At 39.6% G+C, this 288,358-nt stretch overlaps 10 protein-coding genes and 1 long non-coding RNA gene across 14 annotated transcripts; 9 read left to right on the top strand and 2 right to left on the bottom strand.

Annotated features, from left to right (window-relative positions):
• Positions 1-2,078: 2,078 nt before the first annotated feature.
• nxph2a (neurexophilin 2a) lies at positions 2,079-21,281 on the bottom strand. Its single transcript, XM_078261565.1, has 3 exons — positions 20,548-21,281; positions 20,271-20,420; positions 2,079-4,931 (listed from the first exon to the last, which is right to left on the bottom strand). Exons 2-3 carry the CDS (start codon positions 20,313-20,315, stop codon positions 4,185-4,187), a joined length of 792 nt encoding a protein of 263 aa, XP_078117691.1. The 5' UTR covers positions 20,316-20,420; positions 20,548-21,281; the 3' UTR covers positions 2,079-4,184.
• On the top strand, positions 18,484-20,551 carry LOC144525077 (uncharacterized). The gene is made up of 2 exons (XR_013502661.1): positions 18,484-18,711; positions 20,266-20,551. It is a non-coding gene; the product is annotated as an uncharacterized LOC144525077 (long non-coding RNA).
• Positions 21,282-35,741: 14,460 nt separating the features above from the next.
• LOC144525075 (UDP-glucuronosyltransferase-like) lies at positions 35,742-41,650 on the top strand. The gene is made up of 5 exons (XM_078261564.1): positions 35,742-36,705; positions 37,959-38,090; positions 38,428-38,515; positions 38,656-38,875; positions 40,547-41,650. Exons 1-5 carry the CDS (start codon positions 35,845-35,847, stop codon positions 40,827-40,829), a joined length of 1,584 nt encoding a protein of 527 aa, XP_078117690.1. The 5' UTR covers positions 35,742-35,844; the 3' UTR covers positions 40,830-41,650.
• Positions 41,651-48,186: 6,536 nt separating this feature from the next.
• Positions 48,187-51,697, top strand: LOC144525072 (granzyme B-like). The gene is made up of 5 exons (XM_078261562.1): positions 48,187-48,313; positions 48,567-48,714; positions 49,101-49,239; positions 49,493-49,753; positions 49,920-51,697. Exons 1-5 carry the CDS (start codon positions 48,262-48,264, stop codon positions 50,085-50,087), a joined length of 768 nt encoding a protein of 255 aa, XP_078117688.1. The 5' UTR covers positions 48,187-48,261; the 3' UTR covers positions 50,088-51,697.
• On the bottom strand, positions 49,818-54,474 carry rabl3 (RAB, member of RAS oncogene family-like 3). Its single transcript, XM_078261563.1, has 8 exons — positions 54,387-54,474; positions 53,410-53,501; positions 53,093-53,222; positions 52,890-53,004; positions 52,601-52,751; positions 51,441-51,512; positions 50,784-50,822; positions 49,818-50,644 (listed from the first exon to the last, which is right to left on the bottom strand). Exons 1-8 carry the CDS (start codon positions 54,430-54,432, stop codon positions 50,588-50,590), a joined length of 702 nt encoding a protein of 233 aa, XP_078117689.1. The 5' UTR covers positions 54,433-54,474; the 3' UTR covers positions 49,818-50,587.
• A 134-nt stretch (positions 54,475-54,608) lies between these two features.
• gtf2e1 (general transcription factor IIE, polypeptide 1, alpha) lies at positions 54,609-64,892 on the top strand. Of its 2 annotated transcripts, none has more exons than XM_078261561.1 (6): positions 54,609-54,822; positions 55,421-55,713; positions 57,269-57,426; positions 61,119-61,314; positions 61,672-61,907; positions 64,130-64,892. In XM_078261561.1, the coding sequence occupies exons 2-6, from the start codon at positions 55,424-55,426 to the stop codon at positions 64,582-64,584; spliced, it is 1,335 nt and encodes a 444-aa protein (XP_078117687.1). In that variant the 5' UTR covers positions 54,609-54,822; positions 55,421-55,423; the 3' UTR covers positions 64,585-64,892. The 2 variants fall into 2 exon arrangements, with proteins under 2 accessions (XP_078117687.1, XP_078117686.1); XM_078261560.1 differs by having other exon boundaries at positions 54,610-54,822; positions 55,418-55,713.
• An 18,659-nt stretch (positions 64,893-83,551) lies between these two features.
• Positions 83,552-226,514, top strand: stxbp5l (syntaxin binding protein 5L). The gene is made up of 26 exons (XM_078261553.1): positions 83,552-83,719; positions 104,021-104,118; positions 139,538-139,619; positions 144,697-144,797; positions 161,251-161,385; positions 169,825-169,888; positions 172,876-172,959; positions 177,351-177,474; positions 181,763-181,838; positions 182,355-182,509; positions 183,294-183,366; positions 184,370-184,517; positions 184,906-184,973; positions 185,238-185,278; positions 185,987-186,201; positions 186,550-186,725; positions 187,221-187,346; positions 191,823-191,974; positions 196,714-196,779; positions 210,194-210,373; positions 218,252-218,491; positions 220,842-221,205; positions 221,905-222,070; positions 222,928-223,039; positions 223,244-223,464; positions 223,942-226,514. Exons 1-26 carry the CDS (start codon positions 83,552-83,554, stop codon positions 223,981-223,983), a joined length of 3,477 nt encoding a protein of 1,158 aa, XP_078117679.1. The 3' UTR covers positions 223,984-226,514.
• Positions 226,515-228,010: 1,496 nt separating this feature from the next.
• poglut2 (protein O-glucosyltransferase 2) lies at positions 228,011-236,102 on the top strand. 2 transcript variants are annotated; one of them, XM_078261555.1, is made up of 10 exons: positions 228,011-228,534; positions 229,610-229,815; positions 229,955-230,160; positions 231,056-231,133; positions 232,127-232,299; positions 233,494-233,731; positions 234,358-234,567; positions 234,804-234,893; positions 235,068-235,172; positions 235,948-236,102. In XM_078261555.1, the coding sequence occupies exons 1-10, from the start codon at positions 228,335-228,337 to the stop codon at positions 235,963-235,965; spliced, it is 1,524 nt and encodes a 507-aa protein (XP_078117681.1). In that variant the 5' UTR covers positions 228,011-228,334; the 3' UTR covers positions 235,966-236,102. The 2 variants fall into 2 exon arrangements, with proteins under 2 accessions (XP_078117681.1, XP_078117682.1); XM_078261556.1 differs by lacking the exons at positions 228,011-228,534; positions 229,610-229,815 and having other exon boundaries at positions 230,146-230,230.
• Positions 236,103-236,592: 490 nt separating this feature from the next.
• tex30 (testis expressed 30) lies at positions 236,593-239,610 on the top strand. Its single transcript, XM_078261559.1, has 5 exons — positions 236,593-237,590; positions 237,906-238,142; positions 238,255-238,306; positions 238,720-238,934; positions 239,370-239,610. Exons 1-5 carry the CDS (start codon positions 237,573-237,575, stop codon positions 239,529-239,531), a joined length of 684 nt encoding a protein of 227 aa, XP_078117685.1. The 5' UTR covers positions 236,593-237,572; the 3' UTR covers positions 239,532-239,610.
• Positions 239,611-240,171: 561 nt separating this feature from the next.
• rmp64 (ribonuclease MRP subunit p64) lies at positions 240,172-245,604 on the top strand. 2 transcript variants are annotated; one of them, XM_078261558.1, is made up of 10 exons: positions 240,172-240,246; positions 240,499-240,541; positions 240,793-240,947; positions 241,168-241,256; positions 241,781-241,909; positions 242,088-242,165; positions 242,346-242,647; positions 242,851-242,909; positions 243,029-243,243; positions 244,199-245,604. In XM_078261558.1, exons 1-10 carry the CDS (start codon positions 240,196-240,198, stop codon positions 244,530-244,532), a joined length of 1,455 nt encoding a protein of 484 aa, XP_078117684.1. In that variant the 5' UTR covers positions 240,172-240,195; the 3' UTR covers positions 244,533-245,604. The 2 variants fall into 2 exon arrangements, with proteins under 2 accessions (XP_078117684.1, XP_078117683.1); XM_078261557.1 differs by having other exon boundaries at positions 240,219-240,246; positions 240,499-240,602.
• A 4,984-nt stretch (positions 245,605-250,588) lies between these two features.
• Positions 250,589-263,120, top strand: LOC144525066 (ras-related protein Ral-B). Its single transcript, XM_078261552.1, has 5 exons — positions 250,589-250,715; positions 260,045-260,255; positions 260,994-261,202; positions 262,066-262,243; positions 262,363-263,120. Exons 2-5 carry the CDS (start codon positions 260,142-260,144, stop codon positions 262,483-262,485), a joined length of 624 nt encoding a protein of 207 aa, XP_078117678.1. The 5' UTR covers positions 250,589-250,715; positions 260,045-260,141; the 3' UTR covers positions 262,486-263,120.
• The last annotated feature ends 25,238 nt before the right edge of the window (positions 263,121-288,358 follow it).

Genomic DNA, 288,358 nt, shown 5'->3' with positions numbered 1-288,358 from the left:
CCCTTGGTTCAATCCCCAGTCTGTGCTGTGTATAATTTGCATGTCCTTTCTGACTTACTATACTATGACTTGTTTTCACTTTATTCGACATACCATACTATAACTTTTTAATGGCCTTTTATGACATACTATTCTATGACTGTTTTCAATATGTATTATTTGTAGATTGGTGGCTCAGGGGTTTGCACTGCTCTAACAAGGAGTTTCTGCTGACTGTGACGCTTGGTTTGATCCCCAGACAGGGCTATGTAGAGTTTGCATGTTACTATGACTTTTTTCGACATACTATACTACGGCTTTTTTATCACTTTTTTCGTCATACTATGCTATAACTTTTGTATGACTTTTTTCAACATACTATACTATGTCTTTTTATGACTTTTTTCGTCATACTATATAATGAATTTTTTTATGACTTTTTTTCAACATACTATACTATGACTTTTCATCACTTTTTTGTCATACTATACTATGTCTTTTTATGACCTTTTTCGTCATACTATATAATGAATTTTTTTATGACTTTTTTTGACATACTATACTATGACTTTTTATCACTTTTTTCAACATGGTATACTCTGACTTTTTTCGACATATTACAGTATGACTTTTTATCACTTATTTTGTTGTAGTGCGCTAGACTTTTGTATGAGCTTTTTCAACATGCTATACTATGACTTTTTTTTTATCACTTCTTTCGACATACTATACTTTTGACTTTTTTTGATATACTATACTATGACTTTTTCCGACATACTACACTGACTTTTTTTATCGCTTTTTTTCGACATACTCTACTATTACTTTTTTGACATACTATGACTTTTTTCAACATATTATACATACTATACTATGCTATACTATGACGTTTTCTACATTCTATACTTTGACTCTTTTCAACGTACTATACAGACTATACTATACAATGATTGTTTTTGATATACTATACAATGACTTTTTTATCACTTTTTTCGACATGCTACACTGACTTTTATCACTTTTTTGACTATCTATAGTATTACTTTTTCATCACTTTTTTCCACATGCTATACTATGACTTTTTTTTAAATCACTTTTTTGACTTACTATACTATCACTCTTTTTCACTTTTTTCCTTTTTTTCAAGATAATAATACAAACTATTTCTTCTTTCAGCCGTTTCAGTCAATTCCTTTAAACTTCCACTTTTGACAGTATTACAGTTTAGCTTCCAGCTTTTCTAGCAATGTATTTCAGTTCTTAGCTTATTTAGGTATTGCAGTTCAGCGTTCAACTCTTCCAACTCTGGTTTTTCAGCAGTGCGTTGCAATGCATTAAGGTTTTTCAAACAATTCATTTCATATTTCTGCATTTTCATAATTGCTTCTCACAGCTCTCTGTTCTCTACTTATTGATACTTTCAGCTTGAAAAAAAATTTAAACCATACAATGTTCTACATCTTTTGGCATTATTGAACTTTTAAAGTCAATAATTCAGTTTAGTGTTAGCTTTTAAAAAACTTATTCAACTTTTCAATTAAATTCATACTAATTAAAACCATTCCTGCTTTTCCAACTATTCTCACTACTTCACCTTCTTCTTATGTATTTAAGCCACCAATCCATTTTAGCTTTAGCAATTTAGCATTTCAATACTCACACACATTTTCTGCAGGAAATGCATTTTATAGTTTATTATTTGAGTGTCTAATAATATCACTACTGGAAAACCTGAGAAGTGAAATGCATGTTAACATGAGTTAGTTTTCCAAGGATTTGGATGTGTGCAGCAGGAAAGCCTGGTGTGACTTGATGCCTATAAGGAGTGGGTGCCTCACCCTGATCAGATAAGAGTAATGGAAGCGATGAAAAGACCCCTTTCCCTGATGGCCACAGCAAAATGGATGTGCTCCCTGAGGTGTAACTCTGGTATCATCCACGCCTGTGGACACAGATTTATTGCCCATTAAAAAGCTACACTGAAATGTACCTCTTAAAATGCTGTGTTTATCCTGTTGAGAAGTCCTTGTAGGAATGAAACGAGACAACTGTGAGCACCGACAGACTAGAGCTGACTCAGTGTGGCAATATGCTGTGAGCCAAGTTCAAATAAGGTTTAATGCCATACAAACCTAAATTGATCTGTACAATTTCATTTTAACAACCCCCTATGAAATCAAATATTCCAAAATTAACATTTGTACTTACACTTCACACACAGCAGTGCTCTTTTTTCATATTTAGAGGAAACTGTTGTAACAAGATTAAGCAAGCAGGAAAATCAAAATAGGTACAATATGCGATGATTACAGAAATGGAAATCAAAGCAATCTATAAGCAATACATATGACATCTATCTACATGATATCGCTTAACACCAAAAATAAGTAGTAAACAGTATACTTATTGATACATATTTCTCTGGAAAAATTTGAATAAATTGACATTGTTTACTCTAAAGCTGTAAACAGGGTTAGTTTAAGAGTTACACAATAATACACATCATTTGCACAAAGGAGTAGAACAAAAACATCAACATAGATCGACTCGGATTTAATAATTTCCTTATCATACACCTCTCCTCGTGTGTATAATGTGACAAGATAATTTACAGCTGCTGGGGAAAGACATGAGATACAGCAAATAAAATAACATTAACAGAAAGAATTGCTATGTGATTAGTCAGTGGCACATGCCCTAGTCTAAAAAACCCTGGATAAACACAATCAACAACATTTATGACAATTCAAGTGTCAAATTGATGGTTTTCAACAGAACCTTTTAAAACTGTTTAAATGATCACTACGTTAAAGCAAATTTCACCATTTACTACAAGACTGGATGTTATCCACTTTTACACAACAGTCAGTAAACTTAAGCCTGCTGTACAACTGGGGAATGTATGACATTTAAAAATGTAGGTCCCCCGTCTCATTAAAATTCCAGACGGATTTTGTAATTTTGCCTTTTTTCTTCTTTTTTTTTTGCTTTTGGTTTCTCCACTCTTGGTCTTAGGTAAATGAAATTTCCCAGGCTAATTAAAGCCTATTAAAGACAGGTAATGTCAGGACTGGTGGCAGGACCATGACAAAGTGCTGATAATTGTCTGCCAGACTCGCTAAATCCACCTGTCCTGCAATTAATGCTGCCCCCCCTCCCCCCTCCCTTGACACATTAATCCACTGTGGAGCCCGCCCGGCAGGCTGATGCCTCAAAGTGCATCCTGCAAACAAAGATGTTGGATTTCAGACTAGTTTAGCATACACATGCCTTATAATGACTGCAGCAGAAAACCAACACATTTTAAGTAGCACACAAGGCAGCAGCCAGGTTATACATGGATGGGTACCTACATACGTATGTGTTATGATTTATGATTATGCTCTCTGCTTGTTTTGGGACTTAGATGTGTTGGATCAATTTATTTAGTCATGGACACATAATTTGCTATTCCAGTCTTTATAAGAGGAAGACAGCTAAAATATAGATTATACGGTCATATAAATTATTCAGAGCTGCTTGAGAAAATACCCATTGATCAAGCAAATCTGAAATAATAGACACTGTGTCCTGCCTGTGTTCTGTTAACAGGTACAAATGATGTTAGCTCAACTTCAATGGCAATGGACAGATCATTTTGACTAATCAGTCAGCAAGGTTTCAAATGTGAAACATCAAATTGTATGCACCCATTGAATAACCATTCACACATCTTGGTATTGTAATTATTAACATAAATTAAAGTGTCATATTTCATTCCAGAACTGTTTAAATGAGGTGAGAATGTTTTTTTGACAATGTTGGCATCAATGCACCACTGGCACAGAAGACAGCTATGTACTTCCAACTGGGAGGCTCTTTGCCTATGGTCTAGCCTTGAAGAAAACATCTGGACAACACGTTAATTATACCAGTGGTTTTATGGAGAACATGTGCTGTTGTGATGGGAAGGAGTCACCCATGGTTGGTAGCTATCTCTGAATCCCAAGTCAACCCCTAAAACCAAGTCCCCGGATACCTAACTTTCTCAAGTGTTAGATCTGTATAGACAAAAGTTTTTTTTAAACATTGCATCTAGAGTGTGTCCCATTATAAGTTGCACTTCCTGCAACATGTTTCATGTATTTAGGTATTTCGGGACAAGGAGCTTAAAGGTTGACGTTTACATTATTTGAGATCAGACAAAATGCATACTAACAGCTAGATCATCCTGTGGAAGAGTAGGGCGTGTCACTATGGTAGTTGTAGTCAGGGCATACCTTCTGCACCAGTTTATAGTCAACACTGTAAAAGGCTATATAGATGCATATGACTTTGAAGGGTTTCGAGCACAGCCAGGACACATGGCTCTGCGTTTGCTCCTGATAGCACACCGTGGACGGGTCATAGCTGCACAGGGCAGTCTTCTTGTTGCGGTCAGTCTTCTCATACTCAATGCGACAGTTGAATGATTTGGTGTCTTTGGTCTCCAGCGTGGACTGCTGGGCGATTTCGAACTCTACTACCTTTGAGGGCGGCACCAGGCTGACCGACACGTTCCCCAGGCCCGTGGAGTTGTGGCGGAAGTAAACGCTAAAAGTGCCGTTCCCGTGGTCCACAATCTTTCCCGTGATCAGCAGGTTAAGTTTCACAGTCTTGATGTTGGAGTGAAAGTCTCCCCACCCGAACATCTTTTTGAACTTGCCAGTCTTAACGATGGGCCTGCGTTTAGTTCTGGCCTGTGCGCCCTGAGCATCTGTCTGGTTAGATAACCAGTCCCAGAAGTCCTCCATGTTCTGTAAATATGTAATTTCCCTCATGTTGCTCTTGAACCCGGGGGAGCCCCTGGCAAACAAACGCAGGGGGTTGAGGATCCGTGGACTGGCCCCCGTGGGAGAAATCTTCTGTTCGTTATCGCTGTCGCTCCACTCAATGAGCTCTGTGGCTCCTCCATGCACTTTCCTGCATTTGACCTTTAGAGAAAGCAGAGCAAAGGTAGACAGAAAAACACCGTTAAGTGGCATAAAGTGACCTTTTTGTAATATAACTTTACAATACTGCTGCACAGACAATAATGTATTTAATGTTTCTAGTTTGTTCAAAGAAAGCACAATGTAGTTCACTTGGGCAGTGATACCTTTCGTCGACCAGACATATAACAGAAAATCCAAGTATATTCAACACGGATTGACTTATCTCTGGTGGTTGCACTATAAAAATGGCACAGCAGCAGTTCAACACAAAGGCTAAAGAAAACATCACTTCAGCACTAAACAGGAGAGGAAGCAAAATCCCACAATGAGCATGGAGCCACCCACTTGCAAGCCGGGCTGGCTACACACTGGCTGCGTCGCGCGAGCATGTCAGCTGCGTGGCGTGTCCGTTTTTATTTCGGCTCCCATGTTAACAGGTTAGAGCTTACACACTGCCTGCGTGACACGCACGTATCAGGCGCGGAAAATGCGTGCATGCTAGAAATAGAACCAACGCCTATTTTTCACGCGACACGCAAGCGTGTTGGAAGTGTTTCCAGGCAAAGTAGATTAGGAAAAAAATGATTTATATGTCATTTTGACACAAATACATATTAATAAATGACATGATGAATGTTGATGTTTGAAAGTCTCTAGGTTTTGACATAAATGCAGATATAAATGTAATGTAATATGTAAAATGTAATAAATAATTATCGATTTTCAAATATTGCACCTGTCAATACAAAACAAAATATTCTGTAGCCTATTTTGCCGTCAATAGTGCCGACGTCGTCTTTGCTGTAATCAAATCAGTATATATTTATGTTTAACATGAAGTATACTACTGCTTGACTGCAGTAAATCAATGGGGAATGTGTACAGACAAGGCTAGCAGCAGCAGCACCACGTCAGACACGTTTCTGGTGTGTAAAGACAGAAAAATCCCAACACGCAACAGTAACACCACGCTCACGCGACGCACGCAGTGTGTAAGATTTACTTTAGGAAACGCTGGAGCAATTACAGCAAAGGTAGCCTTGGGAAACATTTTGTTTGGTAAACTAAAGCATTCCAACAATTATTTCAAACAAATGCTGGCACTTCAATCAAAAGGAGTGCTCAGTATTAGAGAAAGTGACATTTTATTGAAAATTTGCACAGCCACTTTACTAGGGTAAAAAACAATCTGCTGACCAGCAACTCTAAAGCTCACTAGTTTACACGTTACGTTTGGACAGAGCCAGTCTAGGTACGTCTGCCTCTGCTTCTAGTCTTTATGCTATGCTAAGCGAGGCCTGGTGGTAGCTTGCATACCATGCAATCTTCTCACCTAACTCTTAGCAAGAAAACAAATTAGAGTATTTTCAAACTATTGCTTTAAACTCAAATCTAAATTTCGAAAAAACAAATGTACAACACAATTTAAACATTTTCAACTAGCAACGACATTATCTACTCAATGAGCCTCACTTGCCAGTTCTATAACAATAGAACTTCAACACTTTCTATTCAAGCCAGTACAGCTAACTGAAGCAAAGGATGCTTTTATGTGTGTGGTGGCTGAGGATGCTGGCAGGCCTGTGCAGTACAGAGTGGGCATTCCTTCACAGCAACCAGCAATAAAGAGAAAGGGGTAAGGTTGGTCAAAGGACTTTCAATTAAGATAGAGGCATTAGTTAAAAAACACTGTTTGGCAAGTATGACCCGAAACTGTATGTAGTTGCCGTTCCAGTAGTTAAGCACACTAAAATGGCATGAATCACTGTGAAACTATTCACAGACACTAGTAGCACCAAATATATCAAGAAATATACTGAATAAGGGAATCATCTTGGATGCAGCGATAAACCTCAACTGTGCTCATATTTGCCTAAAGCTTATAATATTTTAGGACGACTTGTCAGATTACATGACAATGCAAATCCCCTGGACTTAAGATGTGAGCTGGTCTCACATCAGCATGCATATGAACTTTAGCTTGTAATGGTTCCCAACAATAAAACAGGCTTCTCAGGCTGTAGTATGGTAAAGTAGGTGCTAATCCAGACGCAGCAATGAACTGTGATCCCTCCTTGTGCCTTAAAGCCTTTTAGCTTCAGGAGTGATTCCTGGTCCACTTCAGATAAAGCTTTAATAATTCACGGCAATAAGCTTTGCTAGTTTTATTAGTAATTAGTAGTGTCGGCTTTCCCCAGGCCCGGTTGTAGGGATCACTAAGAGAAGCAGATGTTGAAAGTACTGAGCAGCGGCTGTTTGAATTCTCACTGAGCTGCTGTGCACTACTTCCAGACTAATTATAATTTTGCTGTAAGCCTAACTGAGGCACATGTGTACAAAGCTAACAAACTAGGTCTGTCTGCTACAATTTGTTTTGCCACACTCACATTCCTATAAAGCTTTCCATTTGACATGTAAAATGGCTACGTACATCTTATGTTGTGCAACTGCGTATCTTATAATTAGAGCAGAACGTATGGCTCAGCTATCTGCATATGTAATGTGAAATCAATGTGCCTCCCACGGACAGTGAGCCTGACCCATCTATCAGCCCTCACAATGCTTAATTAAGACAGTTGCTCCCCGAAAACATGGATGAATAAAGCAACACTGTAATATTGCCCCTCTGTGTAGCTCATCACATCCAGAGTCATGTATTAATCAATTCCAGTGGCAGTATTCCCACACTGATACTGTCACTTAGTAATACCTCATGTGAGCTCAGCTTTTAATTTGATTTGACTTTTACAACATCACAACAACAGGCGATGCTGAACATAAAATCGGCAGGACTGCGAGCTCCCGACAAGAACATTTCTTCACTGCTGCGAGCAAGAAAGACACTAGTCTTCCCACCAGCCCGAGCTGTTATATCCGTTACACATTGGGTGTCATGCTGCGCAGCTTAATAGGTGAAACCAAATTTTGTCTTACAGTGTAAATCTCAGGTGAGCTTTGTATAGGATGATTATAATGGAAATGAGAGAGGAGTTTAAGTATGATGAGCAACTGGGGAAATTGCTGTGACAACAAGGGGATCAGCAGAGGGATATCTAATACTTATAGGCCCCGAGAGAGATGAAGCACTGGGAACTTGAAAGCTTGCACTGACACATAGGCTTTGGTTTGGTTTCTTTCTCTCTCGCCGTCTCCCTGCACACATGCAGGACCAACACACACACTATAACACCTCGTTCATTTAGGCGGAAGTGGTGTCTCTTAAAAACAGACTAAAGGAATTTGAGTTTTTGTACAACAGGACTCAGTGGAAAAAAAGAGGCAAGGTCTGATGAAGGAGAATCTACAAAAGCCTAATTAAGATTTCTTAATCGGTGCTGCTGTGCTAGAGGCGTTTCGGGGCGACTTGAAACAAGACATTATTATGATAACTGCATAATAACTGCAGACTTATGGAGCTGAAAACACCAGACCTCATTTCAACAAGCACGAGGCAAAGTGACGAGTGTCAGACATTGCGGATATCTGTCTGTGTGGTTTAGCTTCTTCCTTTTCCTGTTCGTCCTAAACAAAAACACAGAGAGGTGCATAAACCTTACATCCCCAAGCAGAGATATTACATCTATATACCACAGCAGTCAAAGGTATATATGGCTTATAAAGGAGTAGTGATACGGCAGTAAACATAAAGGTGGGTGAACTATACATGCTGTCAGTAATGTTATCCACCATGTATGAACATAAATAGTGAAATCTGACTGAAATAAGTTTTTTTTTATTTTGTATGCTGAAACTGCTTATGGCTAAAGTTTCCAGTCAATATTTATTTCTTACATTTATTAATCATCATTTTGCATCACATTTGACAGGAAGAGTGTTGCTTTGTAAATCTCAAGAGCAAAGGCTGCAAGTTAGAAAGTAATGTATGTCTCATAGACACCACATTTTTTTATTCTAATGTGGAAATTTTTGAGACCAATTTTTTTTTACACCTTCAGTTAAATTCAGATGCACAATCGGCTGGAAATAAATATAGTGGACTAATGAGCAATAAAGAGATCTTGGACACAAAATCGTCCAAAGTTCCAGCTGTCATAGTTATTTTTTGGTTAGCAGATGTTTAAGGCAGGCTGACCCACAACATGTTTAAAAAATTGATAAATAAATAAAATTTGCAAAAAACACTTTAACTGATACTCAGCCTGATCCAGTATCAGGGATGCCAATATTATATCAGGCCACGTACACTGATATATATGAGAGAAGGGCTGATATTATCCGTAAATTTCATTTCATTTCATTAATGTCTGATAAGTAACAAGAAATTGCATGAGGCAATGCCAAAAATAAGTTTGAAGTAATTGAAGATCAACATTGCATCAGCATTTTAAGCCCTTTCCAACTGTGAAATGTCTTCTTTTTTTTTAATAACCAAATTTAAAGAATCCATATCGGAAATTATTGTTTTTTTTTATGTATTTATGTTGAAAAATGAGTATTTCGTCATTATATCATGATCAGATTTTTTTTAAATTCTCAAATATCAATACTGGTTGACCTAAAAAAAAGTGCCTATATAATTTATTATGACTTTGCCTCATTAATACGTAAGTCAGCATACAAGTTGGGAAAGTTTTGGATATCATCCTCAAAGTACACATGCTTAGTGTAGCTGTCAGTGGCAGGCTGTTACTTTTTATATCAGAGGAGAAAAATGCATGTTGTGCATATTACCTAAACATCTCCAGCCTTTTATTTTACTTCACAAGCTAGACCTTTTTGCCACATTCTTTTACATGTGTGTCAAAAGTGCATTCATAGCTGCGTAAAACTCTCTGTCTATGCACCTTGGTTGTGGGATTAACTTCAAAGTAGAAGTGCTTCCTTTATTTTTAAAGTCATTTTACAAACTGCCTTGAAGAAAACCTGTTAATGTAGCATGCAATCTGACTTCAACCTATGAAGTGAAGTATATTAAATGGTATGGGTTGTATGTACAGTATCTCCTTTAAAATATTATTATCTTCTTGTTTTCATTAGCACATTTCTATGCATTTCTACATATGTATCTGTATGAAACGGAGTTTATTTGCAACCTTTTAATTGTATATGTTTTTATTGCTATTTTTGTATCTCAATGACCTTTTTGGCTAAATAAAAGCTACAATAAAACATCCACAAATGTCACTAGTATTGTATTATTTGTAAAGGCTCTGTCCTTATGCCACATGTACTGCATATGTGATTTAATGTTGTGTCAATCAATACCATCCAGAGGTATTAGTGGAACTTAAATACTGACAGAGGTCTGAGCAGCAGCGAGCCACACACTGAGTCAGGATGAATCAGCCTCGACATTCATCTGTAATGAGCATTATGGAGCTGGCTGCCTGCTTGTCCCGTGGGTAGACATATCTTTTAGAGGCCTGACATAAAGGTAATTGCCACAGTGACCAGAACTAGCCTCTAGACCGTTATTAAGAAGCCAGTGACATCTGGCTTCTGGATCATCTGAAGAGATGGCATTAAAATGCATTTGCAGTGAGCAGCCGGCGACATTGTGCTAGGCTGTGATGTGTTCTGGGCCGCGGGGCAAGGCTACAGTGTTGCTTTGACGCCGACGATGGAATCTCTCAACCTGGCATAGTTGACAATTTGCCCCCAACTTATGATCTGAGATCTGCTTTTCTGTCTTTTTGGTTCTGTGTGGGAGCCTCTGTGTCATCCTCATTACCAAGTTCCTTGTATCAGTCAGTTTAAATAACCTGTTTTGGGGTTTTCCATGGTTGATTCTTTTCCAGCACATAAGGTTGGGCTATGGATCTGGGGAAAATTGGTTTCAGGCATCTTCCTCACAATAAACAAAATGGGCAATTAACCTGCTCATCAGTGCAAGCAGAGCTGTTCCAATGATGCACTCCACTGTTCTTCATGGATTTATCTGTGCAAATTGACCTCACTTTGGTGGTGCAATTCATTTCTCTGCTAATTTTCTGTGTCTGAAGCTTCATTAACTTGATGCGCTTCTACGTAGTAAAAATCTGGACATCCCACAGAAATTACACCGGCTTCACCACTGCCTACCGTAATACTTTCCTAGCACTGTTGCAACACAACACCTGTCACTGTCGAGCTGCTCAGCCACTACTGCGAGACCCTGTATTGACTGCAGCTTCTTGCTTTCAAGCCTCAAACATGACATGTGGCTCCATTCACATTAAAACAATTGTCAACCTGCAATCCCCTGCCCCACGTCCTTCCCCAGCCATCTTCCTCCTGATGTTACAGGGCATATCATTTGTAATGATTCACACCCAGAGCCGGTTCCAGGAGAGAAGGCCCTGGAGGCGCTTAGGCAGCCCAGAGCTCAGAGTCTACATGCTGCTGAAGAATAGATTGGTGCTCTGATCGCTGGAACAGCCTCACGCTCCAGAGCCATCACTTTTAATCAGAGGCTGTCCAGGGAAACACATGGCAGGTGCTTCAGCACTGTGGGGGATCGCAAAAGCAAATCCACACCGGGGGCACCTTACCAATCACAGAAGGCTATGGTTAGTGTGTGTGTGTGTGTGTGTGTGTGTGTGTGTGTGTGTGTGTGTGTGTGTGTGTGTGTGTGTGTATGTTTGCATGTAGCATATCTACTCCCCTCTAATATAATCCTTCAGGCCATTACCACCTGACCTCTGTGAGAATGAGACAGACCACTGTCTCTAATATCTTAACACTACTGCTTAAGATTTTATAGATCCAATATTGAATTTGTGGCTGAACTCTACATAATTAGAATAATTTGTGGTGAATATTAAAAGCAGCCAGTAATGTATTATTACATTTGGAGCCAAAAAAGGGTGAGATTTCTTACATTTTTAGATGCATTCATGTGGTTGTGCGATGGCAATGCAGACCTTTAATAAGCCTTAAAACTCGTCCTGTCGACACCTCTGTACATTTACACCAGACCAGCACGTGTTGATGGTGTGAGGAGAGGAAATGGCAAGCTCAAAGGAAAGTAAAGCTGATGTTTTCATAACTAGAATCACAGTGGTATTACCATTTCTGTATCTTGACAGTATATCGATTTCACCTCTAACTGTTGACAGATGTGCTGGAAATGCCTAAAGAGCATGCATCACATCGTTGTCATTGAAGCAAAATATGTAGTGATTGTGCTAGCGCTATCAAGACTCAGATAGAGATACAGGTAGAGAGGGTGAGGAGGTGACATGTTTGTCTCGTGATGAATACCAAAGAAAATCAGTCGCTCCGACATCATTCAGAGATAAATGAAGCTTTAGGGCTTCGTAAGGTGTGCAATGATCGAATGCTGTGTAATGCAAGCCTAAACATTAAGCGGGCAAATGGAAATATTAGAAATTGCTTGTGTTAACTACAATTAGACAATTTTCTACTCAGACACAGTATATCTGCCAGCGCCACAGCTGTTGATCTGACGCTGTCCATGCCCTCTGACCTTTCTTGTGGAGAGGTGAAAAGACAATTAAAGCCTTGATAGACAGCAAGAGCTCTCACTACTGCCCACTGCCTACTTCAAGAAATTATAAATATGCAGACCACTTGTGTTCTCAATGGAGATTCTCTGTCCACGCATGCCTTTTTTATTCTGATACAAATACACTTTGAGCTCGTAGAGTTATAATGCATGTGTTCCTTGTATATTCAACTCAAATGAACTATGTTTAAGAGCCTGTTTTTGCAAACATGTTGCTGCAAAATATTATCTGAAAGCTCATGATGTCACTCGGAGCTGCTCACGTCTTATGATTAGCATAAATGACAGCACGTAACAAAACCCTCCTGTGCCTAACATAAATCCTACGATGTGAGATATTAGTCATGTTTATAGTGTCACAATCTTCTATTTTCCTCTCCTCCCAGCAGTCAACACTGACTGAAACCACGCCACACCTCACCTTTTCTGGACGTTGGTGGAATTCTATTTGTTTTGCTGTTTGCATGAGTCGTCTAAGTGAAGCATTCAGTATCATAGCATTTCCCTACTGGAAGCAGTACACTAAACTGCACAAATCACACACAATTACCTCTCCTGAAGTGTGGAAGCTGCCAACAAAGAATTATAAAAACATGTTTTCAGTGTTTCCAAATAAACGTGACAAATTACAGGAAATTATACCACATTAAGCTCCTATTATAGCATTCCTATTAATAGCTCTCAAAGTACTACATCAACTTAGTAGCCTGTCCTTTTATATGTGCAACAAAGCAACAAAGTCACATTCACAGCTTCATGTCATCTGCATCATCTATTTTCTGTTGGGTAAAATAAATGTCAGTCATTTTGCCAAATCTATTTGCAACAGAAATGTGTTAGACACAACATTTTCCATCAGTGCCGTAATGAACAGCAAGTTAGATTCAATCAGGTGTCAAAAATTCTATCTTGCAATGAAGCCAGGACATCCTTTGTGTAAACCAACCACAACTTACAGGCAGCTGTACTTGAAGCAAACCAGTGGCAATATCGCACACAGCACTCCTGTTCTCGAAAATCAGAATTTTTATATTGGAGCAGTCGATAGCTGGTTCGCTGCATCTTCTAAATTAAATTCGAAATTTGGCCATGCAACTAACTGTCAACTGTAACTCAAACTCATGTCACTACTGAACATTGATGAAATTATTTTGAGATTCACATTCAGCGAGGAAAGTGGGGGATTAAGTAAAAGTAGCAATACGACAACAAAATATTCCACGACAAGTAATCCTATTGTTGTACCTGGTCAAGAGAGCTAATTTTAGTGGGAAGTTTCATTTGTAGCTGTGCATATCAAATAAACTGACTTGTATTCAAGGACTTTGACTTGTAAAGGAACTAGCAGTTAGAGCTGACCGATAAATGCAGTGGGGTAAAAAGAATAAGATTTGCAAGTAAAGAACAAATACTTTAAAATTGTACTTAAGCATAGTACCTGATTAGATGTACTTAATTACATTCCACAGCTGTTTGCAGACATGTATTAAATGGTTGCAAAAAAACTAGGATGCAATAGATACAATTAAGTATTTATTTATCAGTGACTCAGTAACTAAAAACTATATAGTAAAAGATCAAGGAGGAAGCTTTATCATTTTGTTAATATGTTGTATTATTGTATTATTATGTAATATTGTGCAGCCAATGCTTTCCTTGAATGAAAATCAATATAAATCAAATTTGCATTCTTGGTCACAGTTTACACTGTACAATAACGTGCCTCCTTTTTGAATTAGCTGCAGGGGATCATCATCATTTCATTTTCCAGCTACCAACACATTGGTGGCAAGGCCCTGCGGGTGAAAGTGAGATGTTTGTTTGTTTGTTTATTTAGGATCCTCATTAGCTCCTGCATTGCAGGTGCTATTCTTCCTGAGGTTAGTGAGAACGGATCGTTGTGGGACATTTAAATGCAGTGATGATGTCAGGTGTTGAGTAAGTGTTCGCACAGATCCCACTGGAGAGAAGAAGGGAGAGAGGAGGGGCTCTGGGACGAGAGCCTCCAGGTAATCTGGATACTCGTGTTATCTCAGCACCTGCCACATGTGACAGCAGCAAAGCCCTGAACACTTCACTTTTAGGCAGGCGTTACCTTTTAACGCATCATCAGTTTCATAATCCCCTTACATGGTCAAAGCATCAACTCCTGTGCTGGCTCCTGACACCCGCAGCAAACCTCCATATGTCTGATAGCAGGGATTCAGCAGGATAATACCACAAAGCATGTTGGACTCAGTGTAATTGTCATTCTCTTGACCAATTTTTAACACCTTCTACTTTGTACAACAATGGTTAACATGCTTGTAAAACTCCTCAGCTAATACTTGAGGAAGGCATATTCTGACATGAATATTTTAAGTTTTTTTAGTATTTCCACTTTCATCTCAGGAAAACGTAATCTAAATGTTTCTCCCACTGAGCTTTTTGCGTGTGTGTGTGTGTGTGTGTATGTGTGTGTGTTTTCTTCTCTTCAAATCCATGCTATAAATGATTCGGGTGTTTTATTAAAAAAAAAAAATCTTCTTGATTTGCTCAAACGTACGTCCATTAAATTTGACGGAGCAATTGTTTCTGTTCTCAAAGCAGATTGCGCCTCGGCTGATTTCAGAGAAACAGCTCCCTTTGAAGAAGAAACAAGAGCAGGGAAGACGTTGCTTCCTTTCTCTGTGAGTAGTTCAGAAGACAGGTACTTCACAAGAAATATATAAAGATGGAGGGTAGCTGACAGTGCTTTGTTAGGGCTGCAAATGACAGGCCTCAAAGCCCAGAGGCAGAGGAGGAAATGCAAAAGTGAGAATAATCAGAAAGGAGATGTATTGTACTTATTCTAAAGCTGACACACCTTGCCTTTTTACAGGAAAGCAACACAGCTTTAATTAAAGAGGTCAATCATTTTCCCAAGCTCTGACATGTAATTTGATTGCCTTCTCCAAAGTACCAAACAAGGTGGTAATTAAGAACTTTACATGTCAAAGTGTTTGAGAAGTGGCAGAAACTTTGCTTCTGTGCCGACTAGAGCCATGTGATGTGATGTGATTAGCTGATTGTGAGTCTGGCATTTCAAACATAAATGGAGAGCTCACTGCTGTATAGCAACAACACAACTATTGAAATATTTGATTTAATAGAAGAAAAAGTGACAGCCCGATTCCTCAGATGATATTCCATCATCTGCACGCGATTCAGACAAAACACCTGCTGTATACAAACTGCATCTCCACATTTTGATTTGCTGCAGCACAGCAGTGGAAAGTGATGCAGACTGTAAAAAAGAGCTGCTAAACAGCGAGCTTGTGCTTTAGAGAGTGCTGGATGTTTCTGACCCTGCAGAGCAGTAATGACAATGCTATAAGGTAGCGGAGCCTCCAGATCTAACACTGCCTTGGGCCGCATATCGCCCATAAAAATTCATAGCTGTGGAGCAAGATCAGGAAACTCAAAATCATATTAAGCATAATGTTTCCTGCACCAGAGCCACCACAGTGGGTGCGACTTGCACACACACCACAGAGAGCTGCTCAAAACTTCACTTCATTGTAACAGTTCACATCATGAGAGAAGCTGGGGGGGGGGGGGCGCTGCTCATAATTGTTTGAGTTAAGTATTTAATGGTCCATCCAGCAGCCAGATTATGGTTATTGTCAACGCAAAGGGCAATTGCATCACACCTATCAATCATTTGGACCATCTTTCTTTTCATTTCAGGACCTTTATCAGCATCATTTGTTGCCAGTACACACACAATTATGATTGATGATTGGAAAAGGAATAGGTTGCGGGGTTCAATAGAGTCAATACAACCTGTAGTGTCTGCAAGATACATTTGAGGGATTTAACACACAGAAATGGCAACCTTTCCTTCAGAGGTCTGAGACAACATACAGGCTGAGGACTGCAAATGCCACAGACAGTATTGTTTATGAGGGATTATCTAGTCAAGCCTTCTGGCTAGAAAGATTGTAACCCCAATATGAGCAAAGATACACATCAGCACCATGTAAGCCCTAAAATGATTCCTGGAAGGCACCACATGCATACAAGGCCCCTTCACTCTGTCAATCCATGTTTAATCACTTCTTCCAAAGAAATTTCGACTTGCCTGCCTGCCATTTTCTCTCATATTTTCTCTTTCCCCACCAAATTTCTCTGCTGGGTTTTTGAAGACTTAAGTTCCAGTCCTTTTTTCTTTTTTTCTTACAAGGCGAATCCTGGGAGAGGTTGATGTGAGGACCAGGCAGAGCAGGGATGTGAAGAATATAAACACAATTTTTTTTTATTGTCCAGAGGGAAAGGAGGGGTGCAGGGGGTTGGGCGCTGGGGTCTGTAAAAGAGACGAGGACCTTATCACAGCCCAGCAGCTCTGTAATTCGCCGCCATGATAAAGTGGCAGCACGGAAAACCTTACAAGGCTGGCACAATCCAAAGACGGATTAGGTTTTTCTGACATAAGCTTCCTGAAAAACTAATCAATCAGCCCATGCAGTATTATCAGAAGCGTGAGATTAAAGAGCTGCTCCTAATCCCCCCACTGTACATTTTATTACTCTTCCCAGTGTTAGTTGCCTTTAAATATACAATAAATAAATAATAAAACCAAACATAATTGAGCATGAGGAAGGGGAAAAGGGTTAAAGAGCCCTTAGAGAAGGAATTTATGTAGAATTTGTGTTTTGTTATGAACACAGGGATAAAACTGTTGTCCTTGCCAGACCCCTTTCTAACTTTGAATAGAGCCTCACTCGCTCCAGCACTGGGGAGAAAAAAATACAGGCGAAAAAAAAAAAATCCTCTGGCAGATTTTTGCAATAATATTAGCGGCTAAAACTGAACCAAATCGATATCACAGTCTCACTTTCTTGTTCTAATGATTTCCCACTTTCATTGATGGATGAACACATAAATACTCAAGTGACTACATGTAAATAACTGTTGAAATGCGTGCTAAATCCTTTGGGAAATGACTTGTAATCCCTTCAATCAGTGCACATCAAAGTTGCAGGGATGAACTCCAAGCATGTAGCGAATCCAGAGGACAAGACATGTTCAGCTTATACGAGTAACCAGCTAAGCTTTGTCTCTTTAATGCGCCACACCCTTTTATCAGGATGCTCGCTCCAAGCCTGCTCAGTGCGACCCTGGCCGGCATTTACTGTAACAGAGGAAGTACATGTACATTTAACACCACCGCTGATCTTCTTGGCATGGGCCACATAGATGCTTTGTCATGACATAACATTAGCAAAGAGCTCTTACCCCGGCAATAAGATACAAAGGTGTAATAGACTTTGTCAACGTCTTCTCACACTTAATCCGGAGCAGCGTTGGAAAAACCCACTTTCCCTGCATGCAATCTGTAGGGCAGGACAGACAGAGGGAGATGGCAGAGAGCAGGGCTCTCAAGTATGTTTTTATCTTCATTTACATTGTTCTGCTGTCATTGCACATGGGATAACTGCAGCAGATGTCATGGGGAAGAATGGCTTCTCCCAGGATGGCTTTGACCCTCTTATTTGTCCCTGGGGTATTGCACAGATGCTGGGACCGGGGTTACATTTTCACCATTTGATTCATGTTTTTTTTTTTTTTATGAGTGTGTGTGAAGACACAAGAGAAAAAGTGTTTGTGTTTTGGTTTCTTGGTTTGGAGGATGCGGCCAAGTATGTGATGCTGCTACAGACACTGAATCTCTACTTCTACTTAAACAATGTAAATGTATCCTTCAGCGGGGGTTCAGATGTCTGAGGTGCGTCCTGTGACGACGCTTTAAAATCTAGCATTGCAACTTTGCCACATGTCGCCCCAGTCACATCCTTACAGTCCTCATAGTAAACTATCCTACCAAGCAGACATACTAAGGAAAAAGTTGTTTGGTGTTTGGTGGTGAAGTTTGGTGCATATGTCATGCCTTCAGTTAACGTCAGCCTGGTATTTAATTATTTTCTACCCTATGGAAGGTGGGGGAATATTATTAAGGGCCAATATGTCCCCAGTCAGACAGTGGTAGGTCTGCTGGGAGGGGAGACACTGAGGCATATGAAGAGATCCTCTCCAGGGAGGCAGCCTGTGTCTCTCTCTCTCTCTCTCTCGCTCTCTTTCTCTCTCTGGAGGCAGAGCTCCCAATAGGCACAAAGCTGATAACAACAGCAGCCAGAGCAGACAGCACTTTGCCGCTGCATCTGCACAGTTCAAGGCTATCTTTAAAGAAGCCATCTTTGAGGATAGCACAGATGTGAAGAACTTCTTCAATCACATGGCATTTTCTGTTCATGTCTGATCACAGCAAGAGTCCGTAAAGCAAGGATGATCACGGTAAAGCCCATACTTTATTCAACTGCCTATAGAGGACATCAGTAGCCATTGAAATACAAATTATGGAAAATACCTTTATATTTCTCTAAAGCTTATGATCTTCCTTTGGAGAGCTTATTTCCTGCAATAACAACAGAATTAGACTACAGAAATATTCGGTCAAGAAGATTAAGGCAATCAAACTCTGCTAAATACTAATAATTTCACATGTATTCACAGGGACTTGGGATTTAATCACATTGTATAAGTCATGAAGGAGGATCAGCGCAGGCTTTGAAAACATGTGGGTTCTGCAATTTTCACCTATTGTTCACAGTCGTCATATTTTATGCGTTTTTAACTCTGCCCTCCATTTTACTACGGAAAAGACACTTCACGGCTGAAGAGGGTTCAACACAGAGGTCAAACCTTGTTCAAGCCTGGTAGCAAAATGAATGATAAATGATAAATGATTGCTAAACACAACTATTTATGGCTGAATAAATGAATAGGCAGTTTTTTTTTTGAGCCATAAGTGACAGAGGCAGAATGCCAACGCCATGACATGAAAACTCACCACAATGGAAATAAACTATAAACTATGCAAGCATGGCACATCAATAATATTCAGTGAACAGTAAATCTATTTTTTTTTTTTAAATACATTAACTCCACTTCTCAATTATGAATACTGCGGAACTGTTCATCATAATATAATGAGCATTATGCTCACATTGACTTGGAATGTAATGTACATGTTCTGTATTACTGTACATGCATAAACATTATTTCTAAATCTAAATGTTTCCTAAGGAAGTTAATTCAGATGCTATTAGGGAAATTAACAGCATATGGTATATAGTATACAGTATGGCTATTGACAGCAGCAGTAGTAGTAGTAGTAGTAGTAGTAGTAAAGTAGTAGCAGTACTCTCTTCTGCAAAATTTAATCTGATAGATTTTGATATTTATGTTTATGAAATATATTTTTATATAGGCTGCAGAAATTTTAAATATCAGCATATTTCTAGAACTGATGAAGATCCTTAATCTTAATAGATGTTAGAAAATCATGTTCATAAAAAAAGGATATTTGGTATTGTATTAAATAAGTTCAAATAACACAAAACAAGCTTATGCCCTGTAAGCCTTCATGAGAAGTTCAGCACATTTGGTGCTGATGACTATATCAAATACAATTTGAAGCCAAGAATTTATTGAAATGTCATTTGGCATTATGAGTTGATTGATTAATCACATTGCATGAGCTAAATAATGCAGATCTACAATAACTCACACAAATCAACTATATATATATATATATATATATATATATATATATATATATATATCATATATATATATATATATATATATATATATATATATATATATATATATATATATCATATAAATATATAAAACTTTGACTGATAAACAAATATCTTGTAAGGGACCCGCAGCATAATAAAATAAAAACAGACAGCACATTAAAGCCACTTAGCCTACTGTCTCTAACTTTCTCTTAAAGCCTTCTTGTGATCACAGACATATTATTTTCTCATTTACTCTCAGCTCACCTGGTGCAGGAGGAAAATAAACAGGAATGTTTGCAGAGCTCTCATCTTCAATGACTTCTCGACTTATTCAAAATGAGCAGCGCTTAAATCCTCTCTGGAAGATTTGGAGAGGGACAGACGCACATGTCGTTGAAGCATTGCTGTGATCACCTGCGAGAAAAGTGGAAACATTGACGATGTGAAATCACCTACAATAAACCTTTGTTAAATTTGGGAGGACCTCAAAGATTGTAGATTTGAATCTTATCTTTAGAAGAAAATAAAAACTTTTCCTTACCGTTTTTTTTTTTAATGTAATACCTCACTTAGTTGAGTAAGGCGGTTGCAATCATCCTTGTTCAATCCACTCTCGGGTAAGAGTCCTAAAATCCTCTCATACGTCTCCGCCTCTCAGGATGTTGAGTGAATTTTCCCTGAGCAGCTGGGGCACTTGGATGTCTCTACAAACAATGTGAAACGGCTACAGTGGCTCAGTTGAAATAACAGTCCTCTAAGTTGCGAATCAAGCCAAACCGAAATAAACTAAAGACTATATATTCCCCTCCCTATACTTCCCGAGCAATGGTATCAATAGAATGACGATGCGCAGGGTTAAGTATAGCCAAGTGAGCCCGGACCCCAGTGACAGGACTGCAGTCAGTCAGACAGCAGTCCGCTCGCTGTGCGCTCTCTTCAGCTCTAGCCTACTTTATTTCAGTGCGCAAAATCCTCCGTTGCGCGTCTGGAGACTCCAAGGTCGGTGCGCATCCGTGCACAGAGTTAGACCAAAGATCTACCTTTGAAGTCTCACTCTCTCCGTCGAAGAGAAAAGTAAGAGTCTTGATGTCACTATTATCAGGTTTTGTCCGGCAACACTTCCACGTTTTTAACCCTTTAAACGTTACACTTGTAATCTCGCTTGTCTGGTAGTTTTATATTTGTTGGTGGTAAATGTTCAGTCAGATTAGAGTAACCGTAGCCACGACTAAGGTCTAAAATGCACACAAAACTTTTATTATTTTAATTTACACAATAATGACTTCAAACTTGCAAAAATAATCATCTACAGGGCTGTTTGAATGATGCCAGTAAAAAACAAACAAAACAAAAAAAAAAAAACACTATGGCGAGTGATTTTTATTCATTTGAGAACTGGCTGACGCGGCAGTCCTGACCACACAGCGCAGACAGCAAAAGGTCAAACGTTGTTCTGATGGCAGTACAAAGGCAACACCATTTTCTACTGTGGAATTTAGGAATCTGTGTGACTGTGGCACCACCATGTGGTTACAGCCAAGCACCTCACTTTACAGAGAAGACTGCCGTTGCAGTTAGTTTGCAGTGTGCAGACGAAATAGTTAGTTCCTACTTAAATATTCAAGTTAGGCCTACATCCTGCAGTTTAAATAATCGGATTCCTATAATCTGCTGAGTGTTTGTAATCAATATAAACGTTCTCTACATTTAAGTTTTAATGGCTGTGTGGCAGTGATTGAAGACTTGTGTTAGAGGTACTGAGGCAATACAGGCAATGTATAGGTGAGACAATGAAACACAAGCAGAGCAGTTCAGAACAAAATGTTGCTGATTGCAGCAATGAGGCAGTATCAATTCAATGTGAAGGTATCTCTTAGTATGTATTACTTTTCTACTGAATGCAACAATAGACTTCTGATTTAATGCAGTGCTTGCCATCCTTTCTGTGGTAATAGTCGCTTGGTGCAATTAAAACATCACCCCATTTCAAATCTTGAATTTGAATTGCAGACTAATTGAGAGGTTTCAGTACCCAATCCATAGTAAAGTTGACCTCTTCCTCGTGCATAATACATACAGATCCGTTCATGTCTCCATCCATCTCTCATGTCTATCATCTGGGAGTTTTTGTAAAATTCTTTCGTTTCAATCCATTCATTTTTATGTCACAAGTATTAGTCATTTTTGACCATATAAAGTTGGGGTGTGTTTACATACATAAAGAAAGAAAGAGTTAAAGATTAAATATTCAGGACAAACGCAGGCACTTCGTCATATGGATTTGGATACTTTGTACTAAATGTAATCTAAAGTTATACTTGGTAGTATTAAAGGGACCTCTCACATGACAGTGTGTATTTTCATTGAAGGTAGAATTACATACAGGCAGACCAAAGCAGATCATTTTAGTAGAATGATCTGATACTGTTCCAAACTGAAATACCAACAATGCCTCCTCATTAGAGACTCTTCCACACATTTGATCTGACATGTTTGAGTGAAAGCAGGAGGAGAAAGTAAGAAAGAGAGGGAGTGCACACTGCTTGCTATGTACACAGTATTTAACAGTTTCTTTTCTGCAAAGCATAAATGTAGACCGCACCGTCTGTAAACTACAGTCTTCACAGTTGGCATGAATATGATATTTGCAAATACTTTTCATGGTGGTTTAGGTGCAAACAGCATCATTTGGTGAGTCATTTAGTGATTCCACTTGCCAGGGTTTAATCATCCAATACCAAGAGGTTTTATTGACATTCTGTATTGTGGTTGGTCAGTGGGCATCTCCTCTGTAGATATATGCCCTTTTATGTGATTTAGCGGTGCCAGTGCACTAGGAGTGTGCCCGTGGTAGGTTGGATCGCACCCAGTCATAAGCACATTTTAATTGTTTCTTTTAATAATATTTAATTTACATGCCATGCTGATATGATGATGTATATACTTCGGTAGAATGTAGCGATGGCTATGTATACTGTTTGAAATGCTTATCTCGTGCAATGTACAGAAAGTGCTCAGGTCATGTTAGTTAGCTTAGCCGGCTAGTTAGCGTAGCCTGCTAGGTCGCTAATTTGCTTTTGTCCATCTGTAATTAGAATGACTGGGTGTGTACGCTGTGTACTACGTGGCTGACCAGGATATAATTCTTTGTTTACCAGGTACATATTGTATTTTTTTGTTTACATATTTGTTCAATTTAATGTGTTGTGATATTATATATGCCATTGTACGTGATTTAGCGGGGCCAGTGCACGAGGAGTGTGCCCGTGAATGACTGGGTGTGTACACTGTGTCCTATGTGGCTGACCAGGGGCCTGTTTCACAAAACCAAGATAAGGGATTAAGCCGGGATTTATCAGTTATCCTGGATGATTTAAGCCTTGACTCGGTTTCACGAAAGTGGAGGCACATAAATCACCATGGAGATTTATTCTGTGCAGCTAGCCTGCTCCCGACCAGGCTAACAGCCAGGATTTATTTAATCCTGGAGCCTTTTCTGATCACTCAGCAGTGGTTTTACCCTATTGTTATCAGCCTGGATTAAAATACAACATGTGCATATTGCTGTTCCTTTAAGTACTGTTATTATTTAAAGTTGTGACCATTATTTTTTTTTAATAATTATTCATGTGACAGTCATTGTTACTGTTATATTGCTGTATGAAGACTGCTGTTCATATTGTTAGAAGTTTGATGAATATATTATGGCAGTTGTTGAGATAATTAGAAAAGGCTGATAACATTTCAAATGTGTTTTAAATGAAGTCTGTTACTAATGGCAACACATACAATGCTGTACATTTCTGTTGACCAATGCACCTTGAATTATTTTAGTTGATTCATTTTTTTAAAATTCTTTAACAATAAGGGTCATGTTTGTTCCACTTCCATGTGCATTGTATTTGGCATTTTTAGCATACAAATTGTGTTGTTCAGTAAACTGGGACTATAATTTGGGAGGATTGTACAATTTAAAGAACATATCTTAATTGTACATTCCTCCCAAATTATAGTCTTAGTTCACTGGACCAGTAACCATCTAGTGTTGTAGGCTACTGTACATTCATGCAGTGGGGGGGATCATCAACAACAGGGGGAGGACACCTCAATGGTTTTTGACCTTATATTTTGCTGGGGGGGAAATAACTGATGAATATACTCTGTTCCATTCATGTTTACAGTGTACATGGGATTTATCACTTAATTATCTTTATAGTTTCTAGATTTTAGAGTCCAATTTCATCAGTGTCTTGATTTTCTATGTCCATATATACAAGGGAGCAAGGCATATAATATGTAGAGAAGGAAACTCGTCCTCTATAAAAAATAAAAAAATGCGAGAAAACGTGTGGCAGATAATAGCGGACAGACTGAATGATAGTCTAAAAATATACATTTATGTATAACTGTATAACTACTGCTCTTAACTGAAACCATTCAATGAGTCACTGTCATTTGCAAAAACGAACAGTTGTACACTTTGCATTAAAAGCGAGCAGTGGAAGTTAATATGACTTAGGAAATGTATATTTTAGCCCATGAGAGAGAGGGAGGAACAGAGTGAAAGAGATATTAAGGCATCATAGTCTAGCGTTGTAGAAAATTGATCTTCATGGTAACTTTCCTGAGTAACATTATCTTTTGCTTCCTTTTAAGGCAAAGAGTACAACTGTTAATTTGTGCAAATGATTAGTAGCCTAATCCTTGAATGGAATGATAATGACGGTTTCAATTCAGAGCAGTGGTCAGTTATTTAGGCTGCTTACGCATTCAGTCGGTCCGTGATCGTCTGCTAGGCTTTCTCTCGCTGTTTCATTACAGCGGCCGTGTTTCTTTTCTTTTTTATACAAATAATGTGTTTCACGTCATCATACTTCCACAAGAAGCTGCTGCTCACTCTGTATAAAGTATGTACAATGCGTATTCTCCATTTTGGCATCAGTAAATCTGTGATCAACCTCGCTGTCTTTTGAGGAAAGCCGTGGACGCGCATCTATCTGAATTACTTCATCCTGGCTCAACCTAGTCGCTCCTCCTCAGGCTGGCTTGGCCTTCGTGAAACGCACCAAGCCAGGATGCACAGATTAGACTAGGTCAAGCCTCGCTTTATCAGTTATCCTGGATGTATATATTCTGCTTTTGTGAAACAGGCCCCTGGATATAATTCTTTGTTTACCAGAATAAATCTAATCTAAAGATTGAGAATCAAGTGTGAAGTCTTCAACTATTACACAACGCAGAGATCACATTGGTTACACTAACTGGCCTGAACTGTGAACACTGATATCGGACTGCTATTAACTTTTATGAACTACATTTCGTCTCTGAAAAGCTGAATATGATGCAGCTATACTTGATAGGACTATGTAACTGATTCACTCTCACAATGGTTGTCTACTGGAAACCTCTAATGTGTCCCGGTTTGGTGCAGTGTTTGGTGCTGAAATAAAACAGGGCCTGTACATGGTAATGCCCCCTGGATTGATGACGAATGGTACAGTAAACCAACAGAAAAAAATCCACTTGGTTGTTGTTTTTATGGCTTTGGCACCACCACCTGGTAGAACTGTGCAATCAGTTCATAGTTTGCAGCAACATCAAACGATCAAAACTGCAGTACATTAGTACAAGAGTTTCTCATAAAAGGCTCTTTTTTCTTTGTGTATGTTTTCAAAGTGCTTAAGAAGTCAGATGTTTCTCTTGTTTGAACATTTTAATTAAAATTATACTCTGAATAAAAATAAGTCTATCATAAAATGCTCAAAATATGAACATAACTGACACAAATTTAGCAAGTAAATAGACAAAGTTCCTAAAGGAGTTTGTATTAATCTGAAATTAATTATGTTTTTTATTTGTTTGTGCAGTCAGATATAACTGACTGATATAATAATTACCTTGGCTGCAAACTGACAATTAAGCAACAGTATCTTATTATTTTCCAAAGTGGCACATTTCATCAGGTTATCAACATCGTGTCATACTTGTTTTGAGAATGTTAGAATTCCATTTAATTAGGTCCCATGGCATGAAAATGTCACTTTATGAGTTTTTTTTTTAACATTAACATAAGTTCCCCCAGCCTGCCTATGGTCCCCCAGTGGCTAGAAATGGTGATAGGTGTAAACCGAGCCCTGGGTATCCTGCTCTGCCTTTGAGAAAATGAAAGCTCAGATGGGCCGATCTGGAATCTTTCTTATATGTTATCATATTATATACTGTTTTCAGATTCATACTTTTGTGATTCAACTAGAACATATTCACATGCTTAAAAAAAACAACTTTATTTTTCTCATACTGCCCATGGCTGCTGCACCTGTATCCAACTTGAGTCTGAGACTGACTGCAACGGAGCAGCACTTTCTACCCTCAAAAAGATAAAAAGCTTCTGAACCAAATACTATTCAACCGGATGTTTCAGCAGTAATGTGACCAGTGTTGGGCAAGTTACTTTTAAAAAGTAATTAGTTACAGTTACTTCTTCCAAAAAGTAATTCAATTAGTTATTCAGTTACAAATTATGAAAGTAACTAGTTACTTCAGAAAGTAACGATTGCGTTACTTTCAAGTACATTTTTAAATGCTCAAATATGACCCCACCTCTACCTACCCCTCTTTAATGGAACTTAAAATACATGTGCATGTTCAATTATTTATGATAAATCTGAATATTATAATGAAATGGACACTTAATACAATACATTATTAACAGAAACAATGTACACAAATCTAAACTATTTTAATGTTGCTGTGGAACAAAGTGAGACTAGCCTCCAATCAAATGCCATGTATGTAGATATGTTTATTAGGGGTGGTACGGTTCATGAAAAAACATCCGAACCGCTCGGACCGCTTGTCTCGGTTCGGAGCGTGTGGTGTGCCGCACGGTTTGAGGCATGCGCAATGTAGCCTTGTGCCCGTCAGGTGCCCGTATGTGACCTCAGACAACTGTGTTTCCCTTTCGCGCGAAAGAAGAGGCTCAGACTCAGAGATCTAGTTGGTCTGATGAAAAAAAACTACTTCAAATATAGTAACGCGCCGCATTGTTTCGCAGTAACGGTAGCGGTGTTATTAAGATGGGAAGAGTAATCAATTAGATTACTCGTTACTGAAAAAAAGTAACGCTGTTATTTATAACGCCGTTATTCCCATCACTGAATGTGACCCACAGCGACGGCACAGAACACACCGAACAGACTCGAGTCACTGACCTTGCCAGACTGTCCAACGGCCGATTATCGGCTCTGTGTGTCAGGGCCTTTATGGTCACAAAACTACCAAGGATGGAGGACTGTACGATAGCTGCGGTTGAGCTGTTGCTTGCACTACATGTACATGAAGTCCTAGGCTTTAAGGAGTGATGCCCAATGGTGGCATCCCACCCCATCCCATGACACCAACACAACATGAGAATGGACATGAACCTGTGCATGCAAAAAGCTGGCCACTCTTCCTTCACCCCTCCAGGAATATAAAAAGCATTTCCCCAAAACTAGCTAACTGACCCTAGAGAGCATGCAACAACACTCCACTGCACCCTCCTGTAGTCAGCTGCAGTGTCATCAGAACAAAGTGGAGCATGGCTCAATCTAGAAAGTTGGTCATAATAAGGAGGTTGTCCAGTTTAAGACTCCCAGACACTACAGGGGCTGAAACACCTCATCCGCACAGGTGGCTTCTTAACATTTCTGTGTTAGGAAGTTCCTGTGTCTGTATGCCAGTGCAACATGAAAGTAGCATATTTCATGTTGTATATATAATTACATATCAACCCAAACACAGCCCTGTTTCCTGTCAGAGCCGTTACTCCTGGGGTTCTTTTGTGGAGACGGAACTGAGGGAAAGGGTGGGAGTGGGTGGGAGGGGCACATGAGAACTGGAGTCCAGCCATGTAGTCAGCATGCACCATTTCCACCATTTCTGAAAAAACTCTACCCACACAATCAGCTTCTTCTGTTGACTGCTGAAACTTGCTTTTGAATAACTAAGAGTTACGGAACCAATCCGTATCGCTCCCTGATGAAGTTTTGCATTACAGACAAAATGAAGGAGCCACAAAAAGGTACCAGCATATTTCTAGTGAGGGCATATGTGCAGGCCAGGAAGGAGCTGCCAAGGAGCACTTAAAGCTTTAGTGCGTTACTTTTTGATATTAATGAACGTCCGGAACATTCAAGCCATTGCCAAATGAGTTGCTACAAAGCTAATTAAAGCTACATTGTGTAAGATTTACTCCCATCTAGCGTTGAGATCATATATCGCAATCAACTCTGTCTCGCCACGCAGTATTGCAGCTACGGTAGCCGTCACGCTTCAAAAAGTGAAGGTGTACAAAGTTCATGCGTTCTCTTAATTAATGTTAATGTTGGAGAGTGGCGTGGACGCATGCTTCACACCATGAGCGGGCACGCGCACCACCCGACGGAAAGGAGAGAGAAAGAAAAGGAGACTGCAGCGGTCCGGAGGATAATTAGTTGGGATTTGGTGTGTGCATCCAAAGCAGCTCCAACGTTCAGTCTTTTTTCTGATGATGCCGGTCTCTTGCTCTTTTCAATATCCGTTTTCTTTTTCTGGGCAAAGAAGAAGACTCATGTTCCTGAAATTTGGATTTTGAATACTTGTGGTCCTCCATGTTTCCTTCTTCAAACTTGCCGGGGCCGGGAAGCGACAGCAGCAGCAGCTGTGAGTCAAAAACGCGAAAGGCGGCGCAGTACGTCCCTTACCGACTAACGTATTTCAAGATGGCACTTGTAATGATGTCACATCATTATGGAGCGTCTACCCCAGTTCATGCAAGCGCAAATGTAAAATTCCAGGCTAATAGGAATACTTGAAATTGATGGTGGTGGTCAATATTCATGAAAAAGGACAAGTTTGTGAAGGGCAATACAGATTTTGATAATGAACAACTACAAACGTTACACACTGGGGCTTTAAGACTATTAGCGCCACACAACACTCTTTGTATTTCTCAGTATGGCTACGTTCAGAAGATTGTGTCGTCCGGCGACTTTCGCGAGCAGAAACTCAAGTAAAGATAATTACCTTTTCTGAAGAGTCCATCCTGTTTTTTTAATCCTCCTTTGCTACTAGCAACTGCGTGGAGGAGGGGTGGGGGTGGTGCACGATCACGGAAGGCTTTTATCATGTGGACGTGCTGACAGTTTTGTTGTCATTACTTAGAATTCCTCATGGGGGAGACAGAAACTATGCACTACAGCTTTAAGCACAGTGGTGCTTTGAGCTAAATGTTAACATCAGAAATATGCAAACAATGACAATGCTAACCTTCTAAAGGTAAGCGGGTATAATGTGTACCATGATCACCTTTGTTGAGTGTTAACATGCTAACATTTTCTAATTAGCTATTAACACAAAGTGCTAGGGAGGCTCATGGGAATGTCATTAGGGCCCAAGCACGAAAGTGCGAGGAAACTATTTTTTTTGCAAGGATTATTATTTTTCCGAGTCCTTCGTCGCATTTTTGAGGAGGTTAGATTCCACGAAAACTTAAAAAGATTTGCACACAAAATTGCAAAGTTCTGTAGTGATTGGGCTTGTGCGTCACCAGAGGGCTCCTTAGCACCCCCTAACGAGCGCCATGATTCGGAAAAAAATGAGAAGTTAATATACCCAAATTTTGAGGTATATATAGTCCATGTAGCATTTTTTTGAAAATTTTCCACCTGACAGGAAGTCGGCCATCTTGGTTTTCGTGCAAAATTTTTCATTTTATAAACAGGTGTTTTAGGACTTTAGCATGCACCAAAATGCTCAAAATTGTGCAGCCATGTGCAGAATAGGAAATTCTTTGATCTGAGTTCACATTTAGGCTTGGGAGTGGTATGGTTGCTCTATAGCGCCCCCTAATTGCTTTTAGCCCTTGGGCACATTTTTGACAGCCTTAATATATATGAAAACTCACAAAAATTGGCTCCCACATAAACGCCTGGGAGCTTTGCGAGACTGTACAGCGATTTGGCCCATACCTGTAAGCGGGCTCCATAGCGCCCCCTAATGCGTGGAAGGTCTTAACTTGGACATAGTTGCTCCGATATTCACCAGCTTTACTACACATATTGCTCTAATTATTGCGGACATATTTCCAATTTACCTTCATTAGCTCCGCCCAACCGGAAGGCCATTTTTATATTTATGCATTTTTCATGTGTTTTACATTCTTTCAAACTCCTCCTAGACGGTGATTCCGATCTTCACGAAACTTTGCAGGTACTATCTGTGGACCGTTATGACGAAAAGTTAAAAAATTGTTGAAAAAATGCACAAGTTATAGCAACTTACTTATAGTGTACCTTGGCAACACTTGATCCGATTGCCCCGAAACTTGACAAAGTTCCTCACGGCCGATTTAGCATCTGTGCCAAATTTGGCGGCAATCGGCCATTAGATGGTGCTGTTTAAATGTTTTGAAATAATAAGCAAAATATTGATATATGGGAAACCTACTTTGTCTAAAGGCCTTTTTATGGTTCTGCACAGGCTCCATGCAGAGCTTTCGCCGTAGCCTACGTAAGTGGCCTGATGTTTATATTTGTTGTTATTGAGAAAAACAAAGTGTCTCCCCTGTGTTTTCTGATCAAGGTGGGAAATCCGGAGCAGGAAAAGTTAACCCTCTCCTTGATCTCATGTTGTTCACGGAGAAGGAGAACCAGGAAATGAGTCAGGGGAAATGCAATGCTACCAAGCCACGGCCGAGCGACGTGAGTCGCTGCAACGTGTAGTTACATTTTTCGAGAGGTGCACGTCAGGCTACGGCGTAGGGTCCGGCGTAGATGCAGAGCAGTCTGCGGGGGTACGCCGTCGATTCGACGCACAACCATAAAAAGGCCTTAACTCCTCCTGGGGCGTGAGTCCAATCTGCACGAAAACTTGCGTATAGACTCGGTGTACCCTCATGACAAAAGGTTTTCAAAAGAATTTTGATAGCTAAAACAATGTGCAAGTTATGGAAGACCAACTTCCTGTATGCGGCTGTCGAAACAGGAACGGTTGTATCTTGGCAACGGTTTTTTTCCGATTGGCACAAAACTTAACACAGTTGTTCCTCATGGGCCACTGAGGCTCTGTGCAAAATTGTTCATGCGTGTCATGTTCAAATATAAAAGCAGTTGAAAGTGACAGGACGTTTCTTTTTTTGCTGCGTATTTACATCTCTGAAAACACTTCAGGGTGAGGAGGATACCTACAGCAAACTAATTTCATGATGAGGGGCAACCGAAAGATCAACAGTCTATTCTAATGGGGGAAACAAGGTGCTGCTGTGTTTCTTTACGCAGGTTTGACTGTCCAACTGCCAACAATTTTTTTTAAAACAGTTTGTGCCATTCTCCCAGTGTCAGTAAAATGAACCTCCAGGTCATCCTGGCAGCAGCACATGGGAGCAGCTTAGGACCAATGATTTCTATGAGAGTACTTTGCAATAGACCTTTTTCACAGACAGGCCAAGTCTGAACAACCATCGTTGGCATGCTCACATGAGGCCAAATACTGGCCTCGGATGAGAGACGTAACAACTTCAAGAACCTTAACCAAGTCCAGTTGCCCAGTTGAATTTAACCTTCCTTGATACTTACAGTAAAAAAAGCAGTAATCTTTTTAACTGATTTCTATTTTTGAGGTTCACATTTTGAAAGCACACTTGCTGTCCTGTTTCTATCCAATATTAGTAGTTTCACTCAAAGAAAATGAAGTCAAAGATACAGGTGTCCTCCTCTCCCTGAGGAGATTTTGAACTTGTGCAGCCGGGGGAAGAATTAAGAAATTATATTCGTTCAGCAGTTTCCTGACCTCACTTTCCCTGAGTGAACATGCTCAAATTGTCAATACAAGTGCCTACCCATGTGCAGTGATTCCTTCCGAGGGAACACAGCAAATTTGACTGGAATATTGGATTGTATGAGTTTGACAATCGACTAGTGTGGACTTGACTGGAAAACAGGAAATAAACAGAGGTGCACTGGCTGGATTAACACAACTTTTATGCTTTTCTGTCACATCTACTGCAGTCAGATTCGCTGTGTTCCCTCGGAAGGAATCACTGTACATGGGTAGGCACTTGTAATGACATTTCGAGCATGTTTAGAGGCTTAAAACATGTTTAAAACTTGCCCTGTTTAAGCCTGTTGGGTGCTAACGCTAGCAGGGGGATATCATGGTGTAGACAGCACCGACTGTTTCCGTTTTTTGTTGCTACTGCCAGCACTCCAAATTTACATACAACAGAGCTACGTGTTGAAATTGACCAGAATTCTCCTTTAAGCTGTTTTTGGACTTACATTCATCATGTACACCACTCCAAATGAATGCTAAGGTAGGGTGACCAGACGTCCCCGGTTTCCGGGGACAGTCCCCGGTTTCGGTGACCTGTCCCCGGCTGGAGCTGTCCCCGGAAATGTCCCTGGTTTTCACTGTGACCGAAATTGGAATGAAATAGTCGTGCACCCTACACGCACAGGCTCAAGACAGCCAGAGCAAGCACTGCTCAGAGCTCAGAGATGTTCTAGAATGCCCATTTTACGATGCTAAAATTACTGTTTATTTACATGGAGTCTGGTGGGTTTAGCGAACGAAATTTCGCGGACTTTTTATGTTTTAAAAAAGGATCTTACTCTTTAACAGAAAGGTCGACCTCCTTAGAAATACTTTCCATAATGTTGTCAGACACTTAGAATATTAATCTGAGTCTGTCAGTGGCAAAACAGGCACTTTTATGAACGTAAAAACAAGCTGTACAATTGACGTCCTATTAACTTACATTGTAGCTTGTTTCGCCGTTGCCGACTGCAGTGATCTCGTTTAATACTGGACCAATGTCAAAGGAAAATATTTCCTCAATAGTTTTAATTGTATCCGATATTCAATGAGCTGTTGCAGAAACAAGCCCAGCGTGAAGCATTAAAGCAAAAGCTGTCAGATAAATGTAGTGCAGTAAACATTACAACATTTCCCTCTGAGGTGTAGTGGAGTACAAGTATGAAGTAGCAGCAGGGGCGATTCTAGGATCAGACCTTTAGGGGGGCTCAGCCCCTAATGAGAATGTGACACGGATATGGCGCATGCAAAAGTGTTAACCCCATTGCTGTGACAAATTGCAAGAAAATTAACATTGAACTTACATGAAATGTTATCATATTTGCATTCTGCATAAATCTCTGCACACCCATTACTCTCTGTGAAATATCTCACAAACTCTTCACTCAACACATGCATCGGTACAACAAGCGGCCCCTGAGTAATCCGGTTTTGAAATTGCAACATAATTTCTACATGATCTACAAAATTATAATGTATTCTCATGTAAAATATTTATGTCAGCACAGATATTTTTTGTAAATTGCTTAGCCAGTGTATTCCACCATAATGGTTATTATATTGCCAGATTCCAGACAATCCCACTTACTTATATATATCCACTTACAAATATGAATATATATTTCTACTGGTATGCTTCCTAGTGACATTAATGCAAAATTATGAAGAAAAAAACTATTCCACCTGTGTGTGCATGGTTAAAATTCTGAAGTGCAAAATAGCTCAGGCTACAGCACAAATATTCCCATCCATAGATATATGAATAATCAAGTCTAACCTCTGAATTTCTTTTCAAAGTGCACCAGATTGATGCATTTAAACGTTAAAATACACAAAATTTTCTTGCATGCCCATGGACCCCCCCTAGGGGAGCTTGTGCCCCAGTGCAGCTCTAGGTCTAGTGACGCCCCTGGGGCAGTGTCCCTGTTTTAAGTTTACAAAGATAAAAAATATAGATATAGATAGATAGATAAAAGCACAGAGCTAAACCACAGAGATATACTGCCATGTTATAGATGACATACAGTATTTGTATAGAAGAAAAGGAGTGCCAAAACCTAGGAGACACAAAGAGAAGTAAGGTCAAGGATTGTGCATGGTAAGTGTGCTTACCAGCTCCACCTCCACATTGTGCAAGAGCCTCATTTTCCCTGCATTCCAGGTTGTCTCAGGGGTCTCAGTCTGAAACTGGGCACTGGGTCCAGGTACAACAGCCAGGTTCAGACTGGTGATGATTGGCAATGCAAGTTCATGCAGTGGTGAAGCCTATGGAGCCCTTTAAAAGTTGAAGCATGACTTTGAAAATATCAGTATGTTTAAAAAAAAACAAAAAAAAAAACTACCTTGCGCTGAAAGTTTTAAGGCAAGCGTAATAGTATACAATCACTGCCTGAAGTGGTCGTGCTTGCTCGTGTTGATTGTTGGTTTCAGAAAGTTAATTCTGACTTCAGAAAGGCTTTTAGAGACTGTTCAACCATCCAACATTTACTACAGTTGACACCTTTAGACTATATCTACACTAACCAAGTTAAATCTAAAATCTAAATAACAAAAAAACAGTTACATTCCTTATATTTCAGTCGGCAAGAAACAAAACTGTAAGAAGTGGGACAGACACAGCCTGGCTACTCCGTTCAGTTCTTTACTGCCTCTGAGTTTATGTCATCATTTTACAAAAGCTTAGTTTAGCTTTTCTGGAGACTATTTTTGAAAACAGTTTTTTTCAGTGTTAAAAACAGCGTGCACGGAGGGCAAAAAACTGAGAAAAGAGGAAGTGTTTTCAAATATAGCCAGTTTTGTGTGGATGTAGTCTTAAAAGTAACAGTGTCTACTATAAGAATAGGTGGTCATTCACCTAAATCTGTAAAATAATCTGTGTTGCCCTTCCAGGTAGGTAGTTTACATTGTGTAGAAATAAAAATTAAAGCAGGAACAGCACATTCTACTCTACAATAAGGTAATTTGCTGTTGTATGTGTCATGGATCCATGAGGATCAACTTACTTTACTCCTGATATTCTTCTAATAACTATATTCTTGTTCTTCCTTAATTTGAATGAGCTAATAACATATTCAATGTCACAATAAGTGCTAAACAGTTACTCTCATAAAGAGTTTCCCAAGACCATGCAAGTTGTAACCGAGGGTAAAATTCCACACATTACATTGTTGGTCTGATGTAATTCCTCCAAAGAGGAGGGTGTTGGTTTCATATTACAACACACTACTACCAACTACGCTTTGCACGCAATCTGTGTTTTTACAATGGCTGTAGGAAAAGGTTCGCGTGCGACTGGAGCGAGTGAAAAAAAAAAGAGGTTAAAAAGAGCACACGCAATGGCCCGCACGCATGTGTTTTTCTGGGAAGGAGAGACAGAGCAGCCTAAAGTAAACAAAGGACTTTGCACCAATCTGTAGGTAGTACAAGCTGCAAACATGCATAGCTACCATGACTTGCAAGTCCACTGCTGGAGAAAATAGATAAATAAGAAGTAGAAAAAATTGCAATTAACGTGATGAATAATAAAGAAAAATATTTTCACAACTGATATCCCAAAAGTCACTCAACTTATTTCTGTTAACATATTTCATTGGATAAACATACAATTTCTATAATGCTTAGTCTGCGCTACCTCACATTCCATAATAACAAAACGGCATTGCAATTTACAATATAAAAAGGTAAAAATTATATCATTTGTAAATATGTTAAAAAGCAATCCACCAAGACATGACAGGAAAGACATGAAGTGAAAAGAAAATAAGCAAAGTCCCAAAAGAGAAGAGATAAGAGATTATCTAGAGACTAACAGAGTACTAGCCCAATCCCCATCTCATTCAGACTCAGTCTTCCTGTGGTTTTAGAATAGCCCCCTCCTCCCAACTTCCTGCAGATTCTAAACAAAAGCTTGCTCGCTCACTCACACACGCAACACATAAAGCTACCTTTTAACAACAGCTATCACTAGCTCTTACAACAAGCCAGCTTGCAGTACAGAGAAGAGGCAATGAGCGGCGGGGTGTGGTTTCCTGCACTGGGGCTGGTGGCCTGGCTGTGCTGCCTCAGGCTGGGGCCAGTTCAGGGGGAGAAGGTGCTGGTTGTGCCTATGGATGGAAGTCACTGGCTTAGCATGAAGATACTGGTGAAGGAGCTGAGCCAAAGGGGCCATGAGGTTTTGGTGCTGGTGCCTGAATACAGCCTGTTGATGAATAGTTCAGACAGCTTCAAGACAGAGTTCTACCCAGTGTCCTTTACCAAAGCTGAACTGGATGGAAAACTAAACGAGCTTGCGGATGGAGTGTTCCTCAAGCCACCGGAATTCACAGATTTGTTTATCAATGTGCAGCGTCTGGTTAGCTTTACTTCATTGCAGGTCAAAGGCTGCAAGAGTTTGCTGAACAACCAGCCTCTTATGAGTCGACTGAAGGATGGGGGGTTCGATCTTGTGCTCACAGACCCCTTCCTTCCCTGCGGCTCCATTCTGGCTCATGTCTTTTCTATTCCAGTGGTTTATTTCCTGAATGGACTTCCATGTGAGCTGCATGCAAAGGCTAGTCAGTGTCCCTCTCCTCCTTCCTACGTTCCTGTGGCCTATTCTGGTAATACAGACATCATGACCTTCCCACAAAGAGTCAAAAACATGTTGATGTATATTATGGAGTCCTACTTGTGCAGAATAATGTATGTCCACTTTGACGATCTGGTCAGCAATTATTTAGGAGACAACATGGACTACAAGGACCTTCTTAGTCAGGGCGCTATGTGGCTTCTCAGATATGACTTTGCTTTTCAAAGACCCAGACCTCTCATGCCAAACATGGTTTTAATTGGAGGTATCAATTGTGCAAAGAAAGCTCCTCTGCCAGCGGTGAGTATGTAAAGAATGTATGATCACATCTGGATTCACTTAAGGCAAATAGCATACACTGTCTTTGTGTTGAGACAGGCTAAAGACGTAGACGTTGATGAAACAAAAACTACACTGAAAACCAGAAAAATACACCAATCAATAGTTTTATATTGAATCATTGTATTGTATTGCAATGTATAATATGAGAGGGGTCGCTCATAGTGATGAACCAATGGAGAATTATTACTCAATACTGCAGCTCTTTTAGATCAATATTTCGGTTAAACAACCCACAGATTCTGCTCTCATTGTTTTTAAGCTATTGGTAAACTTTTTCAGCAAAAACACTCTGACAAAGTTAGCAGCTATGTGATGAAAGTAATAGAAAGCCTGATGTGTTAATAGGTAATTGTTTTCTTGTTCAAAATAACTTAATAAATAAATAAATGTGTTTTCAGCTAGTTGTAGATTTCTTGTGACATGGCTAGTTGGATATCTGTGTCCATGACTTAAGGACTGAAAACACTTGATTTGCTAAGCTTTTTTCTTGTGCATTATGCATTTAACCAGTCAATGCACACTACAATTAGTTTTTTTTTTGTAAACTTACATAACATCATAAGTGGAAAAGATTCAGGGAATTTAGAATCTCTGCATTAGTGCTGCTTGTAAAAAAGGTTTCAGGAAACAAGCAGAGTGTAGACAAGCACCAATTTAGTATTTCTATTACATATGTTATACATTTTGGGGACCTGCGGAATTTTTCAATATTATACAACAAATACTAACTTTCAGTCATCATTTTATATGGTAGAAGGTACTTCTACTTGTGAACTGGATATGGGGACAAACACGGGTGCTGAAAAGATTGTAAAGATTAACTGTTTATCATGATTTACCAACAATTGGCTAACAAACTTGTGAAAGAACAGGTTTGTCTGCTGGAAGATTCAGTGTGTGAACTCTGAGCCAGGAAAAGCAGATTTGTGGACTATGGCCAGCATAATCTAAGTAAAGAAGTGAGGGGACCTGTTGTGTTAACAGGAATCAAATAGATCAAATGGATTTCTGACATAAACACAAATAAGATTGTGCTTCTAACATTATTTAACTGGGTGGATCTCTGCTGAATGCAATGTTGATAAAATTAATTCCATCTAGCTAATGCACTTTGCTCATTGCACACTACATCTAACGTTTTATTATGAGCAATTTTTTTTTTTTAAATGTTTTTTCAATTCATTTTTGTTTCTTTTCCAATCTGTCTGCAGGACTTGGAGGAGTTTGTGGATGGCTCAGGGGACGACGGCTTTATTGTCTTTACTCTGGGCTCAATGGTGTCCAGCATGCCTGAGGAGAAGGCTAAACAGTTCTTTGATGCCTTTCGGCAAATTCCTCAAAGGGTAACAATAGCCGTAACAGATTAAATGACTTCACTTAGATTCAATCCAATAACCTATATCAGTTCATGCAACAACAAAAAACTCTGATTACTCGTATTAGAATGTTATTGATCTCTTCAAACAAAAAACACAAGTTCCTAACTACACAAGCACTGCAAATAAGTACACATTAGGCAGATATTTCCACACTCAGTATATACCTGATAAAGCCCTAATTAGTTTGAACCATAGGACTTTGTCCCCCGTCTTGCCTTGTTGTAAACATGCCACACTCTCATTACATGAAGAGTTTGCACATCACATCATTAAAAATGAAGAGGTATTATTTCTGTTTCAGGTTCTGTGGAGATACACTGGAGCCCAACCTAAAGATGTACCCAAGAATGTGAGACTTTTGAAGTGGTTACCTCAGAATGATCTCTTAGGTGTGTATCGTTTTATCCTTGACAGAGTCATGTAATGAATCATATCATTCAAACTAATCGAAGTATGTTTTTTAAACATTACCTGCAATTGATTTGTGGTGGACTTGACCTATAATTGTGTATGTTTTTGTGCTCTTCAGCCCATCCCAAAGCTAAAGTCTTAATGACTCACGGAGGTTCCCACGGTATCTATGAGGGTATCTGTAATGCTGTACCCATGTTGATGTTTCCACTGTTTGGGGACCAAGGGGACAATGTACATCGCATGGTGTCCCGCGGTGTTGCAGAGAAACTCGGAATGTATGATGTGACGACTGAAAACCTATTGGCTGCACTTAATAAAATCATCCATGACAAAAGGTAAGACAGGTGGATTATGTTATTTAAAGAGTCACTCAGTTGTATGTGGAAAAGTAAAAAGTCAGAAAAGGCAACAAGTGTATTTTCCCTCCTCAAAAAACATTAACAAAGCCAATTTTTAAAGTATTTTAAATCCTGCATTGTTTTTATTATACTTAGCATTACTAGCTTTCAGTCTTCTTCCTTGTATTTGCTGGTGAATTCCTGCATATCTTGGCACATTACCACCACCTATAGATCAGTGCAAAACGGGGACCCACTGTTAGAAACAACAACTCCATAACGCTTCTAGAGGTCTAAAACTCTACAAGGAACCTTTAATCAGACAGCATTTAGAAAACCCAAGGAACTGACAAAAATGGAAGAAAAGAAATTTGACAAACATACTTCATATTCTATGTATAAAGTATGTAAAATAATGTGTTTTATTTTCAGTATTTGTAAAGCACCTGCACACCCATGGTCCACCCACACAGGCGTTTTCAATAATGTTGCATGGGGCACGTTCAGCCCCGACAAAATGTAGCTAAACGATTATTTAAACGTAAACGGCGGTGCGTAATGCCATTTTATTGCCACAAGTTTATACAAACGAACAAAAGTCAGAAATCTACCTTTTAAATAACTGCATACTTTTTTTCACTAATGAACTGGATTGTATTAATGTATGCATGCTACACTGAAAACGAGATCCTCTTTCCCCAAAAAGGGGAACGAAGAACCGAAATTTTCGTTCTTATACGGTCTCGTTACTACCGTTTATGTCGGAACCGGTGCCCTATTGGCACCGCGTTTCGGTACCCAACCCTACTAAAAACACATGGATATTTTTGTAAATAACTATTTTTGCACAATTTCAGTCACTTTCTGTGGTCAATGTCCCTCCACTATAGATAACAAATCAATGGAGACTGAGTTTGAGTTTGAGTTTAGTTTATTTATGGAAGGGGACAGCGCAAATTAATAAACCACATGATTTCCCATGGGTTAAAAAAGCCAGAATTAGCCAAAAGGCTATTTTTCATCTATAGTCCCCTGCCTTCGATGTTAAAAAAGGCTTTTTAAAATACAAAAAAACAACACAAGCAAAACAAAACTTAGCATAAAGTGTCAGAGACAGAAAACAACAAAACAAAGTACAACACACGACTTAGCATAAAGCAAGACACAACACAAAAACAGAAAGATTATACACCAAGGCAAAACAACAGGGTATAAAGTGAAAAAAATATAAATTAGAACTTTGTCATCATTTGTCATGTGTGCAGAAGCTTTCTTCCTTTTTTACTAGTTTATTCTTAAACACATTTTATAATGCATGTAGCTTCACAAATACTTCCCTAAAATAATGACTTTTTTATATATATCCTTTAAATATACTTGATATATGCTAAGTCGTAGCTAATGCTATAACATCTGCTGCATTCATATTATGAACATTTATTTGTCAGGGTGCATTTAATAAGCTGTACCAATTTGTTATTACTTTTGCTGTTAGAAGGCAACCTATCTTTATATTGACATTCATGTTTTGCATTTTATTTTCTACATTTTATAGTGTAAAAAGTTGTACAAATGTAGTCCATGAGGATATACGATTAGACATTGTGATGATCGAAACTGAAGATCATCCTATTAACTTTGTTTTTTCAAAATATGACTCCTCCCCAGTTACAAAGAGAAGATGGTGATGCTGTCTCAGATTCACCTGGACCGTCCTGCTCAGCCTTTGGACCTGGCTGTTTTCTGGACCGAGTTTGTCATAAGACACAAAGGAGCCGAACACTTAAGGGTAGCTGCACATGACTTGAACTGGATTCAGTACCATAGTCTGGATGTCATTGGCTTTTTTGTCATTATTCTCCTAACTGTTGTGTGGGTGACACTCAAATGCTGCATGTTCTGCACCCGTAAGTGTTGCAGAAAGGGGACTTCAAAGAAAAAGCAACAGTAGTGTTTCTAATGCAACAGTCATAAGCTTTTACAAACTGTAATGAAGTAAATACTGAAGGTTGAAACACTGCAATGACATGTCACCCTAGTGTTATGTACGTGTGTGTGTGTGTGTATGTGTGTGTGTCAATAATTGACTTTGAGCCACTCTCTGGAAAACAAACTGTAAAGCTAATACAATTATTATTTTTTTTTTTTACTTTGTCATGGATTTATTTTGTAAAACTTTTATAACAGGCTACAACAAATGTTTTAAAGGTTTAAAAAAACTGGTAACATTTCTCACATACAGCTCCTCAGGGTAATGTCTAGATAAATTCAGGGTTGCAGTGCATGTGCGAAAGGGGCTGTAGTCTGCCAGTGAGCAGTAGTATTCAGGAATGTATCAGAGAGCACTCAATGGCTGTTATTAGGGAAACAGATGGCTGTTCACTGTTATTTACTAAGTGATGCTAAAGTTTGAACTTGTGACCTTTCAGTCAAAGTTGTTATTTGGGACCCTCAGGCTGCTGTTAGTTTGCAGTCAACCAAAGCTATGTGGATGCACTATTTAACAGCCAATTATCTTACCCAAGAAGAGTGTCAACAAGTCTTTATTTTTCTCCCTCTGACTTTGCCTACTAGCAAAAAAAAGAAAAGCAGGGAAAGCTCTGTGGATATATCATAGCTTCAATTCAACCAGGAGCCCCTGTGGCCTGTCCAGAGAAGCCAACAAATGTGTTCAATGTGAGCAGAATCTTCAGCTTGGTCTGAAGATAAATTATGTCATCTTGGGTTCTACCTGGGCCGCATTGAGTTTTATTAAATTTACCAGCACTCAGAGTAAGTTGTGTTTGTTGACCTTAACTAGAAGAATCTCCCCAACATACTGTACGTTCAGACTGCATGCAGAGAAATGAAAACATGTGTCCCCGAGTTTGTCATCACCCATAGCTGTTGAATGGATATAAAATAAATTCAGCTTGGGTATACATGGCACTATTGGAGCAAAATCTTTACAAATCAAGACAGAAATGAGGAAATTTGGCCTATAGGTGGAGCCAGAACACAGGACACAACTGTGTCATTTACGGAAAATCTCACTTTGCTCGAAAACTGAATAATTATCATCCTGTGTGATAACTTGTCTTCAAATCTTTGTATTTTGCTTTCTTTCATTTTGTCTGACCTGTGCAGACAAATCCACAGTTAGCTCAAAATGAAATATAAGTAATATAATAGTAGTAGTAGTAGTAGTACAAGTAATAAGTATTATTGTTTGTTTTTTCTTTCTGTCTTCCTTCCTTCACCACTGTATGCACAACTTGTTTTTTTCTTCTTTAATATGACAACTGCAGATTGAAATTTAAACACTATTTTGTCTGTCGATAGTACTTTATTCATGAAACAGTCCCAGGCCCTAAAATATTAATCTTTGTCCTCGAACTGTTACACTGTACACAAACTGCATCGGTGACATTTCATTACTGCCCTTTTACTATTGCAGCATCTTTTTTAGTTATTCTTTATTATTGTGGAAAATGCACATTAAAAAAGCTTACTAATAATAGGCAACTCAAAGTGCTGTAGTAGTCTCAGTTTGACTATTGCTCCCTCCTTACTAACTACTGAAGTCATCCCCACCAGCAGACTGGTATTTTACGGTCTGTGCTATAATCACGATACAGTGGCTGCAGCTTTTGTTGTGCTGTTTCCCTCTCTGCCGGCCTTGCAGAGGTTGGGGTCATGCTGGTGGAAAACCCTGGCATGTCTTCTTGTTATTATGGGCGCTGTTTAAAAGTGTAAACTTCTGTAAAGAATTTGCTTGTACAAACTGCACAAGTGGCCACTGAAAAGACTGTATCTCTATATGCTAACATTTTCCTTTTCATCATTTCACTTTCACAAATGCAATCAATCAATTTATTAACTCAAAATAGAGCAGAGAAAGGGGAGGTAATCTTTCCCCTTATGATGTCATAAAGGGAAGATTCCAGATTGGCCCATCTGAGCTTTCATTTTCTCAAAGGCAGAGCAGGATAGCCAGGGCTCTGTTTACACCTATCACCATTTCTAGCCACTGGGGGACCATAGGCAGGCTGGGGGAACTCATATTAATGTTAAAAAACCTCATAAAGTGAAATGTTCATGCCATGGGACCTTTAAACCACATAATTTGATAAGGCCATCTGCCTTTTCAATATGGCCCCACAAAACCTTTTTTTCTGTGGCAACAGAGAAAGTGTAATTCTTCATAACCAGTCCCGGTCCAACATAATACTGGAAACATCAAAGCCTGTTCCAGCTCCACCTGTTCAAAGGACTTGTGGGAGTGTATTGTCTGTCTAACCCTGTGACTTCCTCTCCATAACTAAAAACTGCAAGATATCAGGGTGCACAAAAAGATGAGGATTGCTATCACCCCTGCCCAACTAGACAACCATCTGTTCCAGTATCACTTTTATATTGATCCATTTAGGCCAGAAACGAGATAACCTAAAAACTACACAATCCACAAACTGTTGCATACCTGCTCATAACCCTATGTGAGCATCATTTCCTCCATTGTAACCATAGTAACATGCCATGCTGCCTCTGTCTGACTGAGGGCCATACAAACCACTTCCTGAGAGTGCAAACATATTTCAATGACGTATTTGAAAGTCCTAAAAGGACCATGAAGCACTACAATTGAAACTACAACCTTTTTTAAAGTGCTGACTAGAATTTATAAGATGTTTTTGAACGTGAGATGAGATGCTTATAAACAATAGCTATGCTAAGGTCTTCTCCATAGGACTTAGCAGTAAGCAATAATGGCAAATGCCTTCAACTTCACAACAAAAGTCAAGTGTATTTTGTGAACACTAAATGCTTATAACTCCATCTAATGGTCAGCAGACATAATGGCATATGCAGTATAAGGCTTACCAGCTCCTTTGAAAAAGCCATTGCTGCTCTTATCCACCCCGTGCGTTTAAATGACTCAAGCCATGACAGTTTATCAAAAAGATACATGTGTCAAGGGTTAATCACACAGCATTCCACATTCCCAGACCAAGTGTGTGGCTAAGTATATCATTTAACCCCCAATGGCATGTTCTGCAGTAGATGCTCATTTGTTGGTTGTTTAAGGTTTAAAAATTAAATAAAAACTCAAGAACTAATATCAATGGCTTAAATAGATTTCTAATATACCCCCAGATGTCATACCAGAAATCCACAAAGTATCAAAGGAAAACCTCCAGCAGGAAAGGGCTTAGCTTATCAGTACAGTGCTTCAAAAGAATCAGTTTGTTCATAACCTCACTAAATAAAAAAAAAACTGCAAAAAAAAAAAAAACAAGCATGTTATCAGGTAAAATGCCAACAAGCAAGTCTGTCTTTTCAAAAACCATCAAATTAATTTTGGCCAGGAAAAAACACGAGATAGAAGTCAGACCATTATGTGAGCGTGTGCAGTGTAAGAGGTGGGACTACCTTTGTTCGCATTGTGGTTACTGTGGCCTTTATACACAGTTTTCCACTCGACCATTTACCTTAACCTGTTTCCTTTAGAGTAAAGGTAGCCTGTGATGAAAACGAAACAATCAACCATGACTATTTGTGATTATATGGACCTTTCCAATTTTTAGGGCAAGAATGTAGATGGTTTAAGTAGACAGGGCCTAAACTCTTGTTTAAAGCACAATAAAATGTGAACTTTTTAAAGATGTCTTTTCAAAATTCATTATTGTTTTGTAGAGGTACAAGGAGACTTACAGAGTGTAATACAGTGTGGTGCTACACGTTCAGATTATTGATGACTGTTGTCCTTGAGTCAAATTTGACCCGTTTTCAAAGTTTCTAGATCAGAAATTTGGGTTTCTTTCGAGCAAACCCAAACATAACATGGGTTATTCCATACAACACTGTTCTCAAGTCAAATTAAGGATCAGATCACTACTTTCATAGAATTTTGGGTGTTTTATTACATTTTTATAGGACATGAAAAAAACAATGAAATGGTTTCTAAACAGTATCCTGACTAAACTTTGAAAGTCTGTGATTATCCACTAAATCGTAAATATTTGTCGAAATAATTAATAATTTCAGTAATAATCAGTTGATGTGGGCAGTGGTGGCCTAGTGATTAAAGCAGCGAGGTTGTGTCCGGGAGGTCGCCGGTTCAATCCCCAGACTGACAGGAAAAAATCTGGTCAGTCATTAACACCACTGAGGTTACCTTGAGCAAGGACCTTAACCTTCCTAAGCTTCCAGGTATGAATGTGGAACTGTGTGAATGTGACCGGTCGTCGTCTCAATCGACTTACCTGGATAAATAAAGGTTAAAAAAAAAGAAAATAATTATAATAATTAAAAAATATATATACACCATACCTAGAGATTGGCATGTGGTACTTATAATAAAATCATCTCTCATTGCAAATCAAACCAGCTATTAGGCTAACTGAAATAAAACCATGCCAATCTCTAGGTATGGTGAAGGGTATGTGATGATGTGAGGCTATTTTAATTCCAAAGGCCAAGGGAACTTTATCAGGATGCATAGTATCCTGGATCCATGAAATAACTGGCCTTTAAAAATAAATATCTGCCTGCCTCTATGGGAATTTAACATAGGGGTGTACTTATGCCCCCTGTATTTTAAGGAAGAACATTTATTTATTTACGATACATTATTCATTCACAAAGAAAATTGGTGTCCTTAAATATTGGATTTTTAATTAAAAAAAATATTTTTTTTAATTAAGGCATTAAGATCAATTTCCTGAAGATGATTTTTTTTATTCCTCTTTTTAGTCAACTTTAGCATGGGTGTCCTAATTTGTATTAGATTAGATTAGCATTTCACTAATTGAATGGAAATCAGAATATATTTAATGGAAGTCTGAATACAGTCAGGTCCATAAATATTGGGACATATTTTTGGCTCTATACACCACCACAATGGAGTTGAAATGAAACGAACAAGATGTGCTTTAACTGCAGACTTTCAGCTTTAATTTGAGGGTATTTACATCCAAATCAGGTGAACGGTGTAGGAATTACAACAGTTTGTATATGTGCCTCCCACTTTTTAAAGGACCAAAAGTAATGGGACAGATTAACAATCATAAATCAAACTTTCACTTTTTAATACTTGGTTGCAAATCCTTTGCATTCAATTCCAGCCTGAAGTCTGGAACGCATAGACATCACCAGACGCTGGGTTTCATCCCTGGTGATGCTCTGCCAGGCCTCTACTGCAACTGTCTTCAGTTCCTGCTTGTTCTTGGGGCATTTTCCCTTCAGTTTTGTCTTCAGCAAGTGAAATGCATGCTCAATCGGATTCAGGTCAGGTGATTGACTTGGCCATTGCATAACATTCCACTTCTTTCCCTTAAAAAAACTCTTTGGTTGCTTTCGCAGTATGCTTCGGGTCATTGTCCATCTGCACTGTGAAGCGTCGTCCAATGAGTTCTGAAGCATTTGGCTGAATATGAGCAGATAATATTGCCCAAAACACTTCAGAATTCATCCTGCTGCTTTTGTCAGCAGTCACATCAATAAATACAAGAGAACCAGTTCCATTGGCAGCCATACATGCCCACGCCATGACACTACCACCACCATACTTCACTGATGAGGTGGTATGCTTTGGATCATGAGCAGTTCCTTTCCTTCTCCATACTCTTCTCTTCCCATCACTCTGGTACAAGTTGATCTTTGTCTCATCTGTCCATAGGATGTTGTTCCAGAAATGTGAAGGCTTTTTTAGATGTTGTTTGGCAAACTCTAATCTGGCCTTCCTGTTTTTGAGGCTCACCAATGGTTTACATCTTGTAGTGAACCCTCTGTATTCACTCTGGTGAAGTCTTCTCTTGATTGTTGACTTTGACACACATACACCTACCTCCTGGAGAGTGTTCTTGATCTGGCCAACTGTTGTGAAGGGTGTTTTCTTCACCAGGGAAAGTATTCTTCGGTCATCCATCACAGTTGTTTTCCGTGGTCTTCCGGGTCTTTTGGTGTTGCTGAGCTCACCGGTGCGTTCTTTCTTTTTAAGAATGTTCCAAACAGTTGATTTGGCCACACCTAATAATCTCTCTGATGGGTTTGTTTAGATTTTTCAGCCTAATGATGGCTTGCTTCACTGATAGTGACAGCTCTTTGGATCTCATATTGAGAGTTGACAGCAACAGATTCCAAATGCAAATAGCACACTTGAAATTAACTCTGGACCTTTTATCTGCTCCTTGTAAATGGGATAATGAGGGAATAACACACACCTGGCCATGGAACAGCTGAGCAGCCAATTGTCCCATTACTTTTGGTCCCTTAGAAAGTGGGAGGCACATATACAAACTGTTGTAATTCCTACACCGTTCACCTGATTTGGATGTAAATACCCTCAAATTAAAGCTGAAAGTCTGCAGTTAAAGCACATCTTGTTCGTTTCATTTCAACTCCATTGTGGTGGTGTATAGAGCCAAAAAGATTAGAATTGTGTCGATGTCCCAATATTTATGGATGGATGTCTGAAGATATTGAATGCACCTTGAATATATACTGTATATAAATGGAAGTCAGAATATATTGTATGGAAGTCTGAATATATTGAATGAATGTCTGAATAAACTGAATGAAAGTTGAAATGGAATCTGATGTCATTGTCTGCCACCATCTTGTGTTTTCATTGTGATTAATCCTAACTGAAGTGTGACACTATGAGCGAATCAGCAAGAAATCTACTGTCAGCAATTTTGAGCAATGAAGAGATTATTAAAACACTGGCGAATGCGTACGGGCCAAAACACTGGTTATGGTAACCATATCCAGTACCGTTATCCCAATGAAGAAGTTTATTCACTTTTTCATCATGGAAGACAGAATGAAAGGAACCTCTCTGGTCAGGCAGGTCCCTTTCATCAGGCTAACGTCAACACGCCTTTCATTCACTATATTCAGACTTTCATTCAATATATTCAAGGTTCATATGAACCTTGAATATATTGAATGAAAGTCCACACACACACACACACACACACACACACACACACACAAAATCAGGTATCAAGTAAAATTAAATTAATTCAAATTAATTTTGGAAGGAAAAAGGTGGTAGTGAAACAAGCGACAGACACCTCAAAAAAGCACCAAATAACCTTGGGGGGGAAAAAAAAAGCATCTAAAAAAGTGTTAACCTGGGAGGACATCAAGTTGCATGCTTGACGGGAAGCTAACACAAGGGTTAACAAGTATGCCTGTTCACTCAAATGACAAGTTGGCAGTTTTATAAGATGGTTTCACTCATGCTGCAGTAAGAAAGGTGTGATCTCATCTCTTTTTTTTTTTTGAAAGAATGACACCTGCCCACAAATGTTCCGTTGTGGGAGTTAGAGGGTTGACTACAAAAGGTGGTAGGGGGAGCAGTGCAAGACACACTGTTCAGCTTTTACTTCTGCACGACCATGGCCAACGCATACTGCATTGTATTTTTCTTTCAGCTGCTCTCCCTCACTGGTAAGATGAGATAAAACTTCCTTCAAATGTATTTCCGTTAGAGAAGTGACTTTATATAATCCTTATAATAATGGCAGTGTTTAAGGATAATAGCTGGGTTTTTTTAAGAAGCCTTTTTAGTGACTGAAAGGTTGAAATAAAGTATATTATTTGTTTGTTTTTTTATTCTGTAATTATCACAATAATCTTTTGGCTTTTGAGGATTTTGTAACTTGTAATCGGTGTATTAAATGACCATCTCTCCTCATGTAAGGGGCTTCTGAGAGTGGCATAGTGGGTGGGAAGGTTGCAAAGCCTCATTCCAAACCCTACATGGCATCACTCCAGTCTCGTGGACAGCATTCATGTGGCGGGATACTTATTCGGGAGGACTTTGTTCTAACTGTAGCACATTGCAAAAAGTGAGTTTATTGTGCATCAATGCACAACATGTTTGTGATGTCACAATCAATTAACAAGTTAACGGGTACTAATTATTTGCATTTAAATTAATGTTTTATTACCATATTTGTCATTTGCAAATGATTTGTTGTTAGTCACATTTAATAGCTTATATTTGAACAAGTCTAATGGGATATCGTATTGCATGAATGCATGTTTGTCCTAGCCTGGGGTTAAGAGAAGGACAGAATGAAAATTGCTATCAGGGGTGTATTTTCAAGTCATTATAGTTATATATTAGACTTAATAATCAATTGTTTTCTTTCCCTTTTAAAGTGTAAAGTGCTAAGTATAATAGTTTAGTATAATTAAATGTCTTTACATTATTTGTACCCTTGTTTGTCAGATATATGCCCATAACGGTGGTACTTGGAGCACATGACATAAGCAAGAAAGAGAAAAGTCAGCAATGGATCCAAGTGGCTAAGTATCATCCACATCCGGAATTCACTGGAAAATACGATTATGATATCATGTTACTAGAGGTAAACCAAAACTGTGTAAAAGTTCACATAAAAAAAAAAAATGTCTCTGTAAAGTTATTTGTGCAATGAATGTAGTGGATGCATTTTTTCATACTATGTTGTGTAGAGTAAAAGCTGCACACAGTGATTTCACACATTTGCACTGAAGGATGTGGGGGTGAAATGTTTCATCTTAAAACCTCAATGTTGCTTCTTTAACAGAATATAAACACACATTGAAATGTCTGACAGACTGTTCAACTTTCTTTCACAGTTAGAAAACAATGCCACACTGAATAACTATGTCAAGACCATTGGACTACCTACGAAAGATGGGAAAATCCCAGCCAACATTAACTGCGTCGTTGCTGGCTGGGGCCGAACTGGAGTCAATAAGCCTGCCTCAAAAGTACTCAAGGACACCACAGAGAAGATGCAATTCAGCTTTGAGTGCAAAAAGATATGGCAAGAATACTTCTATACGGACCACATGATATGCACCAAATTTGACAAAAATAAGGGAGGGGTTTGCCAGGTAATCTAACCCTATTTAAAGCAGACCAGTAATTAAGTTACCAACCATTTACAAAATACATCACTTATGCTGAAAACTGATTTCTTTTATTAATCAAAAACAAGTGCAATTGATTTTCTTTTTTTGCAGTCTACTCAATCAACTCTTTCTGCTGCCTTTTTCTTAGGGTGATTCCGGTGGACCACTTATCTGCAACAGCAAGCCTCAGGGTTTAACAGCTTTTACCTATAATTGTGATTGTAATAATCCCAAGTATCCCCATGTCTTCACTAAAATCCATTTCTTTCTCCCCTGGATTAAGAAAGTGATGAAGGGATTGGGGAATGTTGCATGAGCCACTATTCAGAGGCCAAGAATGTTGTTCTTTCTTCACTTGCTTATTAAATAACACAGCAAACATTTAGAGAATTAGTGGTTTTAGTATATATATATATATATATATATAATGTTTTTCATGTGAAATAAAATACAACTGATTGTAAAAAAGAAATGGAATTAAAAACTTCACTGTACATTTATAGAATGCACCTATGTCCTATTACATCATCTTGCATGTTTCTTTCTTTCTCCAAAATGTGCTTAACTGAATGTACATATTTATCTTTATTATTCTATGAACTATTCTATTATTTTGTAATTCTATTTTTTGCAGCGGAAATTTAAGTCTTTACACACAGCAGATGAAAAGTTTGCATGAAGACGAAATGGCAGTGAAAAAACAATAGGCGGGTGGGGGGAGGTACACAAAGTATGTCAGTGAGTGTGTCTTGTGGTGTAAAAGCCCAAAGGCATTACAGCCAAACCACAGACCACTGCTGTTGCATTCATGGCGTTTCAGTCATAGTGCAAACTTTTGAAGTTGAACCGTTTTCTGTCTGTGAAACCCGGCATCTGCAGAGAAAGTTAAAGGGATGGGCTGTTTTAAATAAACCGTTCACCTTAAAATTCTCCTCAGTCACAAGTGAATTCAGTTTCATTAGGTGAAGACTTTCTTTTACCAAAACAAAAAAACAAAGACTGGCGAACTCACCTGACTTGGATCTCTTGTGAAATATCTCTTCTCTATTACCTGTTAAGAGTTAGGTTACGATTAGGAGGCTGAAGTCTTTTTTTAAATACAACACTCACATACCTATATGTACACTGGCAATAGAGAACGTTGTACTGAAAAGACAAATGTTTGTAGTTACCCACTTGACTGTAATATTAATTCAAATGTCAAGACACAAGTTACAAACTTTTTGTAACTTACTTCTGTTTAAAAAGTATCTTTACGTCATACATTGTGTCATAAAATAGTTATTAGTGTGTAAGCATGTTAAAAAAAAAAAGAGTCTTCCGTTTCAATATAAAAGAGTAACTAGGCCTACTTGACAAAGTCAAAGTTGTTTGGAATGTTATATATTGTAATATTTAATTACCAACAACAAATAGTTACGCCACTTCCTTCAACGTAAAACTATCATTTGAGCGCTGCATAAATATCAAATTATTGTAAATTAAATAATGAATGTCAGTGTTGGAAATTCTTAAATATCTGATAGATTGAGGGAGGCTGAATGACATTTGTCCATATGGTCTTTAAGGTTATGAATAATAATCTCCTTTACATACTGTATTTATTGTAAAGACAATCTATAGAAACAGAAAATAAAACATGTTGCATTACAGAAGTCTGATTTCTCACCTTGTCAAAGAACCTGCTAAGCTTCACTGCGTTTGATGTGCCTGCAGCAAGGTATCTTGGGTTGGTGCAGTCCTGGGAAAACAAAACAGCTACAGACCTCAACGAAAGTCAGTCTTTTCTTTCTCAGGTGAAATCCTACAACCGTTTGTGTATAATGTATTTCTTTTAAATTGTTCTGATGGCCTGTGTTTTTCTTATAAAAAAAAAAATTAATCCTAATAAAATGGTAAAATGGCCATGGTTGCTATTGTATTGTACTGCTGATCTCTTTCATTTTCTTTTTTTGTGACAGTTTATAATGCAGAGATTTATTTTTACTGCTGGATGATCAACCCAAGAAGTAACTTGTTTTTATGCATTAGCGAGCTGACACATTATATGTATGTCACAAATAAGTTTATATTAGAAAATAACCACCATTGAAACTTCATCCTAAAACAGAAAAACATTACACAAACAATTTGAATGCAAATTTCAACATGCAAGTCCTCAGGTCTAATTACAAAATGTACTCTGTAGAATTTATATAGCTCACTTTACTGTATTGTGGAACAGTTCATTTTATTTAATATATTATGTGGCATTTTCATTTGCGGGGTGCAAATGTTCCACCAAAACCAGTTCCTTGCAGAGACCATTTTGCAGATCCACTGCATCCGGAGCTTAGTGCCGCCCAACACGATTGTGATTGGTTTTAAGAAATGCAAACAACCCAGGTCGTGTTTTTTTCCTATCCAGGAGTGTATGTGTGGAGGGGGAAGGCCTTACTCCACAGCGCTGTGGAGATGGGTCTGGCAAGTGAGTCTATCTAGAACCGATACAGCTTGTGAGAGAACTGAGAACTTCTTCTTTCATATCATTATTTTCCAACTATATGCTGTTCTCCAGCAGTGCTGCCACTGTGGTGGGAAGGGAAAGGAGGTCTACGCGCTCTTTTGTGTACCAGATGCCAAATACTACTCAAGCATTGCAGCTTTATTTGTAACGGTCGTGTTATAGTCAAACAATGTTTTTGTGGAACCTTTTTTTTTAACAGAGGCCTATGTTTGAATGCCAAAAAGCTGCTTTTTCAACACAAAGATGAAGCCAGCAATGTTATAGATTGCATGTTTGAAATGGGCTTTAGGTCAGAGCTTGTAGAAAGGAAAAAGTTGACCTACGAGATTGATCTCCTCTGCATTGAAGTCTTCAGACAGGAAGGCCGTCCGAGTGAGAACTTCATTGCGTTTATTCTCTGGGATCTGGTCAAACTTGGTGCCAATCAGCAGCAAAGGCACTGGGTTCTCAGCAAACTGCTCTCTATCATAGTCACTGCAGGGAGACAAGAATATGACTTAACACCCCAGTATCCACCATTTTCAGTCACAACTTAATATCTAACTTTAACAACTGTATCAGTGTGTATACAGTATATTCGCCATACAAACAATACCATGACACACTACTTACCCGTTTGAGACAATAACTCCTGTTGGCGAGGAATCCTTGTTTAAAGCTTCTAGTGACCAGCGGTAGAGATTCTGAGAGGATTTCTTATTTGTTAAATCGTGTACCAACATAATTCCTGAATAGAGAAAAAGAAGAAGATAACATAACTAAATAATAGCAACGCTAATGATTTCCAATTAATAATCATATAAAATCATCTTTACCATTAACTGAATTGTAGAAGACGGCTCTGGTGCTTTTGATACTGCTGGCACTGCCAATAGATCCTCCGACATCCCAGAGTTCAATGTAGTAGGTTTTCTCCTCCGGGGTACCCTCTTTATAGTCTTGGACCTGTGATTGAATAGTTTCCTTTTTTTTTTTTTAAATGGTTCCAACATTTCAGCCTTTGTGTTATTTAAAAATGTTGTTGTATGAAGTATCTATTATAGTTTATCTGAGGCTTATTTAAAAGGCCAGCACCATCATTTTAGACCTTTTCTTAATTACATTTTGTAAATTAGGTGTTCAACCTGCTTACCCGTACATCCACAGAGCAACCAACAGTCCATGACGGATTTCCTAACACCTGATTCTGACATAGCAGATGGACCAAGGAAGACTTGCCCACCCCTGTAAAAGATAAGAAATGTGGGTGGATGACTGACGATTTTGATGGAATCAGTACACCTATGCAATGACTCCAAGACACGCATTTTGTATGGTATATCATAATTTGTGGCTTTCAGTCTTGATGTAATGCTATAAAGTTGCTACTACTGATTGCAAGACAATAGACCTTTTTCACGGCAGACATGTTGACATGTCATAGTAGGAAAAGCAGAGGTGTATTCAAAACCATTAATGATGGCTGAATTCCACTTAGGAGAGGCCCTGGTGTTGTGCATGCTGACTCACTGAAATAGCTTACTGGGACACTTGATGGAATTGAGCCATCGTTAAGGTTATCAATTTCAGCTGTGCTTTTCCTACGACAAGTCAAAAATGTCTGCTGTGAAAAACGTCCATGGAGACGTGGTTCACTTACATATGATGACAAGACTCAATTGTAAAAACAGGTCAGTGTAACATATGCTTCGTTTCCATCGAAGCATAGACCTTGTAGAACATCAGTAAATATCATTAACGAGCTGCTGGGTGTCACTTTTTACTTCGTCAAACATGTTTCGATAGAATTTCAACTTTTGGTGATGGTTCGTCAACTATACTGAGCAGTCTTCTTACACACAACAGGTGCAATTATTGCTTTTAAATTAAGGGTCGATGGTCCACCTTTATCCCAAATTCACCAGTTGACACGATAATTATGTTGCGTCAGTTGTGCAGTTTTACAGAGCCACTAGCTAACGACAACAGACTTTCAGAGTTTAAGGTCCCCTAATTAAAGATTACAAAGGTTACAAACCGGGTGATATTTACCCAGAACAAACACATGTATTTACAAATAAGCAGACAGGTTGAAATAATAGTCTACAGTGCGAAAATTACTTAACTTACCGGAATCTCCTAAAACTAATACTTTTACCCTGTCAAGAGAAGCCATTTTTTTGGTGACAGCGGCGTTCCGGAAGAAAACAATGGAAACCCCGCCTGAAAATGTTATTTGTCTAATCTGATTGGTTAAAAAAAGTCTAAGCCAGGAAGCAGAGCCATTCGTCAAAATGTATATCAATCAACAATCCTTTGCTACGATTGGCTATTGAGTGCAATCTTTGTTGCGGTGTTGGTTTTATTTCCGGGGTTGTCTTCTCAAAAAGTCAGGAAGCATGCTAGCTAACCTAGCAGTTTAAAGATTCAGAAATACAAATGTGTCTAATGAGCGTTAGCTGTGTTTGTTAGAAACAAAAGTCAGCGTACACTGAAATGACCCAAGGAAACGGTGGCACTGGCTTTGGTGTATTGGTGAAACAACGTTAACGTTTAAGTGTATCGGGTAAGGCTCGGATTTCTGCAAACTAACTTCATCTGGCTGCATCGTTAAGGTTTAGTTAACATCGGCATACTAATGTAAACATAACGTAAGATTATGGCTTATTGGTCTAACTATCCTCACCAGCTGGCTAGTTAATGTAACAGCCAACTTGCTGCATTTCGAATTAGCTAGCTAGCTAAGCTTAGTTAAGTTGACCCTATCCAACAGCCAGTTTAGATGGCATTGTGTTCAGGTCTGGCAGTAACCACCACTTCTTATGTGCTGTCACAATGCAACAGGACATATGGTAATTTAGCACTTTAGCAGAGGAATTGCGTTTATGCAATACCTCTTTCTAAGGGAAAGGATCAAGTAAAGAGGATGGAACGTTATTCTAAAAAAATTGTCTTGTCTCCCTTCAAATTGCCATCAGTGTATTTATGGTGCTCAATCTTTCATTTGCCTCTAAATGTAACCTACTTGCCCTCCCAAGCATGTGAGTGATTAAGGTTACATACCTAGCTAGTACTACTAAATTATACAGTCTCTGGCACTGTGCCCTGTTCCTGCCTGCTGTCTCAGATCTTTACTCAAAGGGTCTCATCTCTCTCCACAGCAGAAGATGATAGAACCAGAGCTACTGACCGAGGTCCCTGCAGCACTTAAGCGGCTAGCCAAGCAGGTCGTAAGGGGTTTCTATGGAGTTGAACATGCCTTGGCCCTGGATGTGCTCATTCGCAATCCATGTGTACGGGAGGAGGACATGCTGGAGCTGCTCAAGTTTGATCGTAAACAGCTGCGCTCAGTACTCAACACCCTGAAGGCAGACAAGTTTGTCAAGTGCCGCATGAGAGTGGAAACGGCCCCTGATGGCAAGACAACACGGCATAACTACTACTTCATCAACTACAGGTGGTTATTTTCTTTTTGGTTTGCATTGCAACAGTGCAGATAATACACAGTAACACATAATAATAATAATAATAATAATAATAATGCAGTGTTAAGTTTTTATGCTCCACATAGCTGGAACAAACTCCGAGAAAACTACAGGTCTGCCGCAACTCTCAGTTGCCATTCTTTAAATAATTGTTAATTTCTTATACTGCACTGTCAATTTTATTCTCGTCTTTTATCAAGTGGTATTTTTGAACAGATAACAGACATATTTCTGAGAATTTCTCCAACGTGGGTGTGACATAGTTTTTATGATAAAATCTAAAGGAAAACAGTTGGAACTGTTTAGGATCAGAAGTTTGCCTGATTAAACTAAGCCTTGTAGCGACGGCTATATTGTAGGTAAAGAGAAGTACTTCCACTCTTATGGGTAACAAGAGTACAAAGTCACATGTTCCTGCGGGGCCCGTGGTGGATGAGATGGAAAAGAAATATGGTCCTGCCTGTTTTTTGGGGGTTTTTTTAAATCGTTTTTAACTGCTCTTAAATGTTTTATGTAAAGCACTTTGAATTGCCCTGTTGCTGAAATGTGCTATACAAATAAAGCTGCCTTGCCTAATGTAAGAATACAAGGGGGGGGCGGGGGCAGATTCTGTCACAAATCAATTACTTCCTGACCTCACCCCTTTCGGTTTGAACAATTATTTACCTACTTGTTAGGCAATATGAGAGTGTTAGAACGTGGTTTGATTAACCAGAATGACCAATCACTCAGGAGACAGGGGCCCTCAACGTTGACCTGTATTGGACCACCACCTCACCTAAAGACACATCATCTTCAAAGATAAACATAGCAGCATGGTTCTCTAAACATTGGGAAGCTTACAAAACAAGGTTATCCACAATTTCAATACTTTTGGTCCGAAATAACTACATATGCAAAATAGGTGATTTTGTTGTCCTTTAAACCTTTATTTTTTTTAATATGTTACACAGTTAACACTTCTTTACATCTCCTGAGGTTTTCATGTTGCTCCCGCTATCTGTTGAGCAACAGCAGACTTCTGAGTATATGGTGGGTGGCTAGGTCAGTCTAACACATGAATCCTTAAAGGTTCTATATACGACAATCAGAACCACTAGATGTCGCGCTAGTGCACCAGCATCTTGGACCAAAACAAATACTTGCATCGGCCTAAACCCCCCCCTTGCTTATCTTCACATGCACGCACGACCAGACAGGCTATCAAAACAAAGAACAGAGATGCTCGGATTACAACACACACAGTGGGAGTGTGACTTCATTCTCTGCTCAGGACGCCATTACTCCACTATACCTTTGCATAGCAAATAGGTGATTGCTGACTTATTAATATTCTGAATGTCGTTTACAGCAACTTTTTAATGGTAAAACACGAAACTATCCTTAAAATTAAGTAAATATATATTACTATATAGAAGAGATGTATAGGTTTTTTCTATTGATATCCACATTAAAAAAAAAAATCTATTTATCCTCCCATGTCAACATGTCGCATACTACAAAGCCTTACCAACCAGATTTTTTTAGGGTACTGGTCAACGTGGTCAAGTATAAATTGGATCACATGCGACGACGCATCGAGACGGATGAGCGCGACTCCACCAACCGTGCCTCCTTCCGTTGCCCCTGCTGCCTTTCCACCTTCACTGACCTAGAGGCCAACCAGCTGTTTGACCCCATGACAGGTAAACATTGAGTCAAAAACTAATTATCTACAGCTGTGTGGCACATTGGTGGTGTTGATCTTCAATATACTTGACTATGAAAGTATTTTGGCAGTTATGTGGAAATGTTAATTTACTATTGACAGTATAATACGATTGGAAGTACCTTTCCTGAGGGTGTCGAACATTTGCATATGAATGCAGTAAGCAAATGACTACACAAAATTGTTTTTTCCCAAATGTTCTTAAAAACCTCACCTTTAACCATAAAGGTGTGAGGTTATTAGTTTTTTTTTTATTTTATTAACAACACTGTTCAATTACAATGCTGCCTGACAATGTGATTGTCTGGAAAAGACCGCTCTTTAGGGGAGACAGTCAAATGGTTTCACCCTTGTGCAGTTGTCTGTGCTAGGAAGAAGAATTAACTCAGGGGAGTCGAAGACTATTGAAATGTGGTCTCAAGACCTGTCAAGTATTTTAACACTAACATCGCTTGCATAAGTAAATGACACCTTAGTTTTGTTTTTGTTTTTTTTAAATCAGAGGGGAAGGAGACCTAATGTGAGGTTTTTTTTTTTCTTTTGTGATTAATCCCTTTGCAGGTTGTGGCTTCTTGCTACAAGCCAATATATAACCTAGAATGGAAACTAATCTGTAAGTAAGTCTCGTTACATTTGCGTACCAAAAAAGTATAATTTGTCTTTTACGTCAACAAGAAGAAAAACGGATTTAAGAAAAAGAATAAGAGACAAGGAACAACCATCAAATTCAGTCTACCTATGACACTTATTCAATATGTGGTAAGTAATCCAGTCGATATATATATATATATGCTAGTGGGGCTATTTAGCTCAAATTAAACGGAGGAATTAAATACTTGGCAAACTTTTTGTTAGCTGAGTTTTGGATACATGTCAATTTCTTAGGTATTCTGTCGTCTTAGGTGTGGATCTTAGGGGGTCTATAAGTGGATTTGAAATGACTTGCTATCGCAACAAAAGGCCTGAAGTAAAATCTGATTCTCACCCTGCCTCAATATGGGCTGGCAGCTGTCCAAAACTGTGTGTGCGTGTGAACCAGCAAGTCGTAATCATCGTAGGCAGAGTGTGAGTGGAGCTATGCAGAATGCCAAGGGACAATAAAGCTAAAAGGCCATGACATTAGGTTAGACAAAGACTCACACTGGGTTTTTTTAATAAGTCGATCGACATAACCAAGGCATGACAAGCATTTACAACTTAAGCACTTGGATCCATGCGGTGTTCATGTTGTTATAGAAATGGTTTAAAGTCTTGTGTTTTAAGACCTGAAACAAGTACGTTTCAAATGGTGAGCTGCACTCTGTACTAAAACCATTCAGCAAGACGTGAGGGGAAGTTGATTATGTAAGAGGGTCTGAATATCAGACTGGCGTATCATTGAGTTTAATTTTCTGCAAGTCTTCTACCCAGAATTTCTGGCTATCACGGTAATAACAATTTACTTCATCTTGTTTGCTAAACATGCATGAACGTGTGCATTTAAATGGAATGATGATGCTACAGAAGATACTGTGCTTCTGATGAGGATTGTGTTTGTGTCATACTAGAGCCCTTCCTCTAAACTGTGTTCATTCATAAACTGCATTCGTTCTCGAGTCTGTCAGAGCAAGGCACCGTGCTTACATTGTCTGCCAATCCAACGCTTGATTACCAGTCAACCCGCACTGTTGCTAGGAAACACAGAGAGCTTGTGCTATGCAAGCGTTTAAAGCACGCCATCAGGCTGAAGAGCAGTGTTTTGCTGCCCCCTCTGGTTGAAAGTTTCACACCTGTTCAACCTCTGGAGGTCAGCAAAGACCAGATTTACAGGGGGTGGTAAATTACTCTTTACATTTAAATCTCTGTTTTAATGGGCTAATAATAGGTGTATGATAGTTGATTTGACTGAATGAGAATCTGAAAACTAGAGTTGAGGTTTACATAAATGAATATGAAACCCATATTGAATCCCTTACTGAATCCAAATTTTATGTGTGCCGTGTGTTTTGCAGTTGGGCCCACCAGATCTGTTGTGGTGGGTCATTTGCTGGGACACTGAGCTGCAGCGGCAGTTACCACAGAAGCTGAAAGAATTGTGATACTGTTGAAATACTGTAAAAAGGATTCTTCTTAAACTTTATGCCAACTTCAACTAAATAAATTACTGCTTTTGCTGCACAAACATGTCATTATAAATATTATAATAAACCGAAACCAATATATCTGTGATACCGATAACGTACTGCCAGTGTGCTAAGGCCGTGGTGTTTTTGGTCAGTGTGTGTGTGTGTATTTGACAGTGGAGTTTAAAGCCCTATCAAATTTAGAAATAACAAAGCTTTTTAACACTGTTCCAACTTTATAATACAGAAAACATCCTGCATCGTGTGTGTGTGTGTGTGACTACACTGTATAAAAACATTTGATAACCGGTGTAAAGTATTTTCTGGAAAAAGCCTGAGTTTCCTGGTACTGTTTTGATACCGTTAGCTTCTTACTGGTGACACATTTATAAGCCTCTTGCCAATTCATTTGCACTTGTCTCTTGTTTCAACATACCTCAAATCTTGCTGTGGAGGCAGTAACCCTGCACCCTGATAGGTGCTGACAAATGGAATACCTGGAGCTTACATAGTGCTAATCTGATGGACTGGTTGCTTCTTCGGGGCCAGCAACACTCACTTTGACCACACATGGATGGGAAATGACATCACTTGTCTTCCAGCTCATTCTGACCCACAAAGGAAAGCCAAAAAACCCTTCAGCTCTGAGTTTTCATACTCTGTTGTGTAAATGTACTCTCCTCTCTTTGTCGGGCATGCATGTTTATTTACGCCTTCCACCTGATATGTAGGTCCACCCAGTGTTTGGCTGAAAAATAGGTGTTTTTTAGTTGTGCGTAATGTTACTTTCTTTTACCATTTCTTCTTGTTATACATGTAGCACATGTATGCTGACCTCATTTTGTCACCCACACACACATTCTTTTTCTAGCTCAGACATGGGGTCTGTGTAATGTTGGAACAGTTCATATTATTGAAACTAAAATCAGCCAGAGAAGCAGATGGCTGAACGTGCCCTCCTCCTACTGGTAGGATGCAGGTCCCGAAGCCCCTGCAAATACCATGCAATGCAAAATACCCCAGAGAAAGATCGGCCTGCAGAGTCACTAACAACAAGGCATTGTTGTATTTGGGTAGAAGTACACTTGGATGTTGAATGGTAAGTGGAACTGAGGTATCGCAGAATTTGTTACAAATCCACAATGTCAATCATAAAAGTGGACATGTATAGTAGCCTACATAAAACCCCAAAATCACAGAAAATAGTATAGTAATTTATTGTGGCACGCCTTTTACCTCTGTCATAGCCATTTTCATATAATGTGATATATATAGTACATGTAAAAATAAATGGCGCACACACAGTGGATAAGTACTTAGTATTACTATCAATTTATCAGTGAAGTCGTGCCAGTGTGTTCATTCTGGTTTGATGAAAACCACAGCACATTCCCAACTATGTTAATTTCTGCACATACTTTTTCCAAAGTAAGTTCATAGTCTGGGCTATGCCTATTAGGCATGTCCTAAGACTGTGGGTAACAAGGTGTGTGCTTTGGCCAGGTAAGTTACCACAACATCAGTTCTTGCTTGTTTTAAACATCGTTCTTTGTTCCTCGACCCACAGGTACATTTCACTGCACCTTCTGCCAGACGGAGGTAGAAGAGGACGCATCCGTGTGTCCTGACGGCAGGACACTAGTGGCGCGCTTCAATGAGCAGATCGAACCCATCTATGCGCTGCTACGTGAGACCGAAGATGTTAACTTGTCCCAGGACCTGCTGGAGCCTGAGCCTTCTGAGATTCCTGCTCTCAAACAGAGGTTAGCTTCATATTACTATTCTTTTTACTTCTAAATACTTATTCCCCTCAGTCAGCACCAGTTCAGTCCTCAAGTCACATCTTGAAGCAGTTTCACTGAGAACAAATAGACTTTCACGTCTGCTAAATGCAGTGATGGCCTCAGTGGTATTGGCTCAACTTAGTTACCATTTGTGCCACAGTTGAATTCTGTTCTATTAAGCCACGGTCATGAAAAAACAAACATTTTTAGCTTGAATACATTACACACACACAGAATTTTTGTATGTTTACACATAGTAATGAAACTGCTGAAGATCATTGTTTAAAAGATATTTTATTGATTTTTTTCTTTTTTTTTCTTCTTCTTTCCCTCTAGCCGTGAACGTGCTGCTGCAGCAGCAGGAGCAAACTCAGGCCCACACCGTGAAGCCTGGTCTAACAAAGGAGCAACGTACGCTGACATGTACACCCAGAATGTTGTTATCAGCATGGAGGAACAGGAAGACCAGCAGAAACAGGCCAATGAAGGCAAAGCACCTAAGGAGAGGCCCGTCTGGTTGACCCAGAGCACCGTGCAGGGTGCTTACAGCGAGCCTGACATCCTCAAGAACCGTAAGTCATCAAGCACTAACCAGTCAATATGTAGCTTTCACCCTATTTGGTCGGCAAAAAAAAGAGAATGCACCAGTCATTTCTTTTGGAGGACAATCAAATAACATGAATTGGAGTATGAAGAATTGTATAATATTCACATACACCTACCACCATCTTGGCTACCATAGTGGATAAAAAAAATAAATGAATCTACTACGATCTACTTCTAGAATTAATTTAGACTTAATATACTAACATAAATATGTATATAGATGGCTCACAAAAAATGTAAATGTCCTTTATACAACTGAATTATGCTGAACCCAAAGTAATGCCACATTGTTTTTTTTCTCTTTTCAAGCAAATTCTCTGCCATAATCTTGAGATCTCCCACTCCATGAGTCAGAAAACGTTAAATTTAACCTTCAATTCCCTCCCACTCTCAGATGCTGTTTTCACTGTCATTAATTATGAATGCTCTTGCCTGTCCACGGTGAGGTTTGCTGAATGCACTGGATTTTTCCAGTAGTAAAAAGATGATCAGGATGGACAGAGACGATCCCAATCCAGACCCACACCTTTTGACTGCTCTTCTATGACCTTAAATTCCACTCCCTGTTCTCATTGTAGTCAAAACAGGTGATTACAGGTCACCCCAGGTTATCTCCATCTGTCAGAGTGGTTCTTCGCCAAGCTATCGTATTCTGACATTGTTTCTTTACCCAAGGGCATGCCGCAATCAGGCCTGGCCAGACTCCCATTGAACCATAATTGCTTAATTGAAATAATCAGAGGCTTGATTAGTGAATGGCTAAGCAAGGATTGCTCATTAATAAAATCCATTCCTGGGGAAATTGCATGAATTATGTCTTCCAAACGTCCTGTCTCTGAGGTGTGTCTCTGTGCATCTGTCTGTAATGATGTTTTTGCCCTTTGGAGCCTGGAAACCGACATGACAACCAAAGCCGATATGGTTTAAAAACCGTATTCAGATACTGCGCTGCAATAAGTAATGCTTGATGAGGCTGCGAGGTAGGAGCCTACAGCATCTTAAGATTTAAAAATACTGTGTATCGTTCGAAAAGTTTCAATACCAATACCATGGCTTCGATACCAGTTCCTAAACAATAGGGGTGGGAAAAATAATCGTTTCTTAGATGCATCGCGATTCTCTCAAGAATCAATTATCTATTCTGATAAGATTATTATTTTTTTTTTATTTTTTTTTTCACAAATGTGTTGATTTTTATTTAAAAGTCTCCAGACAAGTACAAATCAGAAAACGGAGTGACTGAAAGAGGATGGGATAATGGACAACAACTTAGAGTTCAGGCAAGAGTGCAGAAAAAAAACACACAAATGGCCAAAAGACAAGAAATAATTAGGCAAAACACACATGCTGTTCATCTACTTTATCACATTACATCTGACCACCTCATGTTTCATGTTCTAAGAAGCCAATTCTCCACCTTTAAACGTGACTGAGCCTCTGACATGGAAGATTACTGGGAGAGAAGGTGACTTTCAAAAGCATGTTTTTAAGGCTTAAAAGCATGGAAGGACTACAAAACAAAAACCTAACATATGTCTAAATCTAAGCTTTGTCTAGCTGCTTTGTTAGGAAGTGATTAGCAAACTGAGCAGCAAACTCAGAAAAAAGATTGATATGTATATTTTTAAAAATCGCGCATGGAAATGTACATTTAAAAAAAAATAAATAAAAAAAAAAAAAAAATAGAAGCATCGATAATCGGTTTAGAAATGAATCGTTGGCCTCTGAATCGAATCGTGAGGTGCCATTCGATTCCCACCCCTACTAAACGATACTTTTTTCGAAACCAATTTTATAAAACAAAAAGAAATCGCAACATTACGGCACTAATCTTTTTAATTTTTCAGCTCCTGCTATGTGGGCCCTGTCTCTGTGCGTAACGTTTTCCTGCTCTCTTCTATGATGTGTACGTTAGACAGCCAATCACCAGCATTATTAAATCCTGGTAAGAAGCATGCTGCATGCTCAGTGAGCCAATCTAGGTATTGAAATTTGGTATTGAATGACGAGGCTTTTTTCGATACTAAGGAGGCAATCGGTGCCTAAAAAGGTACTGAATTCGGTACCCAGCCCTTCTTGGAAATGCTTCTAGATGTTCAAAAGGTCCAAAATAAAAATAAAAAACCCGTCAGGTTTCCGAAGTGAATACATTTCTAATTTTAATAAGTAATTTGTTTTATTTTCACAGGTGGAGACGTTGTACCCGGAGCCCAGGATGTAGCAGCTGGTCATGGAATTGGTCAGGCAGATGAAAATGAGGAAGTGATGCGCGCCCTGCTCATCCATGAGAAGAGGGGTGCGGCAGGAGCAGGTGGGGGTGGAGCAAGCACTGCTACCAAGGGGCTTGTCTCCGCCACAGCTAACGCCAGCGACTCCGAGAGCGACACCAGCGAATCGGACGACGACTCTCCCTTGGGTCCTCCCCCTGCCACAGCTACTCAGCATCGGGCCACCGAGGAGGAGGAAGAGGACGATGATGAGTTTGAGGAGGTGGGGGATGAGCCGATGGTGATGGTGGGAGGCCGGCAGTTCTCATACCGAGAGGTCAGCCAGAGGCCAGAGCTAGTGGAGCAGATGTCTGCACAGGAGAAGGAGGCCTACATTGAAATGGGACGAAACCTCTTCCAGGATATGTACTTCTGAGCATACACGTCGATATATGCATACATTAACACACACATTGGATTGGCTATGAGTTTACCGAAAGTATACTTCTGCTGTCTCACACTGTCAATGGTAACATCTGAGGAAATGTTTGTGGACACAACTTCTCAAGAGGAAATCAAGACGCTGCTCAAGAAGTATTTACAGTCAGCTTCTTGCTCTTGCAACCAGGGACATGCTCTAACAGTGTTGCCTAAGTCATCACACCTTTAGTATTCTGTCCTAAGTATTTTTTTTTTTATTCACAGTCACCAGACCAGAGTGCCAATTTGTTTGTTTGTTAGTCTCCATTTCAGTTTACCAGGCAGCCTACACCAGTCATGTTTTAGCCTTGTTTTCAGTCATGTGTGTCTCTCATGCATCTGACAGGCCAGATACGCTTCAAATTTGATCAATACAGCTCTCTACACAAGTGTATGTTTTATGCTTCAAGTCTTTTTTTTTCTTCAGACTTGTGTGTATAACTACATTGATTGTGCATTTGGCTGTGAGCACTCCCAAAAGACCTCTTCATGCATAGCAGTGCTGTGGTTGAACTTAAGCAGGGTGACACTGAAAGCTGCTGATATTGTTGTGCTGCCGACATGCTGCTTTCACTACACTGCCTATGTAGTGTAGAGAAGGTGTTGGGCCAAATATTTTCTGTTTTTCAAACAATATCAGACTAAATTTTAAAAGCTCATCTCAGGCAAATGTTGAATACAAGAGGATATGGGTGGAAACTGCTGTGGTTTAGAATAAAACATTTGTTATTCTGAACAATCTGTAATAAAAAGATACTGCAGTACAGCAATATGCATGGACATATACTTGATGTGTACATAGTGATGAATAACAATTGTGTCCCAGCATATACACTTGCAGGCAATTCAGAATATAAAAGTAAGGAGCACTGTAACATTTGTCTTCTCGGATAGTATCTAAATTAGACCCCAAAGCTATTTACAGGTGGACCTGTATGTTCCACACCGTCCAGACCTTGTGTCTTAACGCTTAACGTGGTTTAATGTACCTAAACAACGATCAATCATCACCAAATTTCTCATGGCCATATCTTGTCATGAACACTTAAGCTTGTCAAAAAAACTAAAACGAAGTCCAAGGATTATAGAAGTAATCTCACGTTTACAAAAACTAAAAAATAACAGGGAAAGATTATTCCCTGTTATGATTTCATGCCATTCCACTCCATGGTCATATCTTCCAAGTGAGACCATTCCGTTTATCAGTGTTTTAAGCTCCCAACGTCTCCTTCGAGGCAGCGCTGCCTGGAAGGCACTAGGATTAGGCAATGGTTAGGGTTAGGTGCCTTGAAGTCAACGGTTGCAGCGCTGCCTGGGAGGAGACGTTGGGGGCTTAAAACGCCATCGACCATTCCTGTATTGTTGGGTCACATCCAGGTGACAATTATGTATTGAGGCAGTCCCTACTGGGCAAACGCACTCCTGGTACTCTTACAGATGTGCTCCAGCAGGATGTAGGGTATTTTTTTTATGTGGCTTTCAAAATAATGACTTGTTTGATGTAACCACAGTAACCCACGGCACTGGGTCACCTACTCATAACGGGTAATTTAACCTCAAAGCCAAAGTCTGGATACAGACATGGGCCTGGCATTTACAGAAAACGGGCCTTTTTAAATCAAATTTTAGACGTTACACCTGTAATGGGTCCCACTGCAGTGAAATTACCCCTCTCTATCTGCTTTCTTTTTGAACAATATTTAGCTGCTAGCTGACTATGTTGAATTTTGTCAGCTGCAGTGCTTTCTAGCTATAACAGTGCTGTAACTGTTCTAATATGGTGGTATCGAGAAATCAATAGTGTTAAAGAGAAATTTCAGCACAACTAGTGTGTGATTTTATTTGATGATGACTAGTTTTACATTGACACCCTATATACTTGCGTACTGCAAACTGGATTTTCATCCATTTTTCTCTCAAGTATAATGTGATGCAATGAAGAATAAAAGTTGACATGTGCCCAACATTGTGAAACACAATTCTAAAAAGCTATAAGCTAGCTATGCAAGCCATATATTGCAGCCATTCACTATAGGCTGCAATATTCATTATGTTCCATGATAACAAACACATTTGATGAAGCAAACATGAGGAGGAGGAGGAGGAGGAGGAGGAGGAGGAGGGGATTTTTTTTCCTGAGGGTGGCACTGGAGGGAAGTCCATTAAAACCAAAAGGGTTTATCCCCTCGGGAGCATGAATTAGGACAGCAATGTCAGAGAAAATCTGCTCAGTAGATACACAGTATCTCGTTTGTAAAGTTCACATTTTGGCCTGTGGGTTGCACCAGAGGAAAGCTAATAGAATGTCCATAAAATGGCTTTTCCTGAACCTGAAAATCAGCCCTGCAGACTTGGTGACATGAGTCATTGGAACTGTAACATGTCTGAAATGCTCGCCATTATCACGTCAAGTCCGCAGAAGTGCTGGGCTGCGAAAAATGAAACGGGCTATCACATGGTACTTCAAACCTTTGTCGTAGCCATAGATATGACCAAAGCCTAGACCTTGACCTGTAATCATTCTCAATGAGGATTTTTCTGAACTGTAGGCCTATCCAGATTGATAACTTATTTGAGACATGTAAAAAGTATTCTTTTTTTTTTTAGATGTACAATAGATGGTGATAATGCACACTAAAACTTTCCGTTACATTGAATATCTATATTAAAACTGCTATTATTATTCTACCATTAAATCCCTGAGCTGAAGATCCTCACAGTAGGTTGCCAGATGTAGTGCAATGGAAATGTTTATCTTTCATGCCGATTATAATATAGAAATCTAATAAATTCAAATATAGGGTGAGCATTCATCAATTTTCTTCTAACAATTTTCTTTTTATTAAACCATTAGCAACATTTTACTTAAACACATAAACCTTGTGGGCTCAAACACACAGGAAGGCAGTGCCTCAAACATCTGTGTGCGTTAGTGGGTTCTTGCTAATGGTTCAATTAACAGAAAAATGTAAGGATATGTGAGTTAATGCTTTTTTGACAGACTGTGATATGAAAGGTGTTTCTCAAAATCCAAAGCCATAGATAATACCCAACAGCTCCACTGAGAATTTTACACCTATTTTGCTCTGGTTTTAGTTTTTTATTTACCGTATGGTCTCACACCAAACCCCTGTAGGCAGCCTGTTCTATAGCAGAAATGCTCTGATAAGCACTATGCTACAGTTCCAAAGGCTGACACGCAAAGTAATTAAGTAGGCGTTGATTGGTGATCATATTCCAGCTGCTTAATACTTAGATACTTATCTCAATAGTTGGTTAAAAAAATATAGAAACAAATTGGTGAATATAGTAATTAATTTAAGCATTACATTAGTTCATGCAGGACACGGAAGTCATTTGCCCACTAATTGAATTATCATTCCCACCAGTCACAACCAATCACAGCCATTTTTTGCATCAGGCGATCCATTTAAATATCTCCCTATTTCTCACTGCTTCCTGCTACTCCAATGCTGCCTCACACCACTGCTGCTGGCAAAGCTTGCCTCCACCACCCCAGCCTCCACCTACTGTTTAAAGTGTCATCATAACTTAAGTATGAAATTGTTTTAATGTCTTGGATTGGGCCCAGGCTTGTGCACAGGGGGGGTCTCAGCAGCGTGCTCCCTGTTTCAGCTTAGAATGCTGCTTGGCTGATCCAAGGAGCATCATTACATGCCAAGTATAACTGTATTTCCATTTGTTGCAATAAATGGTTAACTCTAAGACAAGAGTGTTCCTCACTGAACAATTGTCAGATGGCCTGAAACATGATTCCAAATTAATGCTAATATTTCTCCATGTCTGCAGTGTAAGTAGGCAATCCCTCCAGAGGCCAAAGAAAAGATGAATTAAAAGCGGCTTCAATGACATTGGTACTATAGGAACACCTGCTGGCTGACTTTTATCATTTTAAAAGTTTTTTTTCTTCATTTTAGTGTCAGGGTTTCCACTTTTCTGGGCAGTGACAAATAGGTACATGGAATACTGTGTTTGCACTTTGGCAAGCAGATTCTTGCACTTATACAACACTGACACAAATACGAGGATGCTTAATGGTGGACGGCAGACCTCCAAGCTTCAAGACAACAGTTAGTAAGTTGATTAAAAGAATTGCAGATAAGGTTCCATAGCTAGCACTTGGTGGGTGATGTGCTCCATATGCATGTGACCACAGAACATCCTTTTCATCTTGCTGGAGGATAGCATTGGTGATAGGTACACCAGGTCCTGTGTAATGGCTAAGAAAAAAAAACATCTACAGAGCGTATTAGATTCAGGTGAAAATGTCAAGCTCTGCAGAGGAGCTTGGTGAGGTCTGACACCTCTGGGGTAGCCCTACAAGCCCCTACATTCCTTTTCAAGTTAGAGGATGGACACCTGTAGGGCAGAATCTCAAAGGTCAGGATGAAAACAGGACCTGGCCTCATTAAAACATCCCCCACCCTTCAGGACAGCTCAATTAAAAACCTAACCTCATGCTGTGCCATTGATCTGCCAAGGCTGACTGTGCAGAGATAGGCTGGGTTACAGGGAGGGCGACCAGAACTCAGTAGGGAATCCACAAAGCTGTAAAAAATGATGGGACATTGAAGATCAGGTATGGATACCGGGGTTTGAACACATTACTGTCTGCTATCTCCTGTTGACCTCTTAATTGTTGTGTTTTTCCTCCCTGCATTAATGTCTATTGCTTGGGACACACATATTCATACATGCATGTAAGCTCATTTGTTTGTGAAAGAAAGAGAATAATTTAACAGAGAGGAAATTAAGGTTGACAGCAGGGAGCGGGCGGAATTTCACTGAGACAGGATTTGGAAGGGTGTGGTGTGTATATCTGGTTTGTGTGTGTGTGTGTGTGTGTGTGTGTGTGTGTGTGTGTGTGTGTGTGTGTGTGTGTATGTGTGTGTAGATGGAGACTCACAAACACAGTTTGTAATGACTGATGCTTGGAGAAGTTTGCCTGAGAAGAAGATTACACAAGGATTGAGTGCTCGGAGGTGTCTCTGTCACTTATCATCCAATAAAGCCGAAGATTAACGACTCAATGATCGACCCTGTTTGTCCGTCTGTCATTCAGCCTGCAATTCTCTTTCATCATTTAATCCATCCATTTATCCATCCATTCATAGTGATGTGCATTGGGATGTGCGGGCGAAGAAATGTAAAGACTAAAGATGTAAGTGGATTTTAGGTGAAAGCTGAAATTTCTCTTTAACACTATCAATTTTGATCATATATCAGAGTTATAGCTGGAACGCACTGCACTGCTTTTCATTTTGTCTCTGTTTGTAGTAGAAAATGAGGGTGAGCATCAGTGTTTCTATATCTTTGGCTTGGTCATTAAGGACTTAACATATATTACTTTCCTTTCCTCCTTTCTTTGCTCTGCGTGGTTTAATTGATTTAATTGATCATGCCTTTTTTTTTTCAAAACAAGAAAAACAAAACTGAGAGTCTACAGCCACGCTATAGCGTCTCTGTAACACTTTGCTTTTAGATAAATGCTATCACAGTGCCAATGCTAACACGCAGATGTTTAGCAGGTATAATGTTTACAATGATCACCAGGAAAAGTTGAGGGATCACTGAAGTTATTTGAATTCATCCTGAGGGGGAAATGAATGTCTGTACCAAATGGCATGGCAATCCATTTAAGAGATGAAATTCAATTCCAACCAGGGACCTTAGTGTGTTTTCCCCCCTCCTTCTGCCCTCATTTCATGACATATATTTACTGTCAACACAAAGGCATACAATGGCAAATGTGTATGCAACATGTGAGACAGTGACACATAGTCATTCTGTTGAACAATTTACCACAAAAAAACATGACGCCCACAGCTGCCTTTTTAGGGAAATACACATTTTGACATGAAAATGACTGATGATATATGAATGAATATACCTGGTGGTGCCCTCAAAGTGTCAGCCTTTTATGTATTATTATTTCTGTTTTTCTATATCTTACCATGGAAGAAACAGAAGATGGCCAGTAAAGAACAATTTGCAAGAATAACAAAAACAACATCCCTATAGCATTAAATGCAGACAGCAGGTTGTTGTGTACATTGAAAAGCAAGGCTGAACTTGAATGGTTGGTCTGCTGCTGTCGACCATGCTGAGCGCCTATCACAACAACCATGACAAACATCTGTCCTTATTTAGAAGCTGTTAACCTTTTGTGCAAGCATTTCCCATCCATTTGAAAGAGAACAACCATTATTCTCCTTATTTATTCATGAGAGTCCCCGCACTCACACCAGCCAAGCCAAGGACAGTAATGCATCTGAGGTCTGTCTATTTTGTCCTGACTTACAGTACGGGCCTCCTCCTTACACCTGGTGTTAACATTCATCATGTATCTCTAATGCGACTAAATTATAGCTGCATTGTACCCTGTCTTATAGCAACAGCTCATTGTTTGAGGAATGATCCTTTTTTTGCTTCTTACTCAGAGTCAGACTAAGGGCTGCCTTTTTATTTTGTCTCTGTTTTGTAGTGAAAAATGAATCGTGAGCTTATTTTAGTAATAGGATACTGATTATATTTTTTCATTTATTAAAAGAGACATACAGTACATTGTAAAACGAAACATGTAGAAATAAAGCACACAAAACACACTCAGAAATATTAAAATATTTAACACCGACAGGACAAAATTAATATCCACATCTTGGAATCTTCACAGAACTGACTGTGTAACTACTTCTACTGTGGATGAGCATAATCAATGAGCAGTGATGAAACAGCTGCATTTCTATTCCTCCACGTGCTTTTGTTTGTCACGTTGTGTCATTGCTCCTGTACAGTACCTTAAACCAAGTGACCCCTGATAATTGATTTGGGTGGACTAGAAAGACTAGTTGACAGAAAGACCAATGGCGTGACCTTCCAGGACTTTTAATCATTTCTTTCTCCATGGTGAACTACGACTGTCACTCAGCCACGCTCATGGCTGATTATCTTTTGAGGGATTTCCAGTCATGCGTTATTGTACCATACATTGGAAATAATTATACACTTTTACTGTTTAGAATGACAAGTCAATTCAATTCTGTTCCTACTCTTCACAATTCTTTCATCAACCTCCTAGTATACAGTATATAGAGGTGCACCTTTGTCTATGGGGCCATTTCCTGTCTGTTATCTCTTTGTTTTCTCTGTTCTGACCATTCTGCCTAACCTGCTTTATCACCTGCCTATCCTGACACTTGGTCTTTGATTTAGTAAACTGCCTGTATCCTAACTGCTGAGTCTCTGTGTCTGCTTTTATTCACAATTTTCAAATTATTTGGAATAAGTATCTCTTTGATTTTATTATCTTGTTCTTTTTCATTTTATGTGCAACTCTGGCTTGACACCTCTTCCTCTGCCACCCACCTCCAGGCCCTACGGGAAAAGTCCCATGAGTCTGCGGTGATGACATCACCTCCTCATTATGCCAACTGTCGCCCAACAGAGGGACTTGTTTCTATGCCACCAAACAAAAGCCTTGTCTCTGTCTCCTGGCAAAATTAAACTTCCAGGCCCCTCAGGAGAGTTGTTATTCATTAGTGTGTGACTCATCCATCTAAAGTGTGTTCACATGAACACTGGTTCCATTCTGTTTGTCTCAATCCATTCAAAATAGTATAATTTGATACTGTCTTTACACGATGTCTTTGGCACAATGATTCACCAATCAAGTCAAAACATGTGCTCAGCAAATGGATGAATCATGATATGAATAATATTAGGAAATGGTTTTACTCTCAGTAGGTTAAACAACTTATTTTGATCTGTAATTGTTTGCTGCTTTAATTAAGAGTAGATAGATGGTATGTTCTCTTATATAATTATAAACTATATATATATATATATATATATATATATATATATATATATATATATATACAGTATACTCTAAATAAGGCTTGTTATTGCTGCATGGACAAATAACTTATGTGGGTGTTTTTCGGGAGAGGAGAGTCAACAACTCCGCACAACATACTGTTGAATGGTTATCTTGCAGGGCTGAGATATTAGTAATTAGCATTATTTTCTACATCAATATCAATGTGATTTTGAATGAGTGCCTTTTTAACAGGAACCAGAAGTCCTGGTTTCATGTCAGATATCTATATGCACTCATGACACCCATGAAGTGGGCAGCAAAATAATACAGGTGACCGTGATTCAAGTGGCCACCGCTTCCTCTGCTGCCCAGATTTGGAGTCAACAGGGCACAATCTGCTGCCTGCCTTCATCTCATTGGGTTATATTTTTAATTGGCTGTAGCTCAAAGTAGAATAAAGGAAGTGCTTGAATTGGAATAAAAAAGTATCAGTTCTGAAAAGCAGCAGCCTGCACATGCAGCTTTTCTGATCATTTTCAGACACCTTATATAAGAAATTGTTTAAGCTAATCATATGAAATAAAACTAAAAGTTGAAAGGCCATCCTTAAGGAGGGATAAGGAAGTAATGCCATCATTCAGCATTTCAGCAGTGTTCCTTCCTGCCTCGCTCTGGCCTAACAATACGTCATGTACTTGACTCTGTGTCGCGTAACATTAGAATTATGATCCATTAACTGATTTAAAAGGTATGTTTGAGGGGTGACAAGGAATGCTGTGATGGTGACACTGGATGAAGGTCACAGCTGGATATTGCTTCTCCACTGTGTCCCCTACCAACTCCTGCACATTTTGCTGTTGTATTCGAGGTTGCATGTGAAAAATCCAATCTGTAATCCACAATATGCCATATTGGATGCAATACATGCTTTGACAATACAAGTGAGAAGATGAAGCTACAGATTAACTGTACATACTGTCCATGTATCTTTCTATAAACCAGACTTGGTGTGTTCTATAACAAAAAAAAAGATAAGGATTACATTTTCCATCACAGGAAGACGTAAAGGAAAAAGATTTATGGAAGATTTGCTATCTGTGATGGCAGTTTACAATGCACACTGCCATAAAAAGCACCCCAAAAAAAAAGAATGCCAGCAAAAAAGCATTAATCTGATCTTTTTTCACATCGTCTTCTGCAGACAGTGCCGCCCTGCAGGATCAGATGAGCACAGTGGGGATGTTCCTCAGTGGACAAAGAAGGAGCAGAAGAGAGATGGATCGATGGCTCTTGTCTCGCTTTTTTGTCCTTGCTGTCATGCTGTCTGGCTTTTGTTGCCTCATGCCAAGATATTATGTTTGCTAATAGTGGGAGGGGCGACATTTTCTGTTATTATTATTTCTAACACTGTTTAATAAGACTGTACTTATACATGTGAGATAAAGATGTTTACAATAAAAGGCATTGAAAAGGCCTTTATTAGCAGAATCATAAATACCAAAATCAGTAATTGCGATATCCCTGCATATAATATGAATTCACCAAAATACCTTGTAAACCTTTATATATTATGTATATCCGTAAACAATGAAAAAAAAGTGAAGCATTATTAGATTATTGTTACCAAACTAGCAGCTAAAAAAGAACAGTTGTCCATAAGGGTCCTCTAATTTGATGTAATGTCTTTAAAACTGATGTATGTAATTGTTCCACTTAAAGGTGCTCTAAGCAATGTTGGGTGATGTTACTTCTTGTTGACGTTCGAAGTATTTTCAAACAAAACAAGACTAGCTCGCCCCTCCCTCCTCCTCATCCCGTCCCCTCCCCCTCCCTTCCGTGCACTAACTTAATCTTGTTGATTATTGGCTGGAACGCTGGAACTCTGTTTGTTATGTTTGGTGGTGCAGGTTTGCACAAATTGTTGTTGTTGCCGTTTGTGGACCCTGGGCTGTCTACAGCGTGTTCAGGGGACAGGCAGCTTGCGGATAGTGAGGAGATGTTTGCTGTTTGTGACAAAAAAAGTTGTAGCCTAAAAAACGCCTGACATCACCGTTCTGGCTTTCCAACCTGTAAGCTATATAATGCTGTTTTCCATCACAGAAAATGCAGCTTTTTGAAAAACATTTTTCCATAGTGGATACATGTGAAAATGAAGTACTCATATTACAGTAGTTCAGATTGAGAGAATAGAGCATTTTAAAGAGAAAACTCATTTTGTTTTTCATGAATTTCAATTCTCATCTATCAAATGAGTTTGATCATTTGGTAACAATTTTTCTTGAAGGTATCGACATAAGAGTGACATGACACTGTCGTGAACACAGTCATGACACTGTCGTGAACACAGTCATGACACAGTCATGACACATGAACCCTAACTCTAACTCTAACCCTAACCATAACTTGTCATGACAAAAACCAAATGACACTTACTAAAAGAAGCGTTATGTCATAATGTTTATGACACGTTCATGACTGTGTCATGTCATTCTTATGTAGAAAACTTCAAGTAAAGTGTAACCGATCATTTTATACACAGACCATGATTGTCAACTTTTTACAAACACGGTATAACTACTTCAACACGGAGAAACCAACTTCCTCTTTTGTCGAAATCTGAGACTGCCAACATGACAGGCTACAGCCATTGTCCTTGGCATAGCTTTATGTTCATAGTGACAAAACATAGATTTGAACAATGGTCTTAACACTGCAGCCCACGAATTCCAGTAATCGGGTGGCCTTGAAGACCTGCAGTCTATTTTAAATTAGTTTTAACAGCAACAGAAAAATATCAATGAGACAATGATTGGCTGCAATCAAACACATGATAAGGCATCACATGGCAGTTGAAAGCAACAGAAGAAGGGATCTTTACAATGGCAACCAAGCACACCTGTCTTCGTCAAAAGGATGCAGGTAGTTTTCATCACTAATTTTACCCAATTTATTTAAAACAAGTGATCATTGCCACAAGTGATCATTTCTAGAATCTTTAGGTGAAATATTGAGCTGTCGCTTCGGTGGCTGTGATGGTGGTTTGTTGTCTTTGGAAACATGTACATGTGCTGTATTGATCCATCCAGTAAAGAATGAAGAATGGATCAACACCATCTGTGATTGTGTGTGATGTGATCTTGTGGTGCAACATAAATAATTTGTCTCTCAATGTGGGGTAAAGAAAAAAAAAAAAACACACATACACCTGTCCTTATTAACAACTCTCCAGTTGAAACTGTTAGCACCTTTAGATTCTTAGGCATCCACATTTCAGACACCCTCACATGGTCCTTCCATATCAGCTGTGCCATTAAGAAGGCACATCAGAGGCTTTATTTTCTGAGGTTTCTTAAGAAATATGGTATGTCCCTTAACATTCTACAGAATTTTTACCGCTGTACAATTGAGAGTATACTGACAGGCAACATTGTAGTGTGGTTTGGCAGGGCTACTTCACATGACCTTAATCTTCTGACAAAAGTAGTCAAGACTGCATCTAAAATCATGGGGGTTCCACTTGAATTGCTCCAACACATTTACTGGAAACGCAGCACTAAGAAGGCACGAGGTATTATGCAGGATTCTAGTCATCCTGCATACAATCTCTTCTCCCACCTTCCATCAGGAAGACAACACGTTTTAGGGGTAGTTTTTACCCCCAGGTAGTAAGGTTATTGAATGATAGCACAACAGGAAGGAGGGCTGTGTTCTGAATTTAGTCACTTATGTATATTGTGTTTGGCTATTCCTAGATGTTTTAAATGTTATTATGTTTTTAAAATTGTTATTATTGACTGGTGCTGAGAGAGTACCAAGGCACATTGTATTTCATTGCTGTGGTACTTTGTGCTAATATGCATATGACAATAAACATGAACTTGAACTTGAACTAATGCAGTTTCTTTCACAATATTTGATTATTGAATATTTAATAATTGGATATTTAAACTATTGTTACTGGAGATCACACAAGCTGTCTGTTTGCTATTTGTTAAGAAAAATCCTGATGTAGGCACAGATGAGGAAATGAGAAAGTATTGACACTCATTTCAGTGGATAGTTACCATGAGGAAAAGCTATTGGGTCCTTGGGATCATTGCGACTCTCCTTACCTCTTCCACTAAAGCTTTGCATTTGCTTAGTTGTAGTACTGAAAGTCACTGCTCTGCACTCGCTTGTTAAAAGAAATATCTGCACTCCTGTCTAAGAGAACTATTAAACATGGTTTAATCAGCTTCAAAATTCAAAATGAATTTAGACTCTTAAGTAAAAAAGGAAAGTGGTCATTTGTCGTCTTCGCTTAGTCAATAATGAATCCTGTAAATCAGGCGTGCATCTCCTAGCTCATTTATATGGAAATGAACGGTCCCTGAAGGATTAGCCCCACCTCTCTGGCCCTCACTTCCTACACTTTGACTCAATTACCAATGGTCCCACAGACAGGAATGAATTCTTAATTGGAAATTGATTAAAAACAACTTTTTGTGGCTTCACTTTGCTTCTAAACTGTGCTCCTGTGCACTTTAATCAAATCACCCTGCAGGTATTAATTGGGCCAAAGTGACTTATCAGATTGGTGGGTGGTCTGAGTCTGTGTTAATCAGCTCAGTTGGGGGGGGGCACTGAGGAATGTCCATGGGGTAGTAGTAAGTAATTATAAAAGTTAAAGCTGGAATGTGTCTGACAGAGCGTGTGTGTGTGTGTGTGTGTGTGTGTGTGTGTGTGTGATCGTGGGGTCCAAAAACTGTGAGTCCAGTATACTTGTGGGGTCCCGACAGCTTTGTAGGGCCAAAATGCTATGTGTGTGTGTGTGTGTGTGTGTGTGTGTGTGTGTGTGTATTTTGATGTGCTTGTTTCCAACTGACTTGTTTCCTTTTTACATGAAAATCCTTCATATTTTATTTACAAGGTAAACATCAAGCTGGATGTTATTCATTTCCTAGGAATAACATCCACATCTAATGGGCTCTACAAACTTGTAGAGTCAGTGTACTGACATTTACATGCATCCTTCAATGCCATGCAGCAGCATAATTGAATTAAAATAGATTCAGAAGTATGAGTAAAAAAAATGCAAGCTGCATTTGCATACATTGATTTACAAATGTGATCTTGTATGCTTACTGCGGGATTTTCTTTCCGACAACATGACCATAAAGTTAACACTTGCAGAACACTGAAGACTGCCCTCTGATCAATTTCCAACTCTCTTCCTTTTCCTTCCTTAGTTTGTTTTTTGGTGGTGTCTCTTTTTTGATCCTTTCTTAATTAAGTGAGGATCCTTAAAAAACATTCTCTTAGTATCTTTATTCCCTTTTTTTCTTTACTTGTCTTGTATTTACTTGCCACAAACCTTGTTTACAGTAGGTTAGCTTTTCTTTTCAGATATTTTGGAAATAGTGAGATGAGTCCAAGTCCCCTTGGCACAAAACCCACCCTCGGAAAATTCTGACCTATGAATCTGATCTTTAAAATGCATTAATTTTTTTGGGATATTTCAGATTTAATTTATTCATAATTCTGATGGGAAAATTCTGAATCCTGATTTTTTTGTTGATCTAAAAGTTGTCAAATGTAAATATGTTCAGTCTAGAAATACCAGAATTTGTCTAAATAATATCCACAGTGTGTTGTTCTCCCAGTGCACTGCCTGCATGTTCCTAAAAAAAACATGTTCCCTCAGCAGACAATACCTCCAGTCCTCACTGGGGGCCACAGCCCTGGCTGCCATCCACCGATCCTGTCCTCATCTGCATTTTTTCTTAATTTCACTTTATCTTTTTCACTGTAGCATCTGTGATTTTGTTCTTTTCTGAGATCACAGTCAAAATATTTAAAATCTGCACTTACATTGCTGTTCAAAGAGCTCAGAGACTTAAGCCAAGATCAAACATGAAGGGTGGATGGACAGTCAGAATAACAAACAGAAGTGTAGAGGTCCGGTGTGTGGGAGGTTCAGTCAATAAAGAGGCTATATATCTCAAAACATCGTGCCAGAAGTGGGTGAGGTATTGATTACACACCCAGTGGACTGTTTGTTTTCTTTATTTTTGGGGAGTTGTCTCATTTGATTTGATTTGCTCGGATAGTATCACATCACATACTCAGTAATGCAATTTTGAAGTACCTGACATGATTATTTTTTATCTTATACATACTACTCTATACTTCCACTTCAGTGAATTTCAGAGAGAAATACTGCACTTCTTTATTACATTTATCTGATACTTCCTACTTATTTGTAGAGAACAGTTTCCATGCAAAATGTATTTCTATCTTATGAATATGATAAATTGATAATATGGAAAAATCAGGGGAGCCCTAAAATCATGAGGATTCATCGTTTTGGATCATGAATGTCAGTACAAAATGCAATTGCAATAGTTCTTGAAATATCCGATCTAAAAGATGAGAGAATGTGCACAGTAAAGGTGAGGTGGCTTCCCATCTCTCAGTCGCTTGAAATAAATGGCTAGTTTAGTTTGCTTTCTGTAATACTGTGTGGTTACAAATACTGACTAGTTATTCCTCTCACACACCCCGTCAGGTGTAGTATTTGTGGTGTGTTCAAGTGCAGCTTTTATTTTTTTTATTTTTTGGCCTTTATTTGATAGGATAGCTGAAGACAGGAAAGCCGGGGGACAGAGAGTGGACTTGAACCTGGGCCACTGCAGAAAGGACTGAGCCTTAGTACATGGGGCGCACGCTCAACCAGGTGAGCTACCAGGGCGCCCCAAGTGCAGCTTTTGACAGAACATGCGATTGCCTCACATGCTCTGTGGAATGTTTCTAAACACACACACACTTTATTGACACTAAAACTTTGAGTTAACCTTGGTGTGTCAGGGCCCAGAGTTCTAGGCAGCCCTTGGCATCTGTCATTTGCAATCACCCAAGATCTTGACCTTAATCAATAGTCATTTTACGACTTGGCCTTGGTGTGTGTGTGAGAAAGGGGGTTCACAAATTCCTTCTGAGCTTAAATTCTTTCAACAGGCTTGTAATTACATCTGTTCTTAAAAATTAATCAACATCTGCAAATCATCTCTGAGATGAAGCTGACTGAATACAGGGCACGTATTCCCACGATACAGAGGTCAATCGTTGAATCATTGTTCAAACTTGCCCTTCTTCCTCAATCAGTAGTGAGTTCTAATTATCACAGTGGCCTTTAAAATATCCTAAGATTGTTCTTGACACATCTTGTTGCAAAGAAAAAAACAAGGACCAGCATGGGAGACATTTCATAACTGATTATAATAATTAAATTATGACAATTGAAGTAATTGCACAGAGACTACACCTGAGACCTTGAATAATACCCATCATCTCCTTTTTAAAATACTAAATATTCCTGTTTTTTCGTTTTCATATCTGTTCTTTTTTTCTTTTCTTTTTTCTTCATTGAAAGCTGCAAATTCGCTACCAGTCTAATCACCATGTACTAATCCAAACAAAGCTCTTTGTGGGTGCATGTTTGTGCTGAACACAATATCAAGCTCACTTTGTGCTTCTTTTTAGATATTCCCCATCGCCTGAGGTGTTGTAAACAGTACACAAACATGATGCACAAACACACACACACACACACACACACACACACACACACACACACACACACACACACACACACACACACACACTACCTCTTTGTATCTCTGCAAGACAAAACATTAAACGGTAGTGATAGAATTGCTTTTGAGGGAAGCTTTGCGTAGCCTTGAGTGGACAGCTCTGAACATTCTATGTGAAAAGCCCCCTGAGGTTGAGTCCTTGTGTATCAAGGAACGAGTAACCTATCCAATGGGCTGGTGTGTTTGTGTAGTCGTCTAAGTTTTTTTATAGACACTTTCTTGGTCATTTCAGCCATTCCCCTGCCTTGCCACATGCAGAGAAAACTGTACCATATATCTAGACAGAATATATCAGACACAAACCTAACACACAGTAAATTTGGATGTCTGCACATCACAGGTTAAGGTCAATATTTTTTCCAAACACTCTCCCAGCTCTATTTATTTTCCAAGCTCATGACCTTGCATAATAATTGAATGATCATTATGTAGTGTTGCACTCATTTCATATCTATTCTTTGCTTCTATCTTCCCAGTATGTTTTCTATCCATTAGTTTAGAGCTGAGCAAAGATGATCTGTAGAGTTTTATATTTGTGTTTGAAAGTTGTTTGCATGATTTTGTTTCAATGGAGGCCCGATGTGCTTAAAAATGTGAGTGTAATCCAATATGCAGAAAGATTAAAGTCACCCCGCAACATGGCTTGCAGTTGCCGCATCATACAATGCATGTTGTTTTCTACTGGTACTCCAAAGATTTTTTTTATAGGGGATCACTTTGATGCATTTCATCAAATGCCTCTTATTATAACTTCTGGTAGGTTGTATTTTTTTAATCTTATTTTATTTTTTGAAAGAGTTTGGTAGGCAGAAAAACCAAACTAATGAAAGCCCAAGTGCAGAGACTCAACACACTTCTTGGGTAGTGCTTGTATCACTCTGGACAGCATTAGTGACACAGAGCACACATTGTAGTCTTTTTATCTTCTTATCTTAGATTGGAGAATAGGACAGACCGACCATGTGTGCTGTGCTCTGACTCCATAGTAATGCCTGGGGGCAGAGACTGGTGATGTAAGTGCTTATGCAATATGACTGTTCCTGAACATTCAAATTAAGTAATAATGGTTTATGCTTTTTTATTGTACTTAGAATATTTGTTCTTTAATTACTTTTATTTATTTTTTTATTTTTATAGTGATATGTTTTAATATCCACCATGAGGTGTGGGCTAATTAATTGTAGTAATGACACAGTCTGGATCTTTTTCATCTGTATTGCAGCCTGCAGGCACTGGGTCTGGTAAGCCTTGGTGTTGGTAGATTCAGGGACTCTCTGACATCTGATACTTGAGTAGGTAGCAATAAAAAATGTGACAAATGGTCAAATAGACGTTATACCTTATACAACATCTATGTTAGTTTAGGTTTCCCTGTTTTGATTTCCTGACATCAATCTCAACTGCCAAAATCGTATGTATATGATAATATAACGTTGACACTAATTGCAGTAAGAAATTGGTGTGGAAGTTGGTTGCCTTAAAGGCTAGTTTCAAGGCAACCAATATTTTTCATAATGTTCAGAAATGAACAGAAACCAATAGCTGGTTTGCGGTAATGTAAAGGATATATTCTGGTTGGTTAATGGACTAAAACATGCCATGCCAACAAATCATGTTTTAGTCCATTAATGTATTACCTACTCACAATGCATGAAATGCCTGAAACCAACAATATTAACAGGACATTTTCAGAACAACTCTTTTCATCTCTTAATCGTTTATCAGGATTCTTTTTGGCACGGAAAATGTATACAGAAACACAACTTTAACCAAAGATAATTTCACCTAAATAAAACGTATGTCAGTATTTACTCACAATGGTCTTTCAATACTTGCAGTCAAACCTGTCAATTGCGTTTCAGTATGTTTCTTTTGAATTTCTTTTTATCACTCTAAACAAATATTTCCCACAACTGTCTCCAAACAAAAGTGTTAAGACAAGAAGATAAGAAAAAAACAAGAACATCAGATGAGCTCAAACCTTTCAGCACAACATGCAAATATGAAATTGTTGTTGCAATGTTCTTTTAACATGCATGTGGCCTTCTGGGTGCTTTAAGAAGAGCTGTTTTTGGACTGGACCTTGAAACTTGGTGTGAGGGGTTAATAACTGTGTGTGAATTAAGAGGGACAGAGCTTTGTAGGTTCAAAATAAACTATTAAAATCCAGGGAAGATAAGCTAGAAACTGCACGATGTATTACCCTCTTGTTTTGTTGTTAGAAGGAACAGTTCAGATTTTTGCTGGTTCTGTTAATATCGATGCATGGATAACATTATCTCACTCCCCAGATGGTGTTGATGGAAATTAACAGCTGCAAATGAAGCCATTTTCCAAAAAAACACAACGCTGCACTCATTAAGAGCTTTAGAACTCTACAGCAGGATGCAACATCTCCTCTCTTTACCACGTTTGGATGAACTATTTCTTTATTGCCGTTTCCTGGGTTATTTTCCTCAATCATTATGTATTTTTGATTTAAAGCTGTCACCCAATCGCTAGTGAGGGAGGGAGGCGAGGAGAGAGAGGGCTAGAGAGAGCGGTGGTGGGAGGTGGTGCTGGCTGTTCATGGTTTTTCAGCACCGCGGACAGCTCCCGTCTCTTGTCTCTGGACTGCAGGGAAGCGAAGCTGAAACACAGCTGGATGGTAGGGGGGGGGAAAAAGACTTACAACTATCCATAGATTGACCTCTAGTTCACTCCACCATCGCACAGCGTCTTAGTTGTTCTCCTTCTTCTTCTCCTGATGGCTCAGTTGTCTCTTTTTCCGGCCTGACTGTGGAGTCTAACCGCTTTTAACTGCATTGCCTCTGCGTCTTCAGCCTGTTTCCTCCTCCTTCTCTTCCTGTTACGGGCAACCACAGCGCTGTGAAAGTGCTTTTTTTTGGGGGTGAAGGGGGTGGTGGTGGTGGTGGTGGGGGGGGAGGGGGGGGGGTGGGGGGCGGGGGAGTGGGTCGACCTGCTCGAAGTCCTTTTGATCTGTCTACTTCTGTGTGAACATCGCTCATCGGCTCCCTGATGTTGACGTGTGGGGTTTCTCTCCAAGCCAGGGAGTGGACGTTACTTTAGGATGCAAACAATGAAGCTGAAGTTGAGTAGTCTCACTTCCGTCGGTGCATGCTCAGATGTGAGATAGGCGACCTGGCATGTGCAACATTGGCTGTAATCCTCAGATCACAGTGGCTCAGACGCATTAATGTTTTGTGGACAACAGCCAGCGAGCAAAATGAGGTAGCCTACCTCTATGACTTTTTAAATTGCACGCAAGAGAGAGAAACAGAGAGTGGGTCTTTGTGCTGCAGGAAGCGACGTTTTCTTTCTCCAGCTGCCCAAACCAGTTGAGATCTTGCATCTGAGAGGGGACAGGGAACTCTGGGAAAACAAAAACAAAAAGAAGAACGGTTCAGCCTATTTATCGCTACCATCAATATCACCAAGCACGGTAGAAAATGAAGAAGTTTCGAAAGGTGTTGGACGGCTTGACCACCTCCTCTCCGGGAGGAACTATCGGATCCCCATCGGGCGGCAGCGCGGCCGGGACTCCCACCGCGACACCAACTCCCAAGGAAATCGACATCCAGGAGACGCTCGTTTCGGAAAACTTTCAGCTGTGTAAGGTGAGTAATTAAAGAGGTTTAACACCTTGTAACCCGTGTAGACACCTTGTAACACTCCGGATTCTGGTTTTCCCCAAATCCACATTCACATACTTAAAATGCATGTAATCAAACTGACTTTTAGTGTACATCATCTGATGTAGGCATTAATGAAGTGGAGAGGGACCGTAAAAGTTGGATCTGGAGTGAGTTCAGCTAGATTTGGTGGTTTGTGTTGAAAGTTCAGCACCACGGACACATCCTCGTATCCAATTCTCCTGAGAATGGAGGCAATTTTACACAAAACAGCAGAGAGAAGCCTCGTCAGACAAAAGTTTTCTGGTGCTTTTCAACCCTAATGTCTTTTTGATTTAGGTCAAAGAAATGCGGTTATTCCATAAGTCACCCGTTGTTCATCTACATACGGCTCAGCCCCCGCAGACACGTGTGCACGGCGGGTGAAGCTGTCATGTGTGAGCAGTTTTGAGTACACTCCAGCTCCCACCAGTAAGCGTGGTACAGCAGCAGTAGATGCGCCCCGCCATCAGCATGCTAAATAGGCTGCAGTAGCCCACAAACGTGATATAAACAATCCGAAAGAAGTCAATGAAAGGCAGCCTCCCGGTTGCATCAGCAAGCAGGCACGAATGGTGTCGGAGCGATGACATAACTGGTGGCCCTCCCTTGCATAAAAAAGTGCACAGCAAGCCAGCGGAGGGACCCTGCAGTACTGTCCTAGCTGATGTGCTTTCACCAAGAAGGAGGGAGAACGAGCGAGGAATGTGGATGGTTGGGGGGGGTTTATAGTAGCCTTTGCCGCCCATTGCAGCCCTTTTTTTGGATGCTTTTTGGAGCTGACTGCAGCGAATATTCCCCAGCCCTAAAAAAATAGGGGTAATTTGTTGGATAAAACTGTGAATAATTCATTGAGAACCGAAGGGGAAAAAGAAGGGGCTATATTATTATTGGGCAGAATGACACTAGTGGAGGGGTTGGTGTGTGTGTGTGTGTGTGTGTGTGTCTTTTAATTTCTGTATGAAGGAGCTGGGAAAGGAGAAGGAGGGAGGTTGATTCACAAGCTGGAAAGGATGCTGCAGAGCCCACACGGCAGGCAGGCAGACAGGGAGGAGAAAGTGCTGGAAAAGAACAGCATGATTGCCTGATCCCATGCGGGAAGCTGCTCCTCCTTCAGCGAGTGAAAGACACTGAATCAACTGAGGCAGTGTGAAAAAGCCATGAGTGTACAAATATGCCCATTCCCACTACCATCACATTTCTTCTTAGGGTTTTTATTTTGAGTCTGTGCAGGTGCAGGTTGTATGTCTGCAATTTGTGTGTGCGTGTGTGTGTGTGTGTATGTGTGTGTGTGTGTGTGTGTGTGTGTGTGTGTGTGTGTGTGTGTGTGTGTGTGTGTGTGTGTGTGTGTGTGTGTGTGTGTGTGTGTGTGTGTGTGTGTGTGTGTGGAAGGGAGTGAGAGACAGGGAGAGGGAGGGAAGAGGCAGCATAGCTGTTGTCAATTGCTTTCCCTAATGCAGACAGGGTTCAAGGAGAAATGGATCGGTTACATGTCTTATTGATCCATTATATTAGACAGCAGAAATTGGTTTGTTCCCAGCCAGGTTTAATTTAAATAAATATAGAGGTGTAAGATTAAAATGAATAAGCCCTGCATGTAAATTAAACACACATTGCCCCAAAACTGGTCAGTAGTCACCAATAACACATACATGCATTTTTTATTTCATATGAACACAGTATAGAGAGAAACACCAGGCAATCAACAAACTTTTCAAATTCCATTCATTGCCCTATATATTTTTACATCAGATCTTCACTTTCTAACAGGGGTATACATTTGTGAGCTGGTGCAGTATGTGTGGGAGGGTTTGGCATCTTGGCAAACTTGTCAAAGTTAGTCATGACTTCTGTCCACTGTGCCGTGTGGGAAGATGCAACAACTCATTTTGTTTGGATTCTACAGCATTTGTATGTGTTTATAGTGAGTGTAACACCCAATAGCAGAGGTGCTGAAACAAGGTTTTGGTGAAATCACACTCGGACTGAAGGAGTAAAGAAGGGAAACGGGAGGGACCCAGGTGGCATAGTCTCATTGAATCAGTTGTTTTCATTTCAGTTTACAGCAGGATGAGTTCATTTTGTTTTAGAGAGAGAAGGTTGTAGAAACACCATAGAGATGGAGAGAGAGAGATTGAACTGAATTGCATTGTGTTTGTTGGTAGTTGAATTAATGAACTGAATGATATAATAATAAGGTAATTATTAGAATGAAAAAATCACTTCAAAAGAAACCAGAAGAAACTTGTTACTCTTGTGACCAAACACTGTCTACCTCACCAACCTTATTATGTGTGTTATTTTGGACTATAAAAGAAAGGTTATCAATGTAAAGTTGGTATGACTCTCTCCCTCAGTCGGTGCATCTATTGTATTGGTGTTATGATGTAATGGAGCTGAAGAGGAGGACAGAAGGAAGGCAGGAGGTTTTTCTGTATTTGCTGGCTTGCATTCTCCCAAAGCACACTGACACTTATCAGATTTATTGAATAGAGACAACACTTTTCTTTTAGGTTTCATTGAAAACCTGCACTTTATGTATATAAAGCTTGCAGACCCAAAAGGACACCATGTGTTCTCAGACCGTGTTGGGAGATTACAGAGAACGGACAAACAGAAAACTCCCAGTCAGTAGCAGCTTTGTAGGTGAAAACACTCAGAGGTCAGAGGGAATGACCAGACTTGTTCAAACTGACAGGAAGGCCACAAAAAACAGCTTACAACAAAAGTAGAAAACATTGCACAATCTTGATCTCTGGTGCCACATGCTAATGACACAATCAGTATTTTGTGTAAACAGCTTGAATCATGGATCCGTTCTGTCCTGTGTGAGTGTCACAAGCTGTACGTGCATGCTTCATTCCAAAGGAGCCTCATTTGAGTGCTATGCATACTGTAGGCTATGTATTGTTGCTGACTTTGTTAATGACAAGGTGTATCCCTTCGTGCCACATCTCAAATGGATATTTCCAGCACTCATCATCTCAGCCTGGTCCCAGGAACATGACAGTTACTTTACTAAGTTGTTCTGCGTAATTGTCAGACGTCTAACTAGTAGAGAACTTTTGAAGAGAGGTAGAACACAAAGCTTGTAGCATGCATGCCCTGCTAAACACTCTGCAATGACCTTTGGTTCAGCAGTAGTTGAATCCATGCTTCGGATAATTTAGATTTTTCTGGAGGTTAAATCTGGAGAAGACAAAATAATATAACCCTTTCATTATACATCTAAGGCTCATCATTAATGTTCTTAGTCCGGTCAATGCCAACTGTAAGACTGTTGGAGACTATTTGGTGAACATAGTGGAGCAGTTAGCAGCTAGATAGAGCCACATAGTTCCCTGAGGAGTTGATGGAGATAACAGAGCTAACCTATTAGTGAATATTGGACTTACATTCATCAGGTGGACAAAAACACAACTCCAAATGAATGCTAATGTTTCTCTGTATCTGCTTGATGTGTAAGGTCACTGTTTGCTAACAAGTTCACCATATCAACTTAAATCCTTGTAACAGTCATGTCAAATAGGGGTGGGAATCACTAGAGGCCTCACGATATGATATATTCACGATACTTATGCCATGATACAATATTATTGCGATTTTAAACATATTGCAATATTCTGCGATATATTGCAATTAATTACCTTTTTCCAACTTCAAATTTTGTCAACATCTGTTTTATCTAAAAAGATAAATGTCTCTGTTTGTTCATCTCACTTTAATTTTATTGCTGCAAAATGGGATTGTCAAGCAGACAAACTGAGAAACACATATATAATAATAGATTGATACTTGGTGTCTGTGTATCAATACAGTATTGCCACGGAAAATATCGCGATACTATGCTGTATTGATTTTTCCAAGGGGGTAAGCGAGCATCTGAAAAGCATACCTCCTATGGGCAGATTGTAGGCTAACAAGCCATCACCTCCCGTTAGCATTCCACTGACTCCCATTCATTTTGGCGTCACTTTGACAGTGAATAACTTTACATCTGAAGCGTTTAAAGACTGTATTTGTCCAATGTTTATTTCTAAAGAAACACGACAATGTATAAAAGGCTCCATTACCTTGTACCTCACGTTATGGCTCCGTAGCAGCCGTTTTTGTAAAAATAGGCTAACGATTGTGTCATAACCACGCGACTTTCTGTCGCATAGTAGAGGAATTACCGTACAGTCAGGAGAAGCTCGCAGACAGTTTCGACTTACATTCGCTGTTTAAGTTTAATTACTATTGTTAACTAGCATTTTAGTTAGCAATAATTAGGCTGTGCCTATGTTATCTCCTTATATATACCTACGCTCTCCGTCTCTGCAATATTCGGAATGATTGAGATTTCTCTTGGCACAGCTACCAGAAGACTTACAACTTTCAGACAGGTTGCTCACGTCACATCTACGTCGTCAAGCTCAGTTTGAGGCTCAGCCATCACCGGAAAAATGACTTCACTGGTCTCCGTCGAAATATACGGCGTCGCTGTGTCCATTCTTTTACTGTCTATGGACCCCCCCCCCCCCCCCCACCCCTAATCAATGTTGTGTTCAAAGGTTGTTTTTGCTGCCCATGAGTAGCCAATTATTAATGGTCCAATACAACAACACAAAAAGAGCCTTAAAAATTACCACAGAATCCAAAAAAATCCCCTCTATGACAGTGTCAACAAAATAATAAGCTTTGCAAAAGTAGTAAGGCTATTGCACTGAATTACAAAAAAGCTGTATACAGCCTGTTTATCTGAAAAAAGAAACTCTTCATAGTTGGAAAACCACTAACACCCAGATGTTTAACACTAATCATTGCCAGCGCCTGCCATAGTGACTGTCATTTGCAATCTAGAAAGTATTTACCTTGGCTGACTTCATTCAAATTAAATGTGCCTCTAATTTTTTTTACCCCATTACCTCTCTAAAGTGGAATACTGACTATAGAATTGTAATCGATGAGAAGTGCTGGTTTCCATATTCATTAAGTCTTAGTTGTCACTGTGAAGAACATGATTTCAACCCTATTAATAGGAATGTCTGAATACGCTTTTAGTCGTGGATGAATGTAAGCGGATGTGAAAAATATGATTTATAAATGTTGCCTTAGTCTGACAGATGAGCACATACTTGAATGGATTTCTGCTTCGTGACTTAAATTGACGAAGTACTAGTACTAACTATGCCAGGCAGGGATCCTTCAACATTAAGGTGTGCGATAAATGACTGGATCTTTGTATGGAGCTAAATCAGGGCCAAATGTTTTGTTAATTTGAAAAAAAATATATATAGTTGAAAAACTGAAATCGAAAATTTAAGTTTTGGTCTAAAACTTGAAAAATAAAACCATGTATTCAAATTAAAAATAAGTGTACCAATTTTTCTTTCAGTTTGAATACAATTTTGTTTAAATTCTGGAATTATTTTGAATAAATTATTAATTTTAATTTTTCACTTTTATATTTGCTTTCAGTTCCACATTTCATGTTTTCAGATTCAAAACTTATTTTTTTATGTTTTTTAGTTTCAGATCAGTTTTTTTCAGTTTCAGACTTTTGGCCCTGATTTTGCGTAGGGGGCGTGGCTTCAACTCAGAGGGGCGTGGAATTATGAGTGACAGCCTAACAAAGAAGGCAGAAGACTCTCCTCAGTCATGTTGCCTTCAGGAAATTGTGTTACTACGAGAACTATGACTGAATGCTTTCTATCCACCATATACATGTGATTTTTACTAAACAAACTGATGCCAGTGACAAAGTTCCATTTAAAAAACTGTTTTGGACAACACGTGGTACCAATTGCACTATAAGAGCAATAAACTGTGCCAGATTGTGCAGTTCAGCAGGAACAATGACTTCTCCCACTTCCACGTACGACATTGAATGTATGCACCACAGTATTCACTCGGCAGTCAGCATGGCGTCCGCTCCGCCAAGGCAACCCTGGCGCCAGCGCACAGGTAAGACATGTGAAAGATATTAGCATTTTTGAATAGATACTTTGGGACATTATCCCCGCAGTGGCATTTTTTTGTCATTAACACATAAAGGGAAATAGGTGGACAGCTGGACAAAGGTGGAAATGAAGCATTGCAGCCACTGTCGAGTTCTGGTCATTCCGACAAACAGAGGTTAACAAAGACACTACACGTTAAAGTAAAAAAACTTGAGCTGGACACTGAAATTAGAAGTTATGTTTAGAGAAATGAAAGATGCTGTTTTACTGGTAGTCTCATGTCTCTGCAGTTTAAAATTCATGTCTGAACTCAATTAGGTTGTAAGTGTTTTTTAATGTTTTTTGGATCAGCAGCTTGTTAAGCGCACTATGGAGACATCTTGACCCCATTCAAATTTCAAATCTCTTTTAATAAAGTATTAAACTCAAAAGGGGATGTATGATTACCCATAACACCAGCACAATCAGATTTCAAAATAGATTTCATTGTAAAAAAAAGAAAAGAAAATCCTTTCTTTTTCATTTGGGTAATCAGAATGATTCAGAATGACTAATTTTTTTAGAATAATTTAGTTGTTTTGTGCCTCATTTTGCAGCCAGGAACACAAATTGATATTTAAGGAGTACTTGTAAGACCCTGTAAGATGCATCAGTTTTGATTCTTCTAAAACTAATGTCTATTATTTTGTGTTTAATGATGATGGCAGCGTGTTTCTGGGATGCAATGTCAGTTGGTTGGTTCAGAATGAAATATCTCAACAACTTTTAAATGGATTGTAATAACACTTTGGTATAGACATTTATGTTCCCTAGAGGATGAAGCCCTGTGACTTTGGTTATCCCCTGACATCAGCAGGTCAACGTTTTCATGTATCCTGTTAAATACCTCCTTATCTACTTGAGGAATTGGTACCAAATGTGTACAGACATTCATGGTTCCCACAGGACAAATCATAATTACAGCCTCAGCTGTACCTTCTTTGGCGCTAAATGTTATGTTAACATGCTAAAGCGTAAAACTAAGACGGTGAAGATGGTAAACAATTAGCATTGTCATTGTGAACATGTAGCATGCTGATGTTGGCATTTAGCTAAAAGCACCACTGTGCCTTAGTATTGCCTCACAGAGCAGCTGGTGTAGCTGTACACTATTCCTGTAGTAGAAAAACAGAGAGACCGGGAACTGATGTATTTGACCAATTATAAATCTGATTTGATTTTTTCATAATGTTAGCTTGTTCCATAGTTTGTCTTCTCCTCTGACTGTATGATACATGGGCTGTTGAAGATGACATCACCTCACTCCGTCAGAGGCGACACCCACGAGCTCTCATGGATGTGATGACTCTGTGGGTTGACTTCCAGCTAGTCTCGCATTACCATCTGTCAACTGCCTGTCAGAAGCCATGGTGTGGGATCAATTAAGAATGAGTTGATGTCAGATCTCGGAAACAGCAGTAAGAGAGGAAAAACGCTCGGTTAACTATATTGAAGTGAGACAGAGGAGAGAGGTTTTCAAGAAGTACAGTGTGTGTGTGTGTGTGTGTGTGTGTGTGTTCAGTATCCCGTATTTATTCCAACAAATCACTTAATTAAGCTTATTTTTCATGCTTGAGGAGTCATCTGCCGTACTAACTATTTTCTAAAAATGATATGACTTATATGGAAGAAATTACATGAAGAAATTAAAATAACATGGAAACACCAGAAGAATATGTTTCTGGCTGTGTCGCATGATTAAAAAAAATAAAGCATTATTATAATACTGCAATAAAGTGTTCAAAAGAACAGCAGTAGAACCCACTGAAATAATACCTGTGGTATAAAAACATGTTCTATTCTATTGTATCATATTCTACATTACGTTTTCTGTATGTGACAGTGTGTGTTTGATAAAGAGAAATAGCCACCTCTTGCTATTGTGTGGGCTTTCAAACTGCTTTGTTTTTAGGTGACAGCAGACTGCCTGCCTGACCTCATGCTGTGCAAATATAATGGAGTGAGCTTTTCAAACAGCCCTTCATTTCATTCAATTTTCCATCACTTCGCTCTCATGAAGTCTGGTTTCATTTTGCAGCGCTTAATAAACCACTGCAGTAATACCTCTTTTGTGTGATGTGTGGCTCCTAGTGAGAACAAAATTCTACTCAAATTTAGATTTATTTCTAACAGAAAACGGTTTTCTTTTTATCTTTACCAGTCAAGTTATACATATCATCATTGCTTGTGTTTCTGTGGCCACATCATGTTCTAGGGAGAAAGAAGATTGTGGTTGTTGTAGCGTGAATCAATGGTTTACTACATTGTCAATCATTTTACATCCACAGTTGACCCATTTACAGTATTGCCCTTTCTGTGCATTTTACTGTTGAAGAAGATATGGGCAAAAGCTAACACAATGTTTTAGTGCATGATTAGACTGCTAAGTTGAAAATTTATTATGGAAAACAATCCACTTGGAACTGCAGTGCTAAAAAGCTTTAAACCAACATTCTCCCCTGCCTCTCTGAGTGGTTAGTGGATCGCTCTGCTTTCAAGTGCTACAGTACTCTCAAGCACTTGACAAATCTCATTTACTTGATGTCTCTCTAGAAGTATCTGAAGGGTGTATGCAGAAGCCGGAGTTGAGTTTTTTTTGTTTTATAATAGAAACACAGCTCGTCTTTTTGAAATTCAGGTAGAAAGTGCAAACAGTGTATTCAATAAGTAAGAAACAGTGTATTCAGAATACATATCAAGCACAATTTAATGCATGTTTAGTGATTATTACTTTTTAAAAACACGTTTTTTTTTCTTATATTTTAGAAAATAAAAGTCAGTAGAACGCTCATCATTTTAATAACTGCTGTACATGTCATGTCTAGATTAAATCAATATATCTTTATCGAAATATTGCAATTTTACAAATATTATAATTAACTAACACATCAATGGGTTCAGATCCATGATAGTGTGCAAGCTAATCACATTAGCTCAACACAGCCTGACAACTAAAGATGAGATTCAAATCAGTTTCAAATTTACTGTCATAAAAATCAGGCAGCTATTTAAAACATGCATTTCTTTTGAAAACCAACCATGTGTGAATGTGGGTTCTTCTTTGTGATTATAAAGGGGGCTGTCGTAGTAATATGTGACTATTTTGTCCACTCCTACTTTCTGTATCAAGCCTAAGGCATGATGCTGATGCCACGGCTAATTCCCTGACATGCCTGCTGTAGTGGTTAAAAGATTAAACCACATATACAGTACTGTACATCTACACATGGCTGGTTTCTGACCCCACATCTGCATGAAAGCACAACATAAAGCCCCAGCGTGCAATCACAACAATCACCTCCTCCACACCCAAACAGAGGATTGCTCTGCACTTGTAAAATAGAAGTTGTGTGTATGTGGCTGTTAAGCCCACACTTTCATCTGAAGAGTCACATGCTTAACATTCAGCACATTTGACCTTTGAAGAGTTTGTGATAAATGCTGCCAGAAAAAACGACTGCATGCTGTACCTATCTGTACTTGTCTGCGCAGTATTTTCATAAGTCCGTGCGTGGTTATGTATACATATTCATCCCTCCAACAAAAAGAAACAATCATACAGTACTTTGATGCAATATAAATGACACATACAGTATATACATACAAGTGGCCCTCCCCCATTCCCTCTGGCCACACATAGCAATTTGTAGCCTGCAACTCTGATACAAGTGAGCCCACTACAGTGACCAGGAAGGAAAGCTTATCCAGGCTCATTCATTCGTTTTCATATTTCCGAGCTCTCACACTGCATTCTCACCCTGTTCTCATTTGTGTGCTATTCTGTGTGCATTCATGTGCCGTGCAGCAAGCACATGGGGGAAGTGCTTATTATCAGCCCTCAGCCTCAGTGATCAATGATAGTCCTTCCCTTCATCCTTTGGCTTTCAGCGTGATAAAGAATCCCACCGTGCAACCTTGACTCGCTTTATTCATGGAAAAACACTAAGGATAAAAACAGTTTTTTCAGAGGACAGTTTTTATTCATCAAAATATCAAAATATCATATTTGCCTGCTACAGCATACCCTTGTATCCTTTGTTATAAAGTGTTTTTGGGTTATTTCTCAATTTTTGGTGCACTAATTCCAGTGGTGGTTCAGATCACCTGTCAATGAAACATGAAAACAGTGTTTTTTTGTTCTATTTTCTGTCAATGAAGTGAGTTCCTGGATGCATTACTTCCTGTGCCTGAGAAAAAGCTTAAAGCTGCTATAATTAATACTTTTTATATTGACAATGGGTCAGATGACTATGTGTAATGTGAAAGGTTTCACTCAAGTAATGAACCACTTCCCCTGTGGAGCATCTTTTTACAGATCACATTTTTAATGTTTTGGTCATCCTCACAGCACTCATCAGCGTTGATTACATCTGTAGCAATTTTCAGGACAGACAAAACCCTCGGTACATTACCTGCCCAGCAACAAACAGAAAAAAAGTTACTGATAGCTGGTGAACATAGTGGAGAGCCAGATATTTCCCTCAGGGGTAGGTGGAGACCAAAACACAGCCAAAAAGAGAGAGAGGCAATTATTTGCTAACATGTTAGCTATATCAACTTAATGAGGTGATAATATGTCAGTCAAAAACCTTGGTTAATGCAGGTTAAAATACATATGAATCTACCATTTAGCCCACATATGCTATGTAGATCTCCCAGTAAGCAGCTGTTTTGGTGATGTGGTAAAAATAAATACATTAATAGACTGTGAATGACTAAATCAGATGAAAAACTGCAGATTGACATCTAGATTAGGACTGTTTCAACTTCATTTCAATAACTATATTTCAAGTTCCATTATAAACATATTCAAAGACAAAGACCTTTTACAAAGCAGTTATACGAATCCCAGATGTTGAAAAGTGCGACCAAAAGACTGTTGTTGTCCTAAACTTTAGAAGGCACTTTTTTTTTTTTTACTCTTGCCGGTTTGGACATGTTAATTGTGTGCTGAACTTGCACAAATTGGATCCTGAGGTAGACCTGATGGGTATCTAAACAATAAACGATAGACCACTGGTTAGAAAATACAGGCAAGAGTATCTGATAAGTCATGAATGGGATCCTGCTGTGTTAAGTAAACACTATGTTGTTCAACTCGTTTCACACATTCTGAAACCCCTGATCTCCTCTTCCACTCCTCCCCCAAACGTCTTCTCTCCTACCCATGTTCTGATTTGCCTCTTTTTTATTTTGGGCTGTTCCCGATGAGATCAAAGGAATTTTAGAGCAACCTCAAAATATCTCCCTTTTAACACTGGTGGGGGAAGCCTTGTGTATCTTTGTTTGTATGATGGGCGGTCTGACTTTGTACCGTAAGTCTTTATAAATTCGAAAATTTGTATGTGACAGGAATACTCTACTTTTCTCTGCACAACTGTCTCTCATCCTGACGTTTAGCCTGAGGGGACAGATGCTAAAACACCTGATGCAGAGGCACAAAAACAAACTGCATGTATAATATTAAACACCTTAAACACACCTTAGTTCCACGCTCTTTACTTGGTCCCCAGCTGGAGTCAAGAGTGCCATTTATGTTTATGTGTTTCTCATTTCTAATGCAGTTAAAACACTGTAACCACCTGCATGTTTAACTGACCAAATTCTTATTCCAAGATTATCACCGCTGTCCACTAAAATGTAAGTGATATTGAAGCATTTTTGCCATTTAGGCAAACCCACCCGAAAACTGCTGAGAGAGCTCAGAAAGACAGAAAGAGATGCATAACGCAAATTATCTACTGGCCATTGTGTTTATGTTTGGTGCCACCTTGGGAAAATAAGTAATTTTGTTGATAAACATAGCTAGGTCTCAACTTCTTCACCACAGAAATTGACTGAATAACGTTAATAAAGTTACCCATAGCTAGCTAAATGTTAACAGCCGAGAGCTAACTTATGTCAAAGTTAGCTTAAAAACCAGAGGTGTCCCAAATGTTGAAGCCAAGCACCTAACGATAACTAAAGGACTGACAAGCTGCAAAATGTTTCAAAGGTTAGTGACCGCTCCTATTTTAACATCACTGAAAGATTGAACAATATGCCCTGGTAATTAAGTTTCCTTTTAGATGTGTGGTGGTGTTCAGCCAATAGCCATTTCTTGAAGCTAACCTGTAACGTTAGCTAACTTAATAAACGTCAACAACGTAACCTTAAGCACTTTTAACAGCTGAACACAACTGATGTTAATTTTTTAATTGAAAAGTACATTTTGGATAATAATTAGGCCTACATGTCTTTTTTATTGATAGGGACCAGTAACATACGAGTGGCTGTGTGCCTTTTGTAACGTTAGTCCAGATTTGGTTTACAATATGATGACCTCATTAGCTAGCTAAACCAATCTGCTAAATTAGATTCTGGCAATAATCTCTTGTCCAATAATCACAAAACACAAACACACTATGTTGAAAATTAATTAGATTCAGATTTTTGATTTTAACAAGAACCATACAACTAATCATGTGGCCTCCCACATAACTTTACAGTACATTTCTCTCCATCATTTTCACTACTCTCACTATGCATTATTTACTAGGGTACTTGCTTCAGACTGCAGATCACAAGTGGCCTCTTCATCCATTCCTCCATTATTCTTGCTCTGTGTGCGAAATGCTTCCCTTGTGATATGTAGATAAATGTGTCCAAGCAAGCAAGGTCAGGCTGTAGAGTCTGCTCACTGCATTACTTCTGTATCCCAGTTTAGCAGGATCTACTGAGGTCCTGCAGTTATGTTGCCATGTAGTGCCATGTGCTATATTGAAGGACTGAAGCAGTGAGTCAGTCATTAAGTTGGGCTAGTTTCAACTCACTGACTACCTGTCTCTGCATAGCTGTGAATAGCTACAGAGATGCAGTGGTAAGATAGGGAAATGTCATGCATGTAATGCCTATACTGCCCCTACTCAGTTCTTGACATGCCTAAAAAGTAGTTGGTGTCTGCATGCTACTTTAAAGGGATACTTCACCGATTTAGCATTAAGCTTTGTATCAGTAGAAACACTGTAGTATTTTTGAATGACCGTGCTTCCCTCCCTCATGTCCCCCTGAGAGGGGAGATCTCTGTATTGTGGGTCTGGAAAAATTTATACCGATGATGCAAAAATCGTCATTTTACGTCATCGGTATAATTTTTCCAGAGGCAAAGGACTACAGCCAGTACTTCCGCATAGCCCATAGGGGGTTGGACGTCGTTTTTTTAAGGAAATTGCCGAGGTAAAAACGAGTGTCAGCCATCTTGAATCATTGCTTAGCTTCTCAGCAGAAACAGATTTATTCATCCCAAAGGAAATTTTAGAACAACAATTATGTGCATACAAACTACCGCACACATGTACCACCGGGATACATTACTAGCCAGTAAGGGGACATCCTCAGCGGTGTGCGGAAAGCGGGACGAGGGTAGGAGTTGGAGCTAGGTGGAAGCTAACGATAGCCAGCCACCTGTGCCAGGCTTCGCCTGCTACGGCACAGCCTCAGTAGCAGCTCTGTCACCGGGTAAGACTAGCTAGCTAGTGGAGGTGGGCTTTTTTTAACACGGACTGTTGCAGAAATGGGGTGCTTGTATCCAACTAACTGCTAACTGCTGGTGGAGTTTGTGACTGTTAGATGCCGACCATTCTACATTCCACGCAGATTTACGACTCTGTTTACAGCCTACCAAGCGCTAATGCTAGTATGTGTTAGCTGAACTTTACGGAGCATATAGCTAATGTGTGTGCACTAAATGTATCCTGTTTCGTATGTCTTTTTTATATATTTTAATTGTGTAACCACTTGAGACACGGTGAAACATTTCGTGTATATGGTTGAAATGACAATAAAACACAGTTGAGCAGTTGATCGTTTCACTGCCTGTCTGTCTGTAAACGGTAGGGGTGGCTTGGGAGTGGACTCAGAGCAGCAAAGCAAGTGCATTCTGGGATTTGGTGTCTTTCATCCACATTAGCCAAAAACACATTTCCTGGCTTTTCTCGGCCTAGAAGGCACCAATTATATATATATCACATTTATACTACATAAATGACCCAATTTAAAGATATATTCAGCTTTCCAGCGGTGAAATATCCCTTTAACTCAACTTAAGCAACATCTTGATTTAGCTACCTGTTGAACGATCATCCCACATTGCCATAAATATAACAAGATGCCACTGTGGTACACCTCTTGTCCATATTCATATGTGCATATTCAATTACTACATTACATGGAGAGAAACATGTTTTTGTCCTTTACATTTACATATACGAGGGGGACAGAATATAACAAAAACCTTCTCAATATAATGGAGTCCAGTACAACACCACCACCACCATGAAATATGACCTCAATGCTGAAACCGAAACGTATAACTGAATTAGGCTAACACATTTCTGATGATGTCGCCCAAAAGTGAACATTACAAGCTTCATAATAATGGATGTTGCTGCAGGGCTGTTGTATTGGAGTGCATTAGATTGTACAGGTGTACCTAATGAAGTGAACGTTCAAGTTCAGGTTTCCTGTTTACATAACATAACTATGCATCCTGTTGCATGGTTCATGTGACCTTAACATGGTTCGAGTGACAAAAACATGGGCCAAATGTGCTTTTTAGAACTGATATAGACCACCTTGTGGTTAATAAACTTTAAGTCGTTCTTATTAGTTTTACAGTAACTTAATGATTAGCCTGGTTTGTAGACTGGTTTTTGGCTAAGTACAGCCACAGCTCTCAGAAAGCACATCAACAGGACTACAGCCAACTAGTTATGTTTTGGCTTTTTGTGAAGTTACTCACAAAATTATTGTTAATTAGCTTCAGCTGATATAATGGTACACTGACCACATTTGTCATTTTTAATTGGCAAAAGCAATTTGCAATTTAAGCAGCAGTGCTGCCTAAATACTTGAAGCCTGCCACCTTAACATATTACATACACATTAGTATTTGCTAATAAGGAAGCATGAGGACAGATAGAATATTTAAAAAAATATGGGCTTTAAAAAAGGGCTGGTTCTTAATGCCATATGGTAACAGTAAATGAGAAAAATTCCATGATCTTGAATAAGCTCCACCACACTAGTGTTAAACAATAATTAGCTTTTGTAACTTTCATAACATGCATATAAATGTTATAAACCATTAGTGTAATCCCATAAAGATATATTTGAGATTTAATGTCATACTGTGTTGATCCGTGTTTGGAGATATAGCTGCTCAATGCACAATATGCTGGAAGTGGTTGCTGGGTGCTTGCTATTAATAGAAGCAGGGGTCTAGACCAGCTCTGCAGCTGAACGCTATGTGAAAAGAGAGGATGGTGGTGGCATGAGGTGGTATTAGTCTTTGGGGGGGGGGATGTCTGTATGTTGTTATCTGATTAAATACCAGGCTTGTGTGCATAAAGGTTGTTTATGTGTGGAGAGGAGAAAACAACACAACAGAGGGAGAGGAAAGGGGAGGAGGTGGATGGAGAGGGGAGTTGATGTAATGCAGCCTCTGGCAGCCATAATGCAGGTCCTTAGCAGCAGTTAACAGTTGCTGCACGGCTGACCTTGTTTTTCTAAATGTACATCTACACTGCTTCAACAGAATGAATAATCATTTAGTATTTTCCTTTGTCTTTATTTATTTATTTATATTTATAATGTTTCCTTGTTCATTGTTCATGTTTCGACAAGGGACTGATAGCAAAAAAGTGTTGCTGACTAAATAAAACAGTCTGTATTAGGTACTTCCTATTTTACACAATGGGAAACCACAATTAGATAGATAGGTAGATAGCTAGATAGATAGATAGATAGATAGATAGATAGATAGATAGATAGATAGATAGATAGGTAGGTAGGTAGATAGATAGATAGATAGATAGGTAGATAGCTAGATAGATAGATAGATAGATAGATAGATAGATAGATAGATAGATAGATAGATAGGTAGGTAGGTAGGTAGATAGATAGATAGATAGATAGATAGATAGATAGATAGATAGGTAGGTAGGTAGGTAGGTAGGTAGGTAGGTAGGTAGGTAGGTAGGTAGGTAGGTAGGTAGGTAGGTAGGTAGGTAGATAGATAGGTAGATAGAAAGATAGACAGATAGAGAATGACAGTACAGGTAAACCTGGTCACACACATTTATAATACATGTACAAACACACACTGAAAGAGGGAGAAAGATGTTTTTGGCCTTGAAATATATATGAGCAGCTCTAAAATTCACATGTTTCTCATCCACTTCTTGGCTCTCTTGTATGTATATGTAGGGGGTGGATCTCTTGTATGCCAGCAACAGTGAACCAGAGTGGGGCTAGAGAACCTAAAGGGACCTGGAGGATGAATGTGTGAATGTGTGTGTTTGGCCAGGTTCTGATAGAACCGTTATTTGTGTGTTTTCCAATGATGTGTGTACATGGCCATTACCACTGAATGGTTTTGTGTATGAATGTGTATATGCAGCTCTTTTTTACTGCTAAGGGCTCAAACATGTATTGCCTGATAACTAGGATAAACACTCAACCTTCCTTTTGTCCTCTTCAATAGATGGGAAAGGTGAGTTATTCTTATTAATAGGTTGAAGGCGTGTGTCAGCGCCCATTCTGCAAACTCTGTCCCACCTACTTTTGAACCCCTTAAAATGTAGTCACTTCTGGCATAAAGTCCCACACCAACATCCTATGTCATGCGAGAATATGATTGAATGCCTCTAAGTGGGCTATCCCACATGGATTTACATGACACCAATACAAAAGTAATTTCATCCACAGTTTTCGGTCCAATGTCCACACACAACATACTCGACTTTGCACAAAATAAAGAAAACATAGAATACATTAAATCATGGAAGAGAATCACAATGTCAAAGCCATGTCATGCCATGAAATACATGTGGATATGTGTGTGGCTCGTGGTGCATATCTTAATGTTACAGCCTAATGCCTTCCAGATGCATTAGGTGCATTATGGTGAAAGAGTTATATACATACGCAATACATTTATTCAGTGTTATTAAATTGCCACATAACTGAAATTATATTTAAAACAGTTGACATTATTTAAAATAAAAACTGACAGGAGAATGCCAGCAATTGCTGCATGCTGCTGTGTGATCTAATTCTTGAACTGAGGAATTGGGTATGCACACTTTCAAAACATAATTCACAGGGAATAAAATGAAACAATGCAAATATATTGAGGCAAGGCTTTTAAAATCCATATTTATTCATTATAGATGTGCTCAATCAAAAAGTCTGATTCCTTGGACTATATGATCGCTGCTGGGACCCTATTGTTTTTGCCTGTTCTTCTTCTTCCTAAGAAATCCATGTTACCATGCACGGAAACTCACCAAAATTTGCACACAAGACCAGCGATTTGTGTGCTAATTGTCCTGATGGTGGCACTACAACAGCCAACAGACAATTCTAAACTTTAAAAAATCACAACACATCAGCCGTACATGCTACAATGTCGCAACTTACGCCAAACTGTAGCCCCAATAGAGCAGAAACTATGCTCTGCTTTTACCTTGTGGTAATTTTGAAGTCCATCACTCCCACATTTTAGTTTCAATTGACACCAAATTTGGGCATCTTCATTTCCAGACTGTCCTCCACAAATTTCCCATTCACATTTTTGATATCAAAAATTGAGCCCACAGTGCATTAAAACGTTTTTACTGCACACAGTAGCGTAAACAAACTAAATCTTTGATGTTCATGGACAAAATTCACAACATCCGAAGATCACTGTAGATTTGCTGTGCAAAATTTCAGAAGTGTATCTCAGAGAAATTATTTAATTGTGTCCTCATCTATGCATTGCAGTCAATGCAAAATAGAGCATATTTAAACATCAGTTTGGCATTTATGTCAAGTACACAAATTCTCAGAATTTTCTAATGAGAAAATATTTTTTTACAGCAGTTTAAAATTCAGCATTTTCATGCAAGCCTGCTCCTTGTCTACTAGGTGTTGCGATGCCACCTCTGACATCACCCAGATAATAGCTCCCTGACATCAGGAACTACCTACGGCCTCAATGGTTCTGAGTTTGAGCCCATGGTGTTGCAACATGATCATACACATATCTAATCAGACATAGTGCTGTGGACAACTCCCCTGTATATTTATATTTTATATATATATATATGTGTCTGCATTAACACACCTGATTCTGATCAGACCAGTTCCAGTTTAGGAAAGGCATGTTATTGAGTCAACCCAGGCTGACTCAATAAAGTATAACCCAAATAGCTAGAGGAGGCATCACCTGGAGAAAAGCTCACTGAGATCAATGTTTTCCTTTGGACCCAAAGATTGTGAGTTCAAAGCTCATTGGTCACAATGTCACATCTTATAAAAAATCAGCCATTGTGCTTTGGACACCTTCCCCGCCAGTTTAAAATGTTCGGCCCGACCATTTAGGTTTATTAATCACCGATTAAATATCCATTCATGTGGCCGGGTTTGCTCAGTTGGTAGAGCAGGCGCACATATATAGAGGTGTATGCCTCGACGCAGAAGGTCCAGGATTCGAGTCCGACCTGGATGATTTTCCTGCATGTCTTCCCCCTCTCTCTATCTTTCATATCTTGGTGTGCTTTCCATTAAAGGCTGTAATGCCCAAAAAAATCTTAAAAAAAAAAAAAAAAAAATCCGTTCATGATGGTTAATGGCCTTCTTTGACAACCAATGGGCATCTTCTTTGCAGTACACAGTTGGTGCCACTAATGTTTGTGCCAGATTTATTATTTCCATGAAAGGCCCCGCACACCTATACAGGTGTGGCTGATCAGACCTCTGCTCAGTTTGAAGGTATGGGGATTACATGAGGTCACCAGACTTTTGGGTTGTGTCTGAAATCACTTCCTTGTTTACCCATTCACTATTTTCTAAAATTGAGATTTCAGGCATTAATGTATTACTCTCGTTGTAAGATAGTTTGCAAAAATCTCCATTTTACGATGGAAAAAAAGACAAGTAGACAAAGTGTATTATTTTTGATATAATGATGCGCAAAAGCAGGGCCTCTGTGAAAGTGTTGCTGTAATGGGTAGTTTTTAAAAAATGAATATGAAACTATAATCTGATATGTAGAATGTTTTTTTTTATTCTTACAGCATCTGTAGCATTGTTACAGTGCTTCAACTGTTGTCACACTGCAGTTTTAATATTATTGTTGTTGTAACATTCCACTCCACACTGGTGATGTCCATGTCTCTACATCTCTCCAGAGCAGATAACTAAGTGAGACACTGCTGGGAAATTTAACATGACTAATGGCAGACAGCTGCAGTGCATGCAATGCATCTCACAGTGTAAGTGGGAGAGACAGTATCGTTTTGCCTAGTCAGGCCTTGGCATATGAACGCTGAACCTAGTTCACTCTCAGTTCATTCCAGATGCAACATTAACAGAAGCTTACATTTCTTTGCTAATTACACAGTGTGAAGTCTCCATGTTTTATCAATAGAAGTTGATCTAAATGAGTCTAGATATCGTCTTAGATTTTGGATATCATAATATCGTAATATGGCATAAGTATTGTCTTTTCCAGGTTTTAAAGGCTGCATTACAGTAAAGTTATGTCATTTTCTGAACTTACCAGACTGTTGTAACTGTTATATTATTAGCCTTTACCCACTTAGTCATTATATCCACATTACTGATGATTATTTATCAAAAATCTCATTGTGTAAATATTTTGTGAAAGCACCAATAGTCAACCCTACAATATCGTTGTGGTAGTGTATTTGGTCAACAATATCGTGATATTTGTTTTTCTCCATACCGCCCAGCCCTATTTTTGAATTTCAATAAGCTTTTAGTTGATTGAAATTCTGATGCATCTTTAATGTGTTTTGTATTTATCAATGATGAAATGATGTGCAAATACAAGTAATACAAGGAATGTGTGTTTACAACAATATGGAAAGATGTATTTGTAGTTTAAAGCTTTGTCAGACACATGAAGATGTCACAGGAAAATGTCTTTCTATCCTCAGAAGCCTTTGTTTTTTGGCCGCCTCAGTTAATAAACAGCAAAGTGGCATTAGTTATCTTTAACCATTATATCCGAAAACAATTGCATTTTAGATGATTTAGTCATTTAAAAGGTCACAGTTTTAGAAATGGATATTTAGCTTTTCAAAATGATAAAGCTCATTCACTTCAATTCAATTCACCACACTAGAATGTCATAGGGGCAGGCAAAATGATCCTAACTCTGATCCTAAAATGTTCTATTTTAATTAAAATCCTGTTCTGTGTTTTATTGTTGTTGCAGACGGTGCGTCATGGTTTCCCTTATCAGCCCACTGCTTTGGCCTTTGACCCTGTGCAGAAGATCTTGGCCATTGGCTCCAGGACAGGAGGTGTACGGATGTATCCTTTAACAGTCTACTGCTCACTTCCTCCCTTACTCTTGTCTGGAGACACACTAGAAAACTATACATACATGAATACATAGTTATGTATTTAGTAAATACATTACCTGGCTGTTGTATATTATTGTACATTATAAAAACTACTCCTACACAAACCTGTGGCACTGTGTCTCCAGGCAGGGACCTTCCTTCCTCCACCCCTCCCCCTTTTATCCTCTATTTCTCAGCTCTTTCGTTTCATGTTGCTCGGCTGTCATGTCTCAGGCTCAGAACTGTCCATCCAACAGCCCATCCCCTGGGTCACCCGGTCACAGGGATGGGAGAAGACATGTCAGTGCAACCCAGGTAGGAGATTACACCCTCATAAAAACCCAGGGTTCCAAGCATGCCTTTAGGGAAGCAAGCAATTATCGATGCTGCAGCAGCCGCCCTGCTGGTCCTGCAGGGGTAATAGATGGACCATGGTGATTTCTCTGCTAAAAGAAACAGGGAAAGAAAAGATAGTGAGAGAGGAAGACGTGACATTGTTTGAATATTTGAAAGAGAGGAAAAGAATAGGGGGCTCTCTTTAATGAACGCCTGACTGTGAAGCAAGGCTGCAATTTCAGCTTGATGGAAGCCCTTGAGTGAGTTAGCATTTGTATTGACATGCTGCACACACCTTCATCTGCTCCCACGTGGCCTGTTACTGACTCTCTCTCTCTCTTTCTCTCTCTCAGTTGCATGCTCTCACATACACACTCTATTTTACTTTTTGTCATTCTGCCTCGCCCTACATCACCTTCTGTCTAGAGGACCTCCCCCCCCCCCCCTCTTATTTCTGCTTATTTATTCAATTCACCCTTCCTCTGTCCTTCACAGCCTGTCTGAATGTTCTTCCTTTTTTTCCAGGGCTTTGAACGTCGACCTGCCATCTTCTGTCTGTCATGGTCTCTTTTTGTTTTCTTACCTCTATTGCTTTTCTAATGCATTTCCCCTCTCTATGTTCCTTCCTTTGTAGCTACATGTATATTAGGACTCTATACAGTGGTAGTCATTGCAGGAATTTTTCATGCTCCATTCCTACTTCATAAATGGTACAATAGTGAGTCCTGTATTTAGCTTTTATTCTGCATCAACGCTATGTTAGTGTTGCACGCAGAACCCACAAAGGATTTTTTCACCATTTCATTTCAGATTTTCATTTTTCTCACCCAGTCTCCCCAGGGTTTCAAGCTATGTAGCGAACTTTCTCTTGTATTTGTCTGCTGCGACTGACCCGATAACATAGACGCTGCCTTCTACTGTAGCAATGCATCATTATTTGGCAACAATCAGTATTTTGTTCTTGTTAAAGAATCTGTATTGATCTCCTGGGGCTCAAAGTTAAACATTCAGATGACACTATTGATCGACTGTGTGGGACTGCGGTAATGTGGGCTCTCTGTAGAAGGTGCCTTTTTCCAGTGTGTGGTGTGTAGGTATGCATGTCTCCCTGAGTGTCTGTGTGTATTGACGGTATGTGTGTTTGCGTGCGTAAGTATAGCCAGAGGAGTGATCAATATATCTTAGTTTCCACGAGTGAGGTTGCTTCATCAGAAAAAACATTTAGTCAATAACCTGTTAATAACCTGGATGCTGGCGCCAGTTGAGGTACCGTTGTGATTTATAGTGAAGTGAGCTATATCTGCTTTCCAAGCAGACAACAGGAGTATTACCTTTCACCTCTCTTTCATTTTCACTCCAAAGCCTCAAACGTGAGAGGATGTGGAGTTAAGCTTAGTGTTTTGTCTTAAGTAAGACTTAGTTGATAAAACAAATACACATAAGTGGCATCGGCCATGCCAATTTGTCACCAAATACAGTTATGTTTCATTTTTAGATATTAACTTATTATGATGAAATCCTAATAATAACATTTGAAAATGTAAATATTGCCGCAAAGCCACCAAGGTGGGAACTGTTAATTCTCTCACGTGTTTTGTCTTCACATGTGGCGCCTACCTCCTACACACTCTCTCCTGGTAAAAAGTTGTAAGCGATCACTTAACCCTGTGTGGTAAACTACAGTAGTATTTTGTGTGATTTGCATTTCCTAAATGACAAATCACTTTTCCCCCCAATAATTTTATAATGGTTGAAAGTTAAATCCTCAACAGTTATCCAGAAACACAAAAGATACATGAGCACACTGACTGCTGCTACAATCTGTTGTATAGTGATTTGTTTTGGACAGTATAGTATAAAATGTCATATATTTAATATGAACGACTGAGGCAATCACTGTAGGCCTGGTCCTGCCCCGGTGAGTGGTGCATAGTGACGATGTCATCAGGGTTGGCGCAGTGGGTTGGCAATGAGGCTCTCTGCAGTGGGCTCCTAGGACACTCCTCCCCCTGCCTGGGGTGAGATTATCAAAATATGCTGAGATTTGGTTTATTGAGAGCAAATAGAACAGAGAAAGAGCATGACTGGATGTGTGTGTGTGTGTGTGTGTGTGTGTGTGTGTGTGTGTGTGTGTTCATGTATTTCTTTCTCTATTTCTTGCTGAGTGTGCATTCATGTGCACCGTCTACTTGTGTCAATATTGTGTGCATCTCTGTGGTTTGGGTCTCAGCGCAGTGAAAGTGGATGTAGTTTCAATAAAGGGCTCAGGTAATAGAATTGCCCACAGTCCGATAGACAGTCAGTTCCCATAACAGTCAATCTGATCAGAGAAATGGAGAACAAGAATGAGGTAAGAGACAGAGAGAGAAATTGAAAAAAATGGGGGGGATGAGAAAGAGAAAGATGGTTTGTATTGATATCAACAGCTTTTTTTTTTTAAAACACGTGACAATTAACATTGATGTATCACTTAAACAGCAATACTGTAAATCATTGCCAGATTCTTTTTGAGACATTACCAGGGCTGCATTCATTTTAGCTAGTGTATTTATACCTAATAAACTGGGTACAAAGTGTAAATAATACTGAAACATGATACTGTAAGCGTTGGTATATATTCTTTGATACTGATTCATAATGTTTCTGGATGTGATATCAACTCTGAGAATATCAATAGACTTGACTACATGTCCTCTTCTATTAACTCAAGACACTGCCAAGAAATCTGTTGACAGTGCTGAGTAATCAAGATAAGTTAGCCAGCATTGACACAGTCCTTGTTGCTTGGTAAGAGGGCGACTGCAGCTTTACTTTTGAGGAGTAGTTCTGTCATCAGCAGCCACGTTCTTCAATGACCAGCAGCAAGCAATTAGTAAACCTAATTTGGCCAATAAAGAGTGAGGCAATGGGAGGAGGTCACTCTGTGTAAACACGCAGCTACTGTACAGTCCATTTCTAATCACAGTGTGTGTGTGTGTGTGTGTGTGTGTGTGACAGCTTTGCAGTGCCAGTTAGACCACCATCAAATAGTCATCAATTAGGCATTCATAATTGTAACACTGTGTCATTGTCTTTGCTGACTGTGTGATCAGGCATGTAAACACAAGAACCATTTTGCAACCAGTACAGTATCTCAGCTACTACAGAAAGTGTCCAGTGCCATAATCACGTGCTACCCATATCAAGAGTGTTGGGTGTATTAGCACACGCTGCTCTGTTTACATAATTCCTGTAATCACTGTTACCACAAACTCTGTTTCCAAACTTAAGCTCACACTCCTGTTTCCATAGATATGAGCACATGTACATAATCACAACGAGTCATAAGTCCTGCCTAGTGACTTGATTGAATTACACCTAATAGGATTTGCAGCACTCTAATTGTAAACTAGAGTAATGGCAGCTTTTACTGGCGGCAAAGGTGAGCTGGCAAAAGTGTTGCTTGTAAGCTGCTAATAACCGCACACTGCACTCTATCCTTACTTTAACCTGGTAGGGCGCACGATAATAGAATGAATGGCTCTACCCTGCACTTTACACCTGGATTAAAGGAAAAGTAATATGGCGGAGAAGGGCAGTTTATTTTGAATCAGAATGAAGTATATCAAAGTATATTTTCCTTTTAATCATAGAGTTAGCACTTTTTTATTTTAGAAACTATCTCTTAATGTTGTTTGTTCTGTCTTTAGCCTGAACAACACCTCTTTAATGAGTGTTTCCCATGTTTTTTTTTCTAAGTGAATATACAACGGCAGATGTTGACTGTTGCATTACTGTGGAAATGTCTACATAATGGTGAGATCACATGCATATACAGATGCAAATGAATGAGGGGGCTATGTTTTTCACGTCTGTCTAAGTGTTCCGGTGTACCCCGCTCAACTAAACAGATAATGTCCTTTATAATATTAATTTGTAATGGTACAAAGTTTGAAACCCGAATATGTAAGAATCTTCATAATATGATCACATAATTGTCTTCCATCTTGTATCCTCTCTTCTACATCCTGTATTTATGCGACATTGTACATCCTACTGCCAATACTTTTTATCACTCATCTTTAAACCTCTTCTTTTTCTACTATTTTACATCATATGCCCTTCATAAAATGCAGATAGTAGCAGAAAATATGCAAATGGTAACTGGAGTTTCACTGCTGTTTTGGTTTCATGTTGTCTTAACATGTACAATGGGGAGAACAAGTATTTGATACACTGCCGATTTTGCAGGTTTTCCTACTTACAAAGCATGTAGAGGTCTGTAATTTTTATCATAGGTACACTTCAACTGTGAGAGACGGAATCTAAAACAAAAAGCCAGAAAATCACATCGTATCATTTGTAAATAATTAATTTGCATTTTATTGCATGACATAAGTATTTGATCACCTACCAACCAGTAAGAATTCCGGTTCTCACAGACCTGTTAGTTTTTCTTTAAGAAGCGCTCCTGTTCTCCACTCATTACCTGTATTAACTGCACCTGTTTGAACTTGTTACATGTATAAAAGACACCTGTCCACACACTCAATCAAACAGACTCCAACCTCTCCACAATTGCCAATACCAGAGAGCTGTGTAAGGACATCAGGGATACAATTGTAGACCTGCACAAGGCTGGGATGGGCTACAGGACAACAGGCAAGCAGCTTGGTGAGAAGGCAACAACTGTTGGTACAATTATTAGAAAATGGAAGAAGTTAAAGATGACGGACAATCTCCCTCGTTCTGGGGCTCCATGCAAGATCTCACCTCGTGGGGCATCAATGATCATGAGGAAGGTGAGGGATCAGCCCAGAACTACATGGCAGGACCTGGTCAATGACCTGAAGAGAGCTGGGACCACAGTCTCAAAGAAAACCATTAGTAACACACTACGCCGTCATGGATTAAAATCCTGCAGCGCACAAAAGGTCCCCCTGCTCAAGCCAGCGCATGTCCAGGCCCGTCTGAAGTTTGCCAATGCAACCATCGGGATGATCCAGAGGAGGAATGGGAGAAGGTCATGTGGTCTGATGAGACAAAAATAGAGCTTTTTGGTCTAAACTCCACTCGCCGTGTTTGGAGGAAGAAGAAGGATGAGTACAACCCCAAGAACACCATCCCAACCGTGAAGCATGGAGGTGGAAACATCATTCTTTGGGGATGCTTTTCTGCAAAGGGGACAGGATGACTGCACCGTATTGAGGGGAGGATGGATGGGGCCATGTATCGCGAGATCTTGGCCAACAACCTCCTTCCCTCAGTAAGAGCATTGAAGATGGGTCGAGACTGGGTCTTCCAGCATGACAACGACCCGAAACACACAGCCAGGGCAACTAAGAAGTGGCTCCGTAAGAAGCATCTCAAGGTCCTGGAGTGGCCTAGCCAGTCTCCAGACCTGAACCCAATAGAAAATCTTTGGAGGGAGCTGAAAGTCCATATTGCCCAGCGACAGCCCCGAAACCTGAAGGATCTGGAGAAGGTCTGTATGGAGGAGTGGGCCAAAATCCCTGCTGCAGTGTGCGCAAACCTGGTCAAGAACTACAGGAAACGTATAATCTCTGTAATTGCAAACAAAGGTTTCTGTACCAAATATTAAGTTCTGCTTTTCTGATGTATCAAATACTTATGTCATGCAATAAAATGCAAATTAATTACTTAAAAATCATACAATATGATTTTCTGGATTTTTGTTTTAGATTCCGTCACTCACAGTTGAAGAGTACCTATGATAAAAAATACAGACTTCTACATGCTTTGTAAGTGGGAAAACCTGCAAAATTGGCAGTGTATGAAATACTTGTTCTCCCCACTGTATTTGCTAATGGGCTGAATTCGCGAGCTGGCAACTGTGATGTTTTGGTGATCTCATTTAGTATTTTTCTTTCTCCTTCTCTTAATTAGTCCTCATCCTGCCTCTGGGTTCCATTAACACTTGTAGTTCTGGTTTAGTTGGAAGACCACTTGTTTCCTTCCTGCTATATAATGATCCCACCTACAGTACCATTCAGAGGGGAACTGAAAAGCAAAGCATCCAAAGCCCTGTGTTGCTCTGCTGTTGCTCTGTTTTTCTAATAGCTTTGCTTTCACCTATTGCCTTCTACACCCTGTCTCTCTTCATCATCTTCCTCTCTTTCTTCTCCCCTACAACCTTTTTCTTAAGGTCTTCCTTTCTCTGATGCTGTATATCTCTGAACATGTGAATGCAGGATTTTTCCTGCATAGAGGATTTTTTGGGGCCCCCCAAAGAGATTTTAGCCAGTGCCATAGGAAAATCACCAGCGCCAAAACATCTTTGACTTCCAGCAGTCAACTCCCCTCTCATCCACAGCCACTTTGTTTTACACTTGCGGCTGGTCATGATAAGCCAGCTAAACAGCATTGTTTTGATTGGACCTGAATGCTGCACTGTGAAGCTAGCGCTTATGGGATCTCAGCTGTACTGGACTCGGTTGTTTTAATGGTAGTATTTAATCTCAATTTTAACCTCCAGTGTCAGGCTGTTCTGCCGTACTGGACTCTCACGATGGTTTTAACGGTAGTAGCCTATTTAATCTCAGTTGTACCGCCCTGAGTCAGGCTGGACCGTATTCTTCCGGTGGTTTTAATTGCAGTATTTAATCACAGTTTTAACAACCGCCTGTCCAGCTCTTTAGGGCTGTTAAACTGCGTTAGCCGCCTCCTTCGATGACATCTCCACGTAACTAGATAGGTTGCAGAACTGTATCAGAGGTGGTGAAGTTAACATATGTGTGGACAATAAGCCACTACCATACTGGGATACTGCCATATGAGCTGAGGAATTAAATTTATAAATAAATTAAAAAAACCTAAATATTTGAAAGCCATACAGAATGCCTGGGAGCCTTACTGCATTATATTCCATTATATTTGTTATATAAAGACATTGCAACTATAAATCGGTGCACACCATTCACCAGAATGCAGAAAATGAAGTGTTTAGTGCTCCAAATTTATGGAATGTGTGTGCAAGAGAGGGAGAGATTTGATAAAAATGTTTTATAATGAAAATGTGCCCAGACTACGTAGGAAAGTCTGTGAACAGTTGCACTGAAAACACTGAGTTCATAAGTGCTGGAGCTCTGACCTCTTTATATGAATCACATGATGATACAGCTTCATGTAGCAACCATAGACTGTTGTAGCAACATATATTAACAGTGTGTTACTAAAATAAATACGATTGATTGCTGTAATTTATGATCATTTTGCTAAAAACCATGAGACCAGTGTGTGTCCACACTAGGGCTGTACAATACTCGAAATTGTATCAAAATCACAATAAAACAATTGCAGGAGGTGTAATGTTTGTTAAAAGTGAAATAAAAAATGAAATATTGTCGTGCTGCAGAGATGCCCTGGCCTACACATCATATTTTACCAGACTTTGAAAAACATCTTTCCTTGGTACAGATCCCCACAAAAAAATGTTCAATAAAAATGAGAATAATGATGTAAAAATGGTCATTCCCTCCAATATCGCAAATCATATCACAGTTGCAATATCAGTCAAAATATTTTTTCTAAATTTTTCAGCCCTAGTTCACAATGCATCCTGCGCCCAAGCCTCTCCCCTGGCATTTTGGATAAAGATACCATTTTTTTTTAACAAACAGACTTTGTTTGTGCTTAAACAGGAGCACTTGCTATTTTATGCTGTAATGCAATGCTTCAAATGTACTACCAAATATGACCTAGTGGCACACAGTGTAAAATCCAGTGTCAGAGGCTGGTAGATCTTCTCCAAAATCTAACAATTATGTGGTTAAGGTGTATTGATGTTGAAATCTTACACAATTATTAAGACAATTTAAAGAAGCTGTGGGAGGTAGGACTGTGGATTCTTTCTATGTATAACGCAACTACAGTGCTGTAGTTAGTTTCAGCTTGATTGTATTTAATTAATCTTTAGCCACAGAAGTGTTAAACAGCAGCTGGAGAAGGGGCGAAGCCTTTTGTCCTGATGTCCATCCTACTGTCATTCATTATGGCATTTGCTGTCATTAAGGGTATGTTTGATGTTAGGTTTTGCTTTTGAACAATCGTCTATGCTCTCAATACATCCTCCTCATCTTCATCCTTATTCTCCTTATGGCTGCCAGTCTTTGCTCTTTGGTTATTTGTCCCCACTGCTAGGGATGGCGAGGTAGTCAAGGATAGAAAGGTCATTTGACTATTAATAGCAGCACTGAGAATAGTCTAGGAAATGCCACTGGTGTAAATTCACAGTCCACCTTCTGCTGTGTGATACATGATACATTTGAAAATGTAGACAATATGACAGGAGATGTTTTCAATTCAGCTAGAGTCAACAAAGATCATGGGCTTTTGAAACCATTTATGGAGTATATGCACTAACTTACCAATCATACATGAAGACAGGCATCACAATGAGCGAAACAGTTAGACAGGCTTGTTGTGATTTAAATTCAGCGGCAGAATGAAACATTGTTTCATCAATTTAGTTACCTCTAATCTCATTCTGTGTACAGAGCCAGCTATTTGTTTTAGAACTCACTATGCAGCACAACAGGTGTTTACTACCATTGCATCATTATTTGTGTGTTCTATCTCGAGCAGCACCTTACAGGTTTATGGAAATGTATGTCAAAGCTGGTACAATAAAATGAGCAGATAACATTTTTCTCCAAGAATCGAAATGTGGAGGCTGACCTTTGCTTATATGTGATGTGTAAAGACTCGCTAACCTTTACTGCACAAAAGCCATTAAAAGCTTCTGTGATTACTGTACTGTGGAATTAGTGACAGTGAAATATAAGAAGAAAGAGTGGAAATAGGAAATGGCAGATAGGTTGGAGAATCACTGGCTTGCACCAAAATATAATAATAGTCTATCTCTTAGTTGAAACATCAACAAAAGTTCATTTTAACCATACCCACATGACCACTAACTTCCAGTTACCTGCTCTTATGACTCGTTTCTGAAACATGGGTCATTTTGCCAAACACTGGTTAGTAGCCTATTTTGACGTTTAGTTATGAGGATTCTTGTGTAAATAAAATAGTATTTTGTTTTTGAGTAAAGTAACAGTGTTGCTCAGATCTGTAACGCAGCAGCCCTCTGGCTCATGAGGCTGTGCACACTCGCATGTGCCCACACACACACAAACAAACAAACAAACAAGCAAACAGTAAAAGTCTTCTCATGTTGGAGAGACATAGAGAGAGAATTTGTCCTCTGAATTCAGTCAACATCCTATCGACTGTACTGTACCCTCCAGCTGAGAGGGATGTGAAATGGAAGCAAATGTAAAAAGAGGCCTGTATGGTTATATTTTACCCTTGAATATCCTACCATACACCTGGGTACCTTTTACGTGGGTAGAAAGAAGGGGCAGAGAGAGATAGAGACTGTGTTCTATCCAAATATTTAGACAAATTGTATGTTGATGCTTTTGCAACATTGTTATTGTATCTTTCTCGTCAAGCCCAAAAAATTTAATTGAGAGACAGAGAATCTATTTTTTCTCTATTTTTGGGACAGCACGCAGTGCAAACGGCTGCACAAGGTGCAACACAAGCACAGGCAAAGTGGCATTTTCACACCATGCTGTATGAATGCATTATCCTTCCAGCTGATTAACTGCAGGTCTGTGATCCATCTGCAGACTCTAATTGGAGTCAGGCACATTGTCAAGCTGCAATTATGAATGTCAGATCCACTGGCTTCATTTGTGCAACCAGTGCCAGACTGTTGCAAAATAACCACACGTGCATCTGTGCTCTAGTCCACATAATTTTAGACAGTTTCCTATGCCGTGTAAATCAAATTAAGGATTAAAGACTGTCACATTGTAAACATTCATGCATTTCCATTCAAAATTGTACAACAATGTTAAACTCCTTTTCACGAAATCCCTTAAGACTGTTGGTGTTTTCATCCAAAAGCACTGGATTACCACGGTTATCACCGCTTGTGTCACCCCCACTTATAATGTATGATCATTTTTTTTCTTCTTATACCACTCTGTATCTAATCTATAATTGTTATATGGGGACAAGGCATTCATGGAATCTCATGGAAGGCATTCATTGTGTTACGTTTTGTTTGTACAAATATTCCAAACTGTTCGTCCATCTGACAAGCACTTCTGTGAGTCTACTGGCCTCGGTGCAACGTATACAGCGCTTTTGACTGCGCTTCATGTCCCATGCCTTGATTTATAAAAATGGAGGTTGACAACTAATGTCATCAGATGTTTCTTCTGCCTCTATAAAGTTTCTGTTTGATAAACCTCTCTTAATCCATTTAAAAATACACCTACGCAGTGAACCCTAAGGATGTCAATTTTTAAGCTGCCTTAGTTGTAATTACACAGTGTATTCCATCTTCAATGTGGACTGTATTCATATTCTGGTATTTAGCCACGATGCCTTCTAATCATCTTCATCAGGATGATTTTATGTTCATGCCGTTTGATTTCTCTTGCTGTCCTCTTTCTCACACTATCACATTTTACCACATTTATATTTTAGTGGAAAGAATGCAAATGAAACCAGGGTCTAACTGAATGGCCGTTTTGCCGTTATCATCACAAACGGCAAAGAAATTCTGGAAATGCAATTAGCTGCACTGCCAATGCAATGGTACATGTAATCTTTAAGTCTTTAATTAGATCAGATTACACTTCCCTTTGAATTATGTGATTTGGCATGTTGGGACTTGATGTTTACTCCACGTGATGGCTAGGGGGTGTGTGTGTGTGTGTGTGTGTGTATGTATGCATACTGAGCATCTTTTTTCTACTGTGTTGCCACGTGTAAACACATTACATAATGCATAGTTTCATCAGATGTAGAGAAAGAATAAGGAGAGAGTGACTGAAAAAAATGGAAGGGATGTTTTGGACAGATAAGCTGCTCTGCATTCTTATCTCAGTGCCCAGTGATGTCACATGGAAAACTATGTGTATTGCAACGCAATGAAATATAGGACTGTTAGAGCTATGTCTGTGGTGCATTAAAGTGGAATTGATAAGTCAAGAATTAATAGAAATGGTAATGAGTGATAGCTTTTGAACAATTCCTCTCCCTTTTAAGCAGTCTAAAATTGTCGTGCTTAAGTGATGCAAATGTAGTCATTAAAATTATCTGTCTCCAACACACTTTATTTCTTGCTTAAACAAAATGTATACTTCTGACATTTCAAGGCTAAGCCAAAAAATATTCAAATGTTTTGTTTCCTCAGATTTCTCCAAGACCTTAAGTGTAAATATGACTTGAACCAGTGTTACACTGCACTGTTACACTGGAGTTTGCAATTTCACATACACATTGACATGTGCAGCTGCTGTTGTTTTGTTTATTTCATTAGAAATGATGAACATTTTCTATTGTGATGACATTCATTAGTTTTTCCAACTTGCACACATGCCGTATGTGCCTGAAAGGGTTTTGTGCTTCTTCTGTAACACTTTCATTTCATTTATTATTTATCTCGAACAATCAACAATGTTGTAAAAGAAAACAAAACCACAAAATAAAACACAACAATCAGAATTGAACAAAACCAAAAAAATAAAAAAATAAATAAAAAAGGATTAGTTTGAGAAGGAGCAGGCGGAAGCAAATAGCTTATTTGGTCCTGCCCCTATATCACAAAATCATATTATTACAAAGCAAATAGATATGCAAATACAGCATACAAATGTTCAGGTCTTACAATAACTTACAACAATACAACAATGTACAACAATACCTTTACATTAAAATTCCATTTAATAACATATGTATGTACTCAAGATGCAAACAATTACACACAGTGCAGTTTTGTCAGGCCTCAATTACTTATTGTACATCCTGCAGTGATGCATTTATAAATAACTTGTTTGTTCATCTAAACACAAACACCGGGAAAATGCAATGCATTCACATGACGGTTCCGACTTTGTGTAGTTGAGGATCCTCAGCCACATTTGGAGGAGCCATTAAATGGGTAGGCCTTGTCGACCTGTTACAGTATAACATATTCAGACTTTAGACTTCATATCCAGCCCATGAATTAGGACACATCCATACAATATCTAAAGTTTGACCTTCATTCACAGTAGGTGTTAAGCCTCACATGAAATGTTTGTGTAGTTTCACAATTCGCTTAATGCTTACCTTAAAGCTCTGGGTCATTACTATAAACTATGGGGTCTTTATTTCAATTTTTCTGAGATCCGATGGGTATTGCTGGTGTTGCATAACAGCTGAAATATCTTTATATGTATACAATATTTTTGTGTGAGGGGAAAACTGATTTGACATCTCAAGGTCTATGAGTTAATGTCCAAATTTTAAAGCACCTTTTTTTAGTGTCACGTTATAGCTGATTTGTTTTTTTTTTCCCTTGATTAGAACAAATTGACTGTTTGGCTAACCAAATAGCAAATACATAATTGTAATAATGATAATGATTATACTATGGTTACATTCTTTCTAATTGAGTACCATTTTTTACTTCTGGGACAAAGTCTAATGGTAGCTCTTTCTGCCTGTGTTTCATTTGCTCTCCTACTGGAGCGAGAGCGAGTGGCCAGTATGTGGACCTGTACTGGAACTGGAGCCATTAATCATCATCATATTGTAACATAAGAAGCCAAATATAATGTATATAATGGCAGCCTCTGTGAAAGTGACACACTGGATCGCACGCACGCACGCACGCACAAACACACACACACACACACACACACACACACATAAATACAGTACATGGATGATAACATATAAGCATATACAGAACCCTGCTCACACACTGCTGTTTTATGGGTGTCTGGAAGGTAATTATGGCAAATGATGGGCAGTGACCTCCGTTGTGAGTCACATAGCATCGCCTGAAGTAGCTCATGTGGAGAATATTAGAGCTTTGTCTACCTGAGATTTTGCCATACAGTTAAATGTATCTATTCCTGAAATATCATTGGTAATATAAGACCATTTGTGGACACAGCTGCAGATCAGTGAGCAGGAATACTTTATGGAAATATTGAATTTGCAGGATTTTTGCATTGAACCTTTTTAGGGATTCAATTCAGTAGTATAGCCAAAAAAGACATTCCCATCTGATTATTTTCTATTTAATACATCATAATTTAATGTATATTGTTATGGCCATATAAAATCACATTAGTTACAGTGAGTGTTTTTCACCTCATAAGCCATAGGGGGCAGCACCAAGCTCATTCTATGCAGTATTGTTTTCATTGCAGGTTTGGTCAGTGCATACCCATCTTGTGTTTTTCCACTTTACAAAACTCGCTCAACCAAAAGAGAACTAGAGACTCTGTGAAGGTGCAGAACTTTTTGTTGTCATACAGAAGGCATGTGTTGTGTGAGAGGATGGTAGGGCTGTATAGTTGTAGTAGTTGTATACAAAAAGAGAAATGGGTCTGGCTTTGTACTTGGCCATCTAATTCCTTAATCAGATAAAAAAAGGAGGCACTGGAAATCATATGCAAGTCATTTGTCTAATGTCACAACTAAATGTACCAATTTACAAAATGAGCAACCCCCACTACACGATAATATGCCCCCAAATCAACGGATTTTGTGCATCATGGTCTTAGGACCCAAAGATTGTATTCATCCCTTCAATAATAGCCTCAAAGAAGACAAAAAAAAAAAGAATAGACATGGATCAATGGGCCAAACCAGCAGGGGATCCTCTGGTTCATTTTTCAAGGACATGCACTCCAAACGTACAACACTGTTGCTTGTCAATGCTCTAATGAAGATAATAGCCTACTAAATAGTTGTCCTTGGTGAGCAGCAAAGGTGCTGTGACCGTCTTTACAATATCACACGATGAGACAGTGCAGTGTAGCACATCATATCTCTTTAATGTCTATCACCAAAACAACAGACCCTAGCCAAAGGGCTTTACCAATGCCAGCTGCCTCCCTTGTTAATTTGATTCCAAACCTCATCGCCCTGGCCTGTAGCAGTCGGTCACTGAGCTGTCCAGGCATTTTGTCTAGACATCTGCTTGTGAAGACACAACGACTTTTGTTGTTCTTTCTTTTCCTCCTCTGTCACAAGTCTGTGTTTGTTGGATCTGGCCAAATGGACTGCAGGTGCTCAAGAACGATACCGTTTTCTCCCAGTCACCTTTGTAACAGGGAGGACTGATCAGAGGAGATAGAGATGGAAAATATACAGCAGGGAATGAAGTGAGAGGCTCATTGTTGGAGGAGGTAGTCCATGTGATATTAGGATCAAAACACAGATTCATTTGAAAAGTGGTTAGTGAGACAAATGTATGTATATGCCTCCAAGTGACACCTATAAGTTCAGTGAATGTGGTAAAACACTGAATTCTGAACAAGCGAGTTTACAAAGTGTACTGGTCAAGTGTACTTACACTAATACTAATACTAATACAAATACTAAGAAGATCAGCTAAGAATGTAAATTTAAAAAATCTTGAGTTGAAAATGCCATTGTTGACCACCTTTGTGGAGAGAACTTGTTTTGAGTGAGTGACAGCAAAGATACTCATCTCACCCTCTTTAATGCTGGTCATACCTCAGAGCAAAGTATAGATAGGCGAGAACACATGACAATTGCTGGCAATTCCCCTGGCTTCCTCATCTCATGCTTGAGCCGATAGGTGGCTATTTTATCTGCTCTTCTGGCCCCTGAAAGATGAGGAGGTGATGATAAAAAAGGGCAGATCAGGGAGAAACAAATTCCCAGAGACAGATAAGAGAATACTGAAGGGTCAGTCTGGGGAAAAAGGGAGATGTAGAAAGGAAACTTAAGAGGAGGACACAAAGGAGAGCTAAGCAGAGGTGGGGTTAATGTGGGCAGTGCGTGTTGATGAACAGAGGAACTGTGTAAAGTGAATACCGTCTAAATGGAAATTTCTGTGGGCTGCAGTGTTGTTGACTGATTAGATTGGAGGTGATAACTGTGTGTGCCCATAGCACAGGAACACAACGAGCATGCACACACATTCACCGTGCAAAATACTGATCCACTTGAGGAGAAAGAAATGAACTAACCTTGTTTCTTTCTCCAATCAACTTCCTGTTTCCTGAATAAAGTTACAATGTGTTAATTATTGCAGTAATCTGACACAATCTGACTAACAGACAAGTAACAAGACAAGAAAAACAATTAAAACTGTGATAGAAATAAGAACTGGAGCTTTTTTTTTAAAGCCCTTACATGTGTGTAAAAAAAATTATCTTTTTTTTCTTTCCCTTTTTCTCATTTTCCTTTGAATGTTTGTTTTGGGAATTGAACTGTTAGGAATTTGGGAGCGCAAGTATGAAATTGACATCACCGCAAGTAATGGATTGACGCTTAATCCATCCTCTTATTAGCTCTTATCCTTTGTGAATTTTTCAATGTGTTTTATGTTTTGTGGACTTCCATTTAATGGAATACAAACTTCTACAGTGGTTTAAAAGCTTTAAAGGTCAGATTTGATTGACTTTGGGTATGGTGGGTCTAAGCAGCATGTTGCTTGTAAGGGAAAAGGACCAATGTCATGAGCTCCCCATGAAGGCCATCTGGATCATAATGAGCTATTAGTGCTACTGGACTTACTGTCATTACCATCATGGCTGATATTCATCACAATTACCATGCAAGATGTCATCCATCATCAACATCATATTGTTATCTTCCTTCTTCTCTTTTAAATGTTGAATATGAATATGCTTTAACAACATAGTGGGCATTGCATGCATGGTCTCCTCATTCCATTCTTCTTTGTTTTTTCTTTCTTTTCTTTTGTTTATTCCCATAAATACATGTTTTTTTGTAATGTAGGCAAATTAATGATGTTGTTAGATTGCTACTAGGCGGCCCCGTTAATACAGGAGCGTGCCTCCCTTTGTGTGCAGCAAGCAAAATGTGTTTGAGACTCACATAAATCATACGTTATTACAGAAATGTGCGATGACTACTAAAAAAGCGCCGCCTACAGAGGCATAGTATTCTCCGCCTGCCATGTGTGTAATATGTTTGGATTTTCAGGCACATTTTATTAACCTAAATATATAAGGTTATTGTCTTGCCTTTTCCAGACACACAGAGCTTCAGAGAGCCGGGAATAAGAGCAGGCGGGCAGTTGTCAGATCTGTGGAGAGCATCGGGAAAAAAAAAATCACCAAGCCATCACCGACATGAACACAACATCCAAAACACAAGACTGGTTTCTGTGACATGAGAAATACTCTCAAAATACTAATGTTTTAAAATACAATAACTGCCAAATAAACAGAGCTACCGATAGGGCCGTAGCCTCACCTAGTGGTAAAGTCACGCCATGTCACCACTGCTTGGGTCACACGAGTCGGAAACATTCTACGCAGCCCCCACTGAAATCTAATTAAACAGAATAGCCATGCAAAAAAAGCAAGGGAAAAAAAGCTTTTCAGCATTCAAATGTTAATGTGTAATTGTAATGTCAATGTTATAAATGAAGCTTCAAACTATTCGGTACAGCGCTTAATCAGTGTGATATTATTTGTTTTTACAGTGTGGAGTGTGGAGTGTTTTTGTCCCATTTCTACTCTGTATTCCTTCCAATGTTCCTTCCTTCCTTCATTTCTATTCCATTTAAATAGGATATTTGGTCTCTGGTTCTAAACGTGTAGCTTCTGGGGTGAATGAGTCATGCCTCAATACAGCAGCAGGCTAATCTCTTCTCTCTCTGCAGGCAACGTTACAAGCTCGGTGTTGCATCTGTGTGTTAATGTGTAGCCATGCACACATTTCAAACATGTTGCCTATTGTGTGTTCCACTTAGTCTGCTTGCGAGCGAGAGAAAAAGTGAGAGAGTGGTTGGAAAATGTTTGAAAAGGATGCACGCCTCCAAGTGTAAGCAAGCGATTGGTGTAGGTGTACGTGTGTGAACACAAGGGTGAATGCAACGATGCCTGCAAGGAGAGGAGGAGAGAAAGGATGGAGAGAGAGCAGTGTTGCAGAGTTGGGCTGATTTATCTTCCCACATTGTGACTCACCATTTGTCAACCATACAGTTTACATTTCAAAGCAGCTGCTAAAAGACCCAAAGAAAGAGAATGGGTGTGTGTGTGTGGCGGGGGGGAATAGGAGAGGAGAAGGAAAGAAGAGGGAGCGAGAGCAAAGCACAGAAAAAGACAGTTTGAATTACAGAGGAGAATGTAGAAAAGTAAGGGCATCAACTTTTGTCCTGCTGTAGTCTGCTTAAAAACAAAGCCTAAAGAAGCACTGTATAATACTGTATAATAAGTACTGTAAAATAAAATTATAACGCATGTTTTTGTATTTGCGTGTGAGGAGTATGTGGTAGTTTGTGTCTAATACAGAACGTTTTCAGTCTTTGGAATCCATAAGGTTGAATGTGCTGGCTTGATGGCTTGTTGGAGCATCCTGATTTCAGTGTGTGTGAATCCATTGTGTGAAGATGAACTAAATTCATTAATATAAAGTCTTTCCACATCAAGCTTTATGAGGTAGTGAAAATCCCTGATAGGCTGTCAATGTCACATGATGCTCTTTTGGATGTAATTTTTTGAAGAACATGTTGACACAGCATCAACATCAGACTGTAGATCCAAGAGCAGTGTAAGGACTACACAGATAGCATAATATAACCTTGTTAGACATGGTTGTTTGGCAATTGTGTGTGGGAGGACTGCAATGTTTGGGCGACTGCCTTAAGCAATCACCATCGCCTGAGCCAAGTAATAATGTGTCACTATTGGAAATGTGTACAGTAAATACCTGGCAAACATTACACTTGTGTTGTTGTAGTATGGTTTGTAAAACCTCTGTGCATGTAAGACTGACAAAAGTTTCAGAGGTTTAGGCTGTATGTGTTGAATGTCCACTGAAAAAACATGAAAACATGTATGTTTCTAGATGATTCCCTGTGTATCAATGTGTTTGTATGTGAGCAGTAATAGAGGAGTTGTGTGTGAGTGGTCATGGTTTTGAATAGTAAAATCATGTTTTTCTATGAGTAGCTGCTGTGTATTCTATTCTATGTGTCAGTCACCACAGTACATTGACACAATTATGTACTTCTGTTCACACGTGCCTGATGACTCCTTCATTTCACTCCACTCAGTGTCTCACATCTGACTCTTAAAAGCATTTGATGAGGACCACAGAACAATTAATGTCACCAAACAGAAATGCATTTTGGAGCATTTTCTCAGATGACAGGCCAATTATTGCGGCTCTAAGGGTGTTCAAACCTACTGCCTTTTAGAGCCGCTCCATTTACCTCACACTGACAGCGTTATTTAGCTTATTTAGCTATATAACGTGATTCTTTCTTTTGGCATGATTAGACTGAGGGCCACACAAAGGAAGCAGTCTTGCCACTAAGCTGAGAGATGAGAGCAGGTGTTGTGATACAGACCCAGGTACAGATTTAAAGAGGAGTCAGAGGTTTATTAATAGACCTTCTTGAGATACACAAGACAACAACAAACCCTACAGTGGCTGATAGACTAAACCTAACCAAATACACAGTCACTAGATTTCCAGCACAGAAAAAAACAGCTGTGAAGAAACTAGATTAAAACTGCTTTTATGCTCATAGACATTGCTCATGGTATGACTAAACTGTACACAAACAACAAGAGACAGGTGTGCGCACAATTCAGGGAAACAAAGGCAGTTTATATACATAATTTCACTGAAGAAAATGACATCTGATTGGACAAGCTCAGTCACTTGGTGGAAGAGCTCAGTTGGCTGAGCTCCTTCACCAGGCGACAAGCATTACTAACAGCATGAGCTGCGGTGAGTGCCACAGACAGCATTTCCACTGCTGTTAGCAATCCTGACACAAAGTTTCTGAGCGATACTCAGGGCTGGAGCAAGACAGGAGTTTTGACACTTCAAGTAATTATCAATATGCATTGACATAGGCTTGGCTCATCAGTGAACCAATTACAGGGAGATTGAAACCCAGAGAGGACAAGCCATTTGGATGGAATGGAGGAATACACTTGTGTATTCAGAGGCAATTATGGTTATCAAGATTTCATATGTACTCTAGGGTAGAAGCATAGTAGGTCCATAGTAGGTTTGATGGAAGACACTTCTCTGGATATGGAAAAAATCAAAAGATTTTGTGGACCATTTTCATTAAAAAGGAAATCATAATAGGGTTGCATATTTTATGTTCCTAAATAAATTTGGTGACAGATTTTTGGACATTTTGGAGATACAAGTTGAGTATCTCAACATGAGCGAACCCTATCACTACGGTATAATATCCTCTCAAAGCAATGGATTTGTAGACTTGGATTGCAGACATTCATGGTTTTCAGAGAATGGATCCTAATGACTTGTTGAGCCCTGGACTTTTCATCTAGCGCCACCACAGGTCATTGTTTTCAAACCTCCATTGAAATATCTTACCATCTTCGAAATGGATTACTAATAAAAAAGGGTTAGAACCGTCCGATGCACAGACCATGGTATAATGGCCCATGTTTGCACATTTCAGCTTTCTTTTTCTCTACACCCTTCTTGTGATCTTCCACAGTATATCTTCATTTTCATGTTTTTTTCTCTCAACCTTCTTTCACCCTCCTTTTTTTTTTTTTTTTTTTTTGCCACAACCTCTATTTCTCTTCTCTCTTCTTCCCAACTACCTTCATTTAACTATTTTTTACGATAGCCCTCATTATCTTCCCCTGTCCTACTCCTTCTGTTACTGCTGTTTCTATTTCTCCACATAATGTCTCTGCCTAGACGAGGAGGCATTGGGGTAGGCAAAAGAGGCAGGCTGGGCTATGGGTCGTAATGATGGTGCTAGCTTCTATAAAAAGCCTGCAGGCAGCTGAATCAATATCTCCTGTTGTCAAATTGTACCATACCCAGAAAGAGCGACTGAGGATCCTGAGTTTCTGCTGGCTACTGCTTCTGAGCTTTGCGTGTGTGTTTGTGTGTGTGTGTGTGTGTGTGTGTGTGTGTGTGTGTGTGTGTGTGTCTTGAATCTGTGTGATTTTTGAGTGCGAGTGCATGTACCCTGGCAGGCTTGGCCACAGCAGGACCTTGTATTAACTACTGTTAACAACACCACATTCTTCTTGGGAAGAGGGGAGTAACATAAAAATAGATGAAGAATATTAGGAGTCAATTTGTGAATTGAATCCTATGATGGTGAAGGAATTACCCACCCTACTCTGCCTCTGATTAGCTAGCACTTGTTGCCTTGGTTGGTTGGATTGGTTAGGTTTAGGCATGAGAAGTTTAGTTTAGGGTAAGGATTGGGTTTAAGCATTCAGTGTCTTCACAAATATAGCGGAACCAACATATATTTGTGTTTGAGTAAGTGTTAGATACACAATATAGATAAAATCTACACAGATTTTCTCATGGCTCATTTGCTGCTTCACGGTGATTGATCTGGATCAACATGTATCCAAAGTCAAACTGTGCTGAAACTCTGAAATCGTCTGAAGGCTTTTCATTGCATCACCTGTTGTGTTTGCGTTGCTCAGCAGGTGCAAACGTCTGCATCTGACCATTAATATTACATTAGCACACTGAATCCTCATTGGCTGTTCTCTCCTTTACTGGGCAAAATCACAGATGTGCAAATATTCAGCTAATTAGAAGTCTAGACCCTAATTATGTTTTCACTAAGAAGTCAGTTGATTTTGCCTTTAAAGAATCATAGAGATGCTAGTTGCTCTCTTTTTGAATACAGGCTGTTGTGTTGTGTTGTAAAAAGCCATAACTGATGCTCTCTGAAAGAATAAATTGTTGTATTGTGTGACAATATGGAATAAGTGATTTGGTTGAACATTAACTATCATTAACTGTTGAGTAATTAGAGAAATGAGGACATATGGAAATCTGTACTTGTTTTTGTTATCAAAGCTGAATGTGCCTCAGTACAAGTACCTGGTTCTGTAGATCCTTAGTAGTTCCTGTACAGAAAACTATAAAACTTACCAAAATCTAGACTTGTCTACGTGGGGACACTGATGAGCTACACACTAATCACATTTGAATTATTCATACATCCCAACTAGTTATGGCATGTTGAAAGAAAATTACACTAACACAAACTTTATGGGATCTCACAAAATCATGTCACTTTTTATCCCATCAACCACACCAGTGTGCATAGCCAGAGTATTTCCTTTGTTACTTTTGGAGTTACCAAAGCCAAATATTCAAATTCCACTCATAGAGGCTTTAATCATTCTTAGTTCAGAAAGTGCCACTTTTTACACTGTTATTTTTAGGACCGATTTACCCCAGGCATATCTGGACTCTCTCTCTCTCTCTCTCTCTCTCTCTCTCTCTCTCTCTCTCTCTCAGTCTGGGGCATTTGCAGTCGTTTTCCGTGACCCCTAAGAGTTTCTATACTGCAGACATGCTTCCAGCTTCTGGAGGACAAATTGTATTTCCTCAAAGCAGGTTATCTGCAGGTTAATTACTGACTGAGCTACTCTTTAAGATGCAGCCAAGAGTGTACAAATGGTGTGCAGTCTGTGTGTGTGTGTGTGTGTGTGTGTGTGTGTGTGTGTTTGTGTGTGTGTGTGTGTGTGTGTGTGTGTGTGTGTGTGTGTGTGTGTGTGTGTGTGTGTGTAATTGCTTATACACGGTATTGTTGGCAGTGTTGTTTAGCAGTGGTCCATGCATTACCACACTACTGGCTTCTGATGTTGTTTTTTTAATTTTACCATTTTAATGCTAAATACCATATGTCAGGTATTCAGGTTGTACCGAGAATGCTGTTCTTGTCAGAGTGAAATAATAATGATAGTAATAACAATATAGTTGAATGAAAGTAACTAGGACTACAGTTGAAAATTAGCCGACTGGCTAACACTGGCGCATTTACAGAAATGTTGATTAATGTGCATTGTCCTAATCAAAAATAAATAAATCTTAAAGTGAAACTGAATTGATTTTGAACTGAAGGATCATTGATAAGATAGCACAAGGCTGTTTTAGCTTTCTCTTCAGCTGAATGTGCTCCTTTCCTCATCCTTTCACTCCCCCTTTCTGAAACGTCAGAGTTCAGGGTCAGCTACAGATCTGTAGCAGTGGACATCAAAAGGCATCTCTGATTGTGCGCCTGTTCATTTTGTCCATATATGTGCAGCAATGCTAAGTGAAAAAGGTTTTGGGTGACATGAACTATAAATCAGGTTCAATCTATAACTAACAGCTTTGCCAATCTTCGTAGTGTATAACAAAAATGGCAAAATAAAATGGAGAGCAGAGACAGCATTGTCAAGTAGAAAAATGATTTTTACGTTTTGCCCGGCAGTGGCAAGATGTGAATACACAGCGCCACAAATCTCCCTCCAAAGGCAGAGGTTGTGTTTAAAACTGATAATGTTGCCAGACTTTAATTTGCAATTCAGTTATTTACTTAATAACAGAATAAACAGAAGCAGAATAGTTTAAGATGTTTATGCTTCATCCAACACTATTACAGTAATAGTTCTGCATCGTATTACAATTAAAAATGGATTTTAAGAATTAAGAGTATGTGCCACTTTTGCCGGACAAGTTGAGATCATAGCAGGATTATAACTTCCCCCAGTAATGTGGTGTTGTTAGATGAGACAGAGAGATAGAATCAGTGGGAACGAGAAGATTTAATTGTCTCAGTATTTTATATGCTGTACATTTAGAAAGCTGTTTTGCAGCAGCCTAGTGTCATTTGCTCATGCATGCTAATTGGCTTTGTGATGTGGTTCACAGTTTTTCCCTTACATGGTACCTGCTCGACTCGCCTCGACTCTACTCGCCTTTTTTGGATTTCCATTACGAAAAAAAGTCCCTGGTACCTGCTAACAGGTACTTTTTTTAGTATCACCTCCGTCGAGGTTCCAAGCGAGCTGAGGCGATACCAAAAGGTGACGTGAAAACCTGCAGACTACTGATTGGTCGGAGGGAATCGTCACTAATCACTGCGTCATCATTGCTAGCGACAGACGGGGGTGTTCTGAAAAAACCCACCATTGTTAAAGTTTAGCCAGAGGTGTTTTTTTTGCTGCCTCCAGCTTCTTTTGAAACTAAATGTGTCTTCTGGCTGTGGCAGCAGCCACATGCCGAGAGTCAAAAACAACACACCTTCGACGTTCTGTGTGTGTGTTGTGTTAGGTCACGGCAGTTTCCTGCGGCGTCGCTATGACGATCAGCCACGCTCGCCTCAGGCATGAGGCGGTACTAAATCTGCAGTGGAAAACGGAGGAAGGGGCACCGCGGTCAATTTGAGCTGAGCCGAGTAGAGTAGAGCTGGTACTAGCAGTGGGGAAGTGCCATAGAGTTGAATTTTGGGAAAAATACTCAATATTAATGAATGTTGACATGAAAATGTTTAGGCAAATCAAAAGGGATTCACATAAGGCAGAAAAGAACAGTTCAAAGATAATGAAAGGAATGATACAATTTGACGAAGAATAAATGAAATGTAGTAAATATACTTAAGCATTCAACTGCTTTTGAAAATATTAGACCAGTGAAGGTTTAAGGTCAAATTCAATTTATGGTACAGTTAGTGAAATATAGAATATTTGTTTAATAAATGAAATATTGATTGAAATATTGAATTGAAGTTTAATAAATGAAATAAAAGCAAATGATGGTAGGTTTATCTACCAAAGGCACATGAGAACAAGAACTTCAATAATAACATTTAATTCAACATTCTTTTCTATTTTTATTTTATATAATCACCAAACAATAGACTTGGCCGATGCAAATCAGCTAAAACCTTTAATTGAATGCAGATTGTGGCCTGTGTCTCCTTGGACTGGAAAATTGGGTAGGCAAAGAGCAGATGTGCTTCAGCATTGTAATCGCAATGATGTGAAACAGTCAAACAGCCAATTTAATGCACATATATTTAAATTATGACAGCTGGAGCAAGACAGATGCCTTTTCTCTCTGCTCTGATTACATCAGAGGAGCGCAGTGAGTGTGTCAGTCTGTGTGTTAAAAAACGTATTCACAGGGTGATCTTTGCACTAGGTGTTTTGCTGTGATATATTCATTTATTACATTACTTGGTTGAATACTTGGTTTTGATTGCCCAATCACAGCATTCTGCGGTCTGCTATTTCTGTATAACAGACCGTTAATAAGTATAACAGGCCGTTGCCATGGACGGAGTTGTGATCATAGACTCTGGCTGACCAGTTTCAAATCAATAAAATCGTTTTTAAATCAATACTTGTATTTAAACTACTTAAATGAGCAGTCTGGATTGTTAATTTTGTAGACATTCACACATTGTTTAAGGAAATGTCGTCTTTATTCAGTAAAGGGCCGCAGGTTGGAGTTGAACCCTCGCCTGTTGCGTCAAGGAGCAAACCTCTATATATGTGCGCCAGCTCTACCAACTGAGCTAAACTGGCCACCACTTTTGCTAGTTTGACAGCTGAAAAAAGGGTCCGTGCACCGGGCACATGGTTCAAAAGGGTTGTACTTTTGTGTCTTTTCATTAATTCATAATGTGTGTAATAGTGTGTTTTGGGTGTCATCTCCCATTCCCTTTAAAAGACAGGCACGTTTGGACCTTGGCGCATTGCTATTATGATGGCAGATTTGTACCATAATATTTTGTATTTGAAATCTTTTGCATGTTTGTGTGCTGCTGCGCTTCCCTGTGTGTGTGTGTGTGTGTGTGTGTGTAACAAGCATAGTGTTTGCGTGCTGTGCATAAACCTAGGCACGTTTTACTAATGCACTGTTAAAATAACAATGAAATGCTGCGCTACTGACTTTAGACCAGGTTTTTGTTGGTCAGTGGCGTGATCACTTCCCGCTGCCTCGAGATAGCAATACGCCAAGAATTCACCTGAACACACCTCCCTGTAAGACCAGCATGCCCATTGGCGCACAGATCGGCGCAGGTGCATTTGTTATTTAAACGATGCGGGTGCTGAACGGTCTTAAAATAGCAAAGACACTGCGGCGGGTGCAAGATAGGGTCCTGCAACGTCCTACGATGTGACTATTGCGCATGCGCACATCGCGATGTAGACAATGAACCAAAATATTGTGCAGCCCTAGTCCAAACCATTAACTGGTACTGTATATTCTAAAGTTTAACTAATGAATCTTTTATTTTCGATAGGCTTCAGTAATAGGATAGTCAAACTGGCAGCGTTATCAAATCATGATAAATATTGATATTAATCAAAATGGAAAAACAATCGTGAGCATATTTTTTTCATCATCCAGCCCTAACATTCAGTGTCAGCAGGTAATGTATCTGTGTATTTAAAAAAAATATATAGATTAGGTTAGTAAGCAGGTTAGTAAATCATGTCAACAGCATCACCTGCATGTAAGAGATCAAGGCTATTTCACTAAGTTTTATGAGACTGGTGGATCTGTCAGATAACTCTGCTGGTAAGAAAACAATATATAGGGCAAATGTACAGAGCTGTATACAGTATACGTCCCAACACAATCAGCCAGCCACCCACACAAATACAAACATGCACACATGCACGCACACATGCATGCTCACACACACATGCACGCACACATGCACGCACACATGCACGCGTGCATGCACATACGCACGCATGCATGCACACACTCACACACACACCTTATTCTCTATCCACTCTGCTGTGAGATGTTTATACTCAAATCTAAAGTACCCAGCTGTGATATTATTAAACACGCACAAAACAGTTATTATACCCCGCTTCACACACGTACACACACAGACAGAGGGAGAGGAAAAAATGGAGGCAGGAGGAGATTAATTGTGATTCATACAGGATGAAGGAGCGATTGTGAGTGTGGATGGGGCTGGGATAGAAAAGGGATAAATGGATAGCAGTTCAATTCGATTGAGAAGGTCCACATTGGGATCAATTGAAAAGAAAATCACTGTGGTGTAATTTTTAAGAATTGCATAGCTTTAATCAAGATTAAATTTAAATGTCAGCATTTTGAACGACAACCCAACCAAGAATATTAAAACCACTGTTTGAAGAAAAACATGATAGCATCTGTAATGCCATCCAGGGGTTTCTGTAGTGTTTTGAAGCCTGGATTTGGGTGTACCGCAAGCTTGGAGCCAGAAAAAAATTATTTGGGATAATTTTAGGGCACCTAGCTGGGCTTAAACAGATATACAGAAAATACACACACCACGAACACTGTTCACATGGTAGATGTTCATCACATGCTCCATGTGTTATTACACTAATCAAGGTGTTAAGCCCAATTCAGACCAAAGATTTGCGACGGGACTATTTAAACCTTGAGGTTTAAGGCTTTTTTGTAGCTGGATATCATTTGTAGCGTCTTGAAATATGAATGAGGATAGTGATAGTGAGATACTTGCTACAGTTGCATTTCTATTTCTGATTCACTGCTTTGTTCTAAAGCCACTCCCTCACTTCAGTGACTCTCTAGCTTGCTCGACCATTGCTCGCAGGCACTCGTTGAGCCTCCGTCCAAAACTCTGCCATTTAGCCAACTAGTTGACAGTATGTAACTGACTTAACCAGCTGACTTCGCTATTGGATGTTGAAACTAGTGACCTCCCTCACGTTTATGTTAACGTTAACGTTAACCAGCCACTGTCGACTTGACAAGCTGAGTCACAGGCGCCACCACCAGCTGGCTTGAATCAAGCTGAGACGGGCCAGTTCAGACATCTGCAACTTTTCCCTGCAACGTTCTAAAACGGTTTTGTCTCGTTACAAATCTTTGGTCTGAACTGGGCTTTAAAGGCTGAAAACACTTTGCTAGCCATTATATCACATGCCGCAGTGGATATTTTTCAGGGGTCCCTGATTTCAGACAGAGGTAAACAAAAGCAGGCTTCTCATTTCTAGCCGGCTAAATTGACAGCTGTCGCTGTTAGATATTATTAGCAACTAATGAAGCTAACCTTAGCTTGGTCTCCAGCTGACTTTTTAATGTTTCAAGCTGACAAAATATCAAGAAACGAGAACTCCCTAAAGGGGGTCTTAAATAGGCACTTGTTGGCTACACACGTGATATTGTGTCATACTGTCAATTTTCTTTGCGAATAAGGAAGCACATGTTCAAACCCAGCAGTTATTCATGACTGGAAAGACAAGTATACCAAAATTAACTCAACGTGATGTCAAAGTCAAACAAGTTAAAATGCTTTAGAGGACAGAGGAATAATATTTGCAAGAGCCTGTGAATGGATACACAAGAATACTGAGGTATTGAAGCAGAGAACAAAGAATAGTTGCACATGAATGAAGAGTCTTAGTGTAACTTACAGTCAGATTTGCTTCTTGCTTTGTCTTCACGTTTGATGTATACCTACTTGAAATGATGTGTTTTTCATCAAACATCATGTAGATGAGAGCCTTCAAAAAGTAGCTGATTGGCCTTTTCCCATTAATCCATGAAACTAATTTGGTTGTTCATCCACAGCAGGGTAAGTTGGTGATAAGTTATGGGAAATTGTAGTTGGTTTAGCCTTTTTAGCAATGCGGCCATGCAGGTGTTATTATCTTAAAGCAGCAATTGCAAACAAACCCTCAAGCCTTATCACACCTTACCAAAGCAGATGTATGCCTCATGTTCTTGGTCCCTCTTACTGGTATAAAGTGTTGTTAAATGTGAACCTATAGGAGTTTGACCATTTACCCTGGATCATTTTTCAAAGCAGCACCTAATGTGACTATGATTTTGGTTAAGTCCATCTTGAACCTAGCCAGACTAATTCACAAATACATATTATTCTGGAACCTCTCCATTCATTTTAAATTTCCATGTTTTTGGATGCAAATAGATAGATAGATAGATAGATAGATAGACCTATAACACCTGTGCTGCCCAAAAGTTGGTGTCTGTCTGCCTGAATCCATGTAAATGCAGCATACAAATAAAATGGATAGAAAGGCCATTCCCATTAAAATTGCCATTTTTATGTGTACCATTGCCATGGCAACAGACTAACTTCTGCATACATTTCCGTATAAACTGGTAAGTCACGGAGGTAAGGTTTTGCAGTTTCGGACACACGAGCAATGGAGTAGTAACGTCACCATGACAACTAACAATAATTGCCATTTTGTTTTGTACTTAGTAGTTCAATGGCCTTTCTATCCATTTTATTTCTATGGAATGCAGTATAAGTTATTGAAAATTTCTTTTGACAGTATATATTTACCCACTGTGATTTTCCTTTAAATGCTCACCACTCTAGTTACACCATAGAAATAAAATGGATTGAAAGGCAATTTGCATCCAAATCAACATAGCAGAATGCCCAAAGCTGCAGCCATTTGTATGTGTACCATTGCCACGGTAACGTATAAACTTCCATATAAACCGACTTCCGGAAAGTTGTGGAGGTGAGGTTTTGCAGTAACAGACAAACGAGCAGTGGAGTAGAAACATTAAGAGGCAGAGAGCCAGCCGATAAAAGAATCAAATTTAACAACTTAATGCTTCATCCACACAAAGCACATTGCTATCGCCAGATGAGTGAGAGCTTAGTTCGGCTCGTTTTCTGGGGTTGAGGGTTACGGCAGACTTAGCAAGTGAATGTTAGCCAACTGACAAGTCGTCCACCGGCTGGCTGGCTGGTTTCGCTGTGCTTTCATGCTGCCTTGGTTACAGAGAATTAGTCGAACAGCGGGCTGAGTCGAACTGTCCCGCCTCACTCCCTGCAGCTTTGGAGAACGTCTCCATTGAACTGTGTCGGGCCCATAATACATCCATGGTTGGGCCAAAGATATATATCAATGGGTCTGGCCGCTCTCCTAGCGAGTTGCGACACAGTTTACGACCCCACTGACGCGTGTTGTCACCATGACAGCTAACAACAATCGCCATTTTGTTGTGTAATAATCAATTGACCATGGGGAACAGTTCAATGGCCTTTCTATCTATTCTATTTACATTAGTTACACCAACACATCTGAATATAAAGTGTTATGGATGTTACAACCAACCCGTATTAGTTTTAAGATGTTTTGAGGAAATAAGGCCCTAGTTTGACTGTGTCAGCTGACAACTGTGCATGCCAAACAACGTGTATTTTAAATTTCAATTTATGACATTTATTGGCTGTCACTTATTGGTTTTCAGTGCAGAGATCACCAAATACAACAGACTGGTCCAATAATTTCTCATTTCGGCATTGTTTTCTGTCAGCTTGCAGCAATACAGTGTTTGTCTTCTGTTTGGATGTAGGCGACTTCACCTTCACATTAGCTTTGTGCTTTTGACAGCGTCTGATGGTTTTGATGCAGTCTCGAGTGTGCAGTGAATTTGAATGGGATGTGTACAAAGACTCGCCTGTCAGGGAGAGAATGATCCAGACTGACAGAGAGATGATTTGAGTCTTTCCCTTTCAAGTCAGCCCTTGAATCACAGACACACACTTTAATTGATTCTTTCCCAAGTTCTCTGGCCACAGTGCTTATCTGCTGACCTTAGCCTTCTAGACATAACCATTGTGCTTCCCTGAAATCTTGAACAACAATTAGGCCAGAGCAAGACGTTACAGCATACTACACCCTATACATTTTCATAAACATATGAACAAACACACTGTATACATTACAAACACGTTAGGCTTCTCACACCAGGATACTTTTTTACAACAAAACAAGTGTTTTAACAACTTTTAAACTGCTACGAGACTGAGTAGTTCTGTGTGACATTAACATTTTCAATATTTTACATTTCACAGATGATTAAAATAGAGAAAAGAGTACAAAAGCATTGTGCGTATGTAATATGGAGTGCAGAATCGACTGTAAACCAAAAAACTACATTAATAACACAGATCAACCTCTCAGCTCTGACTTAGCTCTAATGAAATTAAAAAACAGGCGTTACAATTTGGCAAACTTGTTTCTGTTGGCAGCTGTCTGCCCTAATCCAGCTGGCATCTACCTTGATTATTTAGCATCCTTCAAATTATTTGACTGTCATAAATGAAAACTGGTGCAGTCTATGCAGACAATTACAGTAATAGGCTTGTGTATCTGCAACAAGCTTAACTTGCATTGTCAATGCTGATACTTTGTAACACAAAATAAGCCACCTCTGACTTGTTTTTATTCAAGTCCTTTATACTGGAAGTCACCCAGTGTGGGTATTTAAAGGAGAAATACATGTAGACTGCTTGACTAAGTGGACTGCTTGTCCTCAGTGTATTGCCACAGGTCAGAAACCGATTTTTCTCTCAGAGTGGTGGCTCAATGTGGGCGTATGAGCACAAAAGGTCTCTCTCCAAGTAAGATGGGATGTTTGGTGTTTGATTCTTTTCATTTTCTTTTTTAACCCCCTCAATGATATAGTTAAGTCGATTTGGATTGAAGTGAGAAAAAGAGACAGACGGAGAGCCAGGGCGGAAATCAATTGGAAAATTCGAGCAACAGTGGTGCTTTGTACATATGTCTTTGGCTGTTCTTGCACTTGTCTTTTCAATGTGACTTTTGTGATCAGATGCCCCAGATCGGAACTCAGCTGTTTCTGCATATGCGACCGGCCTGATCGGATAGTGATTAGATATATTTCCGTGCGGATATAACGTTATTCCCGCGCAATAAGTGCATCTAAAATGGCACTTGGTGCAAGAGAAAGCCTTCTTTTTTTCTTCAATGCGAGCAAGATCCAGTCTCGGAGCTTACAGACTTGACAGTTAATGAGTCCTGGCATGATTGGGTGACAAAAGTTGCTTTGAAAAGACACAAGTGTAACCACAGTCTTTGTAAGCAGAAGCATTCAAACCGCTATACAATACTCATACCTTTTTAAAATGTTCTCATTTACACGGACTTAGGTCTTAGCCTGCATTCATTTGAAATTTCTTTACTGGAAAGTGTGGTTTTCCAACAACTCAAAGTAAACATAATGATTAATCTCAAAATTAATAGAAACACCATTGGCTGAAATGTCAACAACAACAGTATTTCACTATAGCACATCTGATGCATGTAGGCGTTGCACTGTGAAGTATTTTAGTTGTTTTTTTTACATGTCAGTTGGTGGACCAGACTAAATATTTATACATTCAAACACTTAACACATGATATGAACACAAGAAATAAAAATCTGCAGAACATTTGTGTGTGTGTGTGTGTGTGTGTGTGTGTGTGTGTGTGTGTGTGTGTGTGTGTGTGTCCTGGCACAGCGCCCCTACTACAGTAAATAGCGCCATGTCTGAGAATAACGAGTTATAATTAATGTTGATGCATAAATGAATAATGTGGGATTACTATTCCCTATTTCATGGGCTATTCTGGATTTTTTAGGTAATGCATATGTACTCATAATAATAAAAATAAAAAATAAAGGGGAGACCTCTAGTTTACCCAGTAGAGTGTGCGCCCCATGTAGGCTGAGTCCTTGGCAGCAGTCTGGGTTCGAATCCGAACCCAGACTGCCTTTAAAAACCCGAAAAAGAATCTTTAAAATTAAAAAACAAAGCATTCTTATTAGGGCTGGGCGATATGTAGAAAATCAAATATCACGATATTGTTGACCAAATACCTCGATATCGATACCGCAACGATATTGTAGTGTTGACTATTGGTGCTTTCGCAAAATATTTACACAATGAGATTTTTGATAAATAATCATCAGTAATGTGGATATAATGACTAAGTGGGTAAAGATAAATAATAGAACAGCTACAGTCTGGTAAGTTCAGAAAATGACATCATTTTACTGTAATGCAGCTCTAATTTGAATATGGATTTGTACAGTGATTACAATAGCAACGATCAAAGCTTTGAAGCCATAAAAAAACTATGTCAACTTTTAATTTGGGCACAACATGTTTTTATTTTTTACAAAAGTTAAGAATTATTTTGAAACAAGACTGAAACTGAACTTTTGCCTAAGGTCATGAGCTGTCTTGAGTCTTTCCTCCCCAGTGCACCTGAGATCTGTACCCTGGTTCAGCAATTCTCCATATCAGAGTGCATGGCTGCTGCGGCTACCGTAGATAGGATAAGCCCGGTCTAGTAAGACTGTCTGGACGTTTCTGCTCCGCTGGTTTCAAAATACATCGTGAAACTGAAATGAGATGTGCTCACAATGCATAGCCTACTATCAATCTGTTGGATTTCGGATTGAGTTCTCTAGCATATCTGCAATAGGTAGAACATTACTGAACACAGCTGTATGTGTGGAATCCAAGCTTTATATGAGTTCATCATTTTGCAGTAGTGCAAACATTTGACATGTATGATCTTTACATATTTGAAACAAATCTCCACCTTTGTTTACTCTGTCAGATGATTTGCAACTAGATATGCTGCCCACACTAACATAGATGAATCTCAAACACTATTGTGATATGTGAAAATGTCTTGCTTCCACAAATCAATGTCCACACTATAACTCCAAAAAACAGGAGAGCAACTAACTAATTTTTTCCTCCTCCTCTCTCAGCCCGGTTACTCTGCAGCACGTTAAACATTTGTTCTGTAGCCGCCTACTCTCCATGATTACTCATATTGTGTTTCATTAAAACTGAATGCACATTTTGTTTCTGCAGTGTCAGACAACTGCACTAAATATTTGATTGTGGCTGATAAATGTTACACAATCTCCTTGCCCTGAGCTGTTTACAAGGTCTGGGTAGCCATTGATGCCAAGTGAGGTGGACAGAAATCCCTGGAGGGACAAAGGGAGGGCAAAATAGCGGCATCATAAGTTTTGTATTGGAACACTTTTACATTTAATGTGCACACACAATCATAAGGCAGAGCATAAAAACTTGCACATTAATTGATAAGAAATTGAAGTAAAGGTTCTACTGGTAGAAGAAAGTAAAAGCCTGTCCCCCTGATTGTTGAAGACGAAAAAGGTCATTGCCATGTCATACGAGTACAACAGCTTGAATAACTAGAAACATATTAATTTAATAGCAAATTGAGAATAAAATATGTAAAATAATATGTAAACCTATATTTTCACTTTCAAACTTTATAAGGTGTAATATGCTTTACAAGACTAACAAAGTTGGCAATTTTAAAAACAGTGACATCTATTTACCTGGTTTTAGCTTTTTCTTGACTGCAGTAGCATCATGACTTAATGTCTGAATAAGGTGGTTTAGGTTTACACACAAAAACATGCTCATGAATTGTGAGACATAACTGGGTCGTTTTAGTCATTGCAGGACTGGTCATATGTAATTCTGTGCTGTACTTCGAGCAATGTTGGCTACAACATGAATTCTGAACTTGTAGTGATTAAATAACTGTTCCTGTAATAGATCCAGCTGGCTGTTTTCATGTTGTGTCATATCCCCCTCCTGCTGATTTCCACCTGCTTTGGAGGATGTGCTTGGGGATTTTACTTCCTCTGGTAACCATACTTGTTTTCTAACAAAACTGCCTAATTCAGAAAATATGAGCTTGGATATAATGTTAGGATGTGTTGTTTATTACTCCTTGGGAAATTACTTACTAAGGAGGTACAACAACTGCAAGAAAAAAACACAGCAGGACATGATGCAATAACATCTATCAGATTTTGTGAGCGTGCAGTATAATTATTATTCATATTGTTTATAGTTTATAGTGTGTATGGACAGACTGGTGATTCAGTGTTTTATGTTTCCTGGAAGCTTCCAGGCTAGGTTACTTTTCAAAAAATCTTAATTTGTATTTGTTGGATAGCACAACCAAGCTGAAGTTATGGTCCTAGGGGAAAATCTTGCACAGACATGTCTTGTCTGATGTTGTATTGTACATACAACATCAGACAAGACATGTCTGTATGTGTTGTACTGGTGTGATATTTTTTGGTCTTGTGCTGTTTCTTATTGACTTGTAAAGCACATCATGATGCTTGCTTAAGAAAGAAAATATAAATGAACTTTACTAACAGAACTTACTTTACTCTAGCAAGCCTGTTAGAGCCTCTCTGCACTTGTCAACATGTGAGACCAGCTACTTCCATTCACAGATTTATAAATCTCTAAATCTATACATATTATTTTTAGATTTGATCAATTTTGATTTTTCATTATTTATTTTGGTAACAGGATTTGGCCTGGTATTAGAATAGTATCAGGTCTGTTACTATGCGATTTTTCTACATGAGTTTATAACCTAGCTAAAACGTATGCAGTAATACAACAGTCCTACAATTAATCCTACCTTTATGAACGTTAAAATGTTCAGTTTTTGTTGAACCTGAAACAAATGAGAGAGGCGTTGACTCAACTAATGATCACTTTGGAGGTTGTAGTTTGTGTTGCTGTTGTTTTGTATTGCGTTACACTGAGAGGTGTTCCTAATTTTTAGTCATTGCCATAAATAAGCTGGACAAAATAGAAACACATCTCAGATATCACATATCAGAGCTGTATACATTGAATGAAATTAAAATACTTGCAGTGGTTATTTAAAAAAACAGGTGTTTCTGACAATTGGATAATATTAAACGCTGTATATTTCCGGATCCCTGGAAAACACAGAACTGCACTGGTGAAGTACAAAGTCAGACACTCACAGGTTTTGACCCATACCTGTGCTAGTACGAATGTTTCGCTATGAATTTGACTTCCCCGAGGTGGGAGGAGAGGCATTGTAGGGGGTGTGTCAGCCATCATCAAGCATCACAATGGAGCTTTTTTTTTTTTATCCAGTCATCCATCGGAAGTGACATTGCACCACCTGCCTGCTTATATCAGGCCGGTGGCACAAGTGTTCTGTGCAACCACAGTTGGTGCAGGTACATCCTCATAGAACCTACAAAATAATATATGAAGATTATTTTATTGATAAGTTAATAAACTGATAACACAGAAAGGACCAGGGCAAATATTTAAAGGTATGAACTATAGTAGGTGAACAAATGAACGATGTGCCCTTCACCCTTGACCATTGTCTGATGATAGTATTGTAAAAAAAAAACTAACATTTAATGGAAATATTTGTGTATCCATTACAGTGTAGTGTACTTCGAGCACTTAAAGTGTTGATTGGATGTTGTCTTTTACACTTACGGTACACCACAATCATAACATAAATATGTACATATGTATTTATTATCTGCCTGGTTTTTGCCTTCCGCTTTTTTGTGCACTTCTGTACACTTCCTTGACTTTGTGATGTCATCAGACTGGGACGACCCGGGGTGGACTGCTACTGTCAGCATGAGAGCGGAGCAGCGGTTCTTCAACTGCAGTTCCTCATCAATGAGGTAAGCCAGACTCCATTACAATGCTTTCGTAAAGCTGTGATTTTTAAAGCTGCCCTCGTCACACTTTGGAGGCCTGAAGTCACTATCATAGCCACAAGTTACCAGCAACCTGTTCACTCCATGGAACCCAATGTCTTCTCACTGTGGGCCCTAATGTCTTTGTCTTGAGACGCCCTGGTGGGGATTTTAAATGTAGCTGCTTATTAGAACGAAGAACTAAGTTGAATGGGACACATTGGCCAGAAATCAAGATTACTGAAAACAAAATTGTCTAACCACTATGTTACTGTATATCAGTAGAAAATATCTCAGTTCACCTTTAGAAATCACTTTGTGTGCGGGGGAAAAAAAAGAAAACAATAATCTTGAAAACAGGAGCTTATTGGAGCACTTTGGGTCATGTTGTGATTGCATGAATGATAAATTAAATTTCACACCATGACTGTTGGGTTTGTTTTGAAATTCAGTGGATTGTTTTTTCAATATTTGAGGAATTTGCCTATGGAGTCAAATGTAATAGTTTGACAAAAATGTAAATGTTTTATATGTTCCATGTGGGGGTTCTGGTGTACCTGTGGTAGGGAGAACGGCATATAATAATGACCTATTTAGAGTAAAGGATCGTGACCATATTGAATATGATCATGAACATTGCATGTTTTCCCCTTTGTCATTAAAACCCTTTCCCCTCACTGATCCACTTACTATTAACAGAACAGTACTGTGTGGATTGACACATGGCAGTGCTGTGCGTCAGCTAGTTGATTTTATGACTTAAACAGCAGCAGTGTGCTGTGGTTTGATGCCATATTTTGTTTTACTAACAAAATACTGTAGATGTATTACAGAAAAAAGGGCCCTCTTATAAGTTAAAGAGCAGGAACCAAGTCACACGGGTTTGGAGCACAAAGCTGTCTCTCTCTTTGTGTTTCTCTTTCTTGTTTGTCCTTTATTCTGCTGTAATCTATGCACTTTTCCTGCCTCTTTGTTGTTTTTTCTTTGCCATCTATATTTATTTTCAAGCCCACTGGCTCTTTGAGTCCACTTCTCCATCACTCATACCTGTGATGTGTCTGAGTCAAATGGCAGCTGATGGGCCTGAAGAGGAGTGTGAGTGTGCTTGTGTGACAGGTATTGACTTTGTATGTGTGTATGAGTATGTGTGTGGGTCTAAGTATGTGTGTTTGTGTAGCACCCAGATGTTTGTGTAAGAGGATCTCAACATGTTGTGGGCAGGCATGTTACAACAGAATTTGGGACTCAAGTGTGTCTTGTTTAATTGGTGGGTTTGTTAAGCGTGTGTGCGTGTGTGTGTGTGTGTGTGTGTGTGTGTGTGTGTGTGTGTGTGTGTGTGTGTGTGTGTTTGAGTGTTACATCTGTGCAAACTCCCTAATGGTCTCTCTTATATTAACAGGCCGCAAATCACAGTGACTCCTGTAGGTCTTCTGATCTTTTGACAGAGTGACTAATAGTAGTACTGTATGTCAATGCCCTCTCTTGGATTCAGTGTGTGGGTAGTCGGCCGCCCTGCTAATGGTTGACGTGCATATTCAGACCGGCCTCTTGACTTTCACTTAGGTGTAATAGCTTATTCCTATTAGATGCATGAACCCCAAAAAGGGGCCACATCTTGCAGGTGCCTGTGAACGAAGAGCTTGTGCATCCATTAGGGATATATAGCTTGTCTATGACAAACAGAAGTCACACAATGCAACACGTCTAGTTGTCTCATACCATGTCATTCTCGAAATCCTCTCCCTCTTGTTATTTTGTGATGAGAACTATTATATATTTCTGTCACTGTGTCGGTGGAAGGTATGAATAAGCTAATTAATGTGTTTGTTTGCCTATTCTGAATTCATTATTTTGCTTGATGAATAATACATCTAAAGAGGCTGAGGGTGCTGCTGAGGATTGGTAGGGGGAAAGGAAAAGGTGAGAAGAGAGGATTGTTGTGCCGTTCTGAGGGCTGGATTGAAGGAGGGGTCCGCAGGAGTATGTATGTTTGTTTCTTAACAAACACACATAGTCTTGTATCTAGTGTTAAATGCATTTCCTCGAAACAAATGTAAGTCTCCAGAAAGGATGAGGTACGTAGAAATAGAGACTGGTATTGGGAATTTATTTTAGGGACATTGCCATTCCTCTGAACTGGTATGTTGATTAATGTTTTTTAACAATGACAGAGAAATAAGGTGCAGCAGAAACGTTGTTATTAAAGCCCCTTTTCCTCCTTAATCCTTTGTTAGGAAGTTGTTAGGTCTAATATTTAGCATTAAATCTTATTTCCTCTATGTGTCAAAGGACAATGAGGAGTAGCAGGAGAAGGACAGATGGAACAGATGCTAACACATCCAGGCGGCCCGACACACACATGCACACCTCATTAACCTTTGACATGAACCGAAATGACCTGAGATTGGGCAACTAAATTAGCTCACTGCAGCTAATGACCCAACACGAAGCAAAGTCATTTTAATTGCTGATGTTTGAATGTAAATGTAAATGTTCATGTATGTTTTGTTTTGTTTTAAGTGCTGTTATTTATATCAAATCTACAACACACAGTGTGGTATGTAATAAAAGCTGTCAGGCAGATCTTGTACCCTGCCTGCACTATGTGCTTTTTCAGCTTTGGAGAACTTTGATCATTTTAGTTTTATGCAACACCTCAGCAAGTTCTTTTAAAAGAAAGAACTGGCTTGGTATCAGGCCACACACTGGCTGATGTATTGATCAATTGACCAATAATAGATCCTCTGATACACATAGTGTGTAATGAGAACTATATACACAAATATAAAAATGTTCACTTTGTGGGGTTTAAGAACATCCACTTTGTTACCAATATGAAATTCCTCTCTTTTTTATAGGTATTAATAGTAGAGAATTATAAGGGAAACTATCAGTTAACTAGACTCCATATTAATCCTCCATTATCTGAACATAAATACACACACACACGCTCTTAAAGCCATCTTCTTGATTTTTTCGTCATGCAATTTTCCCTACTGATTGTCATTTAACTCATGCTGTGTACATGTGCCTGCTGGTCACCTTGCCTGTGTTGCCATCGAGACATCAAGATAATTATACCATAATGGAGTTGTGGACCTGGCTCTCACCTTGTCTGCCTTTCCTGTTCTCTTTTCTCCACGTCTGGTATGATTTCTTAATTAGCTGCTTCTCCACCTCCTCGCACTCCCTTAGCTGAAAGAAACAAACTCCATCAGCATAGGAAATCATTTTCAAAATGATCCTTCGATAACCGTAGAATGAAATTAGATATTAATAGTTCAAATTACCTTTATTTGAGGATGCTTAAGGAGATTTGAGGAGTTTAAGGATCTGGGTAAAATGGAGCAGAAATGAATGAGATCATATACATTCCAGCAAAATAAAACAGTTTTAAATGAATCAGGGTGCAATTATATTACATGACAAGATTGCAGTGAAAGAAAAAATGGCTAAAGAGAAGCATGTCCTTTTTTACGCATGGAGAGGGGGGCGTGAAACAATGCTAAATCCTTTTACTGTGTGACTGTGTGTGCTGGCTGCAGAAAAAAAAAAACAGATGGGGATGTTGAAAATGCTTCCACACACGTACATACTGATAGTGCACAGAATGCCCAATTTATTATATAGTAAAGTGTTCATTCAGTCTTATCTTTGCTCTTAACTTATTTTTATTGACCTTAAAATAAATGAAAGATTATGTAACACTCATCGTTGCTTCAGTGAGTGGGGGGAACACATTCACCAATATGGAAATCATAGGAGAGAATGTTTTCATCCTAACTTGCACTGTACAGTCTTTAATCCCACGATTAAGTTTGTAATCTAAAGCTAATTCTCCCTGGGCTTCGGTCTGAACAGCGACACCCTGGGAGCAAAGCCCTACTGGGAATTTCACTGTAATTACAATCCTTAGAACTAGGATGTTCCGCTCACAGTTGACATCCATTTTTATCTGATGTCCATATGATTTTGCACCGAGGAGTACATGCAATGATGTATTTCAACATACTGTATCTACAAGTAAAACAGTTGTCTTCAGTAGTCTTAATAGAGTTAATTATAATGTCTATGTAAAAATGTCTGCCATACTATATTAGTTTTACACAAAATAATGCTTTATAGGAGACAGCTTCCATGGATTTGTGTTTGTTTAAATGTATACAATAATACCATTTGTTGATCATGAAACTCTGTTTGTATGTTTGTTGTTTTCTTTTCATAATTTGGGTAAACTAACCCTTTAAATGTTAGGGCAAACATCTTTTAATTTCTTTAAAGATGGATAGCTGGCTTGATAAAGTTGTATACATTTTACACATACAAGGGTTGGTTTTAGCTGCATTATAAATACACTGGACAATGGATTATATGTATATTTTTTCCGGCATACACATCGACATTGACTTTCTCTTAAACTTAGGTTTATTGTCAAATGTACACGTCTCTCCTTTAACATACAGTGAATCTCCTCATTGTGTCCAAGTACAACTGCAATTACTAATATTGGAGATGTTTACATTACATTTAGAGCTGAGTTTAATAGCTGGAAACCTTTCAGAACAGTCATGCATTTCATTCTTCTGCCACCCAAGGGGCTGAATAAGCAAATGCACCACATCAGTTATCTCAACAGACCAGGATGCAGTGCACTGACAAGATGTTTAGGAGAATCAGGGAAGCGTTTTTTAATGTTGCTTAGTGCTTTCTGCACTTATACTGTATATTCTAAATACAAGAAAACATGATCTGTTAGCTGGCATTCAGTGAAATAAAGGAAAATCAATTTCTGAAATATGGTTGAGGGAAAGCTTTTTTTTAGTTTTTACATGTGTACTTGAGAGACACTGTACTTACTTTATATTACTTGTGTGCACAAGTAGATTGTTTGGAACTTCAGCTCTTCTGTGTGGGTGCTTACAGCTGGAATCCACTGTGTGTTTGCCCTTTGTGTTCAGTCTAATCAACCAGGACTACCGAACTTGGGTTAATTCAAAAAGTCAAGGTGTCCTCTGTGTCCCTATAATGATTCAATACTGATATTAATTTTCTTGACCTTCAGGGGGCGCTGGTCACAGCCTGTGCAGATGACACGCTTCACTTGTGGAATCTCCGTCAGAGGCGGCCAGCTGTCCTCCATTCACTCAAATTCAACAGAGAGAGGTAAGCATACATTCCACTAGATTCAAATAGCTTACACACACACACACACACACACACACACACACACACACACACACACACACACACACACACACACACACACACACACACACACACACACACACACACACACACACACACACACACACACACACACAGAGGAAGACATTAAATCAGTCCAATCTGGAAGACAGTGAAGCAGAGTGTTGACAGGACAAGGGCAGCTCCTCTGTCCTGCCTCTGATCCTTTTTCACCCTGTCTGACAAACCCAACGAGGATGTGCTGGCTTGAAGTGTTCTCTTCTGTCTCAGCTGGCGACCCCTTCTGCCTTCTGAGGTACCCCCACTAACACCACCACAGGCTGTGAGAGCTGACTTCCCAGTGGTTATTAGGCAGATGGATCCATCTCCTTTGACATGTTGCCACCTAAATCCTTGAGACACATAGCACATTGGTTGCTACAAACTGGCATTAGCAGAGAGAGTTGGTGGAATCTTTTAACAAGATATTGTAATGGAAACCCAGTCTACCTGGACATGAAGGTAGGTGAGTTGAATCTAAATTGGGTCATTATAGGTTGAATGAATAACATCTGCAAAGGTGTTTGTAATGGCAGGAGCCATGTCGTGGATTTACCTTATTGTTGGGGTTTTGCAGATGTGGATGTCCTCCAGGAGTGAGAGAGAAATCCTTTCTTGAATCCTTACATTTTCTCCAACTGGACCAAATTTCATTAATTCTGAGCCCCTTCTACCTACCTCCACCTTAAAGCAGTTTAAGGCCTTTGGCTTTCCCAAATGGTGCATTATTCTCAATGTCCTGCCTGAGCATTCTTAGAAAACAGGTTCAATCTGGAGGTGGCCACTGCAGTTGTTTAATTATCCAGAGCACACATGCACAATACACTTTTTCTGTCCACTGGGCAAAATAGCAAGCTGTTGTAGGAGCACTGTGTAATGGCAGGGACGGTAAGTGTATAAGTTTGCAAAATATGTGTTATCAGAAAAAAAAAAACGTTTACATTGTATCTGCCCTAGTTCTAGGTGGAGCCTTCTCACTTGCTTCTTTGCCATAACATCACATGCTCAACTTAAATGGGCTTGGTCAATGAAATCAAGGCCAGTTGTTCGGTAGGGCTGTACCCAACTCAGAATGTTGTCAGTCAAATCAGATTTGGCTGTTTAATACGAATATTCTTTCCTATTGTTTCAGGTATTCAAGCAATAATTTATTGAACTGCCAGATTTTTGAACGGGGTTCGGCCATTTGTTCAGGGTGACAAAGACGTCCACGTCATAAAGTAAACAAGCCAAGTTAGCCCTCTGAGCTAATGTGTGCTAACCACTGTAGTCGAGGGTAATAAAATATAAAACACGGATGCTCTGTAATGTGAACCAGTGTGAACCGAGACGGCCAACATACTTTTATTAACTCACATATTGACAACGGCAATGCATAACGCTACAGCTTCATTTCTTCAGTTTTTACCCTTCACAATAAAAGCCAGATTTACTTAAATTCACTTAGCATTTCCCTAAGAGGGAAGAAGCTGTCGCTGCTGTTTTAAAAGATTTCAAAGGCAAGTTTTCTCTGAAAACGGAACAGAAAGTTGCCCTGGAACAATTCCTACAAAAGAAGGATGTGTTTGCCTTACTACCGACCGGCTTTTTTGTTTTTGTTTTACTGCTGACCTGCTTTTTTCTTTTTTTTTACTACCGACCGGCTTTCACTCTGCCTTGCTCTGCAAAGTACGTCACCCGGATCTTTGGTCTGATTGGTTGAAGGACTATCCAATTGCGTACAGAGTCATTTGAACTATGCCCGTTGATCACGCCTCTTGTGCAGAGAAAACACAGAGCAGACTCCCCAGACTAATGTTCAATCAAAAAGATTGAGCTTGGTCTGGTGATAGCCTGACTTTTACAACACACTACAAATTGCTTGCTGAGACCGATCATTTGTAGGTGATTAGTTAAGGAGTACTATAAAATCCACTTCCTCTCCCATATCATGGCAATAAGGCTGCACAAATGAAACCAGGTGACATCCTTTACTGTCAAACTGGGAAAACAACAAATATAATGGGATTAAGAAGGCTAGTCTAAACATAAATTAGTGAAATCAAACAGTGTGGAAAAAAATATCTATATATATATCACAGTACTAATATACTGTGATATATTTAAGGCCTTTAACTATCAGCTGTACTTTGTGTAAAAGCATGTGTCTTCTAATTGTCTGGTTCCAATAAAAGGCTTTAATACTGTAGACATTTCTCTTTTGGTTTTCTTTTTAATTTTACTTTAGTCTGAATCCCAGAGCTCCTGTCCTACATGAAATGTACTTTTGTGGTTAATTTGTGTCTGAAGGGATCAGATGGAGTTGATTAAAACCCTGAATTTCTCATGTAAGTGGTATACTTTCATAAAAAAAATTAGATTTATGGGGCACTGTGATGTAGGATTCAAAGATAACTTATTTGTGTTTATGCTCATTTTATTGCACCACTCGCTTCCTGTTTAGATAGATTCTCAAAGAAAATAAATCCTTAATGCTGCACTGATCAATATTTTGTATTATTAACTATGGAAAAAATGACTAGGTATAATGAAAAAGGGGTGGCTCGTAGTGTCAAACAAAATTTGTTCAGTTCTAAGAAGCGTTTTTAGCAACTTCCAGGTCATTTCTTATGTTTCGTATCCTACAACTTTACTGTTTTGGTTCACTCTCACAGCACAATTTCCATCAGCAGCAGGCAGCTGTTTTAAGTGAAAAAGGTTCTGATAAAGCCACCTAACCAGCACCAAATGACAGAGAGAAACAGTTACAACTAGTGGGTGAACATAGTTGAGCACTCGGCAGCTAAAAAGCCAGAAATTGCTCTCACGAGTAGGCCTGTCACGATAGTCAATACATGGACTTAGTGCACGATATACGGAAATGAGCCCAGTAGCTTTTGGTGACGCAATATATTGCAATTGGTAATTTGTATAATTGAAAATAAAGCTTTATTTATTTTGACATACAACATTTTTTTATTTTGTTACCAACATTTTAGTCGATCACACCGCCTCTGTCATCTCGTCTGCTTTCTGTGTCGGAGGAAGAGGCGGGGCTCTGGCATATCATTAAAACAAAACTACATGTATTAAAATAATAGGATTTATTGATTATTCCTAAAACAAAAAAAGTAAACTAATAATTGATATTTACCAAATAATTCAAGTATGTAGCTGATTTGACAATAACCAGTGTATATTCTAAAGCATTTCTTCTTCATAAAACTTTGAATTGCAGCTGTGTTTGAAAGGCTCTGTGACACTAAATAAACCTGTTTGGTCTTAAAGTCTAAAGCTCCATGAGACTCTGAAAGAAATGCTCCTGTGTTGTTAATTTAATTATTTTCTTTGGATGACCAACATGTACCTCCAGACAAAAAAACCTATATTTAGTATATTATATTTAACATATAAAAGAATTTGTATATATAAATATATACAGGTGCTGGTCATATAATTAGAATATCATGAAAAAGTTGATTTATTTCAGTAATTCTATTCAAAAAGTGAAACTTGTATAATGTATCCATTCATTCCACACAGACTGATATAGTTCACGTGTTTATTTCTTTTACTTTTGATGATTAGAACTGACAACTAATGAAAACCCCAAATTCAGTATCTCAGAAAATTAGACTATTGTGACAAGGTTCAATATTGAAGACACCTAGTGCCACACTCTAATCAGCTAATTAACTCAAAACACCTGGAAAGGCCTTTAAATGATCCCTCAGTCTAGTTCTGTAGGCTACACAATCATGGGGAAGACTGCTGACTTGACAGCTGTCCAAAAGACGACCATTGACACCTTGCACAAGGAGGGCAAGACACAAAAGGTCATTGCTAAAGAGGCTGGCTGTTCACAGAGCTCTGTGTCCAAGCACATTAATAGAGAGGCGAAGGGAAGGAAAAGATGTGCTAAAAAAAAGTGTACAAGCAATAGGGATAACCGCACCCTGGAGAGGATTGTGAAACAAAACCCATTCAAAAATGTGGGGGAGATTCACAAAGAGTGGACTGCAGCTGGAGTCAGTGCTTCAAGAACCACCACGCACAGACGTATGCAAGACATGGGTTTCAGCTGTCGCATTCCTTGTGTCAAGCCACTCCTGAACAAGACACAGTATCAGAAGCGTCTCGCCTGGGCTAAAGACAAAAAGGACTGGACTGCTGCTGAGTGGTCCAAAGTTATGTTCTCTGATGAAAGTAAATGTTGCATTTCCTTTGGAAATCAAGGTCCCAGAGTCTGGAGGAAGAGAGGAGAGGCACAGAATCCACATTGCTTGAAGTCCAGTGTAAAGTTTCCACAGTCAGTGATGGTTTGGGGTGCCATGTCATCTGCTGGTGTTGGTCCACTGTGTTTTCTGAGGTCCAAGGTCAACGCAGCCATCTACCAGGAAGTTTTAGAGCACTTCATGCTTCCTGCTGCTGACCAACTTTATGGAGATGCAGATTTCATTTTCCAATAGGACTTGGCACCTGCACACAGTGCCAAAGCTACCAGTACCTGGTTTAAGGACCATGGTATTACCATGGACCAATAGTAATTCAGGCAAAAGGAGCCTCAACTAAGTATTGAGTGCTGTACATGCTCATACTTTTCAGTTGGCCAACATTTCTAAAAATCCTTTTTTTGTATTGGTCTTAAGTAATTCTAATTTTCAGATATACTGAATTTGGGATTTTCATTAGTTGTCAGTTATAATCATCACAATTAAAAGAAATGAACATTTGAAATATATCACTCTGTGTGTGATGAATGAATATAATATACAAATTTCACTTTTTGAATGGAATTACTGACATAAATCAACTTTTTCATGATATTCTAATTATATGACCAGCACCTGTATATAAACTTATATTTTGGGGGTTTAGGATGCAAGTGAGCGTTTGTCCTCTGATTTATACATCAAACTATATTACACATGACTGTAGTGCAACTTAACATTTAAACAACAATAGACTAGCTCAACTAAACCAAATTGCCTCAACAGTAACTAACTAGGATTAACTAAAGAAAACCACAAACAAGGTCCTGGTTGGCAAACGAGCCCCCATCTTGTTTCGACCACCTCACAGGCCACAACAAAAGAGGGAGATGCACAGCAACGTAACAATAATAAAGTAACATTTATTAAATAATGATGCAAACAAGAGATGAGATGTGATTGTCAGTATCAGTGATGAATGAAGGTGTATGGATGTAATGGAGAATGTGAGGTAGGGCTGGGTCAATATGTATTTTTTTCTACCGCGGTTGAAAAGCAAGAAATTCCCCCGGTAGCGTGGTATACCGCAACCCCCTTACGAGAGTAGCGTAAGTTAGAGCGAGAATGGCAGGATGCCTTAAGTGAGTGACGTCAGTGCCCGTGTGGTCACTGGTCGCGCAAGGAGAGCGAGCGGTAACGGAGAGTAGAGTGCCGCTGTGAGGAAAAGCGAGAGGAAAAAGAGAGGCAAAGATGATGTAAAGTGAGTTAAAAGTGAACAATAAAACAACAAGCTAGAGCTTCTCAAAACACGGTGGCTTTATCTATTGTCAATACTGCCGGTAAAGTGAGTTACCCCCGAAAAACATAGGTTTAAACCTTACAACATGTTGCTGCCCGAGTGCTGCTGAGCAGATAGAGAGCAGCGAGGGCGACTTGGCAGTCCGCTAACTTGTTGCTCTCTCTACCAATATAAGCCGCTCTGTTTTAGGCTGCGAAACTTGCCGTTTTATCGAGATAGAGCTATAAATAGAAGGAAACTCTGCTAACTGCTAGGCTAATGTACAATGGTTAACACTGCAGCTGTAACGTTAATGTGTCTACCTCAGCTGAGAACGGAGAAATGTCTTTGCCTTTCCTACCGTAATACACAGTATGGAACATTGCGCTCCCCAACTCGCGAAAGGTCGGATTTGCTCCATCTTTTGATGATACGTTTTGTTTAGAAAACTTGAATCCATGTAAGACAGAATGTCATCAGACACAAGCCATGTCATTAGAATCATTGAATCCATGTCATTAGACACAATGTGCAGGCCAATGTTTTTTTTTGTGGTGATGACGGTGATGAGCTCAGACCCACAGTAGGCGTCACATGACCGCGGTATTGTGGTAATGCGGTAACCGTCCCAGCCCTAATGTGAGGTGCATGTTGTCAGTAGTTAACAAAGGGAAAACCTAAACAGAGAGAAAACATGTTGGTGCGCAGTCAGGAGAATGTGGCCGCCTGGTCTCGGGGCAGGCGGGGTTAAATAGTGTGGGAGGACCGGCCAGGTGATCACAGTCATCTCACTATCGCCTTCGCTACACCTGCAAGTTAACAAGACAAACCACAGTACACATGTACGACAGGCCCAGGGCCGTCACACCAACAAACATGACATAATTTTGATGCATTTATTTTAAAAGGTTATTTGTGTAGCTAGTGTTTGTGTGTATGCAGTAGTTATTATATAGTTGTGAGGACTAGTTTCAGTTTTCTCACATCGCCACAGGACTTTTTTGGGGGGTGGCGGCAAGAAGCTTGCACATTGGTGAGGATTAAGGTGAGGGTGTGGGTGCGCAGACCTCATTCCCACCATCTTCACTCCTACCAGATGGACCTCCAGCGGCATGAGGGAACCCATGACGACCTTCGTCTGGCAGGAGTTGCAGGGGGCTGCCGGTGGTCCGGTCAGTTGGACTCTGCCTGTGCCTGTCCCCGGTTTGTCTTCCGGGTTTCCACTGTACCCTCCCGAGTTATCCCACGTGGCTGTGGGGTTGCCTTCTTCCGCCTTCCCAGTCGTTGTAGTGGTTCTTACACCACCATCTTCCGCCTGCGCCGCCGTTAGGGTCTTCACTATTTACCCATAGCTGGGGCTATTTACCCATAACTGGGACAGTGGTTGACGGGCATTAGGGCGTTTCCACTCACCGATGGGACTGCATGCCACGTCTCTGGGGCCCACTGCTGCTCCGAAATCCTGTACAGCTTAGCTTGGAACCACAAGGGACCAGTTACCATGTGTGCCACGGGGAGGCGTGTACGAGATCTTGGCAGTGGAGAGGCTATGTACCGGCTGAGGAGGCTTACACACTCGGCTCCTCTTTTTCACATCTGAAAACAAAGGGCTATCCGGTGGCAGTAGCTGAAAGCAGAGAGTGGCAAGCAGAAGCAGAATGCAGCATGCACTAACTACAGGCACTACTACTCCAACACTACTGCACTAACGCATCACACGCCCTGCATGCAAACGCACACACACACACACACACACACACACACACACACACACACACACACACAGACAAACACATACTACTTTTCCTCAGCCAGGCAGAAGCTTTTTGTACCACTTCTTCTTCTTTGGCTTTTGCATTATCTGGCTCTGAAGATCTACCAGCTGGGACCTCATGGTGCTCTCGGTCCTCTCCAACACCTGGTCCTTTTCCTGCTGAGTCAGCTTCAGGCTTTCTGTGGCCTGAAGGAGGGATGACTTTTCCTCCTTCCACTCGTTGAGATTACTCTCCAGCTGCTGCTCAGCCTTCTTCAGAGCAGCCAGGAGGCAGTCATTCACAAACATCTCATTTCACTGAGTGACATGACATGTTTTCAGTTTTTAGCTATTTCTATTCTGTTGTATATGTTATAGGGTTAGATATGTAAATATGTCCATACAGTATAAAATTGGTTATCTAATTATGTTTTACAGTTTATTTTGTTTGACTATTTGCCACACAAGCCATTTACATATGGGGGTTTCTGTGTACCGTCTTCCAATGCCACCCTGCCAAGACCTTACGCCACCCCTTTGCCACCCCATGTCAAATTTTCTAGATCCACCACAGGCTAACGCCATTTTTTTGCTAGACCATAGATATCAAACAAAAGCCAATAAGTTGCTGTGAGCTGTAAATTTGCCAATTCTAAGCAGAAGGCATAAGATAGTTATCTCGGTGCCTGACTGGGCAAAGCCTCTTTTCCTCTGGACAGCTGCCTCCGTCTCACTCAGACTCACCTTTGTCTGGTTCCTGTGTGTGTGTGTGTACATATATATGTTTTTGCATGCAAGAAATAAGGCTTACAATACATAAACTTTATTTGACTGCATGTTATGTTTTAAAATTCACCTGAGAGATAATGTGACATTGTTCAACTCAGTATTTTTGAATGTTTTGCTCATTACACATTTCACAACAGCAGACAAAAAAAAAAGATTTCTGTTGGTTTTAAGTAGCCATTACACACAAAGCAAAACACTATTGGAGAATAATAGTATTAACTATTAGCACTAACATTCAAATACTTGATGAGTAATAGGCTATTAAACAAAGGAAGATTCTTTTGACCAAGAGTTATAGCCAGTTTCTTTTCAAAGAAAAGCGGTTTCGACACTCTGAGTCGAAGAAAGCTCCAACACAGAAATCAAGTGAAAAAACTTTCATTCACACTGGAAGTATGTTTGAAAAGATTTGAAAACACAGCAAAACACAAAAGACAGGATGATACTATATTTGACAGGTATATTTTCGAGATATTTTCTGTTTCTGTTCATCGTCTTTCTGCAAGAAAAGCAGTCTATTCACTCCAGCTAAATGTTGATTTCCACCTTTTGGTGCCTGTGTCGTGGGCAAGGACATTTAATGAATATGACTGCATTTCCAGTGAATGTGATGGAATATAATTTTTTTTTTTTCCCACAAAGTTTCGCTTTTTTCCAATCTTACTTTTAATGAGCACATAAAATAGCAAACTCAACCTGAATGCTATACAAGTCAAGGACTTTGGCTGAGTCACAGGACATAATTTTTCTCTACTGAAACTTTCCATCACAAGAGAGCGAAAAGTTTTCTCCCTAAGACAGAAAAATCTCAATTCTGTTATTGTAAAGCACATTAAACATAAACCTGGACAAGGGGCACCTTCATATTGCACCAGAGCCTTAAACGATAATGGGCTGGAGGAGATTGTTAAACCAATGTACTGTCTGCAAGTTGTTAGGGAAATAATTTGGTATCACTGTGTCTCAGGGTTCAAGTCATTAGCAGTGTGTATTAGAGCTATAGACATTTTTCAGGAATTTAACCTCATTCAAATTTGAATGACTTTTAAACTGAGGAATCTTGTAGTTTAAAACCATAAAGGTACGACAGGGGCAAGCAGCGACTGTTGCCTCTGTTGTTTCCAGAGTAAACATGATGCCAGCTTTGCTATAAAGTTTGTTGTACAGGTGAGGTGGTATTTCCTGCTTTGGCTTTTCACCCTGTCGCACCTCCGCCGGTGCCATTACGTCAGCTACAGGGTCATCATCTGGAGGCCGCCGTTCACAGATGTTTCACCCCCAAGACCAGTACATCTCCAGGCGGGGGGGCCGGTGGCATGCTGGGGACGTCTCCCCGCCACCCCCTGCAGCTGCCTTCACTGGGGTGTTGATCCCCACAGCATATCTTTCCTCCTCAACCAAAGCCAGTATCTCCCTTTCACCGCTTCCTCTCCCTCTTTGTGGCTTTCCTCAGCCTTGAGCCTGTTATGCCCACTTTGTGTAGCAGCTGGACTGCCTCTTTGCCCACGAAGCCCCGATAGCCGATCTCCACAGTGTGAACAGTTGTTTTCCAGACAGCATCTTGGCACTCCGCTGCTAGCTCGGAGTACTTCAGGTGCTTCCTTTCGTGGGCTGCTGCCATATTCTCCTCCCAGGGGATGGTTAGTTCGATGAGGAGGACCCGCTTTGCCGCTGTGGACCACATGACTATGTCTGGCTGGAGAGTGCTGGTCATGATCTCTCTTGGAAAGACCAGCTGCTTCCTGAGGTCTGCCAACATCTGCCACTCTTTACCAGGTGCGAGCATGCTGATCGTCTTCTTAGCAGGAGGTTGGCTTTACAAACCCTGCCAGGGCATGCTCTTCTGTTGCCGGCGAATGGTTCGCTGCCACCCTACAGCTCTCCAGGATCTCGGCCAGTTTCGTTAGGATTTGATCATGGCGCCACGTGAAGCGTCCCTGGGTCAGTGCACTCTGACGCTCCCACATAGATGACAGCCCACTTCATCACCATACCACAGTGTGAGATTCCTAGGGCATGGAAGGGTGTCGTAGGTCGCCCTCAACAGGAAGCTGAGCCTGGATTGAGGCGTACTCCAGATGTCTGCCCAGGTGATACGCCTGTTGATGGTAGCATCCCATCTCGTCCAGGCTCCTTGCGTGCCCTGGGATATTGCCTTCAAGTGGAAGTGCTCCTGCTCCAGTCTGGTGATTTCGTCCACCACCATCGTCTTCTGCTGTCTCTTGGTGGCTTTAGACCAGAATTGCTGCGCTGCTCCCCAGCCCAGTCCAGCACGACTGGTCTGGACAGCCCAAATCACTTCTCGGTGTTGCAGACTGGAGATGGCGCAATCTACCTCGGCCTGCGCCTTCCATTTGCGGCCTGTGCGGATGAGAACATTCACATTCCATATGAGCGTGTCTGCTGAGTTCTTTAGTTCCAGTACAAGTCAAGACTTTTCCTGCTTATACCCTAGGCTGATGGATTTGATGGGGAGCTCCAGCATGCTCCGGCCAAAGAGACCTGCGTCTGAGAAGCATTGGGGTAAGCCTAGCCACTTGCGGATGTAACTGTTGGCAAGGCTATCCATCCTGCTGACGAAGCGATTTCGCAGACCTTTAGGGGCCACAGGATATGTTGGTACAGGATGTGCTGGTAGCACCGCACCTTGTGCTTCCCAGGCAGTTGACTCTGCTCAATCTTTGCCAGACCGTCAGCAAGTTGTTGTTTGGTTAGCTTTCCCATCTGCCTGTCTGACAAGTTTGCCTTGTACTGCCTCCCCAGGCTTCGCAGTGGTTTCTCGTCCAGCCGTGGGATTGGCTCCCCTCCTGCGACAAAGCTGTCCTGGACTTGCAGAATGCCTCTCCTTATCGACAGGCTTCTTGATTTTTCCGCCTTGACCTTCATCCTTGCCCATGTGAGAAGTTCATCAAAACGTCCTTGCACAACTAGGCTCTTGTGCAAGGAGCCGTTTGAAGGATGCTTGTGATGCCGTCCATGTAGCTCCTCAGGGGTGGAAGCCTCACACCTGATGGTAATTTGATACCTCCAACTACCTGCCTGGCCCCAATTAGGATTACCTCAAAGGCCATGACAAACAGGATGGGGGAAATGGCGCATCCCATCGCAATTCCGCGTTCTAGTTGCTGCCATCCCGTCGTGTAGACCTCTAGGGTGAAACACATGTGCAGGTTGCTGAAGTATCTGGCGATGATGTTCTTTACACAACCCAGGACATGGAAGAACTCCAAGGCATAGTCAATCAACCTGTGTAGGACTGAGCCATATGCATTGGCTAGGTCTAACCACACCACATGCATCCTGGGAAGCCAGGGATTCCAGCCTTCTGGCAGCCTGTGTCGATGTATCCATTTGCCATGAGAAAGTTGGTCGTTCTCTTTGCCAGAACAGAGAAGAAAATGTTCCCCTCTACATTCAACAAGGCAATGCTTCTGAACTGACTGATGGTGTGGGAGTTCTGCCTCTTGGGAATGAATACACCGACGGCTTACTGCCACTCTACTGGGATTTGCTGCTTCCTCCAAGCTGTTTTCATTAGCTTTCACAGTGCCTTGACTACCTGCGGGCAGTTCTTATAGAGCTTGTAGGGAAGCCCGTTCTACCCTGGGGCTGATGCTGACCTTGCCTTTTTGATTACTTCCTCCACTTCTTGCAACTTAGGTGGGGAAATGTTGAACGGTAAGGCTGGAGGGGCTGGTCGTGGTACATAACCTGGAGAACCAAGTTGTGATCGTTCGTTTGTCGTCACTGTACTGACTCTTGATGTATTACTCCAGCTCCTCCTTACTGATGTTCGGCTTTCCGCTTCTCTTCACCTCATCCCACAGCTCCTTCAAGCCTTCGTTCTCCTGAGGTGCAGCCACCCTCCAGTTCCGACAGAGTTGGCGCCTTGCTTTGATGAGCTGTTCAATCTCTCTCTCTCTCTTCTTCCCTTGCCTGGGGCTGTGGGCTCTTTCCTACTGACCTTGCCAAACTTCTCTCTGCATACCTCGAAGATGATGTCCCCAATGATGTTAAGTTTGCTCTCAACGCTCCCTCTCAATGCTAGCTCCAACAGTTGGCTCATGTCAGCATCCAGACTCTGCCACGCCATCCAGTCATTCGCTTTTGGCCATTTGAGCTTATCGCGCCTGCCTGGCTGCTTTGTTACCAGCTTTGTCGGGTGTGAAGAGAGAAGGTAACTTCCACTGTCATATACACACACACACACACACACACACACACACACAACAGGTACTAGTTATAATGTTATTAATAATAATAACAAACTTTATTTGTATTGCTTTTTAAAATCAAAGTTATTGAGTGCTGCAGTGAAAAAAAACACAAAATCACAGGTGTTGCTTGAGTTTTGACCTCTATGGCAATATCAGCTTAAAAGTTTAATTATCTGGCAATAAACAATTGTTATTATATTAGTTAGCGAAACTTGCTTCATCAATCATTTCATGTTGCTAAGCATTTCCCCTTAAGCTACAACCACTCTTGTTGGCTATGGAGGAGATGAGAAGAGTAGAGAGAGTAAATGAATATCAGTAGAAGATGGCATATGGTACAGGTTGTTAGTAGAACTGGTAGCCGCAGAGTTGCCCTGTTGCTGCCCTTTACAAACTGCTTATGTTAGCGGGCAGAAGACACAGCAGTTACAGCTCGCTGTCTGAAAACACCTTAAGTCACTGTTTTTAGAATCCAGAACTGAACCGAGTCTAATCATTTACACACCTTAATAACATACACTAACATTTACAGTACAGTCTATGACTTATTTTGTTAATTTGTGTTACTTCTATGGTGTACCTTTTAATATTACAATGCTGTGCCTTTTCTTGATCATAATATACTGTATATCATAATACTTTTGCTACTGCAACAACCTCAATACATTAATCCTTTGTGAAACATCACATACTAGTGCCTGTAAGACTTTTTTATATTTTAGATTCATAGCCTTGGAGCTGTACCTATCATAATGTGACGCACATGCCCACACAAACACACACAGGTGAAGGTTAGAAATAATCTTTTGTATCAAAAGTGTTGAAAACATGTTTCAGTGGCTTTCTACCGGCATTGTGGTGCAATGAGGTAGGAAGCAGAACCTCTCGCTCTCAGTGGCAGTGAATCATGCTCGAAGATAAAAGGAGAAAAAGAGCATCATGAGTCATCCGTCAGAGGCCGGGCAGTGACTTGCCATTTAGCTCTGTGTCTCCAGACTGAATATCTGACAATTAGCACCCTAACACTCCCCCAGAATCCCAAGAATAACATATGAATCACTGGCAGCGGTGTAGAGAATTGTTTTGTGATAACTGTCAGGATCTCGTGCCTGCCACCCCTCATCGACTGTCGTGCTGTTGTCACAAAGAATTTGAAGACTTTCAGTCTAAACTAAATATACACTACAATACATGAAACATTGGACACTTACTGTAGTTTTTAGCACAGTACAAGGAGGCCTTTGAGCTAATGTAATCATCTGTGATTTTAAGTTATCAAACAGAACTGTTCTTTGCTGATATATTGAGCAGTTGCGTCATGTCTCCTGCAGAGCAGATGGCAAGGCCAGTTCCCTAGATGATGTCACCAATTAAATTACTTTGTACATCTTTTTACTTCATTAAGGGTATTTGCTCCTCAGCTGGTCTCGCAGTGGCCGGTCAGCTGGCAGCGAAACCCACGTCTCCTCCTGTCCTCTTTGATTGATAATTATAAGGCCAGTTGATGGTGTCTGGTCCGAATGTTTGGAGTCAAACCACGCGTTTGACTGTCTCCAAATTGCCCTCTGGATCTGTATTCATCACTACTTATCTCCTTCCCCTTCCTGTCATCTTCTGATCCTTTCCTCCATGATTTTGTCCCCTTAAGCTAATGTCTTTTATTCGACAAGGCATCCTGAACTCAAAAAAGAGGCTTTTCTAAAGAGGCCCCACTTCATAAAAGTTTTTTCCACAGAGAAAATTTAAGGACTCACCAGGTCACTGCAGATATATATATATATATATTTTTTTAATGCAGCAATTTAGTTCATTACGTACAAAGTGATACATAATTTGCACAATTAAATGTTCACTGTACCTACTACATGCAAGTTTGTGAAGAGGTTTAAATCTCATCTGTTGCTTTTTAGACCTAAATAGACCTAATAAGCTACAAATGTAAGTCACTTCCCAAAAATGTAAATTTGGTGAGGTAAGGCTGAATGTACACACCCTCCCCACACACCCCCCACACCCCCGCCAGTTTGAATATTGTCATCTCCCCAAGCCCCTAAAATCCTTATTGAATTGTCTGCCATCTCATTTGTCTTCTATCTAATAATCCTGCCGCTTGCTGGGTGGGTGGCTGTGGGGCTAGAGCCCAGTGATCCCCCGCCTCTACAAGATAATCAGCATGGACAGGAGTGACTTAGTGTGTGCTGATCTTTCTTCCCTGGTTAAGGTGATTATGAAGATATTAGTTAGCTAATACCAGAGCAATAATGGTTTAAGCACCCTTGCATCACATCATAATTATTATATGCCACAAGAATACATTAGAGGGCTTTATGGTTATTTATTGTTTTGTATTTATTAGGGTTTGTATGGTCATGAAAAGCCTGGGAAAGTTTTGGAAAAATGTAAAACCACCAAAAGGTTGTGGAAAAGTCATGGAAAATCTGTTTTAAACATGACTTTAATGCAATGTAAGACATGCAATCACTCAGGTATGGTCATAGTAGGCTAGTTCTGTAGAACTGGTCGAGACGAGGCAAGACAAGTGCTTACTAGGAGAGTCTCAACTTCGATGTTAAAGCAAAAATTTATCAAAATGAGCTTTCGATTTCGACTATCAAAATCAGAAGCAGGATCGACAATTCCCCCAGTTATCTTTTTTCTCTCCACCCCTGCCTACCTGCGCACGTCCCAAGAAAAAACTAATAATAACAGACCGGTTGGTAGCATAACAATTTCTCGGATAGAGCAAAGATAAATATTATCTACTGCAAATGTGGTCAAAATTGTGTGAAATAAGATATTTTAATGCAGTGCACTGTGTTCCACCGTAATGAGATACGACTCTTCAAATGTGTAAAACAAAAACCTTGAATACATATTTTGCAGTATATATTCAGTAGCAGTTTTTAGTTACAATTACTTTGAATCAATGTTTTGGGCAGCAGAAGTTTATAAAACGTTATTTTCATATGCTATGAATTATTTATAACAATCGTTTTTTCATGAAAATTGGTTTGGAGTCATGAAAAAGTCATTAACATGCGTTGGCCAAAATGTGTATGAACTCTGAATAATAATCAGATCAGAATAATATTTCATACTATTGGACGCTTTAAACAGATGAGTAGTGAGTGTGCGAAGTGGTGGACCAGTTTAGTCTGTAGTGCATATGTCTACAAACTACTGGTTAATGCAACACTACACAGAAAACGTTCAGGCTTCTACTTCTGGCAGTTGCTCTGAAAGACTCTTTAAACAACTATTTATAGTGGCTTAAAGTGAGTTTACAGGCTGAGTGCAAAAGTTCTCTGACGAAAGAGAAGCAGGAGTGGCACGATAAAGGGCAGGAGGAGCGAATGTAGGCGAGAAGACCTATACGTAAGGCACCGCATTGTGGAGGAAAATAGATTCACTTAACTGTTGAGTGCTAATTTAAACCTTGATTGAGGATGAGTGAGGCCATGACTTCCGTGAATGAGTCAGGGTTTGACTTTGATGAAGAAGGGTAGTTATTATCATTGAACACTGGCTTAGGAAGTCTGCCAATTGCCATGCACAGTACTGTACATACTGTATTGGAAGTTGCAGAAGGCTATTGCTTAGTAGACGCCTGCTAGAATGCAGTTTTAATCCATTTGTTGTCAAACAAATGTTTCATTGAATAACTGCCTCCTATCCCATGTTTGTTTGATTGCTTTGATTTGATTGGTCTGTAACGCTTTGAAACAAGAACATGTCATTCCAACAAAATGCCTCTATGTTACATGTTGATTGTATTTTAGAAGGAATCTAATCTCTTTGAATTAAAATAGCTGTTTGTCAAGTTGACTGCATCATATTGCACCAAAATACTAGTACTGTTTACTGTTTAACTAAAGACTATACTTATTCTAATTCTAATCATTGGCAGCTTGAAATGCACCTAGCTTGTCTGAAAGCAGAATTGTGCAAAATATGTAAAATATTCAGATGTAAATCAATGTGTATATGTACAAAAGTGTGAGAATACACTGTTTTACCAAACTGCATAGAAACACTCACATCCACTGATAGCTCAATCCTCGAAACAAACTGAAACATCAACCCCTTTGTGACTGTTCATATTCTAACACTCATTCTCTTTCCTCCTCTGTTTCTTGTTCTCCAGGATCACGTTTTGCCACCTTCCCTTTCAGAGTAAATGGCTGTACGTGGGGACAGAGCGCGGAAACACACACATCGTCAACATTGAGTCCTTCATTTTGTCTGGATACGTCATCATGTGGAACAAGGCCATAGAACTGTAAGTTGCTCACGCTCCAAATACTGGAGTTGACAGAAACAATGCTGAAAGTTACTGATGACAGTGATGATTTTTAATGTGATCATGACAATACTGGTGGTATGTATTGCAGTGGGTCAGACAGTCAATTGGTAGCTAAATATCAGGTGGCAATTTACTTGTATGCAGTCTTAATGCATTTTCTTTTAAACGAAAATAAGATCAACATAAAACATCTGTCACCCAAGGTGACATAACCTAATTTGTTTCATAAGCAGTTTCAGACTTCTCAATAGCAGTGATCTCTTTGAGAGCTAAACTGGTCAAAGTCATTTTGTGGTTCAAATCCTAAATGTGAACAGTTGAGAAATGTTTCTTCACAGACACTGAAAATTCGCTCTACCCGTTGCCTTTGATGTTTGATTGACAGAGTCATGAATTAGCTAGTCAGAATAGGTTTAGTTGTATACACACACATGCAGTAAAAAATTATTGTTGGTTAATTGATTTTGTGCTCGTAACATTAATGTGGCCCCATTCCTTATTGTGTATTAATGCGTTGTTTTCCAGCCACATTTAAGTATACAAACTGACCTTGCTTTCCTCGGGAAAGCCAGTCTTATCTCATTGTTAAAGGTGCATTAGGTAAGCCTTATAAAACTAACTTTCTGTCATATTTGCTGAAACTGAGCCTATGTTCCAGTAGAACTACATGAAGCAGGTAATAAAAAAAAATCTGGCTCCTCTGGCACCACCTACAGCCTGTAGTGCGATTTGCAAAAATCCACGCTCCTTGTTCAGATGCACCAATCAGGGCCAGGGGGGGGGGTATCTGACTGCGTGTCAATCACTGCTCATGCACACGCATTCATTCTCCCTTGGGGGGGAGGGTTAGGAGACCGTTTTGGGCTTTAGCGGAAAGGGGGGGAGGGACTGACAAGTTGTCGATGTTCACATTTTTTGGTTATGTCCTGGATCGTCACAATCCTACCTACGGCACCTTTAAGATGTTGTTGATATATATGTTGTTATACATGTATAAAGAAAATAACAAAACGTGATGGTGAATCAACTTTTCCATAGCACTGAGAAAACACAACTAGTAGAAGAATAATGCGACATAAACCGACTATGAAGAAAATCCTTACATTGTGGTAATGTTTGCAGTTGGCAGTAAGAATTCACAATGTTATATAATGCATATTATTAACCAGTCAACAGAAGCCTTTATCTATTTGTTGACATGCACTTTTGTTTGTTGCCTGTGTTGACTGTGTAGCTGACATATGCTGCAGATTGACAACTTCAAGTACACAAATGGTGTTCAGTGGCATTGTATGTCCATTTGTTTCTCTTGGTTTCACCCACCTACGCGCCGTTTTTCTGGTGTTACCCTGACAAGTCCCCTGCTGCAGTGTCAGTCACAAGTCACTCTCATACCAAGCCATCTTGTTGCCTTGTGACAGCCCAAACTATAGTGAGCAGTCATAACACTTGACATGTATGTGTGGGAGGGCTGTCTGCCAATCATTGCTAAAGTCTCGGAGGCTGAGACAGTGGATGGGATTTGGTCTGTTGATTTCTCACCACAGAGTCAACAGACAGGACTTTGCTTTTTTTCACATATCAAAACTTTCTTCAGTCTAAAAGTGTGTGAAATAAAATGGTTTTGACGTGTAAGTATTAGTTAGTACTACTCAAGTAATTACTCGTTGAACAAATCATATTTTACTGCACATAATTGATAATATACAGTAAAAGGGTTCCCCACAGTGAGGCCTCCCCTGAAAAAAAAAACTATTACACATTAATGACATATTAAAGTTATTAATGTTAATTGGAAAAAGCCAAGGCACAATATCATACAGCAAAGGCCACACATTTTAATGTGTGAAGTTACTGTTAAATCCGTCAAACCTTTATACCTTGTGTAGTATAAACAGTAACTACTATCCCCTGAGTGGGACATTTTAGCACTATGTGGTGTCCTCGGAAACCCACTTCCCACTATGAAACAAAAAAATTGTGTCTATTGCATGTAAAGTACACTACTTTCAGCTAACAATCTGCTAATATTGGTGTTTATTAAATGTATAGTACCAGTCGTATAGTTTCAGAGTTTCATAGAATAAATCCAGTCATTTTTCTTTTTCTTTTTTGTCCTACCACCTACACTACACCTAGAATACCTATTTTTTTGACTATCGAGAAAAGTCTGTGGAAGTTGGTTCCTTGTCGCCATCTGGCTTATAAAGGGACAGTTGAAAAAACCTACCTATGATGAATAAATACATGAGAAGACATCATTGGCAGGGGCCCAAATGACTAATCAAGTATTTGTAGGGTTGTGTTCACATTACCATAGATATGTACAGAAGGGACAGGCAGACATGCATTGAGAAAATGAAATACCTTTTGGATTCTGCATATCACATATCCGATAAAGATGGCATGCAAACAATCTAAAATGTAAGAAAATGGGTAGTAACTATACTGCTCTGACTAAAGTGGGTAGAGCACACACCAATAGCTTTCTCTACACTGCACATTATGTTCTGCTTGAACATACACTATAATTTATTCTCTATTCTGTAACCGTCAGCACTCTGCACCTTTCTGAAGTTCATGGGAAGTTGAACTAGTAGAGAATGAATCTTCTCTCATGAACACAGAGCGACTAGGGAGTTTTATAGTTTGGCTGGGGAGGTTTTCCACTACACATGAATAGGGATGAGTGGGGACTTTCTGTTTTTCCTGCGGTGGATAGTTGAGTGAGCAAGGGAAAACGCCTCCACTCTTTTCACTGTGTACAAACATCAGAGCGTGAGTCACACAGTTTTTGGTGTGTTAATGCTTGTGTGCATTTGTGTTCTCATAGTGTTTGTTTGTGTGACTACCATCCACAGTTGCATTAATTTAATACAAACCAAAGTATGCTCGCTTGAAAATCATCTGTTATAGCAACAATTCAACTGGGTCCACTACGCCCAAACAGGAAGGCTGGGCTCTCATTGAAATTCAAATGGGTTTGCAACATATTTAATGCACAATTTCATCTTCAGGAAATTCATTTCAAAATTAGATGTATAAAATGAGATGAAAGGAGAAGTGGGAAAACACCGCAGCCCGGTACACACTGGTTCAGTTCAAAGATCCCTGGGATGAGCGTCATTTTGTTTATGCCTGGCAACATTGTCAGCCGTGATCAACATTGGCATGAATGGCTATTTCTGGTATTGAGATTGTAAAATAAGCAATGAGTTTTTTTGTTTTTTTTTAAATGAACAAGCAGTCTTAAAATGCAAGGACATGTTCCAGAAGTATGTGGCAACAGACATATATAGCAACAGCAACCCTGTCTCCTAAAAATATGCCACCAATTTATTTAAAAGGAAATGTAATGCTGCCTCGTTTTTACGCTTTGCTGGTGTTTTGTCAACAAAATAAGGAAACGGATGAATCACATTAAAATGTAAAGTAAATCTTACCCAACAAATATAGTAAAAGAACTTAAAACTGTAGAGGCTGTGTATTCCAGTTCTGAAATTACCTTTTTTGTTTGTTTTTTTTACTGCCTGCCACTATGGCAAGCACGTTTTTTGACTGCAACGCTTTCAGGGAGCCCTACTTTGTCGGGGATGGGAGCAGGGGTTAAAGTTTGATTAATAACTAATCTGATTTGCAGTTTCATACATTTGTTGTTATATTTTACTGCAATGCACAGCCATGATCCAGTATCAGTGGTTAGTTCACCTTTCTGTAATAGCAGCAGGACAATCGAGTGTCTGTTGTCTAAAGTGCTAAAGTCAGTGAAATGAACAAATAGGCTCGGTAGGGAACGACACGCCAACCTTCTTATGGATTCTGTGTTTTTAGCTGAGCTAGACCAGAGGATATTCTGTTCAAAGAGATCAGTGATGCTGTTTTGACCTTATTGTTCTCTGTGAAGCTTGCTGGAAGTGATGTAATGTAGCATTTTATCTGGAGTGAGGTGAGCCCTGCGCAGTAACATTTAAATGCAGTAACAAGTGGTCGTGTATGTATGTGTGTGCGTCGGTTTTATTGATGGATTTTAGAATTCGGTGAACTTTGACTGTCAATCAAAACGAATAAGGTTTTGGGGCCAATAGCGTTGCTCTTATAGTAGTTGTAAGCGTCTTTCAAACCACCTAGTGACCCCCGCAAATTGTCTAGCGACGCTCGTGTGGGTTGGGGTCCCCAGGTTGACAACCACTTCTCTATAGGACACAAACACTTGACAAAGCTGAGAGGCACAATCTTATTTCATTGTTTCTCTCTCTCTCTCTGTCTCTTCAGGAACAATGTATCGTAAGCCTGATGCGCTGCTAATCCTATAAATAAATTGTCTTATTCATTGAGTCCGGCAGAGGAGGGAATGAAATTCTCCCTTAATAAATGATATGTTCTGTTACAGATTAGGTCTGGAAAAGGATGTAAAATGAAGGAGAGGAACCGCATCTTAAGCTCTGTAGTGATATATTGTTGGCTGTTGGCCCTATATAATTGATTTGGACAAAAACTGTTATCCTAGATCCTAGTTGTTGGTTGTAGTTATTGTTGTTGTGTCCAGCAATTTTATGTTTGACTTTCCAATAGTACAGACTGTAGGACCAAATGTGGAAAGGACAAAGCACAAAAGACAGTTTTCTTCACATAATGAGTGAATTAATACACAACCACACCATACTTGTTCATATGTATGTTTGGCCATTGCACAGATATTTAATTTGACAGTTTATCTCTGTTAGTTTTATATATTGTAGACGTGTAGTAGATATCACAGTGTAAAACAAAGCCTCTGCACATGTGATGCTATGTGATTTCTTTTCTAAGTGTATAATAATACACTCAATATACAATTCAAACATTTCATGTCATACCCCTATGTCCCTGCAGCTGACTTCTTATTTCCCGCCCTGCCTCCCTCCTGTCGTGTTGATTATTTCATCTTTTCTAATGTTGATGGGTTGCCATGGCTCCCCTGGCTCAAGGGGTCTTTGCATTTGTGTTTGTAATCTCAACAACCTTGGTAGTCAATCTCTGGATGACTGCAATAAATCCTTTTCCCCTGTCATTGTCTTCGGAAAGTCCTTAAAACATATTAATTTCTTTGTTCTCAGCTCTCTATTTAATTGATTTTCTGTTTGTAAAAGCTGTCGTTAAAAGGATAGTCTTCATTCATCTATTTCATTTTGGTGTTGTCATTTATGCAGAGGATGTACATCTGTTAATCGACACAGTGCATGCCGGAGCCTATGCGCTGGGCAAAATGCAACGAAACTAGCCTGATTGCCAGATCCCCTGAGTCACAACAGACAGGCTTGCCTAATAGTTGTTTTTTGGCACTGTCCTTGAGATCATCTGGTAACATCATTGTTGAACAAGCACAGGGACACTAGTACCTTTAATGGAAGCTTTTTGACCGGCAAATTTGCTCATCTGGTAGTTTAACAATACAATTACATCTCTGAAGAGAAACAGAATAATTAAATTAAGCTTGCTGCCCTCAAACCACATCACTTCACCAGCACCACACTTTCAGTTCGCTTGTTTATTTATTTATGGGTGCCTTTCTTTATACTCAAGGACACCTTACGTGAACTTGTATGGCATAAAACATCCCCATCTCTACTTTGGAAAACTTGGAGACTAGCCACCACAAAGTTGGATAAAATGTAATAATTGGCATACTAACTGGTTCTATTTATTTTATGAAAAGTATCTAGACATAAGACCAGTCTGGAAAAGTATAACATTAAATGAAGACTTCCTCCTAGCATGTTAATTGTTCTTAAGTTTTGTATTATCAGAAAAGACAGTAAAAACTTTAACGTAATGTAATGTTTTTAAAGTAATATACATATTTTAAAAGAGTATTGGCATAACGTATTATAAGGCATTATTTAGTCTTTAAGAAATGTAAGAGTTATGTTCTGCAATAACAATAATAATAATAATAATAATAATAATACATTTTATTCATGGGCGCCTTTCATAGCACTCAAGGACACCTTACAGTTGAAAAGGCAAATATAATTAAATTAAAACAAACACATTTAAAAGATTGAGATAGAAAATTAAAAGAAAGCAATCTATCCATGATTTTGATGGAGAGTGGAGTCATGTGGGGTAGGCCTTTCGGAATAGGTGGGTTTTGAGGGAGGTTTTAAAGGTGGGTATGGTACAGATGGATAGTGGGAGGGAGTTCCAAAGGCTAGGGGCAGAATGGCTGAAGGCTCTAGACCCCATTGTGGACAGGCGGGCAGAAGGAGTGAAAAGCAGTGAGGAAGAGGAGGATCGGAGAGTTCGGGATGGAGTGTAGGGCTGAAGGAGTTCAGAGAGGTATGGAGGAGCGAGATTATGGAGGGCTTTGAAGGTGAGAAGAAGAATCTTAAAGTCAATACGGTATTGGACAGGGAGCCAGTACAGTTCCTATATCACACGTGTGTGTGGGTTTGTTGATGCACAATAAAAGGTCTGGGGTCAGAAGTGCATATGCATGTTATATCAGAAATTGTATTTCACCTTAGTGTTTTATTTGTTCTGTACGGCTGGTGTAGCAAGATTAGCTCTTAGCATTCACCCATTGTGGCACTTCATTAATTTGACAGGTGTTGTGTATTGCGGATGGTTTGTTGATACCTTGGCTTATTACTACTTTAACTGCTGAATAGAACTGTATTGAGAGCTTGCTGTGGTTTTATGTTTTTATCGCCTTCCTGCAGCAGGCATTACTAAACGGGCCCATCTGAACATGTCAGTCACGCTTAACCTCAGCTTCCCAAATCAGCTCCCATTTAAGCCCTTGTATAAAAATGTCATTGTGGCTGCTACAGTGAAGTTTACTGGTGGCCAAGTGGCACTTGTTGGGCTGTTGGGCTCTGAGATGCAGTCGACAGCATCACAATTAATTCTCCAGCTGCAGTCTTTGGTTGGGAGAACATTTCATCAGTAAACCGACATGACATCCCCTTCTCTTCTGAATTTATGTAGTTTGCCATTATCCCAATATTGACAGATAATGTCTCTCTGAGTTCAGCTAAATACGAATCTTCTTGGAAAAATGAAATCCAGCAACATGCTATAATTTCCTGTAAAATAATAACATAGCAGTAAAGAGATGGAGGACAGGTTGTGACTGTGACATGGTGGTAATGTTTATGTCTTGAGTGAGAGCGAGAATTAGGATTGACTTTGCACAATATAAAACAGTAGGGGTTTCATGCTGGGTTTCAAAAATGCAGAGGAATGGAGCTCTTTGTGCAGCTCCTAATGATCTCTGCGTGTAGCCTAATTTCTTAATGCGCCACATGGATATTTTCAAGAAAATAAAATAAAAGTATATTGTACTGTATTTTATATTACTGTAGCAGTAATTGATTTTTAGTGTAAAAAGTACTTAGATTTTTATATTGTCACATGTAAAATATAAATACTGTAAGGTTTGGTTGCCATGCTACCTGTTGGAAAGCCATATGAATACTTGATGTACGTATGGTACATCAAGTATCTTCTAGTGCCTAAAATAGATACATTTACATAAAACAAAACCTACAACATAAATACATTACAGAATACATAGTGTGTTACTGTAATTAGTGTATGCTTATGGCCGAACAGCCAACTGTGACTTATTCAAGCTAAACAAAAGATAACAGGCCAAACTTCCCTCCCAGCTCCTAATAAACTTTTGCTAAAGCACCATAGAGAGTTTTATTCTGCTACTGTGCCACGGTGTAGTATGCCAGCTGCACTGCTGTGAACCGGAAAGACTTGTTCTAGGTGGTTAAAACGGCACAGAAGATTGTGGGAACTGTGCTCCCAAGCTTGCACGCAGTGTATGCTAGCAGTCTATACATGAAGGCTAGCAACATCAGTAAGGACCCAATCCATCTAGGTCACACAGTCTGTTCATCTCCTTGCCATCGGGGAAGAGATACAGATCCAATAAAGCCCGAACAAACAGACTGAAGAACAGCTTTTCCCCCAGAGAGCGTTGGCCTCAATTACCCCCCACCCTCTCATACTGTAGCTGTTGAGGACTGTAAATATTTCCACCCACCCCCCAACTGCTGCTTATGCACCCCAATATTTCTATTATACACATCTAACTTGTATCGCAATACCTTTTTATATATTTTTTTTATATTGTACTATATATATCTTATCTTGCTATCTTGTTTCTGTCTTCTTATCTTGCTTTTATCCTGTTCTCTATTGCAGCTGGTCACTGAAAGTTACCAAATGTAATTTCATTGTATGCCTACAATGACAATACGTGTCTTATGTCTTATAGTAAAGTAAAACCCTCTACTCATTACCTCCATATACTCTGTGAACAATGGTGTGAGGATCTTCTTGTTACTTCTTGTCTATTGTGTCACAGCAATACTAATGCTTGCCTTGTCTCCTCTCTCTTAACCTTCCCTCTCATTACAGATCAACTAAAACTCATCCAGGACCTGTGGTTCATTTAAGTGACAGCCCAAAGGATGAAGGCAAGGTAAGAAGGCATACAAAAGAAACACCAGCAACACCTCCTGGTTCTCCTTACGCACCAGGTCTAATGTCACCACACCCCTCTCTCCTCTGCCTCTACTTACTGTAAATCTCTGCCTGTGTTTTTCTGTCATGTTTCTCTGTCATGTAGGCCTGCACGATTCGGGGGAAAATATGAATCACGATTTTTTAGCTTAGAATTGATATCACGATTCTCTGCCACGATCTTTTTCTCACAAAGTGTAATGTTTATTGCACACATGAACCATGACAAAACAAAAAAAATTGGCAGTACCAAACATAGATGTATTTTGGCACTTATAGCACATCGAGCATCACCACAAGCCTGTAAACATAGAGGCTTCAATGAAGAGAAGGGAGAGCATTGCAAGCACTTGGGAGCACTTTAAAAAAAAAATTTTACATTAAAATATATGTATAATGTATATAAAATAAAATATAAAAAAGGAGCACAAAACGACAGTTTGCGACATTAAAGGAACGGCTTGTTTATTGCTAAGGCCATGTGGTCAAAATTAAATGTTTGATTAATAATGTAATAACAATAACTTATAACAATGACTTATTTCACCAGTAAATTGCTGGTGAACGACAAAAAACAAACACCAGAAAAAAAAGGAAAAGGGTATTTTACTGTGTTGTTTTTCCGACAACGGCAGCTGCAGTCAGACTGTTACGTCTCATTGTTGGAATCCTCTACAGGGAAATACAGTCACACTTTACACCGCTTAACGTAAGCTGTCAGCATTTTAACCATTGTGTTTAATCCAGCTACTAGCTAACGGTAACATAACGTCCCGTGCAACGATGCTTCTGAGAAAAAAGAAGAAAAAAAAGTCAGGCACCAAAATGAGGAACCAAAATTTTTGTTCTTATTCGGTCTCGTTACTACCGTTTACCTCTGAACCGGTGCCCTATTGACACCGCGTTTCGGTACCCAACCCTAGTCATGTATCTGTCACAACGTGATTATGGAACCCACGCAACTTCTAGGCAAGACCCGCCGCATCTGTCACGTGTCCCTCCTGCCTTTCTTCTATATCTTCTGTATTCTATCTTCTTTACTATCTTTCATTCTTTCTTTGTAATTAGTCTCACGTTCTCAGCCTGGCCTTTTTTTTGGCTAACAGACAGAAGACCATTATCTTTACAGTACACTTCTCTTATTGTTGCACCAATGTTTTTTTGTTTTTTTCATATATACACACACAGAAGACCTGCTGGTAATATCCTTTAAAGAGTTAAGTTTTTCAGGGTCAAGCTGCTGCTGCAGTCAAATTGGTTGGAAAAATGTCAGTATGTTGCTGTAAAAGAGAGGTCATTGAGGACCATATTGATTTTCCCAATAGATTTTTCTGCCTCTGTGAGAAACCAGACTTGACACGCTTTGAAGACATAAAAATGAGACACAAGTCTGCAAGAAAAGACAGTGCTGCATGTGGCATTTAAAAAACAAAGTTTGAGGTAATAAGGTATTAATGTTACTTACCTCAAAAAGTGGTATCTCTCAAAGTTTTTGCATTTTGTGCTTAATTTGCACTCCATGTTGTCATAAATAAATAGCCTACAGTACCAGCTTCCTAATTATGATGAATAAAGTAAGTCTGGCAGCAGGGAATAGACGTTAAGAAAATGTATTTGAATCAAGTGCAACAGGTGCACTACCATAGCACGTCATAATTACACATGTACCTTTTGCAGCAAAAAGCTGTTTAATAAGAAGGCTTTGCAGATATATTATTTGCATGTCAAAGTAGATCTGCATTCACATGCCACATTCCTTTGAGGATAAACATATGTGTGTTGGTGTTACTAATGTAAAGCTTTCGGGTTGCAAAATTTATGAGAGGTAGTTTTTTTTTCTACCTCACTTGCCCTCTAGTTCCCTTCTTATGAATTAAGATGTCAGACAGTCTTTCCTCTCAGCAGGAGAGCTGTTTTCTCTACTCTCTCTTAAAGGCTGTGCTCCTCCAACAGCACTTCCCATCTCCTCTGATCTGTGATCAGATTGTGTTGACTTTACTCTCCCCTCTTATCCTGTGTGTGTGTTTGTTTAATAGTGTTGTAGTGTGTGGGTTGTTGTATGTTATTGTAAGTACATGTGTGAGCTATGTGTACATCCATGTCTGTTTTCATCTACAGTGTATTGTATATAAGTGTGTCACTAATGTGGGTGAGAAGGCATGTGCTGTGTGTGTGTGTGTGTGTGTGTGTGTGTGTGTGTGTGTGTGTGTGTGTGTGTGTGTGTGTGTGTGTGTGTGTGTGTGTGAGAAAGTGTTTTGCATACTCTATGAACTTGTGTGCATGTGTATTGTATACATTAAATACACTGATGTGTTTAAATCTAACATTAAATATAAATGGCAGCATATCGTAAACCTTGAATCTGGATTGGCAATTTGATGACTGCTCACAAAGACAAGCAATGCCAGTCATTAGTCATTGCTCCACTGTGTACACAACAGTAGTTAGGTTTGCAAGAGTAGACATCCTGGCCTTAATATAGCAGGAAGTAGTTTTATGAATTGTTTAGCCCCATAAGTCTTACCTCTGACATCTCCTGCTACAGGTTCTGCAAATCACAGGCAGAAAGCAGACTCAAGCAGGTGGTGAAATAAATTGTTTCTATGCTGAATAGTACACTCACATTATCAATCATACCTCCCAATCCCCACTAACCACAAAACTCACGAGCAGGCTAGCTTTGCCAATCAGAAGAAGAAAAAAAATGTGTCTGAATATGAAAACTAAAGACTTAATAGAGGAAAAAGGAGGAGTAGGAAAAGTAATTTTTGGGGTGCCACAGGCAAAACAGCTCCCCTACTATATCACAGCAAAAAGTTCAGTTATGTCAATCGCATTGGTACTGTTGTTGTAGGCTGTGCTCATCATCTCATTTTAGGCTATTCAAAATAGCTCATTATATCTATCACTTCCTTATTTTCCATTCCATGTCACTCCTCTCCACAGCTGCTTATAGGGTTTGAGAGCGGGACGATCGTACAATGGGACCTCCGGCTTAAGAAGGCCGACTTCAGAATCTACTATGATGAGGTGAGCTCCACCAGCATGAAGAAACGTAACTGTTTTGAAACTGTTTTGTTTCTGACATTAAAGGGGATATATTAAAAGGCTCTTGGTGGGTCATTATATTAGTTAAGATTCTGTTCAATGTCAGCAATATCTGTGGGGATCCCTTCATATATAGATAAGAATGTGGTGACATTGAGAGTAGAGAAGAGGAAATTACAACAGCAATGAGCCATGTTCACTCAGAGGGGGGTACATGATTATGGCACCAATGTCTTGTGGAGATATGTAACAAGCTGTTGCATGTATTTCTTGGTTATTTTCAGGAAACTGAGAGTGATGTTTTTTTCAGACTTTCTAACTTGGGGGCCTGTAGTTATTACAATAAATATCCTACAAAACATACTCTGGATTCAGACATTAACAAAATAGAAGGTACAGCAGGAATCTGAGATCCAGTAATAATAAACACATAGATCTGTTTCAATAGAAAAGGAAAAAGGTGCTCTTACTTTTTTGTACGTCTTGACATGCTACATATGTTAACCACGTTTCATTAGTCTACGTTAAACGAACTGCAGGGGCTCAATTTCTTTAAGTTTGTAGGGGGTGCTAGTGAGCCATTTTTGTGCGCCTATTCCTGAAACCCTTAAAATACGTACATTTTCACCAGACTTGATGCGACTGCCAATTTTGGTGAGTTTTTGAGTATGTTAAGCCCCTCAAAAAGGCAAATAATTTGCTGGAAGAAAGGAAAGGAAAGGAAAGGAAGAAATCCTTCAGTTTCAATAGAGCCTTCGCTGCTGTCGGCGCTCAGGCCCTTAAAAAGCCCAGTCTGCTCTGATTGGTCAGCGTTTCCTGACCTCTGGATTCTCTGCGTCTGTGCTCTGCCTCCGTATAGTGTACAGTCCATTGCAGCTGGAGACTGACTGCAACGGAGTATATATAGCAACACTTTCTACTGTCAAAAATCACCAGTAATGGCTTCTTAACCAAATACTACACAACCAGACATGCACCAGCAGGATTGTCACCCAAACGTTGGGATAAATTCACATTCAAATTCACAGTTTCCCTGGCGTTAGCATGTGGCTACATGTAGCAGTGCATGTAACGTAAACACTGTAGTAGTGCCTGCCTGGAGCAGATGACCATATATAGAAAACCGGCTCGGTATGACATCGTACGGATAAGAGAGTAGAAAAAACGGATGTAAATCTGAGGTTTAGGGATTTTGTTTTTTAATGATTAACAATTATTTTTATTAAACAGCATACAAAACACACCATTTACAACACTAACACATCCCCTCCCCCCGAACACCCCCATTCGGCATCACCACTTAATCAAAGAAAAATGAAGACAAGCTAACATAACAACCATAATTTTTCAATACAATACAATAACATAATAGCCAAATAAACAGATGTGAACCAAAAGGGATTTATTTTAAATACATGTTTTTAATTATTTAAAGCTTTGGTCACGTTTAACATGATCATCCAACATTGTAACAATATAGATATGACAGGAAATAAAGAAAAGCATAATAGTTCTTCTACAAGATACTGTTTGTGTGTTCTTGCTGTTAACTGGCAATTTGACAAGGTGTGTACTAGTTAGCATGTAGTAAGTAAAGGACTGTTTGTTATTTAATTAAGAGGATACCAGAGGAGTTTTGGGACCTTTAGTCAAAATAGACCTGACCCTCCCTTCACCAGCATTATATTTTGGATGACCCTCCAAAATGATTGGGAGTAAAGGGATGACCCTCCCCAACAGTTTAATATAACAACTTGAAATTGGCAAAGATGTACAGATTCCCATCGTTTTTCTACAGCCATAACATACATGACTAAACCTCTGCATTCTCATCTGACACATCATACTCCTCTGTTATGGTGTGGTGGCCATTTCAGTAGATTTACTCACTAACATTGTTGTGGAAACACAATAAGCATGGAAACTAAATGCACACTTCATGCATTACTGCATTACTTCAAATACTAAGTTACTCCTCTAGTGAACTAGTAGTCACATGAAATAAAACAATAAAACATTGAGACCATTCAGCAAAGCACACTGGGTAATTCAACACTGGTTGCTATGGACTCATCACTAGGCTTCCTCAGTCATTGTATATTTTAGCATAGGTAAGCTTGCCGAAGCTGAACATTATCCAAAACTCCAATTCTCAGATGAGCGTCAATTTGGGAGCTTGCATGTTACCACTCCTTCCTTCTCAAATGCCTTGAAAATGACGTTTGCACATTTTCACAAATAATCACAAATAATCACTGGGACCGAAAGGATATACCTCCCGTCTCTTTATGCCCTCCCGGCTGCCGGCTGGTGCTGTCTGCAGCCCGAGTTTCGGCTTTTCAAAATAAAAGCTTGCGTCTGGTCAGCTATGTTTTCGTACGGTGTTTTGGATGTTTTTGAACTAAGCAGTACGGCAATCATGCTAATGAATACAATTATTTTTTCGTCAGATGTTTTAGTTACAACACGATTGAGCTAGCAAAGCAGTTTTGTGTTTATATGTGCGAGCGGGATTTATTCAGTTTGGGATATCCCACGGTCTCTAAAGCTACAGGTCTGGCTGACTAAACAGGGAGGGATCCATATGCTAGCGATAGGGGCCGAGACTGAGAGAGCTACATGGAGCTACGTGGATAAATATGCACCAAACAAGCCACTTCGAAATTTTGCTCTACTCATGAATACAAAAGTTGGGTGACCCTTCCCCGTAGACTAAAACAAATTGGATGACCCTCCCCTCAACAAAGAATAAAAAGACATGACCCTCCCCTATTTTCCTCCGGTGGTCCATTCCATAAATACCGAACGGTCCCTAATCGGAGAGAATAGGAGAAATTTCTATTAAATGATCACTCTTATTCAGTTTTTTTTTACCCATATGGCCTCGAAACCAATTTGCCCCATAGACATTTCCAACTTGTGACACTTATCCTCTGCATCCGCCGCTATCTCTCATCTCTTGTCCCATCTCCTGTGAAGAGTCACATCCTGCTCACATTCATTAATGTGATTTCATGTGCATCACCTCCAGCAAAGCATGGCATCTCTGTCTCACACCTCTTCACAGAGGAAAGGGTGAAAGTACTGAATTATAGCCACTCTTACTGGTGTAATTGGAAACCTTTATGCTCTAGTTGTTAAAAGTATAAAATGCCTGAAGCATTTTACCTGAAGATGGTCTAGTACCGAAACATTGCCTACTATTAAACTGTATTTAATTTTTGCAAGTTAGACAGTGTACAAGAGTTTTCTTTACAACTTTAGACCTGCTTGTTCCCCTCCGACGCACCTGTCTCATGTAGTAGATGTGTGAAGTATTTTTCTGGACTGAAAAGTATAATATGTAAGAGATTTTCTTAAAAAAAAAACAATGTATGACCTAATACGAAAGTAATCCCTCTCAATCATCACTTATTATGACCTTCTAGAAGTGTGTGGTGGTGTCTCTGTTTGCAGAGACCCTGCCATCTGCCTGGATTTTCTCTTTTCTTTTCATTTCGGTCAGTCTCTGATGCCTCAGCAATCCACGTAACATCACTAACTACAGACACAAAGTCTTGTGTATTTAGTACACTGTTGGAACTCCATCTCCAAATGCTAATGGGTGCACATGTGGTCCACACTCCTGTGATGTGCTGCAGTGAAGGTGAATATCATCTCAGTTGTTTGTAGTTTTCTGTGACATATCTCCCAAGGACCTCTCCAACTGTGGCCTGAGTCATCCCCTCTTGGGAACAAGGCCACGGCAGTGGTGGGTGTTGACACTGAACTTGAAGTAAAAGGGGAGCATCAGTTAGACATGTTAAATTGGCCAATGTTTGATGGATAGACTGAGTGCTTAAAAGATAATAACAGACGAGCAGTGAATGCAGGGCAATAAAAATAAAGCAAGTTTGTGCCCTGAGCTTCATTACTGCTTTGTGATTTGTTGTTTTGGCTTGAGAATGACCATTTCCGTCTGCACCTATAGCTGACATGCCTCAGCTTGCACATCACTGAGCAGGACAGGAAATAAATATAAATTAACAATCATATCAAAGCATGCAGTAGAAATTCTAATTCCTTATGGTAATCCCTTTCCACATAGGAACCACAGAGAGCAGCTTCTGTAGTATCTATTTACAGGAGTGTAACTTGATAGAGCTCAACAGGTAGTCGGGCAGATGTGGTTTGTGTAGCTTTTAAACTGTGTGCATTATATATATATATGTTTTGTTACTGTATTTGAATATAAGCATACATTACAAACCATCCATTTTTACCTTTGTCTCTTAATTGAGGTAAAAAAACCAAAAGCTTCCGAAACTCTTAAACATTTTGACATATAAATGGCATGTTTGTAAAAATCCGTTCCCTCTGTCTTATTGGTACAGGCTATCCATTCAGTCAGCTGGCATCATGAAGGGAAGCAGTTCATGTGCAGTCACTCAGACGGCAGCCTATCGATGTGGAACCTCAGAAACACCACCAAGCCATTCCAGGTCACCTTCCCTCATGGTGAGACGCACATACAATATACTTTCTTTTTTACATTGTTTAATTACTTAACAAAATGAAACTTTGATAATCCCATGCTGGAATACTGAGTCCTTAAGATGTTAGCTACCATAATAAAGCAACAGAAATTGAACATACTTCAGCACAAACCTCTAATTTAATGTTTAACGTAGAATACATTATTTACAGGTTGTCTATGGGCTGAGTTACGAACAGTTACAAGACATGTAGACAGAAAAGCTTCATGTTTATTTTAGTTGTGAGTTGAAGGATTGAAAATGTTTGTGTTTTATGTGAGAATGAAAAAGTGCTCTGCACTGATAACGCCTTCCCGACCCGCGGTGCTACCAGCACCATTAGCTCTGTCAGCACTGTTGCCGTTGTTAGCACTGTTAGCACTTTTAGCACGGCTGGCACTGCTGGCCGCCGCCATTGTGGCTCAGCCACTTCCACGGTTGCTTGTGACGTCAGAGGTGAGAGCTGGTTGCAGGCTTGGGTTCCTGGATGTTAACACTAAATTTTAAACATTATGTTTTATAGCTGAATTTGGCCTGTTGAATTTGAGCAAGTTGAAAATATATTAGTTGAATTTTATGCACTGTATTTTGCATCTGAATTTGGTATATTGGATTTTTTTACGTTGAATTTTTTATTCTGAATTCATGAACTTAGAAAAGTAAAGGTGAAAATCAGTTGTTGACAATTTCAGTAAAATTCAGAGGCAAAAAATTCAGGTAGATAATTTCAATACATAAATGTTCAGTGCTGGAAATTCAATGGCTTTTTAATTTCAACATCCGATGAAACAGATTTACTTCCACAGTGTCTGCACATTTAGAATGCCTGATGTGCATTGTGACATGTGATGTTTGTCATTGCCACTTTACTTTATTTGGCTGTTAGATAACAATACCTCAGACTGGTTTTGTTGGATGACTTATTCACCACATGTAATTCATTATATGCGCTCTGACTAGTCCTCTTTCTGTTTCTCTCTTACTCTGCTGTGGTTTGTGGACTGTCAGGGCATGCTGACCTTGTCAGATAAACAGCCCCTTGCTGTAGTCTGTGCAAAATCACGCAACAGGAAGGCAAGAGGAAAGCACCTGGTCAATGATTAATAGGGACAGGGCAACAGGCCTGAAGACGTGGATAAATGCCACCAGATTGTTTATGTGTCAGATATTTGTCAGGTATTTGGTATTGAAAGGAAGGGGAAAGAAGTGGGCAGAGCAAGCTGAAAGTCACTAGATGTGAATTAAGAATATATAAAAGAACAGTAAACATGTCATCTCCTGGAAATGAAGCGGTCTCCCTGTGTTCTACTAGTAAATAAATGTACTTATTCTGTTCCAAAATAGATAAATGAGCTGATTCTTGCACTGTCAGCCAATCATCACACCACCAAACCAATCACATCTGTGGTGATTTGCCATCCTCATTTAAATGTCTCAGTGCTCACATTCACTTTGTACCGTTGCGTTCGCTTTGCTTGCTGGATGCTGCTGTCACTGGTAGTGCTATCTTTTGTGTTCAGATGTCTTTCTCTGAGCTAGAGGAAGACAGGAGGCCTGCTGTCCACTTTGCTCTGAACCTGATGTAGGAGCGCTTCACTGACAACATAGAATAATTGTATTACCACTAACTCTGACAAGGAAGTAGCAATGCACAGAAAAGCCGTTAGCCATACCAATCATTCAGCCTTGTGCCACTTTTTGTATTATATACTTACAGAAACATTTCTATTTTTGTTTTCATCATGACAATAAATCAGCAGCAGTATTATTATTTGTAATCTAGATTTAATGAGTCAGCATACAGTGTTAACATGTCTGTAATTTCCAGCATTTTGCAGTATAATAGCCTTACCAGAGATAGGGAGTCTGTGTACCAATCCAAGTTAGATATGAGTATACATGTAAGTATAGGCTGTTGCTTTGTTGGTTCCAAATGAAACCAGAAAACTACATGAACAGGACTGTGGAAATTATCTATTTTATGTTCTATGCCCTGTTACTGTAGGAAAGAGCAGCCAAGTCAAATTGTATAACTGTATCTATACTATATGACTTGAACGTACTTGATGGAAATGGAACAGCCTGCACCAGAAAGTAATCCAAATTGGTTCAATATCTGGCATGGCAACGTTGTTACTGCAGGCAAATCTATAGTCCAAGACCAGCTGGACATACTGTATGCTCTCTATCCATGTCAATCCAACTTGCAGTGTGGGAGGTACTGTGTATACTGTGTCCCTTTAGTTTTAATATGCACTTTGGGTCGATATTGGAACACAGCAGTCAAGGTTTATTTGTGTACTTGAGAGACAAATTAACAAATAGTTGTTTGAGCTAGTGCTTGCACAAGTTAATGTGGGCTGCCTTATAACCTGAAGTGAAGAAGGAGGAGAGCAATGGTTACATGGTGATAGGACACGGGAGACAGAGAGAGCAGAAAAGGAAGCAAATACATTTATTTTAAGAGGAAAGACAACTGATTGAACAGAAACGTGAAAAAATAGGATAATAAAAACATAGTGAGAGATAACAGACAGGGTGCACAGAAATTGACAATATAAAACTACAGTGTAATGGTCATGAGGTGAGATTGGAATCAACTGTAAATGAGTTGGTCATCCTGTCTCGCAGTTGGTCATTATGATTTTATCTCAGCAAACTTAAAGAAAATTATGATTTTAGGTTCAGATTTCACATTATATAGTAAAAAGTAGATGTTTGTCATTATAATTTTATCTCAGCAAACTTAAAGAAAATTATGATTTTAGGTTCAGATTTCACATTATATAGTAAAAAGTAGATGTATTTAAATGATAAATGCGTTACCCTGACACATGTTATGTGTCTTTATACAGCTGTGGGTTTGACCCATATCAAAGCATTATCAAAAGGCTTGCCATTCACTGTTATTTTTCTGATATTCCCTTCTCTCTGTCCTTGCTGCTGCTTTGACATTTCAGCGTGTAATCCTGTGCCTTTGAGCCTTATCAGTGATGATAAGTCACTGTTACCCAGAGCTTCGGCTGCCTGATAGAGTTTGTGCGTGAGAAGCAATGTGTAAACAACTTAAAAGCACCTGAAATCACATGGCACCCACAATGTATTACATAATGACTCAACTTTTTATTGCTAACAAATATTTATTCTTAATATGTCTGCAAAGTTTTCACTGTTACATATTTTCATTAATCACAGAGCCAAAATAGCTGCTTTTATTGAAACATAACTTTCAATTGTGTTGAGAAATACAGTAAAAAATGATAATTTGAAGCTGTAAAGGAAGAACAGTATATGAATGATAATGATGGTGATGCATCACAGGGGGTTAGTAGAAGTATTAAAGACATGCTGTTTTATTTCTTCATAAGTTATATATGATCTCTCTTTAGGGCACTATTTGAAATTGCTGTGTTTCATTTTCTAAGTCTCACAGTTAAGAAATTCTTTTTCTTTCATGTTTACTTCATTTTTTATTTAGAAAGGTTTTTGTTCGGAGCACTTTGCCAATGAGGTAAAACCCAAGGTCCCACTGCCTTTCAGCTGAGACCTCCTTTTTATGTCAAAAACATAATCATTTCATTATGTGAAGCAGGAGAAAATAACACTCCGTTATAGGAGTCTGCCGGTTCCTAAAAAGAAGAATTGGAAACCCAGTACACAGTAAGGAAGTGAAGTGGAAAGTAGTAACTAAAGCACTTATTATTTTCCAAGTAGATTTCTAGTGCTGGAACATGCCATGGTCAGTTTAATAAAGAGACATATTAGTCGCTATTACTACTTACATTCTAATTACAGCTGTGGAGAAAAAGGGTTGTGAGCTTGAAGTGTTGCATTCATCTATTGAATAAAGCAGGTATGGAGGATGTTATGCTAAATAAAATGAATAGCATGAAGGAAAAAAAGGTTAACAAAACAAACTATGATAGTTGTATACTAATACACACATAGTTTCTCTTTTGTTGGCTCGTTGTATAAAATGTTGTGCTTTTTTAATCTGGCAGTGCTTTGATATTCAAGGCCACTGACCATTATTTATATAACTTAACTATAATTTTGCAATTTTCAGCAACGTTTCAGCTGGCAATTTACCTTTGCATTCTTTTCTGTTGCATCTTTTATGTATGCTTATGATTTTATAAATTGAATTGTCAAACAACAGGAGCTGACACCAGTCTAATGTTATACAGAAAGTAACCTGCTCAAGATGTTTACAGTAATTGTGGTATTGTTTTGAAATGTTGTCCACTCTTTTGCTTTTTCCTCTAATGTAGGAAAGATACAGAAGGATGGGAGAAAGGAGTCATGTAAACCCATACTTAAAGTGGAGTACAAGACCTCAAGGAACAGGTATCTGCCTTTTAAGCAATATTAAGATCCATATCGTCTGATTTAATTAAGTTTCCTGATTACACTGAATTATGATTTGAACACAATCATGGGGAGAGTTATCCTGTGGTTATTTCATCATGTAGTGAATTAACAAGAAGGTTTCTTATGACACCCCACTTTGTGATAGTTGAAAGCAACCATCAGAAGCAAAAAAGATTTATGTTTTTGATAAAACGTTATTTTATGATTGTAGCCCCTTAAAATGTGCTCATGGGAAGTGGTATAGGAAATTGCACATTTTAATTTTAATGCATAATTATAATCATAATTACATAATCATATGTAATAAATTAGGGAATTGCCAAAGAAAATATTTGATTTATATGTACTTATAGATTTTATTAATTCATTTTTTCACTAATTAATTTATCTGATCAGTGGCTTATAGTTTGTAAGCTACATACATGTCTTATAATGATTTAACTGTTTGTTTGATTAATTCATTCATTCATTCCTGTTCTCCCTCCACAACAGCGAGCCTTTTTTTATCTTCTCTGGCGGTCTTTCATATGACAAGGCAGGGCGGCGGCCTACGTTAACCATCATGCACGGCAAAGCCATCACTGTGCTGGAGATGGACTATCCTATTGTAGAGTTCATGGCACTCTGCGAGACTCCTTACAACAACGGTGAGTGCATACAAAGACTTTGACAAAACCAGTGTCATATATCTGGATTCAGCTGAGTGGTGTTAATGGTTTGAAAAGTCACGCACAAAGACTTCTGAGTTTTCTGCAGACATAACAATATGATTGAGTGGAATCTGTTTGCCTTGCTTTAGGCATTGAAAAAATACTTTAAAAGAATCAATGCACAAACCAAAACAAAAAAAGTCTGAATTCCACATCTAATAAGAAGAAAGATGCAGTGAATGTGTTATACGCAGTGAGTACAGTTAGCCCTAGGTGTGCATCTTATGTAATCTTTTAATTCCAACTAGGTCACAAATACAACACTGTTTCCTTAGAAATTACACACAAGTCTTTTATTAGAAAAGTTGAGAGTCCTCAAAGACTCTTCTGTCCTCCATTAGATGAAACAGATTCTGCTCAGAAAATAGATTTTAAAATGTTTTGTTGCAGCAGGTTAAATATTTTTCACAGGATGGAGGATTCTGTAAATGTCTTAAAAACAGCAGCCAGTGTTGTCAAACAACCTGAGCAATTCAGCAACTTGTAATGTGTCTGTGACATTGGATTTTAATGTAATCATCCTTTTTTTCAATTGAGAGTTTTGATTAGAGGCACAAACACGAGTTATGTTTGGGTTGGACATTTTTCTCGGGTGCCATAAAGAGGGCTGATGAATGAAATATTATCCTCAGAACATTAAAAGGTCTTTTTATGTGTGGTTGTAACTGATGTAAATATGGATTAAGCATTATCCTCTTCAGTTTGTCTTTGTATCTTACAGAGGTCCAGGAGCCTTACGCAGTGGTGGTGCTTTTGGAGAAGGACTTAATCGTGGTGGATCTGACACAGAGCAAGTATGTGTTTCACATAAACGCACCTTCCATCTGCTGAGCTGCATGTGACTATAAGACTCCCCTCATCACATGTCAACTTTTGACATTAGATGATATCACCCATGACATCACACCAGGGGAAAACACTACTTATACCATGCATCCATAAGCCAGATCCTGTCACAGTCTAATGAAATGAAAGAGTTCAAGATCTAACCATTGTCACTTGTATCTATACTTCAGGGAGAAGGGGGGGGGCTGTTATTGTCCTTTGGATAAAGACATGTCACATTGCTCTTGGGGGGAAAATGCTAGCACTCCAGTTAAGTTGACTTGTTATCACTATTAGAAGGAATGAAAGTGAAGGTGAAAGGTGCTGATGTTGTGCAGTTGTGACAGATTAACACCTAAGGCCAGGGGATGCATTTGAATAGCAGCAACACACTATAAATTAGGCCTTCAGTGTGAGTAGGATTTGGGGTTTTAAATTAGGTTGCCTAGTTAATTAGGTTACCTAATTAAATCTGTTATCCCGATAAAGCTTTATGTAGTTTAAATATGTCAGTGGCTTGCACCTAGAAGGTGTAGATTTGATAGCTGATACTATGCACCATTACACTCATGTTCATAACGTTTACTGATCAAGGACTAATTAGTATTTGTAATGTATACATAGGTACAGTAGCACTCCTGTAAATCTTTCAGCAATATTTTTATGCAGGCACATAGCAGTGCCATTTTTAGGTCACCTGTAGTCTGATTATACAGTATATGTGATAATGCCAGTGAGGCAGAGTATAGATAATGCTTAGTAATGCTGAGCCTGTAATTCAGTTCCCCTTGAAAATTATTTTTTCAAGGTAGATAAAGTATGCAACCTTAATGGGTAATTTTGTGATTTCAATTAATTTACAGAAAATGTAGTGTACATGAAAACAGATCAAGTTTCCTTTCTGCCCGTTTTGCCATAGTCGCATACATTATGCTATACCATATCATACGCATCATCATATGTATCTTGCAGCTTCCCTGTCTTTGAGAATCCTTACCCCATGGACATCCATGAGTCTCCAGTTACCTGCACAGCCTATTTTGCAGACTGTCCGCCCGACATTATCCCCATTCTCTACTCGATAGGAGTTAAACACAAGAAGACCGGCTACAGCCAAAAGGTAAGAGAGGGAAAATATGAGGGAGGAATACCTGTCTGTTGTGATGTACGTATTTGTTGTTTTGTTTTGCTAGTTTCAATCTTGTTTGGTAATTAATTGTACTTGTGATATTTCAGCAAGTAGAATTGAATGCAAGTAAAAAAAGAAATAATTGGAAAATCTTGTTTGTAATGTTTAGAGTGATTTTGGTAAACTCTAAAGAAAAGGTGCTGTAAAATGGTGTAACATACAATATAATTAGCTGCTATAAACAACTAATAAACAAATTATGGGTTATTATTAATATATGAGTCATTTTAATCAGTACAGTCCAAGTCTGTGTGTTAGAATAGATGATGTGATTTAAAAAAAAAAAATGTAATAATTACTCTGTCTTTAACCATGTCAGGAGTGGCCAGTCGGGGGAGGAACATGGACGTTAGGCTCCCACACTTACCCAGAGATCATTATCACAGGGTAAGTCAGAAACATTGGCAGCAATATTTGAAGGTACATAAAGGCCTGTTAGGATTTAAAATCAGTAATAGTCACTGCCCAATTTTTACGATCCAGGTAGCTGTAACGTTTATTACAGTTGGGAATTTGTGGCGTTAAAGTAAAGGGGTAAGGTTAAATAAATAAAGAAATACATTTTCCCTTCATTTCCAGATCCATTCTTGGAGTAATTAAGCACACTTATTTTGCCTAATAGAAAAATAACTAATCTTTCTCTTTGTTCAGACATGCTGACGGATCAATTAAATTTTGGGACGCATCAGCAAGTAAGTCTTTTCTGTCTTCATGAGCTATACTGAAGTGATACATTTTCTTCACCTCAGGCTTTTGTTGCACAGCTTGCTTGAATAAGCAGTATTTTTTCATGAATTTCATGTTTGGTGATTTGCCATGGGCTCTGAGCTCAGAGCAAATTAAAAGCACCATTGTCATATTAGATGCTCTACACCAAATAAGGGACTTGGCCCATTGTAACGCTTACAGATAGCTAAACACTAAAAACCCAGCATGTAAATGTGTGGTTTTCTCAAAATCTTAGAAATGAATTTTATTGACTGCTGTGGTCTGTGAATGACATTTACTTGCATTGCATCATATCTGCCTAGGCTTAACGTTCTTGCTATATATTGATTGCTTAGAAGTCCTGCTACCAGATGTACAGTGTGGGTATAAAGTCTGCCGTCCGGCTCGTCTCTTCCACTATCTATTTTTCAAAGGCACCGTCGCGGCATCTGGGGCTCAGCGCAGCTCAAGACGTTTGGGATTGTTTCAAGGAAATACAAACGATATATACCATTATATACCGTTTAATTATTCAGCCAGACTATTCTCCAGTGCTGACACAGCACTGTGGAGATAGGTCTGCGAGACAAATTGCTTCGTGATACCACTATTGCAAGGGCATTTACATATGCATTTACAGTATATTTTGCTTTTACAATATTTTCACCCAAATTAACCATTTCTCTAACCAGTCACACTACAGATGTTGTACAAGCTGAAGACCCCCAAAGCATTTGAGAAGCCAAAGCCAAGTGAGGGCAGGGCGGCCGATTTGGTGGAGGATGACCCCTTTGCTATTCAGATGGTCAGCTGGTGCCCCCAGAGTCGCATCTTCTGTGTGGTTGGCATCTCAGCCCACATCATCCTGTATCGCTTCAGCAAATATGATGCCAACACTCAGATAGTGGTGAGTGAGATGACAATCAAATTAAAAGGAGTGACATCCTGGTGCGTTTATAAGGAATTTAAGTAGCGTCCAATGTCATTTTAACAAACTCCAGCTCTGAAGTCTTAAGTGACTGTCTTTTAGAAATATGAAATGAACTGAGCTTTGTGTTTTTTACAGGAACATTTAATGGAAATTCTGCTCATGCCTATCCAACATTGTTGGGAAACCTGCATCTGCATAACACTAATTCAGTTGGATGTAGTTCGCTGTATTCCTACTGTAACAGGATTGAATGTAGTTATTGTGACTAGTTAGCTACTATGGTAGGTAGATGAATCCATATTTTTTTATCTGTGTCATCCTCAGTCACTAGAGGTGCGCTTACAGTGTGAGGCAGAGGATGTCATCTCTCCATCCGAGAATGAAAACAGTCCCTGCTTCACAGAGTCCGGCTCCCACTCACCACAACCCCACCACCAACACGCAGCTAGCCCCGGCAGTGGGACAACTGAGGGTAACAAAGACAGCAATCCCTGCCTTAAGTAAGATCTCCTCATACACATCATAGTTTCTCTGCAACAAATAACAAATATCTGTTTTAATAAATATTTTTGGTCTTGCAGTATGCTAGGAATTGTTTATTCAAAATATCAGTAAAACAATTGCAAACAGTGATGCAGACACACTGTCTTCGTTGTTTGTTACCAAACTGAATATTTGTATCAAATAGAAAAGCAATCAAACTTGAAACAGGAGAACAATGACCCTCCCCTGTGAAATAATTCAGTAGGCATTATGAATTATTTCAGATTTGTCACAAATGTCCACTTGGAGGATAAACTGATTAGATTGTGGATGCCAAAGATCAAGGTCACAGTGAACTCACCACCGTGTTTTGGGGCATAACCGTTCGTTATTGACACTTTTCCGTTGAATTTTCATGAGGGAAGGAAACATGTTTGGGTGTCTCTTTCTTACTAAGTACTGTATGTATATTACACAGTACTATAAACTCCTTTTCTTTATGTCTGCTTCAGGGTGAAGGACAGGATGGTTCGGGTCCCTCCTGGCTACCAAGCAGAGTTGGTTGTCCAGCTGCTGTGGGCAGATGGAGAACCTCCACAACAAATCACCAGCCTGGACATCAACTCTGCCTATGGCCTGTAAGTCTCCAGATGCATGACGGTCTCTCTCTCTGCTGGTCTATGTATCCATCTGTGTGACTATTCATTTGTCTGGCTCGATTGGGATTATGGGCAAGGCATTTTTTCATTATTTATCAATGGTGATGATCGGTGGTTCCATATCTTTGCTAGTCTGCACTCGGGACAGCAATCCCTGTTATAGTTTAGAGGGGTTAGCACAAATCGAGTATGGACAAAGCTTTTGAAAGCATTGATTATTGCCATGGTAGTCTATGTCCACGACGTTCCACTTCCAGGATGCTTCAGGTGCAGCCGGAAATTCCGCCGCATGTCTTTCATTTCGGCCGGATGTCCGTTACCTTCCGCTTTCTTTGTGTTGTAATTTTACACTCTGGTCGATTTCTGAGGACTATGGTTAACTGATCTCTGCAGGGTAAATCCAGACAGCTAGCTAGACTATCCAATCTGAGTTTTCTGTTGCATGACTAAAACAACCTTTGAACGTACACGTTCCACCAAAACAAGTTCCTTCCCGAGGCTATTTTGCAGTGGCACCATGGCTCTGTGACCCTGTGACCCTGTGACCCTGTGGCTCCGTGCGGCGCTTGGCGCCACCCAAGACGATTGTGATTGGTTGCCAATAAACCAGAGCACATTTTTCTCCCATCCCGGAATGCTGTGTGGACTCACCAGACCCTTCTCAGCAGCCCTGTGGAGGAAGGTCTGGCAATGCGAGACTTGCCATGGTAGCTTGAATTTACCAACATTTTCAGCTTTATAGTGCTTTCTATTTTCTTTACAAGTGTTCTTAGCTGGACCCACAATGCAGACAAAAGACTCTAAAGCCTTAACTTAAATGTGAACAATCAAAGAGTTTATTACTCAACAAAAAGCCAAAAAGACTGAGGCAGTCTTAATCAACGTCTTAACTGGAGTGGAGGTGGGCAGATTGTGTCTGTAGGCGAAAATCCTGGTAGTTGGTGAGTGCAGGTTGGAAGTGGCTGGAGACAGGGTCTGAGGAACAGGATACAGAGACAGACTCAGCTCTGCCCAGCTCCAGACAAACATTGACTTGACGGTGGAAGAACAAGACAGGACACACAGCCACAAAAGGGAAGGGACACATTGGAAAAACACTAGGATACTGACATTATTGGAGTAAAGCAGATAGTGGAAACTTAACCAATATTACACCTGAGTGACCAGGAACTTCTTTTGAATTGGTGGTGATGGTGCAGTGGATATGACACATGCCTTTGGTGTGGGAGACCTGGGTTTTATTCCCACTGCGATACATCACAACCAATGTTTCCCTGAGCAAGACACTTAACCCCTAGTTGCTCCAAAGGCGTGCACCCTCTGACATATGTAGCAATTTTAAGTCGCTTTGGATAAAATCGTCAGCTAAATGACACGTAATGTAATTGGTAACTGTAAATGGCTGGTTTACAATTTAGCTCTAACTTAGCAGAGCACCACATAGTTCTTTTAATTAAAGTTGTAAGGGGACTGTGGTTCAAACTTCATCCTCCAGAAATCATCTAACACTGAACTACAATGTAGTGTATCTGTGTCTATTTGGCCTGTTTCTCCATTTTTATGGGTTGAGCTTTCTGGAGTATAATTTTTTTTTAGAAATAATTGAACTGTAATTAACAGTATAATGGTACAATACTAGGTTACTATTGTTGCTTTTAATGCCTGTGGTTAATATACCCTGTTCTACCATTATAAAGAGTGAGGGCTTAAAAGCATTTGGATATTGAGATGTGGGGTCGGGGGACTATGGAATAGTATGGTACAGTCAATGTCAAAATTGGTGTGTTCACACAGGCAGAGCTTGGTTACAACCCAAAAGTTGCCTGCATTAAGCTTTCATCACTGCACTGTGTAGGGCTGGGTATCGTTAAACAAATTCCGATACTGGTACCGGTACCGATACCAATACTGTGACTTTGTTACCGGTTCCTAAAATCCTTACGGCACAAATCTTTTTATTTTTCAGCTCCTTCCACGTGAGCCCTATCTCTGTGTGTAACGTATAGTCTTCCTGCCTGTCTCTACGACGTGTAATGTTACACAGCCAATCACCAGCATGATTAGATCTTGGTAGAAGCATGCTGCATGCTTATTGGCTCACTGACGCTGAGGTATTGAAATTTGGTATTGAATGGCTAGGCATTTTTCGATACTCAATACTAAGGAGGCAATTCGGCCGGTGCCTAAAAAGTATTGAATTCGGTACCACTGTGTGCATACCTTCAGTCAGAACTTACCAAATTTAAATTCCAAGATAGTATACTGCCAGACTCCTGAGCCTGCGCCAAGCCACTAGTGGGCCAACGCATTTTATGACGTTATCATGTCTGTCTTCTTCTGTCTCCTTTCTGTCTCTTTTATCTTTAATTGTAATACTTTGTAAAGTAATTGATGTTGACTTGAGTAATAGAGTTGTTTAATATATTTCGGTTTTGAAAAATTATGTGTGTCTGTGTTGAAGAGAAGTTGATTAACTTCCTGAGCCAAGAGTGCTTTAAGACCCCTTGAATGGCTTTGCTGTGAATAGAAGTTCTGTTTGTGAAAACCAATAAAATCACAGCTCTTTCAAAAAAGATCAATATGGGTCAAGGCAGGACCATTATTTGCCTCTCGCCTCTAAAGCTATTCACAGCTTGAATAGAGTTGCGGAAATTGATTTGTTTTGTTTAATTATTTTTTCTTCTTCTTTTTCTTTTCTTTTTAAAGTTACAGTGCTGACAGTGCATATAATATAACAGACAAAAGAATCATTACACTACACAGGAACAGGAACATAAAAACACATTACACAAAGGCACCACAAGAACACTTTCAACAGTAATAAATCAATGCCACACTAATGTCTTTACACATTAGTTAAGGCACCAGAAAGGCACAAGGCTGTCCCCTCTGGTCACCTTCATGGCACAAATGTGAATACCAAAGGATAGGTTCACTGTTGTTTATTACAAGTCTTACTAAAATGTTTTGTATCATTTATATATTTGCATAATGCAAGAAGAGTATGTCAAATGAATTTCAAACTAATCAAGGTCTGTACAATTGTAAGGGTAGTAATGCTATTTGCATTCGACTGACTGAATTCCTTTTGGAAATTCTGAAATAGAGAGTAAAAAGTGGGAGATTGTAACAATAACACAAATGGCAGGCTTTTCCTTACCACCATTTTTCTTTCAGCTGTCGAGCCTTTAGCCTTGATCTATGAATGTTGTAGTGCTCGGTAATGTCTTTTGCTGTTTGTGTTGTGAGGCTCAAGCTGGATAACTGTAGGGTTTGGCCACTGCTACCTTTGCACTTGTTGGTTTTACTAGTGTATTCTGAGCAGTCTTGTATAAAGTACTCGAAAGCAATACTTGAGTAAAAGTACAAGTATCTTAACAGAAAATTACTTTGGTAGAAGTTAAAGTCTCCTTTTAGAATATTACTTGAGTATAGGGCTGGGCAATACAGAGAAAATCAAATATCACGATATTTTTGACCAAATACCTCGATATCGATACTGCAACGATATTGTAATGTTGATTATTGGTGCTTTCGCAAAATATTTAAACAATGAGATTTTTGATAAATAATCATCAGTAATGTGGATATAATGACTAAGTGGGTAAAGGCAAATAATAGAACAGCTACAGTCTGATAAGTTCAGAAAATGACATCACTTTACTGTAATGCAGCCTTTAAAACATGGAAAAGACAACACTTATGCCATATTACGATATCCAAAATCTAAGACGATATCTAGTCTCATATCACGATATCGATATAATATCGATATATTGCTATAAAAATTCTACTTACGTACAGTAGTGAAGTATTTGTACTTTGTTACATTACAACACTGATTCTGAGTGTTTTCAAATGCATAATCATGTTTGTGATATTAAAATGGTATTTTACGTAGACGCCATGACAAACACATGCTAAAGATTTTCTAAAGCAAAGACTGACATGATTTCTGTTTTAACGACCTGAACCATCTGACCATGCGACAGACATTAATATAAAGTGAACCAGACATCTGCATGGTGGACACAGTAGAGCAATGATTGACTGGGCAGCAGCCAGTTTGAGTGACATTGATGTATTCGCCTCACTTATTTTAGCATTTTTGTCAGATTGCTGGGAAGACCACAGATGGAGCCAATTGTTGTGAATATTGTCTAATTCTGGTCAGGGCCCGATCGAGTGTAACATCTTTTGTACAATGATGAGTGTAAATGATCAGTTAAGCCAGAGGCTCTACAGCAGTCAGGGGTAGCAGGTGGCAATTGGGCTTATGGGAAAACTGGTATTCATATTCAAAAACAGCAGCAAGAACAGTGTGAGATAAAGATAGCCTTTTGTTGACAGTAATTACACCCAAATGTCACAGTTAATTTGACAATGTTTGATAGTGCTACATATAGCACCTTTAATGTCAATGAGAATAACCTTGCTGTGTCCGTGTCTGTCTAGTTTGGCGTTTGGGAACTGCAATGGCCTAGCAGTGGTGGATTACTTGCAGAAAACAATCCTTTTGTGTATGTCGACACTGGATCTGTATGGAGCCGCGGACCCATACCAGCGCCTTACCCGCTCCCCACGCAGGAACAGACAGTCCACCTCAGGTAGCGCACACACGCACCTCTGGGATCCGGACCACACACACATAGACGTATACACCTAACATTCTCTGAGCCGCCACACAGTAATGTGTCAAAAATGTTTTCATTACATCCAGATGATCATCTATTTTCTGTTCTCCTGTCCTCTCGCCACTTTACTGGTGTTTCTTCTTCCTATTTCTTCTGTCTCCTTCCTGTCTCTTTCTAAGGTTAGACTGATCTATCAGGAAAATCTGATTTAGCTTTAATGAGTAACCTAAAATCAAGGATGCAGGTGGTTTTGGTTATATTTCCTGTATTTCCACTGCTCTCAAGCCCTTAACCTAATCAATACCATTTGATCAGGTAAAGGGCTTCTCCTACACATTATGGACGTTTTGACCATTCTTACTGTTATCCAATTTTCAAGGGTACATTTACTGTAGGAACAATTTTGAGGTTCCTTTTTATAAAATATTGTAAAATCTTAATATAAAAATATTATTTGTTTAATATTTTTACACTTTAAACTGGCCAACAGTATATAAGCAGTGATGCCAGTTACTCTAATATGACCACTTTTTTCAGTAACGAGTAATCTAACGCGTTACTATTTCCAAACCAGTAATCAGATTAAAGTTACTTATCCAAGTCACTGTGCGTTACTATTTTTGTCATTTTCCTTAGTAAAAATATATATTTTTGCTTGCTTCTTGCGTCTCGGGGAGTGAAGTAACGTATGCGACAAGTCACGTTTTCAGCATGTGGACAGTTCACTTGTACCACGCAGCGACACAAACGTAAACAACAATGGAGGGAGAGGAGAGATGCGTGTTTTCTAGCTGGAAATACAGTCATTATTTTGAGTTTGTGTCAGCTAAAGACGGCAATATTAAGGTTTGTTGTACAGTCTGTGCTGGTGGCGACAAAGTGCTATCTAGCTACAAAAACACTACGCCAAATTTGAAGAAACATTTGGAGTCGCAGCACTGCAGTCAAACTAACAGAGCAAGTCCCACCAGGTGGTGCGAAGCAGAGAGCAGGAGGTCCCCCCACCACCCAAACAACAAAAGCTGGACCTCGGTGCAAAACCAGTAAGTGGGGGGAGAGTTGAAGAAGTTGATCGGGCAGTATGTTGTAGCGGAAATGCTGCCCTTAAACACTTTTTTCAAAGTAACTGTGGCAACACTGTATATAAGGTAGGCAAACTTCACTTCCACCAGCTACATCATTAAAGTATGTGTTACGTATGAATGTATCAGTAATAAAAAAATATCCAATAATATGATCTACAGTACGTAATAATATAACTCTGAAAGGGGCCGTTCGGCTGCATACTTTTGCTTTTTGATACTTTTTTCTGATAATACAGTACTTTTTGCAGGACATTTACTTGCAATTAAGTATTTTATTGTGTGGTGTTGCTACTTTAACTTAAGTAAAGGATCTGAATACTGTTTCCACCACTGGTTAAAGAATATAAAAGATATAATCATATTACACTGTAATAGGGGCCATTCCGCATAAAAAGGCATCTTTACTTTTGATACTTTGTGTATTGTGGTAGTACAGTACTTTTTACATTTATGGAAATAAACATCTCTGGTAAACACCCAACATATGTCAGTATTTAGAGGAAGTTGAAATGAAAAGGGTCAAATTGGCTATTTGAACAGAATATAGTCCATCAACAAGTAAAATCAAAACATATAGGTATCTGCATCAGCATTCAAAAACCTGTATCAGTCCAACCTTACTTCTTCCCTTCTCTTTGCTCTGTTTCTCTCACACAATAACATACAGTACAAAGACAAAAACACCCAACCATCTCAGTATGCCTGTCACAGATCTGCACTATGATATGAGGTGCATGTTAACAGGCTGCGTGTCAGTCCACGTTGGCATTTTTATGCATGTTGTCATTTGATTTCTCTGTCCTTTCTGTTTTTAGTCCTGCTTGAGCATAGATCTGTAGTCAAAAGTCACTGAGATCTTGTCCTTCCTGACCCCTGTCTCTCTTTTTCTCTGCTACTGTTCTTGGCTGATGATAGTCTCACCGTACAGAATTGAGTGTCTAAACACAGGCTGTACCTTTCTTAATTTACCCTATGGTAACCTCTGGATTTGAGGGCATAGCAGCTCCAGTGGTTTAATATTTTAGATGGTCCTTTAGGCAACTTAAAGTACTGACTGAGCTCTCTTATTATGCAACTCCCACAAGTGTAGCTGCGAATGCTTTACAGGTATTCAGGATTTGTGTGAAGGGGATATTACGGTAGATGGAGAGATGACATTGAGCTTTAGAGCCACTTAATTTCCTGTTGCATAAGTGCTGCCACAGCACTTATTGTTCCCAACTTCCTCTTTTGTAAAAGTATTTCTGTGTTGGGTCTTTAAAATCAATTTGGAGATGGAAGGAAAAATACAAACCGGCAACTGCCTTTTTCTGTACCCTAGGTGATGGTATTATTATGATCTTAAGTACTCGCTATGCTGGAGTTGATATAATACCGAAGACAAAAACACTGTCAAAAGGCCAAGCGAAATACATGGCACTGGCTAAACTATCTACCAACTAAGCTGCTGGCCTCTTCTCTTTTTGTAATATTCCAACTTCTTTTTAGAACATAGTTTACTGTCCTTCCCACACAACATTTATAGCTGTTGTCGCCACACATATGTGTATGTGTATACTTTATATATGTCAATCAAATTTAGTGTATTCATTTCATAAAATAACGCTTAATTATTGATTATTGTAGGTGTGTTTCTCTAGTTACTGTACAGTCTAATGCATTATTGATACCATGTTAGAACAGTACGCCTTTGGCAAAAAGTATATAACAAAATGCAATGTAAAGCAATGATTTAATGCAACAGTAGATTTATTTTGATGCTGCTTTGTAAGTAATGATATGTTGCCTGCTAGCACAGTAGTTTCCTTCTTGTGCAAATGACCAATCACATCAGCATTTCTGGGGTTTGCAGCAGTAGTGGGTATATCTTGTCTGTCCTCCCCTGACACTAACACGGTTGCTGCTTGCTCTCACTTTCTTTTCCACTCTAAGCCTGTGTGTTCTTCTCTCCCCTCCACTCCCTTCCCTTCCCTCCATCTTAACTCCATCCATCATCTTACTTTACATTCAAATTATTTCTTTACCTTTTACGTTGTTTCCTCCTCCTCTCCTTTTCTTCTGTCCCACGCTGCTCATACACCTCTCTACCACCTCTTTCTCTTTCCCACCTTCCTGTCCTCTCTCATCTCCCGCTGCCCTGAATCTCTACTTACACTTTCTACTCTTTATTCCTACACACCATCCTTTCCACTACTGCTTCCTTCCCTTTCCTCCTCATCCTCCCTACCTTTTGGTGACTCTGTGGCTGCTGATGTGGGCATGTGGGCCTGCCTGACAGAGTTTTGCATGCGTGGCCTGTCTAACTTATATTCAGATTCAAAGAAAAGGATCCGTACATCCTATCAGAGTAAGTCGGGTCTTCTTAAAGGCTGGGGGACTCTGTGTTTGTGTGCGGGGGGTGGGGGTGGGGTTGGGGCATTGTTATGGTGGAACATACTAGGGCAACAAGGTTGATGGAGAAGGTCGCCATAAGGAATGGGAAGGTATGATGTGGACTGAAAGCAAAGGTACAAACCAAAGACATGATTGGAATGAAAGTGGCTATATTTCACCATATGAAACAAAACTACCCTATTCCAGTCCTGTCCAACGATATGTCCTTTGCAGAGAGCCACTCCTTTGAGTCTGTTAAGTAAGGGCAGTTATAAATATTATATGATCCATGTGATGTATATTTTAACTGAAGCATCCTGGGGTGAATAAAGCCTTGTCACTCACTGGGCCTAGTGAAACAAAAATGTTTGCATTTGGTTGATGATTACAAAGGAATTCTTAATTTTATACGACCTTAAAGGTTTAATCAGAGTCCCTTTCAATTTCTTCAGTCATTTGTAAAGCCAGTGTAAATGATTAAAGGAAATTTGCATTAATAAGTTTTGCTGGAAACTTTTACTGAAGAGAAATAATTAAATGAATCAAAATGTTTTGAACTGTGACGACTCAGTGAGGCTGTTAATGAAGCACTAATGAACGCGGCTTGAACACCCCACATTTGTAGTCTGACTGAAATTAGACATTTCATCATTTGTGGTGGTTTTTAAAAAGGAAGTGGGTATGACTTCTCATTCTGGCCTGTGCTTGGTGCATGTGATCAGATTTGATCAGATCCTGATCAAATCCTGATCAAATCAGTGTTTGTTCTGTCTTGTATTTTGGTTGTATGTGCCACTTTATCATGAGATTTGCACTACATACTGTAGATGCCAAATTATTGGCTGCAATTTGCAATTTGGCTGGAAATTCAAAATGAAAGTGTGCAGTAAATACATTTAACAGATTGTAGTGCAGGTCACATCAGGTTTCAGCCACTCTGCTCCAGGAAGACAAAATGAATCCAAAGAAACATTCCCAGGGGAAAGGTAAATAGCAACTGTCAATTATTATTATTAAGACCTTAGTAATAATAATATAATTAAATACTGGGAATTGATTATGCAGCTAATCAGAGATGATAAACCAAAGATTGTAGAAAATTAAAGAACTTAACTCTAAGCTCTTTCTTGGGGCTCTGCGTGGCTGACATCAACCAAGTTCACTACTGTTCAGTCTTCTGAAAAAGTTAAAATAACCTGACAGATTATGTGTATTCTACTTTTTCTTCCTCTCGACTGCCATTGGCTGCGGTAGGCCTTACTGAACTCTCTGACAACCAGCAGTCCATTGACATGGATAGAAGCAAGTCGCCCACCTCAGGTAGCCTGGTGACGCACACACACACACACACACACACACACACACACACACACACACACACACACACACACACACACACACACACACACACACTACCAAGTACACCTTCCCTGTATGGAAATGTATTTTGGAATTGGCACTGTGAAGCTTTGCTGGGATGATATTGTCTTTAAAAGTGAGCTATATCTACAGTATGCAGCCTATGCACACCTCACCCATCACCAGAGCATCTTCACCTGATAAGAATGGCAGCGGTTTAAAATGGCCACTCATGTTTGAGGTTGTCGACGTGTTATATTCCAGTGGAATAGTTGTTGAGAAAATGTAATGTTGTTATCCATTTGAGTGTAGTATACTGTGGCCTATCTGATGCATTTTGTCACAGCTTCCAGCTGGTTTTCCTTTATTCCAAAGTTGTGAAATGATTTCACAAAGGTAAGCCAGAGAAAAGAATATAATACACTCTACCTCTTTCTTTGTACCTCTATGACTATCTTGTTTGTCCAACTCTTCTTCTTCCCTTGGACTGAGTAATAAGTCCTGCTACTGTTGTGAAGGACCTGTCATAGCAGACAAGTAGCCAGCAGCTCATGTTTAGAGAGACAGAGAGTACGAGATAAAGAAAGCAAAGCATAGGGATGGCTGAAGAGAGCAGGACCATTAACATGCTTACCTTAAACCAATGTTGATACAACACCTGGCAGCAGTAGTGATTACCTTCAGTTGATAACACGTGGCAGTAACCTGCATGAGTTTATAAAAGCAAGGCTTAAATATCTGAGATAAGAACACTTCTCACAGCTGGTTAAATTATTTATTTGTATCATCCATAATATATTATAAAAGCATCCTGTGCACTGCTTTCAGTTAAATATTTGCCGGCATGTTAGTGTGTGGCAGTGCTTGACTTGCATTTAATGCTACAGGATGTATAATGAAATAGACATGCCTTGTTTGAGGGGAATGGTAGCCTGACAAGCCAGACCCACTGACATCAAGATGTTGGGTCTGGGAACTCACCATTGGCTGGGCTCAATCCGAGGGGCGGGATAAACGGTTGTCTTTCAAATTCCCTCTGTACGCAATAGGATAGCGCTACAACCAGGCAGAGTCACGAAGAAGGTAGCGAAGCTAGTTGATAGGTTAAACTTTTGCCGTATTCGTTCATTCTTCCTTTTTTAAGAATGATTTCAGTGCCGTTCTTTGTTCTTTTCTCAAAGAAAAGCTTAACTCCAAGTCTTCCAGAAGACAGCTGTTCCCAGCAGCAGCAGCCATAAGCCCGCCTACCGACTCTATACACGATGTGATTGGCCTGACCCGAGTTTGGTTTTTCCAGCTCGCAAGCCAACGGAGAGTCCCTAGACAACCCCCTGGCTGCAAAATAAATTTGCCGCCACTAGGGTGCGTCTAGATTTCTAGGCTAGGGGAATGGTGTGATGAAGCATTTAATGTAAATATCCTTAATGTTGTATTCATTACCTTGTTGCCGGCTTTGGGTTTTAGGATCACAGTATGATGGTGGATATGATGGTTTGAAGTTGAGTGCAAGAGATACGCTGCAGTATAGGAGGAAGATGGCTCATGATCATAGATGAGAAGATAATGTAAGCGGTTCCTGGGTGCAGAGTAAAGGTTGGATGCAATAGATGATGTTTTAAACAATGAGGTTGTTTATAGTGTGTTGAGATTTGTGTGATAAGAGACGGGGCACATGAAAAAAAGAGTGTTTGTGATTGCAAAGAAATAAACAGCAATGCATAATGGAGGGAGTGAGAGATGAGAACATTTCCCAGAAGGCACTTGTGTATCTGTTGAGGGAAAACACGTTATCCAAGCAAATTCAGAATGTAAAGGTCAAATGGAGAAAGTTTGTAAGTGGGTAATCTGTGTTAAGACACTGCCAAGCACGCATGCTGTGTCCTCTAGGTTCAGTGTGCTTTATAAGACTTTAGTTTAATTTTTGACTTTAAACAAACTTAATTTATTAACGAACAATAGATATACTACTAAGTACTAGTTGATTTATCATGATTGATGATCGTCTGCGGCATTTATAATGAAGTTAAATTATTTATTTATATTTTTTCCCACATAAATTTATGAAAATACTACCACAAACTGGTGTTTTTTCACATTAAACCTGTGAATGTATGAGAATAGCCTTTCAATATCAGAACCAACACAGGCCTGACACATACTCTGTCACATTTCTTTCTAATGTTTGCCTTGATGGCAAATTTGTGCTTTTCAGCTGGTTTTCAAGGAAAAGAAGATCAATTTAACAGTATCTGTTTGAACTCCCAGAAATTGCACTCCATCTGTGAAATCATCCAACAGAAAGAGAATAAAGAAACTCTTTGCAATTACAGTAATAGTTCTGTGAAAATGTATTCCGAAGGGGGAAGTGGAGGATGTTTTGGAACTCAAAATATTATGTCTTTGAACTAAGCAGAGGTACATTGTTTGTCTCACAAACAAGGAAGGGCTGATCTGTGTGTAATAAGACATCATTAGCCAGGGATCAATTCCTACATTTATCGTGAGGAGTATGTGAATGCTGGGCCACGATAGTGGTGCCACTGTGTGCAAATATCCAATTTGTCTGATGTGTTTTACAGAGAATGAAAGCTTTAGGGATTTTAGCCAGCACTAAGGCACTTCATATGCTTCTGAAAGAAAATATGACAGGTTTCAGGCCACCAAGGGCACTGCTGCTTTCCACTTTCCATTTGGCAATACACCAGAACATTACCCCTGTATTTACAGGTGGTGAGCTCACTTGGCTCAATGTTACGGTGCTGGGACTGTTCACACATGGGCCTCATGGGTCCAAACCTTTAAAAGACATATATTCTAGCCCCTCACCTAATACAATGTCCAAGGGAAATCCTCCCAGAGCCACATGGACAATGCTTTCCTCCCAATAACCTGGCAATTCCTGAAGGGAGTGGTGTGTGAGCTATCCTTTAGGGCTAGGTAGCTCAAGTATCCAGGAGGAGCATGGAATAGAACGATATCTGTTCAAGGTGACTCCCAGATGCCAAGCTGTCGAGGCGCTCTGAGCATGTCCAACTGGGAGGATCCCCTGGGGCAGACCCTTGAACACGGATTATGTATATCCCCTGTGGCCTGGGAACACCCAGTTAACCCAGTAGGACCTGGAAGATGTGGCTGGTGTGAAAGACGTTTGGGTTGCTTTGCTGAGCTTGCTGCTACCACAATCCTTACTCGGCTGAAAATAGGTAGATAGATGGACATAGATAAAGAAAGTACTACTTTGCACTTACTTTTGTTTAGTGTAATCTTGTATACACAGAACCTGGTTGTGCGGCAGAACATCAGTTAGCAACAGCCTGGTTTATTAAACTTGAGTCTTTCGGGAACCTTTGAAGGCTGGGGCAAAGTTTGTACAAACGGACAAATAAAATCTTCATACAATTCCAATTGATGCTTATTTGTAGGTATAGCAAATACCTAAGCATTTTGTTTCCCAATAGCATAGAAAGACCAATGCACTGTAGGCGCAGGAAGCTGAATAGTGTGACTCAACAATGATTCAATGACTCACATATCACTCTGCCAGGTTCTGAGATTTTTGGCTTTCAAAACATTCAGCTGCTTCGTGACGAAGGACTGTGCTACAAGCAAATGAGCAGGTGTTGTTACATTACAACCATGTAGGCAGAAAGCTTCATTTTCATCATCATGCCAATTAAAATGGCTAATTGAATGGCAATGCAGAGATATTTTACCCTTTCGCTTCCTCTTCCTGTTTTCCTTTTCTTGCACACATGAGCAGGATATCCATTATTTGTTCAGTGGCAAGTAGACCTCTTTGAGACAGTTTTTACCTGTGGCAGTGATTACAGGCTATACAAAAAAACTGGCCTTGACTAGATGTTAAGCCAAAGACCTGTCCATGTTGCAAGTCCCGTTAGAACTCCAAAGTCACATATTACTAGTTATAACTATATTTGAGCATCGCTTACACATAGTATGAATGCTAATTCAGTACAAATTCTGTTGTTTGTTTGTCGTTTGTTTTTTATTTAGCAGCTCCATTTCCATTGTTTGCAGTATTGGCCAGGACACAGAAATCAGTTGTCTCACCCCTGAGCTGTCCTTTTTGTCTGTTCTTGTTCTTTGTACTCTCCAGCCTTGCCTTTGTGCTTCATAAGGAGGGCAGAATAACAAAACCAGGACATGTGCTTTGCTGTTTTGGCAGAGAGTCTTTCAGCATTGTGATGTGACTAGGTCATGGTCAATCTGTCCTATTACAAGCCTGTCATTTGCTACTTAGAGAGATGGAAGAAAGGAAGAATTATGGAGAGATGCATGAAAAGCATAAGAATAGACACATCATGACACAGTGTGAAGTGTCTGATTCACTTACCCGGGGGGGCGTGGTTCTACTGAGCTGAGTACAGTTTTCAGAATCTGCAATATGCAATCAAGATGGAAACGTTAACAATGGTTAAATGCAGTGTGAATGTTTTCTTGTATCTTCAATATTAATGCAAAAGTGACGTAAAGTCCATTAAAACTAGTTATGGCTGGAGACAAATGAGGAAGCACAGCTGTGTAAAGAGTTCATGGTTTGTTTCGTCCTGCTGAATATCAACTTCCACCTTTTTCTGTGGCCATTAAAGGCTTTCTGGCCGCCCCTGGCACACCAGGTGTGCTGTGTCTGTTCAAGGCCATATACAGACTGTGGACAGCTTATTAAGGAAGCCAGCCATCGTCCTGATTCACCCCGTGTGTCAATAACTGCAGCCGTCTCTCCACTCCTTCACACATCGTTCCCTCTCTTCTACCTGACCCTTTTCTTATCTACCTTTTGTCATTAGGCCCAGTAATTGGCCCTTCTCCTGCCTGAACTGTCTCCCTCCACATCCCTTCCATTGTCTTCTTTTTTTATGTCCTAAGGTCTGTTGTTTTGGTTTGGGGTTATGCGTTACTTTTCCTCTGGGAGCCACGTGTGGCTGTAGCAATGCTTACTTGACTGGGCCTAGTTTTGAGATGGACTAACAAGCTGAGAAACCAGAGATCGGTGACTGACCTGGTAGGATATTTTTAGCAGTGAGCATGTCAGGGGAGAAAGGGAGGTGGTGATGGCTGAAACTTTACAGTGTGTCGAACTGGTGCCACCTGCTCAGCTCCATGCAACTCCAGGTGGCTTGATAAAACTAAAAATAAGTCTACCAACAGTTTTTCAACTAAACCCCGCTGGTGCACTACCAATTACATAGTAAAACCTACTGTATGCATTATGTTGCTATTAATAAAACAGTATAGCTATATAATGTTTAATAAATTATGTCGACACATATATTATGACATGCCTAAAAATGCTCAAATGTCTTCAAGTTATTCACAGGTTCTAACACATGCATCTTATGCACGTCATTTTACAGTGGTAACTTATTTTTCTGTTGTTTTCTAGCAGATGGGATTGACAAGTAGGCTCCTTCACGCAATACCAAGTCAATGGAAAGCGATGGATTGTTTCCCCCTCCGGTGTCAGCGGGACTTAATTATGCTTTGTCTCTATGTTGTTTTTCAGAGCCACAGGGCTATTCCTAGCGCAGTTTAAACTTCTGTGCTTCATGTTCTACTTCTCTCAGACCAGTTGGGATGGTTAGCACACAGCTGTATCACCCCAGTGGTCTCTGTGTGTTTTGGATAAGGGTAGTAAGAGAGGATTGGATGGGGACAGGGGGTTGTTACCAAGAAACTTTGCACTACATGAAGTGTGTGATGATGTCACTGTGAGGATGTCACCGTCACCAGCGTTTTTGATTATTATTATTGTGTAAATATATATTGTGTATACAAAAGCGTATAAAAAAAGCTTGTGATGATGTACTGACATTTAATGTATTGTATTTAATAATGGAGTAGTAATAGAAAGTGTCAACGTTTTTCTGTAAAACTTGCTGTTAGACGATATGTTGAAGCAGTCAGTCAATTCAAGTGTGTATGTGTGGTTTGTGATGTAATCAATAGCTCAAGAGGAGTCTTTTGATGTGGAATCTATTTGAAATGTGTGTATGGTTCTGGTGCTAGTGTAGAGGCTCCAAGATCAAGCATTGCCATATTGTTTTTTTACATGATTGACCTTACAAATATATGTTTTCTTAGTTTTAGAGTTGCTGCAGTAGGGTTAGCAACGGCACTTTAAATAGAGTCTACGCTGGCAGTGTGATGCCAACAGCCTGTCAGCAGTGCAAGTCCTCTGTCAGTGTTCCCACTGGTTCCAGTCAGTCATGTTTCTGCCTTCAGAAGCTTTTCAGCCACAGGTTCTGGGTAACAAACATGAGCACTGGAAAAAAAACAGGAAAGACTATCGGCACTGTGCTTTTGGGTTTGCCAAAGTTAGGTCTCATTTGAGTTTCTGTTATGATGATCATGGCTGATGGCATTGCAAAAAAGACAATGTTGTGCACATCCATGTAGTTACTGGTGCAGGACAAATAAATGAATGTTCATAGAAAGTGAGTGAAACCTCTTTTCCGGAGTATTCAGCTGTTGTGCGGACTTCACCCACTTTCTTTGATGGCATTGCAACCAACATTTGTCTTAGTCAAGTATCAGGTGTGTGACAGTGATCGTGACATGATGGGGTGAATTATTTTGTTGTCTGTTTGAAATACATGTATTGAAATGGTTAAACGCCTTGTTAGAACTTAAAAGGAGAGGTAGTGTATATTTGGAAGTTAAAAATAAATAAATAAATTGGCTGATAGGATCAAAAGATATTTTAGGTCATAGTGACATATATGTAGTAGAGTTGGAGGACTGACTTCCGTTATGGAGCTGGTGGAGACACTTTGAAATACTTACACTAGCAATTGTGGTGTTAGAAGTAGTGGTGATCATGTGTAGTAAAAGTAGTTGTAGTAGAAGTAATAGTAGTGGTGCTGTTGTTTGTGATAGTAATAGCTGTTGTTGTTGAAACTTGTGAGTGTCATATTGCTGGTGGAATAGTGTGTTTCTTAATAACCCGTTTTCATACCCTCTCAATAGTTTTCTTTCATGTTACCTGCAAGTCTCTTTTTTCCCCAGTTCACCCATGGTGTTTGTCTCTCCCCTGTTGCCCTGAAAAGTCTATGTCTGTTCTGTTGGATCTCCTATTCCAGTTCATTACTCAACCTCCCTTCACAATGACCCACGCGTCCTGCCAGAGCCTGTGGTCAGTCTGAGAGCCAGCCACTGCAGTCCAGTCTTTTACTTGCTGGATAATGGTAAGAGGAGGGATGTCTCACAGATCTCAGCCTCTTCATGGACATCTGCTTGTGGTTTTTACTGTATGGCAATAATGTAACAAGGGAGGGGAATTATTGAGCCTTTATTGGACAGGTGGTAGGCTCGATGTTGCACCTTGCATGCTAACTCTGCTTCCACACTGTAAGCAACACGATCAGAGGCATATTCATACCTTACAGAGCAACAAAGAAATATTATAGTCAGTGAATATCAAGAGCAAAGCCGATTTTCTTTAGTTTTCTTGTTTCCCCAAAGTGTCATGAAGAACAGATACTTTATTATTATTATTATTATTATTATTATTATTATTAATTATATTGAAAGGCATAATGTCTAAAGAAAATAGGTGTAGGGTGCATTATAAAAATTATTTTACTATAAATATATGTTGTAGTATGTGCAACATGTACTACACAAATGTTTTCAAACCCTCTCGTCACGATGGGTCACAACAAAATGAGCCATCAACCAAGTTGCTTGCAGTGTAAACAAGTAGACAGGGTCTGTGTTTCTAGGAGTAGACTGTCTGTGTTCCATGCCTTTGTGCAACTGCTGGTGTTGCATTATCTCTCTGCTGCAAGCTGCAGGGGGGTTTACATTGTGTTGTTTGTTGTGTGTGCCAGCTCTGGGCTTTGAACTTGGATCATCATTGGCAATACTGCAAGGCAGGCAGGCTTGGGGAGGGGAAGGGGTGGTATTCCAGCCTGGTACTTCTCATCCTCACTCGTCAGTGTCTCTAGTGCTTCATTCGCTGTGACGTCAATCATTGTGCCGACACCTCTTTGTCACTAGAAGGCAACATGCTACTTTACCGGACTGTGGCACTCAGAATCTCTCTCATTGTGTCTTTCTGACTGTGTGTCAGTAACCCCACAATCTCCATCTTGTTGTCCTTTTGGCTAACATTCATCACTGTCTGATCTTTAACTAACTGCATGGTGCCCACTGCATTGCCAGCTGCAGTGCTGATAAATATGACTTCCACTTGCTTTGCTCTTTTATCACTGTTGTGGCTTGATGAAGTCAAACATTAGCTCCATTTGTTACCTCTACGCAAACCTCGGGGAAAAAAATCTATTATTCTATTATATTATCTATTATTTTTAGCCATGCTCGCGGTGTGTTTGTCAGTTGGTCCGCTGGGTTCACAACTTTGGTCCGGTCTCACAATTATTGAATGGATTGCCGTGATTTTGTACAGACATTCAGGGTCCCCAGAGGATGAAGCCTACTGACTTTGGTGATCCCCTGACTTTTCATCTAGCGCCACCATGAGGTTGACATTTGTGGTTTTGAGTGAAATATCTCGACAGCTATTAGGTGGAAAATATTAGCATGCTAACAAGTTAAACTACGATGATAAAACATACCTGCTGTTAGTATTGTTACTGTAATAAACATGTTAGTATGCTGACGTTAACAATTAGCTTACAGCACCACCTCACAGAGATGCTAGCATGGATTCTTAGTCTTGTTTACCTCTTTATCTTTACTTCTTAAAGCAGCGGGTTTCATGTTCAAAGGCATCTATTGTCTGTTAAAATGTTTGCCCGTGGGGAAACCAACATTCCAATTCAATATCTCTGGCTTGCGCAACAGAGAAGAAGCACAGACATTTTGGATTTAAACGGTTTCACCTCGGGCAAACATGTAATCATTCCAGACACACAGCAGACATCTGTGAGATCACAAAAACACTTTTCGAGGTGCAACACACTGCCGAAAATGTTGTTAAAAAAAAAAAACATTCCCCTAGGTTTGCGTAGGACCAAATCACAGAGTAATGTATGGACGGCTAAGGTCACAAATGGGGCTAATCTAGTTCTAAAGTGTTGTCATAGAAGTGTTTTAATATTGTCACATAAAGATACCAAGAACAAGATACCAGCTTGGGGTAAAAGGTACACCACACATGAAAAGAAAGCACACAAGAATGATTGAACACAAAAGACACAAAATTGTGGTGTTGCTCAAAGTTTGCACAGACTGTAGCTGCAAAAAAAAACAAGGTAATGAATGTTTATTTAATGTTGGTTATTGTTCATATTTACAAAAAAAAAAAAACCTTTGCCTCCTCAGATCAATCCCGCCTGTTATTTTGATTAAAATCCATTATATGAAGCGCTAATGCAGCCACTGAGCTGTTAAACAGAGGAACATCTGTGTGTAACAGGTTTATTATGAGAATATTTTCTTCTGTCATTGTATCCCTAACACTGCACATTTTATTTGGTTGCAGCAGCATCTAGTCACTACAGTTTATTATCGAGCACACACACACACACACACACACACACACACACACACACACTCTCACACACACACACACACACACACACACACACACACAGAGCTAATCTTTTATCTCATTAGTCAACACTAATCAGAAAGGCTTTATTGAGTACCATAACACCCCAATTTCCTCTGCAATAAAGGAAACATTGTTTCTCAAAATGACCTTTTGATACTGACTATATGTTCCTTCACAGAAAAAAAAACACAAAATATAAATGGCGTAAACTGCATTATATTACAGTAGATTAAAAAACAATTCTACCATTTCCTCCAGTAGGCCCTTCGTCCTCTGTTGTACTCTTTTTTTTTTCTTTTTTTATGGTATTCTATGGCAGAAGATTGGAACCTTGAGGTAACTTTTCTTTTTAAAGGAATCCTCATTGATTCCTTTGATGAATTTTCTAAATCTAAAGTAAGTGGTCAGAATTATAAATAATGCAGATTCATGATCATGCTGAAATGTATCAATTGTCATGTAAACACCATCCTGTGTTTTCCACATGTCAAGTTGATCATTCAACACAAAGAAACAATGAAATATTGCCTTCTTTTTGAGGGGGAAACTGACTCATAACATCTCAAGTTTGACCTTTGCAGTTCTCTACTTACTGCAAAATGCTTGCAAAATGTTTTAACAAGTTATTTTGTTGCCTTCAGTGTCTCTATTGACACCCTGTGGTGTCACCCTGTTTATTTGTGCTTCCATGTCAGACATCCCAGGCCTTAGAAAATCTGATTTTACTGGGACATTTAAGCAGAACAAAAATGTTATGCAAAACTGACATATTTCAGTAAAGACCTTTTTTTTGACTCAAGTTTGACATCCAGAGTAAATTAAATAGGTCTTCTTGCCTTGTTGCAGCCCAACAAGACAATAACCATAACTCAGAATGTGGATAACTTGGATTGTTAAATTGGCCCAGTATAGGTATTGTTAATCTTGTAGAGATAGCTGGGAACACTGGCCTGGGACAACAACGGAGCATGCATTTTGGAATATGCCTGCCGTTGCATGTTCTGGTTATTTGTTTATTTGAGTGATTTCCATTTTCTTTGTTTTGAGTTGAGTTGCACTTATGTTTGTCATTGTTTGATTTAGATTACTCCTACTTTATTTTCTTATGATTTTTTTCATTTAAAGGGATTAACTGGTGCTTTGTTTCCTATTCTTTTGTTTCAGTAAAGGGACCCGGCAGAAAGTTAAGTCTGCCGACAGATCTTAAGACTGATCTTGGTACGGTAGGCGAAAGCCAGCAGTTTTCACTTGATTTTCTTTGAGTGATTTAGTTTCTGCTTTTATCTAGGTTTTTATGTTGCTTTAGTAGTTTTTATTCTCACTCAAACTTGTCACTGTCTCCTCCTGTTCAACCAGTCCACAAGACTGTCGGACTGTTTGTCCATTTTGCCCCTTAAAGACTTTTGATTTGGTTTAAATCTTCTGTCTTCGTTTCTTCTACATTTTGCAAGTGTTTATAAAGGTGATTTGTAACTCATGCCCATATTTAAATTTGAGGTTTTCTATCGCTTTATCATGATTGGACCATCTTCTGATTTTACACAACCTTTACTCCATTGACAGCCGTGCTCTACAGTGATTGGATCACTCGCACCTCTGTCATTGTAACTGGATCATTTCTCTCTTAAACAGTCTGTTCTCCATTTCGACTGGATCATCTGCATTACAGATACTGAGCGTCCCACCCCTACCCCTATACATCTCTACTGCTGTACATACACTTCACAATCTCAGGTTTCCCTTTGCTCTGCTTCTACAGACTGCTGCTTCACACATGCTTTTAAAAACGTCTGCTTCGTAAACACAAAATGTGCCAGTGACTACTCATTCCTGTGACTTGCCTCATTTAATGACCTTTCTTTATCTGACATGTATTAAAAATGATTGTATTCTGTTGACCCTGCATTATATTTAGTTGAAGCAATAGTGGCATCGAGAACATTAACCCAAATTTAAAAATCCAACTTTGAGAAGATCAACCTTAAACTTTGTTTCCTTGTCATACATTTTAGTATGATCAAAAAGAGAGCATTTTAAGTGTCAAAAGGATTGCACGGGAGAAATACATAATTAATGTTTTACCTTGTTAATAGCTACAATATTTACAGCTCTGGGTTAGGACATCAAACTATGAGAGTGTTACTGTGTGTGTGTGTGTGTGTGTGTGTGTGTGTGTGTGTGTGTGTGTGTGTGTGTGCGTGTGCGCGTGTGTGCGTGTGAACACACATACTCTTGATGGATGAGTGCAGTAATCCGTGCGAGGGTACAGTGCCATTCGTTCTGCTATGCACCAGTTTCCTGCAGAACATTTAGAGGAAAATGACGTATTTGTTCTCTGTTTGAAATTCAAAGTTACAAAACATTAAGACAGATACAAAACAGGGTCATAATACGGCACTGGTATTGGTTGATCCAATATCACCTGCAGTTTTCAATCCCTGCATTACCTGTGAAACTGGCCGAATGTTGCACACGGACTGGGTGGCACCCCGGAGTTTTTCATCTTCACTTTGAAATTGAATCATTTCTGCATCAACTGGCTGAATAGGAGACTTAGATTTGATATGACAGACATATGATCAGTGTGAAATACTAAGAGGACAGTGACAAGGGAACACTGTAATGTTTTTACTAATTAGCTTAATGCTATTTATCCTCATGCTTCATCAGTCTCTACATAAGAGAATTTCAGAGAGGAGAGGCTTGTTCAGAACTTGGTTTTACTGTGACAAGGATGTCATTAAAGAAAAGTGCACTTTTTTATTTACTTGTCTCTCAAGACAAGTGAGAATGATAGTACTCAGGCGGTAGGTATCATGAAGCTGTTAATTACGGCTGTCTTGGCAGCGTTTTTGTCTTCCAGACTTAACTGCGGGCAATAAAAAACCGCAGGGCGCACCCAATCCACCCAATCCTGCTTTTCTTTACTCTTCTCATTAATGTGGGTTGGCTCTAAACTAATTATTTTGCCCACACACACAAGCAATGTACATTAAGTAAGGACAAAGCTTCCAACAAACTCAGTCCCTGAAGGGAGGCCATGTAAGGCTACAATTCCAGAAAGTAACAAGTGTTTCCTGTCACCACCATTTGTAGCGGATTGTGTGGCCAAACCAAGTTACCTGGAGTACTAATTTGCATTAGAATTAAAAAAGCAGATATTATATTGTTTTAGATTCTTTTACTATTCCTTTGATCTCCATTTGTAGCGTTTCACCATAGCTAGTTATATCACAAAGTTAATGGTCTTAAAAAAACAAGTTCTAATGAAAACAAACAACAATACAATAAAAAGACACAAAGTGGAGATGAAACAAGCCTGTTTTTCTTTTGATTTTCATATATGTTTCCTTGCACAGACCGTATGAAACCGCACTTAATTTGTCCCTGCATTTTTCTTTCTTTTCTGTTGTCCAAACATCTTTTTCTCCTCCCTGCTCATACTTACTACAAACCACTCTCCAGCCCTTTGTCACTCACCCACGCTTTCCCTTTCTCCCTCACCACCATCTTTCTTGTTGACAATCTGATTTTCAACATCGGCTTGCAAAAATATTCATCTTCATAGGTCATGTAGTACAATACTGGGTTTGAGTCTGCATTTTTTTAAACAGATAGCAAAATCTCCAAATATGGTGAGAAAGCCACAGGTATTTCTTTGAAAACTGCATTATGAATAAGTCAAATTATCTCCCCTCATTTAAAGATGTTCCTTTGTTTTAATGAAACAAGATGTTTTTAATTAGACTAAATGACATATGAAGATGGATTAGAATATGTTTTGAACGTTTTATTTCCCTCCTTGTATTGTTTGCTAATGCTTTGCCGTTGTTACAGATCATGTCAATGGACATTGCACTAGTCCCGCCTCCCAGTCGTGCTCGGCAGGGAAGCCTCGCGTCCCGATGGGTCCCGAGGGGCCACGGCTTACCCGCAGAGGCCCTGGCCGACCGCCCTTCCGCAAGGCCCAGTCCGCTGCTTGCATGGAGATCTCTTTGCCTGTGTCCCACACTGAAGGTGTGTGCTTGTCTTCCCAACTCCCATCCCTAAACCTCTATAACATACCCTCCCTCCTAACAAGTGCATGCCATCCTCCCACCCTGGGGTAAGTGGATTAAGGGTTGATACATAGTTAATAAAAGACAAGCGCATGTTAATGCAAGTTAGCAGCAAAAACGTACTGACTGAACGTTTGAAAATTTCAGAATTGCATTTATACTGAAGCCCTTCCACAAACTGGGATTTCCCAATCATACCTTAGCAATGGTAACCAAACATTGCAGGTCTATGAAGCTTTGGATGTTACTGTAGTAAGAGTACCTGGAGTATAGAGGGTGGTGTCTTTTTTTTTAGCCTTTCCAAAAGAAAAACACAAGAACAGAAATGTAAGGAATTGAATAAACAATTGTGTTTTTCTGCTCTAACGTAGAATTTTTTCCAAAACAAAAAGTAGTCACTGCAAATTAGTTGTATATGAGCTTAATTTTTAGAAGGTTGCACACAAAGCTAACTGGTGATCAGCCAGCAGGTGTTGACAGTTAGTTAACAGATGAACACGATTACTATTACTGCTGTATGTTCATACCAACGGCAACTACTTCTTCATGTGTAGTTGTTTAGCAGTGTTTGCATTTAATTAAACATAACTCTGCAACTTGCATTAGCATCACCTTACATTATTTGAACTACAGGTCATGTTTCTTTTGAATGCAAGAAATTGCCCTTGCATTGTGTCCCTTAACATTGTTGCTTGTGTCAACCCTGTCCTCGGCCTAAAGGTTGGTGCAATACAGAATTAAGTGTTTTAACCAATTGATTGTTACTTCTCCAGTGCCTTTCTTTCTTGTTTTTTTTTTCTCCTCTGCAAAAATGCCATCCATTTAACTTTAAAAGTGGCACTGATGTGTTAGCAATGAACTTTTCCCAACCAAGTGAAGTTGTCTGCCTTTATCTGTCATATTTATTTTCTCTTATCATAAATAGATTCTGGATGTTGTTATTTTTAATTAGGTAATGAAGCACACACAATGTTTATGTAGTGTGGCCACACCTCCCGACTTTCCCATAACTTTCCACAAACTTGTAGCTGAGGGAAGCATTTCTGTCTTTATTTAGTTCATGTGTTTGTGAGTGAGTATATACAATTTCTTCATATTGTAAGTACCAGAACCACCTCCTCCTCCTCCTTTTTTTTTTTTTAAATAGCCCATTTCAATATGCATACATATAAAAGAGGTGACTAAGTTGTACACAACAAGCGTTCCAGAATGATCTGCCCTCATTTCTTTTCTTCCATTTTTACTTCTTTAATTCACACCCTGACATTGACCTGCACTATCTAAAAATGAATTGAACTAGCAACCTATTTGTGTGTGTGTGTGTGTGTGTGTGTGTGTGTGTGTGTGTGTGTGTGTGTGTGTGTGTGTGTGTGTGTGTGTGTGTGTGTGCGTGCGTGCGTGTGTGTGTGTGATAGAAAGGTAATGTGTGCATTTGTGGGTATGTAAATGTGTTTCTGTGTGTGGTGCAAACAGTTGTTTTAGTCCTTTTATATCTATTATATTTCTATATTATCACCTGTTAATCTGAATGAAGCCAAACACACTCTGAAGGCCTTGATAGAAAAGCTTCCTCATTTCTAACATTTAATACATTGACCCATCCTTGAAGATTTGATTACTATCTTACAAGAAACATGGTTCATGTTTTAGGCTTGTTGTCGGGTATGTTTTCCCATTCTGCTTTTACACAACAAGTGACAGCCAAAGCAAAAACAAAAAAGCATATGAAAGACAGTGCTGTCAAGTGTTGACTTAAAATGACACTCCCAGCAGCGTAACTTTGAGATATCGACCTCAGAACTGACAGAGAAAAATTGCCTGCAACAGGATTGTACATTTACATCAAATTACACAGTATGTATGAAATCTTGCACTTAGTCTGTCACCGTCAGGCAAATAAACAACATCCTCTAACTCAGACAAAGATGAGACATACCACTCTTTCATCTTAGGACATGCTCTTGTCATGTTGGACATTTTATTTCTCTCTCTTGCACTTTAAACTAGATTTTATTTATTTGGAAAAAGCAACAGCTAAATATCACTAGGCCTTTTTTTGTGAGCTGAACTTTATGTCTTCAATTATTTACGTTGCTGGGTGATTTTCTGAGGGTTGTGAAAATAGAATGTCAAACACTGCCCAAAGAGACTGCAGGTTTAGGAAATGGATAATCCATAAAAAGTGACAGACATGATGATGGGCCCTGGAGGCACATAAGCTGTTAAGCACTGCAGTGCTCTAATTTAAAGTGTGGAAAGTGAACATTTACTTAGCCACCTTAAAGCAGCAGAATGTGAGGAAAAATGTCCATGTACTTTAGTCAAAGTCTTCATTATCAAATTATAGACACCGCTAATAAACCTGGTGCACCACCAGTACTGCATTGCCTTCATATAGTGCTTAGGCATCATGCATATTTAAACTTGTGTCCCTAAGGATCAATTCTGTAAAGCTCTGGCTCTGCAGGTCGTGGTCCAGTCTGTATTTACTTTTAGTGGGGGCTCTGTCAGATTAACACAAAGTCTCTGTCAGGCCACAACATGCTAATCTCTCCATAGGAGACTCAACACTGTGACAGTTCCCAAAATGTCACAGTTACTGTAGCCACCCTGAACGCATATCAGACAAAAAGGAAGTACATAAAGGTTGCAAATCTTGGCAGTTTGAAGTAAGAGTATGTTCCTTCACATCTGTGCAGATTTTTTAATTTGGGTCAACACCCATTTGTTGCTATTGTGAAAGGGTTTTAACAAACATTGCTGATGCTAAATAATAAACAGGATAGGTGCAGTGCTGTTGTCACAATTGACCCTTTTACACCAATTCAGCAATTAGATTCACACTGCCATCTCCATTGACCTCATTATACAACACTGACCTGGAGCTGAGAGGGAAGCATTTTTTTTTCATTAGCATAAACTAAATGTTTTATTATAGCCAGTGCCTGGGCTACATCTGCATTATCAACCAAACCGATGCAGACGATGGTGGAAATTGCTCTATTCCACAGTTGATTTTATACATCTGTAACGTCTGAAAATATCCACATTAAACTGACTTCTTGATTAAGTCTAATTTAACATGAAACTTTGAATTAGGATTAAGGAAGGTAGCAGCTCGATATTTAAAGTAACCAAAAAGAGGAAATCTCTCATACAGGTAGACAGAGATGGATGTACCTGCTCCATGCATTCTCATTAGAGGGTTTGTATCCTACGAAATTACGGCGAGCGCTGGCCTGTTACTTAATGACCAGTCACATGCGGTTTTTACTAGGGCTGTCAAAATAACGCGTTAATTTCGATTAATTATTCTGAGAAAACGGTGTGCTAAATCTTAACCGTAGGCTCTATTAGCATGCTATTGTAATCTCTTGACATGAATGATACATTTAGTAGTATGGGTTTTGGCACTATTAGTATGACCATGCTACTTAGATACACCAGGTTATCCCAATCTAGAGTTTTACCTTTTCAAACTGGACTGACATGTTTCACTTAGCAATGTATGTCAGCAAGCTAGCAGAGTAAAAAAACCAAAAAATTTGAATTGAGAGAGCCCTGCAGCTCCTGTCTGACACTAAAGAAGCATGTCATTGTCTGTCGAAGGAATAACCACTTTGCCTTTGTGTGCCTTAGCAGTAGACAGTGTTCTCCTGCTCTCATGGTGCTGAAATAACTTGGAAAATGTGACTCTGGCTTAAATCAATTGGTCATCACAGTGTCCACAATTTGACTTGACCTGACAACTGGGTCCCTTGTCTTTTGCTTTTGCTTGTGCTTTTCTGTACAGAAAAAAAGTGTTAGACAGGCACTATGCAGAGGTAGTGTAAAGAATGGAAGCTGAGCTTCTCTGTTTTACTTTGTCATAGTTGAATTGCCATTAATATTCACCCAATGCAGAAAATCCATGATATTTCATTTTACCCTGAAAAATCCTGCTGTGTTCCAATTCCATCTTGCTATTTGAATACATTTTGATTAATCTGTCTAATCACTCATTTGGATGTCATTGGAGGAATAGTTTCCAGTCTGGACACACAACCCTCTGACCAAAATGTCAGTTTGGCACACATGATATAACATAATCTAATAGGCAAGTTGCTTCCAACCGTTCTATAATGTGGGGTGTTATTAATACTGTACCTGCAAGGTACCACTCAGGGCTTTAGAACAAAATTGAAGATGAAACCGTTGGATTTGCCTGTGGACAGGCAACAGATTTAATGCAGATTAACCTGTCTGTGTTTCTGATTCTTTGATACATTTACACTGGATCATTCAAAAATCCCCCTGCTCATGAGACTGTGGCAGTCTGTTTGTAGCAACATATGCTTAAAAACTGTAGCACTGCATTCTGACGTGATGGAATATACGGAAGTAACTGTTTGCAGATTTCATTCTGTTGCTGTGTTTTCATTTAAACACTCTACGGCTTCTTAATCTGGGTTAAAAGTATTTTATAGTTCACTGTTTTTGCATTGCAGCTCCCCTTTCTCTTTGAGGGATCCATCGCATCCATCACTTTAGAATGTCTCTTGTAGGCAAATGACATATGATGATTTTAAACCATGAATCAGATGTATAAGCCATAAGAGATGCATGTGATGAGGAAGACATAAATGAGAACATTCTTAGTCTGTAGCAACTTTAATGTACGTTTTATTATGTGTGAACAGTCGCTTTTCTCAGCACACCGTTGCATACTCTCTATCTGTTGCCTACCCATGGCACTGTTGTTTATCAGTTGCACTGGGTTACCACGGTGAAGAGCCAGCAGGATCACTGGAATAATTAAAGGTCAGCAAGCGGTGCGAGAGATGAGGCCGATGTTAATGAGGCCTGCATGCCAGGCGAGGAGACAGAGGAGGGAAATGGCATGGGAAGCCAGACTCAATGTACAGTAAACATTTCCATGCCTCCCATCTTGGTTAGGCAGCACACCTATTAAATATTGAAGACAGAATTGTATGATTCTGTTAGATATGCCTGCAGATGTGGTCATAAAATTGGCTGTATAAGGGTTTGTTAGCATAGAGAAAAGAGTGGTTGTTTCCCCACAGTGTAACCTGGAAATTAAGTATAACCCACATATTACAGAATCCCATAATATCACAAATTTCACAAGTAAAAGCGGAAGTAATATGGTAGTAATAGTAATATGTTTTACTGCATCATAGTACAGAGCTTAGGTTTTTGAGGCTTTTTCAAAAGACAGCCAGGTCGACACACACACACACACACACACACACACACACACACACACACACACACACACACACACACACACACACACACACACACACACACACACACACACACACACAAACCTACATCTGCACTGGGCCTGCTATTGTATAGCTTTGTGATAGAAGATGTCCCTGATGGATCTCTGCAATAATTAACAAACTTACATTTTGAGGTCAAAGTTTTCCTAATTCCTAATTAGGCACATAATTAAATCCTGGAAAATGTATCTGATACAGTACATCTATTTATGTGTTAATTGGCATTTAAGCAAAACCTGGCACAAACTTTGTACACAGTCATTGGTGGTAGATGAGAATGAAAAAGAAAGAGTTCTTCGTAGTCTCCAGGTGTCTGTCCTTGTCTCTCTACACTGTGTGTGGGTGTATGTGCATGTACCACTGTATAAATCTGGTACTTTGTCTATCTCACCTCTCCAGATCGTCTGCCTTCCCTTATCACCTCCCTGACTCCGCCTCGTCTGCCACTAGCTCCCTGTCAGGGCCCCCCAGGGGTCCCTGTGTCCTGTCAGAGTACCACTGTGCCTGACTTTCATTAGCCAACACCCCACAGGCTCTGTCACACAGCGTAAACACACTCCAACGACACACTCCCAAACTGAGCTGCTGCTACCCAGACTCACAGCAAAAGGCTACAGTATTTTGTCTTCATGGCTGCCAGAGGCATTGTACAGCAGTGTTGTCATGATACCAGAATTTGTACTAAAAATATCTCAATATATTGATGCTGCTCCGATACTGTGGTGAACAAGTAAAAGAACAACCATCAACTAGAATTTCTTCTGTATTTGACACCAGTTTTGTAACAAGTTTTAAACTGGGATCCACTCTAAACGCTTTTGTATTTCCAGCAGTATCAAAGAGAGCAGTATCAAAATTCTGGTTGTTGTGCAACAGTGCTGCACAGTAGCTCTTCTGGACTGCATGTAGAGATGCTGTATCAGAGTTTTCATAACATAGAAAACCTGCTACTCTTGCCAACAGGGTTTAGTTGAGCAGATGGTGCTGAAAAAAAGGTTTGATGTGAAGATGGATAAGCGAGTAGAGGTTGTGTGGCCACCAGAAACATAGACACGTGGCTTCTTTTGCAGTCACACTCTGTATATATTTGAAACAATCTCTTCACACTCGGTTGCATCTTTCTCTCTTTCTCTTTCCATCATTCTCTGGTACTGCTGTTTATTTGTCCGTCTTGTCTGTTTTTTGGCTGGGCGGCTGTGTGTGCGTGTGTGATTCTTTGGGTCATGGCGGGGTGTGGTTTGTTATATGGCGTTCATGTTGTGGGGGACGAATAGGTTATGCATCCAGGAGGGCAATGCTTCACCAGTTACACGGAGTCGCTATGTACTCCCACGACGAGCACCACACCACTGCCCCCTACTGCTGGAGTGAGAGAGGTAAGGGGGCTTCGGCCACAATCCCATCAACCGCTGTCCTGCTGATTATTATACGTCCGTCCGTCAGTCAGTATGTCAGTCCGTCCTGTGGCCCTGTTTCGTCTAAAACATGCCTTAAAGTGCTTGCTCTTGTCCCGAGGTGGAGGTGAGTGATTAGTGTATGGTTTTCAGGCAGCATACAGTACACTGTATATCCCCCAAGCCCCCCATAAATAGTTTTTTGTTAAGCCTGTACAGATTTTGGTTCTCATAATGCCTTAAAATGCACCTGAAAATCACAAACATTGAACATCTGTCAAAACCGTTTTCATTTTAGCCTGACAGGTATTCCATGCTTTGCACCCATCTGTAGGTGTTGTTACATAAAGTCTGCACTCTGTGTAACTTTAGGCTGGTCATGCAGTACTGCACATTGCCTAGCTCTGAATAATTCAGAAATGCAGCAATACATAAATACTTTTATGATGGATGCTTTAAGTACCCAATGTAGGACTTGAATGGGTAGCACTCTAACAGAGTTAAAGGAGTTTTTGAATTTGGTGCAGCTGCCAGTGTGTGTATGTGTGTGCATTCTGGTGTGTGTGTATGTGTGTGTGTGTGTGTGTGTGTGTGTGTGTGTGTGTGTGTGTGTGTGTGTGACTACATGCAGTGGCAGTGTATTTGAGTGTTTCACCAGGCCGCTGAATATAATCTTGTCAGTGTGTAAAAATCTGTGCATTTTCAGTGAACAAAGAGAGAAGTATGTGTGTGTGCGTGCAGGGTTTTGTGTAAAAATATGTTTGTTGAGTTGTCTCTTTATAATGAAAAATCACTTTGCTTCTCAGTGTATCACATCTTTTCAGAGGCATTTTCCTGTGTTCCAGTGTTTTCCATTACATAATATCAGCAGACAAACCATATGTGACCTTTAGAATACTTGTCACCCGCGCTCCTTATCACTCTCCTCCTTACTATGTCCTTTTTTTCTCTTTAACGGATTGTCCTCTCATACCACCTTTCTTTCTTCTTTTCCCACCCTGTGCTGTTCCCTTCCGCAACTCCTGTAACTCTACCTTCCTCTTCCCTGTTTTTTTTCCTTTCGCTCCCCTTTCTCATGCCATCACTTCATGTCTCTCTCCTCTTGCATCGTGTCCACCCGCGCCATGCTTCTGTGTTTGGCAGCTGCTGCCACAGAGAGTCGTGAAAACTCCTTCAGCCGTTCCCGCAGTTCCAGTGTGTCCAGCATCGACCGCGACACCAAAGAGGCTATCACCACACTGCAGTTCGGAGAGTCCTTTGCGCGGAAGAGTGACACCCTGCCCACCCCATGTCTGTGGGTGGGCACCAGCTTAGGCGTGGTCCTGCTCATCCCAATGTCCATTCCCACCGATCATGAGGAGAGGATGGAGGAACCTGTGACCATCGGCCCCAGCGGTAGGTCGCACTGAAACAGGGTTTCATCATTTAGTCACCTTAGCTATAATTGTACCCACAATTTCCTGCACAAACACAGATTATTACCAGCATTTCCGGTGAGCTCACTTTTGGTTTTACCACCAAATAAAGTGCTTTAAATAATCTGGACTAATCTCAACTTTGGGCTTGTTACTTAGTTGCGGCAATATTCGCAGATCTCAGCAATACTGAGTACAATAGTACTATAGTAATATATAGTAATATAGTAATAAGATAAATGAGTTCAATATTATCATAACAGACAGAAATAATGGCCTACTTGAATAGTAACACATAAATTGTGATAGATCAGAATTGTTGTAATAGAAAATCATACACCCCAAAATACCAATAATTGATTTATTGAAGGGCTTAATACTGCGGTTAGCCTTGTCAGCAACAAAATCAAGACAAAGACATGAGTCAAAAGTTGAGAAGGAAGACATTAAGAACCACCAAATAAAATCTAAATATGATACAAATCACGCCATAAACCTATTCAATGGTATTGTATTTTCAATTCAGAGTCTGTCCTTTTTGTTGAATTTCTCTTCATACCCGTGGGTTTGAAGCTGTGATGAAAGGTTGTATGCTCCACATGACAGATAAATTCAAATTCAATGTTTGAATGTGCTTGATGAAAATAGAATAAAGGGACTGTACTGTATGTTCTCAATTTGCCTGTTTAACCATTTGTCATGAAGCTTGCACAGTGGAATACAATATATTGGATTATAATGGAGGCTCTCTAAACTGCTGGCCCAACTCAAAATGATAAACTATGTTATTTGTTAGACATATCAGTACTTTGCATACGGCAAAGGTTCAATCAGCTTTAGACTACATTTGATATATTAATAGGTTCAACCAAAGACAAAAGGCTAAATGATGTCATCAGGGACTAAATCAAAACACAATATTGACATATTATCACCTTATGCAGTTGATAGCAAACAGTTGCTCGTTTGGAGCAAATACTGTATGTTTCTGACTACCTGACAAATGCAGACAAGACAACATTCAGTCTTAAGTCTTCTTCTGTTTGTCTGATTTTGGTCTCAGACAATTTTCTGAGTGAAATATCTAAGCTAAATTCTCCACTAAGTTCACCAGCTAGTTGCTAACTCTCTGTGTCTGTCAGGTGTTCCTTGCTGAGCACGTACTGTGCAATGGGCTTATCAAAGCTTTTTTTTGCTGAAAACAGCTACATCTGAAGTCCACTAGTAGTAGACTTTTGTAAGGCATATTACTGTGATGTGAACTAGCAATTTCACAAATAATGATATAGGGTACACTCACTTGAAAAGGCTCAGGACACTGATCTAAGTACAAAAACATTAGCTTTCATCTCAACTCCACCTGTGTGTTTGACACAAATTACCCACTCAGACATATGTGAAATGTTGCTGCAATGCAAGGCTTTTAAAATAAGAGCAGGCAATTTCCCAGGAAATTAAGTGCAGTGTGTGAGCAGCGTTCAAAAGCTCAACTTTCCCCTGGTCTCAGTCATACTTACAGGCTTCTAAAACAATATTTTCTTTCAATTAGACTGGAATTTGTTGTCATGGAGAACTTTAAAGGGCATTTGTCATGCATGGTTTTGCATCGACTTCCTTCTGTACTCAATAACAAGGATAGATTTTGCAACCCCCTTTGTGTTTGCACTCTGACTAAACAAAACTGAGCCACTCAAACTTGCGTTACCAGTCCAGAAACCCTGCTGTGTGAAGAAAAGGTCTCTCACTCACAGTTAAAACATCAATAGATCCTAAGATTCAAGCAGCAGTTGTTCTCTTGAGACTAAACCCACAAGAAGAAAGCTTATTACTGGAAGGTCACGGATTCAGTTCCAAGGAAAGATTGGTGAACAGAAAGGTAGGTATTGTTGAGCTCTCCCATTTGTGTGTTTCCAAAGTGCTCCTGTGGATTGTATGTTATGCAGTAAATGTTGACAACAGTGAATATATGGATTGGATAACTTGGTAACAAACAGTAGATAAACGGTTATTCTAGGCTCCTAAATGAATATGTGAACCGTTTAGGATTGTTTTACAACATCAAACCTTCAGGATTGATGACAATGAAATTAGACTCTTTCTTAATCGTCATATGTGTCACGCATTGTTAGACCAAAAGCTTAGATAACAAATTTGCAATGGAGATAGGTGTGCAGATGCTGGTATTTATTTTGATTTGAGCATTTTCTTTTGCATTTAGGACCATCTTGTCACATGGTAATGTGCCGTAGCTTTGGAAATTGTAGTTCAGACTACATTTAGACTTCATGCCTTCCCTCTTCCCTCTGTTGACTCTACCCAATAACTCCCAGGCACAGTCATGATGCTGAAGGGCTCAGTGTTGCGCATTAGCTTCCTGGACTGCATGGGAACGCTCATTCAGAGCCCCTACGAGGTTTGGCGGGACCTCAACACCCATGAAGACCCTGACCGAATGCGGAGGCGCAAGCTGGTCCACATTTCACCATCATCCTCCCAGGACACCTGCGGAGAGGGACATCTGGTGGTGGTGTGCTCCGAGAAGCAGGCCAAAGTATTCTTGATGCCCTCGCAGTCTTGCCTCTTTGTCCACAACATCACCGAGTCATCCTTTGTACTGAGAGCCGACGTGGTATCTGTGTGCAACAGTGTGTGCCTGGCCTGCTTCTGTGCCAACGGGCACGTCATGACACTCAGGTATAACCTCAAGTACTCCTCCGTTTACCTGAAACTACCTCCTGCCACATGCAAGAATGTGTTCAATATTGTGATGTGATGAACAATCCAGAGATAAGATTTTCTTATAATAATTTTTTCTGTAATTGTATTTAGAGATGTTCCGATACCGATACCGGTATCGGTATTGGAACATCTCTAAATACATCGGTATCGGTATTGGCTCCGATACTGCCTAAAACGCTGGTATCGGTATCGGGAAGTACTGGAGTTTATGCACCGATCCGATACCACGTAATAAAGCCCTAAAGAAAAAATACTTTAAAGTAGTTTATTTATGTTCTTTTTCCGTTATAACTGCATAATAAAAGAACGTTCTGTGGCATTCATGTTTCACAAAGAGTTTAACATGAGCCAGACCGACAACAAAGATAGAAATAATATCACATCCATACAGGGATAGTAGTATACAGTTCTTAAAACATAATAAAATATATGACACACTGGTATTGGATCGGTACTCGGTATCGGCTGATACGCAAGTTCAGGTATCAGAATCGGTATCGGGAAGCAAAAAATGGTATCGGACCATCTCTAGTTGTATTGCCCAAATTTGTTTCTGATGTGTGTGATTTGGTTTACTTTGCAGAGTACAGTTATTCTGATACTGGTGTTCCTGGTGTTTAACTCTGTCTTCTATTTTTCTCGCTTTGCCTACAGTTTGCCAAGTCTAAGACCGCTCTTGGATGTCAATTACTTGCCTCTTGCAGACATGCGCATTGCAAGAACCTTTTGCTTCACCCACAGGGGGCAGGCATTATACCTCAGCTCCCCGACAGAGATCCAGAGAATTACATACAGCCAGGAGATGTGTGACAACCTGCAGGTCAGCACTGCAGCTATCTATCTATCTATCTATCTATCTATCTATCTATCTATCTATCTATCTATCTATCTATCTATCTTATATTTTACATATACTGTATATCAGTCTCTTTATCCATCTCTCGTTGTGACATGCAACATCTCAGATTTTTGTTTTTATGAAAGGTATGCAGGCATGTTTGATGTGCACATTAAGATTGACATTGTCATCTCACATTTTAGTTCAGAAAAGTATGGTGCAGTTACTTGATAAACACAACTTCCATTACTTCCAACCTTGGTGAAGCCCAGAGCTGACAGAGGCCATTGAAGTGAAAGGTCACACTTGTCAGGTGTGGTCTGACCTCCACTGGGTTGATTGGGTGGATATAGTTTTACTGTGTGTGTGTGTGTGTGTGTGTGTGTGTGTGTGTGTGTGTGTGTGTGTGTGTGTGTGTGTGTGTGTGTGTGTGTGTGTGCGCGCGTGTGCGCGCGGCATGCGTGCGTACGTTTTTTAAACATTGCCATATTTACATTCATAGACGTGTTTGTTCTTAGGAGCCATCACCGCACACTCACTAATGATAACAGACATCAGTGGAGCTTGTAACATGATGCTGCCATAGTGCCACCTACAGGCAACAGCAGTTACTCAGATTATGGTCTGATTCTCCCCAGTCATTCAGGAACATTTGTCACAAAGGTGATAAAGGAAAGAGAAAGTGAAGAAAACTTTGACCTCACCCTACCAAGGATGACTGGCGTATGATCAACAAATATCAGCAAGATGTTCCTGGTGCAGAGTTGGAAATAATTGTTTTTATAAAAATTGAATTAATTGCTAAGAAGTTTTTTTTTCTTCCTTTTCAAACATTTCAGGAAATGCTGGGGGAGCTGTTTACACCAATAGAAACACCAGAAGCCCAGAACAGAGGCTTTCTAAAGGGCTTCTTTGGAGGAAATTCTCATAACTTCGACAGAGAGGAGCTCTGTGCGTTTTTTTTCTCTTTTCTCCCTTTTTCTCTGTATGAAGAGTTTCATTCTAGTTTGTACTAATTCACCTAACAAATGTCACATGTAATTAATACATCAAGATCTAGAAGGAACTGTACGACTAGCAAAGGGATAAAAATCCCTCATAACCAGAATAGTAACCCAGAATGTGCTTCTTATAATCTTATGATATTGTTGACAGTTGGTGAGGCAGCAGCTGGGAAGGGTTCTCGGAGTCTGGCCCAGCACATCCCTGGGCAGGCGGGGATGGAGGGCATGAAGGTGGCAGCTTGCGGCGTGGTGGGGGATCTGGCACGGGCCCGCATTGCTCTGGATGAGAGAGGCCAAAGGCTGGGGGAGCTGGAGGAGCGAACCGCCCTAATGATGACCAGTGCAGAAACTTTCTCCAAACACGCTCATGAGGTAAAAACAAGATTATTAAAATGAGTAAAATGTTACACACAACCAAAAAAAAAAAAAAAATGTAGATAATCAAATTCAATCTTTTGTAATCTAAGTTAAAAAATGAAAATGATGATATGGTAAACTGAAATAGAAGAAACAAGAAAATATAGCTGTTATATAGATGAAATAGCTCATTAATTATGCAAAAAAGAAAATTAGCTCCATTGTTCTCAAATTTTCATAGCAACGTACAGTAATTTAAGTAATCACATATTTGTTCTGACTCTTCTCATCCCTAAACAGGACCTCATGGTGGCGCCAGTTCTCCACCATGATGTCATTTATTTAAAATGCAAAATACTGGTGTTTAAAAATTCTACATACAGCAGCTGTAAAGCAAACTTTGTAATAATATTGTGCTGTTACTCCGAAGGAAATGAAGCAGTGACAACTTATTTCTCACCATCGACTATATGTGACCTCATCTCTTCACAGGTGATGCTAAAGTGCAAGGACAAGAAGTGGTATCAGTTGTAATAGCAGGAAAGAGAGCTGAGGCTGCCCTTGGACTGCTGGGAGAGTTATGCCGGGACAGGGACTTTCACTCAAATAAGAGCAATGAAAGAAAGACTCGAGAGTGACTTTGTCTTCACGGCTTCTGGACTGGCTACGGCACTGTCACGTTGTTAAAGGACGAGCATGTGTTAGTTCCTTATCTAGACATGCAGTGATGAGGACAGACAGAGAATGGCGAATGGCGGCATTTGGAGGACTGAAGATGGAACTGGAAATATCCAACATGTCTGTCTGTGAGTGTGTATGTGGTGTATGTGGTCAGGTTTTCTGGACCTCTCTGTGTAGATACTCAAAAGTTAAGAAACCAACAAGAATTGCATGAAACAAACATGGATGACTATTAAAAATATCAAACTGCCATATTATAAAGCAGCATGCTACTTTAACAGGAGATACAAAAATAAAACGTTTTATTTAATGGTGTAAGCCAACAACAGAAACTATGAAAAACTTTATATTTTTTGAAATATTGACAAAAAGCTATATATAAAGGGAAATGTATACCTGCATTGCTATTAAGCCAAAACTTGTGTTCCTTTCCCTTCTTTTCTTTATTTAAATTTTTTATTTATTTAACATTTTTATTCTTAGTCTCAGCAAATATTAAATGCTACAATATAGATGCACATACTTAGCTTTCTCTACACACACTTAGAATAATGCTGAAACTATGTTCTTACCAATTACTCTGGGCTGCACAGTGCAAACACGAATCCGTAGTATTTACACTTATCTCTGCACAGTCTAATCACACTAATTTCACTTTTCGGCGGCGGCTGCTGCTACTTCTTACAAAAGCATTATATAATGATGAGAAATATCTCACTCCCCAACTACAGTTGTATGAAAATAAAGAACAGATTGGTGTGAGACGTATTCTAAGGCTGGAAGACTTAACTGCGTATTCTGGACACAGTGTGTTTATAGCTATAGTATGAACCTATATACTATTCACGTGCCATAAAAAACAAGATGAGTGAATCCACTTACTGTAAACTAACAAAGAGCTAATATGTGGTAGTCCTATGTTTTCTGTTTGATCAGAACAGATTAGACATAGTACTGGGAGTTGGCCATAGAGGACATTTATCAAAGTCAAATAGTTTTCTTTATGAAAAGAAAAATACAAGGGTGTTTTTTCCTTTGTCTGATGTATGAGTTTAGTGAGCCATTAGGTTGTGTGTGTGTGTGTGTGTGTGTGTGTGTGTGTGTGTGTGTGTGTGTGTGTGTGTGAGAGAGTGTGTGAGAGAGAGAGAGAGAGAGAGAGAGAGTGCCACAGATGTTCAACAACTGGACTCTTTCTCTTCAAAAGCAATTAAACATGAATGACACACTCCCATCTCTCAGCCTCAGTCTTTTAGAAGTTGTGGTCCATGTGTTTTCAGGGTTAAACCTGAGCAGTTCTCTTTCCATGATCACAAACAAGTCAATGTCTTTGTGGCGGCAGTACAAAGAGGAGTTGGAATCCGCTTAATTGCTACCAACTCCCTCGTGAGTCGTTTATCAGTAAAAAGGTTCAGGAGAAGTAACAGTATTTTTTTTTTCAGTAATGTTCAGATGTTAGTCAGTGAAGAAACTATGTACATGTGTAATACATTTGTAACAATTTCAAATGAAGGCAAATATGTTCTTTTTTTCGTTCAATATTGTTCTTGATGACTATGGTATCCTCTTGTCCTAGTCTTATATTTGATGGTGACGGCCTTTCAACCGAAGGCCCTTGTATGTTTAAAACAACAAATGTTCCATGATACATGGTTGTGTATCATATTGTGATCGTGTTGTACATGTCAATGGGTAGCCACATGACACGGGCAAACAACATTAACTGAGGAGGATATTTTGTACTTGTGTATTTGTCTGTACTTTGAATTGATCTGAAAAACCAAACAGGATTATTGATATCCATTTCTCACACATCAGGCCTTTATGCACACGAGCATTAACACATATAAAGCGTTGCGCCTTGATCATGTTGACGTCACTCTCACATAAAACATGCACAGCGACACGTACACTCAAAACCTAAAAAAATAAGTGAATCTATCTGCATTACTAGCGTAGACTAGTCATTTCTGCCTGCTCCCTGTTAGGCTGCAGAGGCATTACTTTGAACCTATTTGTTTTCACCAAACCCAAATCGCCTGACATCCTAAATCAGTGCCACACAGATTTCAGGAATTACACATGATTTGATTCAATTAGGTGTCTTAAACATGTGAAAAAATTAATTTCTCTCCTATCTCTGTACCGTCAATGAGATTTGTGTTCAGTGCAGTCCTTTCAATGGCAGAGAAAACACACATAAAAACAAAAAAACACAAAAATAAAATAATAAAAAAAATCTGACTTCTACTTACAGGGTGTTTTTGTTAGTATGTTTTTTTGTTTGTATGTTTTTGTTTTTTTTATTAACTGTACAGTTCAATCTTGAGAGAAAGGTGAAACAAACAAAAAAAAACGATAAAAGATAAAGACATTCTTGGGATATTTTTCTCTGTATATGTTGTACCTGTTAATGCTGGTACTGTACTATCTGGTATTCTGGCTCTGTCTAAATCACTGGAACTCTGTAGTTCTCCACACTGTAGTATCCTGAAAAAAAAGTATTCTCTGGTTTTCGCAATGATGGCAGCAAAGTTTGTCTTATTTAAATGGATTCTACCACTTTTTGTTCTTATTGATATTATACTAGTGTAATAGAAATTACTTGACAAAAAAAGAACTGAAAAATATGTTGATGCAAAAGCTAAATGAAATAAACATTGATTGATGTACACAGTTCAGAGCTCTGTTTCTAACTAGCCTTCATCAGCTGCTGTTGTTTTGTGTGTATGAAGTACAACGTGTACTGCTGAATTGCAGAGGATCATCTGGGCATCTCCATATCAGTGATTCTCAGCTTGTTTGAGCAGCAGCACCCATGAAGGAAGTGAAGCTTCCTCACATCAAGCTAAAAGCGCAGCATGGTTTTATTATTATTTCAAGAAATGTTCATTTTACCCTTTCAATGTAACTTACCTGCTTTATATGAGAAGCATACAGTGAGCAAATTATCTTACATGCATTTCTCAGAAATATATTATATCTTCCTGCATATCCTATACATTTAAGATTATTTTGGATCCGCTGCAGTTTGTAATGTTTGCCCAGAATTATTTTAGACCGTTTCAATCCATTACCGTTAATGACTCCACACTCAGCCAAATCATGACATGGTGGAAATGTAACTCATTTACTCAAGTACCATACTTCTGTACAAATGTGACGTATATTACTTGAGTTTTTCTTGAGTATTTCAACTTAATGCCACTTTATTCTTCTACTCCACAGAATCCAAAGGGAAATATTGTACCTCTTTACTTCACTACATTTATTTTACAGCTATAATACCTAGTTACTTAACAAATTAAGATGTTTACATACAAAATATAACAATTTATATAATCTAACACTATAATTACATTACACAACAGTATATACAATAATTAAAATCAGCTTCACCTCGACCACCTACAGTAAAATACTTCTCACACAAGAATGCATTAGCAATTAAAAATAATTATATAAGATATAATAGTATAACTCTAAAAGGGGTTTTCCTACATTGAGTACTTAATTTACATAATACTTAACATTTTCAATACATAACTTCTACCCATAATTGAATTTTTTTTACAGTGAGGCATTGCTCCTTTTACTTAAGCAAAGGATATATGATATTTCTACCACTGAAAACATCGTAGGACAGTAAAAATGGCAAGGTTTTGATTCTGTGCAAAATGTTTATGAGCAAATCCCTCCATCCAGTTTCATGCTAAAATCATAGCTAAAACATGTTGATGCAAGAGAACACGCCCAGTAGGTAGAAGCCAAGTCTTTAACTTCCGGACTTCTGTGCAATCAGATTCATGAGTTTATTACTCATTCAGCCAATCAAACCCAGAGTTGGCGGACTGGTGACCAATCAGATTGCTACATCGCGCGTGCTTATGACGCCCCTGTTCATTCAGCAGATAGTTATAAACTGTACAAGGATTTTAAAACTAGGTTAGCTAACGGTAATTTTCGTATCACTGAAAGCATATTAAAACAACAAAGTTATGCGCGTATGTTAGCCACATTAGCAATGCCACCGCTGTGTTGTATTATTCCAAATGGAAACGGAGCGAACAGTTAAAACGTTAGCTAGCGTTAACGTTACGTTATATATTCATTCTTTTGATGTTTGGGCAACAAACAATGGCAAGTTTGAGCAGTGAGACTCTGTGTGGAGAAAAGTAAGGGCTACCAGTGAACTTTCTGGACAGGTATGTCTCTTCGGCTATTTTCGTGGTTGCTGCTGCTCTTCTGTCTGGATCTGTTCAGATGTGAACTCCCGGGGGCTCATGCAGAGTCGGTAACGTTACCCAGTGCTGCAAAAACTTTAATATGGGGACCTGGACTCGAGACAAACATCGTCCTTCCAGCTCGATTCTTCTACGTGCAGGCGGTGGACAGCTCGGGGCGAAAGTAAGTAACGTAAGGCCTGCAAATTGCCTTTGTTGCAGCCAGTACGTGTTTTCAGTCGCAACAACCTGTAAAATGTTATTGGCAAGCAATGCTGCTTTCAAATGCTCCACGTAGCATCCTTCTCTGGATTTTGTTAAGTGGGAAAGGACCGTTTGGGCAATATAATGGATGTTCATGTCAATGAAAATCATTTCTGTAACTTGTTTATGTGTAAATAAGTGGTTTGTGTCTAACTGTCTAAAACTACAGAAGAGTAACATTGTATCTTTATCATTGCTGAACAACTCTCCAATTAGCAAATATGCAGTCCCCAATAAGGCTTATTTTTTTCTAGGCCTACACTTTTCTTCAGTGTTTGTTTTTATAAAAAGCTTGAAAGCCAAAATGTGTATTTTTCTTATCAAAAAAATGAATGGAGTCAAATGTAACAACCCCCAACTTTTCCGATTTATATTTTCTAGGGGGAAAAAATATTGTCTCATATTTGGGTCAGTTTGGTTCTTTTTGAGATGTCCGAGTTGCAAAATTACAGACTGGTGAAACTATAACCCAGGACAATGTCACTGTATTTTTATTAGCACCTGAAGACTGCATGACTACAAAAAAGGTCAACATAGTAAATATCTTTAACCATGTTGAAATTGTAAACTAGTGAGAGTCCCCAGGGAGAAGGAATCAGACAACCTCCAATAATCATCAAAAAGCTCTCATGGGCCCAATGAAGGTATCCAGTTCTATGTGGAGTTACTCAGTGGGTGTCACTTTCACACATGCTTTTGGTCTCAAGATAGATCAGTTTCTCACTTTCATTCATGCCTACAACAATAAAAACGACATTATTGTTGTCTGTTGGAACACAAGAGAGACAATATCAGCATTCAAATACCAAGAAGCCATGAAATTATATCAGCAACAACAGACTTTGTTTATAATGTACAACTTGTAATTTTTAATTAGTCAGTATCCCTGCTTCAGTCAGTGTTGTGTACACTTGTGTGCCAGCATGCTAGTATTCTTCCGGCTCTGCTCTCTTTTAACAGGAGCAGCACATTCTCCATGTTTTTCTCCCTCACAGTTTAACAACGTCACCTGGTGAAAACACCTTTGAAGTGAAGATGGTGTCTCCGGTGGAGCAGTTCACCAGGATTTGGATCCAGGTCCTGGATCGTAAGGATGGCTCCTTCCTGGTTCGCTACAGAATGTATGCCACCTACACAGACCTTCACATCCACATTCTGCTCAAGAACAAGCACGTCGCCAAGTCACCGTTCATTCTCAAAGGTAGAACACAATCCAAGTTTCCAACAAAAAATGTGTTTTAAAATTAGATTTGTGTTTTTCTGGCCTGATAAAGATGGCACATGTTTACGGCAGGTGAAAGAAAAGGATCTTCATGATCTTCTGTGTTTTTCCTCTACAGGTCCAGTCTACCATGAGGGCTGCGACTGTCCCCAGCCCAGTGGTCCTGTGTGGGAGGCCGACATGCACTGTCCTCAGTCCTTCCCTCAGATAGAAAGGGACCTGGCCCTCTATGCTAGTGTTGACCCAGATCGTAATGCGCAGGAGATCCCACAACGCTTTGGACAGAGACAAAGCCTCTGTCACTACACTGTTCAAGACAACAAGGTGCCTCACACCTATGACACCAGAAACAACCAAACAGAAGGGGAAACAAACAATAAGATGAACAGCAAATGTAAAAAATCCTAATATTGAAAATACATTACAGCTCACTATACCAAAAAAAATGCTGATGTATTAGGGTTACAGTCGGGGTGAGGTGTGATTTCAATAAATACTGATTTAGGGAGCAGTGGTGGATATTACATTTTTAGCAAACAGAAAACTGATATGTTGGTCTAACTGTAACATTTACACACAAGTCATTTTACAGAAATTCCCCTGTTTCTCTTTACAAATACCACCTAACCAAAGGGCAGTATAGTAATACCAGGTAGTATTTCTTTGGGCTGAATAGTAATTAAGGCCATGTAAAAATGTAAAGTGGGCCAGAAGAGCCTGGAGCAATGTGACACACCTGTAAGAAGAGTCTATCAACCAGGTGTTCAATTTTCTCATAATACCACTGTGGACATCAATCCAGGTTCCTGTAATAGTGATACGTCAAAAGCCTTGTTGCCACAGACATTCCATGGGAACGTCCAGTTTTATCATCCATTTATCAGTTGTCTGTGTTTTACAGTCCCACTGTAATTTCTGCATTCTGTTTTGAGGCAGATTGAGCATCCAAACAAACATTTTAGTAGCCATAAATTATCAATGAGCAATTGACACATTTCTTCAACTGTCTATATTTCTATATGTAACTGAATTAACTCCTTCAATAGGAATGAAAGTTTGTTCTTGACCCTGGAAACACTAGTCTGACAATACAATCCCAATTCACGGTCTTCATCAGCGGATGGAGTTTGCAGTTAGGCATAAAAGTTTATTCCTGAACACTGCTGTGATGTTTTTTACGTTTTGATATAGATTTTTCTTTTCTTTTTATTCTCTTTAGGTCTACGTTAGAACTTTTGGAGAGCATGTGGGTTTCAGAATCTTTATGGATGCCATCCTCCTGTCACTCACCAGAAAGGTAAGCTCTTCTTAAACTGTGTAATACTGAAACATTTTAACAATTTTAATCTTTAACATGCCATTATTACGTTTTATTGTCACTTGCTTTTGAAAAGCTAGAAAAGGTCATGACAGAAGATTACTTTTTTCACTTCCATATTTCAGTTATCTTTTCGAGGTCTTCAAACAAAAATGCACAACATTTTCATGAACACACAAGAGTAGGCAGCAGTGTTTTTTTTGTGTCACACACACACACACACACACACACACACACACACACACACACACACACACACACACACACACACACACACACACACCATTCCAGACAGAATACCAGCTGAGATCAGTTGCATTGTTTTTTTAACCAGGGCAGCAGTTTTCAGATTACATTATGTGCTTACATAATTGCAAAAGGGTTCTCGACTGTTGTAGAAAGAAGTGGCTGATCTTTAATGCAATATCTACATTGCCCATTATCAGCAACCATTCATCCAATGTTCCAAAAGCACATTCTGTTTAATAATCTGATATCATTTTAAAAGGCTAACTGAGAAAACATTGGAGAACCCTTTTGCAATTATGTAAGCACAGAATGTAATCTGAAAACTGCTGCCCTGGTTAAAAAAACAATGCAACTGATCTCAGCTGGTATTCTGTCTATAATGGAGTGGAATGGGAATTCCTAAGTGACCCCAAACTTTTGACCGGTAGTGTATATATTGTGTTATAGTTGTAAGCATAAACGTTAACAGTTTGCCTTCAAATATTCAGTAAAAACAAAAATGATCTCAGTTCTTTAGTTTGTAAACAACATTAACTCAGAGTGAGATTCAGAATCTGTATACAATATAAATATTACAACAAAGTGCACACCTATCGGTTGCGAAATGAAAAAGCAATTACATTAATTTTTTCATATTGTATATAAAAAAACGATCCCGGTATTATTGTGAACGATATGATATGGCACACCCTTACTCATTCCAATGTTGTGTTGTACGTCCAGGTGCAGCTCCCTGATATAGAGTTCTTTGTAAACCTGGGTGACTGGCCATTGGAGAAGAGGAAACCCACTGAGAAGATTCATCCTATCTTTTCCTGGTGTGGCTCCAACAACACCAGAGATATTGTCATGCCCACCTATGACCTGACTGAGTCTGTCCTTGAGACCATGGGAAGGTAAGGCCGTGCATCCATAAAATATGACATTCAATTTTAGATTAAAGTAAAAGATTTGTAGTTGGTAGAGTAAGCTCTATTATTAAGTCTGTACAAGAGTCTACAGAGTCACCGCTGTATAACTAGCAGCACCAATCACACCTGGGCACCCTTAAAGGAACATTCCACTGAAAATGTTATCTTTTGAGTATCAACTACTCACTGCCTGTAGGCCTGCAGGCTCCGAAAAGTGTGTAGCTTGCTTCCTAATGGGGGACATGAGTCATAGTCAGCTTGGACACATTGCAGTCCTGCAGTCATAAAGTTGATTTACAATATGCTCTTCCTCCACAAGCAGATGGCAGTGGGGGCTTGTGTACACAGACTACACCGTGGTACTGTCACAGTGCAGACTGAATAATGTGGAACCAAAATAAACCTGTGTCGGTATGCTCATTATATCCTCAGCATTGCTTCATGCATTTTTATGCAGTGCGCAATAGCCAATTTGGGTGTGACAGCAACAAACAAAAAAAAGTTTGCTAGCAAATTTTTATTTTACATCTAGACTAAGCCAACAGCTCTCCATATATAACGCATTCATTGACTTTTTGCCCTGCAGAAATTCTCCCTTTGTAATGAGTGCTACTCGCTCACCAGGTGTGTCCACTGTCACCTGTAGCTGCTAAAGACCTTTTTCACGGCAGACATGTTGACATGTCATAGTAGGAAAAGCACAGGTGTATTCAAAACCATTAATGATGGCTGCATTCCACTTAGGAGAGGCGAGTGGAGAGTTGTGCATGCTGACTCACTGAAATAACTTAATGATGGATCAAGTGTCCTGATGGACTTGAGCCATTGTTAAGGTTATCAATTTCAGCCGTGCTTTTCCTACTATGACAAGTCAAAAACGTCTGCTGTGAAAAAGGTCCATACCATTTACTGCAACAATGAACATGGTGAAGTAGTTTTTCACAAAGAGAAAGCAAATGTGTGCATCAGGGTGCAAATAGTTAATAGGCACTGAGGTAAAGCAGACAGTATGAAGTCAATCCATTACATGGGTAAAATAATATGACATTTACATGACTGTACGGTTCTCATTACTGTCTTAAGGTCTGCTTTATGATTCTGCTTGTCATTATCTACATACTGTATGAGTCTATAACTTTGACCGATGCTGAGATGAATAACTTCCAATCCAATGAACAGAGTAAGTCTGGACATGATGTCAGTGCAGGCCAACACAGGGCCACCATGGCAAGAGAAGAATTCCACAGCCTTCTGGAGGGGCCGCGACAGTCGTCAGGAACGTCTGGAACTGGTCAAGCTTTCCAGGGCTCACCCCGACATGATAGATGCTGCCTTTACCAACTTCTTCTTCTTCAAACATGATGAGAGCATCTATGGGCCTCTGGTCAAACATGTTTCTTTCTTTGACTTTTTCAAGGTGAGCGTGCGCCAGTATGGCTGGTTTCTGATTCCACTAAAACATTAAATGTCTTGGAGTCTTCATTAAGTGATGTTCTTGAATAACTTTGAAACAAGTAATATCACGGAATGGTAAGGAGATGCTAGTGCTACCTGGCCCAGTAAGAATTAACACCTAACTGGCTTTGCAGCTTTTAGCTAATTGTTGTACAACCACCGGAAGGCATTTTCAGCAAACAAGCTCAGACAAGCTGAGTGTAGCCAATTTGCTTAGCACGAAAGATCAGAGAGCCTAAGTAACTAGTGTCTGGTAAGGAAAGTAAAGACCCAGATATTTTACCCAGGAGATGATGGATCAAAAAGTGCTCCAGGGCCAGGGAATACTGGACCTATTTACATTATCTAGGTTGCCAAAAAGACATCCTCGATGGGACGTAGCTCTGTCTGCTGTGTAACATGACACATTAGCTATAACTTCATGTGCCTGATAGTGTGCCAAGACTTACTCTTTATGGTGTTAAATATGACTTGGTCCTTAACTGTTTAGCTAGTATTCTAGCTTGCATTACTAAGCAGGTCAGAAGTTGATTTTTATAAAAAAAAAAAGTCACTTAATTTTTATTTCCATTTCATGTCCACCACCAGTACAAGTACCAAATAAACATTGACGGCACTGTGGCAGCGTATCGACTGCCCTACCTACTGGCAGGAGACAGTGTGGTCCTAAAGCAAGATTCTGGCTACTACGAGCATTTCTACAATGAGCTTCGGCCGTGGGAGCACTACATCCCAATCAGGTCGGACCTTGGAGACCTGCTGGAAAAGATCCAGTGGGCTCGGGACCACGATGAAGAGGTGATGATGATATTGATTATTGGCCTTGCCCATTACGTTTGGGAGTAAAGGCTATGACGTAGTGTAATTCTATCCAGTGGATTCTTTTGTGGTCATTTATTGGCCTCTTTAAAATTAACATAGATGGCTTTGTAACATTTTGTCAGAATGGAGTATATTTTCACTTATCTGTCTTGGTGTGATTTTAATTTTTTTTTTTTAATAACCGAGTTGCTTGGATCTTTGCTGTCTTTCAGGCACTGAAAATTGCACTGGCGGGTCAGCAGTTTGCCCGCAATTATCTTATGGGGAACAACATATTCTGTTACTACTACAAACTTTTTCAGGTAACATTTCTACAGTTGCAGTCACTCACTCTGGGGTCGAGGTCCTGAGGCACTGTAGGGCCTTATTTATGTGACTGGATGAAATGGTTTCACATGATGCAGACATGTGTTGTAATTGCATATGTGTAATCAGGATGTCCTTCACGTCCTGTAAGTTCAATGTTCTTCTTATAGGACTATGCCAAACTCCAGGTCACAGAGCCCAAGATTCGTGAAGACATGGAGCTTGTAGAGCAGCCCAGTGATGACCTGTTCCCATGTTCCTGCCACAGGACGAGGGTAAGGGTTCCTTTGCATCAGAGTGACTTTGTATTGTTTCACCTCACCTGAGCTTACAGCATTACACCAGAAACCACAATAACCCCACCAGTAGAGCCCAAACCAGACGCTAAAAGCTGCTGCTTGGTGTTCTTCTGTAGATTTGCTGTACTTTCCTATATCACAAGCTTGCATTGTTTGCAAAGATACACTTTAGACAACTCCAGAAAACGTGCTGCCTTGCCGATCACTATACAGTACATCATTGTATACCATGCACTGGGTGAATATTCCAAGTGATGTCCATTTAAACTGTTTAACATGGATGTACTGCAACTAAGGTTTGCCTAATGCTTAAAGAGGTAGAACTCAAGTAGAAGCTGTGATAAATTTGGAAACGTGCAGTGATAGCTGGCCGATATTGACAGAACTACATCTTCAATTATTCTGGCATGATAAACTAGTATAGCTTCTAACTGTGGCAGATACATTGCTGGGTTTAAGCTTTTCATTGGTAATAGTAATTGGAAAAAATACAGTTTTAACTTTGGTACCTCAAGACAGACCATTCCAATTTACAGAGTGTGGCTCCCTCTGGTGTATGTAATGTGCCACTGCTCCTTGTTAAACAAAATAATGGACTAATATATTAAAAGTACTGCACACCCACACTGGTGTTTTCAATTACTCTGACCAATTCAACCTCTAGTCAGGTTGATGTAGGGTGGAGCTATGATGGCAATTATGTGATGTCACCAAACTATATGCAACATAAATATTTTTGTTTGTTTTTCAGGCAAAGGATGAACTTTGATTGACCTGTCATCCAGTTACAGGGCAATCCTTCATATCTGATGTACTGCCAAAGAGTGTTAATTATTTGAATGACTATGATATGGATATGACATCTAATTTTTAAAATAAATATCTTTCTTTTTGTATGTTTTAAAATGAATGTTCTTTTGTCTGCTGTTGTTTAATGCAGGGGTCTTCAACGTTTTTTTTTTTTTTTTTTAAGCCAAAGACCCCTTAACTGAAAGAGACCGAGCAGGGACCCTGCATATATCGTGTAAAATTAAGTTGCATATTAAACTGGGTCTACAATAACGTTTAGGGCGTCCTAAAGCCTTTATACATACCTTTTTAGTGCATAGAATACTAAGCTACTAAAGTAATTGTATCCATGATTTTATAAATCATGTTTTAATGTTAAACATACAGCACAGTGAATTCTTAAGATGAACTGGATCTGTGGGTGGCTTTCTTAGTGACTACCTTATGTAGTAAATAAATGTGACCGTTTCTAGTCTGGCACAAAAAGGCCAGACGTAATCTGACTCCAATTCTAAGGTCACTACACCCTGATAAGTGCTCGTTTACTGGTAGATCAGAAATAAAACTCAGGATTTGCTGGATTCAAAAGTAACAAGCTTTAGTGAAATGATATTGCAAGTAAATACATATGCATATGGACACAGTTCTCCTTCAAGACCGTCTCCCTCACCCTATCAACAGACAGTCTCCCCGGGAACTGGTGCCTGCTACTCAGACCCTCACACTCTGTTATACATTTTCTCTGCCCGTCCTTGTTGGTGCTGTTATCGGTTGGATATAGTCCAGGTCATTTTGGCTCTGCTGTCCGGTCCTTCGGCCCCTTCCGGCATGTTCGCGCCATGCATGAAACACGTTGATTCTCCCCACTCCAAGGCCAAACCGTTCGTTACTGTCTTAGATCTACAAATTGGATCTACAAAATGTTTTATGATGTTCATATTACTGAAACATCTGTGTCTTATCTTTTCTGCTGACCTAGGAGTGATGAGAGCCAAAATCATCCTATGACCTGAATCTTACCTTTTCAGTTATTTGCAAAATACAGATCACACAGTGGCTTCGTTCTCTGCTTCCCCCGATCTGAGAGTCTTTTTAATCAGCTCAATTATTTTCCTGGCCCGGTGCTCCCTTTCATATAGGTCAGATAGTACTCTCATTGATACTCAGGAAGAGAAACTCCCTTTCAAACTCATCAGGTCAGATGGCTCTCTCACAGGTAGTCAGGAAGATCAGAGAGCGAAGCCACTCAATTCCACAAAATATATCCTACACTTAATAGGCCAGTAATCCTATCATGAGTGGGGTTTTTTTCCCCCCACAAATAGGCAGATTTACATGTTCAAGCTGCATTGTCAACAAACATCTGATGTGCTGAGGCGTCCTTGAGCAAGATAAACAACCTCTGCCAGCTCCACGGTAGCTGTTCTGTAGCTGACCCCTCTAGAAAATCATCTGTGCCAAGTGTTTATATTGCTGACGTGGTAGCATGAGTAAAGCTGTAATGATCCCTCCTGAGCATTAGATGTCAGTCACAGTCACCTGTAGCCAGGTTCCACTCTACGGATTTCAGAGAAGAAACATCTTGTAATGGACAAGTTTGACGAGGTAAATACATAGACCGTTAAAGTAAATATCTAACATTTGCAACTGCAAAATAGTAACGCTAGTTAACGTTACTGGATGTAAAAGTCCAGTTCTGTGAGTACGCGTACGTAGACACAGCTAGCGTAAGCTAGCTCGTTATAACAACTTAAGCTGTTACGCTAAGTTATACTTTAACTGATGACCTTTGATTGAGTGGTGCTGTTTTATATCTATTATTTACACAAGACTGAATCCATTGCCACAGATGTTTATACCATGCGTGATGTGAATTGTCAGTCTAGAGATAGTGCTCACTGACTGTACACTGGCTTTCAGGACACAGTGAAGGTGCCATTTGGGACCAAGTATCTGGATGCTGCCTTGTGTTTCCCTGCTTCAGTAACAGATGTTCACACTGCAGTCATTCTCACACATGGGGCTGGTGGAGACATGAACTTCAAACATCTGGTTTCTCTGGCACATGCCTTAGCTGCAGATGGCTTCCTTTGTCTCCGTTTCACATGCAAAGGTTTAAACTTGGGTTACAGAGTGAAGGCTTACCGTGCTGTGTGGGTAAGCATTAGCATTCATTCATTCAAAAATAGCAGTCACTATTTTATTATCTCTGTGCTACTACATATTTAGAATCGGTGAGATGCTGTACACACTTGTGCTTTACCCCTAGGACTACTTGAAGTCTTTACAGAAGTTTACCGTAAAACACATATTTGTTGGAGGTAAGCAGCAATAGAAGGCTTACTTTATCACATAAAAAGATGTAAAGGTGTGCCATTTAGGCTAGACTATGTTAGTTTGTAAATACTGTGGAGTGTGGTTTTTCTGTGTGCATACGTTTGCATTACAATTCCAGCAGATGCTGCACTAGTTAACAACATGCACCACATTTATAAGTTTTGGGAAGTTAAATGAACAATACAACAGTAGTATTACAAATGACTCTTAATGGTAAACGTCTGAAAAGTACATGCACATTTGATAACAATAGGATTATGCTTTTCAGTATTGGTAAAATATGCCCATAAACATTTCCAGGTCTTGCCAGAATTGTCAATAGTGTGCATTACTAAAGACTACAACATGGAATACAGCAGTCACTGAGTATGATATCTTGTCTTGAAATCGTCCACAGGCAGGTCAATGGGATGTCGTGCTGCTGCAGCTTTAGCCAGGCAGCTGAGTGATGAATCACAGGATGCAGTGCAAGGTGTCATCTGCCTGTCGTTCCCCCTGCACCCACCGGGACAGACGCACGCCCATCGGCAACGGAGTGAAGATCTCAGAGGGCTACCTGAAGACATACCTGTGCTGTGTGTGTCAGGCACTGAGGACAACATGTGTGACAAGGTGAGGACGGATGGGAGGCTCTTTATCCTGTCTTGACGGCCATTTCATACAGTTTTAGGATTTTCATTTTGTATTTACATGTGTATGCGTGTTGAGTTACTTATCTTTTTTCTACTTTGTCTCAGTAAGTTGTTTATGCTACTAGTTTGCCTCATTCAGTAATACATTTACTTCTTTATCTCAGTCATGAAGTGTACGTGTTTATACAGTTTTCTCCTATATTCTTTCATGTATATTTTAATTTTTCTCTATGATACTTGCAGAAAGTGTGTATTGTTGTGATTGTATAGTCCAGTCCTTTACTATTTAGTATAATATGGACAATTCTAACTATTCAATATAATTATCATTGTCCCAACCTGTGCAATGTCTGTTTTTTTATGACCTGACATTTTCCCCAGTGATTTGTTTTTTTTGCTCTCTGTCTTTGCTCAGGTCCTTTTTGAAGGGATGATAAAAGAAATGAAAGGTCAAGTTGAGGTTTTCTGGCTAAAAGGAGGCAACCATGGACTGACAGTGAAGGGAAGGTCGGAGGATTCTGTGTTGGATGAAGTGAATTTACATGTCATCACCTGGATGAGTAAACAGTGGGGATAGATGAATTTATGTTATTTTCTTTGTTTTGTCATGTTCTTTCTACTAGTTGAATAAAGGATATATATTTTTACACAATGTGGCCAAGTTGTTTTGTTTTTTTAATCAGAAATGACATACAGAAATGATCCAGTGCAATCAAAAACACATTGTTAATGTCTACGAAAATAAGTCTTCAGCTCTGTTTTCATTAAGCCTGTTTTGCTGGTCACTCACACCACCCCAGCCAGAAACTCTTTGCTTGTGCACAAAATCTCACATTAATGATACTGTGGTACTTTACATTGATTTAGATTGAGTCTGATTGTCTGATTGTACTGGAGGCCTACACATTTATGCCATGCCAAGTAAAGGCTTTCCTCTAATTTTGTAAGAATGAGTGTATTTGTTTCCTTACAGTTTACAGGTGACTTAGGCTATGTTTAGACTTAACGATCTGAAGCGAAAACGCAAAAGTGGCGTTGCGTTATCACTTTTTATTTTATTTGTTTTTTTGGGGGGGGGGGGGCGGATTTGCGTGCATATGGTGACGCAAAAGTGTGTGAAATTCGATGTAGTATGCACGCCAGGCGGCTAGGTGGTAGTGTGAAGCACTGCCACACATCACCACCAAGTCCTTCCTTCAACTTCTCTCCCTCTCCTCTCCCTAGTAGCGCAAAAACAAAACATGGTGAAGCGAACATCAAAAGCTGAAAATTTTGTCTGGATAGATGAGGAGGTGGAGTGATTGCTCCAAACAATGCACACGACACACACACACACACACACACACATACACACATACACGCACACGCACACATGCGGATAAAATATTGTCGTTTTCACCCGCGAGCGTATTCGTGTAAACAGTGACCTCAGCGAGAACTAGAGCTATCTTGTCACTGTGTTCTCTGTGCCTTTAAGGCGAACTCTGACGTTTATAGTATAGTCGAATACAATTGGCTGGCTGACATCCGCATGTTTTTTGTAGGGAAGCATCCGTGGGAAGCATGGCAGGAGAACCGTGGAACAGGGTAAACATTGCTTTTCCTGGTGCGGTTTCTAGTGTCCGTGTACATTTCAGCTCAACTACAGGTACGATTAGTTGTTCGCATCCTGATTGGCAATAATTATGTTGATTTTTGTTACGTGATGTCTAGGGCAAAACTCTGCGCTGAAGGCTGTGTATATATGACGCTTGCAACCCACGTGTGCAGTGTTGATGCACTTGTATCATTATCGTTGAATAAAACTGTGATTGTTAAATGTTTTTACTGTTTTGCAGATGCAAGTGTGAAAGCCCTGATTGTGGAAAATGAGAACGTACTTAAGCTAATTCGGAGTGAGATTCTTCAAACCGAGGTACGAGTTCTCTACGAGCTGCTGTACTTCCTAAATAACAGCTCCAGAGGCAACAAGACGTTCAAAGGTTTAAAGCAGGTGAGGACTGGAAGTCGTTATTTCCACATCTGGCCACTTCAGGATGTGTGATCTGTTTTAGCCTAGTGATGGGAAACATGGCAGTCATTTTGGATTCACTGTGTGTTAAACCGAAAAGTCAGAGAGGTAGAACTAAGAAAAGCTAAAGAACGAACTGATATGCCATTTTCATATTTGATATTGATTTGATATATTTGATTTTGTCTTATATCTCTCACAGGTTGAACAATGCATAAACAGGCTGAAGAGTATGAAGCTTGATGTTGCTCTTCAGGAGCTGACAGATCTTTGTCCCAAAAGAATTCAAAGGTAGATAGAAAGCCGTATTGGTTCAGTGTGATGTGCTGTTTTTGGCAATTGTTAATGAGCATACAGGCCAGCATCAAACACAGGTTTTGCTGTTTAATGACACACATTGTATGCGGAAGCTGGCGTGAATAAGTAAATGCAATGCAATAAAGCAAACAAAGTACTGGAGCTTGATCAAGCTTCAAATAGCCTATGCAGACCAATAATATACTCACGAGCTCAGGCACTGATCTTCCACATCAGGTCAGGGCATTTCTAATTTGTGGGTTTCAATAGCATACAAAATAATTGAATACATAACATAAATTGACATTTCAGAGTTTAAAAAAGTACCAGAGGTTAATGAACTGACTAATGACTAACAATATGATTAACAATCTCTTAAGGAAGCCTGTTACAGAAGAGCACAAGGTTACACTGAGAAGTTAAGTGGTGGAGATTATTGAGCCTGAGCCATCACTATTGATGCACACATTACAGCACTGATGTGTGTGTGTGTGTGTGTGTGTGTGTGTGTGTTTTAGAGGACTGAGCATCAAGGCTGGTGAGTGTGATGTCCCCAGTCAACCCATGCTGGAGTGGCTCTGTCTCAAAGTGCTTGGAGCCGCCCAGCTGATGAGCTGCACATTGAATCGCTGCAGCAGAGCTTTCACGTATCCTTTTCAGAGGTGGCACTGTTCCGAAACATAAAAAGTAAGCTGACAGTCATCTCTGAAGAGAGACTCTGTTTTGTTTTTGCAACTGTGAATCTCTTAGTCTGAATTAAGTTTGGCGATCTTGGCTTTCTGGATGTCACCTCGTGTGTTTGTCCTTAAGCGATATATGCTTCAGACTGTCAAAGCAGCAGATGAAATGGGAGGAGTTTATTATCTTGAATATGGTGATAACCAGCATGGTCAGTCGTCTCTGGTGAGTCCTCGTTGTCGCATCTAAAAAGGCTGAGAAATGCAAAAAGATGCTGAATTATACGGCACAAGGCAGCTTTGCATGTTGGCAGCTCCAAATATAGAAAAGAACTGTGTTTGGAATAGTTTGATTTGTGTTTGTTTAGATCCAAATCTAAATCTACCTGCCTTTGTGCTCCATCAGGGTGATTGTCCGTGGTATCCTGGTCAGCCTGTCCACTCTGTATCAGCAGCTCCTGGAGCTCCTCAGAGAAGTAGCCAACGCCCAGCCCATGCCCTTCCTCACAGACTTCTCCCTGCCAGCAGATATGGCTCAGTTCCTGGCTCCTTCTGATGCACGTTTACTGACCAAAAAGCCAGCACGCGGTCCCCTTGCCAAAGGTCACAAGTATAAGCAGCAGAGGAAGAAGACCTCTTCTGTTAAAGTGAAGAACCAGGGAGCGACAAGGGAGGTTAAAGAAGATCTGGGTGTTGCTGTTGAACGAGGTGTGGAGCTTTTTCATTGTTCTGTGTGATGGATAAGATGACACTGCCCTAAAGGACGCACTGCTTCACAGTAGGGGGGCGACAAAGTAGTCAGTCTGTTGTCTAGCTAGTTAGCTTTCTCAGCTACTGATAGTTTACACAGTAATCTTCAATGTAGCCCTATGTGATTTGCACCAGAAGATCATCTTTTTTTCTTTTTTCAGTTATCGGTCTTGACGCTGACATGAAGCCTTTTCTCAAGGTTTTCAGGGACTTTACTGAGGTATGTGAGCAAGCCAGATGAAATATGTATTCATGCTTTTACTATTTGCAGAATATGTAATTGCTCAGTGTGGCCACCTAATCGTCCTATGTAATGATTACATAATTTTGTTACCCAAGGGCAAATCCTTCCCACAGAAAATACACAAGGCTGACAAGAAACGAAAGTTCAAGAAACAAGTGAGAGAGGCTACTACTTTCACAGACATGGCGGCCCATCTGGAAGAAATGATCCCATGGTGCAAATCCCAGAAGATGGAAAAGGAAAAACGTCTTCTAAGCTTCTTGCATTTAAAGTGCCAAAGGATGAAATGCTTAGAGGCAGCCGGTTACAAGTAAGAGCAACAGCGCAGAATATTCACTCAGTGGCCACTTTATTAGGTACAGCTGTGCAATTCAATACAACAGCTCTGCCATAAATTCTACCTTTTTACAAAGTTTATAATGTGTGTGTAAATAAATTTGATATGTTTATTAGTGAGGTCATAGTTAGAGGGGGTATTGTAATGGACTACAATATATTTAGAGGTGTTTCTATTTTTCTGTACCCCCTATTTACATACATGAGGGGGGCAGAATATTATCAAACACCTCAACAACTAACGCCTCTGTGACCGTGTAGAAAAAAACAACTGAACATTATAGGCATAAAAGAAGACTTTTTGGCAGAACAGTTGGATTGCATTAGACTGTACAGGTGTACCTAATAAATTGGCCACTGTGTGGAGTTGTTGAGGTGAAACTACACACTTTACATACCTGCAAACTAGTTGCTTTTCGGCAAAAATCGCCGTTTTGAATGGGAAAATGTCATCCACGTGAATCGTGTAGAGCCGAAGAGTTTTTATTTGGGGGGGGGGTCCGAGACCTGGTGCTAATACAGCACCGGTGCCTTAACGACCGCTATCTACCGGACCGAATAGCAACGCGGATTTCGGTGCATTATTTAGGTGCCACTTAAATGCCTGCGCTTCTCTCTGATGCTCCGAAAACGGACGTTAGAGGGAACTGAAACATCGCCGCACGGTGTAGTCAACACTACAACATTCAAAGTTGTTTGAAAATACCCTTTTCCCATCCAGTGGTTGTTTTTGTCATTTAACAGGAATTTACTGGTGAAATAATTATTGTTATTCCATTAGTATCGTTTGGAAAATGTTGTGTTTTCCCTTCATTTTCTTCTCCGATGGGGGTGGGGGAAATGATGTGTCACCTTTTTCAGCTCTTCTGAGTTTGCAGTTTCCCTAATAGTAATTGTGCATATTTCTGTAAATGTGTCCTCGTCCCCAGCGTCCAGAGGAGGTTGCGGACCTTCAGACAGGAAGCTTGCTGGGCTTCATCTCCTCACGGCTCAGTGCCAACAACCTGCCGGCCTTCTGCTGCAACCAGGAGACATGCTTGCCTGACAACTCGTTTGCAGACACTCAGAAGTCGATTTAAGTCTTCAACGGGTGTAAAAAAGAAACCGCTGAAGAGACAAAGGGAGAGGACGGAGTTATCGGTGTCCGGACTGTCAGGGGACGACCAAAGAACCCGGACTACAAACGAGGCAACGTCATCTCAGGCCACCGGCTGTGACCGCCGGGATGACATAGATGATATATTTGCCTCTGTAGGTTTGTGACACTTTGGAATTGAACACATCCAATGAAACAACTTACTGTATGTAGCTGAGCTCAGTATTTGATAGATTCCTCTGTTTTGAAAGGACATTTGATGTGTAATGAAAACTGATGGTTGGTCATTGTATGAATGAATGAATGAATGAAGTGCTAAACGGCAGCAGTTACTTTTAAAGCAGAAAGTATCTAAAGGGGATGACTTTTTTTTTATAGCAGGGAGATTTTTTTTGTGGCTTTTTAGCCTGTATTGGATAGGACAGTATAGAGGCACACAATATATGAGGAGAGAGAGCAGAGGGATGTGGCATGGAGCAAAATTACCAGGCTGTAATTGAACCAGGGACATTGCAGTTTGCCTATCAGGACTAGCCTGGTCCTACCAGACTCTTGTACATTTCATTGCAGTGTCTGGCCTCTTTCCATTGACAAGTGTTAACTTCCTTGAAGGCGGGTACTCTGTTGAAGTTTAAAACTATTGCATCTGCCCAGAGCCACTCTGGATCTGCCATAACCAATCGCTAACGTTTGGTCGTGACGTATGTCATGCGCATGTGCAACAAGAGTGGAGACCGACAACTATCGGCTTATATTTAGCATTAGCATCGCTAGCGTTAGCCTTAGCCAACTCCTTCACCACTAACGGAGCGAGCTGGAAAATCTAACTTTTCCCGAACCCCGTGGGGAGGAGGGCCACAACATCATGGCCACCAACACAACTCAGCAAAGATTGTTCTTGCTTGGGCTTTAACTTTGATGCCACAACAGACCGAATGGCTTCGCTCTCATCTTTCTAGTGCACGTCCTCAACGTCATCGTTCTCAGCCACTCCCTCTGTTCACTGATTGGACCTACAAATATTTGACGAAGACGGAGAAAACTCAAGAATATACCACAAACCCAGACGGAGTACTGAAGGGAAATGAAAATTTAGCCGAAGTAAGTAGGAGGGCGGAGCCAGGCTATATCAGGACACCCAAGGGGATGGAATTTAACAGTGGGGTGATGTATTTTAAATGTTCTGGTTCTTGATGACTGACTGGGGAATTTTAAAAGTTTTCATGGCTAAAATCTGCACTACAGTTTCCTGTTTGATTTTTAGCCATTGCATTGCTTGGCAAATGTAGATTCAACTCTTATTTGGTGTATTAGGGACTGAATAATTTTATTTCTTTTTTAAGATTATTTTTGGGCATCTTTAGGCCTTTATTTTGACAGGACAGCTGAAGATGTGAAAGGGGAGAGAGGGGGAACGGCATGCAGCAAAGGGCCGCAGGTCGGAGTCAGACCCGCGGCCGCCGCGTCGAGGAGTAAACCTCTATATATGGGCGCGCTCTCTACCAACCGAGCTATCCAGGCGCCCGAATAATAAGGTATTTAAACATTTCAAATGGAGAAACTTCAGAGCAGGCAGATCATAAAGAACATTTCCCATGCTGGTGGCAAATTGCCCTTTTGTTGCCCTTGCCCAGAATGACAAGAGAGCCATCATTTAGATTGAAATGTTTTAAAGCATGCAAGCTTCAACTAATTAGGACAAAAACTATCAAATGATACACTTGATATCTTAAGAACCATAAATCCCACAGGCAAGAAAGTTGATTTTCCATATTTTGACAATGCATAGGCTGTCAACTACAGAAGAGTAATGTTTGTTCCTTTTCTGTTGTCACATTTATAGTACACAGAGGCGTCGTTAGGCCTGGGCGTCCCCGGCTTCAGCCCAGAATGTTTTATGAATAGCCCCGGCTTTCTTTCTTTCTTTCTTTCTTTCACATTTCAGCAACAGGGCAATTCAAAGTGCTTTACATAAAACATTAAAGAGCAGTTCGAGAACGATTAAAAAAAAAAACAAACAGACCCTGTAGAGATCTGAGGAGCAGTCAACCATAGTCCTCATAAATCCACCAGAGTTTAGAATTCCAACACAAAGAAAACCAAAGGCACTCTAGCAATCCCGGAAGTGGAACGTTGTGAATATAGACTCTACATATGCTAATAAGACTGTTTTTTTTTTTTTTAAAGAAATACAAGAGTCTGAGCTGAAGTTATTTAAACCATTTATGAATGTTTTAATTGGCCGAGGATTTGCTGAATGATAAAATGAAATGAACCATATGAAGCCATAGCTTTATGGTACTAAACATTAAATGAGGTTTTAGTCCCTTTCAGACATTCACATCTTGTTCAACCCTCTGAAGACACCACTACAGTTTAATGAAATACCATTTCTTATGCAGAACGAAATAAAATCAACCATGGAATACTGCAAATGCTTATTTTAAGCTGTAAGTTAGCCATAAATGTTACAGACCCCATGTCTAAGGGCCTTTTTAAGGCTCTCGTGGTATTTCTGGCTCCACCTGGTGGAGTTGATAAATGAATACATTCAATCAGTTCCAGAATGATGATTGTTCTCAGAGAACATGGAATGAATCCCTCAACCTTCTTGGTAATTGTAATGCTCTTGGCAGAATGTGAATTGAATGTGTGCCTATAAAGACTGAGTGCTGATATGAACAGAGAACACACTGTAAAGGTATGTATTAGTAGGCAGGTTGGCCCCAGCTCTAGGCCTTTGATATCAAGTACAAGAGCTGTACAGGTACAAGTGCCACAACATAAAGCATACAGGTGCCTGGCACTCTATAGCAACCATGATTGCTCAAGAGTGGAGGCTGTGCACCAAATTAGAAGCTAAAGGGTTATTTTGTAGTTGCAGCCTGTGTTTCTCCTGCCCACCATCTGATCATCCTCTGCCAAAGAAGACAGAGTCCTCCCATCTGCACAAATACAACGGTGCAGTTTTTCTTCCCCCTCACTGAGCACTGACTAGGTTGAGTTATGGTCTCGCATCAGCCCGCCAGCTTTATTTATGCATACGTGTCTGCAGATTCCTGATTCCTGTGCTTTCTGGGTTTCATCTAAACCAGTTAGTCAAGGACAACTTTTGTACTCTCCTGCAGTGAGGGAAAGGAGCAGAAAGCCTTGAATGTCTGTATACACCAGCACTTAGGAAGTCAGACCATTTTTTTTTCTCTGCATTAAGTTTGAAGGAGTGACTGTGCCAAATGCTATCAGTATCCCAATTTTTACACTTGGTGGGTGGTACAATTTGGTAGACACAAAGAGGCATATACATGCCAGCAAAACCTTTTGAACCTTTGTGTTATTTAAATACATATTTTACCTTGCATGCAATGTGCACATTTCGCTCAATGTGTGCTCTATTGAACCACAAACATTTTGCAGCTATTCCAACAAGTCCAACACAACGTGAAGAGAACCAATTATTCTGTTATCTTGCTAATCATTTCCTTAGAAGTAAAAGCACCAGTGTATTAAATTAATAAATTAATTTACAAAATAATGCCAGCAGGGTGGTGTGCCTTGTTGAAAATTTAGTTGGACAATAAATACTGAGCAGCATAGACAGTGTTTTCCATGCAATGCAAAAACAATGACTTTGGCCTTGCTACTCTTAACGAAATACAAAATAAAGTGCATAAACTCAATAAAGCATGAATTGACAGCAATTAAGAGATGTTTCAGTGACGCATTCTATACTGACTGTACATAATGTCACCAACATCCCTATACAGAGTTTGAGTGTGTGTATCTCTGAACAGACTGTTGAGGTGATTAAGATGTGTGTATGTATGTACGTATTTACTGGTCTTACCTCAGCCACTCTTAAAATGATAGGATGCTTAGGGAGAGGCTACAATTTGTTGCCAGTAAGCAGTAATACAATGTAAAATGTTGACATGTACATGTCAGTAATTACAGCAAACTTACTTACTAAATATAATCAGCTCTACAAGTAATACAAAAAACCCTACCCAGTTACAGAATTGGTAGGCCAACTTCTGCAATAGCTTATCTCTGGTTTTCTTTTTGTTCAGCTGTACACCTTAAGAGCCTGCATCATTATCTGGCTGGGGCAGCAAGTCTTCAGCACCATCGGCTGCCTTAGCAAAGTAAGTAGGGAGACCATAGACTGTGGGACACCGTGTCTGTCTACTTCTGTCAGCCAAGAGGTATTTAATAGCATATCATTGTAAATAGATGGTTCCACATTGAACACATGAGATTGTGCATATGTTTGTTGGAATGCCTGTGGGCATAATATGACCTAAAACAGGAGAACGAGTAGAAAGGTCTGCAATGTCAATATGCTGTTCTTCAATTTACTTCCCTCTCACCCTAATAGCAGCAGGGGAATAGAGCACATACATGTTTCAGGTCTCAGCTTTTGTATGGCACTAAGGGATTCTCAACATTTATACTTGGAGTTCTATAAAATCAATCACATCATTAGGCTACCTCCACAGAGACAAAAAAGTAGAGCCATAGAGGCCAACCTAGTGCATCAAGCTCATGTAGTGCTATTTATGACTTAGCCTGGTCTCCAATATCTCAATGATCTAAAGCATGCATTTGTACCAATGCCATGAATGAAGTGGGAAAACAAGTAGAGGAAACATGCAAGGTCAAAATCATCATTAAGGCCAGTGGGGGACACTAAATATGAACAGTGCAGCCAATACAATATTTTGTCTAGTTTCAGTGTCTCCCTCTCGCCTATAGGGGCTTTCAATCCCAGTGCATTTATGATTATGTCTAGAAATAGGTAATGTAAAACCTTGTCTACATAGCAAATTTTCAGCTTACTAATCCTCAAACCTCATTAAGTGAAGTGTAATATAGGCTGTGCCTCTACATGAAATTAGTTTTTTTGTATTCGCACTGGCAGGGAAATATACATTCTTTAAGGACATGTTTAATCAACAGTGTAGTTTCTGCTCTTTTAATGTCTGTGTCCAAGAATATATGTGAGAAAAAGCTCTAGAGCATTAAGTGCCCCTTCATCAGTGCCATATACTAAGAGGGCTGGGACCTGAAAAATACAGTATGTGTGTGCTCTATTCCCCTGCTGTAATTAAGATAGACAGAAAATAAAGAGTGCACACCCTCATATTCCTTTTCATGTTCGAGGCCAATGTCTACAAACCTGTGCTAACAAAATCTGCTGGGAGAGCATAGTGACAAGCTTTTACTCAATTCAATAAATATGGCCTAAAAAAGCACCCAGTTGTACCATTACCATCCATCCATTTACTTTCTTTACTCACTTATTCTCATTCGGAGTCCTAGAGGGCACCATTACTGCACTGAAATTTAAAAAAAGTACTGCCTGTACTGTTACTCATTCCTCCATTTTAAATATACATTTTAAATTAACTTCATTTATCGTACTATCATAACAGTGTCTTTGGCTTCTTAGTTTTCTTAACTGAAAACTGAACCATTTGTTGTCTTTATTTTCTCTACAGCAAAATAAATTCAGTTAGATATGTTTTGTCAAAATAATGTCAGTGTTGAAGTCGGACACAAATAAAATATGTTTTCGCCTATTTCAATTGCTGCGGTCATCCTACAGTCAAAGAGTTCAAACAATAACTGTTGGATGAAATAGTGTTTTCTTCTGTCATATGTTCTCTTTTTATTTTCTGAGAAACATTTATAACACGCTCTCTGGCTACCTGTTTAAAAGGCAGTACAGAAATGTGCACACAATTTTACTTACTACCATTCTGGAAATTGGACCCAGAACACTTACAGATTACTAGTGTTAACGATTAGGATATAACTGTATTGTTAAAAAGTCAAGTATTTAGCCACTTCACATTTTGTTTGGACTTAACATCACAACTAACCATATTGCAAACTGTGATACTAAGTTTTCGAAATTTGGTATATACTTTAACATTCCAGGCATAAATTGATTTCCATTAATTTTTATGCAATATAAAAATTTACAATCTGCAGTAACTTCTTCCAAAGTTACATTGGGCAATGGCTGCCTGGAACTCTATGGAAAAAAACAAAAACAAATTATGGATTTTTAACCTTTTTTTTATTATTATTTTTAGCAATAGTCAGGTGTTGCATTGAACGAGTCAACCTTGTGTTCTGTAAATGATTTCAGTAAAAATCTAAATAAATAAACGACAGATGAAAGGCGATGATGACGTTACATCCTGTCAGTGTAGTTTTGACATCCGGAAGGTGGGGCTTTTGTTGCAGGAGCGGTTTGCTTTTGGAGAACCAATGCCCCGAAATGCTCTATTAATGCAGTCATCAAGATAACATCAACCGAGGGCAGAAATACAAATCCTGCTTTGGTAAGGCTTCAGAAATTTCTTAATGGAGTGGAATAACTGGGTGTTTTCTTACACGGCTGTGTAAGAAAAGAGTAACAAAGTACCACACCTGTTTTAATGAAGGACGAGCGACCAATGGACCCAGAGGGGCGACCGCTTAAAACAAGATGCGTTCAAATAAACTCCTAATTGGATTTCGTTAACTAGCTAACTAGTTTCAATGGCTGCTTTAGTGGCGTAGTGTGGATGTCATATATGCCTATGTTAAATTGGTATAACGCTAACATTAGACGTCATGTTCATAATCGCTGGCAAGTAATCTTTAGGTTAGCTAGCGGTTTAGTTATCAGTGATGTGGACAAGATTTGCATTAATTTTGTGGGCACTCCGTCTATGTGCTTTATTTTTTAATAATTGATGAGAGCGAATATGCTTAATGTGTTTGCATTAATTTAATAAACGTTGTGGTGCTCATGTATGTTGTTTAGCAAAAACGGTAGTCGTATTACCAAAGTCCATGTTTATGAGCTTTTGTGTTGATGGTCAGCTGACTTTAGACACTAGATTTAGCTCTGCTAGCGTTAAGTTACCTTATGTCTAAAATTAGCTGTTGTAAAGTAGCTATATTCCCGTCAATAATTATCCCAGCGAGTTTGTGCTGAAAAGTTTTTCCATTGAGAAGATGACACACCCAAGCTGGCTCATGGTTTCTTCAGCTAACGTTGTTATGATCCTAACTGTCAGCAGAAAAACAGCGTGACAGAGTATTTTTCCACTACACCATTTGGGCATGTATTAGTTTATTCTATGGGGTCTAATGCAGCTAGGTATTGTCACATATTATTTCCTCTATGACCAATCTACTGAATGAAGAGTTTTTTTATTATTTTAATTTTCTTGTGGGCCTATTAAAACCCAGTTAAGAGGGACCTCTGTTGATCCCTGTGTTACAGTAAAAGTCATTTGTGCCAAACTACTACTTTTTTTTTTTGTGAAGGCAGAGGATGTTATATTGGTTCTGGATAACCAATGTGCATTTGGTGTTGAGCAGTGACTGTTGTTTTTACTGATGCCTGTAACGTTTTCAACTCTTATCAAACTTTTTTGTTTGCGGAGACAGGTTGAGGGGATTATGGATAGGATAGTGTTGGGAAAGCAACACACACTTATTCCATCTCATTAATAATAATAATACTTTTTGGTATCAGGGGAAAGTGACAAATATAATTCATCATCCAGTTTCATGTGTCTCAAGGGTGACTAAGGCCTAGTTTAGACAACCTAAAAAATACTTAAACAAGCTGTTTAATCATCCCTGTTCCATAGTCAGTATAAATACAGGATTTTGTGGTTCAGAGATGCTTTAGGGATGTGCTCTACTCCACATTTGTCCAATTATTTTGTTGATACATGCAGTTAAAGAATGGGCCTAATCGATCACTCAGTCAGTATTGGTTGGCTTCTGTCTGAGGCTATACGTTATACCTCTAGCTAAGGCAATATTATCCATAACCAAGACCAGTTTTTTGTTGACAGATTCCACAGTATTGAGACATTGGCTTTCACTAATGTGACCCAAAGCAATCACTTGCTACACGGAAGGGAAAAAAAATACAATAATTAATTCTCCAAAAAAAAGGGTTGAAAACAGAGATGTTCCGATACCGATGCCGGTATCGGCTCCGATACTGCCTAAAATGCTGGTATCGGGAAGTACTGGAGTTTATGCACCGATCCGATACCACGTAATAAAGCCCTAAAGAAAAAATACGTTAAAGTAGTTTATTTATGTTCTTTTTCCATTATAACTGACTGTCAAACTGGATAATAAAAGAACGTTCTGTGGCATTCATGTTTCACAAAGAGTTTAACCTGAGCCAGATCGACAACAAAGATAGAAATAATATCACATCCATACAGGGATAGTAGTATACAGTTCTTAAAACATAATAAAATATATGACACGCTGGTATTGGATCGGTACTCAGTATCGGCCGATACGCAAGTTCAGGTATCGGAATCGGTATCTGGAAGCAAAAAATGGTATCGGACCATCTCTAGTTGAAAATAAAGTAAAAGAACACTCCTCATTATCTAAGGCTGAAAACTTGCTAGCTGAGAATCACTGCCAATCTAGACCCCATAGAATAAACAACTTATTCAAATTACAAATTGTTGTCAATGAAACTGAAAATCAAATGTGTAAAAAGCTGCAGTATATTAAAATGAAAAGGTAAAGGTGTCTTATAGTGTGTGGATTACTTATTGATTATTCTCTTTTTGTCTTGTAATTTGAAGTTTGTTAAGATAACATTTTAAACCACTGATCTGCTTGGGGCCTCTCAACATGTCTGAATAATTATAGTGTGTCTTGTGGTGGAGTTTGAGGTAAACATTGAATCTCAGACTACACAAAAGTTGAATCTGTCTAAACCTTTTTCCGCAGTTTTATTTATTTTTTTTGCGTTTTTTTTTTCGGCAGCCCCTAGCCTGGCTCCGCCCTCCTACGTACTTCCGCTCAATTTTCATTTTCCTTCAGTACACATCTGGGTTTGCGGTATATTCTTGGGTTTTCTCCGGCCAAATCTTTACCGTTCCAATCAGCCAACAGAGGGAGTGGCTGAGAACGATGACGTTGAGGTGATGTCGTGGCCCTCCTCCCCACAGGGTTCGGGAATAGTTAGATTTTCCAGCTCGCCCTGTTAGTGGTGAAGGAGTTGGTTAAGGCTAACGCTAGCAATGCTAAGCCTACGTCACGAGCAAACGTTAGCGATTGGTTATGGCAGATCCATAATGGCTCTGGGCATATCCAATAGTTTTGAACTTCAACAGAGTACCCGCCTTCAAGGAAGTTAACACTTGTCAATGGAGAGAGGCCAGACTCTGTACAAATGAAATGTACGAGAGCCTGGTAGGACCAGCCGCAGCCTGAATGCACTACCCCCAATCAAATGAATGGGAAGACAGCTGCAGGCTATGTGAACCCGGCCTTATGCATAAGACCACAGTGTTGCTCACTGCAACTTTGCTCTGCAAATAGAGCTGGGCAATGTATCAATATTATATCGATATCGTGACATGAGACTAGACATCGTCTTAGATATCGTAATATTGTAATATGACTATAATAAGTGTTGTGTTTTCCTGGTTTTAAAAGCTGATGTCATTTTCTGAACTTACCAGTCTGTTGTAACTGTTCCATTATTTGCCTTTACCTACTCAGTCATTATGTCAACATTACTGATGATTATTTATCAAAAATCTCTTTGTGTCATACTATGAGATTTGAGATAATAGTCAACACTACAATATCGTTGCGGTATCGATATCGAGGTATTTGGTCAAACATATCGTGATATTTGATTTTCTCCATATCACACAGCCCTATCTGCAAAACGTAAAAAACGCGCTCAATCCCAAAGGTCATAGCAGCTAGTCAAAAGCTGTTCCGTGTGAGGTCTTCCACAATTCCACGCCTGAGTGTGTCCCCAGGTTAAGTTTGTTGAAGGGTTAAACCTGTGAGTTAAGTTCAAGTCGACCAGTCAGCAAGTGTCACTGAATATCAGTTAACACGTCTTGTATGACATGCAGTCAACCCACTCAGAAAACAACCCTATGAGCACAATGCTGATTCCAGCGCAATCATAGCATGCTTAGGGAAATCAATTCAGGAATTGTTTTTTAGTCTTGTATGGCTCAGTCAGTATCCTCCAGGCTTTTTTTATTAAATCTGCTGCAGATGGTTTTGTTTTGGAACTATTGATGGCTGAGTGTTTAGTGTTTTTCCCACCATAGCATATAATTACTTAATTACGTTAAAATGTTCAGAAAACAACATTTAGACTTAGAATTAATGAACAAAGAAAAAAACTAATGAAATAATGTAAGTCCATGTCTTGATTGGCATTGACCAACAATGTAGCCGCTCAATGTAAACAGCGCAGCTGGATTGTGATTCTAATTTTGGCATAGATTGATTTCTGCATAGTTGTAGACTGTTGCAAGCAAATGACATTAGAGGTGGAAAAAGGTCTTGTAATTGAAACTTAGCTGGCCTTGCATTCCTCCTCTTTCTCTGTTAAAACTGTCTGTCTGGATGTTTATCCCTGTAGTTCCGAACATGCTATTTTTTTACTTGAATGTTTTTCTTAATGCTAATCCCTCCGGTTCTTTCCTATTACTGCGATTTATCAGACAAGCATTTTCTGCAAGACTTAATTTCCCTCATTTTGGACTTAACCTGGTTATCAAATGGCTCCATCTGCTTTTCTGATCTTTCTTTTTCATTTTCTGATGAGGTTCCCCAATAGGTTTCTTGGTGTGTATTAGGACAGGAGTCAGAAAACCATCAGCTAATGATGTTGGCAGTGGAAATGGAGTGAATGGGCAGTAAACTGGTGTAAGATTTAATTTTTTTTATTTCACTGGACTTGGAAAGTGAGTGATCATGTGCTGGAGATAGTGATGTAGCATAGCTAGCCGCCATCAATTGTCTGCTTTTTGTCAGCAGGGAGGAAGGAATGTCAGTTACTATATGAACCATGCCTGAGGAATTAAAATGTCCATTTGGCCAGTGCAGAATATGCAGCAGGGAGCTGTCATTAACTGGGGATCCCGACAACAATCCCAATAGTAATCTGACGAAATATATGCTGTAAAGCATTTCTTGCTACACCGATACATAAGAGAATTATTTCAACCCCCTCTTGTTTACTTCAGTAAAAATACCTCGGAAAATAGGAAGAATTAGATCCAATTGTCTATGAAGGTTTGACAATGTGCTTTTTACTGGGAATTCCCAACTCCTTTTTTAGGATATGTAAATCGGACAATTGTTTGAGTGAGTGATTTTCCCCCTCCTTGTTTGGCAATGTAGATAGCATGCTAACATGATTAAAGCATGTTAATATCCAGAGCATGATGAACTGAGTTTGCCATGCATTGTATGATGCACATAATGTTAATTTTGTAGAGGATATGTGCAGAGTGGAGAGATCCCTTTCATCACTCGCACACTTCACTCAGCCTCTTTTTCCTCCACTCTGCTCCACTGCTGAAAAGCAGAGTGAGGTTGACTCTCTAAGCTTTTCCAAATAATACAGAAAGCACCAAGGAGCGAGGTTTACAGGCAGGCACCATTGGCCCTATGAACACATCTGAGCTGTGAGGGAGAGGGATACTGGGTGGTTTTAGGTAGATTTTGACCATGATGATGAAACTGTGATAGCACCGCAGGCCCCAAGCATAGTGTAGGTGGTATGTAACTGAGCCTATTTTTCTCTCAAGCAAATGAAAATAATATATAGCAAGATGGAGGTAAGTAGTGGGCGGTTGGTAGTTTCTCAGCAGGAACAAACAGATTTCTTTGTGAATGCATGCCGAGATCTGACACTTTCTTTCCATGAACCCAGAACCAATCCAGTGGAATGCTTAAGTAATGGGAATCATCAGGGTCGGCTGTTGTGTTTTATAGACCCAAAAAAGCTTATGCATCACAATATCAACGTGTACTGTATGCATTTGCTTCATACAGTACCACAACATATGGGATTAGTGAAGACTGCACTACATTTTCACCTTGACGATGGTTTCCACATGAATAAGAAAGGGGGACCTTTAGAATAGAGATGTATTAGCTCTGTTAGTGTTTCTGAAGTAGGAAGGATTGTACCACAGAGAGGATTTAGTTCCCCGCTGCCCGGTTTCGTCAAAGGCTCCTCTGTGCACTGTCCTGGCCAAGGGTTGTTAGTATGCATCGTGGGGTGCTTTTTGAGAACTTCCTCTTTTCTGCATACCGTCTTTTCAAGTAGGCCAAATCTTTTTCCTGATCTCAACTGACAGTGACCGTAGTAACTGCCGTATCTTGACTAAACACATTTCTGTGATCCCTCCGTTCGCTTTGTTTGCTGTTAAATGGTGCAACATTGGTTGCTCTGTGATAAACAAACCTTAGGATCTTGAATCCCAGTTGCTGTGTGTTACAGAACACCCCTTCTTACAGAAACCTCATGACTGAGGTGACTCACCAGGTTGTATTGTTTTCTCCACAGTGCGCGTGATTATGACTAGTTAGATAGGTCTATGTCCAGAATCAAGGGGGCCAGTCCCCCCTTCACATTGGTTGGAGTACTGATTATTAACATGTTCAGTCTAGGAGCAGTAGAAGTTGGATGAGACACAGTTAGACACACTATTATTCATAGCATCAGTGCAACATTGCAGTGTTTCAATTCAACAGCACCTACTCTAGGCCACCTCACAATGTTTGGGTTGACTCATTTGATCCACTGATGAGAGAAACAGCCGGACTGAGCTCAGTTTGTTCTCAGAAGTTTGTGGGTTGTTTTTGGGCCAGAAAAGCCCCTGCTTTCTCCATCGGATGGGGAGAGGAAATCCCCTTACCTCTGTGACCTCAGGAATGCTGAAAGAGAGAGTGTCATCAGGCTGTCTGCAACTGTGGCAATATCTTGAATACACACACACACACACACACACACACACACACTTATTCTACTTCACTTAGAGTGGAATCTAGGCACCTAAGCAGATGACGTTTAATTTAAATCACTATATTAACACTTGGTTTGTCTGTATCAGTTAAACGCCTAGCTCCTGCACATGGGGAAGAGCATTTCTTTTAGTTTTTACTTTTAGTATCTGTAGTCATGGCAAACCTTGGAGCATACATGCTCAAGTGTTGAGATGAGCAGGAAGGGAATACTGGGCCATTCTCCAAAGGGACTCTTAATGAATTCCTGTAGCCCACACTGCACTGGTGTCATCTATATTTCAGGAGCCTAGCAACCAGAGTGTTCTGTACCCCTCCTCCATAACCTTACACCCCTTTTTAAAAAGGACCCGCACCAAGCAGACTCCAGTTCCATATCTGGGTCAGGCCTAAATATGAATTCCTCTTTTGCCAATGCCCTCCATTATAACGCTGCATGCAATGTGGTGAACTGCAGCTGGTGGAATTATGGTGGCGCCCCTGCCCTAAGGTCTGAACTTCCTTTTGGAAAAGTTGCACTAAGCACTTTTTTGCTAAGCATACATTTTTGCCTCTTCAGTTGATTAACTGTGGTTGCTTTATTCACAGCATCGGGATTTGTGTGTATACATGCACGCAGGGAAGTAGGTTATAGGTAAATAATTTAGATAGTGACCCCTTTGTGTAATTGCTTGAGTTTGGCATTGGTTCCTTCTGAAGGTGTGTAAGTGTGTGTGTGTGTGGGTGGGTGGGTGGGTGGATATCCTTCCTATGAACTCTTTCACTGGCCTGGTTACTGATAACAAAGACAGGAAGAGCACAGGTCAGACTTCCTTGTCGGGGAGAGTGGAACCATGGTGCCACATCATTAGTATCCACAGCTGTCAAACTATAGCTGGCATACTGAAGTGTAGGTTAATTTAATGCAAACCACATGTTCCCCTCTGCTTTTGTACATTGCAAGAACGTGCAAAAGCTCACATGCACAACTGCACATTTATGTAGAAATTGTTTCTATTGTATCTATTTTCACACCAGAAGTTTTTGATTTTCATTTGAAACAACTATGGAAATTGTACAGGGCTTGTACCTGGTTTCTGTGGGGTTGTGACATTATCTGTACATTTATAATGAAAACCGCAATGTAAAAACGCACAAATCACCGGAGTTGGAGCTATGCGTTATTTTTCCATCAGCGTGAATGTCTTCTCTCCTCTGCCTTGTCTGGTTAACTCTCAGTGCACACTTGTCTCGCTGTATGAGCTGAAGTGAAATGTTTATGTTAGGGAGGAGCAGATTGTGAATAATGCTATGAATCAGCTCATTGCTCCCATTAGTGTGACATCCCCAAAGGAGGGACTCAGACATTTTGGTGGGATGATAGTGGGAAAGAAGGTAAAGAAAAAAGAGGCTGGTTCCTGTGATGTGACAGCAACAGTATAAAGTCATGTGACAGACTGACTTTCAGGATAATTAGTCAAAGGGTCTGTCACAACCCTTGCTCTATTGCTTCTCTGCTCAACATGACAATCTGTATATTTATATAATGTGACCTAATCATCAGATGCTCAACTGTTTATTTGACTGTTCATAGTTGGTAGGGAAAGGACTAAATGGGTGTTGGGTTACTGACCTATACAGCACAATAACCAAGGGTGGAGCCCAGATAACAACAGCGAGTGCTGACACCTACAACTCTGAGTTCAGGATTTGCCAAAGACTGATGCAAGCTGAACGTCATTCATATTAATTAGACAGAAGGCAGTAGAATTGTCAGTAGCTTCAGTCATGGGCTTGGACGTCTGTTGTGTCCTAAGAAGAACGCAGGATATTAGCTGTTTGGTTGCTCTCCCAGACAACGCCTCAGTGGGCTAAGATGCATCCTATAACAGGGAAGTACAGGATTTTAACACCCCCCCATTTTTTGTCATTCACGTACATCTATTGACCATTACATTGAAAGGCAAAATGCCAGACCGTGTCTCTGAAGGATTAATTGATCATTAAAAAGCCCTTCAATGGCTTTGTTAATGGCCGTTATAATGCGGTGTACCATTCCAGTCGAACTCGGGATGCAAAGTATTGAAGTTTTTGCCAATATCCAATCATTGTTTATGATAATGTCTGCTGATACATCTATAAATATTCTTAATTTCTTTGCAATACGATCACAGGTCAAATTCCTACAAGATATAAAAGCCAAAATAGCTCTTGTAGTATGGGTGAAGTATTCTGCCAATAGACAGCGACTGATGGCATATTGATAACTTGTTTTGACTTGTCTTCTAATGAATCTGTGCACATGTGACACTCTTGATATAATCTATCTAAAGGCTGTGCAGGTTAAGACATGGCAGGCAGGCAATTACAACTTAGTCAATTTGCACTGTGTTGGAAGTTGTGTCTGACAGAGATAAAAGATATGGAAGTCAGGTGAAAGCAATCAACTCTGAGCTTTCACCTTCTGAGGACAGGGCCCATATAGTGCAGATAGATGGCCCGTGGCATCTCCCTTCTTTTTTAACGAGGTTAGCACATGATGCCCTATTTTAATGCATTCCTAAATACCGCCTCGCAATGGAGAATGATGGCTTCATTACTTCTGATCAGCTGCAACGGCCTTTTGATGGCGATTTTTATAAAGTTCTACGATTCATGAGTAGGCTATTTGGCCCTTTTAATGGGAAGGGTGGGGGTTAGGATTCAAGATTTGTTGGAGCAAAGCCTAGTGCCTTGGCACAGCAAGTTACTGTCGTAGTGAAAGCTGTTAAGTAACAACTGTCCTCTGTCCACGAACTTGTGTTCTCTCTGTGTGAAGGTTATTTTCTGTACATATCTATGTTTCCACTCTTGTCATTCACAGGTTGTGTCAGAGAGTATCTGGGTGCAGAGGAAGTGTATGCGTGGGTGTGTGTGCGCATGTGTGTGAGTGTTAAAGAAACACACAGAAGAATCCAGTGATGGCTACCGGTAAAAGTAAAAACCAGAGCTCTCTGGCACTGCACAAGGTGATAATGGTGGGCAGTGGGGGTGTGGGGAAGTCAGCCCTCACCCTGCAGTTCATGTATGATGAGGTGAGTCCACACAGCCCTATAAACAGCTTACAATTGCTATATAGTAGATAGAGAAGTATGGCTTTTAACAGTAAGTTCAGTTAACAAGCACCTCTTTGTCTAACCAGTTCACTTTTTTATTGTGTATCCAATGTTATATTCCCCCTTAATACTTCTACTGCCAGCAATACACAACTCTCTCCCTAAAGCACCAGCTGCAAAACTCTTGCTGTGTCTCATCCAATCTAATCTAGACATCACATATTTGCTAAACATGTTGACTGGGTCAGCACTTCCTCTAAAAGCTTCAAATGTAAAGCAATGGTTTGTTAGACAGAATCATCTGAGAAGCTGTCATTGGAAACGTTTGGAAAAGGGCAGGCACTTTCAAAAAAATACCTGGCAGACGATTGGATGAACCATCTCTCTATCATGTCCGCCATTGTTGTTTTGGGGTTGCTTAACAGATTCTTGTAAAAAGGACACTTTTCTTTAGTCCACTGCTTGCTTGACCACCGTGTTGTTTACTGTAACACCAACACTCAATTGAGGTCAGAGATGGTCATGTACCAAGCAGCATAACAGCAGTCTTCTGTCTGATCCTGTCCATTACATTGCTTAGCTAGGCTTCCATTTTAACCACGGTAGCTGTCTACAAATAACTGCTCATGCTTTTCCGATGCTCTATGCATGTAAATACTACTTGTGGCATGTTTTACGCTTTAAAATCTCCAATGGAATGCATCTTTTCATCCCCAGTTTGTGGAGGACTACGAGCCCACTAAGGCAGACAGCTACAGGAAGAAGGTGGTTCTGGATGGGGAGGAGGTCCAGATCGACATTCTGGACACAGCCGGCCAGGAGGACTACGCTGCCATCAGGGACAACTATTTTCGCAGCGGGGAGGGCTTCCTGTTGGTCTTCTCCATCACAGAGCATGAGTCATTCACTGCCACTGTGGAGTTCAGGTACTCTATCCTGCCTACATCTGTTTGTGTATGGGACTGAAAACATGTAAATGGTGCTACCTTAGGCTGCAATGGGTATTGGCCTTTAGTAATTAAAAATATCAGCCTGTACATGTTGACTGGTGCTAGGGATGTAATGATGCATCGTGAATCGGTTAAACATCGATTTAAATGTGTAAAGGTTACAACCGGTTGAGATGAAAAATGAATCGCAACGCAATTTATAAACAGCCTAGGGCGTGACGCTTGTTACCATACAGCAGGTAACGTTAGCCTACCGTTAGCTAGTAACATTAGCTGGCTTAAAAACGGTTAAAATGCTGACAGCTAAAAGGTGTAGCGTGACTGTATTTCACTGGAAAGGATTCCAACACGTACAATAGTCTGCAGCTAAAGACACAGAGGAGACTTGCTGCACTTGCGACAGCATGGACACTTCTGCTGTCGGATACACAACAGTGACGGGTGTGTTAGTGTTGCGTTTGGGTCCTGCTCTGTAAGCCTGTGTTGCATTCAATCTCAAAAATACCTTTCTGCCATCTAGTGTTGCTCCTTTTTGTCGTTAAACAGCAAGTGACTGTAACAATTGTGGAAGGAACACCGTGGAGCATTTTTGACGACGGGCATGCCAAAAAACGATGGTTTAAACAAAAAATAATTTACAAAATACCCTGACTGGCACCTATACTGATCTCGCTAACCAGCTCATAGGGCTGAGAGGTTTAGTTTATCAGGACATCTGTAAAACCTTTATTAAATGGACTGGTTTTATTATGTTAGATTTTATCACGATCAAAAGACAATCACTTATTTACACAATGGAAACTGGTGGGGGAAAAAATGCATCTCTCCTGTGCCGGCAGGGAGCAGATCTTGCGGGTGAAGGCGGAAGAGGACAAGATCCCTCTCCTTGTGGTGGGGAACAAGTCAGACCTGGAGGAGCGTCGGCAGGTATCTGTGGACGAGGCCCGAGGCAAGGCCGAGGAGTGGGGCGTCCAGTATGTCGAGACATCAGCCAAAACCAGAGCCAATGTTGACAAGGTGTGTCCACACACACGTCACACCCAGTAAATTACTATAAATTTAATGAATTTTCAAATATAGGATATTCATTGTATCATAGAGTTAAGAAGTGTTCTTTCTTTTTTTTTTCTCCCTAGGTATTTTTTGACCTGATGCGTGAGGTACGAGGCAAGAAAATGTCAGAAAACAAAGACAAAAACGGAAAGGGAAAGAACAAGAAGAACAAGAAGAGCTTCAAAGAAAGATGCTGTTTACTTTGAACTCTTCATGGACCACAACAGCAACCCACAATAAATCTGTTAAGTTGGTGAACAAAGCAGAGAGTCCTTGCCATTGTCATTCAAATGAAATTTGATATTTTTTTAAATAGCTGGTTTTAGATAATTGTTTCATCTTAACCACATTTTTTTTGTTTGTTTTTAATGAATGACATCTGAGTTTCTGTTTTATTGGAAGATAACCACTGTTGTGACTGTGACTTGATGGCTCATAGTAAGCCAATGACCAAACTGCCACTGACACTAACTCTGCTGCTCAAGACATTCTCCACTGTTAAACTTAGCGATTATACTGCCTTTGACTTTGGTTCAGTGTATTTTACACCAGAATTTTTTCTTTTTTTCCAAGTAAACAGTGCTCTTAATTTCTTCACCTGCTCTTTATCTTACCTGCATACTTCTTAAGTCTGTTAGTATAGACCCCTATGTTCATCAATTTACAAGGAACTCTAATGCTGCTGTCTGTCTAATTTGTGATAATTTAGTTCATGTCTATTGAAGATGTTGGCCTCATTCATCCATCTATCCAGACTCTGATCTGTATGACTTCAGAGCATGTTTGGAATAGCTGGATGTTTAATTTTCGAGCCCTTGAGGCTGCTGTTGTTGTTGTTGTTTTTTTTTGTTTTTTAGTTCCTCCAAGGATTTGTGATTTTCTGACTACAGAAGAATCAGTGGAATCAGATGACTTGTTATCAAACAGGGTTATTTGATTTCACTGTTAAAAAGCCTGACATGATTGCTGCAGTTTTTCAGGCGGACTGCAGCTTCATGTAGACATTTTAACATTTGTTAGACATTTTCAGGCTGTGAAAAGAAGGTTGTACTGGGTTTTTTCCAATGTTTTCCTTGTTGGTATTATATAGTGCAGAGAGTATTATTATATATTCATGTAATCTGGCCCTTCCCACCCTTCTCACAGTGCAGATTACTTCCTGTTTTACACAACGGTTGAAGTTGTTGAGTGTGTACTGTGAGACAGGTGATGACAACCCAGGAGGCCATCATGCTTCTGGTCCACAATGGCATTATAATCAATACCATCTTATCACTCTGAACAGTTCTGATGTTCTTTTTATTGCTTTGTCTTTTTTAATAACATGCACTACATTGCCAATACCTAAGAAGTGGACTTCATGCTGAATGGAGTCATGCTAGAGATTTTTAAACAGTTTGTGCCAACAAAATCACAAAAAAAAAAAATCAAACCTATGTTGGTGGATGTACAGTTTGTATGTTAATAACTGAGTGTATGTGCATTTACCAGAAAATCATACTACCTTTTTTATGTGTGTGTGAAGCTTTGAAGAGGGTGCCAACTTCTTAACTGTTGTTTAATCAAGTGCTACAGTGAACAAGATGTTTCTACCACCGCCTAAACCATTCTTTGTAACATGTCCTCCCTTTTTTCTTTAACTTCCTACTGCTGTGAGTATGCTTCAATCTCTGCAGCGACAGTGTTGCTGAATAAATGTTTGTTTTTTTCTCTTTGTAAATACTAGACATTATTTTTTTATTATATTCATATCTCACAAGTTCACATGGAGCAATCCTTTGATTTTGTATTAGATCCATAGAAAAAGATGTTTCACATTTTGATTTTGACACTGATTTTAAGTTGAAAGTGAATTGGTTCAGTGCTGCATATTGCCTTCCGCTGGCTGGTAGAGGTACTGGAACTGCTCTCACTACTAACTGTTCGGACACTGTACAGTTACTTTGGCATTAGCCACTAAAGTGAAATATTATTATTTGTGTTCCCTTTGGAGCATTCTGTGCCCTAGTGTAGTAAAAAAAAACCCTTGCAGTTACTCATTTTGTGTTGATTGTTCCTCTGCCATCTAGAAAAGAGTGCCAACGGCCTGTTTTTCTTGAATTTGACAGTGATATACTACCGCAGTTTTTATTAACCTTATAGACTTTTCAAACATGGCAGGATGAGTGGAACGTCACTCTCAAGATGAACCAGGGCTTTCATTGTTAAAGACCTTGGGGTGGCTGGGTCGGTGAAACTCATTTCACAACATGAAAACGGGTGACTACATCACCAGGTAGAGACAAAACATATCTCACTTGGAACATATTTTTCTTGTGAAAGATGGCAGGAAGTGTCTTCCCTCTGTTATGTAAAAGGAAAGAAATACCACTGACTTTTATGACTGCATGTCCTCTATGCACAGACCCTTTTCCAAAACAAAGAGGACCAAAATGTAACCTAATTTTTTTTATATCCCTGTAGTATTCCTATAGGCTTGTTTGTGTCTCTCTTACTCAAAAGTAAGTTTATAGTGACCTTATTCTGCTTTATTTGGAAATGCCTTGTAGTATTCCTATAGGGATCAGGGTTGATGATTGGCTATAATATTTGTATTTGGCAAAATACTCGTCTGGTAGGACAGCACTACTTTAGCATAAAGTCCCCTTTGGTGTTAACACTCAAATATCCCTCATGGCCTCAAATCAATTGCCTTTTTGTTGGCAGTGCAGTAGAGATAAGACTGTTACTTCTCTGCTCTTTTGGACAGAATTGTATATTCAAGTATTGATCAGACAGGCCGACACCAGGTGAATTCTTAAATTTAGTGGTCACCTTTTAAATTGCAGAGAAATGTATGGTGACATAAGCCTGTAACATTAACAGCCGCCACTGTTCCACATTTACTGCATGCTTTACATAAATTATATTAAATAAAAATGATAAATAAATATTACTGGTGAAACCTACCAGGTTTTAAAGCGTGTAGCAGCATTTCCACCAGAGGAGCTAAACATGTCACACCTCTGATAAGCACATTTACCTGCCTGACACTCACCTCTCTGGATTTCCACTCTTCCCCTGCACCTCTAAGTAGGCAGATTAGGTGGTCCGTTAACCCCGCAGGAAGGCACTTATTTAGAAATATATGAAAGGGCAAAGTGAGCCAGGCTAATGACCGATGCAGTGTCACCGGCGCACTCTCTGGTCTTTTATCATTCTGTAGAGAGGGCCCCCGTCCTCTGTGTAACCCTCATTATATCTGAGCTAATGTTGGGGATGAGGATGTTCATGTGATAAAGCACCATCACAATCCTTCTTTATACAGAAAGAGAAACAGACTCAGTGGAATTGTGCTCGACCTATAAGATGAATGCAAAGGACAGAGAATAACTCCTATTTTAGTGACTGTGCCATATCCTGCTGTCTACATGGTGCGTCTCAGAGGGAAGATGGCTTCACTCTTTGACCATGGGATGGCAGTCTTGGTACTCTGTAGACCCAATCTGCTGTTCTGCATCATTAGTGCTCTCACACTACTTTCCACTGATTCACAGGCTTCATTCAATGGTGACTTGACTGACTAAATAGCACTGAATTAATGTTTTCTAAGCCCTTAAAGAGTGAGTTCATGCAGAATGAATGGTTTATAATTATCTGTATGTATATATTTTTTTAAATCATAATGTTTCTATCATCATAAAACAACTTTTCTTTGGGAAAAATTAACATTACCTTCTGTGCATGTAAAATATCCAAGAAGAAGAACATCTGTGTCATTAATTTATGAAACAAATAACATCATACATTCATGTGTGTTCAGTAAATCGTTTACTGACATGAGAGTGACAAAAGAAAATCAAAAACACAGAACCTTACCTTACTAACTTTCTACACCAATTACAACACTCTAACACTAAACTGTGACACCGGATCACACAAATGTCAAAGTTGACCATATTGCCATTGTTGGCATTACAGTATGTCTGTCATTTTAGAACTGAGCAGTGTATTGCTTTTGTTATCGCTGTCAGAAAAAGAAAGCCAACCTATTTGGACTGTCATGAAACAGCCCCTACTTCTACCTCCACTGTGCGGCTAATAGCAAAACTCTGAGCAGGTCCACATTGCAGCACAAATGATTGTCAGTCGGAGAAATGAAGAAAGCCTATTTGAAACGTCTGTTATTTTCTTTACCCTTCTTGCCTTTAAAAAAGAGTGAGGTGCTCCCTCAGCAAATCCTCAGTGCAGACGGTGTCCTCATATGTTCTCGGTTCCTTCATCTTAATGGATACGTTAATTTTAATGGATTTAGCAATGAGAGATTTTCCATAGTTATTTATCCTAGAGAGTTTGGTATACATTATCCCTGACTGATTATCATGCTAGTATTTCCAGTCTGTATTACAGCTTGCGAAATATTTTTATTTGTAAAGCTGTGAAACTGTATGACAAAAGTTGCCAGGCGATTGGTTGGTTAATTAAAATTGTATGTTGAAAGCACATTGATTACACTATCCCATGCCACAAGGTTTGCATTTTTAAATATGTGGTGCTTATGTTGTTTATGGTAATTGTCAGCAGATCTGTTCAGCCAAATGAAAATGCAACATGCATTACATCCTGTGCACCAGGAGATTGTTCCTAGGAAACAGCCACACAACACAGGCAGTAAATGGAAGACTTCATAAATTGCTTATAGCTTGAACCACTAAGTAAAAAGGGATAGCAACAAACAGACACATTCATGTGAAAAGAGTTAGGATTATTATATTCAGTCTGTATTCAACATCCGCCACTATCCCCACACTGAAGGTGCATCATAGCTCAATTTTTGAGGCAGGTTTGGTAGAGCCAGTAGAGTGAGCACAGTTATTGTGTAAATCACAACAGCAGTAATTATAGAACCATTTACAATTTTGCCATTTATTATTGGAAAAATATGTTGCTGACAGGCTAAATGGAAGTGAAGGTCTGTTCAGGTCTGCTGGAGATGTGATGGGCTTTATTGAACACTTCACCAGCAATGTTGGCCACTATATTTGCATTCATCATTATATAACAACATTTGAAATAAACTTACTAAATTAATGCTGCATACCTTAAAATCTGTTTTTCTGGGAGATTAAACCTTTTTTTGTTGATGATTTCAAGGCCAGCTTGCCATTTGAAAGCGAATAACAGTGAGTGTGCTCAATATTTTTAACAAACCACAAATCCCTTGCATTTAAATGAGTAGTTTTACACCTTGTGTGTTTCATCTTGAGTTTTGGTTCTCTCACCATCTGCAGCCACGCAGCTTCAAACAGGCTGCAGAATAAAGAAAATATTGTTTCACTGAACCCTGCTTTTTATGTTCTGTTTCCAATTATTCTGATTATGTGGTAATGCCAGAATGGTAAAGACATGTGTATAATTCTTACCAGCAACTGTGCTGTACGTTACCCACAATAGCTTGCATACCTACTGTATATGAAGGCCTTCCCTTTCAGCTGATTCACTCATTATACAGCCATAGGTAGCTGCAGTCTCAAATTTGGGAGTCAAAGTGTAATTATAGACTCCATATCCACTGTGGTTAGTTTGATTAAATCCACGGCTGTAGCAGAATAACAGAACTGGTGTACATTGAACTTAGGTGTTTAAGTGGATCTGAGTGGACCTACTATCAGCACTAATTACATGGTGTGACAATTATCACAGAAGAAATGTGTTTGTAACGCAGATGAATTATTCTATTTGACTCTGGCTGTTTGTTAATTAATGGCGTATCATGCTGTGGGCCGTATTGGTGCCAGTCTGTTCAGGTCAGCCAAATTCTGAACTTCTTGGATCAAGCCTGACTGTGGTCGGGTCTCTTTCTGATCAGGTCTCTTACCTTTTCATTTTAAAAATGATTATATGCCTGTTGGGTATAATTAGGGTTTCCATGTATTATTTTAGGTCAGTATGACATTTTGGACCCTTAAAGACATTTACTTCTGATTCCAGAAACTAGCAAGGAGTAAAATGGGATTTTCACAAATAAGCGGCTGATTATCTCTATAGCGAGGAAGTAGGCGGTGTTAGATCTCAAAACACGTCTTATTAGTTAGAATCAATATATTAGCAAACACACAAGTCGATAAAGTAACATAAAAAACAATTATACAAAAAAATACAGATAGTACTGTGTATTTTTCAGTATTACCCTTTCGAAGTCGAGAGAGCAAATAAAGTGAGAGGGAGAAAAAAGAAAAACTTTCAAACACCTCCACGCAATCTCAGTGCAACATGTAGGGCTGTGGCCAAACCAGATTAAACTGATAGAAGCAATAATTGCCCCATCTGATGATTCCTGGCAGTGTGCTATCTGAACAATGATAACACATAAATCATGTCAAAGTGTGGATAGGTAGATTTGAAAGTAGCGATTCATTAAAGGCTATTTATAATAGGGAACAGCGGGATACAGAAGTACTGCTCACATTTATCCGCATGAGGTCTACGGGCAATAATTGCATCAGCAACTTCAGTGTGTGTGTGTGTGTGTGTGTGTGTGTGTGTGTGTGTGTGTGTGTGTGTGTGTGTGTGTGTGTCCGCCCACCTCAGTTGTAACACATGGCTGTAGGGGTGTGTTATTAGAAACTTCAACACAGCAGGCCTACTCTAGCCGCAACTGTTTTGTTTGACAAGTATGATATGAGATATGACCAATGTGGCAAAATAGATATTGTATAAAGTCCAGCACCAACTTTAAAAATGTGTAGTTCATTGTAGTGGAGATGCCATATGAAATGTTTTATTATTATTATTATTATTATTATTATTATTATTATTATTATTATTATGTCTTAATCATTACCATATAATCATTACCGTATAAATCAAATCAAAACTTGCATCTGCTTTGCATCTTTGGTACATGGATTTTAAATAACAGATTGTGAATGTTGGTCCTTTGGGTTGACATTGCATCTTATCACTTCTGGCATTCTGCTCTTTCACGTACAGTATACATACATGCTGCAAACGGTTCACTATGTTCATCTGCTGGGTCTCACAGAGAAAGCTAAACTGCAGGCTTCATCTATTGTTTACAGCTGTTTAATTATCTTGGAGGAAATTCATTCCATCCATTTTTTATGTGCTTTATGAAATGTGTGAACGGACGTTGTTCTGATTCCATTCATTGCGTTTGATCAGGAGGTGCTGACCCGACTAGTTGCTGTGGGATTAGCTGAAGTTTGGCTCCACTACAGCACTTTCGATCGCCATGCTAATCAGCAGGCTTTCTGTTTCCCAATTGATTGCTGCTAGGTGGCCTTTTGTACACCTACATAGCAATCTCCCTCAGGTATTAGGGTGGACTGAAGGAAGCATAACATTTACATACCATGTGTACCGCGGCTGGAAAATTAGGTGACAATTATGTAACAATGGGCCATGTGTAAGTAAGATATCCAACAGTTATTCAGATAAGACATTGCTCCTTCCCAGGTAAAGTACTATCCATCCAGGTCTCATAGGACTTTGATAAAAGAATAGGCAACCTTCTGCTCCAGTTTGTATTATAATGTCCAAAGTGATTTATCTTTTCCGTTGTAAACGGCATCCGCTGAAATGCGCTGCCGTGTACAAATGATTCAAAGGATTGAGATTAAGTCAGAGATGCAGCAGTGATAGTGGCCTGCTGAGGGAGGCTTGATGCTCAGCCTCACTGGCAACCTGGTCACTGCCAATCAAACCCAGCCATATAGCTATGGTGACCTTCAGAGAAAAAGTGCACAGCTTCACAAATGTTGATCTATATGTGTTTCTGCTGCATCGTGGCTATGAACAAATCACACTCATATGTTCTCTTTCGGAAAGTAGCATTATCCACATCTGTCTGTCCTGTAAACACACACACTTATTTTTCATGAGACAAAATACCCATTTATTCTAGTTACAGATACAGTCTTTCAACACACATAAAAGCATTTAGGACAAAACTGACCACTCCAAAATAATAAAGTATAGTTATCACTGGATATCGCTATTGTTGCTGTTTTTTTCTCTTTTCAGTGCTGAAAACAGAAATGGCATGTGTTTGTTTGTGTACTTGCATAAAGAGGTTGACGTAGATGAAATCTGAATGGTGTCTTTGTCCTCCTTATTTTCCATTTGCCCTTAATGTCGGTGACATTTCTGTAAAGTTCTCTGAAAGCTTGTTTTGCTACAATCACTGCCCCTAAATGTTTTTCGTCACTACACAGTCTACCCTTGACAAACCTTTTTATATCAGAGTTGGAAATAATAGCCTATGCATTTATTCTTCACTCTTAAGAAGTTGTCTTTGGAAAAAAAAAATACTGTAGTTTCTTTATTGGCACAGCCTCAAATGCGCATTTTTTTAATCTGGTAACTAGAGGAAGCACTACAGTTTTTTTTCTACCTGAGATGCTCTAAAACCCATTGGAAGGTTACTATAACAGATGAAAATACGTGTGAAAGAGTGCCTTCAGAGAGTACTGATTTGACAGTGGAATTAAGTTGGATTTATGGCAGGGATGAGCCTTCCTTTATCCCTACTACCTCCACCCTGTGTGTGTTGTAAGGCCTGGGACGTGTCTTTATCACCGTACAGCTGTGTGCCAACTTTTTTCCTTTTTAGCCTTGCTAGCGGCATGGCTTCAGGGATTCTGATGTCGGTCTGTCAGTCCGTCTGTTTGAATGCTAGTCCATCAATGCAACAATTTGCTTCACATCCCAACACCTATTAGATGGATTGCCATGAAATTTTACACAGACCTTAGGGTTCCCCAAAGCATAAATCCTCAGGATTTGATTTTCATCTAGCAACAGCAACAGATCAAAATGTACACTTATCAAATACTTTATTTCACGATAGCGTATCAAATTTTCTGTCAGCCTCATCTGCACTTTGTGCTTATGTTAAGTTAGCATGCACTTTGAGTTTGCTCTATTCTTCTGTTGATATCGCTCTAAATCGTGTCTGATAATCTAATAACAGCGATAGATGAATTTCTGACAAGAAAAGTGTGAAGAAGATGCTCATTGTCACCATAAGGGAGGGCAAGAGAAGTGACACAATGTTATCATTACAGAAAATAAAGGCAATGACAAAATACACATCACAAAGAATTGACGGTTCTTTATTAATCTTTTTCTTGGGTGTTTCTTAGCCAGGATCATTATATATTTTATGCTGAAGGAGGAATAGAGGCAGAGCTCCACAGTGCTGCTGTGCAATATTTCAAAATGTAGAATCAGATAGTAGGGATGGCAAGAAGCGTACTGATCCAGATCCTGGCACAATGGTAAGCATAAAAAACGCAGCAGACTGTAGCTGTTTGTCTAGTTGTATACATAATTGAACACCCTAAAGACAGTAGCCTATACTGTAACAGCCCTAGAGAATAACACATTTAAATACTACTAGAATAGTTGTGTCAGGATCAGGATTTATACACTTCACCCTCTCCAGAGGCAGAGGTGTGTTTCCACCATTTTGTTTTCTTATAAAAGTAGATACATACACTGCCAATGTTCAATACCAGTGCAGAAAGTAGTGTGTACTGTAGAGCAGGGGTCTTCAATGTTTTTTAGGCCAAGGACCCCTTAACTGAAAGAGACCTGGAGCAGGGACCCCCTACTACATATATTGTATAAAATTAAGTTGCATATTAAACTGGGCCTGAGATAATGTGTAGGACGGCCTAAAGCCTTTATACATGCTTTTCTGCATAGAATACTTAGCTATTAAAATAGCCTAATGATTGTTGGCATGCTTTTATAAATCATGTTTTATTGTTAAACATGCATGTGGCAAATCACATCTGTGGATGGCTACCTTAGTGACTATCTTACCTATAGGCCAGTGAGCAGTGGAGATTTATATTTGCTAATAATATGTTGAATTCATGTTAAGACTTTTTAATTTTTTTTTTTTAAACTTTCAGAAATTAACAATCATTTGGAGGCCCCCCTCCATTGACTCTGAGGACCCCCTAGGGGTCCCGGACCCCCTGTTGAAGATCCCTGCTGTAGAGAAACAGAAAGTAAGGATGTGGAGGTCAAGATAGTGGATAGGCGTGCAGCACGTCCATCTTCTGTGCAGGGGACCAGAGTTTGTTCCATCCCTAGCCTGAAATCTGTTTTAACTGTAACAATAGACTTTCCTTAATCTTAACAAAGGATTGTATTTGCCTAACCCTAACCATACTCTGCCTCCAATTTCTCTTTCAAATGATAAGGAAGGAAATGTCAGACTGTCCTCACCCAGAACATGATCATATAGGTCCTTTTGAAACCAAAAGTCAATGGTCACTTTCTAAAATCAATCGACCGGTAACACTTTACAATAAGGTACACAAAAATGTAGGTAGTTACTGAGGAACGAATAAGAATGAATGAGTAACGAATGGTTAGTTAATGATTAGTTACTGATTGACTGTAATTCAAGCACTAATGATTAGTTACTGGTAAACAGACTGGTAGCTACTGTTAAACGAATGAGTAACAAATGATTAGCTAATGATTCCATGATGTCGGCAAGTCCTAATTTAAGGAGTTTTACGTAACTAATTCTAAAATAATCCCTGATTTTTTCCTAACCTTAAGTATTTTTGTTACTTAAAATTAACAAGTTCCGTTTTAGCTAAACATTAACTACATGTTTAAAATTGGCCGTTACCTTAAATAGAACAGACATATATTACTTAACAGATTGTTAATATTGAGTTAAATAAATGTGTAAGCAGTACTTTTCAGCCGATGCTGGTTTAAAAACTTGGTTTTCAACTTTTTGGGACTAATCTTGCTTCGGGTGAACTTTTGAACAATTGTACTAAATTACTTTCTGTCACTACTGAGTGCTGAAGACAAGAAGTGACCAAGACAAAGTAACCCTGAAATAATCACAAATCACATTCCCTAAATAAATTTATCCCAGGTGAGCAGGGTTTTGGAGCCACAAGTGGGTGTCTGCCAGGTTGTTTTTGACAGGCAGCTATTGCAGCTGCTTGGCTTGACTGAATAACACTTAACAATAGGTCCCTTGAGCGACTTCGACATTTTAGAGCTCATTTTCTGGCTGAGTGCAGGTATGGACAAAGGTAAATCAGGAAGTCATGATGAGGCCAAGCCTTGTCAAAGTGTTAGTGGTTAAAAAGACAGTGTATGGAAGATGGGCAGAATCACAGCAGCTCTTCTTCGGAAACAACATTAGCCACCAGCTGTTTCCCTGTCTGTTACACTGCTGCCACGCAATCTGCACACCTTTCATGTGGAATAACCTTGTTTATCCCATCTCTTTCAATAAGTTCACAACAGCTTGCCTAATGATTAAAAAGAGACTGAGGAATGAAAGTAAAAATGGAAATGTGTCATCTTGACTGGTTTATGACTACATCCCCACTTTAATCTTTCATTAATCATACCAGTTGACATTTTTGCAGCAGATGTGTGGAGCACCAGTCTTTAAAATCAATTCAGTTTCAGGTCAGAGAGAGACCCAGGAAACACCAACACATTTGATGGGCATTAGTTCTTTTTCTTTTCTTTTGTTTTGAAGTTGTTTTGTTTGTGAACTGGAGGTTTTGGAAAATGATCTTGTGCAGGAATATTTCACCATTTTGAGAAATTATTGAGAAGATTGATACCACTCTCCTCTTTATTTAAGAGTGGTGTCAATCCTCTAAGCTAACTCTGGGCAAGAAAAGGAAATACGTTTATTTTTCAAAATGTCAAACATTAAATAAAAAAGTAGTTAGTACTGTAAATTAACATTAAATAAGGCACAGTAATTAACAGTTTACGAATATAAATTTTTTACTGTGTAGCATTTAGAGTATCAAACAATATCAAGTGTTTTTTCCCCTATCCCAGATTGGATGGGCGGTCTGAGCCAGAACATGCTCCAGCGCTCACACAGCGAAGATAGGTCTTGCAATGCGAGACTAGTAGTTACCTAATATTTTACAGATTACTTTTTACTCATATTGTTAGCTGTATTTAAGCTATATGTATTACTGCAGCAAACATAGATGGTCAATGATTTCTACCAACAAGTACTGCAAGCCGCTGTTACTTTGTACTGCTAGCATTACTGCCACGGTCGCTGTACAAAATCTGTGTATTATGTGTACAATATCATTGCCATGGTCATCATCATCACCAAGGTTAAAACAAGATTTCCTTGATCAGCTGTTAACTAAAAAGCATTAAACATACACTCACCTAAAGGATTATTAGGAACACCTGTTAAATCTCTCGTTAATGCAATTATCTAATCAACCAATCCCATGGCAACTGCTTCAATGCATTTAGGGGTGTGGTCCAGGTCAAGACAATCTCCTGAACTCCAAACTGAATGTCAGAATGGGAAAGAAAGGTGATCTAAACAACTTTGAGCGTGGCATGGTTGTTGGTGCCAGACGGGCTGGTCTGAGTATTTCACAATCTGCTAAGTTACTGGGATTTTCACGCACAACCATTTCTAGGGTTTACAAAGAATGGTCTGAAAAAAACATCCAGTATGCAGCAGTCCTCTGGGCGAACATGCCTTGTTGATGTTAGAGGTCAGAGGAGAATGGGCCGACTGATTCAAGCTGATAGATCAACTTTGACTCAAATAACCACTCGTTACAACCGAGGTATGCAGCAAAGCATTTGTGAAGCCACAACACACACAACCTTGAGGCGGATGGGCTACACCAGCAGAAGACCCCACCGAGTACCACTCATCTCCACTAAAAATAGGAAAATGAGGCTACAATTTGCACAAGCTCACCAAAATTGGACAGTTGAATGTTGCCTGGTCTGATGAGTCTCGATTTCTGTTGAGACATTCAGATGGTAGAGTCAGAATTTGGCGTAAAAAGAATGAGAACATGGATCCGTCATGCCTTGTTACCACTGTGCAGGCTGGTGGTGGTGGTGGTGTAATGGTGTGGAGGATGCTATCCTATCAATATGGGCCAACATTTCTAAAGAATGCTTCCAGCACCTTGTTGAATCAATGCCACAAAGAATTAAGGCAGTTCTGAAGGCGAAAGGGGGTCAAATACGGTATTAGTATGGTGTTCCTAATAATCCTTTAGGTGAGTGTAATTTGCTTGATCAAAAGTGTTTCTAGAAAAACATGAAAAAAAAACTTCTATAAAGAAAAATTCTCTGCATTATGGAGGTGGAATAGAGGACCAAAGCAGAAAATAAGGGTCTCCTGATGTTGCTCGTGCCTTTGCTTGGCAGCACTCTCATGTCTCTCCCAAAGCACTGAACAGAAGGGAGATAAGAAGTAAAAAGTCTTTAGCTGTGGAAGAGTTTTCTTTCTTTTTTTGTTTTGTTATGATGGATAGTGCACAATGAGTGCCGTGATGTGTGCCTGTGGGGCTGCTGTGTTGTGACCAGTGGGGTCTCTCATCGATTCCCAGCCATCTCCACTAAACCACTAATAAGACACTTGGCATTTTCCTGAGTGCTGCATTACTCCCTTTGTGAGCTTCCTCCACCTTTTTTAGTTATTGGAAAGGCTGGAAAATGTGTGTGTGTGTTTCTGTGTCTGTATCCCTGTGACTGTGTGTGATAGCATTAAGTCTGTCATGTTTATTGTGATGTGTATGCACATGTACACAGCTTTGTGTACGTACATATGTGCATATGTCAGGAAAAGATAGATGACATTGTGTGAGGCTGGATTAGTGCACCACTGTTGGTAACAATGCCAAAATCCTGATGGGGACAAAGAAGTCCACTGTGAGTATTGGGGCTCAGATGAAAATATCACCTTGGAAGCTATTTGGGGCTTGGTGAGGTTTGGTTCCCTCGCTGAATCCCAGAATGTCATCTGACTTGGAGGAGAATCATATAGTCTGATGTCTAAGGAGGAGGATTAGATGCAATGTTGGTGATGAGATCAGCTCAGACAGATGCAGTATTTACTCAAGCAAGAAGTTTGAGAAACCAAGTCAAATTGACATGGAAGCTTACTGCACTGTGTATTCATTCTTAACTTTGCTGCCAACTGTTAAGAAGCTGCTGCAAGCTGGAACTGCTGTGAAATCAAAGACATAAATAAATTAGGTATCATGTGTTTAATACATTCTGCAGGGTTGCTAATTTGCATTCAGCGATATTCAAACTTTGTGAAATTTGTCATGCAGCCCACTTAGCATATTAACAGTTTGTCCAGTGTGCCATATTCCATTTTGTTTGGGGTTTCTAAGTGTTTTAGCGTGGTTGTCAGAAAAGCAGAGTGCTGCAATTATCTGTGTTATCACCAAATAACAAAAGTGCAAGTACAACAGAATGTCAACAAGTTTAATAGCCAGAACATTGCTTTCATTCAACTCAATACAAATACATCTGTATTTACAGAGTCCAATCCAGAGCAGAGAGAGCCACTGACATGAAAAAGATATACAATAACTGCGGGTTGGGTGTCTCAAGGCCAGCAACCTCCATGGTAATAAATTTGTCTGAGGAGAAACGATGACAAATAAAGGCCTTTACATGTTCCTATTTTCTCTACACAACATGTCAGAAAGAATTGATGTCTCACTATTCTGTGCCACAAATTAGCCCCTGAGAGAAAAACAGCTCACTGCAGACATCTGAGTGTGGGGATCCACTCCCTGTGGAGAAGTCATACTCAGACTGATAGGCTTGTGTGGAATTCTGTGAACCTGACTGCACCTTCTACCCACAGGGTTCGGCTTCTTCCTTATTGGTGCAATGCAGATACCTTGGGGGATTATTCCTTCCCAGCTATCCAACGTTTTTCACTTGTTTCATTTTAGAGGTATTGCTGCCAGATCAATTACATTTGGTTTTTACACTTCAGCAACATGCCTCCTTGGTGCCCACGCTTGTTACATACAGTAAATCTGGAGGCAATCTGTTCTACGACCATATTTAGGTTTTTCCATTTGGTATGAAGAGTCAAAGCTAGACTGATTATAAACCGTAGCTCGATGCCCCCAAAACTAACTCCCTGTGAGTGTCTCGCTGTCTACAAATCAAATCCCCTCTGCTCCTCATGTGTGGCCCGCAGATTGGTTTAGTGCTGCTCCATGCTCCAGACTGGGCTTCATTAACTGATAGCAGCAGAGATGGCGATATCATGAAGACATGAGTGGAGAGAGAGCAGCCAGATAGAAAAGAGTCTCCAGGGATACACCACATCGCACTACCTTACCTTGCACATCTTAGAAGTGACACATATTTCTCTTCCTCCCATGCTAAATAAAACCATACTGATCATTAAAGGACATATATCCAGATTAATCTAACTGCAAAAGGGGTAAATAGGGTTGCTGATCAACACTGGCGACTAGCGCAGTGTTGAATTTCTGGGTTTTAGACTCACTCGCTCACCTTCTTGCTTGTAATTTACTCCTGCTGGTAGCAAAACTCACCCAAACATTTATAAAGCAGCATTATTATTCAAGCATTTGTCACCACTGTGACATATTGATGACCTTTTCACCCTCACTTTTGTTGAGTTCTTGCTCTAAGTATCTACATTTTTTCTCTTTCTTTGGGTGAGGCCACCGAAAGCTGTTACACAGAACTACTGTTGCCATTTTTGAATGCCTGTGTTTTGACCTAAGTCAAGACTGTTGTCTATCTGAAGAGCACCAACCAGCACAATCTTTAAATAGCGGACTGCAGCTAACTCATTAGTAAAAAAAAAAACAGATAAAAACAAATTATTAGAAATGTCGACACTATATATAAAAGCGTTATTTATTCTTTGCTCAGAGCACACAGCGCGCTCTCTCTCTCTCTCTAAGGGTATTTGTGTGATTTATCAGGTAATTGGTGTGACTCAGTTTGTCCCCTTGGACCATTACAGACTATTACCTTCACTAGCTGCAAGATGTGGTGTCATTCAGCATTTAAATCAAGTATTTCTACCATGCCCAGCCTGTTTTGAAACGGTAACTAGTGAGTGTTTCTATGAAGGAGATAGTTCCAATTTATGACGTTGCTCTTTATTGATTGTTGCAGCCTGCAGTGTTCCAGAAGAGTAGCTGATGCAGGAGTCCGATATCAGAATAAAAGAGGACCAGAGGAGGCTCTATTACGTTTCAAAAACCACACTCGCTGTTAAGAGGAGAGTTTAGTTTAATTAGGAAAGTTCAATGTTGCTTTTTATAAAGCCTGGAGAGGCTGTTCTGTTCCTCTTCCTTCTGCATACTTAGGATCCCTACACTTTTGTTGGTTGGAAGAGAAACACATGCAAAGGAAAGCTTTGAACAATTCAAAGTTTCTTAAAATCTCAATGGTAAAATTGTATCTTAAGTGAACAGGTTAAATGCAACAGGTCAGAAAGTCACTAAATACATTACTATAATATTGCTCATTATACTTAGGGTTTACTATCCTGTGCTTTTACAAGGGCAAGCAAAAGCATTGGCAGGATGATTGGTGTTTGTTTTCAAAATGACGTACCGTTTTTCAAATAACTTGAAGCAAAATGTGGCTGTAAAAGCAATGATCATAACCTCTCAATAATGGCAACCTTAAAAGCCAGCACCAAATAAAAGGTCAGCATTAACTGCTGTACAATATTTTCACTCAAAGTGCCCAGCCTTGATGGTAAATCTCTCTAATAGGAACATGCAGTGACCAAATTCACCTTACCTCAATTACTAAATACCTTAAAAGTGTTGTGACATCTATTTACATTTTCCAGTTAATCTGACTTTCTAGGGATGTATCATTTATGGAAAATGGTTAAGCATTCTGATGGGAGAATTTATCCCCTCTAAATATACATGAACATTAAATATTAGCAAACTAAACAATAAAACAAAACTTCAACTCAATATATAAAAAAGGTTGAGCTGCCTTGTACAGACTGTATGAATGTAATTGGATGTTATTAGTCAAACAGCCAAACAGCTCATGAGTGAGAGCCACTAATGGAGAAACATGAATGAAGCAGCTGGTACAAGCCAGCTAACTAAATGCTCCATTTGCTTACACTCAGTTATTTTAACATCAGTACTGTTGTCATACATTTTAAATGAAACAATGTATTTGATAGCATACTCTCAATTCTTTTTCCAAACCAGAGAGGATATCAGCCACTGCACTTTTTCCTGAAGGGTGTAGCCTATTGTCAGATTCATCAGAGGTAATGATTAGGTGGATATACAGTAGAGAAAAATCATTTCCTAACTGGGTATTGGCCAATTTAAACTCCTTTTACCAGCAATAATGTGGCAAATACTTGGATGATTCTGTTATTAAAGATGCCAGGGAATCTGTGGTTGTCAGTGGGGGTTACCACCTGTCAGGCTGACAACAGCCCAGAAATGAATGTAATGGATGCCAATGACTTTCTGGGATTTGTTTTTAATCAACAACAGAGTACACAGGGTCCCTCAGAACGATGCAGATCGTTTTACATAATCATCAATGTTGCATATAATGGCTGTGTGTGACAGATTTAATAGAATGTAGCGAGTCCTTGGGTCTGGCAGGAATGCTGCTAGAAAAGTGCCAATTTCATTTTGAGGCTGTGTGCAAGCATCTGGCAACTGACATTCATTACTGACAGCATGTCATTAGAAGGCCAATTTTGCCCACTTTGGGAAACTTTCAAGTGCACTCTGAATGCAGGGTTTTTACACACACCACAGGGACAGTGACAGGCATCGTACTTACCTGGGAAGAACAAGAATGCTCTTTGTATAATTTTTTTTTAAAACACTTTCTTTGGTTCTTTATTTAAAGCTGTTCTAATCTATATTTCTATGTTCACAATGTGTCAATTGACGTATAATGATAATAATAATGTGTAATGTGAAAGGGGTTTTAGTGACAAACAGCTAATTTACCAACTCTGCAGAGCTATATAGCATTTTAGCATCTTCAGCTCCTTGTTTTGGTCCATGATGACAAACAGATTGAGTTAGTAACTAGCTGGTAAACATAGTGGAGCAATTGCTAATGCTAATGACTATAATATGTTTATCAGGAGTTTTTGAAAACCAAAGAAGAGTAAATATTGGACATACGTTTGCCAGGTCGCCAGACGCACGTCTCCAAATGAATGCTAATGTTGGAAAGACAAAAAAGTCCAGGGTGCTCAGGAAGTTCAATCAAATGCTTGAAGGTGCTCTTTTGGGTCGGGAATTCAATTGAATGTAGAGAAAAAGAAAAAATCCAAGGCACTCTTCTTCAAAATTACTTAAAAAGCCTTTATTTTACTGGCTATTTCATGATAGAAAATGTAAAAGACATTGGGAACCGCAACACACGCGTAGCAGCACTGACAGCCTTCTTCAGGGTGTGCTTCCCAGACAAACAATTTCCCCTTTTGTGTAGGCTAATTGAAAACACCTGAGTGACATGGTGAGAAACCACTTGAAAACATGCCAAAACAATCCACTAGGTGGCTGGCTGTAAATGTTCACATACAAAAGAACAAGAAAAACAAGAAACAAGAAACAGTTCACCAAGTGGCTATACATAGTAAAAAAAAATGTTTTGTTCTTTTGTAAGTGAACATTTACAGCCATTACATGTTTTCAAGTGGTTTCTCACCATGTCACTCAGGTGTTTTCAATTAGCCTACACAAAAGGGGAAGCACACCCTGAAGAAGGCTGTCAGTGCCGCTATGCGTGGGTTGCTTCTCCCAATGACTTTTAAATTTTCTATCATGAAATAGCCAGTAAAATAAAGGCTTTTTAAGTAATTTTGAAGAAGAGTGCCTTGAATGCTGCTCCGTGTCCACTGGATGTTTAAGGTATTTTTTTTGCTAGTATGTCACTTTTGTCTCTACAACTTGTTTCACTGCCCTCAAGTGGCCAAAACATCAATGCAGATTCACTAACTTCTCATCCCAAAGTCGCATAGCATTATGTTGGAAGAGGAGGAAAATGTCTTCTGCTAATACGTTGTATAAGGTGCATACTTTACAAGTGCATTAAGGCTAGAGTGCACCAGATTTGTAGCATTGTGCATTGTTAGTCAAAAATATTCAAGGACTCAACTATCAGATTCAGGACTTAATATTCAAGAGCTCAACTATTATTAGACTATTTTTTTCTGTCTGAGGCAAGAATAGCCACATGATACATCGTATTTAGCAATTCATATGGTTTACCAGAGGGAGGATGATAAATACTATACTATGAAACATAATTAAAAGATACTTCGTGAAATGTATCAATTTATATCTAAAACTAATTAAACAGAAAATACTGATACTGGAGACTGAAGCTCATTAGCTGGAAGTGAGAAAGTGAAACTCATGACCTACAACATCTGTTGTTGAACAGGAACATTTGTCAGAGAAGATGAGAAAGAAGAGAGAATTCCACCCTTTGCAAAATGTGATAAACAGATATATTTTTAATTTTGCAATGAAATATAGCATCCATTAAATGCACAAAGCTTCAGACACAATTGGTAAATATTGGACAAGAATCAAACATGTATTAAGCACAGAGACATTTCACACATTTGTTCAATATTAGAGAAGAATCAAATATTTACTGGATTAGGAATAGAAACATCTAATATGGTTGTTAAAAAATTTAAAAGAATCAAACATTTATTCACTCACTACTTCAGTGTGTCTACCACAATACAATTAATGAATAAAATGATAGTTTTTTGCTTTTTGATGGACATAAAAATGTATGCTAGGCCTTTCAATAAAAATAGCAAATACTGTGATGGCAATGAGGTTTATCTGTGTCTTTTCTGCTGTAGGATGCTGTTATAAAAGTTTTGATATACAGTTTATTGGCATTGATTAATGTGTTACATTATATACCTATTCATCGATCCATCCATTTTCTAAATTTGGATACACGTATGACTTTATGTACACTTATAATAATTCATTATTATTGAGAAATTTCTTTCTTTCATTCTGCATCCCAGTTCTGCAAATGGTGATGGGATGTTGTCCCCCATTGCAGCCCCACTTTGTGATGTGGACTAATACGTTGGACCTTGACATAAAAATCTTGCTACGTGCAAAACTTTACTGTCAGTTCTATTTTCGTGTATAGAGCCGACTGATTCAATGTTGTGTATAATCGGCAATCATTTTTGATTTTCATTAGCTTGGACTGCTGTCATACGTTGATTAATGGTTGTGTTTACTGCCTGTGTTGACACACTTTTGCAATTTGGGACACCAGGTGGGAGATATAGAGCTTCCAAACAATTCCAACATAATACTTTTAATTACCACTATGAGGCTGAGGTAAATGTTTTTCTTCACCGGAAGCTTGTGCACACATTGGATCGTATGTGATGTGAATGTAGCATAACGTCTCTGCATGGGGGTTAATTATAAGCTTCTACAGTGCTTGAAAATGGCTTTGAAAAGATTTCGGGACCCAGTGCGGCAGTGTCCTTTGTAGCATTTGCAAATGACCCCTTCATCTGGATGCTGGCATCTCTGTGATGGCATGCAAACTGATAACAAGGGGCTGATCTGCACACTACACTGTGTCACAAGTCTATATTTAACAGCAAAGTCCTCCAACAAACAAGTGGGGATTTACAAACAGCTTCAGCGGTCTCAGTGGAGGTCATTACAATGGGGATGAGCGGCGCCTCCTTACAGTGTAAAGAGCATCCACTGACAGAGGAGCAGAAGAAAGTGAGGACAGAAGTATTAGTGTGTGGAAAGGGAGGCCATGAGTGTGCATAGAGAGCGAGCCAGGGAGGGAGACGGCTATAATTGGAAACACACATAATAGTGTTGAGAGCATTGGGGACATGAAAAGAGGTACAAGGTTGGCTGATGGAGCAATCAAAGTCAATACTTTTTGAGAAAGCAATGCCAGCTAGCTCTCTAGTTTGTATGCAGAGCAGTGAATACCCATCAGCTCCCATGATGAGTGGAACTGATGCTCCTCATCAAACCATCAAGTAGCTCTTGTTGACCACAATTCCATTGACGCTGTTTTGGTGCAAGATTTGGCTGAGTCTGGTGGATTGGCAGCTGTCTTACAAATGTCAATTTAAGAGTCGTGGGAATTAGCTCTTATTTAAGGAGTACTGATATTACTGCATGATGAAAGAATACAAAGAACAAGTGCAGGGAGAAGGAAAGAAAACAAAAACCTTGTGAACAGAAAGTAGGTGTTTGATAAAATGGTGTAGAATATTCCACCAGTGCAATACTATTGGCATGCTAGCTGAGCTAGCTACAGCATTGAAGTGGATGTTCAGACCAAAAACAGGTCTGTGTTAAAACAACACACAGCGCTGTGCTGATGGAAGTTACTTTAGAATCAATCAGAATTGGCAGACATTTTATCTTTTGTCGTGACAATTGCAAGGTAAACAATAGAAACACTGTGTTTACATTACAACGTATCGACCCAGAATGAGATCTTGCATGTATTTGATTTGCCTTTCCTGATGACATATTTGCGGTTCACTAAATGTTGAGCAGGTTCAGCTTTTTTGCCGGACCGCCCTCTGTATTGGCACCCCTGCTGCGTCAATGGAATGAATAAGATGGCTGCGTAGTTTTCACGCAGGCTAAAGTTATCTGAACACGGGCTACTGCTTGCAACCCTACCCACATTACTTCCAGTCCTGCTTTGTTTTTCTCCATAGTGAGTAAAATTGACCTTGCAAATTCTGCTCTTACTGCGACTGAACACTCAGCTGCAATGACCTGCAAGATAATTTAAAAATGAATGAGTATGAGACATCATGAACTTATTCTGAAACTTAATTGAAGTATATTGGTTTAATTTTCCACTATTGTTTGCATATTGAATATCTTAATGTGAAATATGCTTTGAACTACAGGCCATATGCGTATTAAGGGATCTGAGTGTCAGTACTGCTTTATCTTTGTCATTTTTCAAAGTATTATTCCAAAGATAATCCTATACCAGTTTTATTAATTTGCATTTGATAATTAGTTTGCAGAAGTGAATACGGTATGTAATTGCCAGTAATCAAGCATTCGGGCTCCCAACCAACTCTGATACACACACAAATAAATAAATTGATGGCAGAGTCATTGGATGTGACTCAAGGTGAGCTTTCCACTTCCCAGTTTGAGCATAATGCATGTATGTGTGGAGATGCAGCCACAATACTATCTGTGTGTGTCAGACAACGATTCCCTGTTGAGGCCTTAATTGCATCTCTCACTAATCCCATCGCTTGTCAGGGCTGCTGCTGCCGATGGCCCTTTACAGAGGGATAATCGCCAGGCTGATTGGGCAAAACAGTGCACACCTGTCTCCCTTCCACTGCAGCAGCAGGTTGATGAACATGCCTTGTGTTGCAAGAACTTTAATGCCAGTTTGAAATCAGATATCCACATTACTGAGATAACATTAACTGTTTAAAGCATCAAAAAGCTGAAATATCTAATTCCAGAGGTAATAACATTTGTAGCATTTGTCCCATACATATTTCAGCTTTGTTTTTCTTTAAGACATCATATTTTCTTGAGTTTATTGTGTAATCCAAAACCCATCAACTTAACTGAGTTGTGCCTGGTTAGTGAGGCCAGATCGATATGAGAAAGTTACTCTCCTAACAACCTCTGTTTGTGACTGTCAGACACAATTCTTTAAAAGGAGGAGAGTACAGAGTCTATGTTTGTGAGTCTGTTCGTACAAACTTGTAATTCATTTAGTTTCTGCTTGGTTTGGCTCAAAGCAGTGTCTACAGAGACAGTACTTCTGTTACCAGAGTTTTCTGAAACAAGACTTTTACTTGACCTTAGTGGAGAGGAACAGCAAATACAAGGGGTTTACATGCAGTCTGAAACCTGCATGTTTGTCTATTAGCCTCCTCATGTTGTTTCAGAACTCTTTCTTTTTTAGGTATTATGGGACCTAACTCATCTGACCTGATCTCATCTTAAAACCCTCTACTAGTGGAGTGGCTCCATCCGTATAGTCTAGTCTGTCCCCATATTACCTGATGTTAAGTGAAATGGAATCATCAGTGGATGAAGTCAAAACTGGGGTTTTCAAAAGCCCACTCTGGTCATGGTGTGGGACAATCTCCTTTGAGATTAACCTTTGATAACTCCACATGCACTCTTCGTTAGCATTTTTTGAGTTCTCAAATTGGATCTCCTGTTCCCACATGAGTTATTGTGGGGATTTTACTGCTTTAACTCAGATTTGAATGACTAGAAGTACTACGTCAAAGCTGTGGACTTGTTGGCCTTTTCCCCTGACTTAGTACTTCAAAATATTAGAGAATTAAAGTTGCACTATGAGTTCCTGCATGGTTTCAGCGCAATTTCATTTTTGTCTCAAATCATAGGCATCTCTCCTTGATCCGTTAGCTGCCTGCCCCCTGAAAACACTGTGAAAAAGCCCGGTCTCGGGAGACAACACAGGGGTCGTAAACGTCAAACAAACACAAGAAGCACAGGATAGGCACCAAAATACAACAAAACACTACAGCCAATCACCGACATGATGGTTGGGGGAGGGGTTGGGGTTAGTGAAAGTTAAAGGTGAATTATACTGGCCGTTCCCAACCTGGCGCGCGCCATTGTGACTTCAAAATGACGTAGATGTTGCCGGCGCACCCGGATTTATAACGCGCGAGCCGAGGTCGCGCACCACTCTTTTTTTTTTCAGCGGAAAGGGGAAACAGGAAGCCTGAATGAGCTCCTGTGCAACCGGAGGCCAGGACTCTCAGAGTGACTGCAAGTCTCTCTTGTAAACTTACTGGGTTAAGATGAGTTCTTTTATGGTGAATGAAAGGCTTGATCCGACCAAGTAGGTCATCGAATCAAATCGAAGCATTGACGTCAATGCTGCTGCCAGTTCTGCCGTTGTTTATCTTTTTCTTCTTCTTCTTCTTCTTCTAGTCCGTAGAAAGAGCAAAGTCGGTAGCCTTTCCTCATTAGCGCCAACTCTGTTCAGGAGAAGACTGCAACTAGTTTCACGACCACCAGCGCGGGTATAAATAGTCACGGCGATTCCATGACGTCACATATGCGCGCGCCAGCTGGGCTGCGGTTACTGTGAAACACGCTTAAGTCAGTTAGTCATGACAATTACGGAAACATGGGGGTAGGGGTGAGCTTGCTCCGTTTTGTTTTGAATTTACTTGGAACGTCAACAGAAGTGACCATGCAGGAACTCATAGTGCACCTTTTAATATCAGAAACCTGGTCCTGCTTCTTTCTGCATACAAAGGAGCCCTAGATTTCTGTTAAGAGCAAACCCTGGCGGGGTAAACACTCTTCCTGGAAATCCTCAACCTCTTAACTGATATCAAATCTGAGCGCAAAGCAAACACTATTTTACACCTGCCCTGGACCCCAGGAGACATGTTCTCATCCCCCTCAGCTGCCTATGTCCTCAACAGGAGCTCATGTGCTTGGGACCCATCCAACTCTTCCCAGGGCATATTGCCAAACTCCAGTCTGAGTCTTGACCCTCTAGCAGACAGGTCAGTCCTGCAGCTAGTTCCCCCACTATTGCCACCACTCCATTGACAAACTGTCAGGATAAAAATGGCAAACACATAGCTACTGTGTCTTCAGCCCAAATGTAAAAGTTAAGAGAAAATGTCCCACAAATTCTGTTAAACCATCTGGATGTTGATACATTTATTGTCCACAAGGGATCAACTGGCATTCCCAAACAGACGGAGCTGTTAGAATCTGACTTTATCCTTCTGTTGCAAACATCTCACTTCCATTTCTTGAAGCTACCTTTTTTCGGCAGCAAGGCCACACCTCAACCGCACCTCTTCTGGCATTCCTATAAATATCCACCTAACCCTCTCCTCTCATTTGCTCTCGCATTCTGCGTCCCTCCCTCCATCTTTCTTCCTTGCTCTCCTTAATGTCTTTAGGGGTTCTGTTGAGCCCCGGGGCTACGGCAGATTCCTTACTGAAGCCTCCCTACAATGCAAATGTATCTGGTTGATGGCTTGGTCCTTGCTAGTGAACATATATTGGCTGCTGGAAATATATGTCATATGTGTGTGCTACACAGCAAAGTGTTAACTGCATTTGACAGATCTGCAGTCCTGGACTCTGCATTATACTCATCCCATGCCTGTATAGTCATGGCCACATCGGATGCTTTGCAATGCATTATGGTGTTCAAAGTGAAAGAATCATTAATTCAGATGCTGCTTGTGATGATTTGTTGGGGCCTGCATTGAAATACAAAGACCAGAATGATCACTTTTTTCTCGTCATGTCCGGTTGCAGAGAGTGAGCTCGTGGAACACCAAGGGCGCTGAACTCCTAAAACAAATGAAGGAATAAAGGTTCCAACGTTCCTCCTGACTAAGAACTATTGATGTAAAGGAAAATCAGTCTATTAAGACGAGGAAAAGGGTCACTGGATGCAGTGGAAAAAAGCACAGCAGATTACCTCCAACCCTGTTGTTATCTCACCTATTTCAGCTGGGAGAGGATCAGCTGAGAGTGAAATGGAAAGTGACGCAACACAAGTGAATAAAGCTGAATTAGCTGCCTTGATCCGTGCAATAATAAAGGAAGAATTAAACAAGGCAATGAATAAGTTACAACCTCAGTTTGATGCACTAAAACTCGGACTGAAGGACTGTGAAGATAAACTCGTAGATGTGGAGTCGGCCCTGTCCGGCATGCATGACCGAATGGATGGAACGCGTGTGTAAAGCTCTCCAGAAAGAAAACAAAGAACTGAGGGACAAAACTGAAAAGCTGGAGAGTCACAGCCGAAGATTTAACCTCCGAGTATTTGGCCTCGACAAAGATATGGAAAAAGGAAAACCCACCGAAATTCATGGAGTCCTTCTTCAATGAGGTATTTAAAGATAAAAATCTGCCTTATAAACCTGAAGTGGAAATTGCGCACAGAGTGGGGCCTGTTACAAAACATGGTTCGAGACCGATGATCGTCAGGATGCAGAGGTATGCTGACCAAAGAGGCCATTTTACAAATAGCAAAGCAAGAAAAAGTCCTCCATGTCAGAGGGATGAATGTCAAAATGTTTCCCAGATTTAACAGCAGAAGTGTCCAAGAGAAGAGCGCAGTTCAAAGATCTGAGAATGAAACTACATCAGGCAGGAATAAGACATGATCTGATTCCTCCTGCGACACTGATTATAACATTTAATGGAGAAACAAAATGCT

This window comes from Sander vitreus, chromosome 11 (genome assembly GCF_031162955.1).
Source record: "Sander vitreus isolate 19-12246 chromosome 11, sanVit1, whole genome shotgun sequence".
Classification (NCBI taxonomy): domain Eukaryota; kingdom Metazoa; phylum Chordata; class Actinopteri; order Perciformes; family Percidae; genus Sander; species Sander vitreus.
This window is presented reverse-complemented; position numbering and strand designations above follow the sequence as displayed.

Coding starts and splice junctions, on each gene's coding strand:
- nxph2a (XM_078261565.1), bottom strand. CDS start 20,315: ATGAGAGCTCTGCAAACATTCCTGTTTATTTTCCTCCTGCACCAG. Junction 4,932..20,270: donor TTATTTTCCTCCTGCACCAG/GTGAGCTGAGAG, acceptor CTTTCTCTAAAG/GTCAAATGCAGGAAAGTGCA.
- LOC144525075 (XM_078261564.1), top strand. CDS start 35,845: ATGAGCGGCGGGGTGTGGTTTCCTGCACTGGGGCTGGTGGCCTGGCTG. Junction 36,706..37,958: donor AGAAAGCTCCTCTGCCAGCG/GTGAGTATGTAA, acceptor ATCTGTCTGCAG/GACTTGGAGGAGTTTGTGGA. Junction 38,091..38,427: donor TTCGGCAAATTCCTCAAAGG/GTAACAATAGCC, acceptor TTTCTGTTTCAG/GTTCTGTGGAGATACACTGG.
- LOC144525072 (XM_078261562.1), top strand. CDS start 48,262: ATGGCCAACGCATACTGCATTGTATTTTTCTTTCAGCTGCTCTCCCTC. Junction 49,240..49,492: donor ATGATATCATGTTACTAGAG/GTAAACCAAAAC, acceptor TTTCTTTCACAG/TTAGAAAACAATGCCACACT. Junction 49,754..49,919: donor ATAAGGGAGGGGTTTGCCAG/GTAATCTAACCC, acceptor CCTTTTTCTTAG/GGTGATTCCGGTGGACCACT.
- rabl3 (XM_078261563.1), bottom strand. CDS start 54,432: ATGGCTTCTCTTGACAGGGTAAAAGTATTAGTTTTAGGAGATTCCG. Junction 52,752..52,889: donor GGAGTTATTGTCTCAAACGG/GTAAGTAGTGTG, acceptor GTCTCCCTGCAG/TGACTATGATAGAGAGCAGT. Junction 50,823..51,440: donor TTAGCAGGTTCTTTGACAAG/GTGAGAAATCAG, acceptor AACTCTTAACAG/GTAATAGAGAAGAGATATTT.
- gtf2e1 (XM_078261561.1), top strand. CDS start 55,424: ATGATAGAACCAGAGCTACTGACCGAGGTCCCTGCAGCACTTAAGCGG. Junction 55,714..57,268: donor TACTACTTCATCAACTACAG/GTGGTTATTTTC, acceptor AGATTTTTTTAG/GGTACTGGTCAACGTGGTCA. Junction 61,315..61,671: donor ATTCCTGCTCTCAAACAGAG/GTTAGCTTCATA, acceptor CTTTCCCTCTAG/CCGTGAACGTGCTGCTGCAG.
- stxbp5l (XM_078261553.1), top strand. CDS start 83,552: ATGAAGAAGTTTCGAAAGGTGTTGGACGGCTTGACCACCTCCTCTCCG. Junction 182,510..183,293: donor CGAGACTCCTTACAACAACG/GTGAGTGCATAC, acceptor TGTATCTTACAG/AGGTCCAGGAGCCTTACGCA. Junction 223,040..223,243: donor CTTCGACAGAGAGGAGCTCT/GTGCGTTTTTTT, acceptor TATTGTTGACAG/TTGGTGAGGCAGCAGCTGGG.
- poglut2 (XM_078261555.1), top strand. CDS start 228,335: ATGTCTCTTCGGCTATTTTCGTGGTTGCTGCTGCTCTTCTGTCTGGAT. Junction 230,161..231,055: donor ACACTGTTCAAGACAACAAG/GTGCCTCACACC, acceptor TATTCTCTTTAG/GTCTACGTTAGAACTTTTGG. Junction 233,732..234,357: donor CTTTCTTTGACTTTTTCAAG/GTGAGCGTGCGC, acceptor GTCCACCACCAG/TACAAGTACCAAATAAACAT.
- tex30 (XM_078261559.1), top strand. Junction 238,143..238,254: donor AGGCTTACCGTGCTGTGTGG/GTAAGCATTAGC, acceptor CTTTACCCCTAG/GACTACTTGAAGTCTTTACA. Junction 238,935..239,369: donor AGGACAACATGTGTGACAAG/GTGAGGACGGAT, acceptor GTCTTTGCTCAG/GTCCTTTTTGAAGGGATGAT.
- rmp64 (XM_078261557.1), top strand. Junction 241,257..241,780: donor TGTCCCAAAAGAATTCAAAG/GTAGATAGAAAG, acceptor TGTGTGTTTTAG/AGGACTGAGCATCAAGGCTG. Junction 242,910..243,028: donor TTTTCAGGGACTTTACTGAG/GTATGTGAGCAA, acceptor TTGTTACCCAAG/GGCAAATCCTTCCCACAGAA.
- LOC144525066 (XM_078261552.1), top strand. CDS start 260,142: ATGGCTACCGGTAAAAGTAAAAACCAGAGCTCTCTGGCACTGCACAAG. Junction 260,256..260,993: donor TGCAGTTCATGTATGATGAG/GTGAGTCCACAC, acceptor TTTCATCCCCAG/TTTGTGGAGGACTACGAGCC. Junction 261,203..262,065: donor ACTGCCACTGTGGAGTTCAG/GTACTCTATCCT, acceptor CTGTGCCGGCAG/GGAGCAGATCTTGCGGGTGA.